General features: G+C 43.1%; 22 protein-coding genes, 2 long non-coding RNA genes and 7 gene segments (V, D, J or C); 16 read left to right on the forward strand and 15 right to left on the reverse strand.

Moving 5' to 3' along the window:
* Positions 1-1247: 1247 nt before the first annotated feature.
* LOC119016997 lies at positions 1248-12702 on the reverse strand. Its single transcript, XM_037093395.1, has 10 exons — positions 12270-12702; positions 10885-11749; positions 8945-9084; positions 8086-8352; positions 6955-7233; positions 6382-6681; positions 6126-6221; positions 4057-4123; positions 3785-4014; positions 1248-2647 (listed from the first exon to the last, which is right to left on the reverse strand). The coding sequence occupies exons 1-10, from the start codon at positions 12496-12498 to the stop codon at positions 2016-2018; spliced, it is 3105 nt and encodes a 1034-aa protein (XP_036949290.1). The 5' UTR covers positions 12499-12702; the 3' UTR covers positions 1248-2015.
* LOC119017303 (major histocompatibility complex class I-related gene protein-like) lies at positions 4303-9302 on the reverse strand. 4 transcript variants are annotated; one of them, XR_005074378.1, is made up of 9 exons: positions 9271-9302; positions 8945-9084; positions 8086-8352; positions 6955-7233; positions 6382-6681; positions 6126-6221; positions 5669-5686; positions 5150-5560; positions 4303-4978 (listed from the first exon to the last, which is right to left on the reverse strand). XR_005074378.1 is itself a non-coding variant. In XM_037093947.1 (9 exons), exons 1-8 carry the CDS (start codon positions 9285-9287, stop codon positions 5520-5522), a joined length of 1158 nt encoding a protein of 385 aa, XP_036949842.1. In that variant the 5' UTR covers positions 9288-9302; the 3' UTR covers positions 4303-4978; positions 5497-5519. The 4 variants fall into 4 exon arrangements, 1 of the variants encoding a protein (XP_036949842.1); XR_005074377.1 differs by having other exon boundaries at positions 5497-5560; positions 5968-6221; XR_005074376.1 differs by having other exon boundaries at positions 5968-6221.
* A 746-nt stretch (positions 12703-13448) lies between the features above and the next one.
* On the reverse strand, positions 13449-18885 carry LOC119017283 (gastrula zinc finger protein XlCGF8.2DB-like). 3 transcript variants are annotated; one of them, XM_037093891.1, is made up of 3 exons: positions 18516-18876; positions 14312-15115; positions 13449-14143 (listed from the first exon to the last, which is right to left on the reverse strand). In XM_037093891.1, the coding sequence occupies exons 1-3, from the start codon at positions 18706-18708 to the stop codon at positions 13797-13799; spliced, it is 1344 nt and encodes a 447-aa protein (XP_036949786.1). In that variant the 5' UTR covers positions 18709-18876; the 3' UTR covers positions 13449-13796. The 3 variants fall into 3 exon arrangements, with proteins under 3 accessions (XP_036949786.1, XP_036949787.1, XP_036949785.1); XM_037093892.1 differs by having other exon boundaries at positions 13449-15115; positions 18506-18885; XM_037093890.1 differs by having other exon boundaries at positions 13449-15115; positions 18516-18875.
* A 2552-nt stretch (positions 18886-21437) lies between these two features.
* Positions 21438-26728, reverse strand: LOC119017282 (gastrula zinc finger protein XlCGF8.2DB-like). 2 transcript variants are annotated; one of them, XM_037093888.1, is made up of 2 exons: positions 26351-26728; positions 21438-22976 (listed from the first exon to the last, which is right to left on the reverse strand). In XM_037093888.1, the coding sequence occupies exon 2, from the start codon at positions 22735-22737 to the stop codon at positions 21658-21660; it is 1080 nt and encodes a 359-aa protein (XP_036949783.1). In that variant the 5' UTR covers positions 22738-22976; positions 26351-26728; the 3' UTR covers positions 21438-21657. The 2 variants fall into 2 exon arrangements, with proteins under 2 accessions (XP_036949783.1, XP_036949782.1); XM_037093887.1 differs by having other exon boundaries at positions 26361-26724.
* On the forward strand, positions 25597-28644 carry LOC119017339. The gene is made up of 3 exons (XR_005074407.1): positions 25597-26335; positions 27394-27490; positions 28559-28644. It is a non-coding gene; the product is annotated as an uncharacterized LOC119017339 (long non-coding RNA).
* Positions 28645-34071: 5427 nt separating this feature from the next.
* On the reverse strand, positions 34072-38349 carry LOC119017290 (zinc finger protein 502-like). Of its 2 annotated transcripts, XM_037093917.1 has the most exons (4): positions 37866-38349; positions 36010-36066; positions 34822-35499; positions 34517-34705 (listed from the first exon to the last, which is right to left on the reverse strand). In XM_037093917.1, the coding sequence occupies exons 1-4, from the start codon at positions 38035-38037 to the stop codon at positions 34653-34655; spliced, it is 960 nt and encodes a 319-aa protein (XP_036949812.1). In that variant the 5' UTR covers positions 38038-38349; the 3' UTR covers positions 34517-34652. The 2 variants fall into 2 exon arrangements, with proteins under 2 accessions (XP_036949811.1, XP_036949812.1); XM_037093916.1 differs by having other exon boundaries at positions 34072-35499; positions 37866-38348.
* Positions 38350-38512: 163 nt separating this feature from the next.
* Positions 38513-45583, reverse strand: LOC119017279 (zinc finger protein 436-like). 4 transcript variants are annotated; one of them, XM_037093873.1, is made up of 4 exons: positions 45437-45583; positions 44907-45067; positions 42664-42999; positions 38513-40433 (listed from the first exon to the last, which is right to left on the reverse strand). In XM_037093873.1, the coding sequence occupies exons 2-4, from the start codon at positions 45028-45030 to the stop codon at positions 39355-39357; spliced, it is 1539 nt and encodes a 512-aa protein (XP_036949768.1). In that variant the 5' UTR covers positions 45031-45067; positions 45437-45583; the 3' UTR covers positions 38513-39354. The 4 variants fall into 4 exon arrangements, with proteins under 4 accessions (XP_036949768.1, XP_036949767.1, XP_036949766.1 ...); XM_037093872.1 differs by having other exon boundaries at positions 45317-45574; XM_037093871.1 differs by having other exon boundaries at positions 45182-45574.
* A 427-nt stretch (positions 45584-46010) lies between these two features.
* On the reverse strand, positions 46011-56916 carry LOC119016998 (zinc finger protein 79-like). The gene is made up of 4 exons (XM_037093396.1): positions 56246-56916; positions 53810-54850; positions 50182-50339; positions 46011-47962 (listed from the first exon to the last, which is right to left on the reverse strand). The coding sequence occupies exons 1-4, from the start codon at positions 56415-56417 to the stop codon at positions 47003-47005; spliced, it is 2331 nt and encodes a 776-aa protein (XP_036949291.1). The 5' UTR covers positions 56418-56916; the 3' UTR covers positions 46011-47002.
* A 262-nt stretch (positions 56917-57178) lies between these two features.
* On the reverse strand, positions 57179-61603 carry LOC119017277 (zinc finger protein 501-like). Of its 2 annotated transcripts, none has more exons than XM_037093868.1 (2): positions 60934-61603; positions 57179-59943 (listed from the first exon to the last, which is right to left on the reverse strand). In XM_037093868.1, exons 1-2 carry the CDS (start codon positions 61103-61105, stop codon positions 58565-58567), a joined length of 1551 nt encoding a protein of 516 aa, XP_036949763.1. In that variant the 5' UTR covers positions 61106-61603; the 3' UTR covers positions 57179-58564. The 2 variants fall into 2 exon arrangements, with proteins under 2 accessions (XP_036949763.1, XP_036949762.1); XM_037093867.1 differs by having other exon boundaries at positions 57179-59946.
* A 448-nt stretch (positions 61604-62051) lies between these two features.
* On the reverse strand, positions 62052-170177 carry LOC119017301 (zinc finger protein 501-like). Of its 2 annotated transcripts, none has more exons than XM_037093944.1 (2): positions 169593-170177; positions 62052-64950 (listed from the first exon to the last, which is right to left on the reverse strand). In XM_037093944.1, the coding sequence occupies exons 1-2, from the start codon at positions 169762-169764 to the stop codon at positions 63920-63922; spliced, it is 1203 nt and encodes a 400-aa protein (XP_036949839.1). In that variant the 5' UTR covers positions 169765-170177; the 3' UTR covers positions 62052-63919. The 2 variants fall into 2 exon arrangements, with proteins under 2 accessions (XP_036949839.1, XP_036949840.1); XM_037093945.1 differs by lacking the exon at positions 62052-64950 and adding an exon at positions 167828-168885 and having other exon boundaries at positions 169593-169994.
* LOC119017324 lies at positions 67647-68983 on the forward strand. The segment is given in 2 exon segments: positions 67647-67804; positions 68021-68983. Coding segments are annotated over 2 exon segments (360 nt in total).
* LOC119017330 lies at positions 69290-70608 on the reverse strand. The segment is given in 2 exon segments: positions 69290-69802; positions 70490-70608. A coding segment is annotated over 1 exon segment (267 nt).
* Positions 71238-72071, forward strand: LOC119017320. The segment is given in 2 exon segments: positions 71238-71485; positions 71593-72071. Coding segments are annotated over 2 exon segments (429 nt in total).
* Positions 73939-75241, reverse strand: LOC119017328. The segment is given in 2 exon segments: positions 73939-74441; positions 75123-75241. A coding segment is annotated over 1 exon segment (282 nt).
* On the forward strand, positions 80150-81428 carry LOC119017325. The segment is given in 2 exon segments: positions 80150-80312; positions 80529-81428. Coding segments are annotated over 2 exon segments (360 nt in total).
* LOC119017329 lies at positions 81794-83102 on the reverse strand. The segment is given in 2 exon segments: positions 81794-82318; positions 83006-83102. A coding segment is annotated over 1 exon segment (279 nt).
* LOC119017321 lies at positions 83747-84480 on the forward strand. The segment is given in 2 exon segments: positions 83747-84006; positions 84114-84480. Coding segments are annotated over 2 exon segments (423 nt in total).
* LOC119017299 (zinc finger protein 135-like) lies at positions 85322-92053 on the reverse strand. 4 transcript variants are annotated; one of them, XR_005074375.1, is made up of 4 exons: positions 91631-92050; positions 90712-91089; positions 90143-90259; positions 89670-89911 (listed from the first exon to the last, which is right to left on the reverse strand). XR_005074375.1 is itself a non-coding variant. In XM_037093940.1 (4 exons), the coding sequence occupies exons 1-4, from the start codon at positions 91797-91799 to the stop codon at positions 89872-89874; spliced, it is 729 nt and encodes a 242-aa protein (XP_036949835.1). In that variant the 5' UTR covers positions 91800-92053; the 3' UTR covers positions 89670-89871. The 4 variants fall into 4 exon arrangements, 3 of the variants coding, with proteins under 3 accessions (XP_036949834.1, XP_036949835.1, XP_036949837.1); XM_037093940.1 differs by having other exon boundaries at positions 90687-91089; positions 91631-92053; XM_037093939.1 differs by lacking the exon at positions 91631-92050 and adding exons at positions 85322-86758; positions 91260-91390 and having other exon boundaries at positions 88068-91089.
* On the forward strand, positions 92629-96564 carry LOC119017278 (gastrula zinc finger protein XlCGF57.1-like). Its single transcript, XM_037093870.1, has 2 exons — positions 92629-92826; positions 94047-96564. Exons 1-2 carry the CDS (start codon positions 92667-92669, stop codon positions 95435-95437), a joined length of 1551 nt encoding a protein of 516 aa, XP_036949765.1. The 5' UTR covers positions 92629-92666; the 3' UTR covers positions 95438-96564.
* LOC119017280 (oocyte zinc finger protein XlCOF6.1-like) lies at positions 97530-125070 on the forward strand. Of its 10 annotated transcripts, XM_037093885.1 has the most exons (4): positions 114817-115061; positions 122882-123124; positions 123296-123457; positions 123551-125070. In XM_037093885.1, exons 1-4 carry the CDS (start codon positions 114890-114892, stop codon positions 123931-123933), a joined length of 960 nt encoding a protein of 319 aa, XP_036949780.1. In that variant the 5' UTR covers positions 114817-114889; the 3' UTR covers positions 123934-125070. The 10 variants fall into 10 exon arrangements, with proteins under 10 accessions (XP_036949773.1, XP_036949771.1, XP_036949777.1 ...); XM_037093883.1 differs by having other exon boundaries at positions 123296-125070; XM_037093884.1 differs by lacking the exon at positions 114817-115061 and adding an exon at positions 120144-122775 and having other exon boundaries at positions 123296-125070.
* LOC119017306 (gastrula zinc finger protein XlCGF17.1-like) lies at positions 102815-107015 on the forward strand. Its single transcript, XM_037093949.1, has 2 exons — positions 102815-103383; positions 104507-107015. Exons 1-2 carry the CDS (start codon positions 103344-103346, stop codon positions 105580-105582), a joined length of 1116 nt encoding a protein of 371 aa, XP_036949844.1. The 5' UTR covers positions 102815-103343; the 3' UTR covers positions 105583-107015.
* On the forward strand, positions 107432-138727 carry LOC119017287 (gastrula zinc finger protein XlCGF26.1-like). Of its 5 annotated transcripts, XM_037093911.1 has the most exons (5): positions 107432-107710; positions 126176-126413; positions 129504-129577; positions 135577-136483; positions 137026-138727. In XM_037093911.1, the coding sequence occupies exons 2-5, from the start codon at positions 126242-126244 to the stop codon at positions 137079-137081; spliced, it is 1209 nt and encodes a 402-aa protein (XP_036949806.1). In that variant the 5' UTR covers positions 107432-107710; positions 126176-126241; the 3' UTR covers positions 137082-138727. The 5 variants fall into 5 exon arrangements, with proteins under 5 accessions (XP_036949806.1, XP_036949802.1, XP_036949805.1 ...); XM_037093907.1 differs by lacking the exons at positions 135577-136483; positions 137026-138727 and having other exon boundaries at positions 107461-107710; positions 129504-131527; XM_037093910.1 differs by lacking the exons at positions 107432-107710; positions 135577-136483; positions 137026-138727 and adding an exon at positions 114385-114823 and having other exon boundaries at positions 129504-131527.
* Positions 107705-113427, forward strand: LOC119017284 (zinc finger protein OZF-like). 2 transcript variants are annotated; one of them, XM_037093895.1, is made up of 3 exons: positions 107705-107948; positions 108055-108297; positions 108750-109655. In XM_037093895.1, exons 1-3 carry the CDS (start codon positions 107777-107779, stop codon positions 109538-109540), a joined length of 1206 nt encoding a protein of 401 aa, XP_036949790.1. In that variant the 5' UTR covers positions 107705-107776; the 3' UTR covers positions 109541-109655. The 2 variants fall into 2 exon arrangements, with proteins under 2 accessions (XP_036949790.1, XP_036949788.1); XM_037093893.1 differs by lacking the exons at positions 108055-108297; positions 108750-109655 and adding an exon at positions 111718-113427.
* Positions 125899-160446, forward strand: LOC119017285 (gastrula zinc finger protein xFG20-1-like). 9 transcript variants are annotated; one of them, XM_037093898.1, is made up of 4 exons: positions 142845-142984; positions 146200-146872; positions 157236-157473; positions 158624-160446. In XM_037093898.1, the coding sequence occupies exons 3-4, from the start codon at positions 157302-157304 to the stop codon at positions 159691-159693; spliced, it is 1242 nt and encodes a 413-aa protein (XP_036949793.1). In that variant the 5' UTR covers positions 142845-142984; positions 146200-146872; positions 157236-157301; the 3' UTR covers positions 159694-160446. The 9 variants fall into 9 exon arrangements, with proteins under 9 accessions (XP_036949792.1, XP_036949797.1, XP_036949799.1 ...); XM_037093897.1 differs by lacking the exons at positions 142845-142984; positions 146200-146872 and adding an exon at positions 125899-126175; XM_037093902.1 differs by lacking the exons at positions 142845-142984; positions 146200-146872 and adding an exon at positions 133108-133380.
* On the forward strand, positions 139778-142150 carry LOC119017309 (gastrula zinc finger protein XlCGF8.2DB-like). The gene is made up of 2 exons (XM_037093954.1): positions 139778-140235; positions 140390-142150. Exons 1-2 carry the CDS (start codon positions 140190-140192, stop codon positions 141382-141384), a joined length of 1041 nt encoding a protein of 346 aa, XP_036949849.1. The 5' UTR covers positions 139778-140189; the 3' UTR covers positions 141385-142150.
* On the forward strand, positions 152680-156174 carry LOC119017295 (zinc finger protein 691-like). Its single transcript, XM_037093929.1, has 2 exons — positions 152680-152928; positions 153980-156174. Exons 1-2 carry the CDS (start codon positions 152757-152759, stop codon positions 155095-155097), a joined length of 1290 nt encoding a protein of 429 aa, XP_036949824.1. The 5' UTR covers positions 152680-152756; the 3' UTR covers positions 155098-156174.
* LOC119017296 (gastrula zinc finger protein XlCGF8.2DB-like) lies at positions 162716-173119 on the forward strand. Of its 2 annotated transcripts, XM_037093930.1 has the most exons (3): positions 162716-163183; positions 164341-164417; positions 171550-173119. In XM_037093930.1, the coding sequence occupies exons 1-3, from the start codon at positions 163012-163014 to the stop codon at positions 172582-172584; spliced, it is 1284 nt and encodes a 427-aa protein (XP_036949825.1). In that variant the 5' UTR covers positions 162716-163011; the 3' UTR covers positions 172585-173119. The 2 variants fall into 2 exon arrangements, with proteins under 2 accessions (XP_036949825.1, XP_036949826.1); XM_037093931.1 differs by lacking the exons at positions 162716-163183; positions 164341-164417 and adding an exon at positions 170537-170934 and having other exon boundaries at positions 171488-173119.
* Positions 170343-176785, forward strand: LOC119017307 (zinc finger and SCAN domain-containing protein 31-like). Of its 2 annotated transcripts, none has more exons than XM_037093950.1 (3): positions 170343-170540; positions 174127-174396; positions 175037-176785. In XM_037093950.1, the coding sequence occupies exons 2-3, from the start codon at positions 174357-174359 to the stop codon at positions 176104-176106; spliced, it is 1110 nt and encodes a 369-aa protein (XP_036949845.1). In that variant the 5' UTR covers positions 170343-170540; positions 174127-174356; the 3' UTR covers positions 176107-176785. The 2 variants fall into 2 exon arrangements, with proteins under 2 accessions (XP_036949845.1, XP_036949847.1); XM_037093952.1 differs by lacking the exon at positions 170343-170540 and adding an exon at positions 173911-174065 and having other exon boundaries at positions 174307-174396.
* LOC119017334 lies at positions 176583-178152 on the reverse strand. 2 transcript variants are annotated; one of them, XR_005074402.1, is made up of 5 exons: positions 178011-178152; positions 177671-177789; positions 177085-177145; positions 176843-176954; positions 176583-176740 (listed from the first exon to the last, which is right to left on the reverse strand). It is a non-coding gene; the product is annotated as an uncharacterized LOC119017334 (long non-coding RNA). The 2 variants fall into 2 exon arrangements; XR_005074401.1 differs by having other exon boundaries at positions 177671-177792; positions 178011-178151.
* si:ch211-264f5.6 (carcinoembryonic antigen-related cell adhesion molecule 5) lies at positions 177664-194886 on the forward strand. Its single transcript, XM_037093866.1, has 10 exons — positions 177664-177805; positions 178039-178371; positions 181609-181772; positions 182139-182265; positions 183941-184219; positions 185502-185780; positions 186018-186272; positions 186728-186845; positions 193696-193735; positions 194657-194886. The coding sequence occupies exons 1-9, from the start codon at positions 177757-177759 to the stop codon at positions 193712-193714; spliced, it is 1623 nt and encodes a 540-aa protein (XP_036949761.1). The 5' UTR covers positions 177664-177756; the 3' UTR covers positions 193715-193735; positions 194657-194886.
* Positions 194887-207098: 12212 nt separating this feature from the next.
* Positions 207099-280717, reverse strand: part of LOC119017205 (glutamate receptor ionotropic, kainate 5-like) — a 138863-nt gene continuing 65244 nt past the window's right edge. For 2 of the 4 annotated variants that reach the window (XM_037093719.1, XM_037093720.1), the window contains exons 3-21: positions 255566-255724; positions 246655-246819; positions 244731-244828; positions 242119-242284; positions 241330-241508; positions 239426-239479; positions 236120-236281; positions 233348-233500; positions 231017-231121; positions 229095-229202; positions 228809-229012; positions 224439-224552; positions 217628-217737; positions 216659-216832; positions 215052-215217; positions 214739-214964; positions 211931-212059; positions 211178-211389; positions 207099-209733 (exon numbers count right to left, since the gene is read on the reverse strand). In XM_037093719.1, coding sequence (XP_036949614.1) covers positions 208936-209733; positions 211178-211389; positions 211931-212059; positions 214739-214964; positions 215052-215217; positions 216659-216832; positions 217628-217737; positions 224439-224552; positions 228809-229012; positions 229095-229202; positions 231017-231121; positions 233348-233500; positions 236120-236281; positions 239426-239479; positions 241330-241508; positions 242119-242284; positions 244731-244828; positions 246655-246819; positions 255566-255674 — 3432 coding nt within the window. In that variant the 5' untranslated portion in view covers positions 255675-255724 and the 3' untranslated portion in view covers positions 207099-208935. Of the gene's footprint in view, positions 209734-211177; positions 211390-211930; positions 212060-214738; positions 214965-215051; positions 215218-216658; positions 216833-217627; positions 217738-224438; positions 224553-228808; positions 229013-229094; positions 229203-231016; positions 231122-233347; positions 233501-236119; positions 236282-239425; positions 239480-241329; positions 241509-242118; positions 242285-244730; positions 244829-246654; positions 246820-255565; positions 255725-259228; positions 259355-280717 lie in introns of those variants that run through there. The other 2 variants (XM_037093721.1, XM_037093722.1) reach the window with 2 other exon arrangements.

Here is a 280717-nt window from a genome sequence, read left to right on the forward strand (position 1 = left end):
GTTCCTTCATATTTTATCATCTTCAAAACACGGTTTTTCCATGTGTGAAACCAACTGTGAAAAAAAAAAATAGATAAATAATAAAAACATTTAATTTTGTCTGAAGATGTTTTCTACGTCTTTTCTCTCGGTGTTTCTGACCTGAGAGCTGGTCTCACAACAAACGTTTTGCAGGATAATATTCTAAATTCTTTAATTTTGTTCCTGGGGAAAATTCAGGGGAAAAACTTTTTCTACCACAAAAATTGATTTCTCGTCTATGAAACAAAGAAACTTAAAAAATCTTCAAGAGAAAAATCTTTTTCTCGCCAAAACAATCAGGAGAGTTAAATAGAGGAGAGGAAACATTTCAGATAAGACGTCACAAACAGGTCGTATTAACTTGTCCCTCAGGGCTTCCGTACATGGTCATCATGCTGACAGAACCGATGAAGTCTGAGTGAGTTTCATGTGAGTCCATGTGAGTTTCAGGACTTCACTGCGGGGGTCCATATTTCTTTGAGGGATCACAGGCTGCTGGAGAGACGTCCAGGGTTCCTGAAGAGGTTCCAGAGGTTCTGCAGGGGATTCAAGAGTCCTGAGAGGATTTCAGAGCTCACAAGGAGAATCCAATGAATTAATTGATTATTCTAAATTGTCCGTAGGTGTGAATGAGAGTGTGCCTGGTTGTTTGTCTCTATGTGTAGCCCTGTGATAGACTGGCGACCTGTCCAGGGTGTCCCCTGCCTTCGCCCTAAGTCAGCTGGGATAGACTCCAGCCCCCCCGCGGCCCTGCAGAGGATTAAGCGGCGTACATATAATGTGTACAGATGATGGATGGATGAATCAAATCATATCACCAGATATAAACGTCATGGTGTGTTAACATGACGCTGTTTAAAATAAGAGTCTGCTGCCACCTGCTGGTGGAATGACGTCACACAGTGAATGACGGCAGGATACGATAAACAGATTCTATCCTCAATATTACACATTTATAAATGGATCAAACGTGATATAGTCTGTGTAAAATGTCTCTTTCACAGCAGAATTTTGTGTTTTATTTGGATTCATTTGAAACTCTGACGTCTCTGGGACATTTTTAATCAGCTGAATTCTTAAATGCTATAATGAATCCTTATAACGTCCCTAGTGACGGAAAAAAGGTTCAAATTTGAGGATGAATTCAGTAAAATGTGTGATAGAAAGATCATGAACACGTGAGAACACAAACATTATGTGAGATTTTGAAACACAAATCATTTGAATCAGTTTTCTATGGTGTGATTTTATTACGTCAGTAAAAGTCGAAAAGTCTCATTAAAGCTGTTTCACTGATTATCTGACAGCCAGAAGAAACTACACGTTTCTGTCCAGAGGTGATTTCATCACATTTACAGACGTCTGACCGCCATCAGCAACACGACGGATAAAAAGGTCTTCACAGAGAAGCCACGGCCTCGTCCCACAGTGTACAAACGTCTGGCAAAATATAGAATATAGAAAAATACAATATGTCTCTTCTTCGTCTGTTTATCGTCCTCAGTGAAACGTTGACAAAGGAAAAAAAAGCTTTTAAATTATCTTGGACAGAACGATGAGACGGCCGGTTCTCTTCCTCCACACTTTCTCCTCCGACTCGAGAAAAACAGAAACTAAAAGTAACACCTGGAAATCTTTCATGATGATAAAATACTGAATGTATTCTAGTTTGTAGTGAATTCAAACAGGCGACACACACAAACACTAAAATAAATAAAGTCATCACCTCTGTGAAGGATGAGGACGTATGGACACGTCAGAGCCAACACGTCTACTGGACCTGAGCTGCAGCCACTGATCGATTCATCACAAACGATTCTGGTGATCGATGGATCGTTTTGACTGCAGCGCTGAAACCTTTCTGTCCTCGGTGACGTTAAACTGAACATCTTTGGATCTGTGGGCGTCATCGACATGTTACTGACCAAACGACTAATCGATGAATGGATAATTAATCTTTAGTTGCAGCTCTCCGTGTGGTGTCGGCCGCAGCCTCAGCTCTGCTGTGTTTTATGTCCCATGTGTGTTCGAATGTGTCGCTTGTAGTTGGAGTTGTCGCTGAATCTGCGGCCGCACTCGTCGCAGCTGTACGGTTTCTCACCCGTGTGAATCCTCAAGTGTTTCTGATAACCGTCGAACCGCGTCAGTCTCTTCCCGCAGATGTCACACGTGTACGACTTGTCCACTTTGGTCTCGACCTTGCGGTGGACCTGGACGTGTTTGGCCCAGTGGCCCCGCTGAGCGAACGCACGGCCGCAAATGGTGCAGATGTACGAGTCCACCACCTCGGACAGCGGCACCTCCAGGTCCACACAGTCGAGCTGGCCGTTACCTGAAGCTGGATCCGAAGCTTCAGGTGCGTCCTCGTCCAGGTCTGAGCAGGACTGCTGGACCGAGGTTCCGGGCTGCTGGTCCAGCTCCGAGTCCTCCGAGGTCACGTGGTCGTTATCCCGCTTGCTTCTCACACCGGCGCTCTGGAACAACAGGAACTTCACGCTGTTCTGCTCCGACGTCTCCTCCTGCTGAGGAGGCCACAGCTCCTCCTCCTCCTCCTCCACCTTGATGTGAGGAGACTTGATCTCGCTCAGGTCCAAACTGGAGCTCCAGTCCTGCTGCTCAGACACGCCTGCCAATCACAAACAAGAACAGCCAGGACAAGTTTAAGAGCTGCAGCCGGTCGCATTTTACAACATGTTAGCAAAATTAAATCATGACACGATGCAATGAGAACATAAAGCTCACAGTTCTGTCGTCATGCTGGGATCAGAACCAGCAGAACCACTTAACAAGAGTTTGGACCCATGTTCAACACATCATGAGACACACTGAGCCTGTTCACACCTGGTAACACCACGTGTCTGAGTGACCTCAGTGAAGTGATGTCACTTCCTGCTCTGTATGAACAAACCCGTCCATCACTGAGACAAACTGACTCCATGTTTCTACTCAGAGACAGAAAGAAGTTCACGTAGAACATCTACAGAATTAACAAGAAGGTCCAAATAATGCAGAATGAGTCAGAGACAGAGTTTCACAGAGTTTATAAAGTGTCTCCAACTCAACAACTCACTAAACTGACACATTTGTTAAGGGAGTCTGGGGACTTTCTCCACGGGGACAAAGAAGTCGCCTATATTGTTCCTGTTTAGTGTCTTTGTAACATGTGACATGTTTAGATCAATAACATGTTTCTTCTTTCATAAATGGAGTGTAAATGGTGAAATCAGTGTAAACAGTGTGTTCAAACAGCTGATCAATGTTGGCAGGTAAGACTTTAGCACTTTAGACACAGAAGCAGACAGGCTGGTACAGACATGCTGCCACAAACTGACACTTTTTACAAGGAGACAAACAACTTCAGCTGAAACATTTAATGCTGAATTTACAACAAGGACACAATGAGTCAGAATCTGTCAGAGACACAGTTTCACTACGTTATAAAGTTTGTTTTAACGCAACAACTCTTTAAATCACCACATTTGTTAATGGAGTCTGGTGATGTTGTGGTCTGACGTGCTGTCAGCTGTCCACCTGTGATCAGAGTCGGGACAGGTGTTGACAGCAGGTGTGAACAGGAGCAGACACGTCACTCAGCAGGTGTTTCAGTACAGAACACAGTAACAGAGTTGTGCAGCTGCAGGTACATTAAACATCTGTGGCTGCTGACAGTGTGTCAGTTCTGCTCCTTCACTCTGAAACACTTCACAGCCGAACAGTTCGATATCAGATTATCGATCAGCTGGTTTCCTGATCACAGTCTGACCTGAGCTGTTGACCTGCACGGAGACCTGCGGCTTCCTGGAGAGGTCCAGCAGCCGGCGCTGGCGGTCGATCTCCAGCTTGGAGCGGGAGATCTCCTCCTCGTACTCGGCTATAGTTCTCCCGAACACCCCGAAGATCTCCTCGGCGGCCTCGGTGAGCCGCTGGTTGATGAGCAGCCGCAGCATCTCGATTTTAGACATTTTAACGGCAGTCTGAGAGAAAAACCGAGAACTTCACTCACCGGAGCGTCGTGCTCGGTTGTTTATCAGCTACACTTCCGGGTCAGCGTCTGTGCGCATGCGCGGGTTTTCGCCGGTAACGGCGGAGACTCTACCGCCCCCTGCCGGGGAGGAGGTGTAGACACAGGATATAAACCTGCCCAGAGGCGCACTGATGTTCAATACAGCGTTAAATAATCAGAGATCATTTGAACTGATTTATTCTGATGTACCTCCCATTCATGACGTCACTTCCTGAATGTGTGTGATGTGTCACAATGTAAGAAAATCCACAGATTACTTCTTGTTTTGTCAAAAAATATTTTATTTCCTCAATTCATGTGTGTAATGCTGAACATGAACGAGTGTTTCAGCCTGAACAACATTAAACAGTAACTGTAAAACACACAGAACATATTCCAGGACATCTGATCTCACATGAGAGCAGCTGATAACACTTCCTGTGGCAGCACACTGACAGCAGTGTGGACATTCATCTATTAACCATTCAGTGAGACTTTCTGACTGCAGGAGGAAGAACAGGTGAATATCTATTGCATTTAATTACCATTAGTTTATACAAGGAGCTCAAATTTCCCATTTTTACAAATATAAAACATCAACATTAACACTTGTCAGTATTCAGTCTTGTTTTCAGGCGGAGCAGCTTTTGTTTTATAGAAATATATCAAATATATATTTACATGAACTATTAATTTATACTGTGGTGTAAAAGTGAGTTAGCATATACGTCTGTAAACAAACCAGCCCATCACAAAAACAAAGATCAACAGCAACTGAGTAACAAGCTTTTCTTTCAAAGAGTTACTGACTCTTTTAAACAGGTTGGATGATCTGTCTCCATTTCTTCAGTCCACACAAAGCAGCTGCTGTCGTCTTCAGCCAAGTAACAAACAAAAATCCTCACGTTCCTGAAACGACATCTCGTCTTGCTCCAGTTCATCTTTCCAACAAACCTAAAGAGAGACAGAAAAACACTTCAGCATCAACAGGAACATTGATTGTTCACATTTTATACAGTGAAAACTTTTTTAAACTCAGGAAATTGTTGAAGACTGTCTGTGAAATAGAAGGAACCACATGACCAGAACTATGAGTTTAACTTCAGTACAAACTAACCAACTAACCTTCAGATTACATTCGTGGACACTCTAACTGATCCATTCATTACTGCAGGAGCTGCTCAGCTGATCACCGTCCAGGTAAAACAACACCTAGAGACTTCATGACCTCATCAAGGGTCATTCTTGGGATTTGAACATTTGTCCTGGTTGATTTTGTTGCCTTATGTTTTCTTCTTCTGTTGAGACTTTAATTTAAGTGTTCAAAGTTATAGTTGTTCCTGGTTTGGAGGCTTCACTTTTCTTTAAATGTCTGAAGATTTCACATCCATTTTCACTGCTGAGTCAGCAGGATCTCGTCCTTCATGTCTCATGAGTAAAAACTGAGATGGAGATGATGGAGATGAACTTACTGTCTGCTCAGAGCTGTGTGGAGTCAGGACTCTGACTCCTGAGAGAGCTGATCGTCTTCAGGAGCTGAAGGGTCGATAAATCATTGTTAACACAGTTATTAAGTACAGAGCTTCAGTAAGTACAGAGTGATGGTCAGACTCTGTGAGCATGAAGGGAATAGTAAATACTCACAGTGTGAAGGTTCCTGGGCTGAAATGTAAAGAGAACAGAAGGATTACTCTGTGAATCTCAGCTGTGGGAGACAGAATATCTCTTCAGCTCAAATTAATCTGATTCCTCTTAAATTCACTAAAATTGCTTAAATGATATTGTTGCAGTATTTCTCTCATTGTTGAGTCTCACACTTCTACTGATGCAAGATGGGCGACATTAACATTAAGAAAACAGAAGCAGCAGAAATATTTGGTTTGTATCTGCAAGAGAAAGATTTAAATCTGAACCTAAACAAACGTGAAACAAAGGTTTCCTACTGTGATGATGAGGAAGATCAACTCGTGGTTTAAATGAAGCCTCAATTTATGATGAGCTGAACGTCAGCCTGTAGTTTCTGTGCTTCACCTCCTTCACTTCACTTCACATGGAGCACACAGAGGAGGACTGACAGCAGCAACAAGTTTCAGCCTCTCACCTTTTCTCCTTCTGTAAACTGTGAGGACGATGATGAACGCTGTGAGGACGATGATCACTGCAGCCACAGTGATGAGGAGTGATGACGACTCCTCAACTGAACAGAACAGAGAACAACATCAGGTTCTGAGTTACTGGGTTGATTTACTAGTTTGTTTAAATCACTATTTTTTAGGTTTCAGAAAGCTGATGACATCATGACAGACTGTCTTCAATCCACTCAGCTGAAAAATCCATCGATCCAATCTACTACGTACCCCAGTTAGTCCTGATCCGTGCTGGGTCCAGCTCGGTGACGATGACCTCAACACCTGAGAGCTGGAAAACACAGTGGTACCTCCTCCAGTCGTCAGCTTTGATCAGTGACACGTTCAGGTCCACACTCATCTGGAAGGTTCCATCATGGTTGTTCAGGAGCTCATCGTGGTCCACCTGCTCGTGGACCTCCTCTCCATCTTTCCTCCAGAAGATGGCGGCTCTGTGAGGGTAGAAACCTGTGGCAAGGCAGCTGACTGGAGACGAGGGAGTCTTCTGCAGGAGAAACACCGAGGGAAGCTCTGGAGGAGATGCACCAGGACCAAGAGGGGTCAGATTTAATCTGAACTCAACTGAGGATCAGTCTGTGCCTGGAGTGGATCACTGGCTGATCAATACTAGAAACTACAGTGAGTAGCTGTCTTAGGAAATCACCGAAACCTTTTTAAACTTGAACCTGTAGAGGAGTGAGTTCATTTAAAGGGGACATTTTTCTCTTTTACAGGCACCTTACATACGTATGTACGTATGTATGTATGTATGTATGTATGTATGTATGTATGTATGCATCACACCTGTTCTCTGCAGCGTGCTCTTCCCGTAGTCCAAACTCCTCTTCAGGCTCTCGGGACACTCCTTCAGCAACCGGTGATCCATGAACTGCAGCCAACCTTTGTCCTTGTTATACCTGAGCTGGTAACTTAGTGCCTGTGGTTTCATAGCGATCCATCTCTGTGCCTTCACATCCAATATTAAGACATCTTCTCCATCATAACTGACTACATCAAAACCATTAACTTCTCCAGTCTCATCATCCCATTCACAGCCATGAGACACCTGGAGGACATGGATACCTGTGAGACAGAGGAGGAAACAGACATCAGCGAACCTGTCCCCTCAGACCTGATTTGACTGGATTCAAGAGTTAGTAGTCACAACACTACAGAGCTCAGAACAGGAAGGCTGAAGGTGAACTAAACAGAGTCTGATAAAAAGGGAGCGCAGGATGATTTCTAGCAGGTTTGGCTGGAGGTGGAGACTCAGGCTGGTAGCTGTGAACCCAGAATAATGACAACCTGAGAATAATGCAGCACTCCTTTCTCTTTTCTCTCTACCAGCAATGTTATCTGCCTTCTTTGTCAGCACAAAGTTACTCATAAACCAAAAGAACAAATAACTTTCACCCTAAATTCAGCAGGTGAGCTGGGTGTGGAGGAACCTTGTTGCTAAAGTGGGTCAGCAACTATACCTGGACGCCCTGCCCAAGGAAGATATGTGTGGGAAACACTGAAAGTTTCAGTCCATAAAAATCTTAAAGTCCAAAATCCAAAGTCCACAACAAAAAGCCGGCAAAACTAAAACTAAAATAAGAACAAACCAGAATACCACAAGGACTCTGGCAGCAAAAGCAGGTAAAATATGACGGGAGGAGAAGACAGAGAAACAATCTAACTAAGGAAGAGTGACGGGAACACACAGTTTAAATACATGAAGGACTGACTAACAGAACACAGGTGAGAAGCAGAGAGGGCAGAAAAACACACAGAGAGACAAAGTGGGAAGTGAAACATCTGGATGAATTCTACAAAATAAAACAGGAAATGATGAACCAAAAATCATCATTCACGGCAGGAATTTACTCTAATGTTTCGAACAAGAGCTAAAACCTCTTTCAGCAGTAAGAAGTGAACATTCAGTGAACGTACCTCCAGACTGATTGAAGCGCTCCTTATAAAACTCAATGTGCAATCTTGCACGCTGCTCCTGATATCTCCAGAACAAACTTTCTCTCTCCCAGTAGTCTGGATCGTCCTCTGAGACTCGGCTCATCCAGGGCTGTTTGGGTACCATCCTCTTGGTGATGCTGTCGTAGTGGTTTGTCTGATATCCATCAACAAACACGACAGCCACAGTGTCGGGGACATTTGGGATCTCAGAGGATCCAGTGTGGACGTGCCTCAGAGAGTGTTTCACTGTAGAGAAGCAGAAACACTCAACATTCACAACATAACATGTAAACTGAGGCCTTCCTGTCTGTCCTGGCTGCCTACACAAGCCTGTGGGTGATATGTTGAGCTTGTTTAATGCTGCTGGATTTCTTTGTGTCTTACAGTTCCAGCTCTGCCCCCTTAACAGGATAATGAGCCTAAACACACCTCAGAGCTTTGACACAACTGCTGAAGACCAAGACATGTACAACCACAATCTGTCATCATGATTATTTGTTACGTTCTTTTTTGTTACATTAACAGGAAGGAATGTGAACAATGAGTGTGACTTCAGGCATCATTAGATTTATTCATACACTGAGCTTTTAAATACGCAGGCTAACGTAGCATAGCTCACTAGCTTCACTTGCTGGTTGCTGGTCTGGGGGGTCTACCTGTACTCCAGGTGTGCGTGCTGTCGGCCTCATGTCTGTGTGATGACGTCTGTTCTCACACACACCTGACGGCTGCAACAGTTCTTTAGTTTGCTCAGAGTGAACTGGGTCACCTGTAGCAGAGCAGCAGACGCCCAGTGACACTCACACTGATCTACAGTCAGTTTTAAAAGTGATCTTACCTGCAGCTGCGACTCCACACGACAGCAGCAGCAGCAGCAGCAGCAGAAGTCTCATCACTTCTGTTTCACACGTTTTATAAGAGAGAAAAGAGGAAGTGCAACTTTCTTCTTCTTCTTCGAGTTTCATCAGCGGCTTCTTCCTGACCAAAATTCAGACCAATAGGAGCACAGAAAGGGCTCATACGTCATCAGTTACTAGGGCGATTTTAGGAACTGAGGTTTATAGTGAAAGCGAAACTATTGTAAAACTTTTATTGTGCAGAGGAAGAATGTCGCAACCAAGATTAACCAAAATGCCAGATGACAATATTCATATTCATACTTACCAATTCAATTCATTCATTCATTCACCTTCTTGTCTGTTTCTATAAGTAATAAATAAACAAGGTTTAGAGTTATTGAATGTAGATTCGTGCATCTGATATTTTGCTGAGTGACAGACAGACTGATCATTTAACATACTTTGATTTTACTGCTGTGACCTTTGTTACAATCAGTATTATCAGTAATGAATCTCCTCACGTCCTCCCATGAACTGATGAATGTTTCAGGGAGAACATCACAGAATAAACACTGAGATCCTCCTTCAGCTGGACGAGGTAAAGATCTGATTATATATTTATGAGTTAGTTCTTCCAGTTAAGGACTTCAGTAAAGTTGCTCCTGTCAGCAGCACAGCTAACAGAGACAGCATCACTGAGAGATCAACTCCACTGATCAACTCTTTTCTTTTTTTTTTTGCATCTTTTCTTAATCAAACTTCAGGGAGAAAATATTTTGTTGAATATTGAACTGCGAAATATCTTTAGTTATCTGTGTTACTGTAATAAAGTGTGAGGGTTATGATGGCTGGGCACCTAAATACAAGAAATCAATCAATCATTTTTCAAAACTTTTTTTCTGACAGACTCAGTTTGCATCAAAATTGTCACTTCATCTTTGCCTGAATTCCTAAAAATGCTGTTTAATATAATCAACACTGTCATCATTTATACCTGATGAAAAAACTAAATGATGGTCTCGTCGTCCTCTGAAGAGGTAATATTAAAGAATATTACTGGTATCGTTCTTTGTGCCGAGGTGTCCAACCTGTTTTATTGATGAAGGAAGAATCAGAGACAATTAATCACAACTTCTGATCACGTTATAAACACTGAAGAGCTGTTGTGTTCAACTGCATTAGATTGGACAAGAGTAAAAAGTACAAAATACGATTTAATAAAACAAAATAAATTACATTTTAATACAATACAATAAAACATAATAAGACTGTTTCAGGTTCAGGTCAGCTGCCTCAGTGGCTGGATGAGTCTCAAGCTAAACATCTGTGAGAAAGTTCTTTCTTGGATGAAACTGTTTCATTAAAATCAAATAACAAAATCAAAACCTCCACAGGAGACTCACCAGCTGTTCCGAGTTCTTATTTCAAGGATGTGTTTCATACATTTTGGCACACTGACACATTATTACGGATCCGACCGGACTCTTACAAGACTCCTGCTGACCAGGCTGCTGTGTCTGAAGCTTCCTGAACTCTTGAGCATCTGTCAGGCTTTGATCCAAGTTCTGATCCGCCACTGTTGTACTAACCTGTCTCAGGTATGTGGCATCGATTACTGTTCTGTTTGATAAGTGAAAGCTAATATTATCTTTTAAGTCAAACAACCGATCAAACCAACACTTTACTCAGCTGTCTCTATCAGCACCTTGATAGATCTGTGCTGCTTCATGTGTTGCCTCTCTGTGTAAGTAAAATCAGAAGGCTTGGTGATGTGAAGCGTTGTCATGTTCCTGCAGTAATCTTGGCTTCAACACTGAGACGATCCTGAGCAGCTCTGAAAACATCCAGTCATGAAACCAAGACAAGAGACTGACAGCAGGCAGCGGCAGCCTCCACCGGCCTCGAGGGAAGTTTACTTTGAAACATTCAGAGTCCTGGTCATGTTTTGGGGCAGTCAGTATTCAGGCCTCTCCTCTGACAGGGGTGTTTGTAGAAGCAGGACAGCTGACTGAAGCGCCTGTTGCAGGCGGAGCACCAGTACGGTTTCTCCCCGGTGTGCGTCCGCAGGTGCACCGTCAGGTTTCCTTTCTCCACGAAGCCGTGACCGCAGTACGTGCAGACGAACGGCTTCTCGCCCGTGTGGCTGCGGACGTGTCGCACCAGCGTCGCCCTCCTGCCGAAGCTTTTCCCGCAGACAGTGCAGCCGTACGGTCGCTCGCCCGAGTGGATCCTCATGTGCGTCCGCAGGTTCCCCCGCAGCGTGAAGCTCTGACCGCACACGCCACAGCGGAACATCGCCTCCCTGTGGACTCGGAGGTGAAGCTTCAGGTTCTCGCTCGGCTCCAGATGTTTCCCACACAGGCCGCAGACTCTCAGATGTGCCGCAGAGTGCGTGAGCAGGAAGCTGATCCTGTGGAAGGACTCACCGCAAACTTTACAGGTGAACAGCGGCGCCGGCTGATGCGACAGATCAGTTGAATCCTTCGCCATCAGAGATGAACTCTGTCCTTCAGCTTCTTCTGTCTCCTCTGGTCTCCAAAGACCTGCATCCTCTCTCCAGTAGTCTCCGCTGTCCTCCGTCTCCGAGTGTTCAGCCAGCAGGTGTCCGTCACTCCCTCCGTCTAAACCGGTGGCTGGATCAAAGTCACCGCTCAGTTCGGACTCGTCTCCGGCACCGACTTCGGTTTTAATCTGAGCTGCCAAGGTGCCGGCGTCCATCTCACCCGGACCGTCTGTGTGGACGGTCAGAGTCTGCGTCTGGTCATCAGGACACGTTTTTATCCAGGAGGACGCCTGCAGAGGGTCTGCAGGGACGACACAAATCAATCAATCAATCAATCAATCAATCAGTCAGATTGATGATGAGATCGACCTACTACCTGATTATAAAGATAATACATTCGTCATTTGTAAACATGAACTATATTCATGTCTTGCACTAACAAGAAACAGCTTCATGTCTCAGTTTCAAAGAGCCCCACGTAACTTTAGACGTGTTTGTAACATTACACTTGTTAACGGATCCGATCTGTCGGTCAGCAGAATCTTTTACTCCCCAACATCAGCACCGGCCCCAAAAGATCCACATCAGTCTAACAGACAGTATCGTGGGAATAATGTTTCAGAAATCTGGTCACCTCACGAAACACCCACACGAACATTTTTCATTTGTACTTTAAATACTCATCAGTGCTTCCATACTTTATCTGCAGTGAGGTTGTGAATTACTTGGCGTGTTTTCACTGCAGTATCAATGATCCTCCTCTGCAGACATCGATATCATTATCAGTCTTTCTGTGCTGTGGTTGTGTTCCTCACTCTGACCTGCTGTCTGGATCCACCGGCCCTCCTCTGACTTCAGGCTGTCCAGCTGTCGCTGCTGCCGGTCTATGTGGTCCCGGTACCGGGTCACGGTCTTCACGAACACCCCCAGGATGTCGTCCACCGCCGCCGTCAGCCGCTCGCTGACGAACATCCTCAGGGTCTCCATCTCTGCCTGCGGGCTGCTCAGAGGAGAGGAAGGCGGGAAGAACATCTGCTGCTCTGCCGACATGTTTGTTTTTAACTCTCGTGATGATTCGAATCGTTTTAATCTCCGAACAACGAAACACTTTGAGTCCAAACAGGTGAAGGTGACAGACACACGACGTGACGGTCCAACACACCGAGACTGAGCAAAGACCGCGTCACTGTCAACACAGACTAACGGAACCAAGTAAACAAAGTGCCTGAGGTCCCACACTAAAACACGTCCGGCGGAAACAATGTCTGCTCATCAATGGTTCCGCAGAGCAGAACGTAAACAACAATGAGCGAATTGAAAAAGTTCTGTAGTGATCTAACTGCGCATTGATAATGGAATACTGACGAGCTCCTCCGCATCCCTTCACCTCTCCTCTCCACTCTGTGAGGAGTGTTTTTTCCTCACCACCTCTTAGACATCAAGGGACCAATATGCTTTGACCCTTATTGTGATTTGTTAGTTTCCCAACCTGCGACACACGTCGTCGAGGTTTTGCTTTATGGGGAAATGGAACAATTAACACATATATTACATTAAACACAATCTTTTCTCATCTTATGAGGGAAGAGCTACTTGGCAGTTCATAAGTATTACTCATGAGTATTTCCAGAAGGATCCCTGTGGATGGGCCCAACTTGTAGGATGGAAACCACTGGACTAAAGTAGATCCAACACTGATTCATCACTATTAACAATCTAATAATGTCACATAGAATCAGATATCTGTCACAAACAGAACATTTACTGCAAAACTAGTACTACTGTACTTTTACTGTTGACTTTAAATACACATCTGGTCATTTTTGATCCAAATGAATAAAAATCTGTCTGATTCATCTACAGTAGTACAGAGAACAACTAGATACAGGATGCATCCAACAACAGTACAAACTACATACATGTACTCATAAGATACATGTCTTCTGTATATCTGAGGAAACTCTGCTATGAGCAACAAATGCAAACAAACTCTGAGGAGGTGAAATTAAACGAAATGTTTTTATTCAACTCTCATTTTCCACGTTTTACGTATCAAGCTAACACGATCAGGTTCTCTAAGTGACTGTTGTCTCATAGAGCCCATCATAAGTACAGAAGGTATTAAACAAATACATAATACAGTGATGTCACTTCAGTCTTAACTGGTCTTAATATTCAGAGTCCTCTTAGTCTGAGACCGAGACCAGACTGAGTAAAAAAGTAATCAAGTCTGAGACAGGACATTTAAAAAGTTCAAGACTGATGTTGAATCCTGCAAGACAACCACCAAGTGAATGTTTGTCAAGAACACTTCAGATCAATTATCGACCGATGTGTCATTTGTTTTTTTAAGGTGGAAATCTTTCACCACATTCAGAGGAGCTTAACGTTTTCTCCTCTGAGTGTATGGCCATGTGCCTCGTCAAATTCCACTTTCGTATAAATCTTTTACCACATTCAGAGCAGCTAAATGGTCTCTCCCCTCTGTGTATGGCCATGTGCTTTGTCAAATTCCTCCTTAGTATAAATCTTTTACCACATTCACAGCAGCTAAATGGTCTCTCCCCTGTGTGTATGGCCATGTGTCGTATCAGATTTTGCCTTACTGTGAATCTTTTGCCACATTCAGAGCAGCTAAATGGTCTCTCCCCTGAGTGTATGGCCATGTGTCGTATCAGATTTTGCCTTACTTTGAATTTTTTACCACATTCAGAGCAGTTAAATGGTCTCTCCTCTGAGTGTATGGCCCTGTGGTCCATCAGATTTCCCTTTTTTACAAATCTTTTACCACATTCAGAGCAGCTAAATGGTCTCTCCCCTGAGTGTATGGCCATGTGCTTCGTCAAATTCCACTTTCGTATAAATCTTTTACCACATTCAGAGCAGCTAAATGGTCTCTCCCCTGAGTGTATGGCCATGTGTTGTGTCAGATTTTGCCTTACTTTGAAACTTTTACCACATTCAGAGCAGTTAAATGGTCTCTCCCCTGAGTGTATGGCCATGTGTCGTGTCAGAATTTGCTTTACTTTGAAACTTTTACCACATTCAGAGCAGCTAAATGGTCTCTCCTCTGAGTGTACAGCCATGTGTCGTGTCAGATTTCCCTTTTCTTTGAATCTTTGACCATATTCAGAACAAGGAAACAGTTTCTCTCTAACAAAGTTTCTCTTGCGAATCATCAGCTTTGACTTTAGACCACATCTTTTACCACAGACTTCCTTGTCAGAACTACATCCTACATTGACTGTAACTTCATTGTTTATCTGAGAGTTTAACTCTGACTGAGGCTCTCTGGTCTCCTCCCAGTCACCATCACTGACTTCAGTCTCAGGTTCAGAAGAGTCTTCAGTCTTGTCTTCAGTCTCAGGATGTAAATGTTGATCTGAATATGGTCCTCCACGGTCCTCTCCACCAGCGTCTGTCTCCATCTGTTCAGATCGTCTTTGATGAAGCTGTGAGGACAGAGGTTTCTCTACATCATCTTCATCACTCTTTACAAGGACAGGAGTGAAGGTGAACTTGGTGAGGTCAGCCTCCTCCTGATTGGTCCACAGCTCCTCCTGTTCCTCTTTAATGTGTGGGGGTTCTGGTTCCTCCTGGCCCACACTGGAGCTGCACTCCTGCTTCTGAGGGGGAACCTCATCTTTGCTCACCGACCGCTGGACGTCTGCAGGACAAAGGAAATGAACGGAGAGATGTTATTGGAACAACAACAGGAGCCAGGCTGGATCACTTTGGGATCATTATAGATCCACAGATTCTTCTGTTTTGTAGCTGGTGACTGTTGCCAGCTGGACATTTATCATCAAGCCCAGTAAATAAAGAAGCAGCCGTGTCACTGATGTGTTACCAGTTCCTTTCCTGAGGTGTCATTAATGTACAAAAAGTCTGACAGTAGTTTTATTAAGTCAGTGAAAGTATTGAACAAGAAGGAGCTGGTTGATGACGAGCTGCAGGCAACAGGCTGCACACCTCCAACTTCTCAGTGAAGAAACAAACTCCTTCTCACTGATTAATCGCATCAGGTTCTCTGTTTTCACTGAGTTGAAAGCTGACATATTGCCCAAGAAGCACTTTAGCCCTTCACACTGTCTCATCAGTCAGCTGTCATTACTCTCATCATGTTACGAGTGAAATGTGACTCCTGCTACTCTGTGCTGCAACTCTGCTGCTGGTGCTGCTGCTACACAGATGCCTGCAGCAATTCCCAACTGTTTCCATCAGCGGACTAAGGTTATATTTTTTTAAAGCCAGACGACAGTGAGCAAGTAGGTGTAACAATACGACCACCATGTCGATCAACCTTTGGCCTAAGGTGATAAGGTACCATCCATCCATCCATCCATCCATTTTCTTCCGCTTATCCGGGACCGGGTCCCAGGGGCAGCTGCCTGAGCAGGGACACCCAGACTTCCCTCACCCCGGACACTTCCCCTAGCTCCTCCGGGAGGATCCCAAGGCGTTCCCAGGCCAGCCGAGCGACATAGTCACTCCAGCATGTCCTGGGTCTTCCTCGGGGTCTGCTCCCAGTGAGGCATGCCAGGAACACCTCCCGAGGAAGGCGTCCAAGGGGCATCCGATATAGATGCCCGACCCACCTCAGCTGGCTCCTCTCGATGTGGAGGAGCAGCGGCTCTACTCCGAGCTCCTCCCGGGTGACAGAGCTCCTCACCCTATCTCTAAGGGAGCGCCCCGCCACCCTGCGGAGGAAACTCATTTCGGCCGCTTGTATCCGGGATCTTATTCTTTCGGTCATGACCCAAAGTTTATGCCCATAGGTGAGGGTAGGAACATAGATTGACTGGCCTTTCAGCTCAGCTCTCTCTTCACCACTACAGACCGATACAACGACCGCATTACTGTGGCTGCTGCACCGATCCGCCTGTCAATCTCACACTCCATCCTTCCCTCACTCGTGAACAAGACCCCAAGATACTTGAACTTCTCCACTTGAGGCAAGAACTCTCCCTCAACCTGGAGGGAGCAAGCCACCTTTTTCCGGTTGAGAACCATGGCCTCAGACTTGGAGGTGCTGATTCTCATCCCAGCTGCTTCGCACTTGGCTGCAAACCGCCCAGAACATGCTGGAGGTCCTGGCTCGACGGAACCAACAAGACAACTTAGTCCACAAAAAGCAGTGATGAAATCCAGTGGCTCCCGCACCGGACCCCCTCTGGCCCCTGACTGCACCTAGAAATTCTGTCCATAAAAATAATGAACAGAACCAGTGACAAAGGGCAGCCCTGCCGGAGTCCAACATGCACCGGGAACAGGTCTGACTTACTGCCAGCAATGCGAACCAGACTCCTGCTCCGGTCGTACAGGGACCGCACAGCCCTTAGCAGAGGGCCTCTGACCCTGTACTCCCGGAGCACCTCCCACAGAATGCTGCGAGGGACACGGTCGAATGCCTTCTCTAAGTCCACAAAACACATGTGACATGTGACTGGTTGGGCAAACTCCCATGAACCCTTGAGCACCCTGCGGAGGGTATAGAGCTGGTCCAGTGTTCCACGGCCAGGGCGAAAACCACATTGTTCCTCCTGAATCTGAGGTTCGACTATCGGCCGAATTCTCCTCTCCAGTACCCTGGAGTAGACGTTCCCAGGGAGGCCGAGGAGTGTGATCCCCTGATAGCTGGAACACACCCTGCGGTCCCCCTTTTTAAATAGAGGGACCACCACCCCGGTCTGCCAGTCCAGAGGCACTGTCCCCAAATGCCACGCGATGCTGCAGAGACGTGTCAGCCAAGACAGCCCCACAACATCCAGAGACTTGAGGTACTCAGGGCAGATCTCATCCACCCCCAGTGCTTTGCCACCGAGGAGCTTCCCAACTACCTCAGTGACTTCGGCTTGGGTGATGAATGAATCCCCCTCTGAGTCCCCAGCCCTTGCTTCCTCTATGGAAGGTGACCCTCACAATACGTTTGGGTCTGCCGAGTCTGTCCAGCTTCCTCCCCTGCCAGCGGATCCAACTCATCACCAGGTGGTGATCAGTTGACAGCTCAGCCCCTCTCTTCACCTGAGTGTCCAAGACATACGGCCGGAGGTCAGATGACACGACCACAAAGTCGATCATTGACCTCCGGCCTAGGGTGTCCTGGTGCCACGTGCACTGATGGACATCCTTATGCTTGAACATGGTGTTCGTTATGGACAAACTGTGACTAGCACAGAAGTCCAATAACAAAACACCACTCGGGTTCAGATCGGGGAGGCCGTTCCTCCCAATCACACCCCTCCAGGTAACACTGTCGCTGCCTACGTGAGCGTTGAAGTCCCCCAGTAGAATGAGGGAGTCCCCGGTTGGAGCACTCTCCAGTACCCCTCCCAGGGCCTCCAAGAAGACCGGGTACTCTACACTGCTGTTCGGCCCGTAAGCCGAAACAACAGCACGTAAGGTACCGTCTACACGTATCAACTAGCTTATGTTCAAACACGGTGTTAGTAAAGTTAGTTGTAGGTTGTGATTTGATGCGGTTGGAGGATCTCATTTTAAGAGGTGTCTTGTCCACTAACCAGGAAATCCATTGTTCACACTGTCATACAGCCTTAAGTGAAACATGCAATATTCCTCATTTGCCCCTCATATTCTTTATTCACATTATTTATTAAAAGTCTGTTTTCCCCCCAACAGCTTCCTCGTCATGTGACCCACTGATGCCAAATCAAATGCTGTAATGTTTTCCTCCTCTGGTTGAATGAGACACACATCTGTTCATTGGATTTTAGTGCTCCTCACGTTTTATATCAAACATTCTTTAAATGAAAATCGATATTGTCATGTGACCTAATGGACTTCCTGTTGCACAGTGTGGTGCAGAAGGCCAGAGTGTTACGTCACCCCCTACATGTTAATGGCAGTTATCTTGTGACGTCATGAGTTACTTTTAAAAGTCACGTTACTCAGCATCACGTTGTTTCTGCGGTTATGGTTGAAAGTAAACAAAATGGCTGACTCGAAATGTTTCACGCGGGAGCTCCATCTTTTAAAACATTCTGGAGGCAAAGTGTCAAACTGAACCGAGTGTGAAGCAGAGGTGAGCAGAACCAACCAGAACCAACCTGCTCTGTGTAACTGGACCCGAGGCTGGAGAACAGCGTCCAGTAGTTTCCGTTGTCGCTCGTTCTCCTCTTGTGAACGACACAGTTCCTCCTCGTACTCTGCTATCGTTCTTTCAAACAGCCCAGATATCTCTTCAGCAGCCGCAGTCAGCCGCTGCTTCACCAACAAGCTCAGCATTTGGACTTTAGACATTTTCACACAGTCACACGAACTTTGTCTCCACACGAACTCCGTCACAAACACCGTCTGCTCTCCATCACACACTCGCTCTGTTCACAGCTAGCATGCTAAGCTAACGTGTGTAGAAACACAGTGTTGGCCTGACGACGGGACTCGTTGCCAACATAAACAAACGCACTCGACGTCATTTCGCTAGCGACAGTAACTATAGTCACTTCCGGGTGCCACTTCCGCTCTAAGTCAAGCAGACCGCATATTATTACACAATAATGAGACAAAATATCAAACGGTATTTGAATCGTTTCAATGATTAATGAATTACTCAAACTCTCCGAAGATTACAAGAAAGATGAATATGGACATTCCTCATCATTATCCACATGTTGGTCATTTGATGTCTTCTCTTTGTGTTCAGAATCAGAATCAGAAATCCTTTAATGTCCTGCAGACGGGGAAATATGTTCGTCACAGCAGCGACAGAATATTACGAGAACAGGAACATTAGCAAAAATAAGCAGTAAAATTAAAAAGTGGAAGAAAAAGACATATACACATATTTACATGATATAGTGCAAAATTAACAGCAGTTTTTTGTTTAGTTTAGTTTTTCTTATACATAGATTTTAAATACAGATAATAAATATGGAATAAATATGGGTGTTAAGGAAATTGACCAGATAGTTCAAAAACAGAAGTGACCTTGTGCAGACATACTGCACAGTGCAGGGTACGGGGTGAGGTCTATATGGAGCAGTGCTGGTTGTACAGTCTGACAGCAGCAGGGAGGAAGGACCTGCGATTCCTCTCCTTCACACACTGAGGGTGTATCAGTCTGTTGCTGAAGGAGCTGCCCAGTGCTGAGATAGTGACCTGCAGGTGGGACTCCTGCACCAGCAGCGATGACAGCTTGTCCATCATCCTGCTCTCTCCCACCACCTGCACTGAGTCAAGAGGGCTTCCCAGGATGGAGCTGGCCTTCTTGATATGTCTATCAAGTCTCTTCCTGTCTGCTGCAGAGATGCTGCTGCTCCAGCAGACTACTCCATAGAAAATGGCTGATGCCACCAGGAGGTCCCCCTGCCCCCCAAAGTACCTGAGCTTCCTCAGCAGATACAGTCTGCTCTGACCTTTCAAAGAACATGATCCTCACAGTGCTTCCAGGCTTCTCCAGGTGAGACAGTGATCTGTCCAGGAGGAAGATGATGGCGTTGTCCACTCCGATGCCAGGTTGATATGCAAACTGGAGAGGGTCCATGAAAGGACTCACCAGAGGGCAGAGATGGACGAGGACCAGTCGCTCCAGGGTCTTCATCAGGTGTGAAGTGAGAGCAACTGGTCTGTAGCTGTTAAAGTCTTTTAGGGGCGGGATCTTTGGTGGTGGTGTCACTTTCTGTGCCAAGTAAATAAGATATTAAAGTACTCATTATATAATCTATATTTATTCTTATAGAAATAACCATATTTTATTGTATTTTGTAGTTTGAATGTTTTTTACTCTAGCTTGTCCTCTCTGAGACACTGTACATTTTTTATGTTCCTAAACATTTCATTTCATTTATTTAAGCAAAAATTTGAGGTACTACAACTTAATACACAGCATCTGAGAAATAAACTGAAAACTAAACGTTTCAGTTAAGTAGAGGATTACAGCAGAGGACTGATGATATCAATCAAACAGAAATTAATGATTTGAAGAGTTTAAAGCTCCAAACAATGGAACACTTTGTGTCCAAACGGATGAAGGTGACAGAAACACGACGTGATGGTCCAACACACCAAGACTGAGCAGAGACAGCGTCACTGTCAACACAGTCTGAGGGAACAAAGTTTCCCAACCTACATCTCCCGTCCTTCAGGGTTTTGCTTAAACATAACAATAAATACATATATTACATTAAACACAATCTTTTATTATCTTATGAGAGAAGAACTACAGGAGAGTTCCTCATGAGTATTTCCAGAAGGATCCCTGTGGATGGGCCCAACTTGTAGGATGGAAACCACTGGACTAAAGTAGATCCAACACTGATTCATCAGTATTAACAATCTAATAATTTCACAAAGAATCAGATATCTATCACAAACAGAACATTTACTGCAAAACTAGTACTACTGTACTTTTACTGTTGACTTTAAATACACATCTGGTCATTTTTGTGGGGGCTTTTGACCAAATCGAGAATAATTATTAATCCAGTGACCTAAAAACAGATAAATCAATAATCCAGAGCAGACCATAATACAATGACACTATGTTATTAACAATTTTCTTTTTTTTTTTTTTTTTACAAAAAACAAGGAGAGAATTACACGTTTCACATGTGGCTTCATCGCCAACAGCTGTTTCTTTAAAGGAGCAATATGTAAGAATTGATGTTAAAACTACCGCCACATTTCCACTGAAGTTAAAACATACATTTCACTTCATAAGATAAAGAGATCCAAATGAATAAAAATCTGTCCGATTCATCTACAGTAGTACAGAGAACAACTAGATACAGGATGCATCCAACAACAGTACAAACTACATACATGTACTCATAAGATACATGTCTTCTGTATATCTGAGGAAACTCTGCTATGAGCAACAAATGCAAACAAACTCTGAGGAGGTGAAATTAAACGAAATGTTTTTATTCAACTCTCATTTTCCACGTTTTACGTATCAAGCTAACACGATCAGGTTCTCTAAGTGACTGTTGTCTCATAGAGCCCATCATAAGTACAAAAGGTATTAAACAAATACATAATACAGTGATGTCACTTCAGTCTTAACTGGTCTTAATATTCAGAGTCCTCTTAGTCTGAGACCGAGACCAGACTGAGTAAAAAAGTAATCAAGTCTGAGACAAGACATTTAAAAAGTTCAAGACTGATGTTGAATCCTGCAAGACAACCACCAAGTGAATGTTTGTCAAGAACACTTCAGATCAATTATCGACCGATGTGTCATTTGTTTTTTTAAGGTGGAAATCTTTCACCACATTCAGAGGAGCTTAACGTTTTCTCCTCTGAGTGTATGGCCATGTGCCTCGTCAAATTCCACTTTCGTATAAATCTTTTATCACATTCAGAGCAGCTAAATGGTCTCTCCCCTGTGTGTATGGCCATGTGTTGCGTCAGATGTTGCCTTACTTTGAATCTTTTACCACATTCACAGCAGCTAAATGGTCTCTCCCCTGTGTGTATGGCCATGTGTTCCGTCAGATGTTGCCTTACTTTGAATCTTTTACCACATTCAGAGCAGCTAAATGGTCTCTCCCCTGAGTGTATGGCCATGTGTTGTGTCAGATTTTGCCTTACTTTGAAACTTTTACCACATTCAGAGCAGTTAAATGGTCTCTCCCCTGTGTGTATGGCCATGTGGTACATCAGATTTCCCTTTTGTGTAAATCTTTTACCACATTCAGAGCAGCTAAATGGTCTCTCCCCTGTGTGTATGGCCATGTGTCGTATCAGATTTTGCCTTACTTTGAATTTTTTACCACATTCAGAGCAGCTAAATGGTCTCTCCCCTGAGTGTATGGCCATGTGTCGTGTCAGAATTTGCTTTACTTTGAAACTTTTACCACATTCAGAGCAGTTAAAAGGTCTCTCTTCTGAGTGTATGGCCCTGTGGTCCATCAGATTTCCCTTTTTTATAAATCTTTTACCACATTCAGAGCAGCTAAATGGTCTCTCCCCTGTGTGTACAGCCATGTGTCGTGTCAGATTTCCCTTTTCTTTGAATCTTTGACCATATTCAGAACAAGGAAACAGTTTCTCTCTAACAAAGTTTCTCTTGCGAATCATCAGCTTTGACTTTAGACCACATCTTTTACCACAGACTTCCTTGTCAGAACTACATCCTACATTGACTGTAACTTCATTGTTTATCTGAGAGTTTAACTCTGACTGAGGCTCTCTGGTCTCCTCCCAGTCACCATCACTGACTTCAGTCTCAGGTTCAGAAGAGTCTTCAGTCTTGTCTTCAGTCTCAGGATGTAAATGTTGATCTGAATATGGTCCTCCACGGTCCTCTCCACCAGCGTCTGTCTCCATCTGTTCAGATCGTCTTTGATGAAGCTGTGAGGACAGAGGTTTCTCTACATCATCTTCATCACTCTTTACAAGGACAGGAGTGAAGGTGAACTTGGTGAGGTCAGCCTCCTCCTGATTGGTCCACAGCTCCTCCTGTTCCTCTTTAATGTGTGGGGGTTCTGGTTCCTCCTGGCCCACACTGGAGCTGCACTCCTGCTTCTGAGGGGGAACCTCATCTTTGCTCACCGACCGCTGGACGTCTGCAGGACAAAGGAAATGAACGGAGAGATGTTATTGGAACAACAACAGGAGCCAGGCTGGATCACTTTGGGATCATTATAGATCCACAGATTCTTCTGTTTTGTAGCTGGTGACTGTTGCCAGCTGGACATTTATCATCAAGCCCAGTAAATAAAGAAGCAGCCGTGTCACTGATGTGTTACCAGTTCCTTTCCTGAGGTGTCATTAATGTATAAAAAGTCTGACAGTAGTTTTATTAAGTCAGTGAAAGTATTGAACAAGAAGGAGCTGGTTGATGACGAGCTGCAGGCAACAGGCTGCACACCTCCAACTTCTCAGTGAAGAAACAAACTCCTTCTCACTGATTAATGGCATCAGGTTCTCTGTTTTCACTGAGTTGAAAGCTGACATATTGCCCAAGAAGCACTTTAGCCCTTCACACTGTCTCATCAGTCAGCTGTCATTACTCTCATCATGTTACGAGTGAAATGTGACTCCTGCTACTCTGTGCTGCAACTCTGCTGCTGATGCTGCTGCTACACAGATGCCTGCAGCAATTCCCAACTGTTTCCATCAGCGGACTAAGTTTATATTTTTTTTAAAGCCAGACGACAGTGAGCAAGTTGGTGTAACAATACGACCACCATGTCGATCAACCTTTGGCCTAAGGTGATAAGGTACCATCCATCCATCCATCCATCCATTTTCTTCCGCTTATCCGGGACCGGGTCGCGGGGGCAGCTGCCTGAGCAGGGACACCCAGACTTCCCTCACCCCGGACACTTCCCCTAGCTCCTCCGGGAGGATCCCAAGGCGTTCCCAGGCCAGCCGAGCGACATAGTCACTCCAGCATGTCCTGGGTCTTCCTCGGGGTCTGCTCCCAGTGAGGCATGCCAGGAACACCTCCCGAGGAAGGCGTCCAAGGGGCATCCGATATAGATGCCCGACCCACCTCAGCTGGCTCCTCTCGATGTGGAGGAGCAGCGGCTCTACTCCGAGCTCCTCCCGGGTGACAGAGCTCCTCACCCTATCTCTAAGGGAGCGCCCCGCCACCCTGCGGAGGAAACTCATTTCGGCCGCTTGTATCCGGGATCTTATTCTTTCGGTCATGACCCAAAGTTTATGCCCATAGGTGAGGGTAGGAACATAGATTGACTGGCCTTTCGGCTCAGCTCTCTCTTCACCACTACAGAACGATACAACGACCGCATTACGGTGGCTGCTGCACCGATCCGCCTGTCAATCTCACACTCCATCCTTCCCTCACTCGTGAACAAGACCCCAAGATACTTGAACTTCTCCACTTGAGGCAAGAACTCTCCCTCAACCTGGAGGGAGCAAGCCACCTTTTTCCGGTTGAGAACCATGGCCTCAGACTTGGAGGTGCTGATTCTCATCCCAGCTGCTTCGCACTTGGCTGCAAAGCGCCCCAGAACATGCTGGAGGTCCTGGCTCGACAGAGCCAAAAAGACAACTTAGTCCACAAAAAGCAGTGATGAAATCCAGTGGCTCCCGCACCGGACCCCCTCTGGCCCCTGACTGCACCTAGAAATTCTGTCCATAAAAATAATGAACAGAACCAGTGACAAAGGGCAGCCCTGCCGGAGTCCAACATGCACCGGGAACAGGTCTGACGGCAATGCGAACCAGACTCCTGCTCCGGTCGTACAGGGACCGCACAGCCCTTAGCAGAGGGCCTCCGACCCCGTACTCCCGGAGCACCTCCCACAGAATGCTGCGAGGGACACGGCCGAATGCCTTCTCCAAGTCCACAAAACACATGTGGACTGGTTGGGCAAACTCCCATGAACCCCCGAGCACCCTGCGGAGGGCGTAGAGCTGGTCCAGTGTTCCACGGCCAGGGCGAAAACCACATTGTTCCTCCTGAATCTGAGGTTCGACTATCGGCCGAATTCTCCTCTCCAGTACCCTGGAGTAGACGTTCCCAGGGAGGCTGAGGAGTGTGATCCCCTGATAGCTGGAACACACCCTGCGGTCCCCCTTTGTAAATAGAGGGACCACCACCCCAGTCTGCCAGTCCAGAGGCACTGTCCCCGCCACGCGATGCTGCAGAGACGTGTCAGCCAAGACAGCCCCACAACATCCAGAGACTTGAGGTACTCAGGGCAGATCTCATCCACCCCTGGTGCTTTGCCACCGAGGAGCTTCCCAACTACCTCAGTGACTTCGGCTTAGGTGATGAATGAATCCCCCTCTGAGTCCCCAGCCCTTGCTTCCTCTATGGAAGGTGACCCTCACAATACGTTTGGGTCTGCCGAGTCTGTCCAGCTTCCTCCCCTGCCAGCGGATCCAACTCATCACCAGGTGGTGATCAGTTGACAGCTCAGTCCCTCTCTTCACCTGAGTGTCCAAGACATACGGCCAGAGGTCAGATGACACGACCACAAAGTCGATCATTGACCTCCGGCCTAGGGTGTCCTGGTGCCACGTACACTGATGGACATCCTTATGCTTGAACATGGTGTTCGTTATGGACAAACTGTGACTAGCACAGAAGTCCAATAACAAAACACCACTCGGGTTCAGATCGGGGAGGCCGTTCCTCCCAATCACACCCCTCCAGGTAACACTGTCGCTGCCTACGTGAGCGTTGAAGTCCCCCAGTAGAATGAGGGAGTCCCCGGTTGGAGCACTCTCCAGTACCCCTCCCAGGGCCTCCAAGAAGACCGGGTACTCTACACTGCTGTTCGGCCCGTAAGCCGAAACAACAGCACGTAAGGTACCGTCTACACGTATCAACTAGCTTATGTTCAAACACGGTGTTAGTAAGGTTAGTTGTAGGTTGTGATTTGATGCGGTTGGAGGATCTCATTTTAAGAGGTGTCTTGTCCACTAACCAGGAAATCCATTGTTCACACTGTCATACAGCCTTAAGTGAAACATGCAATATTCCTCATTTGCCCCTCATATTCTTTATTCACATTATTTATTAAAAGTCTGTTTTCCCCCCAACAGCTTCCTCGTCACGTGACCCACTGATGCCAAATCAAATGCTGTAATGTTTTCCTCCTCTGGTTGAATGAGACACACATCTGTTCATTGGATTTTAGTGCTCCTCACGTTTTATATCAAACATTCTTTAAATGAAAATCGATATTGTCATGTGACCTAATGGACTTCCTGTTGCACAGTGTGGTGCAGAAGGCCAGAGTGTTACGTCACCCCCAACATGTTAATGGCAGTTATCTTGTGACGTCATGAGTTACTTTTAAAAGTCACGTTACTCAGCATCACGTTGTTTCTGCGGTTATGGTTGAAAGTAAACAAAATGGCTGACTCGAAATGTTTCACGCGGGAGCTCCATCTTTTAAAACATTCTGGAGGCAAAGTGTCAAACTGAACCGAGTGTGAAGCAGAGGTGAGCAGAACCAACCAGAACCAACCTGCTCTGTGTAACTGGACCCGAGGCTGGAGAACAGCGTCCAGTAGTTTCCGTTGTCGCTCGTTCTCCTCTTGTGAACGACACAGTTCCTCCTCGTACTCTGCTATCGTTCTTTCAAACAGCCCAGATATCTCTTCAGCAGCCGCAGTCAGCCGCTGCTTCACCAACAAGCTCAGCATTTGGACTTCAGACATTTTCACACAGTCACACGAACTTTGTCTCCACACGAACTCCGTCACAAACACCGTCTGCTCTCCATCACACACTCGCTCTGTTCACAGCTAGCATGCTAAGCTAACGTGTGTAGAAACACAGTGTTGGCCTGACGACGGGACTCGTTGCCAACATAAACAAACGCACTCGACGTCATTTCGCTAGCGACAGTAACTATAGTCACTTCCGCTCGCCCGTCAAAATAAAACCTGAATTTAACTCCTAAACAGACCACATATTATTAGACAATAATGAAACAAAATGTCAAATGGATGGACATTCTTCATTATGATCCACAACTTCTCTTTGTGTTGTCACCTTCTGTGCCAAGTAAATAAGATACTAACCTACTCCTTATATAATCTATATTTATTCTCATAGAAATAACCCTATTTTTATTATATTTTGTAGTTTGAATGTTTTTGACTCTTGCTTGTCTTATTTCTGTCTATCCTCTCTGGACACTGTACATTTCTTATATTTCTAAACATTTAAGAAATTAAAAATAAAAACAAAATGACCAAAGAGTTAAAACTGTAAATGTCCAGCAGAGAGCACACAGCACATGTAAAGCTCTTCAGACAGCCTGCAGGTTGATGTGCAGACACATGGAAGCTGTGAAACACTTTATTTAATTTAGTTAAGTTCAAAGTTGAGGTACTTCAACTTAATACACAGCAGCTGAGATATAAACTCAAATTTAGACAATGTTTCAGGTAAGCAGTACATTACAGCAGAGGACTGATGATATCAATCAAACAGAAATGAAAATAAATCATTTTACACTTTATATATTTGATCTTTTGTTTTTCTTCTCACAGCCTCCCTGGATATCAAAGAGGACGGATGGTAGTAAGTCCACAAATCTGATTCATGATGATTCAACATACATGATCACGCATCTTTTCTTACTTGATGGTACATAACTGTCCTTACCCTCCGTTAAACTGTTGCTTCCTCTGGTTTTGTTTCTTCTTTGGTAAACACCAGTTCAGGTGTAGGAGAGATTTGGGACTCCTTAGGGCTACTCCTGTCTCGTTCCTGCAGCCTCACAACTCTTCTGTCTGGACCTTCTTCACATGTTTGGGCTTTTTTTTCTGCTTGTGTGAATACTCACTTTGACCACAAGAGGCTGAGCCACTCGTCTACCTCATTTTCTCAATAGGATTTAAGGCATTTATGTTTTCTTCCAGTGTTTGAATAAAAGCTGCAGGGACACACACTCTGCTCAGGTCATTTGTATAATGATTTAAAGGACGATGCCAGGTTTCCTCAACGCAGCTCAACGACTGTAGCGCCCCCTTCTGGAGCTCCCTGATGGTTATAATGGCACTTTGAACATACAGTGACTATTACAGCCATAAACTATGATGTAACATGAAAAGGCTGACATATCAGAATGAAGGCATGTTCCTGTTGATCTGATTTGCTGATAATTCACAATATTCCATCTGTGACAGTAGATTAGCACCATTTATAACATATAACCTGCTGTCACACAATAGATTCAGCTTGTGTCCAGTGTGCACAGAGAAGATCGAAACTCCCCTGGAAGAAAACTTAATTGCATTAAGATTTGCTCAGAACATGAGGTGTGGTGCACTTCAGTCTCTTGTGGTCAAAATGAGTATCACAAAAACAAATACTTGAAAAAAATTGTCCTGTCAAAAGTTAATCATTTTTACAATCGGCTTCTCACATGAAGGGAAAAATATCTCCCGAATTTGTTCATTTATTTTTAGCTCTGCTTCAGACACTTCCTGAAAAATTACATCAATAAGAAATACGATAATAAATACAACTTTTTTCACCAGTTCAAGTCATAAACAGTCGAGAGAAAGGAATTTAGATCAGACTTTGAAAATGGTTCACCCGAGTAAAAAAAATCCTTGCTATTCATTATTTCTACCTCCTTATAAATGAAGCAAATGTTCGACATGTTTTTTTTCTTTCTTTGTGTGAAAACATTGTGTCTGTTTGTCTCAGTGATGAGCGTGTTTATTTGGAACCAGAGCAGGAACGTCAGATCTAATCACAGCTGGTGCACTCATGATCGGATCATTCAACAGATGTTAACACCAAGTCTGAATTCCCTCCGTGAGGCTGTGAGGACTCACCATCACATTTGTGTCTTTTGAGCTGATAATGCCAAATGAATCTTTTGTCACAAACGCTGCAGCTGAATCTTTTCTCCCCGGTGTGTGTCACCATGTGTTCTTTCAGACCTCCTCCTTGTGTGAAACTTTTCCGACAAACTGGGCAAGTAAAGGGTTTTTCTCCCGTGTGAGTTCTCATGTGTCTCGTCAGATTGTATTTACGGCTGAATCTTTCGCCACATTCAGAGCAGCTGAATGTTTTCTCATCAGCTTTACGCCTCAAGTCACCTTTATTTTTCTTCTCAGAGTTTAAACCTGTTTGATCCATGTTTTTATTTTTGGTGTGCTTCCAGTCACCACTGTCATCACTCTCAGATTCAGAAAAGTCTCCAGTGTTTTTATTATCACTTTCAGGATGTAAATGATTATCTGGATCTGAGTTCCCAGCTGGTTCTGGTCCTAAGCAGTCCTCTTCATTATTTTCTGTTTTCACATGATCAGTTTGTCTTTGGTGAAGCTGTGAGGACAGAAATTCATCTTCATCATCCGCTTCACTCTTCACAGTGTCAGGAGTGAATGTGAACTTGATATCTGCCTCCTCTCCCCCTTTATTCTGCTCTCCCTCTTGATTCATCGAGACTACATTAAGCTGTGAGGACTCATCACCACATGTGTGTCTTTTGAACTGATACAGCCAGGTAAATCTTTTGTCACAAACGCTGCAGCTATATGGTTTCTCCCCTGTGTGGGTCATTGAGTGTCTTCGTAAGTCTCTCAACCGAAAGAAACGTTTGTTACACTGAGAACAACTGTACGGTCTTTCTCCTGAATGGCCTTTCAAATGGAACTGCAGATGTTCCTTCTGACCGAAGCTTTTACCACAAACTGAGCAACTGAATGGTTTCTCCCCTGTGTGAGTTCTCATGTGCGACTTTAAATATTTACTCTGTGTGAAACATTTCTTGCAGACTGAACAGCTGAAAGGCTTTTCTCCTGTGTGGGTTCTCATGTGTAGGACCAGATGTTCCTTTCGGTTGTAGCTTTTACCACATTCAGAGCAGCTTACTGACTTCCTTATTCTAAACGATTTGTCCATAGTGTGAATTTTCATGTGTCTAATAACAGATCCTCTGTATCTGAAACTTTTCTCACATACTGAACAGCTGTAAGGTTTCTCTCCTGTATGACATGTCATGTGACGAATTAAGTTTGTTTTCCGAGAAAGTCCCGCACCACAAACTGAGCATTTGAATGGTTTTGTGCCACATTCAGAGCAGCCAACTGATTCCTCTTCAATATCACATTCTACATTATCTCCTAGAACATTTTCTTTGTGAGAGTTTGAACACATGTGAGGCTTTCTGGTTTCTTTCCAATCACTGATGTTATCAGTCTTGGGTTCAGAAGGGTCCTGAGTCTCGCCATGAGTATCAGGTTGTAAATATCTATCTGGATCCGATTTACTGGCTGGTTCTGGTGATCCATAGTGCTTTCCATCTGCTTCTTTTTTCATAAGCTCAGTTTGTCTTTCATGAAGCTGCGATGACTGACGTTTCTCTTTTTCTTCTTCAGGAGTGAACGTTCCTTCAAGCTGCTCTCCCTCCTGACTGGTCGACAGGTCAAGAAGCTGCGAAGAATCGTCACACTTGTGTCTTTTCAGTTGAGTCGGCCAAGTGAATCGTTTGTTACAGATGTTGCAGCTGAATGGTTTCTCTCCCGTGTGGGTCCTGATGTGTAACCTCATATGTGCAGAGAGTGAAAAGCATTTTTTACAGAGTGGACAACTGTACGGTTTCTCTCCTGTGTGTGTTTTCAAGTGTGTGTCCAGACCGGCCTTCCGGGTAAACTTTTTACTGCAAACTGAGCAGCTGAATAGTTTCTCTCCTGTGTGATTTCTCATGTTTGGCTTTGATTTCTGGTTATATCCTTTACCACATTCAGAGCAGCTGGATGGTTTATTATCAGTATCACATCCTGCTTCACCTACAGGGACTTCATTCATTTTCAGAGAGCTAAAACCAGTTTGAAGTTCTTTGGTCTCCTTCCGATCATCATCGCTGTCATCACTGCCAGCTTCAGAGGAATCTTCAGTTTTGTCATCACTATCAGGTGGTGAAGGTTTATCTGAACCCCAATTTCTGTCTGGTTCTGGTCCTCCACAGTCCTCTCCATCAGCTTCTAGTTTCACCTGTTCAGTTTGTCTTTGGTGAAGCTGTGAGGACTGAGGTTCCTCTTCATCATCTTCTTCACTCTTCACATTGTCAGGAGTGAATGTGAACTTGATGATATCAGCCTCCTCCAGCCCTGGAAGCTGCTCTCCCTCCTGATTGGTCCAGAATTCATGAGGCTGTGAGGACTCACCACCACATTTGTGTCTTTTGAGCTGAAATTGCCATGTGAATCTTTTGTCACAAACGCTGCAGCTGAATCTTTTCTCCCCGGTGTGTTTCGCCATGTGATCTTTCAGACCTCCTCCTTGTGTGAAACTTTTCTGACAAACTGGGCAAGTAAATGGTTTTTCTCCTGTGTGGGTCCTCATATGTCTCGTCAGATTGTATTTACGGCCAAATCTTTCACCACATTCAGGGCAGCTGAATGTTTTCTCATCGGTTTTACAGCTCAAATCACCCTTATTCTTCTTAGAATTTGAACCTATTTGAGGTTCACTCTTCTTCTCCTTCCAGTCGTCACTGTCATCAGTCTCAGGTTCAGAGAAGTCACCAGTTTTGTTATTAGCTGTATCAAGTTGTAAATGTCTATCTGGATCTGAGTCCCAGGCTGGTTCTGGTCCTCCACAGTCCTCTCCACCAGCTTCTGTTTTCATCTGTTCAGTCTGAGCTTGATGAAGCTGTGAGGACTGAGGTTTCTCTTCATCATCTTCACTCTTCCCTGTGAATGTGAACTCTGTGATATCAGCCTCCTCCAGCCCTCGGAGCTGCTCTCCCTCCTGACTGGTCCACAGCTCGTCCTCCTCCTCTTTAATGTGTGGGGGCTCTGGTTCCTGCTGGTCCATAGTGATGCTTTGGAGGACCTTTTCTTTACTCACCAACAGCTACTGGAATTCTGCAGGAAGCACTGAAATACAAACACATTGGGGAAAGCTGTGATTTCATGTTAACTAGCAGTGCAACAGTATAAAGGCTCAGGTTTATACATGCACTGCTCTGAAAGAGCTCAAGCGGCAAAGATTAACAATCATTGTTATTCATGTTTATTGTTTTTACCCAAACCATGATTGTTTGCGACACCTAACCAAGTGACCTCTGAGCTCTCCTCCCGTCGTTGAGAGGTTTTGGATCAGAGGAGAATCTCACATGACTCCAGGTATTTATTCCTCCAGAGGATTTGAGTCTGCACCCAGTTTGAACTAAGATTAATCTCATTTTATGTCAAAGAGAAACGGTGGAAAGTTGTATTTTCCTGTTTAGTAAAGAAATAAATACTTTCTTGACATTTTCTGAGTTTAATTATTGATTTATTAGGCTTAGTACCAACATCAATTCTGTTATATCTCCCAGCTGAAACTACGGGGCTATCAGACCATTACAGAACGGGACGAGTCATTTCTGAAAGTTTCAAACTAAAATTCTCAACATATCTTACAAATTGCCCCTTTTATGCTATTTTTATTATTAGGTATGCATGATAATTATCTGCCTGAAAAAGGCATATATTTCTGATATTCTGATGATCAAGTTAAAGCTAATAATTCCCCCACTACACTAGGTGGCACTGTGCCACTTTAAAGCTGGTTTGCTAGATGTCACAAACAGCTGAGATTGAGAGATGAAGTTCTTCCTGTTTCCTTCCTGAACCCTAATTGATCAAACCTGTCAGTGGTACCGAACAAAGAAACTGATAAAGTATTGATCCTGTCTGAACTGTGTCCTGAATCACATGATGTTTGTCAGTTTGTTGTAGTTTTGTGTTAAAGCTCAGTGAACTACATCGTCTCATCAACACGTCACCAGAACCAACATGGAGCCAGTTGGGTCAGAAAAGGTCCTGAACAAGATGCACGTCACAGTAAGTCTGCTCATATGGACAACTGCAGTTCTGGTTCAGTACTGTGAGCTGCTGATATGCAGGAGCAGCTCTACAATGTGTAAGTTAAGAGATGACGTCAGTAGCCATGCTGACGGTTTTATAAAGACGTAATTTCACAGTCTGACATTTCATCAGTTTGATGACAAACTGACATCTTGTCTGTCATTCATAACACAATTCAAACAGGATCAATACTTTATCTGTCTCTCTTCAGTCACTACCAGACTCAAGTTTGATCAATGAGGTCCATGACGAGAACCGGAAGGGGCGGGACTTCAGCTCTCTATGACGCAACAGTCATACCTCACAGACACACTGAACCGTGTCAGCTCATTAAGTAGTTGTTGAGAATACAGCCGCCCTCCTGTTGTACAGGCGGCTGCTGTGACGTCAGTATTAACACCACAGAAGAAGAAGTAAAGAGAACCGACCTGATCTGTGTAACTGGACCTGAGGTTCGGAAACAGCGGACACAGTTCCTCCTGTACTCTGCTATCGCTCTGTTTACAGTTAGCATGTTAGAAGCTAACTCATGTAGCTTTGCAGGCTAACGGGAGATGAGTCCGGTGAAACAGCACAAAGTCCAGTCACACACGGTGATCAGAACACAGAGGTTCTGGTGAAGCAGCGCTGTTCGCCTCACACACACTCTGTGAACACAACGACGGAGATCTGTGTCTGCAGGACGCCATCTTGGTTATCAGCATCAAGTCAGCGGCAGTAAAGAATCTATAACTTCCGGGTTAGAGTAGTTGCGTAACTTCAAATTAAAAGTCCAAATGTCAAAATTACAGGCTGACTGAAAACAACATAAGAAAGAAGAAATAGATAAATAAGATTAGAAGGAACAAATGAGCTGCAGATTAAATCTATTGAGACACAGTTAAGGCCATAAAATAAATACCTGGACGTACTCAAGGACAGCATGTTGATCATCGTCGACTACACTGGGCATGATTGATTTAAAAGAAAATCCTGTAAGGAAATTAATTAAAACGGGACACCATCGACAAGGTGAGTTTGTGGTCACTATCATTATTATTATATCACGTTTGTGTTTCAAATAGGAATAATAATGAGGTATAGTCCTGGCTGAGGAGGAGAAGTCTGTCTGATAATGTAAGTTAATTAGTAAATGTGATGTTTTTCATTCTCAGAATCTGACAGGCGGCAGGATCAGGCATCTCAACGAAGAATATATTTATGGAGGAACAACAGTTGGCGCACCACAAGGCTCGAGTATCAAATACATGTACATCCAACAACTTTGTGTTGTGGAGACACTGAGAATCAGATTAAAAACATTCTGAAATGGTCTTTAAGACACGTGTTTCAAGGCAAGGTAATGAATGATCATGTGATGCCAGAGTTCTTTATTATAGTGAGAAAAACGCAAAACAATGCATCAAAATTAATTTAATATCATTTATTAGTCAGCATTTCTTCTTTTTAACACATTTTAAATCATCAGGCTTCATGTCCATGTAGTGTTTTAGGGCAGATGAGCGCTGGCTGTGTCATTACTCTGTGAGTACACGTGTAACTTCTGACCCTTGACAACAATATTTATGAACATGAGAATGTAGATTTTGGTCTCTGAACCATAATTCGAGGTTCAACTTCCTTCAGCTTCCTTCACGTTGGTGCAGCTGGATATACTTAAGGTCCTGTCTGGTTCTGGTCCACCACAGTCCTCTCCATCACCTCCTGTCTCCATCTGATCAGTCTGTATTTGATGAAGCTGTGAGGACTCAGGTTTCTCTTCATCATCTTCTTCCTCCTTCTCAGCCACAGGAGGGAATGTGAACTTGGTGATATCAGCCTCCTCCAGAGCTTGAAGCTTTTCTCTCTCCGGGTCAGTCCATAGTTCGTGAGGCTGTGAGGACTCAACACCACACTTGTGTCTTTTGAGTTGAGCGGACCAGGTGAATCTTTTGTCACAAACTCTGCAGATGTAGGGTTTCTCCCCTGTGTGGGCCCTCATGTGTAACTGTAAATATCGATACCACGAGAAACATTTATTACAAACCGGACAGCTGAAGGGTTTCTCTCCTGTGTGAGTTCTCATGTGAGCCTGTAAATATGTGTACCGTGAAAAGCATTTACCGCAGAGGGAGCAGCTGTGTGGTTTCTCTCCTGTGTGAGTTCTCCAGTGGTAGTCCAGACCGGCTTTCTGAGTGAACCTCTTACTGCACAGAGAGCAGCTGAACGGTTTCTCTCCAGTGTGAATTCTCATGTGTATCTTCAACGCTGCGTTTCCGCAAAATGTTTTGGCACATTCAGAGCAGCTGAACTGTTTCTTCACAGTGAGACATCCTGAGTCACTCTCAAGGACTTTATTATTCTTCAGAGATTTTAAGCCTGTGTGAGGTCGTCTAGTCTCTTTCAAGTCATTGTGCTCAGGTTCAAATGAGTCCTCAGCTTTGTCAAAAATCTTAGGTTGTAAATATCCATCTGGATCTGAGGTCCTGTCTGGTTCTGGTGCTCCACAGTCCTCTCCATCAGTTTCTGTCTCCATCTGTTCAGTTTGTCTTTGGTAAAGCTGTGAGGTCTGAGGTTCCTCTTCATCATCTTCTTCACTCTTCACAGGGACAGGACTGAATGTGAACTTAGTGATATCAGCCTCCTCCAGCCCTGGAAGCTGCTCTCCCTCCTGACGGGTCCAGAGTTCCTCCTGTTCCTCTTTAATGTGTGGCAGCTCTGGTGGGTCCTGCTGGTCCAGACTGGAGCTCCTCTCCTGCTGCTCAAGAGGATGGTCTTCTTTATTCAACAGCTTCTGGACATCTGTGGAGAAAAGACAATAAACCACCAAGGAGTCAATGATAAATCAGCCCAGCATCGGCACGACCTTCAGCTGACCCTAAAGTATCCCAAAGATGCTGCAAGCATGAAGTTAGCCTTGAGCTATGACTGGAGCGCTGCTTGTCTTAGTCTTGATTTGTTCACGTAATCTTCACTAAAATGAGCTGAACTTGCAGCTCCTGCCTGCAGTGTACTCATAGTTACAGATATCTGCCACTGAACCACTTTGAAACGGCAGATAACTTCTCAGGCAAGTTCTGTAGTTATTAGAAGTGTGTTCATGGCTTTTAAATGGATGTACGTTCACTTATTCAATTAGCTGAGCTTGACTTTTAAATTAAATTTAGCTTATTTAACTAAGGACTTATGAGTTTTTCCAGAGGGGAAAATATATAGTTTCTCTTTCTGGAAACGTGCCAGGTTCAAAACAATAATTTTGAATGGAAAACCTTCCGTCACCTCGCTGTCATACAATGTATCTAAAACACTCACCACGTGATGTCAGCAGAGACTGCGGGGCCTCAGGTGGGGCCCTGGGATTAGGCCAACCTGTTGACACGAGAAAGAGGAAACATTACATTCATTGATTCAATTTAGCATGTTTTTAATCGACTCGAAGTGATAGTTGGGCTGTTTTGAAGTGGGGCTGCATGAGGTGCTATATTCATCCTCCGGCTGCCGACACTGAGGAAGAGACGCCGCTGGGTGTCTCTGGAGTGAATGTCTGTCCAACATCCAACTTCAAACTAAACCTTTAATAGTTTCACTTGTATTTGACTAAATTCCACTTCAGTGGAAGTTTATCCTTATCATTTTACCCTCAGCCTCATACAGCAACAAACCCTTGATGTTGAGCATAAAACACTGTTAACTTGATGGAACAGATATGATTCTGTGGAGGCGACATTTTTTTTACTGTTCGAGGATGTAAGAATCACTGCAGCCCAAAATACAGTGAGGATGAAAAAAAAAGTGTTTTATTCATTTCCATGTAAAACGTCAAAGCCACAGGGAGCCAGACAGCTGTAAACTGTCACTCAAGTGTCACCATAAAAAGGTACATGCTGATGTAAGTGTGACAGTCAGTAAACACTGTGATGGCTGAAGTTACCGTAAAGTTGAGAATACAACCCCTCCCCCCTTTTTTAGATAAACCTTTATTTAAAGAGAGTTCAGTTAATCCAACAGCAGCACTGACAATCAAATTAAAGTGACAGAGGACATCAAACACAGACACTACAAATAAATGTGTGTACAAAACAAGTACGATACAGTTACAAGAGACATATAGATACATATATAGATTAAAGCTGCAAGCAGCCAAGAGCAGGCCCTCACAGTCCACACATGTCAGGCTGTGCCACGTAGACGTATTCAGGGCAAGACCCTCTACGTGTTTGAGCAATTTTGAGTAGATGGCAAATTGTATGTGGAAATTATAATGAGTTGATGGTTTTATGGCGAAGCATCAAAATGGACTGCGCCACCAAATGTGACGTAGGTGAAGTTTGTGATAATTTCAGTCCTTTCTGTCTTTCATGTCATTCGGACAGACCAATGAGGAGACAAAATGTACAGGAAGTTGTTATCTCATAACTTGAGTATTGTTTGGATGATCATAATTCTTTTAAGAAATTTTTGTCTGGAGAGTCCACAGATGCTGTGTGCAAAGTTTCGAGGAAATCGGTGCAATTACCTGGGGGGGGAGAAAAAGTAGGTTTGTGACATTTTGCAAATTTGTGAAAAACAACGGTAAGCAGAAATGGGCGTGGCCTATATCACACGATTCAGCACAAATCAGTGAACCTGTGGATACAAGGTCTTTGAATATGTGACAAAGTATATGTGAGTTACAAGCCAAAACGCACTTTCCTTGATTATAGCGCCGCCTAGTGGTGGAAATCGAGGACCACAATAGATTGTGAAATTTTTGGGCAGGTGTGACGTATATTCCAAGTTTGGTGAGTTTTGGGGTGTGTGCAGGCAGAGAAAAATTATCATTTGAAAAACAATAGGGACCAACAGATCGAGACCTGCTCAGGCCCTAATTAATATAGTTATCAATAGTCAGAGGTTTCAGGGTAAAAGGTTCAAAATTACTCACATGCATTACATTTAATGTTACTCGTTACCTTAAGTGATGTAGGGAGATAAACTCAGAATTTGTGAACCGATGTGGTGAAATTCTATTTGTGAATAAAGATGATTTAACATATACTGTAGTTCTATCGTTGATCCTGACTGCATTGATATCATCTGTATTACTACAGTAACAAACACTGTATTTAAGGTGAAGCGTGTGGAAGAAGATAGTGAGTAAAAAAAAAGAAGAAGTAAACGGAACCGACCTGTTCTGTGTAACTGGACCTGAGGCTTCAGAACAGCGTCCAGTAGTTTCCGGTGTCGACACAGTTCCTCCTCGTACTCTGCTATCGTTCTTTCAAACAGCTCAAATATCTCTTCAGCAGCCGCAGTTAGTCGCTGCTTCACAACAACTCTCAGCGTTTGGACTTTAGACATTTTCACTGACTCACACGAACTCCGTCACAAACACCGTCTGCTCTCCATCACACACTAGCCACTCTGTTCACAGCTAGCATGCTAAGCTAACGTGTGTAGCTTTGTAGGCTACCAGGAGATACGTCAGAGAGGAAACATCCAGAACGCACGTCAGCATAAAGTCCAGTTGCACACGGTGATCGGAACACAGAAGTTCTGGTGGAGCAGCGCTGTTCGGCTGAAACACACTCTGTGAACACAACGGCGAAGATCCGTGTCAGCAGGACGCCATCTTGGCTAAAAGTGTCAAGTCAACGGCAGTAAACAATACATCACTTCCGGTGTAGGTTAGTTGCGAAACGTCAAAATAAAAGTCCAAGTGTCAAAATTGCAGGCTGAGTGAAAACTACACATGCAGCAACACAGTTTCTCAAAGAATAGGAGAAATAAATTAACCGTTAATTCAGTATATTAACACACAAGCAGCATTCCCAGATCATCAGGGGTAAAATTATTTATTATTAATTTGGGGAAATGTATCTTGCATTACTAATAAGCACAACACAAAAACAAAAAAATACATAACATACAGAAAACAAATTTAAACATGACTTAATGTGACCAGACGCCATCTTGTACCAAATTAGCATTACATTGTGCAGAGCAGGTTTTTAACAAATGATGCATTTACGTTTAACCAAATTAATATTGACAGAGATTAGTCATATTCCCTGATCCGTGTGAAAACATTCTATTAACGAAAACTTTATCAATCCAAATCTAAAATACTATGAATGCTGATCATGTTACAGACAACACATATATTCATTTATTTGTCAATAAGTGAATTTAAAGCACAATAACATGAGACATATAATTAAGATTATCATTGATTGTTTACAGAACTGTCTCTTGTTTCTCCTCCTGAAGAATAAGAAGGTACAGATGCAGGCACCCAGGTGGTGAGAGGGTGTCGTGGTCGTGTTTCTTTAAGTTCACACTTCTTTGTAAATCCTGGGCCAAGCATGAACATCTGACACTCTTCATCTTCTTCATCCTGTGGCGCACCATTCTTGGCATTGTTTGATGTCACCAGAAAAATGTTTTTTGAGCTTCTATGTGACTTTTAGAGAGCGTTCTGAAGACAACCATGCCGGGGATGAATTTCCTCAGGTCATTTTCCACACATCCCACTTTTACAACAGCACAGTCGTCTGGTTCATCGAAGTGAGTTAAAGAAAGTTTTTATTGTGACAAGCTCCTTGATGTGGAGCGGTTTATTTGAAGTGCTGTGTTAGATGTCCCTTTTACATGAATCTTTACTCACAAGCACGGCAACTAAGTGGCTTCTCCCGTGTGGAGTTTTAAATGTCGTCTCAGGTTGAACTTCACGGCAAATCCTTTACCACACACTGAACAACTAAATGTTTTCTCCCCTGTGTGGACAGCAGAGTGCAGCCTCAGGCTGTCCTTCCGTGTAAATTCTTTCCTACAAACTGAGCAACTAAATGGTTTCTTCCCTGTGTGGACAACAGAGTGCAGCCTCAGGCTGTCCTTCCGCGTGAATCTTTTCCTACAAACTGAACAACAATATGGTTTCTCCCCTGTGTGGACAGCCAAGTGCCGTCTCCAAAGTTGCTTTTTGGCAAATTTCTCACCACAAACAGAACAGCTAAATGGTTTCTCCCCCGTATGGATCCTCATATGTCTCACAAGATGTATTTTCCATTGAAAAGATTTTTTACACTCTGAGCAGCTGAATGGTTTTTCTTCTGCATGAAGTCTGTTATGATCTGTTAATGAGTTCTTCCAGCGGTATCTTTTACCACAAACTAAGCAACCAAATGGTCTCACTCCTGTTTGGATTTCATCATCTTCCAGCCGATGTTCACTGTGGCCTGAGGTTGCAGCACATTCAGATGGGATAACTGATATTGCTCCAGGATTACAGTCCACATCTCCAATAGGTGCTTCATCGTGTTGCCATCGATGTTTCCTGGTGTCCTCCCAGTCCCAACTGTCATCAGACTCAGGTTCAGAGGAGTGTGACGTCTTGCCATCATCAGCTGGTTGTAAATTACTATCTGTACTTAAGTTCCAGGCTGGTTCTGGTCCTCCACAGTCCTCTCCATCATGTTTGGTGTTCAAACGCTCTCCATCTCTGATCTCTTCAGTTTTGATTTGGTGAAGTTGTGAGGACTGAGGTTTCTCTTCATCATCTTCTTCACTCTTCACAGGGACAGGAGTGAATGTGAACTTGATATCAGCCTCCTCCAGCCCTGGAAGCTGCTCTCCCTCCTGACGGGTCCAGAGTTCCTCCTGTTCCTCTTTAATGTGTGGCAGCTCTGGTTGGTCCTGCTGGTCCAGACTGGAGCTCCACTTCACCTCTTCTTTAATCACCAACAGCTGCGGAAATTCTGTGGAGTCATGAAATACATAAACACATTTTTAGAAAACTACACATTTCAGGTGAATTAAAATCAAAGTTTGGATGCTTTTGGTTGCAGAGAATTTATGGCTGAATTATTAATAACACAACTGTGTGAGAAAAGTTTTTACACAAAGTACCATCCATCATTTGACTATGAATATAATGTAATATTCTGCGCAAAAACACAAAAATCAATCTTGTTGAGGAGGCAGGTGTGGGTCTATGAAACACATCATCTCTGGGAAAATAATTATAATTGCAGGCAAAAGATAAGTAGAATCAGACTATGCTCGGGAACTGAAAGTTAGATTAGAGGCACAAAGATGATGACGGTATAAATAATCGTTTATTCAATCATCTCCTGACGATAATAGACAACAAAGCACAATGAACGGCACTACAGAGAAGACACTGAACAGCGAGCAGTGTAAATGCTTTAAGCCAGTGTGACCAGGTTAAGCTGTAAATGAGTGTGAGCTGGTTCACATCACTGCTTCTCTTCTTTACCTCTCCTCTCATAACCCAAATTTTCACTTGTCCTAAATTCTTACTTACAAATAAATAATGTCTGTTATCAGGTTGAGGTTCAAAGATTTGAAAGTGTGGTACTTTCAGCTCCTGAATGATATTTAACAACATATATGCATTCACAGGATGTCACACATTTGAGAACATTGATTAACATGATTAATTCAAATCTAAAATACTATGAACGTTAATCATGTTAAAAAACTCTACTTATATGAATTTCTTCGTACAATGGTAAATTTAAAGCACAATAACATGAAACTGAAAATTAAGATTATCGTTGATTGTTTACAGAACTGTCTCTTGTTTCTCTTCCTGAAGATACAGATGCAGGCACCCTGGTCATAAGAGGTGCCGTAGTTCTGCTCCTTTGTTCTTTAAGTTCACACTTCTTTGTAAATCCTGGGCCATGCACTTTGTTTTTCTTCATCCTGTGGCGCACTATTCTTGGCATTATTTACTGTCACTCAAAAAGTGTTTGCTGAACTGCTAAGTGACTTTCAGACAGCGTTCTGAAGACACTTGAGCTGGGAATGAATTTCCTCAGGTCAGTTTCTGTATATCCTCTCTTTGCAACAGCACAGCAGTCAAGATAATCGGTGCAAGTTAGGATAAGGTTTTATTGTGATAATCTTCTTTATGCAGGGCGGTAGTTGTTTATTTTGCTTATTAATACTGCAGCTAAATGGCTTCTGCCGTGTGGACAGTCGAGTGTCGTCTCAGGTTGTACTTTAATGCAAATTCTTTACCACACACCGAACAACTAAAGGGTTTTTCCCCTGTGTGGACAGCAGAGTGTCGTCTCAGGCTTTGTGGTAATGTGAACCCTAAACCACAAACTGAACAATTAAATGGTTTCTCCACTGTGTGAAGTGTTGAGTGCCGTCTCAGACTTTGCTTTAGTGCAAATCGTTCATCACAAACACTGCAACTAAACGGCTTCTCCCTAGTGTGGATAGTCACATGTTTTCTTAGAGAACAATTATATCGAAATTCTTTCCCACAAACTGAGCAACTGTATGGTTTCTCCCCTGTGTGAACAGTTTCATGTCTTTTCAAAGCTCCCTGTTGCGTGAAACTTTTTTCACAAACTGAGCAGCTAAATGGTTTCTCCCCTGTGTGGATTCTCATGTGCGTTACAAGATTTAATTTCCATTCAAATGTTTTTTCACAAACTGAGCAACTGAAACTTTTTCCTTCTGAATGAATTTTCATATGAGTCTGTAAGGAGTCCTTTGAATGGTATCTTTTATCACAAACTGAACAGCTAAATGGCTTCTCGCCTGTGTGGATTCTCATGTGTGTAACAAGATTTAATTGCCACTGAAATGTTTTTTGACAAACTGAGCAGTGGAAGCGTTTTCCTTCTGAATGAAGTCTCATATGATGCCTTAAGGAATCCTTTGAATGGTATATTTTATCACACACTGAGCAACTAAGTGGTTTTTCTCCAGCTTGGATTCCTTTGAATTTCTGTAGATGTCCCTTGTGGCCAAAGGCTGCAGCAGATTCAGAGGTGCTATAAGTTTTTCCAGGATGAAAATCCACATCACTTACAGGTACTTCATTGTTGTGAGGCTTTAAACTCAACTGAGGTTCCCTGGTCTCCTCCCAATCACAACTGTCATCAGTCTCAGATTCAGAGGAGTGTGACGTCTCATTGTGAGTAGCTGGTTGAAAATTACTACCTGGATTAAAGTTCCTGGCTGGTTCTGGTCCCCCACAGTCCTCTCCATCAGATTCTGTTTGCCAAGGCTCTCCATCCCTGAACTCTTCAGTTTTGATTTGGTGAAGCTGTGAGGACTGAGGTTCCTCTTCATCATCTTCTTCACTCTTCACAGGGACAGGAGTGAATGTGAACTTGATGATATCAGCCTCCTCCAGCCCTGGAAGCTGCTCTCCCTCCTGACGGGTCCAGAGTTCCTCCTGTTCCTCTTTAATGTGTGGCAGCCCTGGTGGGTCGTCCTGGTCCAGACTGGAGCTCCACTTCACCTCTTCTTTAATCACCAACAGGTGCTGAAATTCTGTGGAGAGTCACGAAATACATACACAAAGTTTAGGAAATAGTACATTTCCATTGACGTTAAAACTGACACCAATACTTTCTAAATGTTTGGAGAAATGTTGCAAATGTTTTTATTCAAAAGATAGATATGCCTAATGAGACAACTTCCTGAACGGAAAAAAACACAACATAAACAGTTTGAACTAGTCTGGATGAGTGGGGAGATGAAATCAACTCAGGTTTTTGAAATATTCAGGAAGAACTGGAGTTGAAACTGATCCGAAAGTGACCCAATTATAGGAAACTGGTAAAACGACTTCAGGGGCAGTTGGCAGATGATTGTTAAGAAACAAATAACTTCATTTGGATAACAGAAATAACACATCTTTTGTAGTTCCATTTTTTTGGGGAAAAAAATAAACTGAGCAGTAGGGGTGTCACGATTTTGATTTTTTATTGAAATCGATTGAAAATTACGTCATTGTCTTGAGCATCGAAATCAAAGAGAGGATCGATGATCACCCCCCAGGGAGGTGTGCAAAGCTACGCACGCACGCTACGCAAATTACGCACATTGTAGCCGACGCCGCTAGTTAGCTAACCTGCAGATCATGACACCATGGCAAGTGCAGAAAAAGGAGCAACGGCACCGGAGCTTGAAGCAGCTCCTGCTTCTCTTAAATCACCAGTATGAAAGTATTTTGCGTTCCCGGTGTGTAAGATATGCTATGTGCGTGTACCATACCCGGCCACGGGAAACACTACAAACATGGCAGGACACATTCACCGGCATCACAAGGATGTAGATTTGACAACTGGGAAAACACCATCACTGGTCCAGCCAACTATTCCATCCTCGTCTGCAATAAAACTTCCACAGACCTCAGCTCACGCAAAAGCTATAACTAACGGTATAGGGCTATTTATAGCAGCAGACCTGCAGCCTTATTCGGTGGTGGAAAACACTGGATTTAAACATTTAAGATAAAGATAACAACATATCTTTGATAAAGAAAAAAACTTGAAAGAACAATGTAAAAATGACAGTTGTCATTCTCAGGGGACAAAAAAGTCCAAACTACTTATTTTTTTATGTTCGACTGTTAGGATATAGTTTGTTAAGGCTCTCATTGTTCCATGACTCTGGACATGACTGTTATACTTTTTATTTATTTATTTTGTTTTGTAGCACATTTGTTGCCAGGCATCCTCTGTGACATCCCATTTTTGTTATTATTATTGTTATGTTTGTCTTTGTTGTTTTCCACTTGACTGAGAACAAGATTGTTACCTTTATATTGTAAATAAATTATTTAAATTTGACCGTTAGTGCCTAATGTGATACATTATGGAAATTGATGAATAAAACTAATGATCGTAGACTAGAATAGTCTGAAAATGGCACAGGCCTCTGTGCTGTAAGAAAAAGAAAAAAATCGGGAATCGAATCGAATCGTGACCCTAAAATCGAAAATCACATTGAATTGAGGATTTGGAGAATCGTGACACTCCTAATCATCACAGGTTTGATCGCTGCCTTGTTGTTGCCGCTTTGGTTACTTAGTTGGTTTAGTGGTTTTAAATCTCTATGCTGTGGGACCAGAACTAATGGTGCGTTTAGTTGTGCTCTCACAGAATGGGAGAAGTGAGCTTTCAAACCTGGGGGGACTGCGGCAACCAGACTCTAACTACTGGACTCTATGGTTGGTGCATGTTGCTTTGATAGTGTGTGGACGTCTTATAAAAGACACCAAACATGAGCACATGATTTTGCTGCCAACACCGGCAGCTCAACCTTTGTTCAAGGGAAATCCGGAAGTGTTTTCATGCTGAATCAGCTGATTGAGCTCGAGATGAACACAAACATTCTCGTGAAGTATTTCAAACCCTCTCATTGAAACTCACAACCATCAGAGGCGTCCATACCTGCTCTGTGTACCGGGACTTCAGGCTCGGTGACCCCGTCCAGCAGTTCGTGTTGTTCCTCCTCCTCCTCGGGCGGGTGAATGGTCTCTGCCGCTGCAGCTCGTAGCTTTTGGACTTCAGACATTTTTAGAAATCCAGAAACTTCAATTCAGAAACTTTTCCTGCGGAGACACAAACCGTTAAAAACAGATGTGTCGCTCTGATGTGCGCAGTGTTGCTGGATTAGACTCGGGTCCGTCTATTTCCAGGCAGCAAGCTAAGTTAACTTCGCAAACCTCGTAGGACACCAGGAGCTCATTCAGATGTAAAATAAAACAAAATAAAAGGTCTCTTTAGACACATCAATCGGGACATCTGAACAGTCTGGGTCCGAGAAGAATCCCCTTAATGTCTATGGAAGTTACTCTGACCAGCAGTATGTAGCCGAGTCCCGTCTCCGTCTAATTCCTGTTAGCATGCTGCGCTAACTTCCTTTTCCCAACATGAAATGAGTCCGGAGCGAAACTTGATGGAAATATAAAATATCCTACAGGAACAATTTTGTACTCAGGCTCTGGTGGTTCACTCCGCTTCTGTCTCATGGCAACGCGAAACGAGGAAAAACCATCTTGTCCACCATTAGAGTTGGAGCCGGAATCACTTCCGGTAACACTTCTTCTTCTGTTGGTTTAATGGCGGGTTTACAACCGCTTGAGACACATACCGCCACCTGCTGTATCAGAGTATGTAGTGCAAGACACTGTCCCTGGAATACTTTACATCAGAGTAAATAATATCTTTAAATGTGAGCATTAGAGATAGTAATATTCTTTTTAGAGCAACATAAAGCGTTACTAATAATGATCCAGTAATATATTACCAAAGTTAGGTCACGTAACTCGTAACAATCCATGTTACCAATCAAAGTGAAGTGTTTATTGTTGTTTTTTTTATTAAAGACCCATTCACACCAACATGACTGTATTAATATAGACTCTATGTTTTGAATACAGTAACAACTCAGGACACAGCATCACTTGAAGCAGTTGTTTGCACTGCGTGGGTATTTCACAACATGAAAAACATGGACGAGTCGATTCTCCAGTCAGCGCCCGGAGAACCAGATTCAGTATGTTGTACATTGTATGAATGTATGTGATCAATAAAGATTCTTCTGGAGCAGCAGGTGCGCCTGCATCAGACGACAGGTGAAGTCCAACCCATTCACTGTCGCTAGACGAGGGAAGATCACACAGGAGCAAACAGCCGAATGTCACCGGGATGTCGTTTATTCTGAGAAGGACAGTTTGTTTTGGTCAACGACTACAATAGCATCAGCTGCTAATTTAAAGGTAGTAGTATGAACTTTCAGTGAGCTGACAGTGACAGTGACATATTTTCTGCTGCTTACGTTTGCTGATATTCTTAAAGCTGCTGTAAGTTTGCTCGTCGTGCTAACTTCCTGTCTGTGGTGCAGTTAGCGCTCCCATCTCTCCTCTCTACGTCACTGTGACTTCTTCCTTTTTGTCGAGGCAACTCACTTTCATCTCTTCACCTGTTTGTTAGTGTACGCCGTCTATGGAAGTGCTAGAATTGGTTGCTCTCTCTGTTCCACCACTGGCAGTGTGATGGATCAACAGGATCCTGCTCTGTGTGTTCATCAGGGAAGAAAATCTGTGATCTATTTTTACTGCCTGAGCAGGGTGAGGAGAGACATGAATCACTGAACAAACCCTCTATAACAGTGATTACTGTCAGAGTACAGAGCTTTTTAAACACTTATTTTAATAAAATATATTACTTACAGCAGATTTAACTGTCTGGTAATGACCACAACCTGTATAACTTATTATTTCTTAATTTTTGTCTACACTTTTTGCACTTTATCATAGAGACTAGTATCAGAAGAATATCAATAAATATCAGTATCGATGTCAGCAACAATAAAATCCCATTAATGCCCATTCATGATTACATTTCATACTAAAAAGAACAGATCTTGCAAAAATAACACCAAAATAAAAACAGAGCGACCATGCGGCTTCATCAGAGATGAAACAACAGATTCTGTCTGTATCACAGTTTTGATCTGATCACAGTCGAGTCACATCGTCCACTCAGTACTTCAGTCCTCCTGGAAACATTGGATCAACAAGCATCTCTGCAGCTTCATTCACCTCAGCTCCTCTCACAGCACACTTGTGTTGTTTGACGTAATAAAGCCGAGTGAATCTTTTATTGCAAACGCTGCAGCTGAACGGCTTCTCCCCTGTGTGGACGGACAGGTGTCGCCTCAGTTGGTTGCTTCGTGTAAACTTTTTGTCACAGACTAAACAGCTGAACGGTCTCTCCCCGGTGTGGATCCTCATGTGCTGGGACAAATTGCTTCTGTCGCTGAAACTTGTTTTACAAACCGAGCAGGTGAAAGGTTTCTCTCCTGTGTGAACTCGGATGTGTGAGGTCAAGTTTGAGCTCCGTGAGAATCTCATACCGCAGATGGAGCAGCTGAAGGGTTTCTCCCCTGTGTGGATTCTCATGTGCCTCACGACATTGATTCTCACTTTAAAAGCCTTTTTGCACACCGGGCAGCTGAAGTGATTTGAATCTGGCTCTTGTCCCTTATAGTCAGAGCTTGTAGCACATTCAGAGGAGCTGAATGATGTTGTGTTATATTCCACATCACTTACAGGTGCAGCATTGTTTCGTAGAGGATATAAACCTGACTGACGTTCACAACTGTCATCAGTCTCCGGTTCAGAGAAGTGTGAAGTCTCGTCATGAGTGGCTGGTTGTAAATTACAGTTCCAGGCTGGTTCTGGTCCTCCACAGAACTCTCCATCAGCTTCTGTTTTCAAATGCTCGTCGTCTCTGATCGCTTCAGTCTGTCTGTGATGCAGCTGTGAGGACTGAGGTTCCTCTTCATCATGTTCTTCACTCTTCACAGGGACAGGACTGAAGGTGAACTTGATATCAGCCTCCTCCAGCCCTGGAAGCTGCTCTCCCTCCTGATTGGTCCAGAGTTCCTCCTGTTCCTCTTTAATGTGTGGGGGTTCTGGTTCCTCCTGGTCCAGACTGGAGCTCCTCTCCTGCTGCTCAGGAGGATCCTCTTCTTCACTCTCCAACAGCTGCTGGACGTCTGTGAAGAAGAAAGAAACTGTTAAACTACTGACATCACGACTTCCTTACATGTATACAGAAATGTTTGTTATAACGTATTCTAAAGTCATTCAAACTACGTAAGTTTATCGTGCAGTCTGCATTCCCTCAGAGAAGAAATGTCATTGAATGGTTGTGACCAGGCCACTGTGTGTCCAGGCTCATTGACACTGGGCCAGTTGTTTTTATTTTAAAGCATTCTTGCAGTCTCTCAGTGTTGTGACAACTGTGGCGTTTCATTGATTGACCATCAATCTGTGGTTGGAGAATATTTCTCTTTGTCTTTCCACAATTTTCTCACAGCCTCTGACTTCCAAAAATAAAAATAAAGTCAGGAGGGAAGAAAGCAGCGGTGACAGTGTGTCACCCAATATCTAACAAAGAAAGGTAGTTTAACAGTCTGGGATTGGTGTAAATTAACCTGTTAGCTTAATGAAATAATCTACTTTTACATTCTGACATTAGTTCACATCTTCACAGAGACTTCTGAGTGTCTAAAAATAGAAATGATTGAATCCTATTCAGTGATAAAAAGTCAAATGCTGTAGTTAGAAGATAGTGTAACTCATATTAATCAATAAATGAAATCAAAATAAAAGTGTCTCAGTCTGTAATAAAGTGACAGCCAGTGTTAAATCAATACATCATCATCTTTATTTAAACAGGGAAGGTATTGATATAAAATCAATACAATACAAACTGGACCGACAGCGATCAACAGGGCGACAGATTTCAAACAGATTCCAGGTGTTTCAAAAGATTTTAATGATCAGCACTATCAAAATCCTCAAGACAATATCTTTATAGAATAAATCTCAATCAAGCAGGCCGATTAAATTACTTTAAAAGAAGAGCCAGATTAAAATTAAATGGTGGTGCAAAGAGGACGTTCACATTCCTGATGCAACGTTGACTTTTTTCTCCACTTTGGTATTTTGATTTCACAGTTGAAAAAGAAATTAAAAAAACAATGCACAGCATTTGTTATTCCATGATTTGGACATAAATAATGAGAAAACAAATACAAGTTAACTAATGAATGGGCTAATTAGTCTACTAACAAAATCCTCACAGGGCCTCCAGCTGAATAGGTCTGCTTTAAAGGTAACACAGAAAATCTAACGGCTGTTTGTGTCTGATCAAAGTTTGTCTAAAAACTGTCCACTAAACACTAAACACAGGAGTGTTGTATGAGCAGCATGAAACACTTTCACACCAAGTGTATATGACGGGGCAGAGGCTCTTGAAAGCTTCATCTCAGCTGAAAGGAAAAAGTACAACTTCTTTTAGAGTCTCTGTCTCAGTTTTTAAGTGACCTGTGTTGTACCGAGTCTTGACCTCAGTTTCATTCACTCGTGCCGCTCTCACCAACACACTTGTGATTGTTCATCTGAAAGCGCTGAGTGAATCCTTTACCACAAATAGTGCAACTAAAGGGTTTCTCCCCCGTGTGGAGAGTCAGGTGTCGTCTCAGGTGCGTCTTCTGCCCAAATGTTTTACCACAAACTGAACAGCTGAACGGTTTCTCCCCCGTGTGGGTTCTCATGTGTTGGACCAGATTGTTTCTGCGGCTGAATCTCGTTTTACACACTGAGCAGGCGAAAGGTTTTTCTCCGGTGTGAACTTTCAAGTGTGCATTCAGATTTGAGCGTTGTGCAAATCTTGTACCACAAACTGAGCAGCTGAATTGTTTCCCCTCTGTGTGAAGTCTCATATGGATTATAAAGGATTTCTTCCTGGGGTATTTTTTACCACAAATTGAGCAACTAAATATTTTAGATCCTGTTTGGAATCCACTGAGATCCTGCAGACGCCTCTTGTGGCCACAGTTTGCAGCACGTTGAGACGAGCTGTTGGATTTTTTCCCAGCCTTATGTTCCACATCACTCACGGTTACGTAATCGTTTTGTGGAAGATTCAAACCGGATGGATGTTTCCTGGTTTCCCCCCAATCACAACTGTCATCAGACTCAGGTTTAGAGGACTGTGCTGTTGTGTCATGAGTATCTGGATCAAAGTCACTGGCTGGTTCTGGTCCTCCACAGTCCTCTCCATCAGCTTCTGTTTTTGCAGCGCTGTTCTCTTCAGTTTCTCTTTGATGAAGCTGTTTGTTCTCTTCATCATCTTCTTCAGGCTTCACAGGGACTGGAAGCTGCTCTCTGTCCTGACGGGTCCACAGTTCCTCCTGTTCCTCTTTAATGTGTGGCAGCTCTGGTGGTTCCTCCTGGTCCAGACTGGAGCTCCTCTCCTGCTGCTCAGGAGGAACCGCTTCTTTACTCACCAACAACAGCTGGATGTCTGCAGAGAAGAAAATAAGGCATACACATTACAGAAAATGGTAATTTTCTGATAAAGGTGGGAGGAATTATTTGGTACCTCGTTTAGCATTTCAGATCATGCATCAATCCAGATAATCTTACTGTGCAAACTTGTGTTTCTAAGACTACCAGACAGTAAAACTCTTTGCAAACAAGCAGACAAATATCACGATGTGGAGCGAATTCCTGTCACTAACATTAGCTAAGTAATGGGTTAGCAACCTGTCGCTACGGTTGCTGCAGTGATGCTAACATGCAAGGAGGAGGAATAAAATTCACAGAGCCAGAACAAACGACACAGTAAGCTGAATGTCTGAATGTAAGGTTACCTGACAGACAGCCAACAATCATAAACATCACACTAGCAGAACATAGCAACACTACCGTTACCTACCTATCGCGCAGAAACCGAACAACCACCACATCCGTCTTCATGATGACAGCCTCACCGATCTTCACCCTTCCCTGATCATGAACCTTTTTAATTTTTGCCCTGCTGATCTTCAGCTGTTCCTCAGTCTCCTTCTTCTCTACACAAGACTAACCGTCTCTCTCTCCCCATATCCCATCGCATCTGAATATTGGGGAATTCTTGTAGGGAACTCCTTTAAACAAGCACTCTCAGTGTGTGCTGAGTATGTTGGAGAGTTTTTGGTCTAGAGAGCGCAAATGTCATCCAGATGGTGAAACTCACTGAGCTGGTAACGGCGATAACAGTTAATAATCCAGCGGTTTTGGTCTGAATGCAGCATAAAAACGATCAGACAATATTTTCTATATGCACATATATAAATAAACACACATTTTTTGTGATGATCCTTCAAATATGGTAATTACGTACGTACGAAATTTATATCAGAAATGAACTAAAACATCCTCATTCCTGTTATTTTTCAAGCTGTCCTGTCAATTAAGTTATGAAAAGGCCAAAAATAACTACATAAATAAATAAACTGAAACAGTAAACATAAATTGTCCAATTAATCTTTTACTGATTTAAGTTCTTTCAAAACAATGATTTCATATTGGCACATATTGGAATACACATACATGACTATGATGTATTTCTGACAGGTCGATATTAAGGTCAAACTTTATTAATGACATATGGAAGAAGCATCTTAAATGAATGAGGCGAACACACTTTGATATAACACCGTGAAAAGGAGAAATTAAGCTGTAAAGGCGAGTCAGAAGTTATTGTAATCAAATGTTGTGATTGGTTTTACATTTGTGTCTTTTGGAAGAATCTTCCTGTTCCCACCAGAAGAATCAAGACGCACTGAAGCGGTTCTGACTCAGCTGGTGAACCTGGTTAATGTTTCTGAGAAGAGGAAGATCTCAATAAACAAACTCTCTTTGATTTAACGACGGAATAAACAAACTGACCTTAAAGGACAACACAATGTATGCTGTATTATACTTTATTACGTGTGGCGGACCCTGCCACCTTACTAGATTCAAACTGTGAACAGCTGGTTTATTCACTTATGGAGAAAAACATTTAGATCTGCGTTTGTGTTATAACCTCATTAATATTGTCAATAGTTCTGAGTTTGAATTTCTTCTCCAAAGCTACAGACTGCCCCTTTAAATGTTTGTGTGTCAGTCTGATTGTGGTTTTATTTAAGCTCCAGAGACTTATTGCCGTTATCTGCCTCACAGTGTCTGTTGTGAATGTGACAGTAATGAAGTAATAAAGTGTAAAGTGAGAATAACAAGTAAACAGAACCGACCTGTTCTGTGTAACTGGACCTGAGGCTGGAAAACAGCGTCCAGTAGTTTCCGGTGTCGACACAGTTCCTCCTCGTACTCTGCTATCGTTCTTTCAAACAGCTCAAATATCTCTTCAGCAGCCGCAGTTAGTCGCTGCTTCACAACAACTCTCAGCGTTTGGACTTTAGACATTGTTACTCAGCAGGTTTGTTCTCCACAAAAACAGCTGGTCCCACTGATGTGCGCTGTCGGGTCCGTCTATTTCCTGGTAGCAAGCTAAGTTAGCTTCTTTAGCTCGATAGGACTCCAGGAGATGATTCAGATGCTTCACATGTTAAAATAAACGGGACATCACCGGGTCTCTTCAGACAGGTTCATGTGAACATGTCGGGTCCGTGAAGAATACAGTCTGGTCTCTACTGCAGCAACTCCGACTAACACTGCCTCCGACTATTTCCTGCTAGCATGCTACGCTAACGTCTGCTGGCTCGACTTTTAGCTTCTTCTCCACTAAAGCGGTCTTTGAGTTTGAGATGAAACATCCCAAAAGTTCACATGAAGTCCAGTTCAACACGTCGATCCAAACAGGTTCCGGTGGCTCCCTCGAATTTTATGTCAGATTTGCGAAGCTGAACACGGAACAGATTAGCGTGTTAGCCACTGTCAGTGGCGGCGCTTCCGGTACGACTTCTTTGCTGATTTTCAAAATAAAAGTGACAAATTTCTACAAATGTGTCATTTTATTGAGAAACAAATGGAAAAATATAAATGTCACAAACGACAGTAAAGATAAACAGTATTGGAGCAGAATATCAACAAAATATAATTACTGTTTATTATGATTAATGTGTTATTACTGGTACATTAACATGCAGGCAGCATCATGATGTTATAGTGCTGAGCTGACTGAACAATAATCTGCTTTCAGTGAGCTGAAGGACAGAACGATGTTTTCAATCACACACACACCTCTAAAGTTTTATTTCTGGTATCTAATTAAAAATTATAAAGACCTATTTAAGGGTAAGTTTGATCTTTTTGTAACACTCAAATCTAAGATAGAGAAGTCAAAATCCACAGAATAAATAAAACATTTAAAAAAGAAGTGTTTTGACGTTCAGAGGAATTAAATCTGAGACTTCAGCAGTTTGACTTAGATGGATCAAGTGGGGATTTACCAAAGTTACAGTTGTTTTTACACAAAGTCATTTATATTTACTGACATGTTTTGTTACTGATCCGTGGTGGAGGGAAACGTTTGCGGTCATCACTTGTTGAATCAAAAGAAACTATAATAACAACCTAAAAACCTCTTATTTAAAAAAGAACATACATACATTGTATTGAGAGGGGCTTAAAAAAATCTGAACCTGTGCTGTAAAGACAATTGTGTATATCCGAAACTCAGACCACAATGTAGTATTTACGTAATTATGTGTAGTGCAGTGAATTAAAATATAATTTAACAATTTAGATATATTTTAGATGAAGACACATGAAAACAACATGCAGAGTTCCTGGAACAAACAAAACAATGCAGACACATTCAAAATAGAATCAAATGATGTTTCATCATTGATGAAAATATGAAGCACAACTGATTTTGAGTCTGTATGACAGTTATGAACTGGTCCCCGCCAAGCTGTTTCCCTCCACACTTCTATCCTGCTGGAAACATTTGACTCCACAAGAGTCTCTGCAGTTTCATTTATTTCTGCTGCGCTCACAACAGACTTGTGTTTTTCAACTCAGTAGTGTCTCCTGTGTGGACGCCCATGTGTCGTCTCAGAGACCCATGTTGTGTGAATCTTTGACCACAAACTGAACAACTGAATGGTTTCTCCTCTGTGTGGACAATCAGGTGTTGTCTCATATGCGCCTTTCTTGTAAACGTTTTGCCACAAACTGAACAACCAAACGGTTTCTCTCCAGTGTGGACTCTCATGTGTTTGATTAAAGTGCTGCTGTTACAGAAACCTTTATTACAAACTGAGCAGGTGAAAGGTTTCTCTCCTGTATGAACTCTTAGGTGTGAGGTCAAAGTTGACCTCTGTGCAAATCCTGTACCACAGAAGGCACAACTGAAGGGTTTCTCCCCCGTGTGGATTCTCATGTGCGACTCAAGTCCTGCTCTCCATGCAAAAGTCTTTTTACAAACTGGGCAGCTGAAATGTTTTCCTTCTGAGTGAAGTCTCATGTGACCCTTTAAAGAGTGATTCCCGGCATATCTTTTACCACAAACCGAACAACTGAATGGCTTCGCTCCTGTTTGGATTTCATCTTGTTTCTGCAGGTGTCCCATGTGGTCAAAGCTTGAAGAACATTCAGCAGAGATAACAGATTGTATTTCAGTATTACAGTCCGTACCACTGCCAGATAACTCATTGTTTTGCTGAGGGATTAAACCTGGCTGAGGCTCCCTGGTCTCCCCCCAGTCACTGCTGTCATCAGACTCTGTTTCAGACAAGTGTAACGTCTTGTCATGACTTTTTGGATTAAAGTTGCTGACAGGTTCTGGTTCTCGACAGTCCTCTCCATCAGCTTCTGTTTTCAAATGATTATCATCTTCTTCACTCTTCACAGGGACAGGACTGAAGGTGACCTTGATATCAGCCTCCTCCAGCCCTGGAAGCTGCTCTCCCTCCTGACGGGTCCAGAGTTCCTCCTGTTCCTCTTTAATGTGTGGGGGTTCTGGTTCCTCCTGGTCCAGACTGGAGCTCCACTCCTGCTGCTCAGGAGGATCCTCTTCTTCACTCTCCAACAGCTGCTGGACGTCTGTGGACAAGAAAGAATAGTAAATATGTGTCACATACGTGTTACATCTGTAACTTCCTGTTAAACCACAGACACAACTATGCTCTGAACTATGTGGAATATGTTTAGAAGTTGTTCAAACTTAAACAGATGACGAGCATATTCAGCATTTCATTAGAACAGAAAACTCATAAGAATGACAGTGATCAAGGCGGCTGTGAGTCCATAGTCATGTTCTTTTTCAAATAAACCTCTCAGCTGAAGACGTAAAAACGTTTTACTGCTTTAAAACATGAAGAAGCCCAATGTTAAGTAGGAGATTCTTAGTGATAAGCTGACTATCATCATAGACATTGGATCAGAATGCAGGAAATAGCCCAGAAAATTAAAATGTTTATTTTCTCAAAAGTCAAGTAATTCATGTACAAAAACTGGAGCCCGAAAACCGTCATGAATCTGAAAAACACAGCAAGGCTGCAAAGCTCCTGTTGACAAGGCAGAAAGTTTTGAAGGCGACAAAGTCCTGTAGTGTGGTCGAGGAATAATACACGTTTCTGTTGATTCTTTAATTCATCATCTGACTGTATGTGCTCAAACTGTCTACATGACAATTAGGTCATTGGGTCATTTCATACCAACTCACCTCAGGCCTCTCAGCTCACATCACCAGTTCACCTGACAAAATTCATGTTGAAACATCTATCAAAATTATGGGACGTTGTCAAGTCATACAGCTTTACAACAAATACTGCTTAAGTTGTGAATGTTCTGAGTCTGGCCATAAATGGTGAAAAATGGGCTTAAAAGGTATCAGACAGATACAGAACTTGAGGTCAACACAATGCAAATGCAAAAATGGAACAAGTTTGAAGTGTCGATTTGACCTCCAAATTCCCCAGATCTCGATCCAGTCGAGCATCTGTGGAATGTGCTGGACAAACAAGTCTAATCCATGGAGGCCCGACCTCGTAACTTACAGGACTTAGAGGATCTGCTGCTCACATCTTGGTGCCAGATACCACAGCACACCTTCACGGTCCAGTGGAATCCATCTTGGAAATGATCCTCAGGCTCTCGTTGATGTTCGGGACAAATTTAAACCCAGTTCAGTGAATAAGAGATTTGTGAGGTCAGAATACTCAGAATTGGAGTTCAGCTTTAAAATTTTACAATGTCTTGTGAATGTAATAGAAGTTTCAGCATTAATTGTTTCAAGAAAATCCCTGAGCTGAACCAGGAAAAGTTCTGGATTTCAGGTGAATTTGCAGGAATGACCCCATTTTATCACCAATCCCCACCACAGTACAGCCCATAGAGTTCTCCACTGCATGTCTTCATTTCTTGATCTAACATTGTTGTGAGGCAGCTCATGTCAGTTTCAGTGTAAAGTGAGAATAACAAGTAAACAGAACCGACCTGTTCTGTGTAACTGGACCTGAGGCTCGGTAACAGCGTCCAGTAGTTTCCGGTGTCGACACAGTTCCTCCTCGTACTCTGCTATCGTTCTTTCAAACAGCTCAAATATCTCTTCAGCAGCCGCAGTTAGTCGCTGCTTCACAACAACTCTCAGCGTTTGGACTTTAGACATTTTCACTGACTCACACGAACTTTCCCTCCAGAAACACTCCGTTAAAAACTGTCTGCTCACTCTGATGTGCGCTGTGTTTACAGTCCGCTCGGCTCCGTCTATTTCCAGGGAGCAAATTAAGCTAACTCCATTAGCTTCGTGCTACAGCAGCAGATAATTCAGATGTCTCCTCGGACAGATTCATCTGAACATTTAGAGTCGGTGAGTAACACAGCTCGGTCTCCATTGAAGCCACTCAGACTGCATTATGACCAATTTCCGTCTCCGTCTATTTCCTGCCAGCGAGCTCCACTAACGTCCTTTAGCTTAGCCTTTATCTTCTTCTGGACTAAAGAGCTCGATGAGTTTGAGGTGAAACATCCCAAACGTTCACACAGAGTCCACATAAACAAGTTCTCTCACACAGATTCTGGTGTTTCACTCTTATCTTACCGTAACTCGCATGAACTCTACAACAGGGAGAAAGTTAGCATGTCGGTCACGGTAAGTACAATCGCTTCCGGTCCAATTTATTATATTTCCAAAATAAAAGTGAACAGTCTTTATTCTGTTCTTATCGTCTACGCTTTTAATTCGAACGTGTATCTATTTGTGTTTATGTCTGCCTCAGTTCTGCTGCATTTCAATAAAAGATTGTCTTATTTTCACTTTTCTTGACTCAAATATCTTTCGGGCAGCAGAATTTGACACTGTGGATGTTGATTCATGTGTTTCGTATATAATTTGATTATTATTACTGATACACTGACATACAAGCAGTGCTGGATGAATAAATGACTTTATTTTGATCCAAAAATTAAAACAGCAATTAAAAAACACACAATACAAAAGTAACAATGCCCAAAAGGAGTAAAACTCATATCTCTTCTCCTTTCCCAAATTCCTTCTTTCAACTCTATTTGAACAAATGTATTTATAACTAATATACAAACAACTATCCCCAGTTTATTTGCCACCAAGTTAAACCAATGAAGAACAATTCCGGTTAATTTACGATCCAAATATCCACCCCAAAGATACCCTTACATCATCCTCGTACCTGCCAAAAATATATTTTTTGTATAGTTTTTAAAGTGGTTTATATTTGTGCTTTGTTTCAACTCATCACTCGACCAGTTCCACAAGTCCATCCCATACACAGACATGTAGTTAGTAGTTGACCGCGTTGGATATACATTTAACAACTTCATGTACTCTTTAGGATGGTTTAATCTGTTAAATCTGTGTCCGAGATCAGGTGTGAAACAGTAAAGTGAGGTGTGTTCTAGTCTTAAGAGAAAGTGTGCCAGACTTATCACACTGCATGTGAATTCAGTGAAGACCAACAACCATTCTGAAGGTATTAAAGTGAGACAATGCTCCCCTCCAGTGGAAATCAGGTAGAACATCATTACACCAGAATAAATGAGGCTTTCCAGTAATAGTTGAGTATTGTGCCAAATGTTCTCATATTATAGAGAATAAATAGACTAAGACTAAACTATACTCCATGCACTATAAGATTTATACTGGGTGGATATGTCCTAGAAATTACTATGGGAGTTTTTGCCCCAACAAAACAACTGCAAAAAAAAAAACAAAAAAAAAAAACAAAAAACCAACAACAATCCACGATTCTCAGAATGAAGAAAAGCAAACGGAGTGTTAGATTATTTAAATAACTTAAAATCACAAAATACACAAACTATAAAACATAATAGTTATACAATGATGACGTGGAAGCACCTTCACTTAAAAGACTTATCTTTAGGAAATACTGTTCAAAATCAAAATATATGTTCAAAATTATGCTTGTAATGCTATTTTTACAGCAATCAAGGAAAGGAAGAAATATTTCTCATAAAAAGGCATTCAGCTCATTGTAACAGTATATAGAACAGACTCATCAGAAACATCACTTAATACTGTGCTTTTATTACACAGCTACCTACTCATTTATCACTATTTGTACTTTTGTTATATAAAATTACAGTATGATGTTGGCAATTCCATACTAATTTTTGAGTCTGTGTCATGTTTTTTACTGCTCATTGTTGAGCCAAGTCTCTGCTCTGTATTTTAATCCTGCTGGACACATTTACAGTAATCTCTGCAGGATCTATTACTGCTGCTGCTCTGACCAACAAGCAAACAGAGTGAATCTTTAATCACAAACTCTGTGACTCAGTGTTTTCTCGCCCCTCGTGGACACTCCTGTGTCGCCTCAGAGTTATATCTTGTGCAAATCTTTTCCCACAAGTGGAACAACTAAATGGTTTCTCCCCAGTATGTATTCTCATGTGTGCAGTCAGATTCTGTCTGAGACGAAAGCTTGTGTTACAAACTGAGCACGTGTGAGGTTTTTCTCCTGTATGAAGTCTTAAGTGTGACGTCAAACTTGAGTTCTGTGTGAATGTTTTACCACAGACAGAACAACTGAAGGGTTTCTCCCCTGTGTGGATTCTCATGTGCATCACAACATCGCTTTTCCAGTGAAATGTTTTGTCACAAAATGAACAACTCAAGGGTTTCTCCCCAGTGTGGTTAATCAAGTGTTTTCTCATTTGTCCCTTTTGCGCAAACTTTTTACCACAAACTGGACAACTAAACGGTTTCTCCCCGGTGTGGACTCTCATGTGTTTGGACAAAGTGCTACTGTCACCAAAACTCTTCTCACAGATGGAGCAGGTGAAGGGCTTTTCACCTGTATGAACTCTCAGGTGTAGGGTCAAATTTGAGCGTCTTGCAAATCCTGTCCCGCAGATGGAACAACTGAAGGGTTTCTCCCCTGTGTGGGTTCTCATGTGTGACACAACATCTCTTCTCCACTGAAAAGTTTTATTACAAACTGAGCAGCTGAAATGTTTTTCCTTTGAATGAAGTCTCATGTGAGACTTTAAGGAGCTCTTGAAGTGGTAACTTTTATGACAAATTGAGCAGCTAAGCTGTTTTAGTTCTGTTGGGATTTCATTGTGTTTCTGCAGAAGTCCCTTGCGTTCAAAGCTTGTAGCACATTCAGAGAAGTTCATTGATGTTTCTCTAGTGTAACTCTCCATTTCACTTTCAGTTACTTCATTGTTCTGCACAGGGTTTGAACCTGTCTGAGGCTCCGTGGTTTCTTCCCAATCATAACTGTCATCAGTCTCAGGTTCAGAGAATTGTGACATCTCGTCATCAGTAACTGGCTGTAAATATCCATCTGGATTAAAGTTCCTGGCTGGTTCTGTTCCTCCATAGTCCTCTCCATCAGCTTCTGTTTTCAAATGTTCTGTGTCTCTGATTGGTTCAGTTTGTCTTTGGTGAAGCTGTGAGGACTGAGGTTCCTCTTCATCATCTTCTTCACTCTTCACAGTAACAGGACTGAATGTGACCTTGATATCAGCCTCCTCCAGCCCTGGAAGCTGCTCTCCCTCCTGACGGGTCCAGAGTTCCTCCTGTTCCTCTTTAATGTGTGGCAGCTCTGGTGGGTCCTGCTGGTCCAGAATGGAGCTCCACTCCTGCTGCTCAGGAGGATCCTCTTCTTCATTCATCGTCACCGGCTGAGTGTCTGCTGAGAAAAGGGAAATATACGCAAATGTTGGAAAACAATTAAACCACTGACAACACTCTTGATGTCTGAAGTAATGTTTCACATTTTGTATGACATGTTCGGTATTCAGTAAACCTCAGAAAAACTGTACTGTACTAGGGCATTTGTTCTATTTATTTAACACGAATCCTGATTGACTGGGTATAAAGAAGGGGTTAACTTTAAAGAAAAAAAAGTATTTTGAACAGTAAAATCCCTTTAACTTGAACTGTAATTCAACTGACAACAAACACATAATATGTCAAAAAGGTATCATGGGCTTGCCAGTGACACTGAGACTGTTTACGTGGCCACAGAAAACTGATAACTGGGAATAATCTACTTTGACGTGTCAATGCTATAATGGAAAAAAACAGATTTCCATGATTCAGTGAATTAGTTGGACTTCTTCCCAAGTACATGATATAAAACTGTCGTGCTGTGTTTCTTCAAAACACCCTGTCAACATAATGTTGATCATCGCAGCGACTCTGCTGGTCAGAATCGTCCTTATGTGGGATTTGTTGGGTTTGCAAAACGTGCAAAATAATGCTCTCCTCCTTCGTAGTATCCATATGAACAGAAAACACATCCGATTATGTTTAACAACATCCAGTTTCTTTAATAGAACTAAGGGAGAAACCGGATCAACAGTATACATGCACAGAATAAAACAGAATATTGAGCAAAAAAACTAGGTGTGTTTATCAGATTTTTCATAATTTGATAACAGCTTTTATCCAATGAAGTCTAACAAATTATGAACACATGAGCACTTGAATAATCTGGTAACTCCATGAAACACATAATGATCAGTTCATTAGTGCCTGTAAACATGCTCAGTGTCAGCTCTGGGCTCTGACAGGTGTCTTCATAACAAGAGCTGCAGTTTGCTGTCATTTGGAGTCACTGGGTCACATGACGTGGAAGCTATTGGAAAGACATTACCCACCCAAGAGGGTCACAAACCTGTTCTGTGTAACTGGTCCTCAGTGTGACAAACAGCGTCCAGTAGTTTCCGGTGTCGACACAGTTCCTCCTCGTACTCTGCTATCGTTCTTTCAAACAGCTCGAATATCTCTTCAGCAGCCGCAGTTAGTCGCTGCTTCACAACAACTCTCAGCGTTTGGACTTTAGGCATCTTTTGCTCCAGATTGTCCTCCAGATGAGCTCTATGGTGAGCGCTGTCGGATCCGTCTATTTCCTGGTAGAAAGCTAAGCTAACTCCATAAGCATCGGAGAACACCGGGAAATAATTCAGATGTCAAACATGTTCAGATAAAGTGAAGAGTCTATTCAGTCACGTCTACAGAGACATTTCAGGTCCGTGAACAATAGAGTTTGGTCTCCATTACAGATACAGGACTAGCGCTGTTTAACCGACTTCTGTCGCCGTCTATTTCCTGTAAACAAGCTACGCTAACGTCCGTTACCTCAGTCTTTAACTTCTACTTGGCTACAAAGGTCGATGAATTAGAGGTGAAACGTCATAAAGTTCACAACGACTCTTCTCCAACACGTTCAACCACACAGACTCCGGCGTTTCTCTCTGATTTATGTTTTCATAACGAACGTAACCGCAAGAAAACACCGGGACAAGTCTGGTATGCTAGTTACGACGGCTTCCGGTACCACTTCTTTGCTGATTTTCAAAATAAAAGTGATCAGCCATCATTTACACGCCCAACTCTTCTTATTATTTAAAAATGTTGTTTAAATATATAAAGTTTCCCTCTTTATCCGTCATCTTTCTTGTCTTTGTTCTGGATTATTTTATTTTAAATCAAACATCTGTTCAGCAGCAGGAACTCCCCTGTGGTTCCATGTGTTTCTTGTGTCATAAGCTTATTAATACTGATACATAAACATGCAAGCAGCACTATTATTTTGCAGCTGATTGTGATTGTGTGTTGAAATATATCTGTGACGTAACTCAGGTGTTCAGCAACAGTATGATTTTGTAAATAACATTTAAATGAGAAGTACTGAAAGGTTAGTGAATTGTGCTTTAGTTTTAGGGTTGTAAGTGTAGCGAGACGAGGTCGGACATCAGCTGACTGAAGTGGTACCACACATTAGAAAGAATCTGCTGGTGTACATTTCATTTATTCAGCACTTCAGACAACAGTTACAAGTTACTTTACAAACTATAATAACAACAGTGACCAAAACTCTGAAACAATTTAAGTATAAATCCAGTAACTCAAATGAACATGAATACAGTGATTTAAACCAGCAGTAAATCTTTACAATATTTTGAGTGGCTGGTGGCAGACTGTACACTTCCTGCAGGGATTTCAAAAGTCAACTGTGATGTAGCAGCTGGAGAACACAGCGGATCAGGAACAGATGTTTCAAAATGTTCTACTCTCCAACAAAACTTTAAATTACTTAGGCATGAATTCAAACCAGCTACAGAGCAGAGAAAAATAACAAAATCCATGTTCAATCTGCAAATATGTCACAGCATTTTCTTCTTCTTACAGATTAATGATGGCAGATTTGACACTGTTAAAGTCTTGTTGGCATTTTTATTTCACCAATGATCTCATTTTGGCACATTTATAGGAAAAGTTGAATTCATTTTTCTGAATGAGGCTCAGTGGGACTCTGCTGCCATCCAGGGGACATCAGGGAAAACTTCATCACACTGGTTGTAAAGGAGAGATCCCAACAGTAAATCAAGTTTCTCATACTCAAGTTAATAGAGTTTAAATAATCTGGAGGATTTTCATGTGAAAAAATATCTGTTAAGTCACTATCACCAAATGCCTGAGCCCACTGATGAAAGATGTACTCTGGGTGTCAGTGGTGACTTTCCATGGAAAATGTCACAAGCGGCGCACAGTTAGTGACGCTTTCACCCAGCAGTGGCTGGTCGACCAGGGAGAGGAGGTGGTTGGTACAGAACATAACAGTTTTATTTGCTCTGTCTCTTCTTGTGTTGGGAGTAAATGTTTAACTTCACTGTTAACGGTCACAGCCCAACAAACGCAGATAACTGCTGCCGATGACATGGAGGCAAAGCTGCCGACTGACAGACGCCACAGAGGTGAAACTGGATCTCTGGGAAGCAGTGCGGTCCAAAAATACAGCTGCTAGTTCAAGAAATCTTCAAGATCACCACTTTAAAGATAAGATCACTGTGTAGTATAATGTGCATTAAAGCTACAGTGAGCAGTTGTTTTAGGAAATTACTGAACTTAAAAAAAAAAGAAACTACAGATGAACATTCTGATCCTCATCCTTCAACTCCGTCATCAAGTCTCTCAGTAAGCAGTCTGTTCATAGATGAGAAACTTGTCTGAACAAAATCTGTATTTGTTACAGTGAACAGTTTGAGCCTGAACTGAGGTATTTCTAAATGATTTCCTGTTCTTCATGTGTTTTAAATGGATCATACCAGCTTTCACTGTCTACAACATTATTTGTACTGTTGACTGAAGCACAACAAAAACTGCTTCCAATTAACTAAAGACAGGAAACTTGTGTATGTATCATTAGCAGACACTTTGTAAGGATTCTCTGTGATAATTCATTAAATCTGATAAAGACCCACTCATGATACATATATGAATTTACACAGTGTTCTAAGCTGATGGTATGGATGTGACGAGCCAGCAGCTCAGGGATGTACCAACACAAAATGTATGTGAGACAACAGATAAATATCAGCCTGTTGCATCAATCAGTGTTCTTATTTAAGTAAAGACAAACAGCAGCAGACGAGGTGAATATCAGCTGATCCCCTTCTTTTGGAGTCTGTATTACAGCTGTAAACTGATCAGTGTTGAGTCAATTCTGTCCCTCATTGTTTTAATCCTGCTGGTAAAATGTGGCTCATAAAACGTCTCTGCAGATTCATTTATTTCTGCTGCTCTCACAACACACTTGTGTGTGTGTGTGTTTTTTTTATAAGCGAGTGAGCAGAGTGAGTCTTCAATAACAAAAGCGGCTATGAAATGCCGTCTTCCCCCATGTGGACAGTTCGGTGTCGTTTCAGAGTTCCATCTTGTGTGAATCTTTTACCACAAACTGAACAACTAAACGGTTTCTCCCCCGTGTGAACTCTCCTGTGTCTGGACAAAGTGCTGCTGTCGCGGAAACTCATCTTACACACTGAGCAGTTGAAAGGTTTTTCTCCCGTGTGAACTCTTAAGTGTATGGTCAGATGTGAGCTCCGGGCAAATCTTGCGGCACAGAAAGAACAACTGAAGGGTTTCTCCCCTGTGTGCATTCTCATGTGCGACACAACTGCTGTCCTCCATGGAAACGTTTTTTTACAAACCGAGCAGCTGAAATGTTTTTCTTTTGAATGAAGTCTCATATGAGAGTTTAAAGAACTCTTACAGTGGTATACTTTACCACAAACTGAGCAATTAAATGGTTTCACTCCTGATTGTACGTCAGTGTGTTTCTGCTGACGTCCCTTGTGTTCAAAGCTTGGGGCTAATTCAGAGAAGTTAATCGATGTTTTTCTAGTATAACTCTCCACATCACTTCCAGGTACTTCATTGTTTTGCAGAGGGTTGAAAGATGTCTGAGGCTCTCTGGTTTCCTCCCAAACATTACTGTCATCAGTCTCAAGCTCAGACGAGTGTGACTTCTCATCGTGAGTAACCGGTTGTAAATGAGTATCTGGATTGAAGTTCCTGGTGGGTTCTGGTTCTCCACAGTCTCCATCAGCTTCTGTTGTCCAAGGTTTTGCATCTCTGAACTCAAAGACAGTTTGTCTCTGATGAAGCTGTGAGGACTGAGGTTCCTCCTCATCATCATCGTTACTCTTCACAGGGACAGGAGTAAAGGTGAACTTGATATCAGCCTCCTCCAGCCCTGGAAGCTGCTCTCCCTCCTGACGGGTCCAGAGTTCCTCCTGTTCCTCTTTAATGTGTGGCAGCTCTGGTGGGTCCTGCTGGTCCAGACTGGAGCTCCACTCCTGCTGCTCAGGAGGATCCTCTTCTTCACTCTCCAAGAGCTGCTGGACGTCTGTGGAGAGAAATATAGTACAAAAACATGTTTTAGAAAACTGTAATTTCCTCTCATCTTAACATCCAAAGTCTTTATTAAATGTGTGGGATCTGTGATTAAAGCAGCCATGTTGCTGCATAAACTCCAAGTTTTTTAGTGATACTTTCGCTGATCCTGATCGTGACCGGTCTATACGATGCTCATGTCGCAGAAGCATCTCCCCGCTCTGCTAAACGGAGAATTCACAGTAAGCCTTCTGACAGAAGCAGACTGCAGCCGTGTCAATCAGCACAGAGCAAACAGGAAGTCAGACAGCAGAACAGAGCAGTGCTAACAGAATATGCTCAATTTTCAAAATAAAACCCCTGTGTGGAGACTTGGGATCAACAGCACATCAATGTCAGAAATATGAACAATAAACACACTTAAAACAGACACATGGTGTAAGGATTTACCTACTTAACCTTCTCAATGACAGTTAAATCACAAAAATCAGGGAGAGATGATGAAATACACACAGTCTGATCAGGTCAACATCATCAGCTCCTGGTGGGAACAAAACTCGGTAATGAAGACATGACCGGTGGAATGAAGGCTGTCAGTGATGCACTGATCTAATTTTATCAGATCTGATTTAATTATGAAAGGTTAGTTTCCTCATCTTCCCCCTGATGGAGGAGTTCCTTTTTTTGTGAATGTGACAGAAACTGTATGGTTTCAACTTTAAACACTAGCTGGGAGACAAAGTGCCAACAGGCCCAGTTTACAGGCCTGATGCTGCTTTAGATGCAGGAGGAAAAAGATTATTAGTGGTCACAGCTGCAGTGGTTCTGTAACATAGTTTGGTTTAACTGCAGGACACAAATCACCCATTAAGTTTCTTCCAAACAGCTGATATGAATATTTTACTTTTTATACCATGAGACTGTTTTTAACTTCGACCACCTGAACCTGTAAACGGGAGCCGGTCAGTCTTTACTGACTGTGACTGAGTAAAGACTTTGGCCTGGTTCAGTGAGTCAGAGGATGTCAGCTGGTCTCAGTGTAAAGTGAGAATAACAAGTAAACAGAACCGACCTGTTCTGTGTAACTGGACCTGAGGCTTCAGAACAGCGTCCAGTAGTTTCCGGTGTCGACACAGTTCCTCCTCGTACTCTGCTATCGTTCTTTCAAACAGCTCAAATATCTCTTCAGCAGCCGCAGTTAGTCGCTGCTTCACAACAACTCTCAGCGTTTGGACTTTAGACATTTTCACTCCGCAGATTGTCCTCCAGAAAAACCGGCTGCTCTCTCTGATGAGCGCTGTGATGTTACATTACGTTCGAGTCCGTCTATTTAAAGCTAGCGAGCTAAGCTAACTGTAGCTTCGTGGGACAGCAGGAGATAATGATGTGGGACGTTCAGATAAACAGGATCATCTGGACATTTTTGGTCCGTGAAACACACAATCCGATCTCCACTGAAGCTACGAAGCTTCTCTAAGCTGTGGTCGAGATCAGCCTCCGTCACCTGCTAGCAAGCTAACGCTAACGTCCTTTAGCCTTTCTTCGCTGACTGGAGTCAAACATCCAGACAGATAACACAAAGTCCTCTTAAAGTAGTGAATCAACACACAGATGCTGCTGATGCGAAACAGAAGAAGTTAGCATGTTAGCCAAAGTAAATACAACTACTTCCGGTGCCGTTTCTTCTTCTTCTTTTATTTTAACGCAGGCTACACACGTCACTAATAAGCTGCGTATACCGCCACCTGCTGGAGGAGAGTGTGTAGTGCTGTCTCCTCACCCAGTGTCTCGTTCAGTATCTCGCTCAAGGACACTTCAACATGTAACTCAGCCCTGCCCGGAGCCGGGATTCGAACCAGAGACCTTCCAATCACTAGTCGACTCTGTCACTTATAAACTCTGTATTTAAAGTTGCTATCGAAATGAGGTTCATTATTATATTTTTTATCATAAAAAACAAAGACACAAACAACAATGATAAAAACAGTTAATATAAAAAAATATGTCATTGTAAGGGGATACAGGGGGCTCTTTACAATCAGTAAAAATAAAGTAAAGAAGAAGAAAGCAAAAGCAGATGAAGATGTGCAATAACTCTGATCAACTGTTTTTAATGTCAAATGTTTCAATCAGAATCAGAATCAGAATTCCTTTATTGTCCCGGAATTGTCTTTGCCACAGCAGCCAAAGGACATTTGTGTTGCAAAAACTAATAATATTAATAGAAAAATAAACAACATCATAAAAAGTTAAGAAATAGAATTAATTTGTATATACATATAAACACAATATTGTGCAATACTTGACCTGAAGCTGTGATTGCACATAAAAACTATGTCAAGTATATTTATATATTATATATATATATTATATATTAAATTATATATTTGTAGATTTCACATCTTTTGTCAGAAGACTCCAGTATCACCACTGAGTGGCAGTAAAGGGAAGTTAATAGAATTTGATTGAAGTCGATGGCTGCAGCAGAGGAGGCTGCTGCTTCTGTCCATCTTTCTCAGATCGGATGAAACTGATCTTGAAACTGGTTTCACTTCTCTCTCTGAGCTCAGTAACCATGGCAACAGAGAGGCATCACTGCTGAACCATGACAACAGACAGGTTTCAGAACTAAAAGTGTCTCAAAACTTCCCTGCGTGAATTATTATATCAGAGAGTAATCACTGAGTTCAGCTCCAGTTGACTGACTCTGTGTGTTTGCATATGTGTCCTGCCTCTCTGCTCCCAGCCGTTAAGAGGCCAGTGTTGATCAGTGGCTGTCCAGGCCTTTCACAGCCACTGACACGCCGGCAGCACAATGATGATGTCACTGCTTCTACTGCTGGCCACCCTGGGGCTCCTTGTTCAGGGTGAGACTCTCTGCTGAAAACTTTGCTTCAGGATGCCACCAGGTTCACCACAGTGATGTTCTGCTATGATGGAGAAACACTGAAACAAGCAGCATGGACCTTCTTCCATCTGTTCTCCATGTTAAACAAATCATCCTCTTCTCTTTGGATGTTGATCATCTTTCTTCAAACTGGATTTGTCTCAGTTACTCTTCTCCTCTTTTTCATGTTTTCCAGGTTCATCAGGAGAAATCACCCTGACTCAGTCTCCTGGAGCTCAGTCTGTTGCTGCAGGACAGACTGTTTCTATCAGATGTAGAACCAGTACAAGTGTTAGTAACTACCTCCACTGGTACCTTCAGAAACCTGGACAAGCTCCTCAGCTCCTGATTTATTATGCTACAAGCCGTCAGTCTGGAGTTTCTGATCGTTTCAGTGGAAGTGGATCTGGGACTGACTACACTCTGACCATCAGTGGAGTTCAGGCTGAAGATTCAGGAGTTTACTACTGTCAGCAGAGTTCTAGCTTCCCGTTCACACAGTGAAAAAGCGTCGTACAAAAACCTCCCTCAGCTGGAGAGGAACTGATCTGACTCAACAGCTGCACTGACACTAAACAACAGAGGTTTCACTACAAGAATATCTTCAATAATAATCACTTTCAACATTTGAACACTAAATATACTGTATTTAATCCAAAAAGTTCTGCTTTTTATACTTTTAGTGAAACAGGGATTGAAACATTCTTCTGTGTGTAGATGCCAACCTCTGCTGAAATACTTCAGTTCTACAGTTTAATAACATGTAAACACTAAAATTACTAACATGTTTTTAATCTTCTACCATTTTTCAAAGAAACCCAAATATTTATCAGTTGAATTTTAGAATTGAATCTATTAAACAGCTGGTTTCAGAAGCAGAAGCACCACATAAATATTTTGTAGGTTAAGTTTGTTGATCACACTCTTTTTATTTCTCTCTACGCAGATGATATCATGCTGTTTATTACAGATTTAGGACATAATATTCAAAAATGTTCTTGATTTTCTTAAAAGTTAATGCATTTCCTTTGGATACAGTTGAAACAACAAGTCTTTATCATTATCTCACGCAGTAATAAGAGATGATTTGAGGGTTTTAATCAAATTGTTCCTCCCATGAGTTTTGTATAAATTTGTATTATTACAGACAATTCTGAAGCGACTACAACAGAGTTTGTTTTTTGTTTTTTTTACACTCCTGATGGTATTTTATTAATTATTTAAAAAAAGTCATGAAGTTATACTACTGTCATCACTGGTTTGTACTCATTAAATTATAATTCTGAGTTTTGTCTGAGTTTACAACCTCCTTTAATATTCAGTGTATTTGGCTGCACATGATGTGATCTCACACATTTGTTTTAAAATCATCACAGCTCAGTTTGTCTCTGGAGTTAATAAAGTCACTGACACCATGAAGATAAAATCATTCACACACTTTGATAATAACAAACATGAAGACAACTTCTTTGATCAACACGTCTTTATTATGTGGAAACAGTGAAATAATATTGAAAGGCAGCAACAAGCTGGTAAATATTGCTGCTGAAACATGTCAGATGACAGAGAGAGATAGTTACAGAGTGCAGACTGAGAGCAGTATGAGAGTAAAACCAGCAGCAGAGTCCCAGTGAGTCAGGTCAGGACTGGGAACACTGGTCTCTCCTCAGTGTCTCTGAGACTGGAGTCTGGGAGCCCTGGGTGGCCTCACAGGTCACAGAGCCCACCTTCCTCCACTGGTCTGCAGGGAGCCTCAGGGTGCTGCTCCAGCTGTAGCGGCCGTCCTTCTCCAGCACCCCGGGGCTCCTGCTCTGCTCCCAGCTGCTGCTGCTGCTGCTGCTGCTGCTGCCGTCCACCTTCCAGGACAGACTCCAGTCTGAGGGGAAGCCCTTGTTGGCCAGACACATGAGCGTGGCCTTCCCCTGCTGCAGCTCCTCACTGGAGGGGGGCAGCACCGTCAGGGTGGGACGGACATCACCTAGGAGACACCAATCAGCTTAGAGGACAGGGACCACACTGCTGTCAATCAACCAGCAGACACTGGGACACCTTCACTGTGTGAGAGTTGATTTAGTCCTTTAAGGAGTTTCAGTCAGATGGTTTTTCTGCTCCACCAGTCACTCACTCACACATTGTTTCACTTCCCTTTAAGAAGCCTCTCATGCATATCAGCACAGAGAGAATCATCAAACAGAATCAGCTGAAATATATCAAACTACACTGGAAATAAAACACATCAAACTTTCTCATCACAATCAGACGAAACCTGAACTATATGTGACTTTAAAATATTTAGTGGACACATACACAAACACAGAAAATGAACCGACTGCAATCAAATGTTGGACAAGAGGAGCATTTTGAACACTGCTGTCATTGAGGTGAAAAAATATATCTCCTCTTACAAAACATTTGTAAAACAGGTTTACAGTTTTATCTTTTCTACACTTCAGGCTGTTTAAATGTGACTTTGACAGGAATGTATTAAGAAATGTTTAGTAAAGCTGCTCTGAGTTAGCCTCCATGATAAAGGAGGAGAATTAAAACATGAAGACTAAAAGTGTTGGAATTAAAACAACATATATTTATCTGCCTCAAACATCCCAAAACATGACATACAAAATTACTTCACAGTGTATTAGTTAGTATTTGTGCAGAAACTTACTTCCAACATCCAGTCTGGTTCCTCCACCAAAAGTCAACCACAGTGATACAAACTCATTGAGCCGCCGTACAAAAACCTCTGACTGTAGAGAGACACGGCTCTCTGACTTTGACACACTGAACTAAACTTACAAGCCCTCAAGATAAAACTTTACTATTAAATTTGGAATTAATGATTTATTTACCATCTTAGCATTTCATTTTTAATACAACAAGTTTCTGAATTTATATTTCAACAGCAAACTTTGTCTCTTACTGACACATATTTGGGCAATAATTAAACATTTATTCGAAAAACAGACTATTTTCCTTCTAATATGTAGAAAAAAGAAAAAATAGAATCTGAAATAATAAAACCATTGAAACATTTGACTTACTTCCAACATCCAGTCTGGTTCCTCCACCGAACGTGTACCACAGTGATACAAACTCATTGAGCCGCCGTACAAAAACCTCTGACTGTAGAGAGACACGGCTCTCTGACTTTGACACAAACAGACTCAACACAATTAGTCTCTGATTGTGAAATATTATCAGGTGATGTGAAAAGTGATGATAACACAGAGACACAGATTTACAGAATGTATGTTTTTATTTCATACATGTTCACTTTTAAAGATTCTTAAATTACTCATTCCTTTAATTTAACAAGACAGACGACATTGTGAAACACATTTTTCAAGACGTTTCAAGCCAAAAGTCATAAAATTGTTATTGGAAATATAAAATAATTTGAGTGATTGATCCATTGATAAGCAGCATGATGAGAGTGATCCAAGTCCCTGTTGGAGTCAGTCAGAGCATTTCCATAGAGAGCCACTTTGCATCAGCAGCACCATGCTCCAGTGCTCTGGGAGAGTTTATAGTCCTGAGAGTTGAACACTGGATGACTGACAGCTGTCCTTCATGACAACAGAAGACACAGAAATCCTCCTCATCAAAAACATGACTTTGACCTGCGTCCTCATCTGGACTCTCCTCTGCTGCTGCTTCACAGGTAAAGTCCAGAGAATCAAACTCCTCTCCTCTATCAACATCCGTCCCTCTGAAATGAAGCCCACAAAACCATGACGCTGCTTTATGTTTTTGTCTCTGTGTCCTCAGAGTCCAGAGGTCAGATCACAGTGACTCAGCCTGGAGCAGTGAGCTCTGCTCTGGGAGGCTCCGTCATCATCAGCTGTAGGACCAGTCAGGATGTTTATTATAATGCCTTTGAGCCATCCCGCGGTATGCACTGGTACCAACAGAAAGCTGGAGAAACTCCTAAACTTCTCATTTACTACACTACCTATCGAGCATCAGGGATTCCAGATCGTTTTACAGGCAGTGGATCATACTCTGCCTTCACTCTGACCATCAGTGGAGTTCAGGCTCAAGATGCAGCAGTTTACTACTGTCAGAGTGAACATAGCATCAACAGTCAGAGTGTGTTCACACAGTGAAAAACCGTCGTACAAAAACCTCCCTCAGTCAGACTGAACAGAAACTGAGCTGACTGCTGTAGCTGGAAGCTACTGCAGAGACTGATACACTTCACTGAGGACACACACACACACACACACACACACACACACACACACACACCAGTTGTTCCTTGTAAGACCCATAATTTGCAGTAACTTTCTTGAATTGAAAATTTAAACCATCAGAAAATTAGGCTGTATGCAGATGACATTCTGCTATATGTTACGCGACCCTCCTCCTCCCTTTTTCAGTTTTGGCTTAGATGGTTATCAACATTTTCTTGGAACCATCACTTCCATTTTAAATGACCAAGAAATTAAGAAATATGAGATGTCTTCTAAAGCAAATTTGGGGGGCAACTCACCAAGGACCAGGTGTTATAGTGTATTGTGGCTGACCTCCTATGGGGGATAATTCAATATCAGATGTGCAAATGGCAAAAAACTGCCTCAGTTATATTTATCATATTTATTCATATCATATCATATCATATCACCAATAACAAAAGAAAGTCTTAGACACACAGGTTTGTTGATAAAATGTAAGTTTAGTTTAAAATTAGCAACAGGAAAGAAATGACTGATAGATGTGTGATATTGTGGAAAAGTCAGACTAAGACAAATGTCTTTGCACATAAGTCTCTGTGTCTCCACCTGGCCTACATCATGTCATTCCACCTTTCTCTTTCTTCCAGTTTGGGTACTCACTCTCTGAAATATCCACCTCCAGCAGCACCTCATCAGAGTTTTTTCTCCCACATGGTTCCTTGCCTGACATATGTAAAGTGTAAAGTGTTGGACCGCTTCAGAGAGGGTAACGACAGAACCTGCCCTGAGGCCACCTTGAGGGGGGAGCTGGAGGCAGTCCTCCTGTACCAGGTGTATCTGCCTGCAGCTGGGTTGGCAGTACTACTGCAGGTAAGGTTTATACTGATGCCTTCTGCCAGGCTGCAAATGCGACTGACCTCAATTAACACATTCACTGGAGCATATGTGCAAAAATCAGAAAAAGTGTTATGTATTAATGCTTGGATTACCATGGAAATTAAAAACACTCAAATTTTCACATTGTTTCTGGATTATGATCCTGTTTGGATAAACACAAATTTAAATCTGCACCTCTAAAACTTGTATAATGGAAATGCAAGAAAATCAGTTAATTATTACAGAAGTGGAGTACTGACATACAGTATTGCTTTGTCTGTGGACCAGTGTTTTATCCCCATAATCTAAACTTGTCAACTTTAATAGATTTCATTGTCATGAAGGTGATTTCCACTGTCATTTAAAAATACATGTTTTTTAAGGTACTTTCACTCAGAAAATGTATAAAATATATGTTATTAAAATCTGAATACATTTAATTCTAACACCTGGAGTTCAGGATTAACATGTAGTCCAGATGTACTCAGTTCTTCTCCAGTTGTCTCTGAGTTAATGATGCCATATCTCTGCATTATGATCAGGTACAAATGATCCACTGCAGTTGGGTACAGGGCTTTAATAGCCACCACGAGGATGGGACATTTTACCCCAGCTGTAACGCTTCATATTGTCTTACAAATATTTGTCCACTGTAGTGCACACTATGCATAAAAAGGGATACATATTTGTATAGATGGTCTGTGTGTGTGTAGCATGAAGGGACTACAGTTTACAGTTCATTATGCACCTTGGATTGCAACATGTGAAATGAATTATCTTCATTACCTTGAAATAGTGCAGGAAAAACTCAAACATCCTGTTGTTTCAACTTGAATTTGTATAACTTTAAATAAAGTGTTAGACTGGAAACACAGATTGTACTTTGCATTTTTTAAAACCCTAACCCTGTGATATGCAGTTTAAACAACAACAAAAACAATCTAAATCTACATGTCAATATGTAAATGTGTAGGTCAGTATCATGATATGTTGAGTTCAGCTACAGTCGACTATATATATCATACATGTTGAAAAAGAAGGTCAAAGACATGTCACATTTATAATAAAGGTCATGAAATCTTTATTGTTGTAAAATGTTGAAACAGAAGCAAGAACACATTAATGTTGAAACATGTTGAGAGAAAGAGAGAACAGAGAGAGAGCTGAGAGCAGTATGAGAGTAAAACCAGCAGCAGAGTCCCAGTGAGTCAGGTCAGGACTGGGAACACTGGTCTCTCCTCAGTGTCTCTGAGACTGGAGTCTGGGAGCCCTGGGTGGCCTCACAGGTCACAGAGCCCACCTTCCTCCACTGGTCTGCAGGGAGCCTCAGGGTGCTGCTCCAGCTGTAGCGGCCGTCCTTCTCCAGCACCCCGGGGCTCCTGCTCTGCTCCCAGCTGCTGCTGCTGCTGCTGCTGCTGCTGCTGCTGCTGCTGCTGCCGTCCACCTTCCAGGACAGACTCCAGTCTGAGGGGAAGCCCTTGTTGGCCAGACACATGAGCGTGGCCTTCCCCTGCTGCAGCTCCTCACTGGAGGGGGGCAGCACCGTCAGGGTGGGACGGACATCACCTAGGAGACACCAATCAGCTTAGAGGACAGGGACCACACTGCTGTCAATCAAACTCAACCTGGACACCTTCACTGTGTGAGAGTTGATTTAGTCCTTTAAGGAGTTTCTGTCAGAGGGTTTTTCTGCTCCACCAGTCACTCACTCACACATCGTTTCACTTCCCTTTCAGAAACCTCTCATGCATATCAGCACACAAAGAGTCCTCATATGACCTGAAACATGTCAAACTACACTGGAAATAAAAGAGCAAACACTTTCTCATCACAATCATCCAAAACCTGAACTACATGTTACTTTAAAGTATTTAGTGGACACATACACAAAAACAGGAAATCAACCGACTATGATCAAATGTTCTGCATGTGGATTATTTAAAATCATCTTTAATACTGTTACCATCCAGGTGGAAAATAAACAATTCATGTTGGAAAACATTTGAAACAGTTTTATCTTTTCTGCACTTCAAGCTGTTTAAATGTCACTTTGGCAGGAATGTGTAAAGAAATGTTTAGTGAAGCTGCTCTGAGTTAGCCTCCATGATAAAGGAGCAGAATTAAAACATGAAGACTAAAAGTGTTGGAATTAAAACAACATATATTTATCTGCCTCAAACATCCCAAAACATAAGAATGAAAAAGTAACTTTACAGTTATTTATGTAGTATTTGTGCAGAAACTTACTTCCAAGTTCCAGTCTGGTTCCTCCACCAAAAGTCAACCACAGTGATACAAACTGACTGAGCCGTCGTACAAAAACCTCTGACTGTAGAGAGACACGGCTCTCTGACTCTGTCTGACTGAACTCAGCCTACAAGATTCACTATTAAAGTTTAAAATCAGGATTTATCTTCTGGCTTCATCTTTTCTATCTTCATATTCTTTAAAGAGTTTTTTTAACTTCTATTTCTGAAGTGAACTTTGTCTCTGAGCAAAAACTTATTATTCCAAAAAATAAATATAAACACAGAGAAGAGACTGTTTTCTTCAAATTTGACGATGAAAAAGAAAATTGTGACTGAAGTGATAAAAACATTTAAATATTTGACTTACTTCCAAGTTCCAGTCTGGTTCCTCCACCAAAAGTCAACCACAGTGATACAAACTGACTGAGCCGTCGTACAAAAACCTCTGACTGTAGAGAGACACGGCTCTCTGACTTTGACACAAACACACTCAACTGAATCAGTCTGTGACTGTAAAATATCATCAGCTGATATGAAGAGTGACGATAACACAGAGACACAGATTTACACAAAACACCTTTTTACTTCACATATGTTCATTCTTAAATTAAACTTTCTCTTCAAATTCATTTAAATTAGATAGATGATATTTTAAAACACTTTTATTTTAATAAGCATGAAGCCAAAATTATACAAAATTTGTGTTAAAATATTTTCTAATCAATACTCAGATAAACTGATTGATTGATTGATTGATTGATTGATTGATTGATTGATTGATTGATTGACTGATTGATACGCAGCATGATGAGAGTGATCCAAGTCCCTGTTGGAGTCAGTCAGAACATTTCCATAGAGAGCCACTTTGCATCAGCAGCACCATGCTCCAGTGCTCTGGGAGAGTTTATAGTCCTGAGAGTTGAACACTGGATGACTGACAGCTGTCCTTCATGACAACAGAAGACACAGAAATCCTCCTCATCAAAAACATGACTTTGACCTGCATCCTCATCTGGACTCTCCTCTGCTTCACTCAGGGTGAGAAAATCATGTTTCTGTCCTGTGAAAATCATTTGGAGTTTATCTGAGCTTCACCTCAGCGTCTCATGTCCAGTGTTTCTTCTCTCTCTTCAGACTCTGTTGGACAAAATGTTGTCTTGACTCAGCCAGCAGCCAAATCAGTGCAGCTCGGTCAAACTGTTTCTATTGACTGTAAGGCCAGCAGACAAGTTACTCAGTACTCTGGTGCTCAATACCACCTGGCCTGGTACCATCAGAGACCTGGAGAAGCTCCGAAAGCTCTCATCTACGTAACAACAGAGAGATTTTCTGGAATCTCTTCTAGATTCAGTGGAAGTGGAGCAGGGAATGGAGTTGACTTCACTTTGACCATCAGTGGAGTTCAGGCTGAAGACTCAGGAATTTACTACTGTCAGAGTCATCATTCCATCAACAGTCAAGCTGTGTTCACACAGGGAAAAACTGTCGTACAAAAACCTCCCTCCGAAACTGAACTGACTGCTGCAGCTGGAAGCTACTGCAGAGACTGATACACTTCACTCACACACACACACACACACACACACACACACACACACAAATGATGTTCAGTCCACATCAGCAACCTGAAACTTTCCTCAAATGAAGAGAACAGTTCCACTGAAGAAGCTCAATCAGACCATTAAACATTCACACATCTCACCAGGAGGCAGCTTTTAAACTCCTCCATCAGCACCAACCCCCATCTTCATTAGCTGTGCACCAGCAATCAAACAGAGCTTCCTTCTCCCAAGCAAATTCCATCTGAATCTAATGTTCTTGCTTCCTGAGTATACGGAACATTTGATGGTAAGCATCCAGTACAGTAAGTGGTAAGCTTTAAGCACTGCGACTTTGACTTTGTCAAAGTCTAGAATGTTGTCCGCCAGAAGTAATGAGTAAACCCTCTGCACTTTACTATTCAAGACACTCTGAACAACAGCATCCACAAATTTGTATCCATTTAGGCACAGAAGCCACCCGCTCAAACACTATGAAGAACTAAGTGGATGTTTTTATTCACGACAAAATCTGCAGACTTTGTGGCAGCTTGACTTCATGAGAAGGAGCTTCAATAAACCAACATGAACTCCATCTGCACCAGAGGTAACAACACACAGCCCACAGCACAAAACCCTGCTGCCATGGACAGCAACTCACTGCAACATCAGTTACAAAAGCACTACACCACAACAAGAACCAGTACAAAATAACCAACAAAACTGTGTCCACAAAGTTACCCAAACCCAACAAGAGCAACACACAGTACAACTGGCTACTAACAAACTGACTTCCAAACTACAGGCCACACAGGCTTCCTGCCACTAAGCCAACATCTAGAGGATACACGAAACCCACCTAACACTCTGCTCCAACACAAAGAAGCAAATATACCTAGCTGAAAAAAACACCAAAGCTACACGACTGCACCCATCAGATGAACATAAAACGAAACATAACACCAGAGCCAACATCCAGGCTGACTGACTGCATCTCTGGACAGAAGGTGGAATGTCGAGGACGAGAGACAGAGAGAGAGAGAACCTAGCGCTCTAATCCATCTTACTGATTATTCTTAATCAACCAGACCGCTATCACCTGTACAGGCAGCAGGACAAACATCAGCCACAGTGGCACATCCATGTTGTGTTTGTGTGTGTCGTCTCTGGGCTGTCTTCATCAAAGGTGCTGATGTGTACTATGTTGATAAAAGATTTCTGCAGAGGCCAGGCTGGGTGGAATGACAGAGCAATCTGTATTGAAACAGATCACGAGCCTGCGTCCGATCAGAGTGCGGCCGCACGTCTGGCGTTCTCAAATCTATGGCAAAGTAATGCCAAGCACTTTGTCCTCTGCCCTTTAAGAAATCCTAATGAGCCTTCGATCTTAAGAAATCTACCAATTACCACCACTCTTTCTCTGGTGTGTGGGCCTTTTTAGAGTCTATTTTCCACACCCGCCTACTTCTCCTTATTGGTCCCTTGACTAGATTAAAGGTCCATCTATCCAATGGGAGAAAAGAAGGATAGATCAACCTCACACCCCCTATGAAATAACTCTTGTGTGTGTTACTTAACTTTGCTGATGTCAGCTAAAGTGGACAGGATGGTCTCTCTATACTTTGATGACAATGTATAGTTGAGTCAGTTGTGAACCTCTGGTGTGGGTCCCTTTCTGTAGCTTATCTCTAAGAACACCCCAGAGCTGATTAACGACTCCTGAACATATGGACCTTTGCGATGTTGCATCCCCACACTTGTCTACGGGGGAGAATTTGGTCCTGTCCCGTTCTGTCCTGTCCCTATTTACTACTGTCTTAGAGCTTAGCATGTATAAGAAACACACAGACCCTACATGGGTTTTTAGATTTTCTGTTGTGTCTTCTAGTTTAACACAACCAGACGAGGCTTCCTTGTGTTCGTTATTGTCATTGTTATAGTTATATTCAATATTATAAAAACAACATAGACACAATAAACAGTAAATATAACGCCAGGAAAAGAAATTATATAAATGTAACATTTATATACAAGGGGATACAGGGGGCTTTTTACATTAAGCAAAAATATATGTTAGAGAAGAATAAAGGGTGAAATAGGTCAAAAATAAACAATATGATAACAAGTTAAGAAATAGAATGAACTTGTAAATATATATGTATATATAAACAAAATATTGTAAAATACTTCAACTAAAACTCTGATCGACAACATAAATACCATGTCAAGTATAATTAAAGTTATAGATCACACGTCTTTTGTCAGAAGTCTCCAGTATCCCCACTGAGTGGCAGTAAGGTGAAATTAATAGAATTTGATTGAGGTCGATGGCTGCAGCAGAGGAGGCTGCTGCTTCTGTCGGTCTTTCTCAGATCGGATGAAACTGATCTTGAAACTGGTTTCATTTCTCTTTCTGAGTCCAGTAACCATGGCAACAGACATCCATCACCGCTCAACCATGAAGACAGACAGGTTTCAGTCCTAAAAATGTCTCAAACTTTCCTGCATAAATTATTAAATCAGAGAGTAATCATTGTTTTAATGTTTGTTTTTACTCTTAAACACATTGAAAAATCAGTACAAAAACGTTAGATGTCCACTGCAGCAGCTAACACATGAAATTAATATTGATTTAATTAAATTAAATAATTTCCCAGTCTGGGATCATTAAAATAATTCTATCTATCTAACCCTGACCCATGTATCAGTCATAGCCTATAAAAAGGGATTCGGGAATAACTGGTAATTCCTTTGATTATCAGAAAACAAGTTAGTTGTACATTTTTTGCTGTGATTGAAAATTAATTGGTAAACTCCAGTTGACATCATGTGTCACTGGGTAAATCCTGTCAACTTGAGCCTACATTAAAATCTAATGTTGCTGTTCTTCACTCCACCATTTTTATGTATGATGCCATATCTCATAAATGACAAGGAGACACAAAGAATAATTATCAAAAATAATTATGGATAAGTCATCCAAATATCTGTCCACTCTAGTCAACAGCATGCAGTTTGACCACCGAATAAAACCCTCAGTATTTTCTGTACCTGAGAGGATGGGGTCCAGGGCACAGGTGGGGCTTTTCATTTCTGCCATGATGATAGACAGGCCCCTTGGAGACACATAGGATAAGTGAGACAGGGGTTGAGAGGTGAGGAGGGGGGAGGTGGGTAAAGGAGTAGAAGGGGTAGGGGCAGGAGAGGTGGACAGGTTGCTGTAAATATTATCAATTTTTCTTTGGAAAAGTGAGAGGAAGGAGTTGCCTTTATCGGTAGTGAAAGAGTTGGAGATGTTGTCGATGGGTTTAAGAAGTTTGTTTATGGTGAATAAAAAACGAGCTGCAATCAAATGTTTCAAGTTAAATTAATCTTTTTGCATGAAGTGTTCATTTTTTGGGGATCTAGCTGAGGAGGATTTAAAGAGTGAGTGTCCAGCAGTGAGGAGGAAACAGGCTGATGTGTTGAGTTCAGCTCCAGTTGACTGACTCTGTGTGTTTGCATATGTGTCCTGCCTCTCTGCTCCCAGCCGTTAAGAGGCCAGTGTTGATCAGTGGCTGTCCAGGCCTTTCACAGCCACTGACACGCCGGCAGCACAATGATGATGTCACTGCTTCTACTGCTGGCCACCCTGGGGCTCCTTGTTCAGGGTGAGACTCTCTGCTGAAAACTTTGCTTCAGGATGCCACCAGGTTCACCACAGTGATGTTCTGCTATGATGGAGAAACACTGAAACAAGCAGCATGGACCTTCTTCCATCTCTTCTCCATGTTAAACAAATCATCCTCTTCTCTTTGGATGTTGATCATCTTTCTTCAAACTGGATTTGTCTCAGTTACTCTTCTCCTCTTTTTCATGTTTTCCAGGTTCATCAGGAGAAATCACCCTGACTCAGTCTCCTGGAGCTCAGTCTGTTGCTGCAGGACAGACTGTTTCTATCAGATGTAGAACCAGTACAAGTGTTGGTAACAACCTCCACTGGTACCTTCAGAAACCTGGACAAGCTCCTCAGCTCCTGATTAATTATGCTACAAGCCGTCAGTCTGGAGTTTCTGATCGTTTCAGTGGAAGTGGATCTGACCCTGACTACACTCTGACCATCAGTGGAGTTCAGGCTGAAGATTCAGGAGTTTACTACTGTCAGCAGAGTTACAGCTTCCCGTTCACACAGTGAAAAAGCGTCGTACAAAAACCTCCCTCAGCTGGAGAGGAACTGATCTGACTCAACAGCTGCACTGACACTAAACTACAGAGGTTTCACTACAAGAATATCTTCAATAATAATCACTTTCAACATTTGAACACTAAATATACTGTATTTAATCCAAAAAGTTCTGCTTTTTATACTTTTAGTAAAACAGGGATTGAAACATTCTTCTGTCTGTAGATGCCAACCTCTGCTGAAATACTTCAGTTCTACAGTTTAATAACATGGACAGTAAAATTATTAATACGTTTTTAATCTTCTACCATTTTTCAAAGATACCCAAATATTTATCAGTTGAATTATAGAATTGAATCTATTAAACAGCTGGTTTCAGAAGCAGAAGCACCACATAAATATTTTGTAGGTTAAGTTTGTCGATCACACTCTTTTTATTTCTCTCTACGCAGATGATATCATGCTGTTTATTACAGATTTAGGACATAATATTCAAAAATGTTCTTGATTTACTTAAAAGTTAATGCATTTCCTTTGGATACAGTTGAAACAACAAGTCTTTATCATTATCTCACGCAGTAATAAGAGATGATTTGAGGGTTTTAATCAAATTGTTCCTCCCATGAGTTGTGTGTAAATGTATTATTACAGACAATTCTGAAGCGACTACAACAGAGTTTGTTTTTTGTTTTTTTTACACTCCTGATGGTATTTTATTAATTATTTTAAAAAAGTCATGAAGTTATACTACTGTCATCACTGGTTTGTACTCATTAAATTATAATTCTGAGTTTTGTCTGAGTTTACAACCTCCTTTAATATTCAGTGTATTTGGCTGCACATGATGTGATCTCACACATTTGTTTTAAAATCATCACAGCTCAGTTTGTCTCTGGAGTTAATAAAGTCACTGACACCATGAAGATAAAATCATTCACACACTTTGATAATAACAAACATGAAGACAACTTCTTTGATCAACACATCTTTATTATGTGGAAACAGTGAAATAATATTGAAAGGCAGCAACAAGCTGGTAAATATTGCTGCTGAAACATGTCAGATGACAGAGAGAGATAGTTACAGAGTGCAGACTGAGAGCAGTATGAGAGTAAAACCAGCAGCAGAGTCCCAGTGAGTCAGGTCAGGACTGGGAACACTGGTCTCTCCTCAGTGTCTCTGAGACTGGAGTCTGGGAGCCCTGGGTGGCCTCACAGGTCACAGAGCCCACCTTCCTCCACTGGTCTGCAGGGAGCCTCAGGGTGCTGCTCCAGCTGTAGCGGCCGTCCTTCTCCAGCACCCCGGGGCTCCTGCTCTGCTCCCAGCTGCTGCTGCTGCTGCTGCTGCTGCTGCTGCTGCTGCTGCCGTCCACCTTCCAGGACAGACTCCAGTCTGAGGGGAAGCCCTTGTTGGCCAGACACATGAGCGTGGCCTTCCCCTGCTGCAGCTCCTCACTGGAGGGGGGCAGCACCGTCAGGGTGGGACGGACATCACCTAGGAGACACCAATCAGCTTAGAGGACAGGGACCACACTGCTGTCAATCAACCAGCAGACACTGGGACACCTTCACTGTGTGAGAGTTGATTTAGTCCTTTAAGGAGTTTCTGTCAGATGGTTTTTCTGCTCCACCAGTCACTCACTCACACATCGTTTCACTTCCCTTTAAGAAGCCTCTCATGCATATCAGCACAGAGAGAATCATCAAACAGAATCAGCTGAAATATATCAAACTACACTGGAAATAAAACACATCAAACTTTCTCATCACAATCAGACGAAACCTGAACTATATGTGACTTTAAAATATTTAGTGGACACATACACAAATACAGAAAATGAACCGACTGCAATCAAATGTTGGACAAGAGGAGCATTTTGAACACTGCTGTCATTGAGGTGAAAAAATATATCTCCTCTTACAAAACATTTGTAAAACAGGTTTACAGTTTTATCTTTTCTGCACTTCAGACTGTTTAAATGTCACTTTGACAGGAATGTATTAAGAAATGTTTAGTAAAGCTGCTCTGAGTTAGCCTCCATGATAAAGGAGGAGAATTAAAACATGAAGACTAAAAGTGTTGGAATTAAAACAACATATATTTATCTGCCTCAAACATCCCAAAACATGACATACAAAATTACTTCACAGTGTATTAGTTAGTATTTGTGCAGAAACTTACTTCCAACATCCAGTCTGGTTCCTCCACCAAAAGTCAACCACAGTGATACAAACTCATTGAGCCGCCGTACAAAAACCTCTGACTGTAGAGAGACACGGCTCTCTGACTTTGACACACTGAACTAAACTTACAAGCCCTCAGGATAAAACTTTACTATTAAATTTGGAATTAATGATTTATTTACCATCTTAGCATTTCATTTTTAATACAACAAGTTTCTGAATTTATATTTCAACAGCAAACTTTGTCTCTTACTGACACATATTTGGGCAATAATTAAACATTTATTCGAAAAACAGACTATTTTCCTTCTAATATGTAGAAAAAAGAAAAAATAGAATCTGAAATAATAAAACCATTGAAACATTGGACTTACTTCCAACATCCAGTCTGGTTCCTCCACCGAACGTGTACCACAGTGATACAAACTCATTGAGCCGCCGTACAAAAACCTCTGACTGTAGAGAGACACGGCTCTCTGACTTTGACACAAACAGACTCAACACAATTAGTCTCTGATTGTGAAATATTATCAGGTGATGTGAAAAGTGATGATAACACAGAGACACAGATTTACAGAATGTATGTTTTTATTTCATACATGTTCACTTTTAAAGATTCTTAAATTACTCATTCCTTTAATTTAACAAGACAGACGACATTGTGAAACACATTTTTCAAGACGTTTCAAGCCAAAAGTCATAAAATTGTTATTGGAAATATCCTAATCAATAATTTGAGTGATTGATCCATTGATAAGCAGCATGATGAGAGTGATCCAAGTCCCTGTTGGAGTCAGTCAGAGCATTTCCATAGAGAGCCACTTTGCATCAGCAGCACCATGCTCCAGTGCTCTGGGAGAGTTTATAGTCCTGAGAGTTGAACACTGGATGACTGACAGCTGTCCTTCATGACAACAGAAGACACAGAAATCCTCCTCATCAAAAACATGACTTTGACCTGCGTCCTCATCTGGACTCTCCTCTGCTGCTGCTTCACAGGTAAAGTCCAGAGAATCAAACTCCTCTCCTCTATCAACATCCGTCCCTCTGAAATGAAGCCCACAAAACCATGACGCTGCTTTATGTTTTTGTCTCTGTGTCCTCAGAGTCCAGAGGTCAGATCACAGTGACTCAGCCTGCAGCAGTGAGCTCTGCTCTGGGAGGCTCCGTCACCATCAGCTGTAGGACCAGTCAACAGGTTCCGGGTTGTAACAGCGCTTACTGTTTTTACTGGTACCAACAGAAAGCTGGAGAAACTCCTAAACTGCTAATTCGCTACACCAATGAGAGAATGTCAGGGATTCCAGGTCGTTTTACAGGCAGCGGATCAAGGCAAGACTTCACTCTGACCATCAGTGGAGTTCAGGCTGAAGACGCTGCAGTTTACTACTGTCAGAGTTATCACTACATCAACAGTCAGCGTGTGTTCACACAGTGAAAAACTGTCGTACAAAAACCTCCCTCAGAAACTGAACTGACTGCTGCAGCTGGAAGCTACTGCAGAGACTGATACACTTCACTGACACACACACACACACACACACACACACACACACACACACCAAAACAACCCAATCAGCAAATGAATCATATATATATATATATATATATATAAACCTCCAGACTCAAAATGTAAATTATTAACTTTCATATGTGGGAAAAAAAACCAAAAAAAATCTCCTGTAAACACGTGACATTATTTTATGTAAACCCCTGGAATCTGGAAATGATAATCTGCACATGAAAAAGATGATCACGTGAAAACATTTTCATTTCTCATGTGGATATTTTCATCCATATGTGGGAAAAAAGCTGATCGGTTGTGAAAGTGTCCACTTCACACGTGAGATTATTGTTTCTTGACACATACTTTGTATATATTATTCTATTATGTATTCTGTTTTATTTTCTTTCAATTTTATTATTTTTCACTCAATCTGAAAGCCGCTGTGACACCTGAATTTTCCTTATGAGGGACTTATAAAGTTTCATTTCTCTGTTTCTGAAAGAGTTTCAGTGAGACTCTGCTGCCATCTAGTGGACATCAGAGAAAACACATCACAAGTTAAATTATGTTTCTCACACTGTAGAAATTAAATAGTTTGAAGTTTAGATTTCTACATATAAACTACAATGACATTATCAAGAACAAACTCCTCTAAAATATTTCAAATTAATTACTTTGCTTTAAATTGTTGTAAATTCAAACTTGTGATTTGTCCAGAATAAAACAAAAACAGTTTGAGCAGCTACAAAAAACAAATCATTCAATCGATTGTTTTACACAAAGTAAGACATGAATTAAAGATCAGGAGAGTCTGTCAGATTAGTAGATTTTATTATCAGGAGTTACTCGACACATTTTATTTATTAATCACATTTCAAACAATCGATGACCATAATGCTATACTAGTGGTTTAGATCGTTATCAGTAAATAACTGAAAAAATATATTACACAGATTAAATATATTTTAGATTAGCAAAATAATTCTAATTAGATCAGTACCTGCTAAACAAAACCATGTAGGACACCAATAAAAACATAATTTAACAATCACGTTGCTTCATCGTTCATGAAAACATAAACTTGTTTTGGATCGATTTCACGGTTTTAAGCTGATCAGTGCTGAGTTGAGTCTTTCCTTCAGAACTTCAGTCCTGCCGGAGAGAACCTGGTTCAACACGCCTCTCTGCTGCACTCGTCGACACACTTGTGTTCATCCATGTGAAAGCTGCAACTGAACGGTTTCTCCCTCGTGTGGACAATGGAGTGTCGTCTCACTGATCCAAGCTGTGTGAATCTCTTTCCACACACTGAGCACCTGAACGGCTTCTCACCAGTGTGGATTCTCATGTGTGTGGCCAAATTGTATCTGTGGCTGAAACTTGCTTTACAGACGGAGCAGGTGAAAGGTTTCTCTCCTGTATGAACTCTCAAGTGAGACTTAAGAGTCGAGCTCTTGGCGAATCTTGTACCGCAGACAGAACAGCTGAAGGGTTTCTCCCCAGTGTGGGTCCTCATGTGGTTCACAAGATATCTTCGGCAGTGAAAAGTTTTTTTACACTCTGAGCAGCTGAATCGTCCTCCTGAATGACTTCTCATGTGAGTATTTAAAGAGTTCTTAATGTGATAACTTTTACCACAAACTGGGCAAATAAATGGTTTCGCTCCTGCTGGGATTCCGTCGTGTTCCTGTCCCTCGTGTCCGAAGCTTGTAGCACAATCAGAGGAGTTAACTGATGTTTCTCCAGTGTAAAACGTCTCATTACTTACAGATACGTCATTGTCCTGCAGACAGTTTGAACCTGGCTGAGGCTCCCTGGTTTCCTCCCAATCACAGCGGTCGTTGCTCTCAGCTCCAGACACGTCGTCATCAGTCTCAGGTTCAGAGGAGTGTGACATCTCATCAAGAGCAGCTGACTGTAAATGAGAATCTGGATTACAGTTCCAGGCTGGTTCTGGTTCTCCAAAGTCCTCTCCATCAGCTTCTGTTTCCATCAGAAGCTTCTGTGAGGACTGAGGTTCCTCTTCATCATCGTCTTCACTCTTCACAGGGACAGGAGTGAAGGTGAACTTGGTGATATCAGCCTCCTCCAGCCCTGGAAGCTGCTCTCCCTCCTGATTGGTCCAGAGTTCCTCCTGTTCCTCTTTAATGTGTGGGGGTTCTGGTTCCTCCTGGTCCAGACTGGAGCTGCTCTCCTGCTGCTCAGGAGGATCCTCTTCTTCACTCACCGACGGCCGCTGGACGTCTGTGGAGAAAAGAAATAATATAAACATGTTACAGCAAACTGTAATATCCTGTTCGCATGTGAACAACTGCAATCAACACTGAATGCTTCACATTTCATACAAAATATTGGGACGTTATTCAAACTCAAACAAGCACATGATGCGTTTGGAGTTTTGTCCGAGCAGGAAGGCAGCTGTGATTCCACGCTCACGTCAGTTTCAGCGCCACCTTCTCGCCACAGGGAATGACGTTGTGCACTCAGAGCAGCTGGACCAGATCCAGATGCCCTCCTACTGGCTTACAGGCTTAAAGGAGGATTTACTTTGTAACTTTTAAATTTCATTTGTTTAAAATTTCTTGTCAGTGATGTTATCTGATTTATTATTGGGTGTTTTTTTCTCTAATGTTTTATTGCTTTTAGCTTGTTTTACTCGCTCTGTATTTAATCAGTTTGTAAAGCAGTTTGTAACTGTGTTTTAAAAGGTTCTATATAGACAAAGATTATTATAAGTATTCAAGGTTTGTATGTCAAGAGAATACAGCACTTTACTTAGCTTCATGCTATTTTTACTGCCTGTTTTCATCTTTATATCTTGGCATTAGCAAGATGTTTAAACATCGTATTTCAATTTGTCCACATCCTGTCGGTGTCGATATGAAATCTTTTTCTCTTAGAAGATTATAATGCAGAACTCTTATTTAAATGAATAATTAACTAAATAATATATACTGATTCACTGTGTTGATGTCACTTAAGATTATAAAGTTTATTGTGACAACTGGAGAAAGCCCTGCCTCCATCAGGGGCCACATGGTGATTTCTTTCAGAAGCGTCTCGTGTCTTCGATGGAACACTGAACAAGATTCTGCTGCTCAGACAAAAACACCACGTGGACACGAGCCCTCATGTCTTTGTCATAAGTGATTCATGAATACATTTAAAGGCTCAAAGTGTGTAAATCAGCAGATATTATATCAGAAGTTTTTACTCCCTCATGTCAGTGTCGATTTTGAAAAACAAGCATCAGTCACACTGAGAGTTACCTGTTATTTAATGTCTTCCATCCATATTTACAGTGAAATACAGAAAACAGAACATTTTAGAAGAACAGAAACGTTCTCATACTGAATGTAAATGAAGAAAGTTGTTGAGAGAAACATGTTAACACAGATCTTTGAACAAAACAATAAACTTGGGAGTTACAGTTTATATGAGACTGATTTTATTTCATACAAATGTTATGAGCACTGTTGAGTCAGGGACTGAGAGTTTCACTGTCTGCCTCACTGTGATGTGTGTGCACACGATGATAAAGAGCAGAACCGACCTGTTCTGTGTAACTGGACCTGAGGCTTCAGAACAGCGTCCAGTAGTTTCCGGTGTCGACACAGTTCCTCCTCGTACTCTGCTATCGTTCTTTCAAACAGCTCAAATATCTCTTCAGCAGCCGCAGTTAGTCGCTGCTTCACAACAACTCTCAGCGTTTGGACTTTAGACATTTTCACTGACTCACACGAACTTTCACTACAGAAACACTCTTTTCTATCGTCAAAAACTGTTCACAGTCCGCTCGGCTCCGTCTACTTCCTGCTAACAAGCTAAGTTAGCTTCATTAGCTCCGCAGGACAGCAGCAGATAATTCAGCTGTTCGACAAACTGTCTGCTCACTCTGGTGATAAATCAGATCACGGCTCCGTCTACTTCCAGACAGAGAGCTATCTTCGTCAAAACAGCAGGAGATGAATCAGATATTAGACACTTCACAAGTGAACATCACTGAATATGTTCAGACATTTTGGGTCTGTTAACGCTTTGTTCTCTGGAGAGCTAGCAAGCTACGCTAACGTCCTTTAGCTTAGCATTTATAGCTTTTTTTCTTCACAAAACTGAGAGGTGGGTCAGAGGAGAAACACCCTGAAAGATCTCAAAGTTCACTTCAAGTCCGGTGGATCTCTGTGCTTTTATCTAACGGAGACGCACACGATCGCCGGTGTTCAAACCGGAAAAAGCTAAAATATTTGTCACGGTTGGAACAAACACATCCGGTGCCCTTTCCTAGCTGATTTTCAAAATAAAAGTGCTCTTCACAAGATAATATCTTTATTAAGTATAAACAAGCCTGGAAACCTCCAGATCCTTCAGTTCAATAACTGTAGAGCTGCTACACGTAAATTAAAAGCAACCAGTACAAAATGTATTAAAATCATCAAGTGTCTGGCAATGTTATTTCAAACCATCTGTGATACCATTGGATTATTATCACTGATATGTTTACCATGCAAGCAGCATTTTGATTCTGCATCTGGTCAAGTTGGAAATGATTTAAACTACTTTATGTACTGTTGGAGAGTTTATCTGTAACAGTAAATCTGTGGTGTAAATCTGAGGTGTGTTTCAGTGTTTAGGATAAGTGTGTGAGGAGACGTGGGAGTGGAGGGACATCAGGTGACTGAAGATGAGACAGGAGATAGTTTAGAGGAAGAAAAGAGACGTTCACCAGGATCATGTCTTCTCGCAGTGACTCTACTGTCAGACAACAGAGGAGGAAGTGTCATGATAAGTGTTACATGAGTCTGCTGACGTCTCTGCAGCCTCTGTGCCTGTTCAACAAACACCTGAAGATGAATAACAAACACTGTTCTGTATTTACAGGGTCTGCTCAGCAGCACATGAACCATTTTGACTGACAGATTGTGTTTTTGTATGATTTATTCATAAACCAGAATGTGATTATGGAGATACTGGAGATTATGTATCAGGCTAAATGTCTCCAGGAAAATGGAAATTATCAAACATAACAAACCTCACATGTGATTACACTGAAACAATGATATAATGTACAAAGTATTTCTTGCTGACAGACGGACTCTCCTCTCTCTGACTTCAATCATATAAATACAAATCTTTCTAACAAATGAAGATACAGATCTTTAACTGGATGGTGAACAAAACAAATTCATTAACTTGGGATTGAAACACACAAGTTGAATCTGTTGTTTGAAGTCACTTCACGTCTCCAGTGATGTTGTGATGTATCAGATCAGTCCGATCAGCTGCAGCAGCCAATCAATAACTGATGTCCAACAAGGAGGCGTGCTGGGTGTTAAAAAGACTTCTGTGAAGGCGGCTCCTCACTCATCCTCAGAGCACAAATAAGAGCTTTGGGACGGACTGAAAGATTGCGGACAAGAGCAACTCCTGGTTCAAGTCAATATGTTTCTTTTGATGGAAAACAGAACATGTTTATGTTGCAATATGACAATTAAAGATGCAAAACATTTGTTCAGGGTTTGCAGTCTTGGTTCACGCATGAGTTCTGTGAACCATTACACCCCTTTAAAACAGCCGATCTAATCACATTTAAGTACACAGTTAGTTCTTCAACATGCATGGAGTCATTACCTGCTCGTGGCAGAACATCTGAGAAGTATGTTACTGTTATATTGTCTCTGTTGGTTTCTGTCCAGCTCCAGCTCTCCACCTTCACCTGCTGCCGTCAGCACACTTGTGGTTTTTGACCTGTGAATGCCAAGTGAATCTTTTGTCACAAACACTGCATTTAAAGGGCTTCTCCTCGGTGTGCAGGGCCATATGTGTGGTCAAATTCGCCTTTTTAGAAAACCTTTTACCACAAACTGAGCAGCCAAATGGTTTCTCTCCAGTATGAACTCTCATGTGATTCACTAATGTGCATCGCAGACTAAAACTTGCGTTACAAACTGAGCAGGTGAACGGCTTCTCCCCCGTATGAACTCTGAGGTGAGTCGTCAAATTTGAGCTTTTCGTGAAATTTTTACCACAAAATTGGCAAGTAAATGTTTTTTCTCCTGTGCGACAGCTCATGTGGATCTGCAGACGATCTTTGCTGCCAAGTCTTTGACCAAACTCAGAGCTGCTGGAATATGTTTTGGCCACATTACATCCCATGTCACTATCAAAACCTAACTGAGATTCACCGCTCTGCTTCACACCATCATTACTGTGTGACGTTTTAAGACCAGCTGCTTGTAGATGTCTTCGACCAAAGTCTCTGACAGGTTCTGATCCTCCACAGTCCGCATCATCTCTCATCTCTGCAGTTTGTCTTTGATGAAGCTCTGAGGACTGAGGTTCCTCTTCGTCATTTCCGTCACGCTTCGCAGGGACAGGAGTGAATGTGAACTTGATATCAGCCTCCTCAAGCCTTCGAAGCTGCTCTCCCTCCTTACGGGTCCAGAGTTCCTCCTGTTCCTCTTTAATGTGTGACAGCTCTGGAGAGTCCTCCTGGTCCAGACTGGAGCTCCACTCCTGCTGCTCAGGAGGATCCTCTTCTTTATTCTCCAGAAACTTCTTGACATTTGCAGGAAACCCTGAAAAACAGAAACACAAGACATAAATGTACATTATCATTTCCTTGAGGATATTATACAGAGAGGTGAAACCAAAAACCTGATTCTGAACTAGAGTTGGTTCTAAAAGAAAAGGTCCAGTGTGTAAGATTTAGTGACATCTATCTCTGATGTTGCAAATCGCAACCAACCGAGCAGCCCTCGTCTCACGCCGCGTTTAGAGTTGAGCCTTTACTTCTGTAACTAATGTGCATCACCATGTAACAGGCATTATATAAATATTTACATATGGCTGTATGGCAGCCATGGTTACCAGCTGTAGCACGTTATTTTGGATCACAATACCTTACCTGGCATGACCCGCCCTACTCTGCCTCTGATTGGCTACAACCTGCCTGTTACGAAATGCCCGCTCAATATTCACTGTGAACAGGGATGTTGCATCATCTGAGAAAAATAACGTGTTTTTTGAAAATTACAGTATGTAAACCTACTCCAGCAGGACCCCCAATAAAAGTGTGAACCTGAACATATGACGTCTTTAATAAAAGCCTCCACTCACCTGCTTTGTTTTGGATGTCAGACTTCCCAGCATCCTGCAGCAGTCTGCTCTGTCGACACAGTTCCTCCTCGTACTCTGCTATCGTTCTTTCAAACAGCTCAAATATCTCTTCAGCAGCCGCAGTTAGTCGCTGCTTCACAAAAACTCTCAGCGTTTGGACTTTAGACATTTTCACTGACTCACACACACTTCAGTCAGTCCGTGTTGTTAGCAGGTGTAAACAATTCACAAGTCCTTGTCAGTTTACTTCGGTCTGCTCTTATTACAGGTTTGTTAACTGCCGGGAGAGAACTCTGCTGGATTCTGCTGGATTCTGCTGGTCTCTAACGGTTTCTGGTTCTGGTTTCCTCCTTCTGTTTCCGGGATGAACGGCGGTCATGCAATGGAGCTTCTTCTGTTCGACGCCATCTTGTATAAACAGTGAAAAAAGGACATGGAAGTGCTTCCGGTGCCGTTTTCAAATATTCAAAATAAAATAAGGGCTGTGACACATTGTGCTGTAATTTCAACACTGTAGCGCTTTTACTTTGAAGGTCAGCGATAACGCTGCACCGGAAGGGATTAGCCTCACTGCGATATGCTAACTGTACAAAGTGATATGTACGGTGGCTTTTTCGTTACATATTAAGTGCGTTTCAACTCAGTTTAGTTGGATTAAAACAACAGAGCCTTTGTTTATGGATACACGTGTCCATATAGTGTAATCTGTGTAGATGTCGGGATGTTTCACTCTGTTAGTGCTAAAGGACGTGAGCGTAGCTTGCTAGCAAGAAATAGACGGAGACGGTGCTAGTTGAGGTTACTTCAGTAGAGACCAGACTGCATTCTTCACGGACCCGACATGTTCAGATGAACTTGGCTTAAGAGACTCAGTGATGTCCCCTTTCTTGTAAAATGTTAAACATCCGAATCATCTCCGGGTGTACTATCTAAAGCTGAAGAAGCTAACTTAGCTTGCGACCAGGAAATAGACGGACCCGACAGCGCGCATCAGAGGGACCAAACGGGTTTTTGGAGGAAAAATCTGCAATTAAAAATGTCTAAAGTCCAAACGCTGAGAGTTGTTGTGAAGCAGCGACTAACTGCGGCTGCTGAAGAGATATTTGAGCTGTTTGAAAGAACGATAGCAGAGTACGAGGAGGAACTGTGTCGACAACGGAAACTACTGGACGCTGGAGGTCGATCACACCGAACAGGTTCGAACACTTGTTATTCTGACATCGAGTTCTTAATTGTCACATTCACAACATTGTTATTATAAGATGCTTAATAACAGCCTCGTCACCCAAAGAAGTTATGATGTAGAATATGGTATCAGTGTCATCAAAACATAGAGGGAGATTTCACTCTTCCTGTGTTGTCATGTTAGGTTCAGGAGACGTGATGATAATAAGAATGGATGATATACCGATAATTACCAGAGTGTCATGGCGATACTGATAAAATAACCGACAATAGAAACCAACACATGAGTGTGAGAAAAGCTATGACGTGGTGAGCGCTGATTTTTAAAATTTATTTATATGTTTGTCTTCCACAGCTGTAATAAAACTTTTCCCTCATGTCGTCTCCTTGTAAAGAAATCGTCCACACCAGTGACGACATGTGATATTAGGAATAGGAAATAAGAGGAATGCTGATCTTTTATCTTATCAACCAGTTATGTTTCATATTATATTTCAGTTGACTAAAGATAATGCTTTGGCACACTGTAAACTGTAGCATGTTTAGAAAAATGATACTCCTTTTCATATCAATTTATTGAAAATTTGTTTTGAAACAAGTTTCTTAAGCAAACCGGCATTAAAGTGTTCTGATAGTACTGAATGAGGTTACATCTAACATAGTGCTAACAAAGAGAAGCTGCGCTAACTTGCAGACAAGTAAACAGAAGTTATGAGGATAGCAGTAATACTTTGGGCTTTAACTTTAAGGTACAAGGTAATTCATTTGTAATTATACAAAACAGGGTTGCGTGCAAAATGAAAGTTTGTAAACTCGCTCATCCTTCATGTACACAAACTACAGAACATATATATATGATTATTAATATAGAAATATACATAAACACATAGTGTATCTTCTGATTCTGTGTCAGGGTGACGATAATGTGATCGAGATCTTCATATCAAAATTTCAACATCTGGGAAACTCTGTCCATCAACTGTGACTGTGTGTGAGCGCCGAGCTTTCGATGTTATAAACAGAGTCCAGTTTACATGTGGACATAACATGAATTTGCAGCTGTGTTGCTAATTAGAAATATATGCTAATGGTTTTAGTTTGAAGGACTTCAGATTATCTTAGAGAAATAGATAAACATTGCGCCACACTTCAGAAATTTGTGGTTTAAACATGAACAGGAAACATATTTTTTCTAAAATGTGTAAATTATGACTTTCTTTATTCTGTGCAGATGTCCAGGAGCTGAGTAAAGAACAGGTTCCCCCTGAGCAGCAGAACCAGGAGAACCTACAACAGCTACTACACATTAAAGAGGAAGAGGAGGAACTCTGGACCAGTCAGGAGGGAGAGCAGGAGGCCGATGTCATCAAGTTCACATTCAGTCCTGTCCCTGTGAAGATCGAAGAAGATGATGACAATGAAGAGAAACCTCAGTCCTCACAACTTCATCAAAGGCAGGCTGAAGAGAACAGAGATGGAGATTATTTGGAGCCAGATAGTCATGACAAGATGTCACACTCTTCTGAACCTGAGACTGATGACAACATGTCTGAACCTGAGACTGACGACAGCTGTGACTGGAGGGAGACCAGGGAACCTTCAAACCCTGTGCAGAACAATGAAGCACCTGTAAGTAATATGGAATCTAGTAATGAAAAACACTCAGCCATCTCTTCTGAATGTACTGCAAGCTTTGGGAACAAGAGTCGTCTGCAGAAACCCAGTGAAACCCAAGCAGAAGGTTCAACAATTAGTTGCTCAGTTTGTGGAAAAAGTTACGACTCTAAGAACTCTTTGAAGTCTCACATGAGACTTCATTCAAAAGAAAAACGTTTCAGCTGCTCAGTTTGTAAAAAAACTTTCCAGTGGAGAAGAAACCTTGTCGCGCACATGAGAATCCACACCGGGGAGAAACCCTTCAGTTGTTCTGTCTGCGGCACAAATTTCACACATCGCTCAAATTTGACCTCACACTTAAAACTTCATACAGGAGAGAAACCTTTCACCTGCTCGGTTTGTAAAATGAGTTTCAGTCTGAGAAAGACTTTAGACGCACACATGAGCATCCATACTGGGGAGAAACCCTTTAGTTGTGAAGTTTGTGGTAAAACGTTTGCACGAAAGGCACATATGAGACAACACTTAGCTCTCCACACAGAGGATAAATCATTCAGCTGCTCAGTTTGTGACAAAACCTTTTCATGGAGAGGAGATTTTGTGAGTCACATGAAAATCCACTCGGGGGAAAAACACTTCAGTTGTTCCTTCTGTGGTAAAAGATTCGCACAAAACTCAAGTTTGACCTCTCACTTAACTCTCCACACAGGAGAGAAACCTTTCACCTGCTCAGTTTGTAACACAAGCTTCAGTCTCAGAAAGAACTTGACGAGACACATGAGAATACACACTGGGGAGAAACCATTTAGTTGTTCCGTTTGTAGTCAAACGTTCACGCAGCATGGAACACTGAAGCGACACCTGGCTGTCCATACCGGGGACAGACCGTTTAGTTGTTCAGTCTGCAACAGGAAATTCACTCGGCTCTCACATATCAAAAATCACAAGTGTGTCAGTGAGAGCAGCGGAATCAATGAAGCTGCAGAGACAGAGGAAAACACCTGACTCAGCGCTGATCAGCTGGAAACTGTGATGACTTCTCAAAAGAAATTGTGCTAAAACTCTTCTACGATGAAGTGACATTTATTTTGTCTGTTTCTATGAACTGCTTTCTTTGGTATTCTGTGTATTTGTTCATTCAAAGTGTATTTTATGACACCCATACAGCACTTTGGTCAACATCGGTTTCATTTGTGATTTATAGATTACATTTCTTACCTCCCACATATTGAATTTGTTAGTAATGTAGTGGACTCACCTGGTCTTAAGTTGATCTTCCATTATGTGTCGATCATAAACAGTCGAATATTTTACCGCTCATACAGTATTTTTATTGTTTTGGTCAAATCATGTCAGTAGATCAACTCACAATTCAACAGCTGATGTGGTGGATCTGCCCGCTGCCTTCAAAGCAAAGTGCAAAAATAAAACTTGGGAATTGTTTGTCTTGATAATATGATTGGTGATGATTTTACTTAATTGAAAGGTTTATTTTGCTGCTTCAGTCAAGAATAAAATCATAATGTAATAGGTGGTATAAACTGGTACAACTGAGCAAAAATGGGTTAAAACTGCAAAAGCTGTATAAAAAAATATGTTTATCATCACGAACAGACTGTTTACTGAAAGAGATGATGAAACAGAGTTGTAGGAAAAAGCTTATGATATTCATTTTTTAAGTATTGTTTGTCTGTCACCCAAAACATCCAGATTTGCCCACTGGTTCCGACTGAAGGCTTGAATCTTTAAAAAGAATTTGACAGATAGTTTCAAGATAAAAGATAAGCCTTCAGATTTCCTAAAACAGCAGCTGTAATTTATATACACATATAATACTTAATAATAATTATATACAGTAAATTGAGTTTTTCTCTACAAAATGAAAGACAACATTTATCTTAATAAACACGACAGGTTTGATGATGTTTGCCTGAAGTCCACAGGACAGAAGCAGAGTCTCACTGTGCTACACTCAGAAACACAAGTTCAAGTTGTACACTATTTAAAAAAAATTATTTCTGCTTTTTGTGTCATTTATTAATTTCTGTGCAAAGAATAACTCCTAAAAATAATCAATAACAATAACTACCAACCCCTTTAAATGGGCCTGAATGAACGTGATCATTTTTAATTTTGTACACATTTATTGAATTAAGGAATCCAACTTTATCAGTGGGATATTTCAGGGGTTGATTTATAGCTAAAGATATGGACTTATGATGATATTCAATGAATGAATCTGTTTCCTGTTCATTTATCTGTAAGGAAAAATGGGATTATATTTTATTCTACTATTATTATCATTTTGATAATATAGCCTGTTTGAATTCATGCTAAAATAATGTAAAGTAATGTAGGAGAGTAGAACAGTAAGAAGTATCTCCTGTTCCTGATCCGTTCTGTTTGAATGAAAAACACTCGCTTGTCTCCGGCAGCTTGTCTTGTACTTTGAAATCCCTGCAGGAAGTGTACAGTGTTTAGCCGGCAGCACTTCATCATGTTGTAAAAGAAGTTACTGTTGGTTTGAATCACTGTATTCATGTTCAGTTGATTGTAAGTTATTGAATTTCTACTTGCTGTAAAATAACTTGTAACTGTTGAGTGAAGTGTTGTTTGAATAAAATATACACCAGCGGTTTATTTATTGAGATTGAATGAAGTGGTTGTTAGAACTGAGTGTATTTGTTCACCTGATTCTTTAGATTTTATAAATCTCTCCTGGTGAACAGCTCTCTTCATCCTCTAAACTACGTCCTGTCTCATCTTCAGTCAGCTGATGTCTGTCCAATCCCACATCTCTTCACACACTTATCCTAAAGACTAAAACACACCTCACTTTACTGTTTCAAATCTTAATATACGTTAAAGACCCACACTGCTCCATGCATAACGGAGTTATTGTGACACTGATATTGTTAGATAATCATCCTACAGTAAATAAAGTTGTTTAATTTATTTCCGCCTCAGCAAACTTTACTTTGCGGACATTTTGTTCTGTTAACTCTAACTTCACTTGTGGTTTTCCATGTTGACCTTAGTAAATTAGGTATTTCCACCAGGAGTATTATCAATTTTATTTTGAAATTCAGCAAAATGACACCGGAAGTACATGCTAGCTTTTCCTAATGTACTAGTGCGTTACCGTAAGACGAGACCGGAGTGAAACACCAGAACCTGTGTGGATGAACTTGGTTAACTGGACTCTGTGTGAACTTTTTGGATGTTTCACCTCAAACTCATCGAGCTTTTTAGTCAAGAACGAGCTAAAGGCTAAGCTAAAGGACGTTAGCGTAGCGTGCTACCAGGAAGTAAGAAGGAGACGGAACTTCAGTCGGAGTGGCTTCAATGGCGACCGAACTGTGTTGTTCACGGACCCAGAGAGTCCAGATTAATCCGTTTGAGGAGACTCTGAACTTTAACATCTGAATTATCTGCTGCTGTTCCACGAAGCTCATTGAGTTAGCTTAGTTTGCTCCCTGGAAATAGACGGAGCCGAGCGGACAGTTTTTAACGGAGTGTTTCTGGAGGGAAAGTTCGTGTGAGTCAGTGAAAATGTCTAAAGTCCAAACGCTGAGAGTTGTTGTGAAGCAGCGACTAACTGCGGCTGCTGAAGAGATATTTGAGCTGTTTGAAAGAACGATAGCAGAGTACGAGGAGGAACTGTGTCGACACCGGAAACTACTGGACGCTGTTTTCCAGCCTCGGGTCCAGTTACACAGAACAGGTCGGTTCTGCTCTTTATCATCAGAAAATTCATAAAGACACAGAAAATGTGACATAAACAGGATCAGGAAACAGTCTGCTGCGGTTGAAGGTGTGCAGACAGTTTGTGTCTACGGGTCATTCAGTGCCAAATCTTCAAATTAAAGTTCCTGTTTCCACAAACACGTGTTGCGTCAGACTTTTATAGTGCTGCGCTCAGATAACAGCAGGAAGTTCTGACGTTGAATTTCAAAGTTAAAGCCCTCTTCATAGTCAAACCTTTTCAATATTTTTAAATTAGTTACAGTGATGGTTGAGGGGTGTCGGGTTGTATGAAGTACTGATCTCCTGTCAGTGTGTTACCTGCAGTAGGTCACCGTTGTCCCTCCGCTTGTGGAGAAGCAGAAGGTAGCAGCGACAGCAAACAGTCCTTTATGTTAAAGCTACATTCCCTCAACTGTACAACGACCGTATTCCTATGCAAAAGTGCAGCTGTGCCTTGGGTCGGACTTTCAGCATATTTCAAAATGTAACGCACACTCAAACACATATTTCTTTATCAACGTGCCTTCTTTTAGGTGGCTAAAAGACTTCCTGTCGGTGCTTCATGCTGTCCTGTCACTTTAATATAACCTGTGTTAAAATGTAAAGGTGTTGCCTCTGAGTCCAGGGGAGTGGAGTCCAGGCCCACACGGTCATTAAAGCAATTAAGATGTTCTGACATTCATGAACATTTTTAAAACTTATGCTTTTTACTCAGTTTGATATATAAATATAATCCTTTTCCCTTCTTTGCAAAGTGGAAGTATCTTGATAAGTTCTCGCGGACTCTTGGATCTGCTGTGTAGAAGATAACTGTCATTCCAACCCTGTATGTCCTTAAGCAGTAAAACATTTGATAATCTTCAGCTGAGAGTTGTATCTGAACTTAGGACTTGAGGGGTTGATGTGCACATAATAAGAGCTTTGAGTTGCAGCTTCCAGTCCTGCTCTGATGGAATTCACCGCGCAGGATTTGCTTGTTGTGCCGAGAAACACGTCCTGTATGAGAAGCGTGGCTTCTTATCTTCAGTGTAACACTGTCGGTTCTCATCAGAAATAGACAAATGAAAATGATGTTTGATAATCACGTCTCCATCAGGTCAACATTTACAGTAAAGGTGTCAGCGAAGCTCTGTACATTTTAGATTTATTTGTTTTTCGGGCTTTGTTACATTCAAAGTAAAAGGATTCCCTTTTTTAGATAAAGTTAGATTAATGCATTGTGTTTCCAAAGTCAATGAGTCTACTGAACCGAAAACTTTCATCATTTTTTTTTTGAGCCCCGACGCTTGTAGTTGTTTTTGTTTTGATGTCTGAATGTTATACAAAATGTGACACTTAATAATTAATTTTTAGAAATGTGTACATTTTTTCTCTTTTATATACAGACATCGAGCAGCAATCGGTGAGGAAAGAAGCAGTTCGTCCTGAGCAGCAGGACCAGAGCTCCAGTCTGGACCAGGAGGACCCAGCAGAGGAGCCACCGATTAAACAGGAACAGGACGAACCTGGGACCCGTCAGGAGGGAGAGCAGCTTCCAGTCCCCGTGAAGAGTGAAGAAGATGATGAAGAGAAACCTCAGTCCTCACAGCTTCACCAACACCAAACCAAAGAGATCCAGAATAAAGAGGATTTGAAAACAGAAGCTGATGGAAAGGACTGTGGAGAACCAGAACCAGCCAAGGACCCAGGTCCAGATAGAGAATTACAACCACTTAGTCACGACGAGGCTTCAGACTCATCTGAACCTGAGACTGAAGACAGCTGTGATTGGATGGAGACGAGGGAACCTCAGACATCTGAAAACACACCAGGTGTCTCCTCTGAATGTTCTACAAGCGTCGTTCACAAGGATCTTCCCAGACCCGATGAAGTCCAAACTGAAGTGAAGACATTTAGTTGCACAGTTTGTAGTAAAAGTTATCAATTTAAGACCTCCTTAAAGTCTCACGTCTCACGAGTTCATTCAAAGGACAAACGTTTCCGTTGCTCATTTTGTAAGAAAACGTTTCCATGTAAGAGAAACCTTTCAGCACACATGAGGAAGCACACAGGGAAGAAACCCTTCAGTTGTTCTGTCTGCGGGAACAAATTTGCACAGCGCTCAAATTTGGCTTCACACTTTAAACTTCACACAGGAAAAAAATTGTTCACTTGCTCAGTTTGTAAGACGAATTTCAGTGACAGCAGGACTTTGAACCGACACATGAGAGCCCACACTGGGCAGAAACCATTTGGTTGTTCAGTTTGTGGTAAAAGATTTGCACGAAAAACACACATGAAGCAACACTCAGTTTTACACACAGAGGAAAATCTGTTTGATTGTACAGTTTGTAAAAAGAAGTTTCAGTGGAGATGCGACGTTGTGAGGCACATGAAGAGTCACACTGGGGAGAAACCCTTCAGTTGTTCTGAATGTGGTAAAAAATTCACACTTAAGTCAAGTTTGACGGCACACGTAACTCTTCACACAGGAAAAAAACCTCACAGGTGCCCAGTTTGTGATGCAAATTTCAGTCTGAGAAAGAATTTGAATTCACATATGAGAATCCACGGCACAGAGAAACAGTTCAGTTGTTCCGTTTGTGGTAAAACATTCACACAACATGGAACTCTGACGCGACACCAGGCCGTCCACACGGGGGAGAGACCATTTGGTTGCAGTGTTTGTGGAAAAAAATTCACTCAGCAAGTTCATTTAAAAAAACACAGATGTCTTGTTAAGAGCAGGAGAAGTAAATGAAGTAGCAGAAATGCTTGTTTGGTCGTCTGATCGACTTTTGATAGGGATGTCAACATCAATAGAGAAGACAAACATGGATGTTGGCCGATATTCACGCTCACTGCACCTAACGTGTATGTGAGCCTGTTGTTCTATCACTTTAAATATGAATGTGTTCGATGCACCACTCGTTCTTTCCAGTTTACGTTGCCTGGTAGTGGTAAGTCATGTTGACAGCACTGCAAACTGTTCAAGCCGTGTTAACAAAGTGTTTTTTATCTGAATGCCAGCACTTCCAGTTTAAAATCTCTCCGCTATTCAGAAAGGCTCTGGTGACATCACTGTGGCTCTTTTTCTCTCTCCTGGCCTTGCCGATAATATTCACCATAGAACAATTAGATTGTAAACCACAAAGGATCAGAGTCCATCGTACAGCGTCGGCTGTAAAGATTTTGTCATCGAGACAAGAAGCACAAATGCTTCACCTCAGAGCTGCTGAACGCACAGCCAGCACTTTACTGCTTCAACATAAACACTATGCGAACCCTGAGAGTGCGTTATTCTATCAGTGTTTACGGTTTAAACCTGTAGAGAAGATTTACTGTTTGTTCCAGAGGAGTTTGGTGATGCACTGTTTTTGAAACTGTGACGTCTTTACTTTACACAAGATTACAGCTTTCACATGAGAACGATTATTGACCAGTGAATGTGTAACACAAAAACAATCATTTTTATGTGAAAGTTATATTTAAAGTTGTTTTTCATAAGTTTGTATGATTGAATCTAGACTCTTTCATAGTTTGTGAAGGATTTTCAGTTTATAACAAAGGTTTCTTTCCATCTGTGTTCATGTTACTGAACATATACCTCAAACAGAACAAGAAGAAAATCTGTGAATGTTATCACGTAAAATGTTTTTGAACTTGAAGCATTTGTTACGAATTTCTGAATCAGTGAATCCCCGAGTCTGTTTCCTCTGAGGTGATGGTTTGATTGTTTATTTCTTTTGTGTTTACATCAGTTTGTTGATATACAACAATATTTGTTGAAAATGTGATTTATTAATTAAACAACTTAACTGATCTACCAAATAGTTTCTCAAGTGTTTCACTCTGGGACTCTTCACAAGATCCACACATGATTTCAAAATTTCAAATTTCAAGACACATAGTTGTAGGGTGAAGCTTGTTATATTCAAATGTTTGATTATCAACAAACTTTGTGGGATTTTAAACCAACAATAAGTTCTAACATCTCTTAACACTGTCTGCCTTCTTGTCTGTGGCTCAGTTTTGTTCAGATCAACAGATGAATCAGTCATACTTCCTCCTCTGCTGACAGTTGAACCACTGGGAGAAGAGACGATCCTGGTGAACGTCTCTCTTCATCCTCTAAACTACCTCCTGTCTTATCTTCAGTCAGCTGATGTCCCTCAACTCCCATGTCCCCTCACACACTGATCCTGAAGACTAAAATACACCTCACCTTACTGTTTCACATCTTAATGTACCAGACTACTGATGCACATCCAAGCCACAGCACAGTTTTGTCACCTTCAGCCATCATCTCACAAAATCAGTTTCTAGTTGAGCAGAGACAGAGAAACGTTTCCATGTTGTATGATATTAAATATGCAGCTGGTTCAGAGGCAAGTTAAAGAGACACAAATAAATACAATTAACAGGTAAAGAATGGGAAAAAAGGTAATAGTAATAATCATAATAGATAAAATAATAGAAGAAGCAGGGCTCATCTCAGATCAACGTGTACAGAGTGAATACAGAGAATAAAGAAAAGAATGTAATAATAATAATAATAATCATAGCGTTATTTTACTTTATTCTAGCTTGTGAAGTTTCTATATTTCCTTAAATAAGGAACCGGGTCATTTTATTTTGAAAATACGCAACGTCGGAAGCGGTCGTACTTCCCGTGGCTAACAAGCTAAGTTGTTCCGTTGTGTGTTAGCGGTTCGGTTCGTTACTGTCAGACACAGTCAGAGTGAAACAGCAGATCCAGGATGGAGGAACTTGTTTCAGAGGAGTCGGTTTGAATTTTTAGGAAGTTTCACATCAGAGTCATCGACATTTGCAGCTAAGAAGAAGCTAAAGGTTAAACTAAATGACGTTAGCGTAGCGTGCTAGCAGGAACTAGACGGAGCCAGTTCTGGATGGATTCGATTCGATAGAGAACCAACTGTGTGATTAACGGAACCGAGATGTCCAGATGAACCTGCGTAGAAAGACTCGGTGCTGCTCACTTCATTTAAACATATTTAACGTCTGAATTTCCTCCTGGTGTCCGAAGCTAATGAAGCTAACGTAGCTGGTTTTGCTGGAAATAGACGGACCCGAACCTGCTTCAATGAAGTATTAGCATCACAGCGCACATCAGAGTGAGCAGACAGCTGTTTGTGCAGGAAAAGTTTCCGTGAATCAGGACAAAATGTCGCTGGACGCTGTCGTGAAGACCGAAGATGAAGCAGGTTTGTTCTCTTTACGTCTGAATCTCAAATACTACAGTGAAGCAGTCAATGAATGCAAATTGATAGTTAATATTCTTACGGTCCTGAATCTCTATACCTTCTATACGAGCATCAGTGAAATTAATAGGTGTTTTTTTATGAAAATATATTCACAAAGTGGAACATATAGATTATAAGAAATATGTAAACTACTTTTGTAGGTTTACAGTGATGATTAAATGACCATGACAGGTGATTTAAAGTAACTTAACGTGTTTTTTGGTTTTTCATCATCAACTCTTCCAGATTCATGTCCTTGAAAAAATAATGTAAAAGCTTCTATTACATTCATGCGACCAACAGCTGCTCTCTCTTTCTTAGCTCAGAGGTCATTTAAAGCAACACCGTGTAGTTTTGTAGAAGAAATTCAAACTTTGACAACACTACTAAGTTTCGAGGTAATGTTCCGACCCAGAAACAAGGTCCCAGAACACTGTTTGAAGTTAGCAACGTGGCAGGGTCCGCCACATGTAAACAAAGCAAAACAGTGTAAATTGTTTCAGATCAATGCTGAGCTCCTTAGACTGTCCCATTGTAGTGTGTGTGGCTGAGTGTTATGGGCTAATCAGACAAGCCAAAAACACAACAAGATTAAAATGTGCCCAGAAAAGTGACCAGCTGTTCTCAACCATAAGAATTCAAAATGACACAAAGAACATTTGATGCACAAACTCTCTGTAATCATCAATGTATGCTTTTGTCACAGAGGACCTTTAAAAAATGAATTACTGAACCAAACTTCATGACACTTCAAGCAGGGGGAAAGACGCTTTTTTTTGCGAGAAGACCGCGGCAGCCCACAAACACCCGCTATAAAGCAGCTAACATTGAAAATGAGTACAGCAGCGCCGTTGTTCCACCGTCTGGCGAGAACCCCGTATCCAACATGTTCTGTACAGGTGGATGTAAACGTTTCAGTCGTGCTGATCAGTCATTTTATGATATTTCTGCTCTGATATGTGATGTGCTTGTAGTTTTTAGTTTTGAAATTTTTAACTTTTTTATAAAGCAGTGATATCAGTTGTGTAAATGTTGACAAGAAACATGCATTTTTTAAACGTCTGTATATCTTTGTTCTCCACAGACATCCAGCAGCTGTTGGTGATTAAAGAAGAGGTGGAGTGGAGCTCCAGTCTGGACCAGCAGGACCCACCAGAGCTGCCACACATTAAAGAGGAACAGGAGGAACTCTGGATCAGTCAGGAGGGAGAGCAGCTTCCAGGGCTGGACGAGGCTGATATCACCAAGTTCACATTCACTCCTGTCCCTGTGAAGAGTGAAGAAGATGATGAAGAGAAACCTCAGTCCTCACAGCTCCACCAAATCAAAACTGAAGAGATCAGAGATGTAGAACATTTTAAAACAGAAGCTGAAGGAGAAGACTGTGGAGGACCAGAACCAGCCTGGAACTTTAATCCCGATAGTCATTTACAGCCAGCTGATGATGATGAAAAGACGTCACACTCCTCTGAACCTCAGTCTGATGACAGTTGGGTTTGGGAGGACACCAGGCAACCTCGTCCAGCGTTAAGGAATAAGGACATGAAATGCATTACTGGAAAAACATCAAACAACTCTGAATGTGCTACAAGCTCTGACAACAAGGGACATCTGCAGAAACAAGATGGAGGACAAACAGAAGTGCAACCGTTTATTTGCTCAGTTTGTGGCAAAAAATACCCGCAGAAGAAGTCTTTAACAAGTCACATGAGGATTCACTCGAAGGAAAAACGCTTCAGCTGCCCGGTTTGTAAAAAGACATTTCTATGGAGAGGAAGTGTTGTGGTGCACATGAGAACCCACACAGGGGAGAAACCCTTCAGTTGCTCTTTTTGTGGCACAAAATTCACAGACAGCTCATCTTTGACAAAACACTTGAGAGTTCACACGGGGGAAAAACCTTACAGCTGCTCAGTTTGTAAAAAAAGTACAAGCGACAGTAGTTCTCTGATCAAACACATGAGAATCCACACTGGAGAGAAACCGTTCAGTTGTTCAGTTTGTGGTAAAAAATTTGCGCTACAAGGAACCCTGAGACAACACCTGACGACCCACACGGGGCAGAAACCTTTCAGCTGCAGTGTTTGTGATAAAAAGTTCACTCGGCCCATTCATCTCAGACAACACAAATGTGTTGGTGAGGGCGCCAAAAAGAAATAAAGCTGCAGAGATTGTTGTTGAACCATTTTTGTCTTGCAGGATTAAAATACTGAGAGCAAATCTTGGTTCAACACCGATCGGTGATCAGACTCCAAATTAAGTACGGAATCAGCCGATATTCACCTTGTTCGCTGCTGTTGGTCTGTAAGGAAATAAGACAACACTCGCTGATGACAGCGGCTGATTCTTATCTGTTGTGTCACATAACTTATGCGTCGATACATTCATGAGCTTTTGCCTCCTGACATCCACACCGTCGGTGTGTAATGCTATGGAAGGAGTAAACTAGAACTACGCCTCAGCTTTAAAGAAGGTAAAGCTCCTGTGAAGGTACAATACGGTACACAGTCATTTTGACAGCTCAGTATGTAAGTTTGAAGTTTGACCTCCAATATTGAATCCGAGTCCAAGTGTAGATTTCTGGTAAATTTGACCTCACTCTGTGCATTCAAATTCACGTATGCACCAAATTTGAAGAAATTCCCTCATGGCGTTGCTGAGATATCACCCGGACAGACAGACGACCTCTGATGAACAGGTGGATGTAAAGCAGCTGAAAAACCTTTCAAAGCAGTTAAATCTCTAAAACGTGCTTCTATTAAGGTCTCACATTTGTATGAATTCTTACTCTTTGACAGATGAGTGTAATGAAGGGTTTAATGATTTTGTCTCCCTGCCTGTACACTTAGATCTTTTTTTTTTACTGCAAATGAAAATCAGTTTTCAGTCTCTTTTGTTTCCAGTATTCGCTTTGAGGCCACATCGCTCGACACTACAGTAGAGCGCATACCTTCATCAAAGTCCCGCTGTCCCCTTCTGCACTCAATCTTTGGTACCAGCCACGTTAAAATGCCTTAAAATCTGTTTTATTCTCTGACAAATTAACAAAATTGTTGAGAAACAGTTACTGTGGTTGTTTCTGTGTTCAAGGTTTAGAGGAAGTCAGTCGAACAGAAACAAACATAAATTGACGAAGGTGAAAACAACGAAGTGATCATTTTAAATCTGTTGATTTGTTTCATGTCACCTAAAGGCTTCATGGTCAACAGCTGCTGGATGTGATTTCCAAAGTAAATGACCTGAGTTTCCTCCAAACAACATGATATATTTCTGACGGCCTCTCCGGGACCTGAATTGATTGTTTATTTGTGTTAATCATGACGAGCTGATTCTTAAACTGCCCATCTTGTTTTTCTTGTTATTTTTGTGAAATCACAACCTGACTTTGTACAACTGATGTTGATGTTTTGGCTGCTGTTGTCATTATTTAAGTGAATATCTTCATCCTGGGATTCATGTGTTTTTTTATTAAAGGTGTTTTGTCGCAGCAGCAAAAAATCCTGTTAGAAGAAAACAGCCTGTGAAGAAGAATTTCGTACAGAAATGATCGTAAGATCCAGACTTGATTAAATTCCTCTGAACTTCTGGCTGCATGTTTTTGAGTCTGGTGGTTTTTTTTTTTTACTTTATCTCTCACAACCACATGGCATTGCTGGGTGACCCTTGAGCAAGGCACTGACACTTAACACTGCTCGTTGGGCATGTGTGGCAGCCCTTCATTCGTCTCCTCTACTCTGCATGTGTGTGTGTGTGTGTGTGCACGCACCTGTGTGTAATGTGAGTGGAAAAAAGAATTTCCCAATTTGGGATTTTAATAGTATATACAATTAAAAACACACAAGTACAGGCGATAAATAAGATATTGAATGCTTTTACTTTGAAAATCAGTTGTGAAGCATAAGACATTACGTCTTGTTTTTCTGTGTGTGTTTTTTGATTATTCATTACTTTGTTTATTTACTTGGACAATATTAATTCCCCAAGTACATGAAGTTGATGCTACACACTCGAAAGACGGTAGGTGGCGGCATTCAGCTTCACATGGTGGTTTGCGCAAATAAAGTAAAGAAGAAGAAGAAGCAGGCGCGGAGGACGAAGAAGAAGAAGAAGAAGTACTGGAGGCGAAACCATTGGTGTCTGCTAACACGCTAACTCATTCAGTTTTGTACAAAGTGCTGATTTGAAAGATCAAATGACACTCAGACAGAAACTTCAGATCCTGTGTGAACGTCTGCTGCTGTCCTGACATCAACAAGTTCACCTTCGGAGCCGAGCGGACTGTGAACACATCAGAGTGAGCAGACAGTTTTTAACGGAGTGTTTCTGGAGGGAAAGTTCGTGTGAGTCAGTGAAAATGTCTAAAGTCCAAACGCTGAGAGTTGTTGTGAAGCAGCGACTAACTGCGGCTGCTGAAGAGATATTTGAGCTGTTTGAAAGAACGATAGCAGAGTACGAGGAGGAACTGTGTCGACACCGGAAACTACTGGACGCTGTTTTCCAGCCTCAGGTCCAGTTACACAGAACAGGTCGGTTCTGATTATTTCTTATTTAACTGTAACCAGCTGACATCATCTGTCTCACTAAACCACTTCGAGGTCTTTAGTAGTTTCATATCTGTGCCTTACATTTCAGTTCAGACCTTCACTCCTGTCCCTGTGAAGAGTGAAGAAGATGAAGAGGAACCTCAGTCCTCACAGCTTCATCACATCAAACCTGAAGAGATCAGAGATGGAGAACATTTGAAAACAGAAGCTGGTGTAGAGGACTGTGGAGGACCAGAACCAGTCAAGGACTCAGATCCAGATAGATATTTACAGCCAAAGGAAATAGACGGAGCCCGACAGTTAAAGATGGACGTCCAGTTCAGCAGAGCAGGTTTGTTCACTTTACTCCATTATAAACATTGTTGGACGAGTCGGTTCTGATTACTTACTATCAAACTGAAACCTGCTGACATCCTCTGCCTCACTAAAGTTCTTCATGTGCACAAATATTACTTTCTTCAACAAAATTCAAAACAAAGTAAAAATGAGAATATAGAAACAAAGACAGTCATCACACACAGTGATGTTAATAATTGCATTTTTTCATTAAGTTTGACTGGTTATAAACATGCGGTCCAGTGGATTATTGTAAAGAAACATCAGGCTTCTTGTGTTGCTGTCAGTCTGTAAATATTCATATTTGAGAAGGAACATTCACTTGAGTGACGTCATCAGAAGTCCTAACATTGTTTCTTCCATTGTTTGTCCACTTCTTCCTCCCACTGTTCACTGAGAAGCAGTAGCATCAGCAGTTTTCACAAAGATATGTTTTATTCTCCACAGACATTCAGCAGCTCTCCAAGAGGAAAGAGGAGTCTGATGTCACCAAGTTCACATTTACTCCTGATCCTGTGAAGAGTGAAGCTGGTGAAGAGAGACCTCAGGCGTCACAGCTTCATCAGAGACAAACTGTCTTTAAGATCAGAGATGTAGAGCGCTGGACAGCAGAAAGAGCCGGAGTGGACTGTGGAGGACCAGAACCAGCCAGGAACTTTAATTTACAAGCAGCTATTGAGGACAAGACTCCACACTTCTCTGAGTCTGACACTGATGACAGCAGTGATTGGGAGGAGACCAGACAACCTCAGCCAGGTTTAAACCCTCTGGATTACAACGAAGCACCTGTAAGTGATGTGGAAGATAAAACTGTAAAAACTCCTGGCTCCTCCGAACGTGTTACCAACTCTGACCACAAGAAACATCTGCAGAAGCTTGTTAGAGTCCAAACAGGATCGAACCCAATGAGTTGCCCAGTTTGTGGTAAACGGTACAAAAGGAAGAAGTCCCTCATGACTCACATTAGACTTCACGCAGAAGGAAAAACTTTCAGGTGCTCAGTTTGTAAAGAAAGCTTTCAAGAGAGGAGACATTTTCTGGAGCACATGAGAACCCACGTGGAGGAGAGACGACGATTCAGTTGCTCTGTTTGTGGGAAACGTTTCATGCAACTTCCAACTCTGACACGACACATGATGATCCACACGGGGGAGAAACCGTACGGCTGCACTGTGTGTAACAAAAGATTCGCTCGCCGTTATGTCTTCAGAGAACACAAGTGTAACGAACGCAGCTGAGACGTTTGTTGAGCTGATGTTTGGCTGATCAGTCGATGAAGTGATGTGATCATTTTAATCCAGTTTTTATTTGTGTCTGTGTTATGTTTAATAAAGATTAACATATTTTTAAAAACTGCTGTTCACTGTAGTTTTTTTGCAACAATAATATACCTCAAAATAGTTAAATTGTATTTATTCTCCAAACGCTGCTGGAATCGCTCCTTTATGAGCAGTGTGATGAAGTTATCCCACGTTGGCAGCAGCGTCTCACTGAGATACACTCAGAAACTTTTTTATGAATATTTTTGCTGATTTTTGTGTCATTTATGAGCAAACAACAGTTCCTAAGGAAAAAAGAAGTTTTCTGGCTTTGAAAATATAATAAATGAATAAAGTGTAAATAACTTAACAACCCCCAAAGTCTTGAGTTCAAAGAAATATTCCCAGAAGCCCTCCTGTGGGCCCTGTCCTCCTGTGGGCCCTGTCCTCCTGTGGGCCCTGTCCTCCTGTGGGCCCTGTCCCCCTCTGGGCCCTGTCCTCCTGTGGGCCCTGTCCTCCTGTGGGCCCTGTCCCCCTCTGGGCCCTGTCCTCCTGTGGGCCCTGTCCTCCTGTGGGCCCTGTCCCCCTCTGGGCCCTGTCCTCCTGTGGGCCCTGTCCTCCTGTGGGCCCTGTCCCCCTCTGGGCCCTGTCCTCATGTGGGCCCTGTCCTCCTGTGGGCCCTGTCCCCCTCTGGGCCCTGTCCTCATGTGGGCCCTGTCCTCCTGTGGGCCCTGTCCCCCTCTGGGCCCTGTCCTCCTGTGGGCCCTGTCCTCATGTGGGTCCTGTCCCCCTCTGGGCCCTGTCCTCCTGTGGGCCCTGTCCTCATGTGGGCCCTGTCCTCCTGTGGGCCCTGTCCTCATGTGGGCCCTGTCCTCATGTGGGCCCTGTCCTCCTGTGGGCCCTGTCCCCCTCTGGGCCCTGTCCTCCTTTGCAGAAAGGTTTTGGTTACAGTAAGGTAATGCCGAAGATGACTAAAACATTTTTTTTCACCATCTACCTGGAGATTCTCTGCCTGACTGAAACTAACTTGGACTAAGGTCCTGTCATGTCTCTGCCTCTGAGTCAGGAGGTCTGCGTCTGTCGGGTTGGGGGATTTCTCTCCTCTATTTCTTTTGTTCCTAATTTTCGTTTGCATGATTTTTCATGTGCTTTAACAAATGTCTAGTGTTTCCACTGTATCTTTCTCCCTTCTTGCAAATGATGCAGGTCGCCGTTCTGTCATATTCGGCCTGATAATATAGCCACATGGCTCCTCTTCCTCTCTGTGCTGCTGGCTGAGCCTGCTTCCTTGTTTACGTGGTGCTGAGTCACGTGACGGTCCAACAGCAAATCATAAAAGGGGGTGAGTCACGTGACAATCCAACATCCAATCACAAGAGGACTGCCGGCTCCGCAGCGGACACAGACAGCCAGGTCGTCATTTTGATGAAACCGCTGCAGCGCTTACAAGAGAGACACTGAAACTAAAGTAAAGATCTCATTACACGCGATATTTGGATCGATGTGCCCACCGCTACTGTTTCACCTCAGACTCATCGACCTCTCTGTTAGCCAGCAAGAAGCTAAAGGCTAAGCTAAAAGGCGTAAGTGCAGCATCCTCGCATGAAATAGACGGAGCTGGAAGTTGACAGCGCAGTGCTGCTCGAAGGAACTTCAGTAACTGAAGTTAAAAAACTGCATTTTTACAGACGTAAAATATCTGTATAAACCTTCTCGAGTAAACTCTGCGCTGTTGCCTTTATTTAACATTTTAAACATCTGAATTATCTCCAAGTGTCCGTGTGGAAATAGACGGACCCCGGCAGTTAAAGATGGACGTCCAGTTCAACAGAGCAGGTTTGTTCACTTTACTCCATTATAAACATTGTTGGACGAGTTTCTTTCAAAATGCATCACAGGATATGTTACTAGTTACCTTTAAAAAAAGATCTTATATACTCTCTGTGTAGAGTGATATATTACTTATTACACTCATTTTAAGTTACTTTCAACAGAATGTACAAATTACCTCCATAGAACAAAGAAACAGATGATATATGTTTAAATGAAGTAATGGTCTTGGACTCAGGGATGAGCAGAAAGAGGATATCAGTCTGATATATTCTGAGATGGAATACATACATTTATGTGTGTATGTATTTCTTTGTTCTCCACAGACGTCCAGCAGCTGTTGGTGGTTAAAGAAGAGGTGGAGTGGAGCTCCAGTCTGGACCAGCAGGACCCATCAGAGCTGCCACACATTAAAGAGGAACAGGAGGAACTCTGGACCTGTCAGGAGGGAGAGCAGCTTCCAGGGCTGGACGAGGCTGATATCAAGTTCACCTTCAGTCCTGTCCCTGTGAAGAGTGAAGAAGATGAACCTGAGTCTGATGACAGTTGGGACTGGGAGGACACCATAGAACGTCATTCAAATTTAAACCCTCAGCAGCACAATGAAGCACCTGTTGGAGATGTGGACTGTAATCCTGGGGCAAAATCAGTTATCTCCTCTGAAAGTGCTGCAACCTCTGGCCACAGCAAACGTAAGCTGGAAGATGATGAAATCCAAGCAGGAGTGAGACCATTTGGTTGCTCAGTTTGTGGTAAAAGATACCGCTGGAAGAACGCTTTAAACGATCATATGGAACTTCACGCAGCAGAAATACCGTTCAGCTGCTCACTTTGTGGTAAAAGATACCGCTGGAAGAGGTCTTTAAATGATCATATGGAACTTCATGCTGCAGAAAAAACGTTCAGCTGCTCACTTTGTGAAAAAACGTTTAACTGGAGGGAAAACCTTGTGAGACACATGAAGTTCCACACAGGGAAGCCGCCATTCACGTGTCCATTTTGTGATAAAGTAGTTCGAAAAAGATCTCACTTTGAGAGTCACATGAGCAACCACACCGGGGAAAAACCATTTAGTTGCTCAGTTTGTGGTAAAAGATTCGGCTGGAAGAAGTCGTTAGCATCTCATCTCAGACTTCATTCAGAAGAAAGAGTTTTAAGTTGCTCGGTTTGTGACGAGACTTTTAAGTCAAGATTTTGTCTTTTGAAACACATGAAGATCCATGGAGGGGAAAAACTTTTCAGTTGTAACTTCTGTGGCAGGAGATTTGCAAAAGGCGGAAATTTGAGCAGACACTTACAAGTTCACACAGGAGAAGAAAGTATCACGTGCCCGATTTGTAAATTGAGTTTCGATGACGATTGCGCTTTGGCTGCACACAAGCGTGTCCACACCGGGTCGAACCCATTTCTTTGCTCGATTTGTAAAAAAATCTTTCAGTCCAAATATGTACTTGTGAAGCACATGAAAATTCACACTGGCGAGAAACGGTTTAGTTGCCCACTTTGTGGTAAAAGATTTGCAGCAAGAAACGATATGATACGACATATGAGAATCCACACGACGGACAAATCCAGAAGTTGTCATGTTTGTCACAAAACATTCCGTCACGTTTATTATTTAAAAAAACATAAATGTGTTGATAAGAGCAGCAAAAATAAATGAAGCTGCAGAGATGCTTGTCGGCGTAGTTTTTCTCACCAGATTGAAATACTGAGGGCAGGGCATGACCAAACACTGATCTGTTGAAAACTGTGACGGACTACAAAATAAGAAGTGAGTCCGCTGAACATCTGTTTCGATATTCAAATTCACTGCTATCAGTCTGTAAGCACCTAAAAACATTTGGCAAGCAGCGTGTCACTAAACCACAGTCAGAAACAACTTCCACTCTCTTAACGAACACTTACATTGATTTTCTGTGTTTATTAGTTTATATGTAAAGAAAGAAATCCAGGTTGTAATAACAGAAACTACTAATCCCTTTAAATGCTCCTTGTTGAGACTGATAATTCAATAAAGATGCTACAACACTATATTTTATGACTGTGGTGCTTTTAAATATTTCTGGGCTGATTTATAGTAAGACACATTTTGGTGTCCTTTTTTGACATTGTTACAGGTTGACAGGTGTTAATGTGAGAAGTTTATCTTACTTGAACTGGCTGGGATGACCTTCAACTTTTATTCCTGCTCTCTGTTAACACATTGTACCAGCGACACCGAATGTCGGTCACAGCTGCTGAGGGTTCAGTCTGTATAATGACGTCAGAGTCAACGGTGTGTCAAATGCATGTTTTTGATTATTTGTATGGTCAGAATAACTTGTATCTGACCGTTTATTAATAATTTACTACAGTTATTTCTCAGGACCTGTTGAAGGTGGAAACAGCAACATCAGCTACTGTCATCAGCGAGCAGCTGAAGAGGGAGCGAAAGTTCCCAGACTCCCTTATAAAAACACTTTTGACAGGGGGGAAAATTTTGAAACGCGAAAGAAAAAGTAAAGCGCTTTTTCTGAGCAATTTTTCATTACTTGGGCTTTCTTGTAAATTCGGCATATGTTGAAGCCTCGTTTTAGGTCCCGCGTCCAAACATGTGACCATGTGAGTTAATAACTTGTTTATCTCTGCATTCAACAATAAAACCTTTAAATCGTTGAATCCCACTTTTGACATTTCACACTATTGTTGCACAACCACAGATTTACTGTAACACACTGATATTTACAGATAAAATCATTAATTGCACAGAAAGTAGTTATTTTTTCTTTTCCACATTTGCGAACTACAAACTCATGTTGTTGTATATTATGTTCCTAGTTTCTATTAATATATAAACATAGCAGTAATTTTAGCTTGTGGTATTCTCTGTATTAACAGAAAGGATCTGCATGTTTCTAACCTGGTTTATTCCCAGTCAAGAGAGGCGCCTACAAATAAAAGATTGTTCACTTTTATTTTGAAAAAACAACGTGGTACCGGAAACAGTTGTACGTACGGTGGCTAACATGCTAACGGTTTTCGTTGTGTTGGAGCGGTCACGTCCGTTACTGTTGGATCAAATTAGCGTGAAACACCAGAAGCTGAATGGATGAACTTGTTTCAGTGGACTCTGTGTGAACTTTAGGATGTTTCATCTCAGACTCATCAACATTTATCAGTGAAGAAGAAGCTAAAGTGGAAGGTGTTGTAGCTTGGTAACAAGAAGTAGACGGAGACCGAGTTATTATGATAAAGCTTCATTATAAAACTGTATTTTTCACGGAGCCAAAATGTTCAGATAAACCTGTCTGAAGAGACTCTGAGCTGTTCATCTTATTTTGTCATGTCAAACATCTGAATTATCTGCTGCTGTCATACGGAGCTAATGAAACTAACTTAGTTTGTTAGCAGGAAGTAGACGGAGCCGAGCGGACTGTAAACACAGCGCACATCAGAGTGAGCAGACAGTTTTTAACGGAGTGTTTCTGGAGGGAAAGTTCGTGTGAGTCAGTGAAAATGTCTAAAGTCCAAACGCTGAGAGTTGTTGTGAAGCAGCGACTAACTGCGGCTGCTGAAGAGATATTTGAGCTGTTTGAAAGAACGATAGCAGAGTACGAGGAGGAACTGTGTCGACACCGGAAACTACTGGACGCTGTTTTCCAGCCTCAGGTCCAGTTACACAGAACAGGTCGGTTCTGCTCACTTCTTATTGAACTGAAACCAGCAGACATGCTCGGCCTCACTAAACCACCTCAAGGTCTTTAGTTGTTTTCATATTAGTGCCTTGCATTTCAGATCACTACTGTTTTTATTGAAGAAGCTATTTAAGCTATTTTAGATAATTAATTCAATAAATGTACATTGTACTTTTCTCCACAGACGTCCAGCAGCTGTTTAATAAAGAAGAGGATCCTCCTGAGCAGCAGGAGTGGAGCTCCAGTCTGGACCGGGAGGAACCAGAACCCCCACACATTAAAGAGGAACAGGAGGAACTCTGGACCCGTCAGGAGGGAGAGCAGCTTCCAGGGCTGGAGGAGGCTGATATCAAGTTCACCTTCAGTCCTGTCCCTGTGAAGAGTGAAGAAGATGATCAAGAGAAACCTCAGTCCTCACAGCTTCATCGAATCAAAGCTGAAGACATCAGCAATGTAGAGCATTTGAAAACTGAAGCTGATGAAGAGGACTGTGGAGGACCAGGACCAGACAGAAACTTTAATCCAGATAGTCATTTACAACCAACTGCTCATGTGAAGATTTCACACTATGAACCTGAGTCTGATGACAGTTGGGACTGGGAGGACACCAGGGAACTTCAGTCAGGTTCAAACCCTCTGCATCACTATAAAGCACCTGTAAGTGATGTGGAAGTTAACAGTGGAACAGGAGTGAGACCGTTTGGTTGCTCAGTTTGTGGTAAAAGATACCGCTGGAAAAACTCTTTAACAGATCATATGAGACTTCATTCAGAAGAAAAACGTTATAGCTGCTCAGTTTGTGAAACAAGTTTCCATTGGAGAAAAAACCTTGTGAAACACATGAAGATCCACGTTGGGAAAAAACCATTCAAATGTTCTGTCTGTGGTATCAGATACGCACGGAGCATAAATTTGACCAAACACTTTGAAGTTCATACAGGAGAACAACGTTTGACATGCTCGATTTGTACACTGAGTTTCAGTGACAGCAGCTCTTTGTCAACACACATGAGTCTCCACACCGGGTCGCACCCATTTAGTTGTTCAGTTTGTAAAAAAACGTTTCAGTGCAGATATAACATCGTAAAGCACATGAGAATCCACACGGGGGAGAAACCGTTCAGATGTTCGCTTTGTGGTAGAAGATTTGCCCAGAATACAAATCTGAAGCGACACTTTATCATCCACACAGGGGAGAAACCGTTCAGCTGTTCCATCTGTGACAAGAGATTCACACAAAAATCGTCTTTGACGATACACCAAGGACTTCACACGGGAGAAAAACCTCACTCTTGCTCAGTGTGTAACAAAAGTTTCAGTCTCAGACAGATTCTGACAGCACACATGAGAGTCCACACGGGGGAGAAACCTTTCAGTTGTAGAAATTGTGGTAAAATATTTGCACGAAAGGCTCATCTGAGACGACACCTGACGATCCACAGGGGAGAAACAGTTTCCTTGCAGCCTTTGTGATAAAATATTGACTGTGCTTGCATCTATTACACAACTCAGTGTGTTGATGAGAGCAGCAAACATAAACGAAGCTGCAGAGATGCTTGTTGATGCTGGTTTTTCTTGATGGACTGAAATACTGAGGGCAAGACTTGTTCAAACACTGATCAGTGAATTTGGTTCAAGTTTAACTATCAAGTAAATATCAACAAAAATAATTAAGCACTGACGTCAATTATAAGAAAAATTATTTAAGATATTAATACCAGCTTAGAATTTCCTGATCAGTGCATCCCTAAAGATAAGTCTCTTCATTTAAAGGGAGTTTGGGTTTTTACATGGATTCAGCAATTTGTAGTTATTTAGAAACTGAAACTTATTTTCTGTTCCTCATACAGCATCATGGTCAACATGTGTTGTTTTAAAGTGTGATTAATAAATGTAATGACATGATTTATCTCCCAATTAAACAAGTTATTTCTGTCATAAAGGACTCTCCTGGTGTGGAATTCTTATTTTTTTTTAAACAATTGTTAAACTGCTCATTCAGCATTTGTGTTACTCTGGTCAGATCATAAGTACACCATATTATTATTATTGTTGTTGTATTCAGCTTATTGATATTCATTATTTATGTGTAATAGATCTAGAATAATTTGAACTTTCAGTGATGTTCTAATCTTTTGAAATGCACCTGTATGTATTTCCACACTGGCCAGCGACAAACTTAATGTGTCGTATTTTAATGTTTCAGTAATAATATTCTATTAATACAATAAACATTGCAGTAACTTTACTTTGTGGTATTTTCTGTATTAACACCACAAAATATCTGAATGTTTAACCCTGTTAATTCTCAGTGAAGATGGACGCCTCCAAATAAACACTTTTATTTTGGAAAAACAACGTTGTACCGGAAACAGTTGTACGTACAGTGGCTAACATGCTAACTGCTTTCGTTGTGTTGTAGCGGTTACGTCCGTTACTGTTGGATCAAATCAGAGTGAAACACCAGAAGCTGAATGGATGAACTTGTTTCAGTGGACTCTGTGTGAACTGTAGGATGTTTTATCTCAGACTCATCGACATTTATCAGTGAAGAAGAAGCTAAATGCCAAAGTAGACAGTGTGTAGCTTGGTAGCAGGAAGTAGACGGTGACGGTGTCTGTTGGTTAAAGCTTCAATACAAAACTGTATTTTTCACGGAGCCAAAATGTTCAGATAAACCTGTCTGAAGAGACTCTGAGCTGTTTATCGTGTTTTATCATGCTGAACGTCTGAATTATCTGCTGCTGTCATTCGGAGCTAATGAAGCTAACTTAGCTTGTTAGCAGGAAGTAGACGGAGCCGAGCGGACTGTAAACACATCAGTGAGGAGACAGTTTTTAACGGAGTGTTTCTGGAGGGAAAGTTCGTGTGAGTCAGTGAAAATGTCTAAAGTCCAAACGCTGAGAGTTGTTGTGAAGCAGCGACTAACTGCGGCTGCTGAAGAGATATTTGAGCTGTTTGAAAGAACGATAGCAGAGTACGAGGAGGAACTGTGTCGACACCGGAAACTACTGGACGCTGTTTTCCAGCCTCGGGTCCAGTTACACAGAACAGGTCGGTTCTGATAACTTTTTATTCTCACTTGACACTGAGACCAGCTGAAATCTTCTGCCTCTCTAAACCTCTTCAAGGTCTTTATTGTCACATCTACAGCAGAGACAGTGAAGCTGTCAGGAACCTCAGCTGATGTGACTGAACTCCTGCTGAGAGTGAATATGAAACTCTGCTGGTCCAGATACTTACATACATTTGGCTGTGACATTTTTAACGTCTCTCTCTCACAGGAGACTTTTCCCTCCAGCATCATGACAGCATCATTGCTCTTGTACCTAAAACGTCTTCATCGTTCAGTCTAAACGACTGCTGCTCCGTGGGGTTGGGCGATAAATCTGCTTTTATTTCCATTTATTGTTTGTGCTTCTTACAATCATGACAAGATAATCATGATTACACACTGTTTGGCCATGAAGCTCTGGCACAGAGCAAAATCTCTCTTTTGAGGCACCACACAGGATGCTTGTGTGTATTTGACAGCTGGTAATTATCAATAAATTTGATGGCATGATTTTCTTTTATCCCTATCGAAAGAGCAAGAAAGTAGGAGGGTGAATGAGAGGGAGGAAGGGAGCAAAAGAAAAAGAGTGCACAGGAAACGAACTGTTCTGTTTCCTCTGCATGTCTGTTATGTATTCTACAGATACAGACATTATAACTGTAGTGAAACACTGATTTGATGTACATGTGACTTTCTACGGGTCGTTTTCAGATCTGTTTTTGTAGAGACAGTTTTCTTTAACATGTTTATATTTCTTTATCCTCCACAGACGTCCAGCAGCTGCTGGGGAGTGAAGAAGAGGATCCTCCTGAGCAGCAGGAGTGGAGCTCCAGTCTGGACCAGCAGGACCCACCAGAGCTGCCACACATTAAAGAGGAACAGGAGGAACTCTGGATAAACCAGGAGGGAGAGCAGCTTCCAGGGCTGGAGGAGGCTGATATCACCAAGTTCACATTCACCCCCGTCCCTGTGAAGAGTGAAGAAGATGATGAAGAGAAACCTCAGTCCTCACAGATTGATCCAAGACAAACTGTCGTTGAAATCAGAGATGCAAAGCATTGGACAAGAGAAGCTGATGTACAGGACTGTGGACGACCTGAACCAGCCAGGAACTTCAATCCAGATGGACGTGTACAACCAGCTACTTGTGATGAGACATCACACTCATTTGAACCTGACATTGATCACATCATTGACCCAGAGATTGATCATGATGCCTCTGAAGCTGAGACTGATGACAGTTATGAATGGATGGAGACCAGGGAACCTCATTCAGGTTTAAACCCTCTGCAACAGAATGAAGTACCTGGAGGTGACGATATGGGAGAAACATCAGTCAGCTCCTCTGAATGTGCTCGAAGCTTCGGCTATGAAGGGCATCTGCAGAAACACGATGGAGTACAAACAGAAGTGAAACCATTTAGTTGCTCAGTTTGTGGTAAAAGTTACCATAAGAAGAACTCATTAAGGGCTCACATGAACCTTCACTCAGGAGCAGAACGTTTCAGCTGCCCACTTTGTGAAAAGACTTTTCAATGGAAGAGAAACGTTGAAACTCACATGACGATCCACACCGGGGAGAAACCCTTCTGTTGTTCCATCTGTGGCACAACATTCGCACAGAGCTCAACGCTGAGGGCGCACTTAAAAGTTCATACAGGAGAAAAACCGTATGCCTGTTCAATTTGTAAAGCAAGTTTTGGTCTCAGCAGCAATTTTTATAAACACATGAGAATGCATAATGGTGAGAAACCATTTACTTGCTCAGTTTGTGGTAAAGGATTTGGTGAAGGGGGACATCTGAAGAAACACATGACCGTCCACACAGGGGAGAAACGGTTCGGTTGTTCAGTTTGCGGTAAAAGTTTCGCACAACATGGAACTCTGAGACGACATTTAATCACCCACACAGGAGAGAAACCATTTAGTTGCAGTGTCTGTAATAAAAGATTCACCCGGCGACATATCTTGAATAAACACAAGTGTGTTGGTGAAGGAAGCAGGAATAAGTGCAGCTGCTGAGACAATTATTTTTAGTTTACATAATTTAGATTTTTCTTCTGGGAACTGCACTCGTGTTTTCATTGACTCAAAATGAATCTAAAGAGTCTAAAAGTATTTTGTCCCCTTTAAAGCACTACGCTCGAAAATGTGATTTATAAGAGCGTAAAGATTCTCTGATATGAAAAACAAATGTAACACTGAAGATGCAACATGTTTTCATGTGATCTTAAAGTTACTAATCGGTTTGCAGTCGCTCGACTGCTTATTCTGCTCCGCTCTTCAAATCTTGTTCAAGGTAATTAATTAATTAATTGAATCGATCTAAACACTGACAGGCACAAATACATCAAAAAATGTCTTGTTAATTTAAAAGCACTTACAAATCATTTGTAAATTTAGAAATTCATTACAAACTCATGCTATTAATTTAACCATTCAGCAGCCACAGGAAGAGTTGGACTTTGCTGAATAGCGGCTGAAAATGAAGATGTTATTTTATGTTATTTATTTTGGTGCATTTCAGGTAACTTGGTGTTTATCTGTTCATTTAACTCTTAATTATGTTTAGCTTCCAACACGGATCATGTCAGTGGTTTAAAAAGTTTTCTAATAGAAGAGCGTCCAACACGTTTAATATATTTATGCTAATTACTAATGAATAATTGGTTGTTAAGGCAGCTGACTGTCAAAGAGAAAGAAATTGTTTGTTACAAGACTCACATTACCGCATCACGTCAGCTCCTTCCTAGTGAGAAACGTTAACGCTACATATGACAGCGCCGACAGGGTTTACAGCGCTCCATCACATCTCAAACATTAAGTCCTGATCCAGATGTCTTAGCAAACTGAAGCCAAATATATAATTAATGAACCACGAAGAGCCTTTTCAACACAAAGTTAAAGGACAATGTTTGTATTGTTCAAATGTTACAAATCTCATGTGAAGATTGAAACCAACAGTGTTTTAGTCCGACTCTCTAATCTGACTTCCTGTCTGTGGCTCTGAGCTCCAAGCTGATTGGTTCCTCCTGGAGAATAAAATCTTGTAAAAGCCACAAATATGTAAAGACTTCAAAAGAAATATCTAAATATAAATTCTGTATATTTGAAACTGTTTGAATAGTCACTTTTTCAGGTGTCAATACATCAGTACGAGCTGCATTTCATTGCTCTTCTCTCTGACAGTGAGTCGACACAGTGCTGACCACCAATCAATCAATCAATCAATCAATCAGTCAATCACAACTTTATTTACAAAGCAGGATTAACCCTCTCAGGGGCCTTTTGGCGACGACGAGCTGTGGCCACACTGTGACCCTCCTTCTCCCGCTCTGCTAACTGTATGTGGTTGTTAGTCATATATTTGTGGCATAAAGGGCTTTTTGTTTTGGAGCACAGCAGCACAAGGAGAAACTGTAAACCTGCTCTTTGTAACAAGCCGCAGTCCTTCAGAGGACAGAACAGCTCGGTGCTTCCTGTTTCTCCAGCAGGTACTCCAACGCTGACTTTTACTTTGAAATCACTGCAGGAACATCCTCTAAACATGTAATGTTGGTTTAATTCACTGTGTTCACGTCCATTTGATTGTAAGTTATTGCATTTACACCTTCTGTGTTTTACAGTTTATTTGGTGCAGTTGTTATTTTTCTTTTGTAAACTAACTGGTAACTGTGTGTTTTAAGTGCTGCACAAATAAAATGTATTGTTATTATCTGCCTGTGACAGCTTTTAGATAAATGTACATGCATTGAGTCTGATAAGTGGCTGTTAGATGAGTTTTCACCTGATATTAAGTTATTTTGATGTAATTACTGGGCGATCTGCTGCCCTACATTAATAGGTACATTCTTCTTTTATAATTTTTGCTTGTACTTTACTTTGAGGCAGTTGCATGTTCACTTTTGTAAGTGGTCTGCGTGTTTCTAACATGGTTGATTCCTACTGAAGACATGGTGGGCCTGTAAATATAAGATTTTTACTTTTATTGTGAAAATCACCAACGAATGCTACCGGAAGTGATTGTGCCCGCTGTGGCGAACCTTCTAACTTTGTCCGTGATGTACCAGCGGTTGGATGGGTAGGCGTCACACTAAAGCGGAGAACCAGAACCAGAACCAGAGGATCTTGGGTGGATGAACCTGTTTAAGTGAACTTCACGTATGTTTCACCTCAGACTGCTGTTAGAAAAGAATGCTTAAGGACGTTAACGTAGGGTGCTAGCAGGAAATAGACGGAGGCGAAACAGAGTGCTGGTCGGTCCGAGTGGCCTTGATTAAGACCAAAATACATTTTTCATCGATCCAAACCTGTAAACCTGAGACTCTGTGCTGTAAAGGTGTTTTATAATCTGAATTATCTCCCGGTGTCCTACGATGCTGATGGAGCTAGCTTAGCTTTCTACCAGGAACTAGACGGACCCGACAGCGCACAATAGAGGGACCAACGGTTTTTTCTGGAGGACTCGCCGACGAAAGAAATGTCTAAAGTCCAAACGCTGAGAGTTGTTGTGAAGCAGCGACTAACTGCGGCTGCTGAAGAGATATTTGAGCTGTTTGAAAGAACGATAGCAGAGTACGAGGAGGAACTGTGTCGACAACGGAAACTACTGGACGCTGTTTTCCAGCCTCAGGTCCAGTTACACAGAACAGGTCGGTTCTGATTATTTCTTATTTAACTGTAACCAGCTGACATCATCTGTCTCACTAAACCACATCGAGGTCTTTAGTAGTTTCATATCTGTGCCTTACATTTCAGTTCAGACCTTCACTCCTGTCCCTGTGAAGAGTGAAGAAGATGAAGAGGAACCTCAGTCCTCACAGCTTCATCACATCAAACCTGAAGAGATCAGACATGGAGAACATTTGAAAACAGAAGCTGGTGTAGAGGACTGTGGAGGACCAGAACCAGTCAAGGACTCAGATCCAGATAGATATTTACAGCCAAAGGAAATAGACGGAGCCCGACAGTTAAAGATGGACGTCCAGTTCAGCAGAGCAGGTTTGTTCACTTTACTCCATTATAAACATTGTTGGACGAGTTTCTTTCAAAATGCATCACATGTAACTAGTAACCTTTAAATAATAGGTGATATACTGTCTGTGTAGAGTGATACATTGCTCATTACACTTAATTTAACATGTGTATTTATGTATTTTTTATTTTGTTTAGTCTCCACAGACGTCCAGCAGCTGTTGGTGATTAAAGAAGAAGTGGAGTGGAGTTCCAGTCTGAACCAGGACGACCCACCAGCACTGCCACAGGAGGAACTCTGGACCCGTCAGGACGGAGAGCAGCTTCGAGGGTTGGAGGACACCAGAGAGCCACAATCAGGTTCAAACATTCTGCAAATACATAAAGTATCTGTAAGTGATGTGGAATATACGACAGGAACAACATTAACAAACTCTCATGAATGTGCTACAGGCTTTGGACACAGTGGCCCTCTACAGAACCAAGTGGCACCATTTAGTTGCGCATTTTGTGGTAAAAGATACCCTCGGAAGAACTCTTTAAGGTCTCACATGAGGCTTCATGTAGAAGGGAAACGTTTCAGCTGCCCAGTTTGCCAAAAAGATTTTCAGTGGAAAAGAGATGTGGTGGCGCACATGAGAAGCCACACAGGAGAGAAACCGTTCAGTTGTTCAGTTTGTGGCATGAGATTCGCACGGAAGGAGGATCTGAATCGGCACTTGAGAGTCCACACGGGGGAGAAACCATTTAGCTGTTCAGTTTGTGGGAAAAGATTTGCAAGAAACGCACATCTGAAGCGACACTCGGCCATCCACGGGGTGAAAACATTTCCTTGAAGCCTTCGTAGTAAAAGATTCACTCGGTTTGCCTCTCTTGAACATTCAGTGTGTTGATGAGAGCAGCAGAAAGAAGTGAAGACTTCACTAAACACTGATTAGTTCACACTTGTGATACAGACTCCAAAATCCGTCTTATTGTCATCGATCACGGTCATTTTAATCGTCTTTTTATTTAAGGGGAACACTTGGTTGTTTTAAATCAGCTGTTCTTTTTTAATCTAACGTCTGTTTATTGATTTAAAATGTCATTATTTCGTCAGCACTTAGGTCAGTACGTTGTTTGACTATGTGTGACTGACTCAAGACGCTTCTCCCAATATCACTATTTATTTCAAATTTAATGGACTCTTCTTTCACACAGATGCAGGGCTGCCCCTGATTAATGTTTGTCAGCATCAACTACTAGTCATTAGTCTAAATCAATTTATTTCTAAAGCCCAAAGTCACAATCACATCGCCTCAGTGGGCTTCACATCGACCATAGACCCTCGATTCTAATAAAAATAGATGGAAGAAAACCTCAGGCAGAGCCTCAGAGGAGGAGACGGACAGATACAAGTTACTTATATAAAATATACATGACGTGTTTGGATTCAGGAGGACGACTGACAAACTTTGTAAAAGTTGTTTAAGCTGTTTTATGTGTCATTTGGCTGTTGATGTACTTACATGTACTGTTGGTGATGGTCAGCTGAAGTTCACCTTAGTTTCTGATTTCTTTTTATAAGTAAGACGTAATTATATTTCATTTACTTGCAGATTTACCTCAGGTGGTATTGTTGATGTATTTTCTACTATTTGTTTCTTGTTGGTCCTTTTGTTCTTTGTTGATATGTTATAAACTTATAGGATTTATTGATTAGGTACAAAAACACTGTATTTTGTACTTTATATATATATATATATATTTATATATCTGTGGTCTTGAAATGACATGAATGAATAAATGAATGAATGAATGAATGAATGAATGAATGAATGAATGAATGAGTGAGTGAATGAATGAGTGAATGATGTTTCAGTGTTACTGGAGCTACAGATCTTTTATTTTATTTAAAGTTCTTTGCTGAGAAATGGTAGAAAACAATCCAAAACAATAATCTGTTAAATAAATCACCATCCTGAATTCCTCTCGTCTTGTGTCAAGGTTCTTTTGAGTAAAGCAGATTGTAATGTGTTATGTGACATAACTGTTTTAATATATTACTGAAGTATGATTAGTGATGCATTGTCCTGAGCCAGGTGAGCCATGCTGACACTATGTTGAGATCAGCAGTAACTTATTCTCTGTTATCACATTGAATTGATCTCTCGATGTGAACTCTCATCATTGTTTGTAATCTGACCAATGAATGAGGTTCTTCTGAGCTCAGAGGACACAAAACTCAGAGAGCAACAAGATTACTGATTTAATTTAAAGCTTACAGGACTGTGTTTTCATCAGAGTCTGAAAAACAACTTGAACTGTCTGAAATTAAAAAGCAGACAAAATTGCTAAGGAGACAGTAAAGAAAGAGGAGGTGGAAATGAAAGTAAAAGTATCAAAAGTAGAGGGAAAAAGTTTAATATGGAAGGAAATAATCAGTGGAATCAACACTGGGAGAAGGAGGAAAAAAGGGAGACATTTATATAAATTACAAAGTGTAGTAGGAGGGGAGGGATGTTATAGCGGAATAAGAATAGGGCACAGTAACTTGAACACAGTTAATATAATAGGGAAACATGCAACGGGTCTGTGAAACTGTGGGGAGAGGGAGACAGTGGAACATGTGATTGAGTATAGGGTTGGAAAATCTAGGGAAAGGAGGAGAATCATTTTAAGATTTCTTGTCTCAACTGGGTTAATTAGAAGGAAATAACAGAAGAGGAAACGAGAAAGACTGAAGTCCAGCAGATGGCGGTATATGCAACATTGAGGATGCCGACTGCCAATAATCAACAAAGAAGAACAAGAGAAGAACTTCACGTGTTTCCCGCCGGACTCATTTCTAGTTACCCAAGAACCCAAAAGTAAGTTAGCGTGTCTTGCTGCTTCCAGGACGTAGACGGAGGGAGTTCGTCAGAGCAGTTGACTGTTTTACACGGAGCCAAAGAGTCCAAATGTCCGAACAGACTCTGTGTCGTTCACTTTATCTGAACATATCAAACAGCTGAATTATCTGCTGCTGTTATACCGAGCTAATGAAGCTAACTTAGCTTGTTAGCCGGAAATAGACGGAGCCACGCGGACTGTGAACACATCAGAGTGAGCAGACAGTTTTTAACGGAGTGTTTCTGGAGGGAAAGTTCGTGTGAGTCAGTGAAAATGTCTAAAGTCCAAACGCTGAGAGTTGTTGTGAAGCAGCGACTAACTGCGGCTGCTGAAGAGATATTTGAGCTGTTTGAAAGAACGATAGCAGAGTACGAGGAGGAACTGTGTCGACACCGGAAACTACTGGACGCTGTTTTCCAGCCTCGGGTCCAGTTACACAGAACAGGTCGGTTCTGTTTACTTGTAAAATACTGCTTAATGTATAATACTGTAGTAGTAGTAGTAGTATTACATATAATGCGTGTGTGTGTTATTAACATTAACACAGCCTCTGCTCCTGGAGGTCTGTCCGGTGGACACACTGGTAAACCAAACTCCATTCAAAAAAACCGGCTGTTTTAAGGTCAGGCCTTATTTTTTTCACAGTAAAACTGTAGTTACAACTTTACAAATGCTCTTTTTTTTATTGGGCGGGTGTACAGTGGTGATAAAGGGACTGAAGTGTAAAGAGTGTGTTGGAGCCATTTTAATGATGACCAGGGTGGCGCTATGTGGATTCAGGGTAGTTTACTTAATTGTAGAACGATTTAGAGATCTAGAACATTTTCATAGTTGGGGTCAGATGGGGCCACTAACTTGGTCCGCCATGTGGAAACTCAGATTCAGTTCCAGTCTGTGGCTGTGTATTGCATGACCCTTGACTCTTTTTCATTAAAAAGACAATATGCCTCCAACACATTGACCTCAAGTTTCATAAACGCACAAACATTTAAAAAAAAAAACACACACAAAAGTTTCAAATAATTTTCAATACAGTTGTATTGAGCTGTCACAAAACATCCATCATCGGGCTCGGTGATATGGGCTTTTCACACCAAACTTCAATTACGATTTGAATCTTTTTTTTCTTTCTCAAAAGCAAACTTACAAATGACAAAGAAATTATTAAAAGCCTTGCTTTTATTTTAATGCTTTTATTGTAAACAAAATTGCCCTGCCATTTAAACAGAGCACCTTCAAACTCACGTGAAAAATGTGTGTGAGTTTTTGATCGAATGCTTTTGTAAACATACATTTTACATGTCATAACATGTATTGATAACGTGTTGTTGGGAATTGATATTGATTATTAATTGATATGTAATTATTAATTAATTAAAATTGTTATTGTTGATTAATGAAACCTAGGTATGGTATGAGTCATTAATGAACACGCGGCACCACCCTGAAATCAGGGATCAATAATCCAATGATTTACCTTTAATCTCAAAGCCTGAAATTAATCAAATTGTCAATATTATGAAAATATCAATAATTAGATATAAGAGAAGGTGTTTTTCCGAGCGCTGCCCATCTCAACCAGCTGTTATTACAATATGGGGTTGTGCAAAATAATCACAGGTGCTGCTCAGTTAAAATCAACAGTGTTCATTAAAGCTTTCTCCAAAACACAAACCACCTACTTTAACAAACAACAGTTACTTTCACAACTAGTAACATCAAAAACATAAACAAGTCAACCATATAAATGGGTGGAGGCGTGTGTGTGTGTGCGTGTGTTTGTGTGTGTGGGTGGGTGGGTGGCAGGAAGTCCCTAATAAAGACTACAAAGATGGCCGACTCCAGATTAGTGGGCGTGACAAACAGACGACAGGAAACGCCGAACGTGATTTGGTAAAGTCACGCGAGAACACGAATTCCAAGGAGAGGATTCAGGTTCTGAATGAGATACCTGGGATTTATAAATGGCAGCAGTGAATATGTTGACTAACGGTTGTCTTTGGTCTTGTGTGCAGTTTGGTCACAAGAGAGGTGAATTTAGATGTGTAATATCCACAGTTCCAAAAGGGTAGCTGTGGTACTGAGACAAGTCCACCTTTAAAGTCAATAAAATGGATATCCTAACCACATGTCTTATGTCATAGCGGGGTTATTAACTATAAGTTTCCAACAGATTGCTCATGAGGTTATGTGTGTGTGTGTGTGTGTGTGTTAGTAAAAGAGGAGAAGCTAAGCTAAGCCAACACTAAGCAGACAACAATGAAACAAACACAACCACCATGTGGTGCACAGCGGTCGTCTCTCCCTCAAACAGTGGCCGGCAAGCAAATCGAGGTTCATTTATTGTCCACTGATTGAGCCGGAATACGAGGTATTGTGGTCACACATGGTGGCAAGACTGTACAGGCTGGATTAGCCTGAATGAGCTCCTAGCGAGTGTAGCAACACAGTTAGCACACAGTACAGTAAACCATGAATCGGACTCGGCGGTCCTTTGACAACAATCGTAAAGCACAACAAAGAAAACATGCTATATACTATCTGTTTCTTCCCAAACAAAAGCCTGTTACTTGATACTGCTCGTGGTTTAGCGTGTGTGCCCGTCTGACTCGGAGCTCCAACTCGTTTGGGAGCACGAGCTTTAGTGTCCTAAAAACTTGACGGCAGGTAGCGATCACGCTGCGAATCGATGTGATGAAGGACCGGACCTCGGGGGGTTTTGTCTCCTTCTGAAGATTTTCTCTTCCTTCTGCAGGCAGTGAGGAAACTGCTGGGTTGTGCAGCGTTCCTAGATCCAGACAACAATGACGACTGTCAGAACAAAACAAAAGTAAAACAAAAACAGTCTTTGTCTCGTTCAGCGAGGAGGGAACTGAAATTAGCTCAAGCAAAATGGAAAAACGTTTCTCAAAGTTGCATCCTCATGACAGTGGTTGCGTGAAACCGGGGGTCTCATCACAGCTTATTTCTCCCTTGGACTGCGATGTGTACTGAGGATCCACAACTTTTAAACTGGGAGCGACATCATTGTGATCCTGGCGGAGCTTCCGGACTCACAGCCAATAGGGATTGGGTGAACGTCTTGGGGGCAGGTCAACCTGGGTCATGGTTTTCAGACCATATGGGTCTTTTGCCCTGTTCTTTGTTCTGCAGCTCCTCGTGGCAATAAGGCCCTAGTAGTTAGGCTTCTGGCTTCAACTACAGGCCTCTCTTGGTCTCTTTGTTTGAGACATGTGCATGGAGGCACAAGGCCCAACAGTGTGAACATAATTTTCATCAAATACTTTTTTGTTGCAACAGGTGCCATTTGTTTACAAACAGTATTTTGTATCTCTGAAGATATGTAAGCTAAATTAAACATCTGCATGCTGCACAGTAAACATCTCATGTTGGTAGCTGTACAGGACATGAGATGTCCAGCTGTATCGATCGGCCCTACTTTGTAATTTGTCATGCAAAATGCCTCTACACATCTGTGTCTCCAGTAGTGGTGCTGGTGGTTGAAATGTTAACAGGAAATCCTTCTTCTCCACAGACGTCCAGCAGCTCTTGGAGAGTGAAGAAGAGGATCCTCCTGAGCAGCAGGAGAGGAGCTCCAGTCTGGACCAGGAGGACCCACCAGAGCTGCCACACATTAAAGAGGACCAGGAGGAACTCTGGACCCGTCAGGAGGGAGAGCAGCTTCCAGGGCTGGAGGAGGCTGATATCAAGTTCACCTGCACTCCTGTCCCTGTGAAGAGTGAAGAAGAAGAGAAACCTCAGTCCTCACAGCTTCACCAAAGACAGACGGAAGAGATGGAGACTGAAGCTGATGGAGAGGACTGTGGAGCACCAGAGCCAGACAAGACCTTTAATTCAGTTAGTCATTTACAACCAGATACTGATGATGAGACATCACACTGCCCTGAACCCGAGAGTGATGACAACGCCTCTGAACCTGACACTGATCACAGCAGTGATTGGGAGACCAGGAAACCTCAGGTCGATTCAGAGCAACAAGGTTTGAGCTGCTCATTTTGCAGTAAAACATTTTCACAAAGGGAACATCTGACTCAACACTTGGTTGTCCATACTGGGGAGAAACCATTCAGTTGTTCTGTCTGTGGTACGAAATTCACACAAAAGTCATCTTTGAACAAACACTTAAAACTTCATGCACAAAGAAAAGCGTACACATGCAACATTTGTCAGTCAAGTTTCAGTCTCAGAAGGCATCTGAAAACACACATGAGCGTCCATGATGTAGAGAAACCATTTAGTTGTTCGGTTTGTGGCATGAGTTTTGCAACAAAGCACCATCTGAATTGGCACTCGAAAGTCCACACCGGGGAGCAACCATTTAGTTGTTCAGTATGTGGTAAAGGATTTGGAGCCAAGAGCTATCTAAAAGCACACATGACTGTTCACATAGAGGACAAACGCTTCAGTTGTTCAGTTTGTGGCAAGAGATTCGCACGAAAGGAGCATCTGAATCGGCACTCGAAAGGCCACACGGGGGAGAAACCATTCAGTTGTTCAGTTTGTGCCAAAGAATTTGCACTAAAGCAGCATCTGAGTCAGCACTCGAAAGTCCACACGGGGGAGAAACCATTCACTTGTTCAGTTTGTGCCAAAGGATTTGCACGAAAGCAGCATCTGAATCGGCACTCGAATGTCCACACGGGGGAGAAATCATTCAGGTGTTCATTTTGTGGCAAAGGATTTGCACGAAAGCAGCATCTGAATTGGCACTTGAAAGTCCACATAGGGGAGAAACCATTCAATTGTTCAGTTTGTGGCAAAGGATTTGCACGAAAACAGCATCTGAATCGGCACTCAAATATCCACACGAGAGGAGAATCCATTTAACTGTTCAGTTTTTAGTAAAAAGGATTCGCAAGAAACGCACATCTGAGGCAACACTCGACCGTCCACGAGGTGAAAACATTTCCTTAAAGCCTATATTAAACATTCATTGTGTTGATGAGGGCAGCAGAAGTAGAAGTAGGCTTCACATTGGCCTCAGAATCTCAATTCTAGTAAAAATAGATGGAAGAAAACTTCAGGCAGAACCTCAAAGGAGGAGACGGACAGATACAAGTTACTTACATAAAATATCTATGATGTGTTTGGATTTAGGTGGAAGACCAACAAACTTTGTAAAAGTTGTTTAAGCTGTTCCATGTGTTATTGGAATGTTGATGTACTTACGTGTACTGTTGGTGATGGTCAGTTTAAGTTCATTTTTGTTTCTGATTTCTTTAAGAAGAGATTATATTTCATTTACTTGCAGATTTACCTAAGATTTTATTGTTGATGTATTTTCTACTATTAGGTACAAAAAGACTATTTTTTACTCTATATACTTAATTTAGTTTTTCATGTGGTCTCGCAATGAATGAATGATGCTCCAGTGTTACAGGAGCTACAGATCTTTTACTTAAGTTAAAGTTCTTTGCTGAGAAATGGTAGAAAACAATCCAAAACAATAAACTTAAATAAATCACCATCCTGAATTTCCTTAATTTTGTATCAAAGTTCTTTTGAGGTTACAATAAACGCTTCACTTCAGTCAGTAAAGCAGATTGTAATGTGTTACTTGACATACTGCATTAATATTGTTGGGACACACAGATGAAGTCATTTCTTGTGGATTTCAAAATGGACTCAGTTTCCCAGAATTCCCCATTCCTCACACCTAGGTGCAAAACTCAGGTTTGAGTTACTATTGGTCAGGTTGACAGACCCAGAGGGGGGAGATCAGATCAAAACTCCAGCACCTTCCTTGTTCTTCCTCTCTTACTCGACGCCCTCCTTCGATTTCTTATCCTCAAGGGCTCCTCTCCATCTCCCCCCACGGGGCTGCCTGCCCTCAGTATCTCTTCTTCTGGGTCCAACAAACTGCATTTGCAGCCCAAATAAGTTCTACTCACTGCAGTGACATGAGGTCCAGCCAGTATTTCAGATCAGTTAGCGCCAGCAGCTGCGACGCAAAGCTTGCCAGCTAACCTCACAATCTGAGGGACACCAAACAATTTGGCACCGAGCTGCTATCCTTGCAAAGAAAAGGAGTGACCATAAGGATACTTACCTGTCAGAAGTTGAATTAACCTGAGATCATCTGCTGATGCTTTTGACTCCCTGTAATTAGTTGTGCCTGCAGAGGTCGAAACCATTGTGTCTGATATGTTTCATTCTTTCACTCCCCTTTTCATGGCGCCACATCTGCATGCAAGTAACCATCTCTTCTAACCTGGCATCACGACACACACACACTGAATAAAAGAACCTTCTTGCTGTCTATTTAACAATAAATAATGATAATATATTTCATTTATATAGCACCTTTCAGGGTTCCCAAGGGCACTTAACAGTGGAACAAACAAAACAAAGAATAAATGGATAAACGAAAAATACATATAAGATAAAGAAACAGAAAAGTTGATTGATTTGATGGGGCTGGATCTACAGCTGATAGGCCTTTTTTTAAAATTAATATTGTACAGGAGTGAATGTTGCAAACCTCTACACTGTCAAGAACTCCAAAATCCTTCAACCATTACAGCTGTTATGGTAAATGTGGTTGTAGTTATTAAGTTAATTATTAATAAGTGTTATGAACAATTTTTCTTACCTTTTTATGAGACCAATTTGGTAAATTTACAATGTTTTCCCTTCTTCAAGGGTGGTGCCCCAAGGTGATCTAAAATAAATTGGATCATGTTATTCATCATTATTAATAATTATTCCTGATAATCATTAATTATCATTGATAGCCAAATTTAACCTAAATCTCCCTTTTAATGTTGCATGAACTCTACTTAATTGTGCCTCATGTAATGCAAGGCCCGACAATATATTACTGAAATATGGTTAATGATACATTGTCCTGGGCCAGGAGAGCCACGCTGACGCCATGTTGAGATCAGCAGTAAGTTTTTCTCAGTTTATCCTCAGTCAACTTGGCCAGTCTCTCAACCGGAAGTGGCGAGTGCGCATGCTCTAAGGGCCGGAAGACCACAGAAGATCCGTGAATTTTTGGTCATCAAAACGCCGCTGAGCTGCTTTCATATGAATGAACACGCTGTGTCCAGATGTGATATAACGTGCTTGGTTTTATCACGTATGTCACATAACTTACAATCACAGTGAACCACCGGAAACTGTTACACATGGATGGAACTCCGTTGGATCTTCACATGTTTCCCTCCGGACTCATTTCCGGTTACCCAGGACTGCAAAGTTAAGTTAGCGTGGCTTTCTGATTTTTAACACGGAGCCAAAGAGTCCAAAATATCCGAACTGACTCGACTCTGACGTGTCGAACATCTGAATTATCTCCTGGTGTCCGACGAGCCCGAAGAAGTTAAGAAACTAAGTTAGCTCGCTTGCGGGAAATAGACGGAGCCGAGCGGACTGTGAACACAGCGCACATCAGAGTGAGCAGACAGTTTTTAACGGAGTGTTTCTGGGGGGAAAGTTCGTGTGAGTCAGTGAAAATGTCTAAAGTCCAAACGCTGAGAGTTGTTGTGAAGCAGCGACTAACTGCGGCTGCTGAAGAGATATTTGAGCTGTTTGAAAGAACGATAGCAGAGTACGAGGAGGAACTGTGCCGACACCGGAAACTACTGGACGCTGTTTTCCAGCCTCAGGTCCAGTTACACAGAACAGGTCGGTTCTGTTTACTTGTTACTCTCACTTTACACATTATTACTTCTTTATTGTCACATTCACAACAGACACAGTGAAGCTGGAGCTCTCCTAATATATAATGTCAAGACATCAATAGTGGAATATAAATAAAATCATGTGTAATGCTGTGGTAGTAGTATTACATATAATGTGTGTTATTATCATTAAAGCTGCAGTCTGGAGTTTTGAGAATAAAGTGGACTTAGCCAGAACATTTAAATGAAACAGCTCATAGATCAGTTGTTCTTCCTCTGCCTTCTAAGCCCCTCCCACAGAGGAGCCTGTTGTGCGTAAGCAGGCTTGTAACCATGGTAACAGAGGAAGGCAGATAACCAAGATGTTGCATTCAAAATAACAACAACAACATAAGCCCTGATTGTTCTATTTCTGGCCAATACAACTAACTTACAATGACAAGTGCCATGCCTCATGCCGATTTGCTGTAGGAACTGGAGTAACAAACAATATTCTTCCAGGTACCAGGTTTCCAGGTAATCATGACCCAGTGCAACGCCATGCTGCCTTTCTGCAGCATGAGTAACGTTAAACTTATTCAACCACTTCAGAGCGTCCTGAACACAAACTACCATTATAACTTCCTGGTCACTTGAGAGAGACTTTTACTAACCAGTAGCAATAAAGACAGAGCGAAACACCAGAGTTAGCATACAAGCTAACAAGCTAGGCTTAACAACGAGCTATGTAGCTCGACTGCAACATCGCACAGCAATATGTACTATTGCAAGTATTACTGTAACCACCACCACCACAGCCTTGTGGTTAAAACATAGAATGAAACACATATCAAGCAGGGATCCTTACTTGTCCAACAGAAAAGCAGTCAGTGCTGCATCTCTCTTGAGTCCTTATGCCCCAGCTCCTCCACCTCTGAAATGGCACTCTGATATTTATCCATGTTTTTCTCTGGCTCTGTCCAAGTCTTTGTTTTGCACGGCTTTTCTTCATCAGTCTTCTTATTTCTTCTCTTTCACATGGGCAATGGTGGGGCATTTTTCAGCTCTGTTGTTGTTGTCTGTTCTCCGCCATTGTTTACAGTTAAGGCATGAACATGTCTGATCAGGTGAGAACAGACACTGCCCAGTAGTGCTGCCTGAGGAGTGTATGCATGAAAATGATTGACACTTCTCAGACATGCCCCTTGGCTCTACCGGGAGTGGTGGATTCTTCCAAATCAAATTAGGGCCACTGGGTGGAGCCACAGACAGCTGACCTGTATGTTATTCTGCTGTTAGATAATAATGACAGTTTTAGTAAATGTAACAAAAAAATAGTTACAGACTACAAATTTAACACAGCATCTGTTCCTGGAGGTCTGTCCAGTGGACTCACTGATAGACCAAACTCCATAAAAAAAACAGCTGTTTTAAGGTCAGGCCTCATTTTTTCACAGTAGAACTGTAGTTACAACTTAATAAAGGCTCTTTTTAAAAAATATATTTTTGTGGCCTTATATGGCTTCATTGGGCCTAGGCCAGTAGTCACACCCAGGTCCGCTGCAAAGCCTTCGTACATCGGACGCCTGTTCTACCAACTAATCTTAACGGTGCCCACAAAGGCTCTTTTTTTTAATTGTGCAGGTGTACAGTGGTGATAAAGGGACTACAATATAAAGAGTGTGTTGGAGCCATTTTAATGATGACCAGGGTGGCTTTATGTGGATCAGGGTAGTTTTTTACTTAAGTGTTGTTATGTGGTGCCCCCAGAACATTTTCATAGTGGTGGCCAGATGGGGCCAGTCAAAATCTACGGGTGGCACACCAAAGTGCAGAATGTCTTCACACATTTTAGAAAGTAGCGGTGCTGGTAGTTGAAATGTTAACAGGAAATGTTTCTTCTTCACAGACGTCCAGCAGCTGTTGGAGAGTGAAGAAGAGGATCCTCCTGAGCAGCAGGAGTGGAGCTCCAGTCTGGACCAGGAGGAACCAGAACCCCCACACATTAAAGAGGAACAGGAGGAACTCTGGACCCGTCAGGAAGGAGAGCAGCTTCCGGGGTTGGAGGAGGCTGATATCAAGTTCACACTCACTCCTGTCCCTGTGAAGAGTGAAGAAGATGATGAAGAGGAACCTCAGTCCTCACAGCTTCATCAGAGACAGACTGAACAGATGGAGACAGAAGCTGATGGAGAGGACTGTGGAGGACCAGAACTAGACAGGAACTTTATTTCAGTTAGTAATTTACAACCAGATACTGATGATGAGACGTCACACTGCTCTGAACCCGAGATTGCTGACAGTAGTGATTGGGAGGGTTACAGATGCTCAGTTTGTAAAAAAAGGTTTCCAAGCAGATCTCATGTTGAGAAGCACATGAGAACCCACACAGGGGAGAAACCATTCAGTTGCTCAGTTTGTGGTAGAGGATTTTCACAAAAGGAACATCTTACTCGACACTTGATTGTCCACACGGGGGAGAAACCGTTCAGTTGTTCTTTCTGTGGCGCAAGATTCACACAATGCTCAACTTTGGCATCACACTTAAAAGTTCATGGAGGAGAAAAACCTCACACCTGCTCCATTTGTAACTCAAGTTTCACTCTCAGGAAGAATCTGAACGTACATATGAGAGTCCACAGCAGAGAGAAACGCTTCAGTTGTTCAGTTTGTAGTCAAAGGTTTGCAGAAAAGGGACATGTCAGAGCACACATGAGTATTCACACGGGGGAAAAACCCTTCAGTTGTTCAGTGTGTGGTAAGAAATTTGCCAGACCCGGAACTCTGAGACGACACTCAACTACCCACACACGGGAGAAACGATACAGCTGCAGCGTTTGTAACAAAAGTTTCACTCGCCGTTATACTATCAAAATTCACAAGTGTGTTGGTGAGAACAGCCAAAATACATGAAGTGACAGAGATGTTTATTGGTCCAATTTCTGACTGAGATTGACTGTCTGTGTTTCTCACTCTTACTAAACATGATGTTTTAAGTCTGTTTCCACTGAAATAGTTTATTGTTAATTTTCTTGTTATTGTTAATATGACTGTTAATCCTTTGGAAACAACATCGGGACGATGTGTGAGGATGTTGCGTCAGAGCCAAAGTCGCTCTTTTTTAAATTTGTTTATTTTCTTGGCAATCTGACTGTAACTGATAATCAGTCTACCCATATTAATTTGAAGAAAAGAGAATAATTTTAGGACAGGAAAAGAATTGAATATTTTAAATATATGTTTTTAAAAGCAATTACATTCAGGGCTCCACATAGTTATTATTTTTTAATCGATCTATTGATTATTTTTTTTTGATAAATCTTACTATTAATTTTTGATTACTCATCATTATTTCAACTAATTCACCCAAAACAACATTTTAAACTTGTAATTTATATTTCAATAGTTTATTCTATAATCTCCAATCAACAGATACGACGAAGAGGACCCATGAGGACAAGCAAGCACTAGCAGGACCAGCATGCTAGTAGCATAACAATAGCACAGCTTCGTCTTTCAGCAAACTGATTAGCGGGGGTTCTCAACATGTCACACACGGACCATGGAGTGACATTCCCTCAGTGCCACACTAACCTGCAATGCTTCACTGCGTCGTCGGATCCAGTGTGAATCCAGCCGCTGCTTAGAACCTCCATGTAGACGCATGCTACGCAAATCGACGTATTTACAAGTCGATGGAGTTGATCACTTATCAGCCCTAATTGTAGTGAAATGAAAAGGAAGCAAAGAGAATACAGAAACACATACGTAAGGAGTATTAATAATAGTAATATTCAGAAATCAATAATGATACCACTCCCTGGCCTCGTGATAAATTCAATTCAGTGTTTATTTGTTTTAACAAACCCCCCCATTTACTACATGCAATTGCTTGATTCTCATGTTTCATGGTGTTCTTTTCAGTCTCACTGCTCTATTTTTTTCTTTTATAGCCTCCATTTGCGAGCATTTCCTTGTGTACACAGTATCAATTGCAGCGTTATATTGTGAAATTAAAGGGGCAAGACTTCCAGATATGAACATTCAATAATGACTTAAGACTGTCAACTGAAGGTGAATACATTCAAGTGTTTATATTATGACATCTATGTAGGATGTAGTGTTATCTACTACTACTACTACTACTAGTTATCTACTAAAGTTAGCATGCTAACAGCTAGCCCTGATCGGTCCTGGTCCAAAGCTCCAGTGCTGATGGCTTAACACCGACTCGATTCTGTTGGTATGAGCTCCCAGTCTGGACCACTGCGTCAGTAGAATAAAGTTAAAAGATAAGTAGTTATCAATTGACAATAATTGCTGTGTTAAATAATAACCAAGTGTGATGAAATTGTGATAGATGGTTGAAATATGTGTTATTCTGCACCAGTTCACTGAATGTACACATTTAAGTCGAATCACTGTATTGTAGATGCTGTGAGTGTGAAATGTAAAGATACAACACTTCTACTTTATACAGCACTTCAACTTCATACAACAGCAGCTAGAGTTTGCAGCAGTTAGCTGTAACTATGGTGATACACTGACCCCTGTATTTAACAGCTTCAACATCTGGCCAGTTCTCACATACTGCACCTTTAAAGTTGATGATTGTCGCACCACCACATACGTTTGTTCATCAATGTTAAATTCTAATGTAGTTAAAAGAATATTTGTAGTTCATATCTAGTTTCATGTCTGTCAGGACATTTTTTGAACTAAGTGTTTATCAACAAAAACAGACATTTTTCAAGAGACTTTGTAACTGATAATTACAATTCATCGTCTACTTCATATAGTCGAAGCCGGAGGCATTATCTCTGATCGCTACTTAAAGAAGTTATCTAAAACCTGAAGATCAATTCAAACCAGACAGAGAGGCAGTGAGGAGAAGCCAGGACAGGAGTGATGCATTCTGTATGAGCTGGAGGCAGGAGAGAGACTTTTGATGCAGGAGGGAGTTTCAGAAGGTCTGATGATGTTGTGCTGGTATTCACTGGACGGCAGCAGAGTCTTACTGAACTACATACAGCAACAGGAAGCCGACTTTCCACTTTATAATGAACATTTCTGCTGATTGTTGTGATGGTTTTTAGTTTCTGAGCTGTTCTGTTAAATTATTTCAACATCTGAATTATCTGTTGCTGTTCCACAGAGTTAATGACGCTTAATAATAAACCTCCGGAAGCTGTTACATAAGGATCAACTGTGTTGGACCTTTACGTGTTTCCCCCTGGACTCATTTCCTGTCACACAAGGATGCAAAGCTAAGTTAGCGTGGCTTGCTGCTTTTAAAACAAAGAGTCCTAAAGGAACACGGCCACAAATAGTCAGTGTAGAAATGTGAGAATGATCCTGAATCAGTTTGAAGGATTCATGAACATTTTTACTGATGGATAAAGGATCCTGTCTTTATCTGTATTTTCAGCTGAACTGTCAATGTTTATAGACAGATGTTTATAGCATTTTAACTTTGCATTAGGGGAGAAATCAGACTCATCTGGGAGGGCAGAATTAAAATGTTGCACTCTGCTGGATTATATGAGAAAATGTAGTTAAGTAGTTCTGGTTATGACCGGTGGAGGGCAGCATGACACTGGATATCGTTCAGCCTGCCGGAAGTTCAGAAGAAGAAGAATCCGAAAGGACGTTAGCGTGGCTTCCTGTTTCCAGGATATAGACGGAGAAAGTTCGTCAGAGCAGTTGACTGTTTTACACGGAGTCCAAATGTCCGAACAGATTCTGAGTCGATCAGTTTATCTGAACATGTCGAACATCTGAATTATCTCCTGGTGTCCGACGAGCCTGAAGAAGTTAAGAAACTAAGTTAGCTCGCTTGCGGGAAATAGACGGAGCCGAGCGGACTGTAAACACAGCGCACATCAGAGTGAGCAGACAGTTTTTAACGGAGTGTTTCTGGAGGGAAAGTTCGTGTGAGTCAGTGAAAATGTCTAAAGTCCAAACGCTGAGAGTTGTTGTGAAGCAGCGACTAACTGCGGCTGCTGAAGAGATATTTGAGCTGTTTGAAAGAACGATAGCAGAGTACGAGGAGGAACTGTGTCGACACCGGAAACTACTGGACGCTGTTTTCCAGCCTCAGGTCCAGTTACACAGAACAGGTCGGTTCTGATTACTTCTTATTCCCACTTTACACTTTATTACTTCTTTGTTGTCACACTCACAGCAGACATAGTACTGCTGGCCCTGCGATTTCCGCGTTCACGGAGTCGTGGAATCTATTTTTAAAAGCTAAATTGTGGAAGAGGAACGTACGTCTGAGGGAAACTGCAGGGAGGGAAGCAAAACTGGGTGGCACAACAAGCCCCCTCCACACACTGAGCCCCCCCTTCAAAACAATGTAAGCATGGCTCACGGCTCTGTGTCCATCGGCGAAAACACCGAGGAAGTCGACACTGACCCCTCAGTACAGAGCCGAGCAGATTTCTGTGTGAAGTTTTGTTTTGCAAATTCTGCCAAAACTCGACTGACTGGAAGCGTAAAAATACGTGCAGTGACCACGTACTGTCCAAAAGCCATGTGACCTGGAGGTCTGTCCAGGTGGACAGATTGGAAGTGGGAGACGGGGTGGGGGTGCCATGCAGCAAAGGTCCTCCAGCCGGGATTTGAACCAGCGCCCTCTGTGTATGTGGCACATGCTCTGAGCACTCAGCTACCTGTGCACCCGACTGACCCTCTTTTATAACGTGTTACACGTCGTGCAAAATGTCTCCACACATTTAAGAAAGTAGCAGTGCTGGTGGTGGAAATGTTAACAGGAAATCTTTCTTCTTCACAGACGTCCAGCAGCTGCTGGGGAGAGAAGAAGAGGATCCTCCTGAGCAGCAGGAGAGGAGCTCCAGTCTGGACCAGGAGGAACCAGAACCCCCACACATTAAAGAGGAACAGGAGGAACTCTGGACCCGTCAGGAGGGAGAGCAGCTTCCAGGGCTGGAGGAGGCTGATATCAAGGTCACATTCAGTCCTGTCCCTGTGAAGAGTGAAGAAGATGATGATGAGGAACCTCAGTCCTCACAGCTTCATCAGAGACAGACTGAACAGATGGAGACAGACGCTGATGGAGAGGACTGTGGAGGACCAGAACCAGACAGGACCTCAGATCCAGATGGATATTTAAAACCTGTTACTGATAATGAGACGTCACGCTTCTCTGAACCCGAACGAGAGACTGTAACACGACTCAGCTGCTCAGTTTGTAAAAAAACGTTTTCAAGCAGATCTAATGTTGTGACGCACATGAGAATCCACACAGGGGAGAAACCGTTCAGTTGCTCAGTTTGTGGTAAAAGATTTTCACAAAGATCACATCAGAATCGACACATGATCATCCACACAAGTGAGAAACTGTTCAGTTGTCCTCTCTGTGGCATGAAATTCAGACAACGGTCAAATTTGACAGCACACTTACAAGTTCATGGAGTAGAAAAACCGTACACCTGCTCCGTTTGTAAAGCAAGTTTCACTCGCAGAGACGGTTTGAACGTACACATGAGAAGCCACAGTGGAGAGAAACCCTTTAGTTGTTCAGTTTGCGGTAAAAGTTTTGGAGATAGGTCAACAGTCATGGCTCATATGAATAGTCACACAGGGGAGAAAATATACAGTTGTTCAGTTTGTTGTAGAACATTTGCACGACACGGAACTCTGAGACGACACATGGCTACACACACACAGGAGAAACGATACAGCTGCAGCGCTTGTAACAAAAGTTTCACTCGACTTTATACTATTAAAATACACAAGTGTGTTGGTCAGAGAAGTCAAAATACATGAAGTGACAGAGATGTTGGTCGGTCCAACTTTTGACTGACTGATGTCTGTGTTCGTCATTCTTACTAAACTTGACGTTTTCAAACTGTTTCCACTGAGAGAGTTTTGAGTTTATTGTCAGTTTTCTTGTTTAGATATGACTGTTAATCCTCTAGAAACAACACAGTTATATTCAGGGGTGGACCAATGCGGCTTTTTCAGATCTGATATCCATTATTAGAAATGAAAAAGACTGAAGAGACTGAAAACTGATATTTGGGACTTCTGTTCATTTGCAGTAAAAATGGAAAATCTTTGTCTCCAAATTTTAACCAACCAGTGATAAAATAAACCAAAGTACAATTTGCTCAAGTTCTGCTCTAGAATACAGTTTTCAGATATTTGAGTATTATCTATTTTCAACTACTTCATAATTCCTCTCTAACTACAATTATTTAATAACTTCTCTCATTTTGCAAGTTCTAACTTCCCAACAGCAGCTAGAGTTTGCAGCAGTTAGCTGTAACTCTGGTGATACACTGACCCCTGTATTTAACAGCTTCAACATCTGGCCAGTTCACATACTGCACCTTTAAAGTTGACGATTATCGCTCCATGTATGTTTGTTCATCATTGCTTTTGAATTCTAACGTAGTTAATAGAATATTTCAAGTTCATTTCAAGGTTCATGTCTGTCAGGGCATTTTGTGAAATTATCATAGTGTTTAAAAAAAATGTTTTAAGAGTCATTGTAACTGATAATTATAATTAAAACTGTGTAACATCGTGATTCTGTGACACTGATATTTTCTGAAACTGTAATCATACCTTGACAATCTCGTTCTGTTGCAGCCAGACCAGGATATCAGTAACTGTCAAAGCACTCGGCTGATGCAGGTTCTTCTCGAGGAGAGACTGAAGAATTAATGTGGTTATCTTCCTCAGAACATGGCTTTCAGTTTCTGAGCGGTTCTGTTAAATCATTTCAACATTTGTCTGTTGCTGTTCCACAGAGCTAATATAGCTAACTAATGAACCACCGGAAGCTGTTACGTAAGGATCAACTGCGTTGAAACTTTACATGTTTCCCCCCGGACTCATTTCCTGTTACACAGGGGTGAAAAGTTAAGTTAGCGTGCTGCTTTTAGCACAAAGAGTCCTAAAGGAACACGGCCACAAAAAGTTCGTCAGAGCAGTTGACTGTTTACAAACTGTTTTACACGGAACCAAAGAGTCCAGATGTCCGAACAGACTCTGTGTCTTTCAGTTTATCTGAACATGTCGAACATCTGAATTATCTCCTGGTGTCCGACGAGCCCGAAGAAGTTGAGAAACTAAGTTAGCTTGTGAGCAGGAAGTAGACGGAGCCGAGCGGACTGTAAACACATCAGAGTGAGCAGACAGTTTTTAACGGAGTGTTTCTGGAGGGAAAGTTCGTGTGAGTCAGTGAAAATGTCTAAAGTCCAAACGCTGAGAGTTGTTGTGAAGCAGCGACTAACTGCGGCTGCTGAAGAGATATTTGAGCTGTTTGAAAGAACGATAGCAGAGTACGAGGAGGAACTGTGTCGACACCGGAAACTACTGGACGCTGTTACCGAGCCTCAGGTCCAGTTACACAGAACAGGTCGGTTCTGTTTACTTCTTCTTCTCACTTTACACTTTATTACTTCTTTATTGTCACATTCACAACAGACACAGTGAAGCTGGAGCTCTCTGATCCACCAACACTGTTCAGACAACTTGTATGAAAAGAAAAGAAGTGAAAATGAGATTTAATACATAATGTCAAGACATCAATAGTGGAATATACATAAAAACATGTATAATACTGTAGTAATAGTATTACATATAATGTAAGTGTGTTATTAACATTAACACAGCCTCTGCTCCTGGAGGTCTGTCCAGTGGACACACTGGTAAACCAAACTCCATTAAAAAAAAACAGCTTTTTTAAGGTCAGATCTTATTCTTTCTACAAAATATTAAAGACTCTTTTTTTTGAATAATTAAAGTGTGACTTTATATTAACACAACACAGTAGTTCAATCAAATGTTGCAGAGTAATATATGTTTCAACATGTTCTTCACGCTTGATTATCCTTTTTGACATCAATTATTACCAATTATCATTAATCACCAACGACTTACTATGTTTAGATTATACTGCAAAAAGCTGCATCACACCAATTTTCTATAATTTTCCAGACTTTTCTTGTTCTTCTTATATCTGCCTTTACTCACTTACTTAATAAAAGGGGGTAAAGCACACAAGCATTAAATGCAGAGAACATGATCTGCTTGTAGTCTGTTTTCGTTTGCATGTCTTTCAACAGGCCTGAGTGGTTAAACAGCCGTGATCTGTACCAGCGACAGACACTTCATCTATCACAAGATAACAATATAACAAGTATGAGAATGGGAAGTTTAATGCCTTTTACACAAATGGTGATTTAAACACAGAGTGAATACGCTGCGGCTCATAAACAGTCTGTCAAATACCTTGATAATGGAGCGTTCCATGGGACGAGCTCTCCGTACGGCAGATTGATGATTCAGGGGGATAAAAGGTTGGAAGCCTCTGAGCAGGGTTGGTATTTAGTCATGTCCTGGTCCATTAAATAGAAAGACTAGAATATTAAATCATACAAAAAAAATCTGGTAACGACTGAAAGATTTTAGTTTCATCTCTTTTTCTAGCTGTATCGACCGGATCTACTTTCTAACGTGTTACACGTCGTGCAAAATGTCTCCACACATTTTAGAAAGTAGCGGTGACGAAGAGGATCCTCCTGAGCAGCAGGAGAGGAGCTCCAGTCTGGACCAGCAGGACCCACCAGAGCTGCCACACATTAAAGAGGAACAGGAGGAACTCTGGACCCGTCAGGAGGGAGAACAGCTTCCAGGGCTGGAGGAGGCTGATATCAAGTTCACCTTCACTTCTGTCACTGTGAAGATTGAAGAAGATGATGAAGAGGAACCTCAGCCCTCACAGCTTCATCAGAGACAGACTGAACAGATGGAGACAGAAACTGATGGAGAGGACTGTGGAGGACCAGAACCAGACCGGACTTTCAATTCAGTTAGTCATTTACAACCAGTAACTGATGATGAGACGTCACACTGCTCTGAACCTGAGATTGCTGACAAGGCCTCTGAATCTGAGACTGATCACAGCAGTGATTGGGAGACCAGGAAACCTCAGGTCCATTCAGAGCAACAAGGTTCCAGCTGCTCAGTTTGCAAAAAAACCTTTTCAAGCAGATCTCAGGTTGCGAGGCACATGAGAACTCACACAGGGGAGAAACCGTTCAGTTGTTCTCTCTGTGGTACGAAATTCACACAACGCTCAAGTTTGGCAGCACACTTACAAGTTCATAGAGGAGAAAAACCTCACACCTGCTCCGTTTGTAAAGCAAGTTTCACTCGCAGAAGCTATCTGAAGGTACACATGCGAAGCCACAGTGGAGAGAAACCCTTCAGTTGTTCAGTTTGCGGTAAAAGTTTTACAGCAAAGGGAAGCCTCAGAGCACATATCAGGACTCACACAGGCGACAAACCCTTCAGTTGTTCGGTTTGTGGTAAATGTTTTGCAGGAAAGGCACACGTCAGACAACATATGAGGACTCACACAGGGGAGAAAAGATGCAGTTGTTCAGTTTGTGGTAAAGAATTTTCACGACACGACACTCTGAGACGACACTTGACTACCCACACATAGGAGAAAAGATACACCTTCAGCGTTTATAACAAAAGATTCACTCGCTGTTATACTATCAAAATGTACTATTAAAGTTGACTTTTATTGCACCATGTATGTTTTTTCATCAATGTTTTTGAATTCCAATGTAGTTAAAAGAATATTTCAAGTTCTTATCAAGTTTCATGTCTGTTGGGACATTTTGTGAAATCATAATAAAGTGTTCAACCAAAAAAACCAAAACATTTTTTTAAAGTGTGATGGCTGCAGTAGTCACCCCACACTAAATAACACACTAAGGGTGGCAACTCAAATATTCTATTTACTTTTGTCAGGTTTCTTTACATAATACTCATGAACAAAGAAATAACTGGACACAACTTTAAGTTTCATATAACACTTTTTATTAGTAGTTTTGACAGAATGGTTTCCTTTTGTAGTGCACACATTTAGGTAACTTTTCTTGCCATTTTTTGACATTTGTTTCAATAATTTCATCAATTGTCTGGGAAGTTAACGTGATATTCTTTGAGTAACACGTTCCTGGCTGGCCAGTAAAAGGAGGCTAATGTGCATCAGCTGGTGTTGAACTGTTGGCTGTAAAGTGGACTGTACCATGGGCCTCCTGCATCACGGGGAAAGGCCCTGCTTCATGCTCTGATTGTTGGATAGTATTTCAGTGATTATTATTATTATTATTATATTAATGATTATTATTTTTCTTAAAGATCAGGTAGACTAAATATTAGTTGAGATTTTTGGGGGGTTTTTTTGTTGTTGTTTTGTTTAAATGGTTACGTCTTTGTCTGTTCCCCCCGTGTGTCTAAAATGGCCTGATGGTGGTTGCCTTTAGTCTGTCCTGAGTTAGGGTGTATTTGCTTTAGGTTAAGTACTGTTTAGCTAACATATTTTAGAGGCCCTGAACTGTATTGAATATTTTGTTAATTGATTATTTCCATTTTTTGTTAATAAAACTCATTTTTTGAAAATTACACGGTGCCTTCTTGTGCCTGCTAGCTCAGTCCCTGACAAAAAGTCATTGTAACTGACAATTATAATTAAAATTGTGTAACATCGTGATTCTGTGACACTGATATTTTCTGAAACTGTAATCATACCTTGAAAATCTCGCTCTGTTACAGCCAGACCAGGATATCAGTAACTGTCAAAGCACTCAGCTGATGCAGGTTCTTCTCGAGGAGAGGCTGAAGAATGAAAGTGGCAGGAGAGAGACTTTTGATGCAGGAGGGAGTTTCAGAAGGTTTGATGATGTTGTGCTGTTGTTCACTGGATGGCGGCAGAATCTTACTGAACTACATGCAGCAACAGGAAGCCGATTTACCACTTTGTAATGAACATTTCTGCTGATTGTTGTGATGGTTTTTAGTTTATGAGCTGTTCTGTATTTGTTCATTTTAACATCTGATTTGTCTGTTGCTGTTCCACAGAGCTAATATAGCTAACTAATGAACCACCGGAAGCTGTTACGTAAGGATCAACTGCGTTGGAACTTTACATGTTTCCCCTCGGACTCATTTCCTGTTACACAGGGGTGAAAAGTTAAGTTAGCGTGGCTTGCTGCCTTTAGCACAAAGAGTCCTAAAGGAACACGGCCACAAAAAGTTCGTCAGAGCAGTTGACTGTTTTACACGGAACCAAAGAGTCCAAATGTCCGAACTGACTCTGTGTCGTTCACTTTATTTGAACGTGTCAAACATCTGAATTATCTCCTGGTGTCCGACGAGCCCGAAGAAGTTGAGAAACTAAGTTAACTAGCTTGCAGGAAGTAGACGGAGCCGAGCGGACTGTGAACACATCAGAGTGAGCAGACAGTTTTTAACGGAGTGTTTCTGGAGGGAAAGTTCGTGTGAGTCAGTGAAAATGTCTAAAGTCCAAACGCTGAGAGTTGTTGTGAAGCAGCGACTAACTGCGGCTGCTGAAGAGATATTTGAGCTGTTTGAAAGAACGATAGCAGAGTACGAGGAGGAACTGTGTCGACACCGGAAACTACTGGACGCTGTTACCGAGCCTCAGGTCCAGTTACACAGAACAGGTCGGTTCTGTTTACTTCTTCTTCTCACTTTACACTTTATTACTTCTTTATTGTCACATTCACAACAGACACAGTGAAGCTGGAGCTCTCTGATCCACCAACACTGTTCAGACAACTTGTATGAAAAGAAAAGAAGTGAAAATGAGATTTAATAGATAATGTCAAGACATCAATAGTGGAATATACATAAAAACATGTATAATACTATGGTAGTATTACAGATAATGCATGTGTGTTATTTGCATTAACACAGCCTCTGCTCCTGGAGGTCTGTCCAGTGGACACGCTGGTAAACCAAACTCCATTCAAAAAACAGCTGTTTTAAGGTCAGGCCTTATTTCTTTAAAGTAAAACTTTAGTTACAACTTTAAAAAGGCTCTTTTTTAGTTGGGCAGGTGTACAGTGGTGATAAAGGGACTGAAGTGTGAAGAGTGTAAAACATCCTTCATCCTGAACTGTGATTCATACTGTAGAAATGTAGAATTTATATGATAATGTTGTGAAGCTTTTTTAATCCAGTGGAATCTGGTTTTGATGAGTCATTTTTCTTGTCTGAAGAAAATCCTGTTATGTATGAAGGGAATTGGTATTGATATGTACATCCATCACTTTTATCATACACTTTTGTCCAAAGTGACTCACAGTAGCCCCATTCACACAGAGAAGGTGTATTTTCTCTGCAGCGGCAGTTCACCAGTTCTCCGCCGTTGGTCATTCACACAGAGCATCTCCATCTTAAAGACAAACCAGCTTGTAATTCACACAGAAAGCCGGTGCTGCGGCTCCTGAAGAGGCGTGACGGGACACCTCATGATGATGATGTGTCCTTCTGTTAATCTAAACCTGCTGATGGTTTATAATCACATGGATGCTGTTATAATGATTGAGATCCTGACCCACCAAACATCCTGTAAAGTGACAAAGTTACATTTTGTGGTCTAAATGACATAAGGGCATAAGTGACATAATAATTGTTTGGTTGCTTTGGAGAGTTGGCGGAGGATCCCTGCATCCAAACAGTGTGAATGGGGCTGGTAATTCATTCATACATTCATACACTGATGGCGGTGGCTGCCATGCAAGGTCCCCACCAGCACATCAGGAGCAGTTTGGGGTTCAGTATCTTGCCAAAGAACGCTTTGACATGCAGACCAGGGGAATCGAACCAGTGACCTTCAAATAACAAGGTGCGGGCTCTACCTCTGAGTTAAAGCTGTGCTTAACCAAAAAACTGTGAGCGTCCTCTTGTGGCCTCATGGTCTCATCCAACCCGACTCTTCCTCACCTCTGCTGACGCGGGTATCTTTTCTCTGGAAACTCCTGTTCTTTCCTCTGCAGCTGGCCGTATGTTGTTGCATCATTCAAAATTATAAAAAATGACTGAGATGAAAGATTTTAGTTTGATCTATTTTTCCAGCTGTATTGACCGGCTCTAATTTCTAACGTGTCACACACACCGTGCAAAATGTCTCCACGCATTTTAGAAAGTAGCAGTGCTGGTGGTTGAAATGTTAACAGGAAATCTTTCTTCTTCACAGACGTCCAGGAGCTGCTGGAGAGTGAAGAAGAGGATCCTCCTGAGCAGCAGGAGAGGAGCTCCAGTCTGAACCAGGAGGAACCACCAGCACTGCCACACATTAAAGAGGAACAGGAGGAACTCTGGATAAACCAGGAGGGAGAGCAGCTTCCAGGGCTGGAGGAGGCTGATATCAAGTTCACATTCACTCCTGTCCCTGTGGGGAGTGAAGAAGATGATGAAGAGGAACCTCAGTCCTCACAGCTTCATCAGAGACAGACTGAACAGATGGAGACAGAAGCTGATGGAGAGGACTGTGGAGGACCAGAACCAGACCGGACTTTCAATTCAGTTAGTCATCTACAACCAGTTACTGATGATGAGACGTCACACTGCTCTGAACCTGAGATTGATGACAACACCTCTGAATGTGAGACTGATGATAGCAGTGATTGGGAGAGCAGGAAACCTCAGGTCCATTCAGAGCAACAAGGCTCCAGCTGCTTAATTTGCAAAAGAACTTTTCCAAGCAGATCTGATGTTATCAAGCACATGAGAACCCACAAGAGAGAGAAACTATCAAGGTGCTCAGTTTGCAGTAAAACATTTTCACAAAGGGGACATCTGGCTCGACACTTGCTTGTCCACACAGGGGAGAAACCATTCAGTTGTTCTTTGTGTGGTTCGAAATTCACACAAAAGTCGTCTTTGAATGTACACTTACAACTTCATGCACGAGGGAAACCATACACATGCTCAATTTGTCAGTCAAGTTTCAGTTTCAGAAGGCATCTGAGAATACACATGAGCACCCACGGAGAAGAGAAACCATTCAGTTGTTCAGTTTGTGGTAAAAAATTTGCAGAAAAGGGACACGTCAGAGCACACATGAATAGTCACACAGCAGAAAAACGATACAGCTGCAGCATTTGTAAGAAAAGTTTCACTCGCCGTTATACTATCAAAACACACAATTGTGTTGGTGAGAAAAGCCAAAATGCCTGAAGTTACAGAGATGTTTGTTGGTCCAGTTTCTTCTAGCATGACTGAAGTACTGAGGGCAACACTGATCAGTTAAAACTGTGATACAGAAGATAAAAGAGGACGTACTTCTTTTATCTCATAGGAAGTTGGGTATAGGGATGGGTACAGAAACCCGGTGTGATATTTTAAGTCTGTTTCCACAGAGACATTTTTGAGGTTATTGTGATTTTGCTGTTTAGATTTGACTGTTAACGCGCACCGCCAGGTCCAATGTACATCCAGCCGCCCATTGGCGAGCTCTTCCCTGTGTACACAGTGTTGTGTCTGCAGCAATATATCGTGGAATAAAAAGTTCAATATGCAATAATTCCACTTGAAAACATGAACAAATTAATTAAGATTGTCAACAGAATGTGAATACATACAAGTGTTTACATCATGATGTCTATGTAGGCTGTTAAGTTGCAGAGATATCTACTAAAGGTAACGTGCTAACAGGTATCCTTTATCCGTCCTGGTCCAAAGCTCCACTGCTGACAGCGTAAACACCAACAAGATTCTGTTGCTACGAGCTCCCAGTCTGGACCACCGCATGCACAACTTACCAAGCTATCTAGCTAACAGCGGCTACTGCTAGTAGCAGCTGTTGTTATGGTGACATGCTGGCCAGTTCATACATACTGAACCTTTTAAGTTGATTATTATTGCACCATGTATGTTTGTTCATCAGTGTTTTTGAATTTTAATGAAATTAAAAGATTTTTTAAAGTTCATATCTAGTTTCATGTCCGGCAGGATAATTTGTGAAATTATAATAAAGTGTTGATTCAGCCAAAAACAAAAGTAACCGTGTTCTCATTTTTTAAGAGTCATTGTCACTGATATTTATAGTTAAGTCTAATAAAAATGAATTGAGTCTGAGCCTCCAGAGGGTCCTTGTGATATGGAAGACGTCCTGCCTCGTTCCAGTGCCAAAGAAGCCGCAGCCCAGTGGTTTCTCAGACTACCGACCGGTGGCACTGAGGTCACATGTCATGAAGACCCTGGAGAGACTCGTCCTGGATCAGCTCAGACCTATAGTCAGGCCACACCTGGATCCCCTCGAGTTTGCCTACCAGCTCCGGAGTGGAGCTGAGGATTCCATCATCTACCTGCTGAACCGTGTCTATACCCACCTGGACAAGCCGGGGAGCACTGTGAGGGTGATGTTCTTTGACTTCTCCAGTGCTTTCAACACCATCGGGCCTGCTCTACTGGGTGACAAGCTGATGGCGATGCTGGTGGATCCTCCCCTTTGTGTATTGGATTGTGGATTACCTCACTGGCTGACCACAGTATGTGCACTTGCGGCACTGTGTGTCAGATGCAGTGGTCAGCAACACTGGGGCCCCACAAGGGACTGTCCTCTCTCCTCTCCCCTTCACCCTTTACACCACAGACTTCAGCTACCAGACAGAGTCTTGCCAGCCTCAGAAGTTTCCTGATGACTCTACTGTTGTTGGATGTATCAGCAAGGAGGAGGCTGAATACAGGGCTGTGGTCGACAACTTTATCACACGGTGTGAGCTGAACCACCTGCAGCTCAACACAACAAAGACTAAGGAGCTGGTGGTGGATCTGATGAGAACCAGGACACCAGTGACCCCAGTTTCCATCCTGGGGCATAACGTGGACATCGTCGAAAACTACAAATATCTGCGGATGTTCATCGACAATAAACTGGACTGGACTAAGAACACTGAAGGCCTCTACAAGAAGGGACAGAGCTGCCTCTATTTTCTGAGGAGGCTCCAGTCCATTAACATCTGCTGGACTATGCTGAGGATGTTTTATGAGTCTGTGGTAGCCACAACTGAACAAGCTGATCAGGAAGGCCAGTGATGTTGTCAGCAGTGTCAGACAGGAGGATGCTGTTAAAGTTGTGGGTGATACTGCAGTACGGCTCTCACCTTCTCCACAACACTCTGGTCAAACAGAGCAGCACCTTCAGCCAGAGACTGATCGCTCCTAAATGCACCACTGAGCGCCACAGGAAGTCATTCTTACCTGTGACCATCAAACTGTACAACTCCTCCCTCTGATGATCGACTCAAATGGCTATTTATATTACTCAAAACAACAAAAAACAAATCTACAAATTAATGCTACAACTATTTCACTGTATATTGTTTATATTATTTCACTATATATTGTTGTGTATATGTATATATTTCCAGTGTCTGCTTTATTTTATTTTATTTTATTGTCTACTTTAATATTTCATTTATATATTTATCTTTATCTCTTGTTTCCATTCATACTGTATTTCTATCTCTACTTTGCAGGGAGAATCTGTAACAAAAACATTCTTCCCCCTGGGATTAATAAAGTATTCTAATTAAAGTTGTGTAATATCCTGATTCTGTGAAACTGATATTTTCCGAGACTGTAATCATACCCGAAAGTCTCATACTGTTGCAACCAGACTGTGATTAAAGATTAAATTGTTTTATCCCCACTCAAGTTAGCCGGGCTAAACCGGAAGTTAGCAGGCTCGGTCAGCGGAAGTGGCCAGTGCGCACGCTCAAAGAGCCGGACAACACGGAAGATCCGGGCAATTTCATACCCGGGAATCTTTGGGCTTCAAAACGCCGCTGAGCTGCTTTCATATGAATGAACACGCTGAGTCCAGATGTGATATAACGTCCTTGGTTTTATCACTTGCGTCACATAACATACAATCACAGCGAACCACCGGAAACTGTTACACGTGGATCAACTACGTAGGGACTTTAGCTGTTTCCTCTCGGACTCATTTCCGATTACCCAAGAATCCGAAAGGAATTTAGCGTGGCTTGCTGCTTCCAGGACATAGACGGGGACGGAACACGGCCACAGAAAGCTCATCAGAGCAGTTGACTGTTTTACACGGAGCCAAAGAGTCCAAATGTCCGAATAGAGTCTGAGTCGATCAGTTTATCTGAACATGTCGAACATCTGAATTATCTCCTGGTGTCCGACGAGCCCGAAGAAGTTGAGAAACTAAGTTAACTAGCTTGCAGGAAGTAGACGGAGCCGAGCGGACTGTGAACACAGCGCACATCAGAGTGAGCAGACAGTTTTTAACGGAGTGTTTCTGGAGGGAAAGTTCGTGTGAGTCAGTGAAAATGTCTAAAGTCCAAACGCTGAGAGTTGTTGTGAAGCAGCGACTAACTGCGGCTGCTGAAGAGATATTTGAGCTGTTTGAAAGAACGATAGCAGAGTACGAGGAGGAACTGTGTCGACACCGGAAACTACTGGACGCTGTTCTGAAGCCTCAGGTCCAGTTACACAGAACAGGTCGGTTCTGTTTACTTCTTCTTCTCACTTTACACTTTATTGCTTCTTTATTAATTTTTCACATTTAAAATGTAGCTGTAACTTTACAAAGACTCTGCTTGTAATTGTGCAGGCGTACAGCAGTGATAAAGGGACTAAAGTGTAAAAAGTGTGTTGGAGCCATTTTAATGATGACCAGGGCGGTGCTATGTGGAATCAGAATAGTTTACTTAAAGGGATATTCTGGCATTAGTGTAATCCATGGTCTAACACACTGTGACACCGAGTAAAACCCCTCCTCCCCCCATAGATCAAGTTTTTCGACCGTGTGCTTATGTAGATTTTCCTCAGAAAAGACAGCACGGTAACAATACACTGCAGTCTATGTCTCCACCAAGGAACCGCTATCAAAAGGTCACTCATAGCCACAAATAATGCTCAGAACAGCACCAAACTTCAGCAACAGTACAAATAGAGTCTCAGCACATAGTTTGAGGCATCAAACGTCTGCTAGCTTTGCTGGATTTCTATTGGAAAGAGAACACAACTCATGTAAATAAATAACAGAATTGAGCATTTCTAACTGCACTCGGTAATCGACTTGTCAGGGCTTTCCCACAGCGAGCAAGCTGCTGCAGGAGAGTGGTGAGCTGTGTTCTCTCTTCCGACAAATCCGGCAAAGCTAGCAGGTGTGTGATGCCTCAAACTATGTGCTGAGACTCTATTTGTACTGTTGCTGAAGTTTGGTGCTGTTCTGAGCATTATTTGTGGCTTTTTGATAGCGGTTTCTTGGTGGAGGCGTAAACTGCAGTGTATTGTTGTTGAGCGGTCTTTTCTGAGGTTGCTAAAACTACTTAAGATAGCAGTCAGCAAACTTGATCTCTCGAGGGGGGATCTTACTCTGTGTCTTTAAGTGTTAGCATGTGGTGCCCCTAGAACCTTTTGTTAGTGGTGGCCAGATGGGGCCATTGAAAATCTAAGGATGGCACACCAAATTGCAAAATATCACACATTTTGGAAAGTAGCGGTGCTGGAGGTTGAAATGTTAACAGGAAATCTTTCTTCTCCACAGACATCCAGCAGCTGTTGGAGTGTAAAGAAGAGGATCCTCCTGAGCAGCAGGAGAGGAGCTCCAGTCTGGACCAGCAGGAACCACCAGAGCTGCCACACATTAAAGAGGAACAGGAGGAACTCTGGACCCGTCAGAAGGGAGAGCAGCTGCCAGGGCTGGAGGAGGCTGATATCAAGTTCACACTCAGTCCTGTCTCTGTGAAGAGTGAAGAAGATGATGAAGAGAAACCTCAGTCCTCACAGCTTCACCAAATCAAAACTGAAGAGTTCAGAGATGTAGAGCATTTTAAAACAGAAGCTGAAGGAGCGTTCTGTGGAGGACCAGAACCAGAACCAGTCAAGGACTCAGATCCAGATACTCATTCACAACCAGCTGATGACAAGACGTCGCACTCCTTCACATTCAGTCTTGACACTGTAAATAGTGAAGAAGATGAAGAGAAACCTCAGACCTCACAGCTTCAAACTGTACAGATGGAGACAGAAGCTGATGGAGAGGACTGTGGAGGACCAGAACCAGCCAGGACCATTAATTCAGTTAGTCATTTACAACCAGTGACTGTTGATGGGACGTCACACTGCTCTGAACCCAAGACTGCTGACAAGGCCCCTGAACCTGAGACTGAAGACAACGCCTCTGAATCTGACACTGATCACAGCAGTGATTGGGAGACCAGGAACCCTCAGGTTTATTCAGAGCAACAAGGTTCCAGCTGCTCAGTTTGCAAAAAAACTTTTCCAAGCAGATCTGATGTTGTGAAGCACATGAGAACCCACAAGAAGGAGAAAACATTCAGGTGCTCAGTTTGCAGTAAAACATTTTCACAGAGTTCACATCTGACTTCACACTTGCTTGTCCACACGGGGGAGACACCATTCAGTTGTTCTGACTGTGGTAAGAAATTCAAACAAAAGTCATCTTTGAATGTACATTTAAAACTTCATGCAGGAGGAAAGCCGAACACATGCTCAATTTGTAAATCAAGTTTCAGTTCCAGAAGCAATCTGAATGCACACATGCGCGTCCACAGTGAAGAGAAACCATTCAGTTGTTCAGTTTGTGGTAAGAAATTTGCACGAAATGGAACTCTGAAACAACACTTGACTACCCATGCATAGGAGGAATGATACAGCTGCAGAGTTTGTAACAAAAGTTTCACTCGCCGTTATACTATAAAAATACACAAGTGTGGTGGTGTTTAAGAAATGGTCTGTGATCAATGTGCTGTAAAGACAGGAGCAGGATGTGAGAGGAGGAGGGGAGACTGTCATGTTGCTTGAGGTGTCAGAGAGCCACATGTGGGGGACAATTGCTGTCCCATCTGTTGCATCGAAGAGACACTGTCCTGGGAAGGACAGGAAACACCCAAACATCAAAGCATCATTCTTATGTAAAGAAACCTGTTTTATGACTGTTGTAAATGAAGGTAACTTCCTACCTGTTCTGTACTTAAGTGTTAACATTTTAGAGTTTGGGAGAGAACGCTTTTGACTTCTCTCCACGCTGCGTGTTATTAAAGAGATCTGATTCATATGCTGAAGTCTGAAGTTCTTCGGAGACTTAGCAAATCTCAATCTCACAAAGGAGAATTTCCACTACAGGTGACTGCAGCCAAAATGCATCAAGTGACAGATGCTTGTTGGTCCAGTTTTTCCAGCATGACTGAAGGACTGAGGGCAACACTGATCAGTTAAAACTGTGATACAGATGACAAAAGAGGACGTGCTCCTTCTTTTATATCATAGAAATTTCGGTGTTATATTCTGTGTTTCATGTACCAGTTTATTAAATACTGTAGTATTGATAACCTCCAAAGTTAAACATTTTTTTTTTATCTATACTTTGTATTGTTTAGCTGTGTTTTATTATCACGTTGATGCATGTTGTTGTTTTCATTCTTATTAAACTTGATATTTTAAGTCTGTTTCCACAGAGATATGTTTGAGTTTTTTGTGATTCTGCTGTTAAGATTTGAATGTTAACACACACCGCCAGGATCAATGTGAATCCAGCCACTGTTGTGAATCTACGTCGACGCATGCTACGTAAACCAACGGATTTACATATTCAAATACGTCGATTATGTCCTGTATCAAACCAACCGTCTTCATATTGTAATTAAAGAAGCCGATGTGAACATAGAACCAAATGCATAAGGAGTGACAATAATAAAAGTACTGAGAACATCATATGAATACCCCTCTCTGGCCCTGTGATTCATTTAATTCAGTTTTTCATTTATAAGTGAATTAAGATTATCAGCAGAATGTGAATACATTATGATGTCTATGTAGGCTGTCATGTTGCAGAGATATCTACTAAAGTTAGCATGCTAATAGCTAGCCTTGATACATGCTGGTCCAAAGGTCCAGTGCTGACGGCATAAACACCAACATGATTCTGTTGCTATGAGCTCCCAGTCCGGACCACCACATGCAACTCACCAAGTGATTTAGCTAACGACAGCCACAGTTAGCAGCAGCTAGCTGTGTCTATGGTGACACGTTTGTTTTGAGTGTTCAGCAGCTTCAACAGCTGGCCAGTTCTTACATACTGCACCTTTAAAGTTGAAGATTATCACACCATGTATGTTTGTACATCAATGGTATTGAACCATAATGAAATTAAAAGAGTTTTTAGCATTCATATCAAGTTTCATGTCTGTCAGGATATTTTGTGAAATTATAATAAAATGTTTGTTCAATCAAAAAACACAACAAAAGATTTAATTTTTTAAATCATTGTTAATTATGATTGTGTAATATCCTGATTCTGTGAAACTGATATTTTCTGAGACTGTAATCATAACCTGAAAATCTCAAACTGTTGCAACCAGATTATGATTAAAGATTAAATTGTTTTATCCACATTCAAGTCAGCCTGGCGCTCAACCGGAAGTTAGTCGGCTCGGTCGGCGGAAGTGGCCAGTGCGCACGCTCTAAGGGCCGGACACAAAAGATCCGGGAACTTTCATACACAGGAGTTGTTTTGCTTCAAAACGCCGCTGAGCCGCTTTAATACAAATAAACATGCTGTGTTCGGATGTGATATAACGTCCGTTGTTTTATCACTTATGTCACATATCACTCGAAACACCGGAAACTGTTACAAATGGATGAAATGTTGGAACTTTGTCTGTTTCCCCCCGGACTCATTTCCGGTTACTCAACAATCCGAAAGGAATTTAGCGTGGCTTGCTGCTCCAGGACATAGACGGAGACGGAACACGGGCGAGCGGACTGTAAACACAGCGCACATCAGAGTGAGCAGACAGTTTTTAACGGAGTGTTTCTGGAGGGAAAGTTCGTGTGAGTCAGTGAAAATGTCTAAAGTCCAAACGCTGAGAGTTGTTGTGAAGCAGCGACTAACTGCGGCTGCTGAAGAGATATTTGAGCTGTTTGAAAGAACGATAGCAGAGTACGAGGAGGAACTGTGTCGACACCGGAAACTACTGGACGCTGTTACCGAGCCTCAGGTCCAGTTACACAGAACAGGTCGGTTCTGTTTACTTGTTATTCTCACTTTACCAGCAGAGAACGGTATGTGAGACTGTTGGGTGGGTGGTGAATATGCAAATATAATCCTGCTGGGCTGGTTTTACACATACTGCCCTGAATGTGTTAATTCATTGACAGCGCTAACTTAACACCGTTAGTAAAGAATCTATACATTCTGTTGTATGTTATGTTGGGATGTCGTCATATAGACGATAAGGACACGCGGGACTGTGGCGATATGAAAGCAAAGTAATCAGTCTAGATTTCTGCCTATATTCAACTCAAATCTAATGAAAGAGCTAGCCTTAGCTAACGTGGCTAATGTCAGCCCAGCTACTGTAGCCTCATTTTCTCACTGTTAGACTGTAGTTACAATTTTATAAAGGTTCTTTTTTAATTTGGCAGGTGTACAGTGGTGATAACATGTAATACAAACAGTATTCATACAGAACATAGATGTTAAAGTAGTCTGAAGGTAAAGTGACATTTTGTGTTGGTTCTGTGGTGGAAATTTCTGTCAATAAAAGAGTGAAGTCAGATCTGTCTTTTCGGTAAGTTTAATCCAACCATCTGCAGATGGACTCACCACACAGTCAAATTCATGAGCTGAGTGAATGAGCCCAGAGTAAAGGAGTGTTCACAATTTTATACACAGATATCAACAAGGTCAGGGGAAGAGACAAGCACTCTCTGTGCCAGCAGTGATTAAGCTACACACATACGTACATACGGCTATCCCAATCAGACAGGCTTCTCATCCACACAAGACATAAAGTTAAAACTTCATGACGCATGACCTGGGACTCTGTGCGAAGCATAAAATTATCAGACATAAAACATGAGACAAGAAGGCGACTTTCTATCTGAGTTTTGGCTGGTTCGTGACTCTATTACAATCATATAGGGCAGAGGTTAGGTGTTCATACATTTGCATAAGATATCAGTCACATGAAGCAAGTTAGATAAATGTTTTTAAGAAATCATATTCAACAAAATAGTTCAAAATTCATCAACCCATAATGAAAAGGAATTTTCCCATCACAGTTCAGTGAGAGGAAAGTATCAAAATGCATAATGTATCCACAAATTTTAAAAAGTAGCAGTGCTGGTGGTTGAAATGTTAACAGGAAATCTTTCTTCTCCACAGACGTCCAGCAGCTGTTGGAGTGTAAAGAAGAGGATCCTCCTGAGCAGCAGGAGAGGAGCTCCAGTCTGGACCAGGAGGAACCAGAACCCCCACACATTAAAGAGGAACAGGAGGAACTCTGGACCCGTCAGGAGGGAGAGCAGCTTCCAGGGCTGGAGGAGGCTGATATCAAGTTCACCTTCACTTCTGTCACTGTGAGGAGTGAGGAAGATGATGAAGAGGAACCTCAGTCCTCACAGCTTCATCAGAGACAGACTGAACAGATGGAGACAGAAGCTGATGGAGAGGACTGTGGAGGACCAGAACTAGACAAGAACTCAGATCCAGATAGATATTTAAAACCTGTTACTGATGATGAGGTGTCACGCTTCTCTGAGCCCGAGATTAATGACAACGCCTCTGAACCTGAACCTGAGACTGATGACAGCAGTGACTGGGAGACCAGGACACCTGAGGTCCAGTCAGAGGAACGAGGTTCCAGTTGCACAGTCTGTAAAGAAACGTTTCCAAGCAGATCTGATGTTGTGAAACACATGAGAACCCACAAGAGGGAGAAACGGTTCAGTTGCTCGGTTTGTGGTAAAACATTTTCACAAAGTTCGCATCGGAATCGTCACTTGATTGTCCACACGGGGGAGAAACCGTTCAGTTGTTCTCTCTGTGGTGCAAGATTCAAACAACGTTCAAGTTTGGCATCACACTTAAAAGTTCATGGCGGAGAAAAACCTCACACCTGCTCCGTTTGTAAAGCAACTTTCCGTTTCAGAAGGAATCTAAGCGCACACATGAAAAGCCACAGTGGAGAGAAACCATTCAGTTGTTCAGTTTGTGGTCAAAAATTTGCAGAAAGGGGATCAGTCAGAGCGCATATGAGTAGTCACACCGGGGAGAAACCATACAGTTGTTCACTTTGTGGTGAAAAATTTGCCAGACCTGGAACTCTGAGACGACACTCGATTATACACACACGGGAGAAACACTACAGCTGCAGCGTTTGTAACAAAAGTTTCACTCGACTTTATACTATCAAAATACACAAGTGTGTTGATGAGAGCAGCCAAAATGCATGAAGTTACAGAGATGTTTGTTGGTCCAGTTTCTTCCAGCACGACTGAAGTACTGAGGGCAACACTGATCAGTTAAAACTGTGATACAGATAACAGAAGACGTTCCTCTTTTATCTCATACGATGTTAGGTGTAGGGATGGGTACAGAAACCCGGTGTTATATGTACCAGATTATCAAATACTGTAGTATTGATAACCTCCAGGGTTAACAGTCATTTTTTCTATATTTTTTATTGTTTAGCTGTGTTTTATTATCATGATGTAGCTCCGTCTCCTGTTGCAGAGGGAGGAAGTCTGAGACTAACTGATGTCTGTGTTCCTCATTCTTACCAAACTTGATATTTCAAGTCTGTTTCCACTGAGAGAATTTTGAGTTTATTGTGATTTTGCTGTCAAGATAGGAGTTTCATGTCTCTCAGGACATTTTTTAATAGTCACTGATAATTATAGTTGTGTAATATCCTTATTCTGTGAAACTGATAATGACTGACTGTAATCATAACCTGAAAATCTCAAATTGTTGCAGTAATTATATCACCCCTATTTGAATAAACTTGAATTCACTTTAACCTTAAATTTAATTAAAATGGATTATTTTCTAATCTGTTTTTCCATAGATTGTATATCCTTCTCAACATATTCTACGTTTTGTATCTTCCTCTGTTGTTTCTATTTAATTGAATAATTGAGAGGAGGAGGAAGAAGAAGAAGATGAAAGTGTATCTTTGGAACAGTTCAAATAAAGTTGTTCAAAATCAGAAGAAATGCTAAAGTTAGTTTGCATCTCTTGCTAACAGGAACAATGATGAGCAGACTGTTTAAAAGGTAAAGCAGTAGATGGATGGAACCAGCAGGAGGGAGTGATACTACCTGTTAGATCCCGAGTTTTACCCCTGTCCAGGAGGTACTCCACCAGCTCTCCGTTATAAAGGATTAGATCCCTAAACCTACAAAAAGGTTGCTCGACAGTGGGAATTTAAATAGGGATTTTTAGCAGGTAATAAGGAGACTCGCCTAGCTTCTAACCGCCTGAATCTGAACATCTACCCTGCTTCCTCTGGTTTGGCACCTGATATGAAGCCCTTGAGTCAGATACAGCCACCAGCCACGCCCGTTAACGGCAGCTCTCCTCTAAATGATCTGTGCACTTGGTATGATGCTCGGTTGGATTTTAAGGGCTTTTGGTAAATCCTAAGGGACTGTTTCAATTTGGTTGGCTAGAGTAACCTATAAGGGCCTTTAAGATATTATGCACACTTATTGCCTGACTTTTACTTCCATCAAAGAGCTATGAAATCAATGTCCACTACTTTAACTATATTATGTTGGTTTTATTGCATAGACTTTAGCAAGGGCAAAACATACAGCTCAATACTCATTTCAACTACAATCATTATCCAAAAATATTTCTAAAATCTAAACCTGGTAATACTAGATCAAATTAAGAGCTGAGGTTGGTTAAATTACTTGATTTGATCCGAGACGAAGAGGGTTTGGTCGATACATGGCTTGCCTCTCCCTTCCTGCTGAAAGCTCCCAAACTTGAGGTAAATCACCAACCCTGGCCGAAGGTCTCGAAAATCCCTCGAAGTTGAGACTCTCTCCCAGCAGAGTGAACAAAAGTATTCCAGTGCAAATTATAATCCAAATTATAATCCGCAGCTTGTTGGAAAAATGGTTAATCCGATTTATGATCTTATTCCCTTGGTTTGTTGCTGCTGAAGATTTCTTGAAATCCTTTTTGTGATGTCCAGACTGTTCACGTAATCCGTCTCAGGTGTTGTCTCAGGGCTGGAGCAGGTGGAAGAACAGATTCTAGTCTGTGCTCCTCTCGTCTTACACCCTCTTACTTCAGATATTAGTTGGTCTCGTGCCCGTATTTGGACAATTTTTGAGCATCTCTCAAGTTCAACAGTTGAACATGCTCCAGTTCGCCAGGTCACTCATAGTGTGATCAGTGCAAGTGAGTACATCCCCTAACCACAGACTCTGCTACTTCCTTCTTTTCCTTAACAACCACCTTTGCCCTTCTTTGCTTTATTTCAATGCTTCAACATTCCCTTCATTACATTGCCAACTTCTCATACATTGATTTCAAACATAATTGCACATACATTGTTTTGCTTTGCAACGCCAGTATTTAACTCTCACTCTGATCATTAGAGACAGAGTGACAAACTTTAAGTGCAGTTCCTTGATTTACACAGGCACACTGCACCACTCCCTTTCTCACTCCTCACTTTAATTATTTTAACAATGATTATAATATCTTCTCTTTTAAATGAATTGATGGCAAACATTATGCAAAAGGCCAAGCTTCAACATGTTGCAGAATCAGTTCAGGACTATGTATGAAGTCTGGTGTCTGGCAGGAGTGTATGTGGTGTGTGTGTGTGTGTGTGCATACTGATATCTCTTAGACAGGAGCAGATGGATCTCAGCTTTTCTTGACATACCATAGGCATATACATGGCCCGCTGCTGCGATACGTTGGTGTCGCTGCCATATTGGAGGAGGCAGCTCTGCCCCGTGAACTAATACAAGTCAATTTGTATACAAGTTATTCTGTGGGAATAAAAAGCACCGAGGTAGTTTTTATAAATACAGTGGTTTTTTGATGTTCTAAGTACTAATAATAACGATCATGGCTACAACAAAAGAACAAAATCTGCTGATCAAGATAAGAAACTGCAACTGGCAGTGAGCTGATTTTTCTTTCAGCAGTGAAGTGATAAACTCCATGACAGAACATTATAGAATATGATAAAATATAATGGTAAAAAAAGGTAAAGTTGCAGTAGGATACTACTATAAACATGAACCATATATACTTCCTGAATATATCCGTAAGTGTTTGAGTGTGTAAATGAGACATTAACTTACAGCACTTTGTACAAGGAGCTTTATAAAGTTCATTTCATTGACATTAGTTCACGGGGCGGAGCTGCCACATTCAATATGGCGGCGACGTTGACGTACGCTACATGCAGGAAGTTAAACGCCGTTAAACACCAAAGAAGAAGAAGACGGTAACAGGAAGTAGTCGGAGAGGGAACTCGGTCGCACGGAGCTGGTCGGAGAAGTTTCGACAGAGAACAAACTGTTTTACGGATCTTAAATCTCAGCATAGACTCTGATCTGTTCACTTTATTTTAACGGCTGAATTATCTGCTGCTTTCATTCGGAGCTAATGAAGCTAACTTAGCTTGTTAGCCGGAAATAGACGGAGCCGAGCGGACTGTGAACACAGCGCACATCAGAGTGAGCAGACAGTTTTTAACGGAGTGTTTCTGGAGGGAAAGTTCGTGTGAGTCAGTGAAAATGTCTAAAGTCCAAACGCTGAGAGTTGTTGTGAAGCAGCGACTAACTGCGGCTGCTGAAGAGATATTTGAGCTGTTTGAAAGAACGATAGCAGAGTACGAGGAGGAACTGTGTCGACACCGGAAACTACTGGACGCTGTTACCGAGCCTCAGGTCCAGTTACACAGAACAGGTCGGTTCTGTTTACTTGTTATTCTCACTTTACCAGCAGAGAACGGTATGTGAGACTGTTGGGTGGGTGGTGAATATGCAAATATAATCCTGCTGGGCTGGTTTTACACGTACTGCCCTGAATGTGTTCATTCACTGACAGCGCTAACTTAACACCGTTAGTAAAGAATCTATACATTCTGTTGTATGTTATGTTGGGATGTCGTCATATAGACGATAAGGACACGCGGGACTGTTGCGATATGAAAGCAAAGTAATCAGTCTAAATTTCTGCCTATATTCAACTCAAATTTAATGAAAGAACCTAAGCTAACGTGGCTAATGTTAGCCCATTCTGACTAATCAATAACAGAAACTTACTGACAGATTGTCTTTATTAAGAGAGCACAGCGAGCCCTTTCATTAGATTTGACTTGTTAATACATAATGTCGAGACATCAGTAGTGGAATATACATAAAAAACATGTCTTATACTGTAGTAGTAGTAGTATCACATATAATCTGTGTGTGTTATTAACATTAACACAGCCTCTGCTCCTGGAGGTCTGTCCAGTGGACACACTGGTAAACCAAACTCCATTCAGAAAACAGCTGTTTTAAAGTCAGGTCTCTCTTTTTTTTTTTAAAGAGTTAAACTGTAGTTTCAACTTTACAAAGGTTCTTTTTTAATTTGGCAGGTGTACAGTGGTGATAAAGTGACAGAAGTGTAAAGAGTGTCAAACTCAACAGAGTCATCCTGAACTGTGATGCAGACAGACTGTGAAGAAATGAACTCAACTCACCTCCCAGTTCATGTCATATACTTACATGAAACACCTCATGCTGAAACTTCTATTAAATTAATCTGACCTTGTGAAATCCTTCAGCTGTACTCCGGATAGAAGTTTCAAAATCAGTGTTTTTCTCGAAAAGCCCTGACATGAACTGGGAAAAAGTTTTCAGTTTTAGATGAGTTTGTAGGAGTAAGAGCTCACAAACACGCAGTAATACAAACAGTATTCATGCAGTACATAGATGTTAAAGTAGTCTGAAGGTAAAGTGACATTTAGTGTCGGTTCAGTGAGAGGAAATTATCAAAGTGCAGAATGTCTTCACACATTTTAGAAAGTAGCCGTGCTGGTGGTTGAAATGTTAACAGGAAATCTTTCTTCTTCACAGACGTCCAGCAGCTGTTGGAGAGTGAAGAAGAGGATCCTCCTGAGCAGCAGGAGAGGAGCTCCAGTCTGGACCAGCAGGACCCACCAGAGCCGCCACACATTAAAGAGGAACAGGAGGAGCTGTGGACCCGTCAGAAGGGAGAGCAGCTTCCAGGGCTGGAGGAGGCTGATATCAAGTTCACACTCACTCCTGTGAGGAGTGAAGAAGATGATGAGAGACAGACTGAACAGATGGAGACAGAAGCTGATGGAGAGGACTATGGAGGATCAGAACCAGACAGGCACTCAGATCCAGAAAGATATTTACAACCAGTTACTGATGATGAGACTTCACACCCCTCTGAACCCGAGACTGATCACAGCACTGATTGGGAGACCAGGAAACCTCAGGTCCATTCTGAGGAACGAGGTTCCACCTGCTCAGTTTGTAAAAGAAAATTTCCACGCAGATCTCATGTTGTGAAGCACATGAGAACCCACACAGGGGAGAAACCATTCAGTTGCTCATTTTGTGGCAAAAGGTTTTCACAAAAGGAACATCTGGCTCGACACTTTGTTGTCCACACAGGGGAGAAACCGTTCAGTTGTTCTCTCTGTGGCGCAAGATTCACACAACGCTCAAATTTAGCTTCACACTTACAAGTTCATCGAGGTGGTAAACCTCACGCCTGCTCTGTTTGTAAAGCGCGTTTCACTCTTAGAAGGAATCTAAGTGTACACATGAGACTACACAGGGAAGAGAAACCATTCAGTTGTTCAGTTTGTGGTAGAAAGTTTGCACGACATGGAACTCTGAGACGACACTCGACTACACACACACAGGAGAAACGATACAGCTGCAGCGTTTGTAACAAAAGCTTCACTCGGCTTTATACCAGCAAAATACACAAGTGTGTTGGTGAGAGCAGCCAGAATTCATGAAGTGGCAGAGATGTTTGCATGTTAGCATCAAAATCTCTATATTTAAAACAGTAAGAAGTCTCAACACAACATGAAACTTTGCTGGTAGCATCACCAGGGTCTCTGCACATGAACACCAGCACTGAGAACATCGTTGTGTACACAGAGTTACTAAAAAGAAAGTTTTTGAACAGCTCATGTTAGCAGTTGTTTACCTGTCTTACATGAGGCTCCTTTTTCAACTTCAAGGTAAATATTGTTTTTCACTAATGACAAAACAACAAATTATCCTGTATTTATATGGAACTAAGCTTTAGCAGCGTTCCACCTTAACTGTCCTCCAGGTTACGTCTCATTCTGAGGTCGACTCTTCTCCACTGGCAGGACGGCGGCGAGCGGAACAAGCTGCTGCTAACATGAGCTGTTCAAAAACTTTAATTTTTAGTAACTCTGTGTCCTCAGACAATGTTGTCAGTGCTGGTGTTCATGTGTAGAGACCCTGGTGATGCTACCAGCACAGTTTCACGTTGTGTCCAGACTTCTTACTGTTTTAAAAACAGAGATTTTGTGCCTGTAGCACTCCCACTGAAAAAGAGTTTGACCTGAAAACGAAAATACGGTAAATCTTAAAAGTGGTGCTTTCCATGTAATTATGCCTCTAAACAAAGGTTTGACTCATACATTCACAAAAAGAACGAGAGTTTCACTTTAACACTGTGATACAGATGATAAAAGAGGACGTGCTTCTTCTTTTATCTCATGTGATGTTGGGTGTAGGGATGTCTGCCGATACCGAGTTCTGATCCGATCAGCCTTTTTTAAAATTTTGTTGAAACAAAGTAAATACTTTCATATGGCTTCTGTCTTATTCTGCATATGTTGTTCCAACATTGGCCTCCACTTTCCTTATGTTAGCAGGTGAGTGTGTGACGCTGAAGTGCCTCCATATCATCCACTGCTTTCTACATATTCCTTCCGTTGTCATGTAAAATGATGCTTGTCTGTCTCACAGCGTTCAGCATCTTCTTGCCTGCCTGTTTTACATGCTCTGCTGTATGTAATGTGATGTAATGCAGAGATGGATCGGGACATCTCTAACAGAAACCGGGTGTTATGTACCAGATTATTAATACTGCAGTATTGATAACCTCCAAAGTTAACAGTCATTTTATCCATTCATTTTATGTTTTATCTGTGTTTTATTATCATGCTGTCGCAGATGGAGGAAGTCTGAGACTGACTGATGTCTCTGTTCTTCTTTCTTACTAAACTTGATATTTTAAGTCTGTTTCCACTGAGAGTTTTGAGTTTATTGTGTTCTTTTGTATTGTACTTTGTTCCAGCATGACTGAAATACTGAAGGCAACACTTGATTCACTGATCAGTTAAATCAATTTGCTTCAGTCTCTCAAGCTGTTTTTAAGTTCTGTTTGTATTTGTTTCTACATTTCTTTATGGTATCACGTGTATTTCACTCAAAATGTATTTAAATGGTTCCAAAAGCATTTTCTGTCTCCTACCCAGCATTAAGCTCAACATGTGTTGTTAGAAAACGTTTCTGAAACATCTCGAGGTGCTTTGTGTAAAACCTGCTGTTACTCTGGATGATAAAGCTTCAGATTAAACTCTCCGAACATCAGAACGAATGTTTCTTTAGTTTCTGACTTGAAACTGAAATGATGTTTATTTTTCTGCTTCAGTCAAGAGAAGGCACACAACATGGAGGACCTGTGTTCTGGTTTAACTGATAACACACCAGAAACACTTTATTTAGAGGAAATCCACCTCATTACAGGTTTAACATGATTTTAAACACTAAAAACACTGTACGATTTCTGCCTGAAAATGTCTAGAAACCAAATTCTTTGAAGAGAAATCTGTAATTCTACTCACTGTAATGTGCTTTCTGCTGATCATATAACTTAATAAGGGACACAGAAATATATTAAATGTATTTATTCTCTACGGTGTGAAAAACACAAGTGCTGCTGGAATACCTGCTGTATGACTGGTTCATAATAATAATCTTTAAATAGCAAATTTTAAAAACAGTTTCTTCTTTCTGCTTCTTTCACCCTGTGAGGATTCAGGGTCAAACGTCACATGATGATGTAATTACACAGTCTGACCACTGCGAGAGAGTTGGCTTCAGAGTCGTTCTTCCTGTGGGTCTCGCAAGAAACTTTAAAAAAGAGGAAAGAGTCCTGACATCACTGAGTGTCTGAACAACTGACATGATTTACAGGACTGATAACTCATGTGACCACACGTTCTGTGAACAGGAATGTGTGAGAGTCCATACAGCATGTTGGCTTTTAGTGTTTCTCCATCATCTCCTGCAGACTTCAATACAGCCGGCACCACAGTGACCCGTCCTTCTTCTTCAGGTTCCTCAGAGATTTGAGGCTCGCTCACTTTCCTTCTGGTCATATGTTAAAAATGGACAGGATAATGTGGTTGCAGGAAAAATATGATACAGTGAAGACAACCTTTGACCTCTGGTACAGAATATCAGTTTCACAGAATCAACACATCACACATTTATAATTATAATTATGTATCTGTCACAATGACTCTGAGAACAGAAGGTTTGGTCAAACGAACACTTTATTGTAATGGCACAAAATGTCCTAACAGACATGAAACTGGATGTAAACTTGAAATATTATATTGACTATGTTAGAATTCGCTACTATCAATGAACAAACATACGTGGTGCAATAATCATCAACTTTAAAGGTGCAGTATGTAAGAAGTGTCCAGCTGTTGAAGCTGCTGAACGCTCAACACAAACAGGCAGCAGCACATCACAGCGGCTGTGCACGAGGCGGTTTGGACTTGGAGCTCGTAGCAACAGAATCATGTTGGTGTTTATACCTCAAGTGTTCAATCAACCGGTGTCTGGAACTGAAAGGTCTTCTACAAACTGAGCACGTGTGAGGGTTTTCTCCTGTATGAAGTCTGAAGTGAACGCTCAGAGACGACCTCTGTGTGTATTTCTTACCACAGACGGAACAACTAAATGGTTTCTCCCCCGTGTGGACGACTTCGTGTTGTTTCAGATGATGACTTCGTGAAAATCCTTTACCACAAACTGAGCAACAGAACCGTTTCTTCTCCCCTGTGTGGGTTCTCATGTGATTCACAAAATGGAATTTGTCTGAAAAGGTTTTTTTACAAACCGAGCAGCTGGAGTCTTTTTCCTGCATCTCCCAGTCACTGCTGTCATCAGTCTCTGGTTCAGAGCCGCTGTCCTCAGTCCTGGTTTCAGGGCAGTGTGACGTCTCATCATCATCATCAGTAACAGGTTTTAAATATCTATATGGATCTGAGGTCCGGTCTGGTTCTGGTCCTCCACAGTCCTCTCCATCAGCTTCTGTCTCCATCTGTTCAGTCTGTCTCTGATGAAGCTGTGAGGACTGAGGTTCCTCTTCATCATCTTCTTCACTCCTCACAGGAGTGAAGGTGAACTTGATATCAGCCTCCTCCAGCCCTGGAAGCTGCTCTCCCTCCTGACGGGTCCAGAGTTCCTCCTGTTCCTCTTTAATGTGTGGCGGCTCTGGTGGTTCCTCCTGGTCCAGACTGGAGCTCCTCTCCTGCTGCTCAGGAGGATCCTCTTCTTCACTCTCCAACAGCTGCTGGACGTCTGTGAAGAAGAAAGATTTCCTGTTAACATTTCAACCACCAGCACGGCTACTTTCTAAAATGTGTGAAGACATTCTGCACTTTGATAATTTCCTCTCACTGAACCGACACTAAATGTCACTTTACCTTCAGACTACTTTAACATCTATGTACTGCATGAATACTGTTTGTATTACTGCGTGTTTGCAAACTCAACAAAAATCCAAAACTTTTTTACAGTTCATGTCAGGGCTTTTCTTGAAAAACACTGATGTTGGAACTTCTATCCGGAGTACAGCTGAAGGATTTCACAAGGTCAGATTAATTTAATAGAAGTTTCAACATGAGTTGTTTTAAGTAAATCTCTGACATGAACTGGGAGGTTGAATGGAGTTTGGTTTACCAGTGTGTCCACTGGACAGACCTCCAGGAGCAGAGGCTGTGTTAATGTTAATAACACACACACACACACACACACACACACACACACACACACACACATTATATGTAATACTACTACCACAGTATTATACATGTTTCTATGCATATTCCACTGTTGATGTCTTGACATTATGTATTAAATCTCATTTTCACTTCTTTTCTTTTCATACAAGTTGTCTGAACAGTGTTGGTGGATCAGAGAGCTCCAACTTCACTGTGTCTGTTGTGAATGTGACAATAAAGAAGTAATAAAGTGTAAAGTGAGAAGAAGAAGTAAACAGAACCGACCTGTTCTGTGTAACTGGACCTGAGGCTCGGTAACAGCGTCCAGTAGTTTCCGGTGTCGACACAGTTCCTCCTCGTACTCTGCTATCGTTCTTTCAAACAGCTCAAATATCTCTTCAGCAGCCGCAGTTAGTCGCTGCTTCACAACAACTCTCAGCGTTTGGACTTTAGACATTTTCACTGACTCACACGAACTTTCCCTCCAGAAACACTCCGTTAAAAACTGTCTGCTCACTCTGATGTGCGCAGGACAGCAGCAGATGATTCAGCTGTTAAAATAAAGTTAACAGAACAGTTTGTTCTGAGATTTAAGGTCCGTAACACAGTTTGTTCTCTGTCAAAACTTCACCGACCAGCTCTGTGCAACCACGTGATGTTTCCTTCCTGTTGGTATTTTCTTCTTCGTCTATAACTTCAGCTTCCCTCATTTAGCCTCACTGCCTCCTGCTGCTTCCGTCCGTCTACTGATTTACCTTTTATTCATTTATTTATTTTTCTGATTTACCTTTTTACAGTCTGCTCAGTATTGTTCCTGCTAGCAAGAGAGGCTAACTAAGTTTAGCATTTCCCCTGATTTTGTACAACTTTATTTAAACTGTTCCAAATATTCTTATTCTTCTTCTTCTTCTTCTTCTTCTTCTTCTTCTTCTCAATTGTTAAATAATAAACAGAAGAAGTCAATACGACACACTCCCGTCCAGCAGGTGGCGGTAACCATAACGGTTACAGCCCGTTACAATAAACAAAAGAAGAAGAAGTGGCACCGGAAGTGATTGTAGCTACCGCGGCTAACATGCTAACCTCTTCTATCACCTTCCACATCAGTTACTGTAAAACATAGTGAACCACCAGAGCCTGTGTGTACAGACACACTCGTGTAGGTGGACTTTGTGTGAAACTTCGGGATGTTTTCCCCCAAGACGTGTCTCCTGTTAGCTCATAATGCTAAAGGTAGTTAGCCTAGCTTGCTAGCTGGAATTGGACCTTTACAGAACTTGACCACAAAGCGCTAACAATTAGCTTCAATGGAGACCAGACTGCTTGTCCCCGACCCGAGATGTCCGTGTGTCCAGATAAACCCGAAGAGCAGACGGTTATAATTAATAGTTTTACAGATCTGAATTATCTACGAAGCTAATGAGGCTAACGTAGCGTGCTTGCTGGGAACAGACGGACGCGACAGTAATGTCATTCAGCAGCTGGACCTAAGTCAGTCTGGAGGAAAAGTGTCTGTAAATGTTGATTAATCATTTAAAACTCGACTAACTGCGGCTGCTGAAGAGAATCTGAGCCGTGTGAAGGAAGATGACGGAGAACGAGGAGGGACATAAACTACAGGACTCAGGTTTGCATGTTTTTAATGTAATAATAGTGATGTAAATGATAATAATAAGCGAACTCAACTGGAGTCAAATTTGCTTGTTTGTGTACACATAGTTGGCCAATAAAGCTCCTTATTATTACAGTTTTTATGAGTTGTGCTGTTACTCAAAGTATTAATGTTACTTTATGTATTGAGTCCTTTTCAAAAATAAGTATTTAAACCTGTCATTATATTATTATTGAGTTACTGATGGTTGTAAAGCTTATTGCAGAGAACAGAAAGTCAGAAATGATTCAGACAACTGTCAATTCACTGAAGACATCTTATATTTACAATATTAATGAGATAATAATACAGACCGTCTCCACCACTGCATGAACAAGCTGGTCCAAAATAAGGTCCCACGACACTGTTTTAACCTAGAGAGGTGGCAGGGTCCGCCACACATAAACACAGCAAACAGTATAAAATGGAGGTGTGTGAATCGACCTGAACATAACATCAGCAGTGTGATCGGTCCTGCTGGATGTAAGTTAGTGAAACAGTGATATTTGTATTTCTTTGTTCTCCACAGACGTCCAGCAGCTGTTGGTGATTAAAGAAGAGGTGGAGTGGAGCTCCAGTCTGGACCAGCAGGACCCACCAGAGCTGCCACACATTAAAGAGGAACAGGAGGAACTCTGGACCCGTCAGGAGGGAGAACAACTTCCAGGGCTGGAGGAGGCTGATATCAAGTTCACATTCACTCCTGTCCCTGTGAAGAGTGAAGAAGATGATGAAGAGGAACCTCAGTCCTCACAGCTTCACCAAATCAAAACTGAAGAGTTCAGAGATGGAGAACATTTGAAAACAGAAGCTGAAGGAGAGGACTGTGGAGGACCAGAACCAGTCAAGGACTCAGATCCAGACAGTCATTTACAACCAGCTGATGAGGACAAGACGTCACACTCCTCTGAACCTGAGACTGATGACAGCTGGGACTGGGAGGACACCAGAGAACCTCGGTCAGGTTTAAAGCGTCTGCAAAACAATGAAGAACCTGTAGGTGACGTGAAATGTAATGTTGGAGGGAAACCTTTTAGTTGCACTGTCTGTGGTAAAAGATACCCGCGGAGGAACTCCTTAAACGATCATATGAAACTTCATTCTGAAGGAAAACGCTTTGGCTGCTCAGTCTGTACAAAAACATTTCAATGGAGAGCAGGACTGGAGAGGCACATGAGGATCCACACAGGGGAGAAACCGTTTAGCTGCTGCTTCTGTGGGCTGGAATTTGCCCAGAATTCAAGTTTGATCTCTCACCTGAGAGTTCATACAGGAGAGAAACCTTTCAAATGCTCAATTTGTAAAGCACAATTCCGTGTCTCGTGTAATTTGTCCAAACACATGAGATCGCATTCTGGAGACAAACCCTTCAGCTGTTCGGTGTGTGGTAAGAGATTCGCACAGCGTGAAACTCTGAGACGACATTCGAGCGTCCACACGGGGGAGAAACCATTCACTTGTTCAGTTTGTGGAAAAACATTTGCACGGCCAGAAAATCTGAGGCGACATTCAACCGTCCACACGGGGGAGAGACCGTTCAGCTGCAGCATTTGTGAGAAAAGATTCACTCAGCTGGCAGTGATGCAAAAACACAAGTGTGTCGGTGAGAGCAGCCAGAACAAATGAAGCCACTGAGATGATTTTTTTTTTCTTTTTTCTTTTTATCAGTCGGATTGAAGCAATAAAGACCCGAACAGTGAGACACTAAACTGTGATACAGCCTCAAATATCATTATTGTAATAATTCTGTTTTTAATCGTGTCAACTTCACTTCATCGTTTTTCACAGCAGCTTTTGAAACTTGTGTATTTAAATTGCCTCCAAGTGACGCCTGGAGACGTTGTATCAGTGAGCTGCACTTGCTCTTCCTGCCAACACTGAGTCTTAATCCGATTCCTGCGCTTTAAAAACTGTGATGTGTGCAGTAAAAACACTTTTTGAAAATAAAAATGCTGAAAACATTTCACTTAAACGAAAAACACAATCTGTCCAGAGGTGTGCAGGTTTCTAATTGTGTGTCTTTGTCAGCAAACCTCATGTGCGGGTCCAAACCAGCAGTGTTTCTGTCCGTCCCTCACTATTGTCTGACCTCCTGTCTGAGGTCATCAGCTCCGAGCCCGTCACTTTCTACTGAAGAATAAAACCTCAGAGTCAAACACGATTGGATTCATTGTTGTGTTCTTTAATTACACAGAGAGTACACTTACTCACTCACTGTACTTTAACTTCAAGTCAGTATTGTACAAATCACTCCACAACATTTATTTCATCATGTCAGTACCTATTGTACCTGAATAACCTCACCAGACGTCCAGCAGGTGGCAGCAGACTCTCACTGAACTTCATTTAGAAACTGGAACATTTCAGCTGATATATTTTATTTTTATTCATCAGGTTCTAATCAGAAACAAACGTTGAGAAGTCTTTAAAACATCCTTAATGTGTCCAGTAAATCAGGATTATAGAGTCATTAATAATGTCTGAACTTGATGAAGGAAACTTTACATGTCCTGATGTTTTGCAGAGGACTTAATGGACATGAATTTATTTTTAAATGTATTATTTATGGTTCAACAGAAGAAGAACACGATACACATCATACAGTATCTTGTGGAGGAAATACAGTTAGTACAAAACTGACTAAACAATAATCCACTTAGATGAAGAGAAGGTCAAATAAAATAATATAGAATAAAATAAGAGGGATTCATGTGAAAGGAGGTGTAGAGCTCCACCTCAAATTAGGATCTTTAAAAAAATAAAATTAGAACTAACTCAGCCACTGGTTAAATCATATGAGTGATTTAAAAACTATAGAATTAATGAGTTTTTTCTTTTGTTTCTCTTTAATTATTCATTTAGTTATAACTTTATTTCCCCTCTGATGTAAAACAGTCGTTGGACAGCAGCTCACACTACATCCTCCACTCCAGCAGGTGGCGGTAAACACGTCAGGACTGACTGTTACAGCCCGCTCCAAGAATCAAAAGAAGAAGAAGTGGCACCGGAAGTGACTGTAGCTACCGCAGCTAACATGCTAACCTCTTCTGTCACTTTTCACGTCAGTTACAGAGTAAAGCAGAGCCTGTGTGTACAGACACACCTGTGTAGGTGGACTTTCTGTGAAACTTCGGGATGTTTTCCCCCTGTTAGCTCATAATGCTAAAGGCAGTTAGCCTAGCTTGCTAGCTGGAATTGGACGGATACTGAACTCGTCCAAACAGTTAACTTAAATGGAGACCAGGCTGTTTGTCACCTGTCGGTTATAATTAAACATCTGAATTATCTGTTTGTGTCCTGCGAAGCTAATGAAGCTAAATTGTCTGTAAATGTTAATTAAACACTTAGTACTCAACTAACTGCGGCTGCTGAAGAGAATCTGAGCTGTTTGAAGGAAGATGACGGAGAAGGAGGACGAACATAAACTACAAAACACAGGTTTGTATGTTTTTAATGTTAAAAAAAAAAACAAAAACATACTACTAAATATACAACCGAACCTTATGGACATTAAAACTGTTAAACTGTTTGACATGACACTTTTATTTACTAGCAACAATAATAAACATAGCACAAAAAGTAAGGAAATTTGTGTTTAGTAGATGATTTCTTTGTTGTAATGATGCTTCATGGTAATAGATCTTATACCATTGGCCTGTTTATTTCCCTTTTACATGGTAACACATTTGTAAGGAACATGTATTTGTGGGATGAGCAGCAGAGATGTTTGTGTGTTGCACCATAAAAACATTTGCTAAATGTTTTTGTTCTTCAGTTTGTTTTATAGACCAACCGTGAGAAAAAACACAGGCACAACCGATCAGTGTCAGACAAACACTGAATATACAGTTTGTTCTTTGTTTGGGATTATTCAATACGCAAATTTCAGCTATCAGAATTGGTATTGGGAAGGGAAACACAACATCCCAACATCTCTACTTTTTTTAGTAATTAGTTTGCTGACATTATTAGGTGACCCAGAGGTGAATTGACCTGGACATAAAATCAGCAGTGTGATCGGTCCTGCTGGATGTAAGTTAGTGAAACAGTGATGTTTGTATTTCTTTGTTCTCCACAGACGTCCAGCAGCTGTTGGTGATTAAAGAAAAGGTGGAGTGGAGCTCCAGTCTGGACCAGCAGGACCCACCAGAGCTGCCACACATTAAAGAGGAACAGGAGGAACTGTGGACCCGTCAGGAGGGAGAGCAGCTTCCAGGGCTGGAGGAGGCTGATACCAGGTTCACACTCAGTCCTGTCACTGTGAAGAGTGAAGAAGATGAGGAGGAACTTCAGTCCTCACAGCTTCACCAAATCAAAACTGAAGAGTTCAGAGATGGAGAGCTTTTGAAAACAGAAGCTGAAGGAGAGGACTGTGGAGGACCAGAACCAGTCAAGGACTCAGATCCAGACAGTCATTTACAACCAGCTGATGAGGACAAGACGTCACACTCCTCTGAACCTGAGACTGATGACAGCTGGGACTGGGAGGACACCAGAGAACCTCGGTCAGGTTTAAAGCGTCTGCAAAACAATGAAGAACCTGTAGGTGACGTGAAATGTAATGTTGGAGGGAAACCTTTTAATTGCACCATTTCTGGTAAAAGATACCCGCAGAGGAACTCCTTAAACGATCATATGAAACTTCATTCTCAAAGTAAAGGATTCAGCTGCTCAGTCTGTAAAAAAATGTTTCCATGTTCCAGCTGTGAGCACCGGCCCTGCTTCAGTGGTCAGATGGTGTCTGCTCCAAGAACCGGCACGCCACGTTTGACTCATCAGGATCGGGCCTGTGCGATGGGGAAACTTCAAGCTGGTGTTCCGCAAAACCAGGTTGCTGCATTATTGGGAGTGAGCCCGAGTACCATCTCCAAACTGAAGGCCAAGTTCCGTTTGACGGGGGACGTCATAGACAGGCCGAGAAGTGGGCGTCCCAAGAAGACGACCCCCCAAGAAGACCGTTTCCTTACGCTGTCAGCTCGTAGGAACCGCTGGCAGTCTTCTACAGATTTACAGTCAAAGTTTGCTGGGCGATATGGCCGACGACTTTCTGCACAGACAATCCGGAACAGACTGCACGCAGCCGATCTCCGGTCTCACAGGGCTGCCAGGAGGCCGACGGCGACCGCCCGACACCGTCAGGCCCGCTGAACGATCGTATGAAACCTCATCCTGAAGGAAAACAGTTCAGCTGCTCAGTCTGTAAAAAAAGGTTTCAGTGGCGAGCAGGACTCGAGAGTCACACGAGGATCCACACAGGAGAGAAACCGTTCAGCTGCTGCTTCTGTGGGCTGGAATTCACACAAAACTCCAGTTTGACCTCACACCTGAGAGCTCATACAGCAGAGAAACCTTTCAAATGCTCAGTTCGTAAAACAAGATGTAATTTGTCCAAACACATGAGATCACATGCTGGAGACATGGACCAGTAGGTCTGAACCAACAAGGACCTGAACAGTTCTAGACAGTGATAAGCCTCTGAAATAAGTTGTGCCTCATCTTTTCAGCTCAGTTGAAGCCACGTGATCAACTTAGTTATGTTTTCATTCGTGTTTACATCACTTTATTGTTTTTCAGTCCAGCTTTTGAAAGTTGTCAGTTCAGATTGTCTGGACATGTTCAAATACTTTTTTTTTTTTTTTTTTTTTTTTTTCAGATTCCTGTGCTTTAAAAAATGCCATGTGAATGCTGTCATTGCTTGATCTGGTTCAGGTTAAATCCTTTTGTACAACATGAACTTTGCTGGAGAATCCTTGAAGTCTTGTGCTGTTTTGGGCCACTTGTGCTGTAAAAAATTTTTGTAAATAAATTACAGCTTTTTCAGAATAAATGATCTGTGTTGATGAATCACATTTTATCATATCAGAGCATTAACCTGTGTACCCACCCGGGGTATAGGACACACTTGTGGTGCCGGTATCAGAACAGTCCAATCCTTCAGCTCCGGGTCGGTCGGGACACATGCCGTGAGAATCATCATCATCATCGACTCTGATCAGCTGATTTCAAAAAACCAAAACAAGATGTAAACTTGAGTCATTTATACTTTAAATCCTTTCACTCATTTGCTAAAATTTAAAAATAGTTCAGAACTTGTTTCATTACAACAGGATGTTTTTAGTTCTATACCTGAATAACTTCTGCAGACGTCCAGCAGGAGGCAGCAGACTCTCAGTGTATTTATCAGGTCCTGATAGGAAACAAACACTGAGAAGTCTTTAAACATCCTTAATGTGTCCAGTAAATCAGGATTATTGACTCATTAATAATGTCCGAGCTCGATGAAGGAAACTTTACATGTCCTGATGTTTTGCAGTGAACCTAATGGACACTGAGTGACTTTTAAATGCATTATTTATGACTCATTACTGAATCAATAATGTACAAACACACATTACAAAGTTAATGACCTCTTAGTGGAAAAAGGTTTCTTACTGACTCATACTTCAGGTTTAAAGTAACATAAATATAATGTCAATTATAAAATGTGTGTTTCAACATTAAAGCTGTGATATCTGACATTTATACACTTATAATAATACTTTAAGTAGATTTAGTTGTTCAGTGGATTCATATGAAATGATCATTTAGTTTAAACTTGTGAATGACAGATTGAGTTAAATATAAACACGATGTTAAGATGAAATCATACCGATGACGTGTGTGTGTGTGTAGACAGGGGGAGTGTGTCTGGTGTGTGTGTGTGTGTGTTCACCTTGCCTGGGTGTGTCCCTGTAAAAGCAGCAGGTACAGCCGCATTTTCTGTCTGTCGTCCCTGCTGGAAACACTTGAACCTCCGGGATGGATCTGTTGTCCGTGAAGACGCTTCTGGTTCTGCTTTATTTCATAGGTGAGGCAGAATTAAAGAAATTAATATAAAATGGAGTCGATGAAGCTGCAGATCGAACTGGGATTTATGATTTAGTTTTATATTTAATGTTTAATGTGCGTTTCCTGCCTCGCTTGGCGGGTGTAGTCTGTCTGAATGTTAGAAATAAGAGTTTATTTGTAGGAAACTTGTGTTTTTGAGGCTGTTCTCTGCTCCTCCGTCTCACCTGTCCTCCGTGTTCCCCCTCTCCTCAGGGTCCTGTGTGGGGCAGGACGACATCCTGCCGGACGGCCCGGTGGACGCGATCGTGGGGAGAAATGTGACTATAAAGACTCTGCTGAACAACCCGGCGTTCATGGTGATGACCTGGAGCTACAGCGACGGAGCCGAACTGGCCTCGATTGTCACCGTCGCTCAGGGCAGCTTCAAAGTGAGCAAAGCTTACGTGGGGAGAGTTTGGGTCAACGTGACGAACGGGGACCTGACCCTGGGCCCGCTGAAGTCCACAGACAGCGGGGACTACGGCATCTCCGTCACGTTCAGCGACCTCTCAACGAAAGCTGCGGAGATAAAGCTCCACGTTCTGGGTGAGTCATTTCTTCCAGTAATCATCGCAAATCGTGTCTTTTGGAGATTTAAGCGCTGTCTTGAATCAGGCTACAAATATGCCGAATTGAAGAGGGTGTCCCTAACGATGCAGAAAATTGCATTAATTCAATATTTTTCTGTTCTGCAAACTTTGACTTTAAAAATACAAACTTTTAACGCGTCTGTCCGCTGAACGAGTCATTTAAAACAACATTAGGCCTTTTTATGTGACAAAAACCGCCTTTTGGACTTCATCTGCGCCGAATTGATCGGCAGCTCCTCGATATCCAGAAACAAGTGCGTCAGATTATATTTTGCGCTCACAGCGTTTCTCTGAGACGCTCGCACGTATAATTACAAGATTTTCTAATGCAGTTTGGTGCAGCGCGAACGGGCGCGAGCCACACCTGTTTAAACGATATCCCTCCGCCGCCGCTCAATCTGAAAGGGGCAGTTCATGCGTCGCTTAGCAACCGCCACCGCTGGAGGACTATATTCTTTGGCGGAGGGAAAGTGATGCTACACTCCTGAATAGATGTATTTATTTATTTTACACAATTTAAGCACTTGTTGAACATTTGAGCTCTTTGCTACGTTTAAAGGAGCCTCTCACACTGTGCTGTTTATGGGTGTGGCCTTACTGCTGGAGCACTGTGTGTGTGTGTGTGTGTGTGTGTGTGTGTGTGTGTGTGTGTGTGTGTGTGTGTGCTGAACCCCTCATCAGAGATCGTCTCCAGCAGAGATGACCTCATGCATCAGTGGTTTGAAGTTACTTCCTGGTTGTGCACCAGCTGATTTGTGCAGTAGTTTTCCCCTCCAGCTGACCCCGCCCACAGACTTTACATTGTGATAAAGTCATAAATTTTAAAAAATTGACTCAACTTGAGGAAAATTTAGCAAATATAAACCTCCCTGGATCCTTGTTGATCTTTTTACGGATGTCTCCTTTAACAGCAGTGTAGTAATTAGTCCTAAAACACAGAAATCTGTTAGCATGTTAGCACATCTGGCTCCCTCATCGCAACGTCTGTGATGCTGTTAAATGTTCCATAGTTTAATTATAAAGCTCCTCCGGGCTTTAAAAACAGTTAGTGCTTGCTAACAAGTGTCTAAATGAGACTACAGAGGTTGTCGGGGACATTATTGATCAGTTTATAGGAAACCTGGATAGTAATTGTGCAGTCAGACTCTTTGTGGCAGTGAGGTTTAAGTCATGTGACTGTGAAGTCATCTGTTTGTAGCAACATTAGCTTCTTACTGCTACACATTTAATTTATGTTCTTCTGTGGAGATTTTCTGGATGAAGAGAACCAGTAAAAGTCATGAATTTGAGATTATTTTCTGCTATAATCCAAAACCCAATTTTTAAAATCCCAGGTTTTTTGTGGAGGGAACCAGGTTGATGCTAACTTCAGGGTTAGCTACAAAAGTATACCATCGCTGCAGCTGTCTGATGGGAAAATATATCAGGAGACTGTTTCGTGAGTGACCACTGGAGAAAAGTCTGTCTAACATTAATGATTCAGGTCCTAATCTGATAATCTGCTGCTGGTGTCCTGTAGGGGCGAGGCACAGATACTGTAAGTGACTCGTTAGTCAGCTGGTTGTTAATGGTGTCATACTGTCGAGTATCAGAGTTTTGAAACACACACACACACACACACACCCTGTGGTTACTGTGGCCTGTTGACTTTTGCAAAATCAAGGACTCTTGTTTGAACCCGTGGAGAACAATGACTAAATCTGCAGCTCCAGTTTGTCGGATTATCTCAGTTTAAACAACCCGAAACACGTCAGTATGAGATGTCAGAGAAAAATGCTAAAAAAGCAGGTGTTTTCTATCATTCTACTAAGTGGCTGATGGTTGCGGCTTCTCTCAGCTCTGCACAGTAAATAAATCATCCTACATCGCTGAGAGACTCAACAATCAACTGTCTTTGTGGTGCGTTCAGGAACAGCTGGGACAAATCCTACTGATTCTACCTTTAACTTTAATAGTCTTTGAATTCTATTAATATGACGTGAGCTTCAGTTAGCTTTGAGCACAAATGTCCTTCAGAGGGAGACTTTTTACTCTGATCCTCTGAGAACATCTATCTATTAATCTATGACTTTACTGGAGTAAAGAAGCTGTCGATCAGTACGTTTCTTTTTACCAGAGTGGATCCTTCTCGCCCCTGCAGCTCAGTTGGGTTGAACAAAGTTTATTTGAGGAAAACGATCTTTTAAAGAGGTTGTGTTTGAAGTTACTGGTTGAACTCTTGTCTGCTGCTCTGCAGTAAGAACGGGTTACCACTCCTTCACATTGTTCTCACACACCTACAGTTGCCCAATCATCAATAAACAGACGGCACATTTAGAAACGGAGCTGCAGGATTACTGAGAACGAGTCCAGCAGGTTGAGTCGCTGCGATCTCTCTGCCATCTTCATTCACTCCATTCAAACACGTGGATTTAAGAGCGCGGTCGGCCCTGAGGCGAGCTGCTCCAGGAATTATCCACCCCCATGTTTTAATCGTGATAACCTTAACGGCTCATTTCTTTTACAAAAGTTTATTCACCTTTAATCCTGATGAAAGAATCCACCCTGAAATACCTGAGGAGTCATTCAGATTTGACTTTTGACTTCTCAGTTTGTGTTTTTTGTTCTTTTGTCTGCTGAATAACTGAATGATTGCTTTGTTTCTGTGGTTGAACTCAGTTTTATATTAAAGAATAAACTAAAGACTAAAACTCAGGTTTTGTTTTCGGTTCCTAAGAAGCAAAGAGTGTGTTTACACTTCATACGAGTTTTGCACCATAGACCTAGTTTGTCTCAGCCCCATGTCATTTTTGCATTGCATTGTGGGAGAAATCAGACATGTTTTTTAGTTTGCACGCTCATTTTCTTGATAACGCTGAATTATGACAACATATAATATATATAATATGTATTTCTACACAACTTGAGCTGCAGCAGTTTGTCAATTAATATATTATTGGAGCGAAATAAATTAATAAGTAGCTTTTGAGAATTTGTTTTGGTCATTTTATAGCAAATATTTGGTCACATAAAACAAGAGAATGTAAATATCCTTCTTTATTATGAATCCTGGTGATGAATGGATCTCAGTGTCTTAGTGTTTCTGGATGAGGAACAATAACAACCTCATTTCTTTCTCCCACATTCAAATCATCCAACCGTTCATTCATTTTGTTCTTTGTGTTAAAAACTTCCCCCCTCGTTCTCCCTGCAGAGCCGGTGTCTGACGTCGTCATCAAGTCCAACATGCCCGAGGCCATCGAGCACAACAGCACCGTGATTCTGACCTGCTCTGCTAAAGGCTCCTTCCTCAAGTTCACCTGGACCAACGGCACCGCGCCCATCGTGGCTGACGGCAAGCGGATCACGCTCAAAGAGGTCGGCTCATTGATCTGTTTATTATTAATACTAGATTTATGCATTTAAATAGATTCATTCATTCATTCATTCATTCCTGATCTTCAGCTTTCAATCATTCATTTGCCAGCTCAGTTTTTTAAATCATGTAGACTTTGCATGAACATTATGAAAATAGTTTTGCTTTCATGACGCTGATATGCAAGTTAGTGTGATAGAATCTTTCCATTGACACAGAAACAGGAACACACGACACACGACGAGTTCTGATGAGACTCACTGAAAACAAACCTTTAAGTATTCATTAAAATGTGTTTTTTTTTAATTGCGTTAATTCTGTTCATTAATGTAAATGTTATGTATTCTGTGCTTTGGATGGAATCTCAGGAGGAAAAGTCCAGTACGTTGACCATCGCAGGTGTTCTGAGGACGGACCTGGTCGGTCCGATCGTCTGCACAGCTGCCAACAAGCTGGAGACGGAGAAGAGCGCCGCCTTCAACATGACCGTCTACTGTGAGTACTGCGGTTCACACGCCGTCTTACTTCCTGAGTTTCTCTTCACTTCTGACTGAAACTGAAACTGAACCTCATCAAACCGTAACAAGAACTGAAAGTGAAAATCCAAAAAACCTTGACAACCAAATGTCAAAGACGAGATTGATTGGACCAACACGACCTGCTGAGGAGAGTTTGTCTAAATTCTCTTTCTTAAAAACTTCCCATGAAACCACCCGGACGATCTCACGAGGCAGAATATCTGTTTCTGCTCCTTATTCTGATCAATAGTTACTAAAACATCTTCATTTATTTGTATTTTCAGATAATTACTTTTTTTATCAGGGACATTTTCATTCATCGTTGTGGCTCAGAGGCTGAAACTGATTTTTACTGAAACTGAAACTGACTTTTTAATTACATTTTGAATTTGTTGTTGTGGTTTTGTGCCTCCTCAGCCACCGTACTGTTGTGTAAAAGTGGGCGTGTCTGTCGTGGACAGAGGAGTTCACGTCCTGCACAAAAACACAACATGTATCTTAGTCACTAATTACTTTAATGATTACTTCCTGGGCAGGTCCTGTTTAATGTCACAGTTCATCTCATTACTCATGACCTTTCTTTACTGCAGCAGAACCTTCCAGCTTCGTGACAGATTTCTTTACGCTCTAACTCTGAATGGCTGTTTTATTTAATGAGCTCCACACCTGTCGGACAACAAAGGTCACACATGAGTCAGTCTGTCGCCTCCTCAGCAGCTCGTCTGTCGGAGACGCTTCACCGTGTTTCTTTCTCCGAGTCACATCGTCTCCTGACTCACTTTGGCTTTTCTGTAAAGACTTTAAGTCAGATTCCTGAAACACTCAGGTGTAGCTGAGCGGTCTGTGGTCATGTGACTCCTGCAGTGTGTGTTTGCACTCACACCACACTGTGTACACAGCAGCCCACACTCCCTCTCCTCCTCATGACTCACCTGAGAGGCAGTGAAACCAAGCCGACCGCTGCTGAACTCAGTTATCAATTAATCCAGACTCACAGCTGCAGCTCAGGGCGGCTTCACGTTAAACACACCAGTGTTGTAGAAAGTATCCAGGAGTCATACTCCAGTATAAGTAAAGATATTATATATGAGCCATTTGACACATATGAATAGAACTTGAGTAAAAGTCTGATATTGACTGTACCTCAGTATCAGAGTACTGTTGTTCTGTTTTGTCTCTGATGCAGCCAGAATCTGCTAAGCAACTAAACTCATTTAATAAGTGTAGTGGAGTAAAAAGTGCAATGTTTGTCTCTGAGTAGCTCAAAACTGCTCAAAGGTGCAACGTTTGAGTAAAATGTTAGTTAACCTGCTAGCTCTGGCCTGTTTGTCTGTTGTAATGTTACAGGGCTGCTAGCTGCATGGCTAGCTGTGCTAACTAGCTAACGGCAGCTAAATTTAGCAGCAATTAGCCTTAACAGTTGCTTGAGTACTCAGTTACATTCCATTACTGGATGAATGATGATGATGATGTTTTCCAATATTTTGCCTCTTTGGAAGGATTTTAAATCATGTAAAAAAATTGTTTATTTGTTAAATGTGAGAAAAAGACTGAACGATTTTGACTGTTAAGTAGAAACTCGATGTTCAGGTCACGTTAAGTCTTCAGGCGGACTCGTCCGCAGATACTAACGCTTGTTTCTTCCTCTGCAGACGGACCAGAAGCAGTCGCCATCACTCCTCCGAGCCCTCCCCCGTACCTCCGAGCCGGGTCCAACTTCAGCCTGTCGTGTGCGGCCCGCTCCAGCCCGCCCGCCACCTTCGTCTGGTACCACAACAACACGATGATGGAGGCCGGCGGTCCCGTTCTGACTCTGGCGACAATTGAGAAACACAAATTTGGGAAGACAATGGGAGAATACACATGCAGGGCGGCTAACGCCAAAACCCTGCTCACCGTCTCCTCTCCGGTCGTCTCCTTCGCTGTGATGGGTGAGTGTTAACCACGTTCTCCCCTCCCCTCCTCCTGAGGATATAAAGTCCTCCTCTCCTCCTCCTGATGATATAAAGTCCTCCTCTCCTCCTCCTGATGATATAAAGTCCTCCTCCCCTCCTCCTGGGGATATAAAGTCCTCCTCTCCTCCTCCTGAGGATATAAAGTCCTCCTCTCCTCCTCCTGAGGATATAAAGTCCTCCTCTCCTCCTCCTGATGATATAAAGTCCTCCTCTCCTCCTCCTGATGATATAAAGTCCTCCTCTCCTCCTCCTGATGATATAAAGTCCTCCTCTCCTCCTCCTGAGGATATAAAGTCCTCCTCTCCTCCTCCTGAGGATATAAAGTCAGGTGACGTGTCGTAGTCCACAGAACAGTTCTGGAGACTTGATTTAAAACATCAGATGTCTCCATACAGCTCGTCTGCTCTGATCACAGTGGATGTTAATTAAACCTGTTATTTTCTGAACACTTCACTGTAGCCGTGAAGCTAAAAGCTCGAGGTTTTACTGAATTTACATTTTAGGTTGAACTGTTCCTTTAATGTGTCCTGTCATGTCGGGTTGCCAAGCTAACGTAGAAACGTTGTGTAACACAGAACACAAAGCTGCGCTGCTCGTAACTGCACAGGAATTTTCTGCTTGTTTGGAGGATGTGGGTTACGTGTATGTGTGTGTGCTTGTGTGTGTGTGTGTGTGTGTGTGTGTGTGTGTGTGTGTGTTTGTCTGACTGAAACCTGCCAGGTGGGAGGATGGTTTCACATTTTGCCCTGAGGAGTTTCTGTGTTTGCGGCTCTGGATGCAGCAGCAGTTTACAGACGACATGAACGTTTTATTTTGGCGAATCAAAACATTTGTTTACTTTTAAAGTAGATTCTTGATTCAATCAGCAGAAAGTCATCATCCATCGATTTCATATTATTATTTGTTTCCTCTCTTGCTGTCAGAGCCGACGAGTCTGTTTTATTTGTTGTGTGATTTGACTTTGAGTTTTATTAGTTCAGGATATTTTCATATTTCTTTTACCTTCCAGTTCAAATATCTGAATGTTCTTAAGAATCAGCTGTCTTTGAAAAAGCACCACATCTTTCTATCAGTGGCATGTTTTGGTATAAGAAAGATAATTTCCCTCTGTTATTTCTGGGGTTTCTGGTCCTCTTCAGTCTGAAGCCTCTGATGTCACAGGCCTCTGGTTATAGACTCTACCCAGTTGCATGATGGGAGATGTTGGATCCTGTGTTTCAGGAGATTGACCTCTTTCTTTTCCCCTGAACGTTTGCAGACCCGATCACCGGTGTTAAAGTCACCGGCCCGACCGAGACCCTCATCGCCGGCAACAGCTCCGCCAACATCAGCTGCATGGCGACGGCCGGCAGCGTGCAGACCACGACCTGGCTGAAGGACGGGAACCCTCTGGCTGCCGGCGCCCGCGTGGTGTTCGCCGCCGACCGGAGCTCCGTGATGATCAGCACGCTGCAGAAGGAGGACAACGGAGAGTTCGTGTGTCAGCTCAGCAACCCGGTCAACAAAGAACAGGCCGCCTACAAGATGGTGGTCAACTGTGAGTGTTTGTGTTCCCGCTGCAACCAGTTTATGGTTTTACGAGGGTGTATTTGTTCTGGCACTGATTTATTTTATAGGACTCATTCAGAAGACAATAAAGTGTCTTTAAACTCAAATAAAACACACGCATGATGAGACAATTATTAGGTAAACAGACGTTCATTGATTGCGTGTGAGATCGTTGACTGTCAGATATCAGAGTGATAAACTGTCGTCTCTCTGTTTCTATCTGCAGACGGTCCTGAGCCGGCGACGGTGACGGGCCCCGAGGCCATAGAAGTCCACGACGACGTGACGCTGAAGTGCGCCGCTGCCTCCGTCCCTCCCGCCAACTTCACCTGGAAGTTTAACGGAACAGTGGTGGACATCAAAACGGCTGAGTTCCCCATCAAGGATCCCACATACAGGAACTCTGGAACGTACATGTGCGAGGCGTACAACGCCGTCACTGGCAAGACGACCTCTGCCTCCCACTTCCTGTCTGTCAAAGGTAAGATGTCGGCTGCAGGCGTGAGCAGACAGAACCGACTGCAATCATCACTGCAAGACTGAGAGTTTAAGAAAATCCAGTAATGATATGAACACATTATTTTACTTATTACATGACTTCAGTCTCTGTGACTCAGTTTTATTTTCGGTGTCACGGGCAGCGGAGGTGATTAGATCATGAGGAATGTGGACGTTCACTTCTGAGAAATCTTTACAGTCAAACGTATGTTTATGTGTTTATGCGGGTGTGAAATTGTCTGTCACTTCCACAGAAGTTACTCACCAAACCTATGACTCATGTTTTCACCACAGCTCAGTGGTTTCAGCTCTGACACATGAAGAGCAAAAAACCACTGAAATAACATAAATATGTACATTGTTCTGAGAGTGTCTGCAGTTTCCAGGCGGGTCGGGACTTTGAATTATTCTAAATCTTGTTGTTGTTGTGGTTGACAGAGGAAGGCGCTCTGGATGAAGGACTCTCAGACGGAGCCATCGCTGGAATCGTCATCGCCGTCCTCATCGCTCTCGGTGCCGCCATCGGTCTAATCATTTGGTGCCGACAGAAAGTACCGTAAGTGCTCAGAACTTCTCAGTGAGTCTCGATGTGCATCGATCAGGAGGATCCCGGTTGTGGTGTGCAGGGTTGTGATGTATATTGCAGATAACAAGATAATGCAGTGGCAGGTTTTTCTCCAGTATTTCGCAGCCCTGCCACATGGCCAAATGTATGTGGACACTCGCACATACTTGGCCAGCATTTCACCGTGTTTATGAGATAAAACTGTTTCTTTTTTTAGCTGCTTTATCGTGTTTGAGCTGGAAAGAGACAAAAACAAACTTTTTACACAGTTGGAAGAACGTGATCATGTAAAAATCAGATCAGAGATCTCAGATTTAGGAGGTGTCCACATACTTTTGTCCAAGGATAGAGGAAGTCTTCTGGTTGTGTGTGTGTGTGTGTGTGTGTGTGTGTGTGTGTGTGTGTCTCGTACACTATCATTCCTCTTTTGTGTCTGTATGTAACATGTCTGCCATTTCATGACCTTCGAGGAAATTCTTTTCATTCCTCTCACACCTTGACATCTTGCAACATGTTAGGCTAACGTACACACACACACACACACACACACACACACACACACACAGTGTTGTAACTGTAACTGTCACATTGGTGCCGTTGTTTTCAACATTTCCACCTTCAGAAAAGCTTTTTTCTGACTCGTGGAAGAGAATCCACTCCTGCAGGTTCAGACTGACAGGAGAGAGGAAGAGTGGATGTGGTCCTTAGGAACTAGTAGAAGATTCAACATATTAGACTTCGGCACCAAAATGTCTAAAATCAGCGTGAAGAATCCTCCAGTTTCCTCGAGGTAACGCTGCGTTTCATTTGGTCGCCTGTCGAAATTCTTCAGAATTTCTGTTTATTCACCACAAACAGCCAGATCAGCTGTAAGATACCTAACTTGTCCAAACGTAATCTCTGAGCTCTCCTTCTGTAGATCTGATGAAACGATCTCACTTCATCCTTCTGTAGTTGTTCTGCAGCGGTCGGTCATATTTCACGATCTTCATCAGCAGATGGATCAGCTGTCAGGAAAGTGTAGATTCTCCTCCGTACTAGAAGGACTTGTTGTAGATGTTGGTTTAAAATGTTATGATGAGTGAATGTTTATTTTATTCACCAGACTCGAAACCAAAACCATCCCACACACACACACACACACACACACACACACACACACACACACACACACACACACACACACACACACACACACACACACGGAACATCTCATATTTCAGTCTCGGCACTGAAAGAATTCGACTCAGTTGTGTCAAACGTGAAACTCTCGTGAAGGTAAATGATGAAAGGTGATTCCTGATGAAGCGACAGGCGAGCTGCAGCAGATCACTTCTCCTCACACCTGAACGACACGTTCTTCCCAATCAGCCGCGGCGATGCAATCCTGCACCACATCCTGTCAGTTTCAACACACCGTGGATCACAGCAGGAAGCCGGCGTCCTGAAACAAAGAACCAACAGATGAGTCAGTGACAGTGCAGCGCTGACAGCCCGACACATTCCTGACTTTGGCAACTTGAGAGTTTGCAGCTCTGATGATCCAGAGATGTTTGTCCATCGCCGTGTTTCTCTTACTTCCTGTTTTCTTTTAATTCATGCTCAGCAGCTTCCTCTTAACTCAGCAGCTTCCCTGAGTCCATATCCACGTTATACATTCAAACACTTGACAAACGGCTTCTTTTCTCTGGTCTGACGATGTTCAGGGGTCGTCTGGAGTGTAGATCACCAGACATCCCGCCCCTCCCCCCTCTGACTTTAGCTGTCAGTCAGGCGGAGCTGTTGCAGCCGGATGATGACCTGATGCTTCAGGTAGAGGTGGTGTTCAGGTGTAGAGGCCCTCTCGGGGCCCCGGGGCCTCAGGATGACTGACTCGTCTGCCCCTCTGTCATTTTAACTGCATCACTGTTAGACGTGTCAACAGTGATGACAGCAGCTCTTTGTTCTGTGTTATCGACGGAGTCTCAGACTGAGTTCTGTCTCTTTGGTGGCTGAGGGCGACGGTTTGAGGTTCAACTTGAGATATTTAGAGGAGATTAGATGCTGCGAGGATGTCTGCAGAAACAGAAACTGAGCTGCGTCTTGAGTCTGTGGCTAGATGGAAGGATAAAAAAGGCGAGCTGTAACTCTGACCGACCTCCTCTGCAGACGTCAAGATGTTTATATGCAACACCCTGCACACACACAGACACACACAAACACACTCAGACGTCCGGCGTCAGAGAGAGATCCATTAAGGGTGCTGACAGCAGCCTGACGCCTGACCGTCCGGTATCTGTTGTGTTCTTCCTGCTCGGTTCTGTCAGTCAGCAGAATCCGTGTCAAACATCATCATGTTGAGGAGATCTGAAGGTTTCAGTCCGACTCATTTCAAGTCCTAATTTAACATTTGTTTTGTCTGAGAATGGATGAAGTTCAGACAGAAAAAGATTTGGACTTAGACAGCCGTTAATTATAATCTCCTCCTGCGCTCTGCAGTGACTGAGTGAACATGACGCTGTAATCTCCTTCACTGCGAGCACCTGAAGGCCTAAAAGCAAAACACAACACGTGAAACCACTGAGAAACTGAGAAACTTCTCTTTCCATGAGTGTTTTTAAAGCATGTCAACAGGATCAGATTTTCAGTAGTGATTAAATATGATTGAACAATAGTTATTTTCAGCTGCTCTAAAGATAGAAGGTCAGTTTTGCTTTGTTTTGTCCTGCACACGTCGGCAGCTATCTGTAGTTCCACCAAAGATGAGCGACTGGATTATTTTCATAGCCGCTCATATGACAGTAGATAACGCGTTTACTTCACGCCCACTGGAGTGAATCGTGTTCTGTCATTTTAGGAGGGTTTGACTGAGTGTGTGTGTGTGTGTGTGTGTGTGGGAACACAATTAATCCTGTAACTCATTGCTGAAACCGATCTGAAACACGTCTTTAAAAGGAAAAATGACCTCACTGCACAACAATGTCCTCGTCCTGAAGGTCTCACACCAGAACCGGTTCTCTGCAGGTAACATAACACACCTGTTGTGTGGAGGCATGAGAGAGAGAGACACAGACATGTGTTCAGAGATCAAAATAAAGATCTCGTCCTCTGATAATCAACAGCAGCCTGTATGAAGAGGCAGGTGCAGAAACACAATAAAACCACCTGCAGCAAACATGACGAGGAAACCTCGAGACGTTCATGACCGGGTTCTCCTGATAACATCTGTAAACATCTGTTGTGAAGTGTGGGAGAAACTTTAGAGGAGCAGTTCTCTCAAAAAGTCAAATCTAGTCAATGAAGTGTCGTCTAGTCCACAGAGCAGGTCTGGAGCTCCACAGCAAAACAGAGTTGCAGCATTCTGCTAAAATAAGTGAATAAAACCTTGAAACTTCATTAAAACTTTGCAGAATTATCTGTTAGCACTTCCTGTTAGCAGTGAACCTGTTGATGTTCAGACAACTATCACCAGATCACTGTGATACTGCAGAAAACTTAAAATCATGATGTTTCTAAGGCAAGTTCTGCACATGTGAGGAGCGTCTGGTTTAAGGATTTATGAAGTCCTCCTCTCCTCCTCCTGAGGATATAAAGTCCTCCTCTCCTCCTCCTGAGGATATAAAGTCCTCCTCTCCTCCTCCTGAGGATATAAGTCCTCCTCTCCTCCTCCTGATGATATAAAGTCCTCCTCTCCTCCTCCTGAGGATATAAAGTCCTCCTCGCCTCCTCCTGAGGATATAAAGTCCTCCTCTCCTCCTCCTGAGGATATAAAGTCCTCCTCTCCTCCTCTTGAGGATATAAAGTCCTCCTCTCCTCCTCCTGAGGATATAAAGTCCTCCTCTCCTCCTCCTGAGGATATAAAGTCCTCCTCTCCTCCTCCTGAGGATATAAAGTCAGAACAGTTCTGGAGCTTCACAGTAAAACAGAGTTGGAAAATGACGTCTCTCCTCTGTAGTTACACTGATCGTGTTGCCTGCAGGCAGCGGAGACACACACACACACACACACACACACTCGTTGAACCTGGCCTTGAGTTTCGGTATTTTTGAAAACAGTCCGACTTCATTCCTTCTCTCCACTGTCCGTCACATGCAGGCGGACCCCGCCTCCCCCTCCTCTCTGATTGGCTGTCGGGGTGTTGAGCTGCTGGTAAACTGATCGCTCATTAATATTTACGTTACAGAACGAGCTGAGCTCAAATGTCTCTGAGACACTTGCAGAGGACACAGTGGTCCTGCTGCTCTCAGTCGGGTCTCCTGGTCTCTCAGTGATGACTCAGGTGTTATTGTGTCATCCAGGTGTGGAATCTAGGTCACATGATAACAGGTTGTTTGTGGGCGTGGACACGAACTCTCTGGTGTCGTCCTTGATCTTTTCTCCTGGTCGGTGACCTTTGACCTCGTCCCAGCAGAAGCAGCTGATGTTTCCTGTTTTCATTCAGTGTCTCGTCCAGCGAGAACTTAAACACAAACATACGCTGTATCTAGTTTCTGTTTAATTTAATCTTAAAGCGAACTGGATTGAAAATTTATTTTGGTCAAACTATGAATTTCGAGATCAAGGATTTAACGTTAAAGGATGTAATTTCCACTTTTTTCTGAAATGCAATACTTGTAGCGATTAGCTCGCACTGGCCTGAACTTCATGTCGTGTTTTAAAGAAACTGAACGATTAATTAATCTGTTTACAACAGTGAATAATAAGCAGCATTACCAACCGGTGGCCTGACAGCTGAAACTTGGTTCATGCTTCTGGTCCGTTGGTAGCGTCACATTTTCCGTCTTCCACTCTGATGCTACTAACAGTTTCCCCAGTAAACACACCGCCCTCTTCGGCTGCTGCAGTCCCTCCCGATCGGCCGGCTCAACCTTTTTTGTTTGTCTCGTCACCGGTTGCAGTTGTCGACGGGTTTATTTGCTTCATCTTGACGTCTCTCGTACTTTTTGAAGCGGTGTGTTTGGCAGAGATGTCTTCTGCTCTCTCTTGTAAATCTTTGTACTGAGCTGGTCGTTTCTCAAACACAGAACGAGTCTGTACATCTGAACGCTGCGTCTCGTTCTCTGTAGATCTGACATGCAGCGACACTGATCAGCAGAAAAGTGTCCGTCAGGAGATAAAGTGGTAAAGTTGTAAAGAGTCGCCTGTTTGTTAGCAGCTGGAGGGGAGTCGGTCCTGGATCTCATCACTCTATATGTTGAGCACAAACTTAACGAGCCTTCAGTCTGTAATTAACTTGCTGCTGTGTAATCTGATGAACTGACTCTGGAGGTAAAAGCTTTATTTTTACATAATTAAAGGGAGCTGCTGTTTATGAACATGGCTGCTGAGATACATCTGTATTAGTGTGTGTGGTGATCTTTAGGTTTCCTCATCTTTTTATTTATTCTCTTAAAACAAGTTAAATGAGCCGAGAAAGATTTGGACACAAAACGAGAAGAGACACATTTCCTCAGATCGATCGATTCAGAATCCTTCGACAGGCTGCCGACGGGGAAAACCCGCTCGTGTCAGACCCCTCAGCCATAATTACATGTTGGATATTTAGGAATTTTATTTTTTTGCGGGTTCCACGTCCACCAGCCAGAACAGATGGTTGCCGCTGCAGCTTGTTGTTGGAAATTAAGATGTTGCTGAAGTATTTTTCTTCCTGAATCTTTTGAGGTTTTACAGGAAACTTTCTCCGAGCCTAGAAAAGTGCGATTAAAGGAGCAGTCTGGAGTTTTGTTGAAGAAATGTTAATGAGCAGAGAAAGATCCTCATTGGCTGATGAACTAAAGAAACAAACCCTCAGCGTGCACGCCGCCTGTTAGCGACTTTCTTACTGGCTGAAGTTTAAAGCGGTCTCAGAGTCTCCGCCCTCACTGACGGAGGTACTGTAGTCCAGCTGTTTGAACTGTTAGCTAACGTTAGCTCAGAGGGAAAGCTGCTCAGTCTGTCTGAGACACGAAGACGAGCCCTCCGACGACCTCTGACCTCTGAAGCATCTTCTACTCAGCACTCGGTCGTGTTCCTAGAAAAGAGCCGACCTCTGTTTCCTAACGGGAGTTTTGTGTTTGTCGGCGTAGCGAGGGCGAGGCCGGCGCTCGGAGAATGGCAGGAATGTCACCGTCATGTCTGCACTCGTCTTCTTCTGCTCACGTTTGTGTCGCTGCGTCTTTATCTCTCGTTATCTCTGATGTCTCACCTGTGTGTGTGTGTGTGTGTCCGACCTTTTACATCACCGCTCAACTTTATTTCACATCCGCTGAACTGATGTTTCGTCTCTTATCAGTTTCCGTGTGACTCAACAGAAATGTATTTTCCAGGCTGATGTTTGTTCTGTCGCCGCTCCCACAATGACCCGACAGCTCAAACAACAGTTTAATCAGCCAGTGATGGAATGTAACCAAGTACACACTCACAGTACTCCAGTAACGTGAAGGACAATTTAAAGTTTCTGCAGTCGAGTATTTCCAGTTTTCTTACATCTGACAGAGAGATTCAACTCTGCAGCAGCTTTCAGCTCCATCAGTCGAGACCTTTCACCCTCTTCTTCTGTGGTGTCAACCCCCAACACTGCATCTACGTGTGTGTGTGTGTGTGTGTGTGTGTGTGTGTGTGATAAGATTACATCATCTTGAAAGTGTGTCAAGGAGGTGAAGATGCTGTCAGATAAACATGTAGGAGCAGATGTTGATGCTGCTGAAGCTCCGTCCATCCTTCAGTGACACACAACATGTCAGAACGTTTGAAATCTTTTGGTTGTTTTTTTATGAGTTTATCTCAGTTGATGTGTTTAATCTTGTTTGTTCTCAGTGTTCGTCTGCGTGACGATCAGATCGAGGTCGTCGTTCTAATCACTGTTTTCTGTTTCCTGTTTCAGGGTCGAGTCGCCGTACTAAAGACGCTCCTGAACACTGCTGGTGAGAAACTGACACACACACACACACACACAGACACACACACACACACACACACACACACACACACACACACACACACACACACACACACACACACACACACACACACACACACACACACACACACACACACACACACAGAACCACGTTAGAACAAAGTGAGTGCCGGGTTTTGACTGGATTCATCTGCATAGAAAATCCAAATCGATATGTTCGTAGAATAAAAAGATGCGTGTGTTGTGTTCACTCGCACTGCTGAGCTGAAGTCTACAGTAGATTTGGAAGTTATTAGATCATTTTCACATATTTATTAGATAATTTATTATTTATGATATTAATAGAAGAAGACAACAACACAATCTGTCTGGATGTCCCTCAGTGTGAGTGTGTGTGTAGTATGTGTGTGTGTATTGAAACAGTAGCTGCCAAGGCTGTCTACACTTGGTCGAGCAAACAAAGCCTTGCGGGTGTGTGTGTGTGTGTGTGTGTGTGTGTGTGTGTGTGTGTGTATGTGTGTGTGTGTGTGTGAGAAGCTTTGAGATAAGACTGTTGATTTAAAGTGGAGTCGCACAGAGCCAGTCTGTGTGTGTGTGTGTGTGTGTGTGTGTGTGTGTGTGTGTGTGTGTGTGTGTGTGTGTGAGCCCTGCAGCAGCTTCCAGCTTCACCTGCAGCTTTTCAGGTGTTTTTTAAGGAAACGTGTGTGTTTGTGGCTCTTTGATGTTCCGACAGACGAGAGGGAGTGAACAGTTTATTTACCTGGAGAGACCTGAGAGTTCACACAGTGTTAATATGATATAACGTAACAACATTACCTGATTTAATTTAACATAATAAAGATAGAAAACAATATCACATAGTTAAAGGACAGAGAGGAGCAGGTGTGAATGTCCCTCTGTAACATTTCCTTCTGTCTCTCTGCAGGAGACGTCGGCTCAAACATCCGATCATTTTGTTTCCCATGATCCATCTGTGCAGCTGGAAGGAGCGTCCGTTTGGATCCAGCATGTTTCCTGTGAAGCTCTCGCCCCGAACCAGATTTCCCATCACTCCCCTCTCTCTCAACGATGGAAACTTGATTTGAACGTCAGAGTTTTGGATTTTATCACTGGATATCTCACCTTTATTCTGATTTTAACTTCCCCAACTTCTTTCACTCATCCACCGTCACTGGATCGTCTCCTCGTCTCTCGTCTGGTCAACAGACGTCTTCCTTCACCTTTTGTCCGGCTCGCTGCTTCCTGCAGGAAACTGAAAACACCCAGAAACAGTGATCAGAGACGTTTCCTGGACGGCAGCTGACGGACTGACGGCTACGATGAGTGACTCTCTTTATCCTGCTGGAAACCTGAGGAGGAAACACACACACACACACACACACACACACACACACACACACACACACACACACGAATACTGGATGAGTGTGACAGCTGGGTGATCACAGAGGCCACACACGTCGACATTCGGGCTACAATAATATCTGAAAAAGGTTCCTGTGGTTTGATTTATCTCTCGGTCTGTGCCAGGTGGGTGGAGTTAGTCTGGTCAAGTGCAGCGGAGGGTTTCAGAATTCACCTTTCAGATGCTTCTCTGTACTTGACAGTGTTATTGATCCAAAATACCTCAGTTTCTCTGGTGCTCACCGCTGTGAGAAGTCTGTCGAGCCGGCTGTTAGCTTCTCTTTTATTTCTCTTTTCTTTCCCGTCCTGCTGCTTCCCTCCATCGTTCTTCTGTCTTCTTACAGTAAACAACACAAACGTTTAAAGCCACTGAGCTTGGAGGTCTTTTTAATTATCATGTTACCGTTAATCAGATTAAGAAATCAATGATGCAAAACAGTAAGTCTCAATATAAGAATAAAAATAAACTAAAGTTAATAACAACTTTATTTATATGACCCTAAAAAAGTGACAAAAGACTGTTTAAATGCTAATAATTATAATAATAATAAGATAAATACTTTTTCTTTATTTTATTTCAGATAGTTTAACACTCGAGCACATCGCTCCGCTACGCAGCAGCCGCTACGCAACCGAGCTAAAAGAGCCACAGCGCCTGAACAACACCTTCCATGTATCTGTGATCTGATCCTCTTTTTATTTTATTTTATTTGTTAAAGCTTCTCGTTGGTGAATCATTTATTAAGATCTAGTTGTCTGAAACTGGCGAATGACGTGAGAACACAGCGACGACTAAAACACTTCTGCTGACACTATTAGCATTGTTTAGCCTTCTAAGCTAACGTTTCTGAAGCCTTGAAAGTGTCAGTTATTATGATTATTATTATTATTATTATTACTTTTTTTATTAAGTACTTTGATAACAGGACGAGATCGTGAACACAGTGACGGCGCCATCAGTCCGATGAGAATTATTCACCTGGTGGACGCGCAAAAACATTTTCTAGCTCCGTGGTTTACTTCCTGGTTCATGCAACGTCTTTTAAATGACTTCTAGGCTCCAAGAAAGTTTGAGTATGATAAACAAACCTCTGTGAATAGAAAGAAGAATAGAAAGAGTCAAAATTGAAACTGTTTGCAGTTTGAGATGTTGCGACAACAGTTTTAAAGTTGTCTGTCTTTTATAAAGAAGATCTAGAAGGAAGTCGATCTGCTGCAGTACCAGAAGTGACCACTGGCTGCGCTGCACATTAGCTTCATGCTAAAGTCTGCTTCTCTCATCTAACATGGAGGCAACTGGGGTGTCTTAAAACCTCAAGAAAGTCCAGTTTCCTCCGTGTAGCTCTTTCTATTGAACGACTTGCATGACGGAGAACTTTTACAAACATGATTACATGTTTTGTCCTGATCATTAGCTTAGCAGCGTCAGATAATTGGCTAGTTAGCAGTTGGATTAAAACATTTTTAATAGTTTGTCCTCCACTGACGAGTTTATATGCGCACATAAATCCTAAAGAAAAGATTCACAAAGCAGTTCTCTGTCTGTCTTTTGCTCAGTCTGGATTTCTTCCAACTGTTTTTCTTCCCGGCTTCACCTTCATCCTCCCCTCTTTATATTCTCCATCGTGTTTGTTTAAATCATTCTACGCTGACTGCTGTCGAAACGCATGAGAGTAGAAAAGAGGCAGAGGTCTGGACAAGATTCAACCTGCAGGGACGAGTCGGCGAGGTGAAGCTGAGGGAGACGAAACAGGACGGGAGGAGGAGAAAAGTGCGGGAAGGAGTTTGTTTGTTCTTCAGGTTTTGGAGGGAAAGTGTGGCGAGCGGCGGGGCGGGGCTAACCGTTTCTACCACGATTGGATTGAAGTTGATCTAAATTATAGTTGCTGCAGGTTAATAACACACCTGGATGTTACCTTTGTAACCATCCAAGAAAACAAACCACTTCTTGTATTATTTGAAGTTCAGCTTTCAGCCGATCACACGTCTTTTTTGGGGGGTATTTTGTCAGCGAACCTCAGATAATTTATCCTGCGCTTCGAGCTAGTTGATGATTTTTTTGTGTTTTGTTTGTGGTTGTTGTGTGATCTCAGACGTCGACGTGCACTGATCTCCAGTGAGAAAAGTATTTATTTTGTTTAGAATATAAACCTTGATAACTGGAGCTGAAGATCATAGCTGGTCTGCAGATCACACGTCCAAAATCTCATTTAGCTTTTTAGTGTTTTTGTTTCAGTTTGTGGTCGAGCAGCCGTCAAGAGAAACTGCCCTCATTGTAAATAACCGATCGATACGCTGTAAACCGTTCTGAGAGGGTTTGTGGGGTTTTTATTTCTTTCATGATTTATTTGTTTTTTAAAAAATGTTTGATTTGTTGTTTCCTGTTAAAAAAAAATCTTAAAAGATTAAATAAATGTCCCCCTCGGTGAAACTCATGTCCAACTTAACGTCCTTGTAAAGCCATAAAAGTTGTGGAAATATTTTCCTAATTTTTGCTTCGTCTGTTGTGTTTTTATTGATTGATTGATTGATTGATTGATTGATTGATTGATTGACTGCTTTCCAGTCGGTGATGCTTCTGTTTCATCTGTTCAGAGAAAAAGAAAACAACCAATCAGAGTCTGCATGTGTTCAATCCGTCCAATCAGAGACAGAAGTTTTATTTGAAATTGTTTCTCGACTGTGTGTGTGTGTGTGTGTGTTCCTTACAGACAGGAGGGTGTGGCAGATGAGGTAAAGACAGAAAACCCCCTCGGCTGTGCATGACTGACACACACACACACACACACACACACACACACACACACACACACACAGACACACTCGCTGAGCTAAAATAACCCTAAAAACAAATGGTGGAGTTGTGAGGATCAGACAAAATGTCCTCTCGTTGTTGTTGTGTTGGTTTAAAACACTCAGCAGAAGCCGTGTGTGTGTGTGTGTGTGTGTGTGTGTGTGTGTGTGTGTGTGTGTGTGTGTGTGTGTGTGTGTGTGTGTGTGTGTGTGTGTGTGTTGGTTGGGACGCTCTGTTCTTCTGGGTCGGGTCGACCTCCTGATAATCCTTCAAAAACACACTCGAGGTAGAACACACACCAACATGTCTTCATCTCAAAAACACAGAAGACAACACACAAGATAACGTCGCTGTAGAAAACAAGAAAGCAGTTTTAATCCTGAGTTCACAGTTTGGACGTCATGTTGAAGATCACTGATGCTAACAGCCGTTAGCCACCATGTACGTCAACAGGAAGTCTGATAGTAAACAACAACAACATCAACATCAACACCTCCATCTGAGCTCTCTGGTTCTGGTTCAGTTCTGTGAGCGGCTCTATGATGTTGAAGTTAGGACACAGCGTCTTTATAATGACGTATTTTTAGTCTGATGTTTCATGAGTTTGATGACAAACTGGGTCAGCAGAGCGTCTGCAGCGCTGTGATCGAATCAGTTTCAGTTGTTTGAGGTTTACCTCAATAGAGGAACTGCTGGTGAAAATAAGTTTTGCATGCAAGAGAACGATGCAGATGTGGTTTCTAAAACACACACACGCATTTCATTGTGTATTTTACGTTGCGTCCTCTCGCTTCCGTCTCCAACACTTTCATCGTGCTTTGGCAACACAAACTGTGAACACAAACATCCACACACGCGAAACACGACCTCTGACCTGCTGCCATTTGACAGTGAAGTCAGTGAGGTGTGATCTTCCCACCTGATGACAGTTAATCTGTGGATGAACAGTCGATCAGCTCTATTCTCCTGACACCTGCAGACACACAGAGGGAAAAAGCTCTCAGGTGAGTCTGTAGATGTTTCTGTGACATCGAGGTGAACTGATCTGAAATCAGAGATCGATTGAACAAACATCTGAGCTGATTGATTAGGAGGTTTTTTAAACATCATAAATAATTTCCACAGGCTGTCATTAAAGAAAACCAATGAAAAACATTGACTGAGGTGTTTTTTAAATGTTTTCAAACTGGATGATTTCATCCAAAAGGTGACGTCTCATCTACAGCAGCAGAGTTAAAGGAAAAGTTCGACATCTCTTAGATTCAGACTTCTTTCCTTTCTGTTCCAAGGTAGATGTTCAGATTGATACACTTTCATGTTTTTACAGTGAAAATGCTACAGTCAGTTATCTTCCTTTAGTGCAAAGACCAAAAACAGGAAGCAGCTTTGAAGGAGTTTAAAACTCACTGATAAACAAATCTTTATCTCGGCTGCCAGGAGACCAGCAGAGACATCAGGCAGTTCCAGGTCCAGACACGTAATTCTCCAAGAGGTGGAAACTTGTAATTTGTAGACTTTGCTTTTTGTTTGAATCAAACAAAAGAGACATTACGTGTTAATCTGTGAGCTTTAGAGATGGTAGCTAGGCTAGCTTCCCAAAGTTTTAAACTGTTCCTTTAAACTTGAACAACTTTAAACTTTCAGGAGCTTTGTGAAGTCTTAGAGAAGCTCTGCAGGCGTGTTCGTGCAGATTTAAAGCTTCAGAGGCGGAACGACAGCACACATCATGTTTTCAAATTCAAAAATCAAAAGTAGGGACCAATGAGAGCGCAGCGAGAGGCGTGTTCATCCACGCAGGTGTAAGAGGAGGGTTCACCTTGTGTCAGTGAGTCGTCTGTTGTGTAACTACTCTGTAGTTTGAATAGAGAGACGAGTGCTACAATCACAAACCTCCTGATACCTCAAATAAACCTCGAATAAATCTGAAGGAGAAAATCCTGCAGCCCACACACCTTCATGTTCCTGTGTGTGTGTGTGTGTGTGTGTGTGTGAGATGCAGGTGGAGCTGACAGGACTGAACACGCCTGCAGCGTTTAGTCAGGAATGTGTGTGTGTTACCGTTCTTTGAGTGCACGCTGAATCACAGGGGGCGGAGCCAAACTGGAAAAAGGAACCTAGTGAACAGCAGCCGGATGTGTTCGTCTCGTCACCACAGACACAAGTTCCCCTCTGATGGACTCAGGTTCCCCTCATGTTCTCTGACTCTCCATCAGGCGCCATCATCAGGTCAACACGTTCATGTGCCCGATGCTTCAGCTTGTTGAGCTTCATGTGTGATGCAGTCAGAGAATTCTCCTTTTCCAAGAGAATTTGTGAAAACCAAGTTGAAAAAAAAAGTTTTCTGTAAGAATGAGTGAAAAAAAAAATATAAATCAGAGGAAATTTTTTTTATGTGCATCTTTTAATAATGTTTTTCAGGAACTTTTACATGTGAAAATTTGGTTGTAAAAAACTTCAGGACAAATTTCATAAAAAGATGATTTATGATTTCACATCCTGCAGCTGCTGCTGATCAGCCTCTTGTGGTCAAACCACAAAAAAACAATTCTCCAGCTAAAATGTTTCTTCAGTCGTTTTCAGAGATTCAACATATTTTCACAATTAAAAAAAACAAACAGAAACTGGAGATTTATTTCCTCCTTTAATGATACAGACAGATATGAATGTTTTCAGTAACCATGTTAACCGCTGCGTTTTCATCACTGTTAATAAATAAACTCAGAGCCTCTGAATGTTTCTGTATGTGTCTGAATGTTTCTGAAAGTTTTTGAATGTTTCTGAATGTGTCTGAAAGTTTCTGAATGTTTCTGAAAGTTTTTGAATGTTTCTGAATGTGTCTGAAAGTTTCTGAATGTTTCTGTATGTGTCTGAATGTTTCTGAAAGTTTCTGAATGTTTCTGAATGTGTCTGAAAGTTTCTGAATGTTTCTGTGTTTCCTCCGTCAGCTGCAGACGAGTCACCGAGTCACACCAGACTGGATGTAAACACTCGTCACTGTAAACTAATGAGTGTGATCCTTCAAACTGCAGCAGGAGATCAGTGTGTGACGGAGCGCCGCTGTGGCCTGAACCAACACGTTACACCACCTGTGTGTGTGTGTGTGTGTGTGTGTGTGTGTGTGTGTGTGTGTGTGTGTGTGTGTGTGTGCGTGATTACAGGGTAGTGTAATGACGGCCTTGTTGGTGGGATGGCAGAATGATAACTCACGGCTAAAACACAGAGCGTCTTCTTTCTGTTTCACATGTATGGAAGCTCAGCGAGGACAAAGCACACGTCTTTAAACTCAGACCTGCTGACGTCATCGACAGGCAGCGTTCAGAGGAAGCGGCGCATGTCTCTGCACGTCTGACGATGTGTGATATCTGACAAATGTCAGCGGGATTAAAGCGCTTTAGTTTCTACATGAGCAGAAATCTGTCAGTCAGCCATAACTCGCTCTGCAAAGGTCAGCCGGGACGTGTGTCAGGATCTCTGAGTCCAGAAGAGTTTAAACAAACTCTCTGCAGGTTTCAACCCAACAACATGTAATCAAACAAATAAAGGTCAGAAATAAAGAAATTCCAGGAATGTATCTAATCTCAGCTGGCACGGTGAGAGCGAGCGATGTGTCCTGACATGACATCCTGTAACTGACGGCAGTGGAGTTACTAATGAGGTTAATCTGCATGTGGAGGTGTTTTCTCCCTCAGTGAGGAGGAGATCAGACTGACCGAGGAGTCGGGCGCCTCCTCCAGGAGCTGACGGTGAGACCAGAAGGAAGGAAAGAGCTGCTGCTGCCGGGCTCGGTCTAATTAATGGAAAACATATTGATGTGATGATTCATTCTCAGTTTTAAAAGTCACCTTCTGTGGAGGAAGAGCGGCGAGCTGCCGGGTGGATTTAATGCAGCTCGACACCAGAAACACATTTCATTCATGAAAATGTCTTTAATGTCTCCAGTGTCAAACCAAGTGAAGAAGAATTTTAAGAGGGGAAACTTTTTATTCATGTGCAAAACTGAGCTGAAAAGTTCAGGATGATTGTGTTTCTTATTTTGAGAAAGTTTAAAAAACAAAACAAAAAAAAGTGAAAAATTAAAGTTTTTTCAAGGAAAAAAGTGTTTTTTTTTTGTGTGAAACCAAATGAAAAAGAAGAAAACAAGTGAGAATTTAAGTATGAAGAAGTGTTCTGAAAAAGCAAATTTAGTTTTTTATGGTCGAAATTGAGTGAAAACTCATTTCTAGGAAAAATACACATCTACGCATGTGTGTATCTTGTGTTCAGGAGAAACAAAACTCGTGTAACGTGTTTGGTTGTTTCTGACTGACTCAGCTCGGCTCAGTCGTTCATCAGAATGTTTGAAACCTTTTTCATGTTTCACGTCGAATAAAGAGGAAGTGAAAACAACTGTGTGTGTGTGTGTGTGTGTGTGTGTGTGTATGTGTGTAGATATTCAGATATTCAGATTTCGGTTTTATCTCATTTCCTCTTTGAGCCCTGGTTATTCTGACGGTTGCTGTGTTGTTAGACAGTCGGTGGTTCTGACAACAGGACGGGTCGCTGATGTTCTGGTTGCTGCAGCGGGACGATTTGCATCAGTCTGTTATTTACATACAGAAGACGGACGAGATCTGCCGACTGTCACACGAGGACGTCTGCTGTGTTTCACTAGTTTTCTTCACCAGTTGAAGTTTTAGTTTCACCAGAGCCAAAAGTTTCCATCAACTATGTCTGTTTGTGTTTGAATGACAGCGCCACCTAACAGCTGGAGGAATTATTACTCTCATCTGTCGGGAGCAAAGAAGGAAGTCAGTTCATGTTAACGAGGTTGTTTACATGGTCAATACCATGTCGGACCAACACCAGAAGCAGCTCTTCATTTCCTGTTTCGCTGACAGTTGGAACTTGTTTACTAATGAACCCGTTTGAATGTTTATGACTTGAGAACTGTTGGAGAAAGGAAGTGCAACCATGATCTGAGTTCGTTCAATCTTTTTCCTTCTGTGTAAAAACGTGAAAAACAATCGTGTGTCAAACTGAGTTAAATGTTTTACAGAATTTTTTTCACATATGTGAAAATATGTGAAAAAAAAAATCAACGGAATTGTTTCAAAAAAGTTTCAGACCTTATTTTTATTTCTTTTACATGTTTACACATCCTTAATATTTCGTGTAAGTGACTTAAATTATTCTTCCAGGAATTTTTCTTTTCATTTGTGAAACTGAGTGATGATTATTCTTCAGGAGAATTTTTAAATTCTTTTTTTTTGTAATATCTGCTGAAAGTTTTCACAAACGAAAAAAAATTATCCTGAAAAAAAAAATTAACTCTGTTGCATGTGATAAAAAAAGTTTGAATCTTTGTTTTATGTTTCTTTCTTTATGTTTTTATGTTTCTTTTTTTCTCAGCAGTCGTGAAAATGGATCACGTCATCTTCACTTTGTCCCTCAGGGCTTCCGTACTCCTCTGTACAGTCTGCTGTGATTGGTCAGCTGACAGTACAGGCTAGCTAACAGTCTCCTGTGCAGTTTAGCTTCACTTCTAGCATACACTTAGGTGTTAGCATGCTAACTGCCGGCTGCTAAACAAAGCTACACATTAAGCTAACAGGCAAATTAACTCCAGCAGTTTAAACGCCTGGAGCAGCACAACGAACAGCAGATTAATAAACCTGATTAAAGTTACGGAGTGCAGAGCGACAGCAGGTCAGACAGCCGGTGTCGTCCTGGTCTTCAGCCTGAACACTTCACACATCCTCAGCTTGTGGTGACACGTTTCCTCACTGTCCAGGACCTCGTCATGTTAAAACATCTTGTTGTTTCACGCTTACAAATGTTGAAACTCAGTCGTCCTTCATTAAAACTGTGCAGCCATGAGGAGGCAGCAGAGTACGGAAGCCCAGAGGGACAAAGTGAGGACGACGGTGATCCATTTTAGATTTAGATGATTTCTCTCCTGAGTTTATGACTTAAGAACTTTATAAACATGGATGTTTTTAGTCCTTTAGACGTGAGATTGTTGAGAAAAGATTTTTGCTTTACTTTAGACGTGAACATTTATAATCTTTGACTCAGTTTAAGCAAAAAAAGAAAATCTCATGAAAAAAAAAACTTTTTCTCACAAAAATTGCTCTCAACTTTTTCTCACGTGGGGAATAAATTGCATTTCTAATAATAATAATTATTAACGCATGACAAAAAGGATCCTACTTGGTTCCTTCTGAATAAAAAACTAACAAACAATAATATACACACAATAAAATTCACCTGTTTTCACAGATATGTATATATAAAAAAGGAACTTTTGTATCTATTGAGAAAGATTTACATGAACAGAAACCAACAAGTTTCATTGAAGATGGAAAAACACAAGAAGTCACAAACTGAAATAAACATTCACACATGGAAGAAAAGGAAACTTTGTCTTCATCACATTAATGATCCAGAGTCACCACCAGTTTCCTCACATTATGAGTCAGTTACAACATGTTTTATGAGAACAGCAGGAGGACGTCGACTTTACTGGATTATTGCATCATTTTCCTTTCTAAGAATACGTTCTGTGTAATAGTTGTCATTGCTGAAATATGTGAAATAATCACAGGGAGTGTGTTGTGTTGAAATGTTGGCATGGCCCGAATGTTCCTGACCAGCAGTCTGTATTCATACTGCTGTTTGTGCGTGTGTGTGTGTGTGTGTGTGTGCGTGTGTGTGTGCGTCCTCAGCTTCACATCAGCGATCTGTCACACTGCTCCTCCTCGACACATCAGCTGATGATCGGTGATGTCGGTCTGATGGGAAACATGAAGATCGTCCAGGAATCAAACCACAGAATCATCGTCTGTCACTGACGTAACTCTGATGTCCAGACGACATTATTGACAACAGTGGAATCAACCCGAGAACGTTTACACAACATACATGAAACCTTCCATTTCCTGCCACATTATATTATACTTTACTTTTCACTCCATTATATTGATCTGATAACTTAAAGTGAAACTCTCGCCAAAATGCAACCAAGGTTCTTTTTGTGAATGTACCCGAGTCAAACACAAACAAAAGAGGCGCTTTTAAAATTTATCATAGTTTAATTTTTGGGTCAAACTCATTTTCAGTGGGAGTGTTAGGCACTTTTACCATGGCATCAAAATCTCTATTTTTAAAACAGTAAGAAGTCTCGACACAACATGAAACTGGTGGACCGCTTCTGTCTTCCAGCAACAACTATCCACACCAGATCCCACGTGACTTTTCAGGCTTTTGATTTTAGTATTGTTTCTTATATGAGGCTCCTTTTTCAACTTCAAGGTCAATATTGTATTTCACTAACAATAAAACAACAAATTATCTGCATTTATATGGAACTTTAGCAGCGTTCCACCTTAACTGTCCTCCAGGTTACGTCTCATTCTGAGGTCGACTCTTCTCCACTGGCAGGACGGCGGCGAGCGGAACAAGCTGCTGCTAACATGAGCTGTTCAAAAACTTTCTTTTTAGTAACTCTGTGTACACAAACAATGTTGTCAGTGCTGGTGTTCATGTGTAGAGACCCTGGTGATGCTACCAGCACAGTTTCATGTTGTGTCCAGACTTCTTACTGTTTTAAAAACAGAGATTTTGATGCTATTGTAAAAGTGCCTGTAACACTCCCATTGAAAATACGGTAAATCTTAAAAGTGCCTCTTTCATCATAATTATGCTTTTACATGAAGGTTTGACTCATATACATTCACAAGAACAGCCTCAGTTGCATTTTGGTGATTACATCAGACCTAAAGAAACTCATTTTAGAATGATAATTATATAACATATTATAATCATATTATATTATATGATATATGACTTCTCAGCACTTCATACCAAAAAAATAAATAAATCAACTAATTCACTGATTATAAATTGATTTAATCGATCTGAGAATATCATTTCCTCTAGTTTTCACTTCCATCTGCGTCTTGTTTTTGAAAACAATAATCAGTATTAAACTCAGCTGAGGTGAACTGAAGGTAACAACATGTTCTCATGTCTTCACATCTCATTTTTCGCTCTCAGCTCTGTAGAACAGGTTGTTCCTCTGGCCTGCGGCGCCCTCTGCTGGCTGAACGCCGCAGTGACTCCTGACTGTCCTCAAAGTCTCTCAGAGGATTTAACGCTCAATAAACAACTCAAAGTTTCAAAAGATCAATCAAATAATAAACAGAAGCTGTTGAGTTGTTAACTGAGTTCACTTCAGCTGTAATATCCAAGGAAACAAGACCTGAATAAAACTGTGAAACAAACGTCACCAGCAGCAGCGGATCAAGACAACAACTCCCATGATCCTCCACTGCTCCATGACCTCATCAAACTGCGTCATTTGTTTTCAGCTAAAAGTTAAAAAGCAACAAACTGCTGCAACGACAGAACAGAGAATAAAGCTGACGTGGGAAAAAAGATACGATCAAATCTAGAAAAAAAGTAAATCAAAAGAAGTTTGAAATTAAAAAATGATTCTAAAATAAAACAAAAACTAACGTGACAAAACAAAAAACTTAGAAAAAACTAAAGAAAATTAAAACTACTCAAAGTGCATTTTTAGCAGACTAGAAGTACAAAGTAGCTTGACAAAAATATACAAAGTAAAGTAAAAGTACCTTTAATCTGTGGGACAGTACGACACCTGAAGTGTTAAAGGAACAGTTCACCCAAAAATGAAAACCAGTCTTCATCTCTCGACTGCGCTGATGAAGAGTCGGGTGAAGATGTGATCTCAGGGCTGCTGTAATCCAGACGCTCCTCACAGAACCTGCCTGAGAAACTTCATGATTTTAAGTTGTCTTCAGTATCACAGTGATCCAGTGACAGTTGTCTGAACATCCACAGCTTCACTGCTAACAGGAAGTGCTAAATAATTGCCAGATAATTCTGCTAAGGTTTAATGAAAATTTGAGTTTTTTATTCATTTATTTTGGTTGTTTTTCAGTTTTAAGAAGAGACTCCAGCTACTTCAGCTCAAGTCCTCAGATGTTGAGTGTGTCTGATTGTTGACCTGAGATCTAGTTTGTGTGTTCAGATCACCTGCTGACTGAACTTCACCTGTTTACTCCATTTTAACCTGCAGACGAGCAGCCATGTTGTGAAAGATGAGGGTCAAAGGTCAGGATGAAAGAAAACACGTCACCATCAGAGCAGTTTTTGGTACAATGACTGTATTTTTTTTATTCCAAACGTGTGTCTATATATCGAACATCAGAGGGCGGATCCCTCCTACAGTCACCGCACACGTCAATATCAATGATCAATTATCAATAATAATGATAACAAGAGAATCATCAGAATAATATCCAGCTGTCCACTGTGTCCTGCTGATGAGCTGCTGGTACGAGGAGGAAATAAAACAGCTGACAGTGTGATGACACACACACACGCACACACGCACACGCACATACACACAAACACGTGCGCACACAGACACATGCACACACGCACACACACACACGCACACACACACATTCGGTGCGTTCTCATTTTCAGAATCTATTTCTTCGTCTCGGATGCTGCTGGCTCATTTTATTCAAACAGTTTCTCTGCAAACATAACAAAATAATAATAATAATAATAATAATAATAATAATAATAATAATAATAATAATCTACAGGCACTGCTCGTCAACTTAACAATGTTTCCAAAGTCTTTGAATAAAAAATGTGATTCACATTTTGCAAAGCAATTAAGAATCAATACTTCAATACCAGCACTTATGTTGAGCAAATCGAACCATGTGATTGGTGGACAGGTACGTTTTTTTTTTTTGTGTGTGTGTCTTGTATCATCATAGCAACCATGTAAAAGGACTCGAGGTCACCAAGAGGAAAAAAAAAATAGTAAAGAAAGAACGAAAAAGGAGCAGCGACACTCAAACTGGACACGCTGACAGGAAGGAAGTACAATCACAAATTTAGTTTTTACCTGTGTGTGTGTGTGTGCATGTGTGTGTGTGTGTGTGTGTGTGAACAGCTTCAACACTCACCTGTGCCGACTGTATGAAACTCGTTAGAGGCTGAAACTGATGTTTGACTCTCTTTAACAAAGCAAGAACTCGCAGTGTTTAAACTACACGACTCGTTTCACAAGTAAAAACTAAAGAATTTAAAGATGGCCGACTCTTGATATTGTCACGGTAGTTTGTCGGTTTGAACGCTTGAAGAAAAACTTACGTTAGAAGAGTAAATCTGACAAAGGAAGGCTTTGATAAAATATAAATCTGCGGTGAGAAAATCAAGACGACCTCAGCTAATCATTTCTGCACAGAAGTGTCACTGTTAAAGGAACAGTTCACCCAAAACTACCATCCAGCAGGAGGAGGAGAGGATGGCTGGATATCACAAATCTGTGCACACTGCCTCGTACCTGACAGGTGAGTGTTGATGCACCTGTGTCTCTGCTCTGTGGATCTGAGCTCTGATTGGTCAGTTTTTTTTTTTTGGTCAGCAGGTTTTCTGCACAAAACAGCAACACGGTTGTGAAGAGCTACATCCTCCAGAGACGACTGATAACTGTACAGCTGCTCTGCTACTGAGTGTGTGTGTGTGTGTGTGTGTGTGTGTGTGTGTGTGTGTGGTCTCCTTCTATACAAACACCTGGTTCAGTATTCAAACAGTAAAACCTCAGAGCGCTGGTGAACGCAGCCTGTCTCTCTGACTCCTCCTCCTCGCTTGGCACGGAGCGTTGTGATTGGCTGAGGCAAGAGGCGGAGGACCGAGTGCGGCGCCCTCAGGATGGCGTCCGTTTGGCAGGCACTTCCTGTTTGTCCTGCGAACACGTCAGCTGGTTTCATCCAAAAGGTCCAATCAGAGCGGCTGAGCCGGGCCGCCCCTGCTGGAGGTCACTGGTATGATCCACTGAGCCGAAGTGGCTTTTAATGAGCGACCCTGCGAGTCAGAATGGTTCCTCCCACCCACCCCTGCTGACAGGCCGCTTTGGACTGATCCAGTTCGCTGAGGGTTTATGACCACGACCTTTGACCCCTCTGATGACGCTCCGCTCAGTCCTGCCCGCCCAGTAAGTCTGTCGGCGGCCGCGTCGGCGTCTTGGGCGGAGGCATCGGTCGTGGCGGGGGCATCGGTTTGGTACCGGCCGGCCGTGGACTCCCCGCCCCCCCGCCTCCGTCACTGTCGGCTCTGTCTGCTGGGATTGGAGGAGGAGGCGGCGGGAGGCGTGGCAGCGACATGGAGCCGTGGTGGTAATGTAGGTGGTGGAGGTTGTGGCGGTGGTGGGGGTGACCCGGCGTCGGCCCGGAGGCGGGGACCCGGGAGCAGGAGGAGGCGGAGGAGGATGAGGAGGGGGGAGGAGGCGGAGGAGGAGTGAGAGCGTTCGGCCGCAGACTCTGAATCCGCCGACACTCCTGACAGATCCTGACGTGGCTGCAGCCCTGCAGGAAGCTGCGCGGCGGCGCCGGAGGAGCCACCAGAGCCGACACGGGAGGAGGAGGCGGCGTGCCGGTGGAGGTGCTGTGGCCCAGCGCGTCCTCCAGGAGCCTCTGAGGCCCCGGGCCCAGATCAGGGCCCCCTCCCATCCCTCCTCCCATCCCTCCTCCCATCCCTCCCCCATGACCTGCCAGCCCGCCTGTCAGCGGGCCGGCGCCGCTGTACAGTTTACCGTTACTGAGACGCATCTCGCGGACCAGACGGATTGGACGAGGGGCGGCGAGGGCGAGGCGGGACGGGTGACGCAGGACTCCACCTCCAGCGCTGCTCAGAGGCCGGCGGCGCCGAGAGCGAGAACTCTTCTTACAGGAGACGGCGTTACGAAACTCCGTCAGCATCTCCTGACAGACAGACACCTGAGAGACAGACGGACAGACGGACAGACTCATATGGTTAAAGATAATAAAGCATCTGAACTGAGAGAAGGAGACCAGAATAAAATGAATATTGTTGTTCCTGTCTGTTGTTTTTGTGTATTCACTGGTAAAACACACACATGTCTACACACACACACACACACACACACACACACACACACACACACACACGTCTGTCTTGTTGTTATCTTCATATTTCTTCTTCGTCTTTCATGTAAATCTTTGTATAAACAGGAAGTGACGACATGAGGACGTTGCGTCTCTTCATAAACATTAAAAACAGTGAAAACTCTCCTGGAGTCACTTTAACTTCTGTGAAGAAACAAATGTTTGCAGGAGGACAAACAGTTTCTTTAGTATGAAAATAAATCTCTGAAACAAAAGATAAATAAATGGTTCTTGGTTGAAATCTGTATTCAGTGATATAACAGCGACCTCTTGTGGTCATTTAACATAAATCAGTATATTTGTGTTTAAAGTTGAGTCAGATCATCTGACGTGACTTTTATTTAGTTTCCTGATGATCAATATTCTGATCAGATCTAAACTGTCTCCTGTGTGAACAACCAGAGAACTGGAGGAGAAGAAGACGTTTAGTCCGGATAATATTTATTAATATTTACAAGTTCATTCATTTCCTTCATCTACGAGTTCACAGGAAAAATTAATTCAGGAATATTATTTTTTCTTTTATGTGTGAAACAGAGTTTTATCCACTGAAACTGTGATGCAGCATGTCGACTTGTGGTCAAAAATACTTTTACAAAAACAATCGAAAGAAAAGAAAAATGAATAAATGAATAATTTCGTCTGTCAAAACTGTTTTTCCAGCCGGTTTCACACATTAAAACAAATTGTTTTTTTAATTTTTATTAAAAATGTGTTTTTCTGCTAAATATTATCTTTCCACCTGATTTTTTTTCACCTGGTTTCCAATAAAAAAGAAAAAATCTCCCCCAAAACAAAAATTATTATTATTATTATTATTATTATTATTATTATTATTATTATTATTGTTATCACAAAGTGATTAAACTCTGATGGTTAATCTGATGTTGCAGGTTATAAAAACACCTAATCATCGTTTCTGTTTATCCAAAAAAATATTTTTCAGGATTTTTGTTTTTGCTCCTGTTTCTTTTTTCCTGTCTGTAGCTGAACAAAGAAAAATATTCTTATGATCTTTTGTTTTCGTGTCTCAAACCGTTATAAAAAAAATCCCAGGAGAATATTAATTTTTTTTCGGCGTCTACGACTGCGTGAAGTTAAAGTGTTGCGACTTTAAAGGAAGTTAAAGACAAACTGACACTTTTCAGGACTGAAGGTCGAAGTGTCATCATCATCATCATAAACAGTGACATCACACACACACACACACACACACACACACACACACACACACACACACAGGCGGGTGACCTACTGAGGTGTCTGGGCTGAGGTTGAGGCCGGGGGCGGGGCAGGAGGAGGAGGACGAGGGAGGAAGAGGAGGGTGATGATGATGAAGGTTTACCTCGTCCGTCTCGGCGGTGCGGCGCGTCGACCACACGAACTCCATGATGGCCACGAAGACGGCGATGATGAGGCCGCAGATCAGCACCACGAAGATGCCGCCGATGTTCTCCATGCCGAGACCTGCAACACACACACACGCACACACACGCACACACACACACACACACGCACACACACACACACACGCCGTCTATGAGATGAAGGAAGCTGTTAGGAGACGACAGAGCAGCTGATCGATACTCAGACGGGACTCACACTCTGTAACGATCGGCCCGACCCGAGCTGATGAACAGAAGCTGCCGCGTCTCGTTACAGAGACGAAACGACGGAACCGTAACAGAAACATACGACTGCGGGTCGATACGGGAAACGATGAAGGAAGAAAAGAAAAGAAATCCGACACAATCGATTCAGAGACGGAGAGAAAAACAAGATGACGGGTGGATGAAGAGACGGAGGTTCTGATTTTATGTTTCACGTCTCATTTTACAACGAAGGGAGAGAGAAAAGTCGTCAGGAGAACAAGTTCTGACTGTGTTCAGCCGGGTTAACAGACCGGAATTCTGTTCATGTGCCCCAGAGGATGAACCCTGGTTGACTACTGCTCGATTAATCATCTCAGCTTTAGCGACTACCGTCTGTGTTGTGGCGGGTCACCCACCTTTGGCCCGGTGGTCCTCCTCTTTGGGACACTGGCCTCCCTCCCACCAGCGTCTCTTCAGGATCTCCAGCCGGTTGCTCTCCTGCAGCTGCAGGATCCCCAGAGTGATCTCGTCTCTGAACGGAGAGCCTGAGGAGGAAGACGGGTACAGAACCGAGGTCAGTACCAAACACGAGTTAAATATGTGAGTGACGGTCCGGTTGCATCGTATTTGGTGTCACTGTAGCGGCCCAGCTCGCCGGCTCCCCAAGCTGCAGCTGCATCTTTTATACAAATCAAACACCGAGTCTGGTTTGGACCGAGCTCTGTGTTCTGCTGCTTTAACGACTCAAATAAAAAGTCACGACCGACCCGCGAAGAACCCGAGAGACAATATTTTGAGAAGCGCTCAGCTCCTTGTTGACGGTGTTCCAGCTCCGTGATGACGCCTCAGTTTTATGTGTCATTAACATTTTGTCTGTAAATGATGAAGCTCCCGGCGTCACCTCGTCCTCACGCCGCCTCATCCGTCTTCCTCCTTCGTCCATTAAAAAGTGACATCGCTGCTCGCAGAGTGACGGACGGCAGGAAGTGTTCAAGGTAAAAGATTCATCGCTGCGTATTCATCGGACACTCTGAGATTTATCTGACAGCTCCCGACCGCCTTTTCTTTTCTTTCTTAAATAAAACTGATTCACGTCTTTCTCTGGAAACTCTTCCCCGCTCGAAACACCTCGTTCAGCTTCAGGATGAACACCGTTAAGAAGTTAACTTCTGGTTCTGAGATCCAGCACCAGGTACCGGTCCGCAGCGGAGGAGCTGATGTGTGCACTGAGTGTTGTTTTATTAAACTTCATCATTTCATATTTAATATTTAAATGTTCAAACAACTGATTTTATTTAGGTAAAACGTCAGCAGATCGTTTTGTCTCTGAATCTTTTACTCTTGATTCAGGATTTTTATTTTGCTTAAAACACTTCATCATTTCTACGTAACACTTAGTTCTTGTCACAGTTTCAGCACTGACACAATCAAAATCACAGTTTCGTTGTTTTCTACTTTTTCAGCATAAAATAATACAAAAAAGTGCAAAAAATCCTCTTTGGCAAATTTCTCAAATCCGAATTCTGCCAAAAGAGGACGATTTCTGCTGAGGTCGTCTGTATGTTTAATTCATGTAAATTCAATTTAAATTTGGAACTTTGTATAAATATCTGAAAGGAGTTTCGTCTGAGAGACACAGAATCATTTCTAATGTAATACTGATGAGAGCTGGAGACAAAACACAGCGACTTCCGTCCGTTCTTCCGTTTGTCGAGGTGAAAGTCTGCAGGATCTTAGTTCAGAACTGAGCCAGCATGTCTGTAACGGACAGTTTGTGTTTTTAATTTAATTCTCAGGCGCTTTCGTCGCCATCTGAGCTTTAGAACGAACTCGACCAATTGATCAAAGGAAAATCAATAGGTGTCATCAGTGAGAGCAGGTGAGGAGACCTGGTGGTTAAAACATCTCACGTCCTGTCGCTGTGAAGAACACAGAAAGCAAAACGACTTTCTGTTTGAAGCAGCTGGAAAATCTCATTTTCTCACTTTGTGTCTGATGCTAATCGCTCACTGTCAGTCAGCACCGTGAACACAGGACGCCTCGCTGCCACTCCACTGCTTTTATTTTTCCTCGCTGAAGCGGCAGGTCGACTGACAGAAAACCTTCATCTTTTCCTTTTTTTTCTGTCTCCGTCCTCCCGCTGTTCCCTCTCCTCTCTCCACATCTGTTCCTCCTTCCTCCGTTAACTATGCTAATCTATGCACGAACACTTATCACCAGAAACACGTCGGAGGCAGATGACGAGGCGAGGCGAGGCCAGACTCCGGCGAAGGCCGACCGAAAGCCAAATTGGAATCAGGATGGATTTAATTTGCCAAGAACAGCAGCTGCACAAAGAATCTGACCTGGTTAACCGTCTGAAACACGACCGACACTCTGAAGGTAACACAGCCTCGATATATGACCAACAATATGTGATGTGACAGCCGATTGAACACAATTACACTTCGCTGGAATTAAGTAGAAACACAAAGACGTGCCGGTGCTGAAACCTGAAGACGTACCTGCAGTTTTATATCAACGTCTGAACTGTTTTATGTGACGGTGAGATGTGACGGGGCCGGACACTCTCATCCGAAGTTTATACGATTCAGAGGGAAAGTTTGAGAGAGGCGGATGAAGTACTCGGATACTTTACTTGAGTAAAAGTATAATTACTAGACTGTGAAGAGCTCAGCATCGAGGCTGGAAACGGGGGCGGTGACCTGCTGTGGCAGCTGGGGCTCAAGTGTTGGAGCGCGTCGGCCATCAATCTCCGGCGGTTCGCTGCCAGTCTTCTCCTGAACGAGCTCTCAGCATCACACTCGACGTCTTTGACAGCAGCTCAGCGAGACATCCGGCGCCGAGGCTGCACGCCGTCCACCGATCGGACGGTTCGATTACTAGATTCTCCAGCTGCACGTCGGAGGGTCCTTGGACAAAACGGAACCCCAAATTGCTTCCGACAGCGGATCCATCAGAGGCTTGTTTTTCTGACTCTTGACCTCTGAGCATTTTTACATCTCTTCCTATCTGACAGATGTCTTCATATGTTGCAGAAACAGGGCTGCACAGATTAGAGTTTCGAGTTGACTGCAGAAAACATTAAAGATCTTTTCATAAGAACAGCGAGGAGGTGCAGCTGGTTATCGGAGCATCGATACAGAAAATGAGCATTAAAATCTCTTCAGACATCCAGAAACAACCTGGTGCTGGACGCGTGTTGTGGTCTGGCGCTCGCTCACCCAGAGGCATGCCGATGCCGTATCCTTTGGTGTCCAGCAGGCCTCCGATCTGCGTCAGGTTGCAGTTGAGGCTGCGGTAGTACTCGTTCATGGTGCTCTCCATCAGGAAGGCGTACTTGGAGTTGAGGACTCGAGCGATGCCCTCCTCGGTGCTCTTCACGAACACGCTGGGCTGCTTGGAGTACATGTAGTTCCACATGCGCTGGTACGTCTGGTACCGTGAGTTCTGCCAGGAGGAGGAGAGCGTCACAGATTCAAATGGATTTACTCTACAATATATAGAAATAAACAAATAAAATGTACATGAACTCACCATGAAGAAGGTCATGGTGGAGCCTCCGTGGATCGTCCCGTACTGGATGTTGGTTTGGTCGGCCAGATCGTCCGGAGACTCGATGGGAACCTCCATCCTCTGGACGGTGAGGAACGCCGCCAGGTTGGCCGTGTAGGACGAGATGATGATGAGGGTGAACGCCCACCTGAGAGCACCACAGAAGAAGAAGAAGAAGAAGAGGAGCTTTAACCTTTATTTACCCTGAGAAACTTTCCCTCATCTCTCCCTCCCTCTCGCGGGTGGAGGGCAGGATGGAGACAGATGGAGAGCTCTGCAGGGAGCGTCGGGAGATTTAGGTAAAAATCATCAACCTAAAGATGAACTCTGTCGGCAGCAGAGACGAGCAGGACGCCTCCGCTGCACAGGAAATGAGACGGAAGTGATGAGCAAGGGAATTTAAAGATTTGAGAGGAGAGACGGAGGCGAACGGGGAGGGAGGAGGTGAGATTATGTAGAGGTGAGGGATGTACACCTGTCTCCTCCCTGAGGAGACGCAGCCACAGCTACGATCAACTTCTGTTTTTATCCACTCGTTCGCGTCTTGATTTCCTTTGGATTGACTCACAGTGAGATCAGAAGTCAGACGACAGAGATGTGTATAACAAGTAGACGTTAAATTGTTACAGAAACAAACACTTGAACAAACATCAGCGTGACACGAATGACTTGAGAGAAACCATCTTTGTTTTTAGCTCCTTCTCATCAGAAACCAGCCCGACTGTTTAATCAGCTTATTACAACCCATGTTGACGATTCCTGCTTCTTGCTGCAGTGACCTCTAGTGGCCGTTGTTATTATAGATGCAACAAAGAAGGAAGTCAGGTGAGTCTGCAGAGGGACGAGGAGGACGAGGAGGACGAGGAGGACGAGGAGGACAGTCGGGTTACACAAACACACAACTGTCACTCAGGACTCAGCTGTTTGTGTCCAGTGTGAAACTAAAAGTAGACGATAAATTAAAAACCACGACAGACTGTGAACACGTGTGATGCATCTGCATGACCGGTTGTGTTTCATGTACTTTCTGCTCCTCTTGTACTGTTTCGTTTCTGTCTTGTGACTCTGGAGTTTGGACCTCGTCAGCCAACAAGACAGACGGACAGACAGACTGCGAGACAGACAGACGTCAGTATGTTGCAGTTTGTGCCATCATCAGGTTTTTATGAGGCTGAAAGCTGTCAGAGAAAAGATGGCGGCTCCTCCAGTCCCACCAGTATCAGTCCTCCATCTGTCTGACAGCAGCACTGGGAGGAGAAGAGGAGATTTAGGCCACGACGTCTCTGAGCCAATCACATCGCTGCTGTCAAACTCTGAACGAGGTCCTTCGTCTCTCAGCTGTCAGTTCAGTTCCTCCACCTTCAGCTCCAGTTCTCATCACATCCAGAACCTCAGGGGTCCACGAGGACATCGCGTCCGTCCTTATCTGCACCTCGTCACCATCACGAGTGTTAATCCTGGAAGACTCCTCTCACAGTCCTCCACTCTCATAACGTCTTAAACCAGAAACCTAAAAAGACTCAGTGTGTAAAAAACGAGTGAAGAAGAAGAAGGTGATGAAGACGAGTGTGAGCGTAGTGAGTTCGTACCAGACTCCGCTGACGCAGCGGGTGGACAGAGCCCGGGGCATGATCTCCGAGCCCTGCTGCATGAAGCCGCCCACCGGGAACCACAGGCTGTTCCCCAGCGTGTACTGGTTCTCCAGAACATCCCGCCGCTCCCGCAGACACGGGTGAGGGTTGTACCACTCGTACGGACTGAGCCTGCAAACACAAGAGTCAGGAGAGTCGGGTCAGGAGAGTCGGGTCAGGAGAGTCGGGTCAGGAGAGTCGGGTCAGAAGAGTCGGGTCAGGAGAGTCGGGTCAGAAGAGTCGGGTCAGGAGAGTCGGGTCAGGAGAGTCGGGTCAGAAGAGTCGGGTCAGGAGAGTCGGGTCAGAAGAGTCGGGTCAAGAGAGTCGCGGGTCAGGAGAGTCGGGTCAGAAGAGTCGGGTCAGGAGAGTCGGGTCAGGAGAGTCGGGTCAGGAGAGTCGGGTCAGGAGAGTCGGGTCAGGAGAGTCGCGGGTCAGGAGAGTCGGGTCAGGAGAGTCGGGTCAGGAGAGTCGGGTCAGGAGAGTCGGGTCAGGAGAGTCGGGTCAGAAGAGTCGGGTCAGGAGAGTCGCGGGTCAGGAGAGTCGGGTCAGAAGAGTCGGGTCAGAAGAGTCGGGTCAGGAGAGTCGCGGGTCAGGAGAGTCGGGTCAGGAGAGTCGGGTCAGGAGAGTCGGGTCAGGAGAGTCGCGGGTCAGGAGAGTCGCGGGTCAGGAGAGTCGCAGGTCAGGAGAGTCGCGGGTCAGGAGAGTCGGGTCAGGAGAGTCGCGGGTCAGAAGAGTTGGGTCAGGAGAGTCGGGTCAGGAGAGTCGTGAACGACGAGCTCAACTCTTCACTTAACAAGATCAAAATACAACCTTTACTGTTTCTCTGACTGCCTGAGATTTATAGCTGTGTGGAGCTGATGTCAAGTTTAATATGTTCACCACACACACACACACACACACACACACACACACAGGCAGGTGTGTTACCTGGCGGCGAGGAAGAGGACGCAGCTGACGGCGAGGTAGGCCAACAGCATGAAGAGCCAGACAGCCGGAGAGAACGGGTCCAGGAAGGAGAAGTAACCCGGTTTACGACCCTGAAACACACCAGAACCAGAACGTCCTCCTGTTAAAACGCTTCTGTATCACTTTACATGAGTTTGTTTCATTGAACACAAGCTGGTCACTGCGATGGAGCCAGAGCAGATCAGTACATCACTCGTTAAACATCAGCCTGACGCAGTGAGGAAACAAACTCACAGTGATGGATCCACAATCTCACCTGGTCCGAGCTCAGATTTAATAACAGGAAATCAACACTTATCCCGTGTTTTTGACCTCATGAATCCATAAATGAGAGTGAAGTCATTATATTAGTTAGTTTCCTTATTTACACTCACACTGTGCATATTAAACAGTCAAAAACAGGAAACAAAATGAGCGATTTCAAAGAACAAAACATATAAAACTACATACTGCTCCTTTACCCTTCAGCCAGTCTGTGTGGGTTTGGTGAGATTTGATTTTTTATCTCTATTATCTGCCGTCCTGATGATGATGATGATGATGATGATGATGATGATGATGATGCTCATCAGCGTTCAGCCTGCGTGTTCGTTGACACATCGAAGTTTAAATTCGAGCTGAACACAGTGAAGTTCTGCTGCGTCCGGCTGGCTGATGTCCGAGTCTGAAACACGACTTCTGACTGACAGACCATCATTTTGGGAAACATCCCTCAGAATTATTCCTGTGAAAACAACCAGCAAACAGCAGCTTTTAAAGTCTTAACGACCGGCAGCAGTTTGCTCTCCATCGACCCATTTCATCACCTCCCCTCCCTCGACTGCAGGACCGTCGAGGAACTCCCAGATTGGACCCAATTAGAGCTGCTGGCTGGAGCTCTAATGGAGGCAATCAGCTCTGGTTCTGCTTCTGGTCCATTTGGGCTCATTTAAAAAGAAAAACACCATGTGAAGCCGGGCCAAACGGCTGGACTCTGACGTGGATCTGCTCCGGACCACAGAGTCGGACTCAGGCCCGGTACCGTCCGGCCTCCGTCACCTGCAGGTGTTTCATGTGTTCCAGGTTAAAACATCTGATGTGATGCTGAATCCTGCTGATGACTTCAGTGTAGAAGCTTCCAAAACATGTCGATAAAAGTAATAAAATATGGAAAACAAATTCATTTAGAGTTCAGCTTCGTCATCGTTCAGTCAAAAGATGGTTAACGATTGATTTTGTTGTTGAAATTTGTTGTTTTTTAATCAAGAATTTGTCTCTTCTGCATCGATTTTTCCTCCAAAACGTAAATATGGTCTGATTAATATATCAGGTTGTATAATTCATATGTGGTTTATAGAAAGTTGGCTGAACACGCAGCTCCTCCTGCCGACAGTTTGCACTTCAGGTGAATTTTGAACACATTTTCTCAGAACATCCCTGAATGTAATTTGATTTTGTAGCTTTTAAACCCGGAGATATAAAACCAGGTACAGACACGGAGCTTCTTCATGTTCGCTGTGACACGTTCATTTGTTTCTCAGCCTGAACAAAGTGAACGAACATCACAAAGTTTAAAGTAAATTCAACAACAGAAACTTTACTTCCTCCGACACGTGATATTTCCTGAGCTGGTCTCAGACTTTTCTCTCTCTCGGCAGGAGGTGATGTTACTGTTCCTGTCGCACCTGATGAGTAACAGACGCAGGTCAGACAGACTCAATCTGCAGAGCTTGTTCTCACCTGATGGTATCACAGAGGTGAGTTCACTGCAGCAGGTGTGTGTCAGGTGATGCTGTCCATCATCCGGACTCACAGCACACTCTTTGAAAGAACTACGTTCAGAAAAATCTTCCTCTAAAAATACAAAACAACTTATTTTTCGGGGGAAGTTTGAAGATACATAAAACTACATAAACTTGCATAATTTCCAAATGTAGGGCTTTGAAAACCATGATAAAATATATATAACTGGATTTGAAATCTCATTGGCTATATGATGCATCAGTCATCATGAAGCTGGTGTTTAAGTGGTTCACGAGAGTCGATTGGGTCGATTTTCTACATGATCGCTCGGTGGCTGTTGTCGGCTCTATGACGGGCATAGAAGTTCACATCTGCTTCGTTTACATCCTGTTTTAAAGCTGAAATCTTCACTGGAGCTGCTTCTGAACTGGGTGCATGAGCTCGACTGCACATCGAGGGAGTAAATAACATCTCTTATATCAGTTTGGATCTCGGGGGTTCTGGAGACTCGACCCAGAAAAGTTTTATGGACTATTAAACTTCAGCTGACTTTGTATCAGCAGAGCAAGGAGACTTAAGTTTTGTTTTAGGGTGAACTGCTCCTTTATCCTTCAGCTAGTCTGTGTGTGTTTGGTGAGATTAGTGCTGCTACAGACACTGTAGAGTAACAATGAACACAACAATTACATGTGTTTGGATTTGAAAACCCGCCCGGGCGCTGGGAGAACATAGAACCACAGAGAGTCCGGTCTGGATGCAGGTCCAGGCTGCTTCGGGGCATCGCTGAGTAACTGGTGACGTGTTTTCAGCCGGCTGCAGCTTCACAGCTGCGTTCTGAAATCAGAAATCTGTTGACAGATGAAGCTTCGCCTCATCGATCAACACTATTATTGATCCTCTGTGTGTGTTTTCTGTTACCAGCCGGTGTTTGTTGCAGGAGAAACATCTGTTTGGTTTCTCTGAACTCCAGCGATGTCACTTCCTGTCCCACGGGACGCAGCTGGTATCTCCTCGCCCGATGATGTCAGAGCGGCTCGTACTGGCGGCGATAAACTGTCGTGCCGCAGACGGAGTGAACGCAGACTGATAATATATTGAGCACTAATGAATTGGGAGCAGCAGCGGACATAAATTTACACTGTTCAACACCAGGGGGCAAGAAGACTGATAAACACGATGGCACTTCACTAATGTGTGTGCACAAGTCAACAGCTTGAGCAATTAAAAAGATTACCATCTTACAGTGTGCTGCGAGCTGTTTAGATAGACGCTGTGTGTGTGTGTGTGTGTGTGTGTGTTCATAATGTGTATAAAGCTCTTTACACTGGCAGACATGATTGTTTTGTTTGTGTAGTTTCTTTGGGAGTCACACAGAAGTTGTCAGATCGAATCTGTTGGTTTTGTGAGACGCGTTCAGGAGCTTCGTCCACAATCAGACGCATGTTGTTAATCTTACAATTTCATCATTAACATCAAATTGGCTGAACCCCAAAGTAATGAAAAGAGTACAGCAGTACAGAAATCTGTCAGTTAAAATAACACAAACTGTGTCTGGTGACGAGATATGAATATTTATCCAGTATATACAGTAAATCTAATCGTATCTATATTGATCTGAAACGTGCCGTTTCTGGTGCTGTGAGTCTGATGATAATTGGAACACTTTGAAACACAGTATTTCTACTCTGTATTGTTACTTTAACCTCAGTTAACTGCAGCAGGCAAAAATAATATTCATAATTATGTTTTCATTTGTGTATAATCACCTGAGACTAACAAGCGTCTTGTCATCACCTCAGAATGAACCTCTCATTTCTACAGATAGAGGAAGAAATGTTTTCATGTTTGCAGCAGCCACAGGACGAGACGAGGGGTGTTCAGTTGGTTGAAATCTGTCACCTCACCGTTAGATGTCAGTAAATCACACACACACACACACACACACACACACACACACCAGATCTGTCAAGAAGAAACACACTAACTAACTCGAGGTCTCGAGTGCAACCCGTCAGAAATCCTCCATCTAGTAATGTGATGAACCGAGCAGAGTCAGAACTTTACACCCTGATTCTGGTGAACCTGCATCATATTTTAATTGATAAATGTTTTCTGGTTTGTCGTCCAGCCTGAACCTGCTGTGATTTACGCTCCAGTAAATGAGTTAATGCTGCTGTCTGACGACCGCCTGCTGAGGACTTTGAATATCAATTTTCCCCAGAGCTGTTCAGTTTGACCATGGTCCTGAGTGTGTGTGTGTGTGTGTGTGTGTGTGTTCACCATGCTCTGTTAGTCAGTCTATCTACTGTGTATAATCGTCACCAGTCGTGCTCCTGGTAACAGCAGCTTCCTGTTTAGTGGAGTGGATTTATGATGCGTCGGCTCGCAGCGCTGCAGGAGGCCGTCGTCCTGACGGAGGCGACCGGACTCCGACTGCTCGTCAGCTCTGCAGTGTGACGGTGTAAATCACCGCCGCAGTCGTTACTGTGAGTAAAGACGAGCGCCCGGTCCACTCCATCTTTAACTAAACACTTAAAGAGAATGAAGTTGTGATGCTGCCGCCGCCGCCTCGCTGTACACACATTAAACAGCTGACTGATCACTGAGTCAATACGCTGAGGCGCTAACAGTGGACTGGATCAAACATGGAGGACAGCTGCTGGAGGTGAATACTGATGAGCTGCAGATGTACAGTGTCTGCAGGCAGAGACACTGCAGCAACAGCATCAGTCTGACGAGACGCATCATTATGCTTTAACCACAAATATGTTTTATTAACCTTTATTAGCACAACAAGCTCCTGCTGTCGGCCACGTTTAAGGACTGAAAGCGGTGGAAGCTGCTCGGTGTGTCGGCTGTAAACACGTCACGTACGCAGAGCGCTCACACAGCCGATGTGCAGCAGAGTACTCTGTAACCTGCAGTGCTCGTACGGCGAGAGGTTGTGTGAGTCACCGGCACAACAACAAGGTGAGCGTTTGTTTCTGGGTTTGTGTTTTCAGTTGTTGGAGGCAGAAGCATCCTGAGAGCTGAACTCTACAGACACCAGCTGCTCGTCACAGGAGACAGTCCCGCTCATGTTCAGGTTCATGATCATATTCCATGCTCCTGTCTCTTTAAGGCCCCGCCTCCTGAATACCTCGTCTGCTCTGGTTGGTCAGTTCACACACGCCTGAGCCGGCACTGCTTGTCGTTGTTCGTTGTGGACTCTGCAGAGCGCGACCTGAACAGTAACGTTATCACTGCTGCTCCTCCTCAGTCATGTTTCTCAGTGTTTCTGACTCACAGCAGGAGTCCATGAAGAAAACACATCAATTTATAAAAGTGGACTCAGTCGTGACTCGCGGGACGAGGCGAGCTGCACACAGACTCTTGCAGCGTTATTGTTTTGGATTTCATCAGATTTTCAGGTCCGTCACGTCTTTGTGTTCTCTCACATGCCAGTTTTCACACTGTTTTATCAAGAATCCACTCAAAATGAACACTCATAACAAAACACAAAGAAGGTGAAGAAGAAGCAGACGTGACGATCGTTTCCGCCTCGCTCCGTCTGCCGGACTCTTCTCTGTTTGTTCACCTATATTTCCTGCCCAGGCCTCGGTCCTGACTCACAGGAGGTGCAGCAGCATCCAGCCCATGTTTCTAATTCCAGTCATGGAGGCAGAGTCAGCGATCCTCCCTCAGAGGCTGAAAAACTCATATTTTTCGAGCAGCAGCTTGTGTCACCTTCCCCCCGACTGACTCACATCCTCGCTCCTCTCCAGAAGCAGAAACATGCCCTCTATCTGTGTCCTCAGCGCCTCTTTCATCTGCTCTCCCCTGCCTGATCTCTCCGGTCGCAGGAATATTTGCTGTGGCTTCGTCCTGAGCTCTCAGTTTGACTGCGTGACCCGAGCGGTCGGGGACGGCTGTCGCCTCCAGCTGCAGAACTCCTGCTGAGACGGCTGCAGCGTTTTCTCTCTGAATGCATCTAATCATCGGCCAGAGGACGGAGAGAGAGAGAGAGACGGGAAATGTCAACAGGTGCAAACGCTCCGTTGTTCAATTTGTAAAAGTTTGTGTCGACTCTGCAGGCAGACGCGAGGAAGAAATGGAGCTTTTATCAGCATCTTAACAGACTTATTGTGAAGCAAACAGACAGCCTGCCGGGCTTCTCACAACACAACGCACCGCACCGCAACGCAACACAACACAATGCAACGCAACGCAACGCAACGCAACGCAACGCAACGCAACGCAACGCAACGCAACGTAACACCGCCAGACCGCAACGCAACGCAACGCACCGCACCGCAACACAAAGCAATGCACCGCAACGCAACGCAACGCAACACAACACAAAGCAACGCAACGCAAAGCAACGCACCGCAACGCAACGCAACACAACACAAAGCAACGCAACGCAACGCAACGCACCGCAACGCACCGCAACGCAACGCACCGCAACGCAACACACCGCAACGCAAAGCAACACACCGCAACGCAATGCAACGCAACACAAAACAACGCAACGCAACACAACACAACACCGCCACACCACAACACAACACAACACACCACAACACAACACAACACAACACCGCCACACCACAACACAACACAACACAACACACCACAACACAACACAACACAACACAACACCGCCACACCACACCACAACACAACACAACACAACACAACACAACACCGCCACAGCTGCTGCTGCTCCCGTCTCACATTTATTTGCTTCTCTTTTCAAGGACACTTCACCCAAATCACAGCAAACATTTAACCAGCTCGCTCCTGGAGCCCGTTCCCACCGAGCCTGGTCACAAGAACCCAGGTGAGTTTGGACTGAACCTTCAGGAGGACGACCAGCGACCCAGCAGGCTTCAAACATTTACTGTCCTCCTCCTTCACTGCAGCGCATCCTCATCAGAAGTAACGACAGCAGCTGATCACATGTTGCTCTTATAAGGCAGCGCCCTCTTCTGTCCATAGTAATCATTACAGGAGCAAAGGAGGAAGTCAGTTGAAGGAGTGTAAGTGGAGGGTGAGCAGGTGGATTTACCAGATGGACCCGGTACAGGATGCTGATCCCCAGAGTCATGAAGGGTTTGGAGAAGTCGATCACCTTCTCTCTCTCCGAGGTGATGGTGAAGCCGGCGACCGCCAGGTCTGCTTTCTACAGACGGAGAGAGAGAGAGAGGGAGGATTAACAACTGCTTCAACTTCAGTTTATGTGATCACCTGGACAGAAGAAGAAGAAGAAGAAGAAGAAGAAGAAGAAGAAGAAAATAGGAAGGGAAGACAGAGGATTAGGAGTGAAGGAGTGGGAAGGAGAGCAGAAGGAGGAAGAGAAACACTTTCGGGTCGGCCGGTGAAGCGTGAGAGAAACAAGCCAGAACCAAAGAACACGAGAGAAGAAACAACAACAGGACAAGAGGGAGAACCGACCACCACAGAAGAAGACAGGACGCGTCAGGGGAGGTTAAACGTTGTGGACATGAATAAAAGAAGTGTAATTATGATGAGTTTCTAATATTCTGCTGAATAAAAGAGCAGAAACACTCGGCGAGAGCAAACAGAGCTGATGTTCATTTGTTATTCTGCTCCTAACGGCTCCTCGTTTACTGTAATGAGCTCAACAACCTCCAGTGAATCACACTCATGTTCAACTGTTCTGCATTAACACAAAACATGTGGGGGGGAAACAAACGGCTCCCGGAGCAGAACTGGTTCTGATACTACTGTTCAGTCCAGACGCCTCCTCCCAGAGACGAGACAGCATCTGAATACCATGAAGTGAGGAGAGGAAGGAGAGGAGGAAGAAGAAGAAGAAGAAGAAGAAGAAGAAGAAGAAGAAGACTCTGCTCTGACTGTCGTGGTGTCTTGGACCGACCGGCCTGATTAAACATCTCTGAAGTCAAACTGGGCCTCAGGAGACATAATTACTGTGAACACCTTTGTTCTGAATGTGTGAACCTCTGCACAGATTCTGAGTCTTTTAATGAAATATTGATTTTCATTGTGTGCCGGTTATTGTTGAGGCCTCAGCTGTTCCTGAATGCATCACCAGTTAGCAGTGAGTTGTTAACCGAGTGGCTCCCGGAGGACAACGCGCCGCTAAATCTGCCTGATAAGAGCTTTTGTTGGTGCCGGGCTCAGCGGCTGAATCATGGAGCTCCTACTGGTCCCGTTCAGAGCGAGGACACATCACTGGTGCTGACAGGGACATTTACATGTCTCTTCTTAAATGAGTTGGACCTGGACAAAGAGTCCACTGACCTCAATATCCTGTAAAAAAAACTAGGAGAAGGAGATTCATGCATTCAGAGTTTTATCACACGAGAGCATCAGCCATCAGCAGGAGGTCAGACTGGATTCATTCACATGTTAACTTCATTGTTCTGAACACAAATTCTCTTCTTCTTGTTTTCCTTGTGTCATTTCTCATTCAAATCAGTTCAAACACACAAACAACTCCTGGACAAAACACCTAAAATGTTCCAATAATGAATGTGGCTCACGCCGCCTGTCTCGACTCTCTCACTGTAATCTGTCTGTATTTTAATGCAAATCATAATAATATCTGTGTTTTCTCCCTCAGCGCTGAACACAAACACACATTTCCATCTCGCCGCAGCAGAAGAACACGTTTCATGAAACAACACACTCAATTCAAACTGAGAGGAAACATTTAAAACAACATCTCGGTTTTTCTCGGGTGGATTTAACCTTGCTGGATAAACACGGTGCGGACAAATTAAAGTTGAGAGATAATCTCATTAAGTTTGAGTCAACACAGAGACGCAGAGTGGATCCATGGTGGAGCGTTTATCTGGACCCCAGACGCCTCTCTGCTCCTTAATTAACACTTAATTGATTAACGAGTAGACACTTGTTAAACGAATTTCACCCACTTTCATCAGACTCCAGGGCCTCGTGGAGAGCAGGGTGTGTGTGTGTGTGTGTGTGTGTGTGTGTGTGTGTGTGTATGTGTGTGTTTTAAGAACCTCCACCCCTGAAATTACTGATGAGAAAAACAGTGATGGACGAGAGAAAGTTACAGATACAAGAAGAGAGAGAGAGAGTGTGTTTGTCATTTTTAACACATAAAACACACACAGAGTTTCTGGCTGCAGATAAAAGTGTGAATACCTGCTGATCTCTGTGTGTGTGTGTGTGTGTGTGTGTGTGTGTGTGTGAGTGAGTGTGTGTTTTCATGCTGAGGAGTCCCGCAGTGTAATTGAAACAGTTCTGTATAATTAGTAAGAGAAAAGACAGTTGATTAGCCTCTTAATGGCCTGCTTGAGTTCCCAGTCACTCACACACACACACACACACACACACACACACACACACACACACACACACACACACACACCACCATTATCATCACCATTATTGTGTGTTATTATCAGACAGCCGTGTGATGAACAGCAGCTCAGTTCAACACTCGAACACCCGAAAAGACACAAACAACAAAACACAGGCAAAAAAAATCAGTTTGTTTTTTTGATCCCAGAATGCCCCGAAAAAAATGTGGTATATAAGAAAATGTAAGAATGAAATGATTTATAAATCCTTTTTGTCCTTTTTCAAAATGAACACACGCAACGTGATGTGAGCAGGACGATTCGTCAAATCAGGAGGAAAACCAAAGCTGCTTCCAGTCCTGAAAGTAGTGACGCATAAAGACGAGATGTTTTAACAGCGACAGATTAAAACCCTCCGTCGACGGCCTGGAGTCCGCAGTGAGGATACAATCATCTTATATCTGGATAAAATCTGAGGACAGACAGACTCTTGGCGAGCTGTGCAGCAGGAAGTCGACCGTCTCTTTCTGCAGCCTCTCCTTGATTATTCAATGATTAATCGATCGGTTGTTTGATTGATAAAATGCCAGAAAAATGGTGAAAATGTATTTCAGAAAATATAGTTTCGACTCAGGAATATTCAGTTGGCTGTCGCTGATTATTCAAACCGTTGGTGATTCATTTCAGGGTTGATGACTAAAGGATTAACTGTTGCAGGAATAATTACCGCGGCGAGGTTCAGACTCGAGGAGACTTCGTGGTTTTATATTCCAGAAGTCTCGGAAAGACAACAGATGGAATTTTGACTTGATTATTAAATCATCCAGTCTGAGTGTGAGCAGTCACCGAGGCAGCATGTCGACTCCGACCGAGCCGCCACGACACACACACACACACACACACACACACACACACACACTCCGATGATTGCACTCGCTCCAACATTGCCCCTGCGCTGGTCGTTATGGCAACAGGCGGCGGCGGTGGGCAGACGCAAAGGGGGCGCGCGACGTGACAGTGATGGCGCCCTTAACTGCAACACAAGAGTCAGCCAATTATACAAGTGTTGGAGCGGGAGGAAAGCCGCTCGGCCCTGAGCAGCGCCGCCGCTGAGGACGCGTTAAGTGGCTCAGCTGAGGCCCAATTTTCCCCGTTAGTTGTTTTCTCAGGGAAAGTGGCTCATTTTAAGTCAAGTTGAGTCTAATTAAAGCTGTGCAGAGAATTGCCTGCGACAAAGCTGCAGGAGAGAGTAAAGATGATAAGGAGGAGTGTCGGCAACTGTGTGTGTGTGTGTGTGTGTGTGTGTGTGTGTGTGTGTGTGCGCCCACCGTCCACGGGCCTCTTTAAGGCTTCAGACTTTCAGTTTGGACTGTTTGAAATGTGAGGAATCAATTCAGAATCAATCAACTGTGGATCATTTACAAAACCACGTTGCTCATGGTGGCAGACAGCTTCAGATCATTTCAGTTTCGCGTGACTCGCTGCAGATCCATCGATTCATTTCTACTCCCACTTTCCAGAAACACGCACAGCAGACATTAAACTCCTGGAAGTTTAGATGTTTCGATCGCAACAATCAACACAAATTTACGGTGGCTGACGAGTGCAAAACAAAACGGCAAAGTCAGAAAACACAACGGAAGCAGGATAAAACCAGAAGCCAATAGTCATGGCGGGAGAAAAGCTGCTGTCATGTCGCCTCACATCACCTGCGTCTCCGCCTAGAAGCTGCAGGAAGATATAAACTCTCCCACACCACCAGGTGCAGGTAGATTGTATTGGTTGTTGAAACTGGAAGGACTCAGGATCATGAAAACTGTTACAATAAAGCAGCTTTTGCCTCATTTCCACACTTATTCATATGTAATGTTCTAATCAAAAACATGTCTGAACTTGTAGATACTATGGCGACACGTTCAAGGGGATTTCTCTCACTGACATTTTCACAGTTGGCCAAAACGGCACCGACAAGCGACAAGCTTCAAAATATGGAGCCCAACAATCCTGCGAAACTGATGAGCTGATCGACATGAACGTGATTCAGGAGCCTTTGTTTGATTACAAACCAGAAACAAACACCTAGTTAGCTGGTAGATGTGTTAGCATGTTGCTGTCCACTCACTCTGTTGATGAGCTCCCCCACCATGCCGGTCCAGCTGCCGTTGGGCTCCGGGGCGCCGTACAACCCGTCGTCCACCAGCTTGATCCTGAAGGAGAACTTCAAGATGTCGGCTAGCTCCCGCAGCATGTCCACACAGAACCCCTCATACTGGTCGTTACCGTGGAAGTCCTGGTAGTTGGACTTACGCATCACGTACGGGTTTTCCTGTCAGAAGGGAAGTGACATCAGCAATACCAACACCAACCGACAGCCGTGTTTCACTTCGCATCATGTTCAGATTTCTTACCAATATTGTGGTCACAATCAGCGTCTTGTTAGCCAGCGTTTCTGACGCATTGAGGTCCAGAGACGTGGAGTTCATGGCCAATGTGTTGTTGGAGTACCAGATGCCAATCTGTCCATCCAGGAGGAAGAGGAAGACATAGAGGAAGAGAAGGAAGGACGTGTCAAAATCCAGATTTCCAGACCAAAGTTGAAAGATGAAAAATCCTGTTGTATTTTAGAGATTACTTCGGCTGTATAACCTCAAACCTAACCGATGAAGAGGACCTACCTCTGCAAAGGAGGAAGTAGTTTGACATTGTGCTGCCACAAAACCTCTAAAGGTTGAGTCACAGCAGCTTTTAAAACTGAAAGATACTGTGGAGCCCAAAGGTCTCCAGACTACAAACGTCCTGACATGTTGCTGCCTTGTTAAAACAAACATGGAGGAGGATGATGAAGAGAAGCAGGAGATGATCAGTAACACAAATGCAAAGTAAGATTTAAGAACGCAAAGACAAAACTAAAAGTGTTTTATGAAGGTCAGAGGGAGCAGAACAATCCAATCAATGCTGAAATCAATGATCCGGCTCCTCCTGCCTCATTCAGCAGGTTAAGTACGCTCATAAATACTGTGGCCTGTTAACGCCCTGCTGACCCGACACTGACCCGATCACCTCCCCTGACCTGCTGCGTGTTGTTAGGACGCTGCGCTGTCAGGCTGATGAAGAGCGGCGGACACTCCTCCCATCCTGATGTGAAAACTCATCAGATAGATTTCAGGATCCTCTCCTGCTTTAAATCATCTCCACCCTTTTTTCCCATCTGTCTTCCTTGTTTACCTCCAAAAAAATCTCCACCGTGACTCCAATACAGAATCAGTTTCCATCTCTCAGTTAAAGCGCTTCGATCACCGTTTTAGTTTCTGATTCATGAACGCTGCATCTCCACTTTTGTTTCAAGGACAACTAGTTATTCTTGAAAGCTCATGCTGCTATTTTAAAAACCTTTGGTGCAAACACGACACAGTTCGACAGTTTGAATCCCAACTAAACCTTTAAAACACCACAGCCACACATCAGGATAGATAAAAACCTTGTGATCTGCGAGGTAAGATGGCTGTTATTGCCAAAGGAGTCTGGAAAGGTTGGAAAATGGTTTCTATCACCAAGCTACAGTGTGAAAACCGTCTAAATATGATGTACAATTAATAAGTTTCACTGTGGGCTGTTTTTCGGCGCTGACCCAGTCCACAGCTTCCAACAGTGCCAGTACTCCTGGTACTAAATCTTTCAACAACAGTATTTTTTAGATCTTATTTATTTGTCTATAGTATGCCTGAGGGCGGCGCTGGAGAAATCCTCCAGGACAGAGAACAGACTCCCTGCTGGAGGTCATAAAGAGGTCCTGCTCTGGATTTATCTGGCCGAGGTTTGTTGTGTTAGAGTCGTTGTATCAATCAGGAGTGAATCTGAACCTCGGTAGCACTTTTTACAGCGTACTTAAACCGGGCCTGAGAGCCCATCTGACCTGGTCGAGACCTCAATTGACCTCTGACCTCCTAATGCTCATCTGAGGTCATAAAACAACACTTGACCCTCGCGGAGGAAGTGTGTGTGTATTGATTTTATTGACGGATGAATAAGAGCACGGCTCCCTGTGAGGCCACGATCAGCCGAGAGAAATCTGACGACTGTCAGCGGCTGTAAACATTAAGGAGAAGAGGCCATCGACTCCCAGGATTCCCTGCAGGACTTCACTGGTTCCCAACCACGCGATCACAAGGAAAACAGTTTTAACATTTTCATGTGTGGTGATGTTGATAACTGACCTGCTGCCTCACACAGATACGAAACGGTGCTGAATTAGGTGCTAATTTGGGGGAATTGAGCGTTAATTTAACCTCTGACCTGTCTGCCCCCCACTCGACCCCATTTGACCTCTGACCTCTTTATGGCCGGCTGGGTGTTTCTCCAGGATCTTCAGGGTGTAATTGGTCCTCTGGCCTTTGCTGTTGAACTCAATGTGACCGGTGAGACCGTCGTACTCCACCTGAACAGAGAGAGACACCGAAACACGCTGTTAGCTGAGAGAAAAAGAGAAGTGTTTTTATAAAGTTCATTTGGGATGCTTGTCCTGTTGTTTTGCCCTCATCACAGATAAAATATGTGCTTCTAGAAAGCTGGTGATGTAGAGAATAGTCCCAAGGTTAGTTGTCAAACTGATGCAGCTAGCAGGCTAACCTTGACTGGAACAAACAAATCTTCTATAACTGCACGATAAAATCCATCTGTGAACAAACCACACAGAGACTGAAGGAGGTGCGAGCACAACAACAAAGAACAACGATGACTGATATCACCAGCTGGAAGACAATAAAGATGTAAAGCTGAGTAACAGACTGTAAATATAAATAAGAAAGAAAGAAAGAAAACATTTGTTCAAAATGTATTAAAGAAAAAGAAGGAAAATATGTTCAAAACATCCAGATGAATACTGTGAATATAACACGGCTCAGGAAGCTGCTCGCACTGTTAATTCACAACATCTCTCTGAACTTCCTGCTATTGTCTCTGTAACATCGTTTACAACCCCTGACAGTGTGTTTTCATTTCCTTCATAATTTCATTCAGGTTGCAGAGGTGTGGAAGACAGTTAGATAGCTCACCAAATGTCTATTAGCGAGCTCCAATAGCTCTGTTGCTAACAGGACAATAAGTTCACATGGTATTATCTGTAGCATTGAGTCCCGTCTCCTAACGGTGGTAAAACCATGTTTAATTTGTGGAACAGAAACGAGCTACAATAGCTTCCTCAACTACACAGCTGTCTTTTGCATCTAAATACTAATTTGCACATTTAGGTGCCAAAATTAAATTTTAACATATTCACATGGTATTTGCCCCAAATGATCCACTGGCCCACAAATCTACATTCCCTACGCAGTCAGTTGCTTTCACTGAGGAGTAAATACACACGAATATTTCACTCAAATTTGGCTCAAACTGTGACACCGACGTCAGTTTGCACGGTTGACTGACAGTGAACAAGATGAGATGTTTGCAGTGGCTCAATCAGAAGCTTTGAACTGACCGCAAAAAAACAGAAAAAAAGAGCATTATTGATTTGGGATGTAAATGTTGAGCGGGAGGAGAAGACGAAAATAGAAAAATAAGATTCATATTGGAAAAAGAAGCAGAGCAGACATCAGATCAGTGTCTGAGCCCGATGTGTGTGTGTGTGTGTGTGTGTGCACGCGCACGAGTGTGTGTGTGTGTGTGTGTGTGTGCATGTGTTTGCAGAAATGTGCAAATGAGTGTGTGGCTGGCTTGTGTGATACAAGTGCAGTCAAGCGTGGATTTTTTGCCTGAGCTGATGTGAGTAATGTGCAATTGAGTGCACATACAGTATGAATGAATGTGTAGTGTGTGTGTGTGTGTGTGTGTGTGTGTGTGTGTGTGTGTGTGTGTGTGTGTGTGTGTGCATGACTCAAGATGAATTACATCCCAAAATCTCTGTGGCAAGACAGAGAGAGGAGAGAGAGAAAGAGAGAGAGAGACTCTGCTTGCTGCCAAAAACAGTGCAGAGATGATGAAGTGATGCACTGAGAGCAACAAAAACAATATGGAGGGAGGGTGAGGGAGGCATCCTCGGTGGATGGAATAAACAAGAAGTGGCAGACAGACAGAAACAGGGAAATGGGAGGATGAGAATAAATTAAATAAAGATGGAAATGAAACAGGAAAGTAGGATGGAGAGAGGGAGAGATGCCAGAGGAGAGAAAATAGAAATAACCCCCCCATCTGCCTCACGACTTTAACTCTAAGTACATTAACAAGCCCTCCGAACTAAACTACACAATATGTTGAGGGGTATTTTCTTACATACAAACACATGAGCAGGACAACAGTGTTTGTCTTCTGGCTAAAAGAAACCAAATGTTGGGAGGAGACGTGAACAGCAGCATCACATCCATCCATCCGAGGCTCGGTGTCAACATTAAGCCTCTTCTATCTTTGCTCCTGACAGATGACAACGCTCATAACTCATAAGATCCCGTTCACAGCAAGACAACAAGACATTTCACGCTAGAGCAGCAGTTTAAAAGTCCAAATGTACTGAAGTGACGTTAAAGAACCAACAAAGATGAAGCCCAAGAAGCTGCAGCTGAACACACCGCGAGGACCAGCTCCTGTCGGCTCGGAAAAAGTACACAAAGGGTAATGAATTGTGTTATTTGCAGCTGGAGACGCTGGGACACACAACGAGAGTGTTTACCATGCGTAGGTAGTTCATGAGGCTGGTCCCGTGCTGCCAGATGAGCGGGGAGGTGCAGCTCAGCGGCTTCACGCCGATCTCCTGACTGCGGTTCAGCTCTCGCACGGCGCTCACCACCACATGAACCGCGTCGAACATCAAGGCCGATGACAGCTAAAAAAAAAACACAAAGAGAAGAAAAATGAAGAACCCCTGAAGATGCTGAGACAGTTTACTGGGTACAGGTCGATTATCTCTTCATGAACAGTTCAGAAGCTTTTGGAAACCTGGATGTTTTTTAAGGGGAGCTGCAGACATTTCTAGTGATGTTTTTCAAGAGAAGTCGAACCATCTCCATCTCCAAGTGCCTAAACCTAACCAGAGTGTAAACACAGTGAGATAAATAGAAAATTCAAACTAAACAAATGTAAGTTGAAACGTAAAGAAATGTTCAAATTGTATCTGTAGTTGAGCAGAAACATGCCTCGCCTCACCTTTACTCCAGCTTGTGTATTACTGAAACAGGAAATGAGATATTTCATTTTTGCAAGCTGCAAGCTTTTAAATTACCCGCTGACAACTGAAACCAGAAGGATGTTAGATGTTAGGATGTTCCTGTGGCGACATGCTAGCTTTGCACTCGAGTCGAGTTGCATAATGAAGACAACAAACCCCAGCAGCTGAAAGAGGTTAAAAAAGCTCCGCAGAGCTGCAGAGTCGTTGGTTATTCTCTGCCATGTGATTGTTTATTGTTCATGAGTCGGATGCAGACCATACAAAAGGAGTTTGTTGGTGTTTGTTTGTGCTCCTACAGGCGAGGACGTCAGGGAAGGATAGCAGCTCCTGCTATCAGCGGCGTTCAGCGTGCGGCTCAGCGATCCTATCACAGTCTGACGTTCTGGTCTGTTTGGTCAGTTGTCAGTCAAACCGACACTCAGAGGGAATCAGACAAATTGTACGGAGGCAGAGCGGCACAGTCTGTCGACGGCTGATAAAAAGAGATGGATGTATGACTGAGTGTGATTGGAGTTCTCTCCGAGTCGATAGTTTCAGGGCTGGATGACGATAACTAATTACAGTTTGAAGAGAGAAAGATTGAGGAGGGAAGATAGAGTGAAAAATAATTGGCAGCTCTCACAAATCTGTCGGTCTGTTCGGTCCTGCAGCCGCTTCCTTCAGTTCATCTGCCGGCTTTAAGTTACAAACAGTTACTGCCGGAAACATCAGGCTGAATCTCTGAACTGTGGGCCGAGATTTAAAATCTAAAGTTCATCCCAAAAATAAAAATACACATATTTTGCTTTGATGATGATAAAATAAAAGCAGACTCCTTTCCACGAAACTTCTCTGCAGGCAGTTGTTTCAGTCCGAACTCTCGATCATCATTTAATCACCCTAATCATCACAATAATAAATCCATTACAATCAAAACAACTTTATTTATGGCTCCTTCGAGCACCTTAAGTGAATAAATATGAGTAATGAACCCCCGGGGAGAAGCTCTCTGCAGTGATGACGGCTGACACAAACACTGTAGTCATTATTATTCTCTTTATCGTGGCGTCTCCTCAGGTGTTATTGTCTCGAGCTGCAAATGAGACAAACGGCTCAGAAGAGATTGATTCGTCCTGATGGAGGAGGAGACGGATCGATGGACGACTTTACTTGTGTGTGTGTGTGTGGTTTTTTTTTGTTTTTTTTTACCTTAGCTGAGAATCATAACTTCACGCTGTCGTCTCCTCTCAACATAAATTTGAATAATTAATTTAATTCAGTGTTCATAATTTGTGATTGAACTCATTATGTGGAGATCACATCCTACTTATCTCATTATCTTCAGACTCATTTCATTATCTGGAGATGTTTTTTAATTGACCATTTATAACAAACGCTTACACAGAAATGAAGACGTATGGAGTTCAAAGACTCGACTTTGGATTCTGCTGAAAAAACTAATCCAGTCTTAAAAACAAATGTAAACATGAGACCTTATTTACAATGTGTGTGTGTGTGTGTGTGTGTGTGTGTGTGTGTGTGTGTGTGTGTGTGTGTGTGTTTGGATGACTCCTGTGCTGCCAGATGAGCAGGGAGGTCCAGCACAGCAGCTTCACTCCAATCTACAGACTGTGGTTCATCTCTCGCACGGCGCTCACCACCACATGAACTGTTAATAACAAACTTTGCACAGAAACAAAGATGTGTGGAGTTCAAAGACTCGACTCTGGATTCTGCTGAAACATTAATCCAGTTTTAAAAAACACACAGGAACATGAGATCATATTTACAATGTGTGTGTGTGTGTGTGTGTGTGTGCATGACTACCGTGCTGCCAGATGAGCATGGAGGTGCAGCACAGCAGCTTCACTCCAAACTACTGACTGCGGCTTCGCTCTCACACGGCGCTCACCACCACATGAACTGTTAATAACAAACTTTACACAGAAACGAAGACATGTGGAGTTCAAAGACTCGACTCTGGATTCTGCTGAAACATACATCCAGTCTTAATAAACACACTTGAACATTAGATCTTATTTATAATGTGTATGTGCATGAGTCCCATGCTGCCAGATGAACATGGAGGTGCAGCACAGCAGCTTCACTCCAATCGCTTGACAGCTCATCACCACGTGAACCTCTGAAACGCTGATACAGCCTTAATAAACACACATGAACATGAGATCTTATTTAGAAATAGAAGATGTTAAGCAGTCAGCTCTTCAAATCAACAAAGCAACATTCAAGAACTTGAAAGAAAGCCTGGCTGCTCTCAGGTTCAGCTCCATGTCTCACCGCTGGTCCTGGGTATGGGCTGATGTCGCAGCCTTCCCTCCACGACAGGTTCAGGCTCCTGATGAACTCCAGGTAGAAGGAATGGCTGCTGTTCAGCATGGAGAAGCCCACAATGTTCGACTGATCGCCCACCACGTCATCCAGCCGGAGCAGAGGGAAGTCCTGGAAGAGGAGAGAAGAAAAACTTATATCTTCAGCGTGTTTTATGTGAAGTACAGTCCGATCACAGGTTGTTAAAACAGCAGAGAAAACGATGTAAGATGACAGCGAGACAAAAACTCCTAGACGAGAGAAGGATGACAGAAGCAGAGGAAGAAGCGGAGGACAGAAACAAACAAGCTCAGTTCAGCTTCTCTTTTTGCCGGCTGCATGACGTCAACTTTAATTTCTAGATTCAGTGCAGGCGAGCGGAGAGAAGAAAGGTTTGAAGAGAAAGATGGACATCAAACGCTGGGGAATTTCAAACAACTTCAAATAATCCTTGAAGGCGAGTCGGTGTCACGCTGCGTTGCCGCTGAAACAAACTAAAATCAAACTGTTGCTCGACTCGCGGGGGCGTCGCGTTAGCTCTCAAACAGATGCTGACAATCAAACATTTAGCTTAGAGAACTTCAGCTGTGAAGAGAATACAAGCAGCTGTAATACAGACAGCAAAGACTGACTGAAGAACACTTCACCTCCTGTCACCTCCTCAGCTGAAGCTCTGAACATCATCCGACTCACCCAGATATCTGGATTTATTTTTGACGGCTTTAATCAAAAACTCATGAAACTTTGCACAAAAGTCAATTATGGTGGAAATGTACATATTTCATAGGTTTTGATTATAGCCCTAAAATGCCACACTTTTACTTATATGTGTGAAATTTCGTATTTTCTGTCTGACATTTTAAATGTAGTGCTCATTTTTTGCCAAATGGAACATAATGGGAGTCTGAACACCTTTGTTATGAAAGCTTGAGTTTTCATTTAAAAAACTTTCTTTATATAAAAGTTCCTGAAGGAATAAAAGGGTCTGTGTATCCTTAGAAACAACATGTTTTCCAGTTTATATCACAAAGAGCAGCTCCTTCATCGGCCTATTTTTCTGTGAGCTCTTGTGTATTTTGTTATTTATCTCTTACTTCCCTCCTCTTCGCCGTCCTCTCTGTAATTACTCTTGTGGTGCACTTGTTTTTCCTCTGATGCTTATGTAAAACAGGGTTCTGTCTTCTGGTTAATGTTGCTTTTGTGCTTATGCTGTTGTTTTTTTTCCCCTTGTGATTTGGGGAAAGAAGAGAAATCTGGCCAGTAGCTGGATGGACGGACCGTCATCATCATCATTTGGCTTTGACTCCGGCCGAGTTAAAAATATTCTGGCACAGAATTTCTCCAGTCTGCAGAAACAGAGTCTGTAGAGGGTGCGAGGTGGAGAGGAGAGTTAGTTTTTATTCAGCGTCGAGTCCAAGACATCCCGGAAGTGTTCGGACCCTGTGAACCTGTGTGAGGTTTGTTTCTTTGCTCCTGAATCTCTCCGACACATTTCCTCGCCACCCTGTCGGTACGCCGCCGCCACCACTGCTGCTGTTGTTCTTGTTGTTGTTGCCGGGGCGGTTGCCAGTTGCCAAATCAATTTCAGCTACAGCCAAGTACACTGTCAGACTATAGGCCTGCCAGCCATGACAAAGAGCTGTTGGCTGGAGGAGCTGGATCACTGCTGAGGGAGGAAACACTGCGACAGTCTCCCCGAAGGACACCGGCGACTGCAGCAGCGTCCACACAGAACTGCATTCACAAAGAAGCGGATTCTCAGCAGCCGATGAGGTCGGCTCCGGTCCGGTCCAAACCCGAAGAGCAATAAGGAAGATTTAGATTCTTTCCTGCCATATTGAGGAGAACATGATGGTCATTTATCTGGAGAGCTATGATAAAGTTATTGATCGGTGACTCACTGATTGATTCAGTCAGTCTGAAGTCAGGGTTCAGCTTCTGAAACTGACATCCTGGTTCAGTCAGTCGGGTCGCTCAGTGAAGTTTGACTTTGTACACGGTGGAAAGTAACTAAATACATTTATTTGAGCACCCTGATACCTCTGCCTCACCTCACCTCACAGGTGTCAGGTGAGGTGATGCTCCATGATGCCACTGAACTTTGAACTAAGTGCTAAATGCTAATGCAATCATGCTAACGTGGTCTCAAGGAGTGACTTCTGGACTCAAGTTGAGTTTATTGGAGGTTAACCCAAATATAAACTTCATCAAAGTACGATAATCTAAACATCAACGTTGGTTGTAAAAGATTTGATCTCAGTCTGGCGTCCAGATGGCTTCACTCCGGAGGAAACGAGTGATCCTGAAGTCAATGAGCTGAAATGTAATGAACTCAGTCTAATGATCGGTTTGACCCTCGTTATAAACAGATTATCACTGACACGGACGCCTGATCTTCTGTCTGGTTCAGTCTCAGTGCTGCGGAAACCAAAACTAGGAGCTGAACGAGGCTAAAAGCTTTAAAGAAACATTGCTTGTGCAGCTGTATGAGGTTGTGTTCGTCCCGTCATCTCTGGCAGCTTCTGCCTGTTCTGTTCTCTGTGGTCTCACGTCCAGACGGCGGCGGTGAACTCTACGTAACGTCTGTCACCTGAAACCTGCTCGCCTTGTCACAGTCAGCAGAGCGTGTTTAATACAAAGTTAAAGGTAGGTCAGAGACGGCGCTGCAGGAATCATTTTGGTTCCTATCCAGGGTTCTTCTGGAGGAACGGCGCTTTCGCCCTTGGTTTTGCGAGCGTGGCGTGAAGTGCCCTTGTGAATGGCTCCGTTAAAGCCGCCGACACGACGGTGTTTAGAGATGAGGCGGAGATCGAGACGAGTTATTATCCACGCAAAGTCTCTTCGCACAAGGGCACGACACCGGACAGCAAAATTATAATGATGACAAACGATGGCGAGACCGGCGTGCATCTCTGATGAGAGGAGAGCGAGGAGAGAGAGGAGTTATGGGTAAAGAGGAGAGTTACTGCTGGAAGTGAGGAGGAGGAGGAACTGCTGAAAATGTGACACCTGGAGGGTTTAATTCAAAGACGGGAGCCACAAACATCCTGAAGGGAAGAAAATCAACTACATGAAGAAACTAAGATGGTGAGAGAGAAAGGAAAGGAAAGGAAAGGAAAGGAAAGGAAAGGAAAGGAAAGGAAAGGAAAGGAAAGGGAGACAACAGCATTAAGTACCTCTGGAGGAGAACATGAGTGTTTGCGTCTCCCTGAAGACGAATGATAAGAGCAGAAGAAGAGCTGAATGGAGGACGAGTGTGTGATGAAGAGCTCTTACCATGGTGGTGAGGATGTACTTGTAGAAGGCTGATGTCATCCCCAGCTCGTTCGCCTGCGGGACACCACAAAAGAAGAAGAACAAACTGATGTCACACAGGAAGTACACATCCTCAAAAAGGAAAGGAAAGAGGAGAGGAACAAGGAGATTACTCAGACATTGTGTAAAGAAACGGAAGGAAGGAGGGAAAGGAAAAAAAAGGAAAGGAAAGGAAAGGAAAGGAAAGGAAAGGAAAGGAAAGAGGAAGAAGAAGAAATTACTGTCAGAAACACGAGTCGCTGTTTATTAAAAAGCAGGAACCATCAGCTGGGCAGTTTGAGAGGCTGATGTTTCACCCTGACGTTCTGCATCTGCGTTCTGCTTCTTCAATAACATGAAACAACCTTCAGACTGTGATTCCGTCTCGGAGGAAACCGACAGGAAGCGTCAGAGATGAGAAACACAGCTGGAGGAGGCTCGGTTTGTTCCGATTGGACCATTTGAAGGTGAGAAGGCGTTGAATTTGGCTAAAACCCGAGTGGCTCTGCAGACGTCTGATTTCTAATCGCTGGCAGGTTAAACGGTTTATGTAACCCAGACGTCTATAAACTTTTAAATTATATTCAGCCGAGTTTCAACCTTGATGTCTTCACGTCTTTTCACCTGCAAATCTACAGCTGAGCTCTGACTCACAGCAGCTCTCTGCGACACAGCGACTGGTCGCCGGACGACTTCAGGGAGTTTTAAACTTGGGCACAGCATCAGACCTGCTGATCCACAGTCAGGATGTTTCATCTCAGGAGTTTTGGGGCTTTTATTTTGGAGGTGTGACCTGATGTCAGCTTGGCGCTGTGGCCTTCAAGTAACATCACCATATTTTGAAATGTTCTTTAAAGCATTGATAAATGTTACGACGGTGAAACAACATTGAATATCACAATATCTGTATCACAGGAGTAAATCTGATAAATAGTCAACAGTGATGTGGAAGAATAGAAGTAGATCAGTCTTCACTTTACTGGAATGAGCCTCATGTAGTTTCATATCATGATAACCAAATAAATATATATAAATATTGTTGATATGTTGCTCAGTTGTAGCAGCTTGTTATTACTGACTTGATCATAAAATGAGACGTTCTCCACCCGGCTGTGAATCTGAACCCAGGTGAGATGTGGTGAGTTTGGGATCAGAGTTTCCTTTTGTTTCTGCTTATACTGCAGCTTCAGACGGTCTCAACTCAGGCTCAGTCTGTCTGTGTTCAGGCTCAGTCTGTCTGTGTTCAGGCTCAGTCTGTCTGCGTTCAGGCTCAGTCTGTCTGCATTCAGGCTCAGTCTGTCTGTGCTCAGGCTCAGTCTGTCTGTGTTCAGGCTCAGTCTGTCTGTGCTCAGGCTCAGTCTGTCTGTGCTCAGGCTCAGTCTGTCTGCGCTCAGGCTCAGACAGACCAGCTCTCTCAGTGCCAACATTCAAAAAGTCAAGCTGGGGTTTGAACTGGAAACCTCCCGGCTAAGATCTTCAGATTAATCCATTAACCTCCCACACTGAGAGATTAACTCTGCTGCGTTCTGCCCGCAGGAGCTGCTGAGCGCTTCTTTTTATTTTGTATTCGCAACTTCTCAGGCCTCCAAGGTTACTGGGCACAGAGTGGAGTTACAACCTGCCAAGAGCTGGTAGATTTAGTTTGGGGCTGTAACGTCTGTCGACTCGAGCGGCCAACTTTGGCAGGAAACCAAGCCAACCTGAAGGTCCCGTTCTACTCTGTAAACACCACCGAGGAAGAAAACAGACAAATGGCTCAGGAAATAAAGACGCGTCGGACAGAAGAAGAGTCTGTGTGTGAACGTTAAAGTGACGTCTCTGCTAAAATGGAGGAAGACAACTGTTTCTCTTTCAGTGAATGTAGTGGGTACATCAACCGTCCTGACCTTCCTGAGGATGTGGTAGGAGATGGAGGCGTTGGCGTCGATGATGATGGTCGCCACCTTGTCGTCACGGATCTCCTTCAGCAGGGGGGTCGGGTCCAGGCTGTCGTCCAGCATCCGCACCGACAGCGTCTCCCTGGAGATGAGGAAGCGGTGGACCAGCTCCTCCAGTCGCAGCAGGCCTGAGGGGGCGGAGTCAGGAATCAGGTCACTGTCACTGTCTTTGATTTAATGTACAGTTATTAAAATACAATCAGATCGTTTATTAGTTCAAACACAGAAGAGACAGAAGTTTCATTTTTAATATTTCCTGAGTAACTCTGAGAAGCTGCTTTAACATTCAGAGCCGCTCGTCTGCAGCAGGTGCGCCTCGCAACTAATCGCCGCCATAAAACGTTCATCACACCGCCGCCGAGTTTAACTGTCTGACAGCAGCGCTCACGACAACAACACAGGCCTGTTAAACAGTCAGCAGGACTGATCACCGTTTAAAACTGCAGCCGTGCTACGTGCTACATTATATTTTCCAGTAGATGTTTCCATATATTTACTTTCTATGAACAGTTGGAAGCCGGAGAGAGAGAAAGTGAGCGAACACTGCAGCGTGAGAATCTGCTCGATGTGAACAAACCCAACTGTCCCCAGAACAGCAACATTCGTCCACTCAGCACTTCCTCCAGTATCGCCGAGCGGGCGAACATCCACAGGCGAGCAGAGAAACACGAGACGCTTCACTTCAGCTCGTAAAGTAAGAAAAAAACAACACAGAGCAGCAGAAATGAAGACACTCACACTCGGCTTTGGCGCAGATGAGGCTGGTCGTCGGGTAGCCGAAGGAGCGCAGGATGGAGCCGATGGCGAGGCTCAGGTCCTCGTTACTCGGGTACAGAGTCACCGAGGCGAAGCGGAGGTAGGGCAGCTTCGGGGTTTCCTCCGGACCGATCTTCACGTGAGGGATCTGAAGGAAACAGAAAGAAGTCGTACGAGCTTTTACAATCTTTTGTTTGTGTTTAACATTTGTTTTATGGTGATGTTTCATAAAGAACTCATGACCCTCGAATGTCTCTAATCGTCTTGGATTGTTTTTATTCTCTCTGCTTGATGGATTTCTTCCTCTGGGACAAAAAAAACCATCTGAACTCAACTGAGGACAGACGGGAAGTATTGAAGAAGAGCTGGAGGATGGAGAATGAGAGGTGATGACATCAAGGGAACAAATATTCTTTTTAAAATAGAAATCATCAAACCGTGCAGGCTTCAGATAAAAAGAAATGAAAAGCTTTAATCAGAATCTGACGCATGCTGATAATCGAGTCTTTGTTCGGTTTTCAAAAGGAAAAGTGTGAGAACGGAACAAAGCGTCGATCGTCAGCGTTGTCAGATTTCGTGTTCACCTCCGCTCACACCAAAAAGGATTCACTGGAACAGGAAGAAGAAGAAGAAGAAGAAGAAGAAGAAGAAGAAGAAGAGTCCACATAGAGGTTCATCCTCTGAGGACAACGAAAGTGTTCAGTAAACCTCTCATCATCAGATCTGTTGGTGAAGGTCAAAGCATGAACTCAAATGTTTTGTTGCTGTGACCAAAACCTCCTCCGGACGTTAACTGAAGCTCCAGCTGAACTCCTCTGAGACTCGGTATCATCTGTTATCAGAACCGGCCCTTGTTTTCACCAGATTCATTCAGAACCATATCAGTAAACAAAGTACCATCAACGAGGGGCAATCCACAAAGTTCCTACGACCGCTAGAATAATTCTAGCTGCAGCTTGGAGCCAAATCTTCAGGTTCTGGAACAATTTATTTCTGACGGCTCAAAACTAGATGAACAGAACCAGTTGTGTTGGTGGAAAATGGCCAGGGACTGACGAACGAGTCCAGGAAGTTCTGGAAACACAAACCTTTATCTGCCTTTAGACTGGAGGAACCTGTGTAGAGTTAAGATACCCGACCAGAACCCAAAGAGCTGTGACATCATCCTCATTCAGCTCCAGTAGTGGTTTGTCTAGTTTGGTTTTTCTTATAACTGATTATGAAACGTCCCTGATTGACCAGCTGGATTGAATAAACCAGAAGTCTCAGCAGTGAGTCTCAGGTCGGGTTCTAAAGCGACCCACAAGTTCAGTAACGTTCGATGGACTTTTCCTCTGAAACAGTTGAACAACACGGACCTCTCTGGTGTTTCTGCTTCAATAAACTGTAAGACAGACATGCAGGAGTCTGTGGTGGAGCTGACTGATGGCCCAGAATCAGAGGAGCAGAGACCGTAATCCTGAACCGGGTCGAACCAACACAGAACTCTCAGGAACCTCATGTCTGCTTCATGTTCACCGTCTGGATCAAACTTCTTATTAGTTTTCTTCTGTCGCTCTGAACACACGTAGAAAAACCTTAAAAACGGGTTTGACTGAATGAAGCTTTTTGCTTTTTGTCATTAATATCAGAGACGTTTCTTAAAGCTGCTGGTTTCACTTTAAAACTCCGGAGAGCAGAGATCCTGTGACGGACGGCGGCTGTGTTCAGGCTGAAAAATTAACGACTAATTGAAAGTTTAATCAGACGAGCGCTGAATGAAGAATCAGGTCAGAGGCCAAACGTCCCGTGTGATCCTCCGCTCAGCGTATTTAACCCTCACGCACACCTGCAGAGGTTTAAATCGGTAAACTGTAATTAGCTCAGCTGGGCTTCGCTCTGATCTGAGAGCTTATTTCAAATCCGAGTGCAGAATCCAATAATATGAGTCCTGTCAGGCAAAGGAGAGGAGATCAGGACTGAAGAGGCAGCAGGACGGTTCAACACACGTTAGAGACTTTATCTCACACAGATCCACCTCCACACATTCAAGTCACAGCGTCTGAAACGTTTAATCCCAGTAATGTTATTTATCTTAATAACATCCAGGCTGTAATTCATCTGTTAATCCCAGACGCACATTATAATCAGCAGCAGTGCAGTCGGGCTTACGTGAGGTTTAAGTCACTGAGAAGGTTTATTTAAACATTATTTTGTCACAGTCTGGAGCTCAGCATATTAATGTTTCTGTATTTTAAAAAATCTGAACATTTAGTTGAATTATTTCATTTATTTCCAGGAAAAATCTTCTTCTGTTGCAGCGACTTCCTTCTTCATAACAGCTTGTGAGACAGGTTGAATTTATCTGTTGCACTGACAGAAAATACATTAAGTTTTAACAATATATTCGTGGTAAACTTGTTGCCTTGTGTCTTTGTGGGTGTGGTTAACATTTCCATGGTAACCGTGAGCTCCACCAATCAGAGACGCTGCTGCTACGATCATCACCGTGTTGTAAATCAACACTCTGATTGGTTTCCTCATCACGGCTCATGATCAGCATCACTGACACGTATATAACGTTTACAGTGTTAACAGAGCCAGATGTTACTCACCTCCTTCTCCCCACAGATGTGGCTGATGGTGGACCCGGAGGCGGGGCTGGAGGCGGGGCCTATCACAGAGACCACGCCCTTCGGCAGGATCTGACACACTGAGAGAGAAAAAAACACAAGTTTGAGTGAAACGTCGTCTCCAGCTGTGCCAGATGTTTTCTGCCTGTCTGCAACGACTTTCACATCTTGTTCTCTGAAAACATCGTCACGACAGCGCTGTAAGTCTCCGACAAGTAATCATTTATTCACTTATTCATTCAGTTTGGACTGAAGCTGACGATCGTTTGTTGTGTCATGATAATTTTTTAGCAGTGTTGGTGTTTTATTTTCATTTGATTGAGAATGTAAAAAAAAACATTAAAATTCTGCCTCTTTTATTTTCCTAAATGAATTAAAATGAAATTGAAAAATAAATGAATAATTAAAAAAATGGAAATCAGTCGAGCTGCCGAATTTATAATTTGAATATATTTTTTAAAAAACCCTCAGAAGACGCTCCAACAAGAACGAGTCAGAACTTGAACGCTCCCGAAAAAACAACAACAACTTCCTGTTTGGTTCTGACTGACGACGTATTTGTTCCCTTAATAAAAAGTTCTTTTTTCCAACAAGATGTCAACGGATATAAAAACTTTGCTTTTAACTCACGAGTCTCTCAGCAGGAAACAAAAAGCTTCGACACATGAAGTGCTTCAGACCAGAACGAGAGGTCCGATCTGTATTTTTGAGTTTGAGATAACTTTGTTTCTCAGGTCGGGTTCACAGGAAAGTCTGCACATCGATCTGATCGTCAACAGATCAATATGAATATCTCATTATCCTACTGTAGGTTTGTATGAGTGTCGTTTGGTCTGCACCAGTTGTGTCTTCCTCAGCTGTGTGTGTGTGTGTGTGTGTGTGTGTGTGTGTGTGCTCTGACAGTAAACTCTCTATCGGGGGAAGTCCGTCTTTGTGCTGCCGGCGGTTCGTGATCGATAAACATCCCCAGCAGGCGCTCGTGGCTGGATGCAGCGATCATTGGCGTGGAACGAGCAGCAGCTTCTTGTTTGAAACAATTTGAAATGATCTGTAAATGTGAGGAAGGCTGTAAAATACTTCAGTCATAAATCCCTCAGTGGTGACTGATTGACGGTCAGAATCAGGCTCTTTGTTAGAAACTTCTGTCGAGGGTTAAATTGTCCCCGTTCATGACGTGACCTTCAGACTTGCTCTTGGATTATAAAGCGGCGTTACTTGTAATAATTCTCCTCGATTGATAACCGCGATACATTTTTAAGACCTCCAAGTCTCAGAGGTCACAAACAGCTTCCGGGGACAAAAAGGCTTGATTTTGTCTTGTCGTACCAGTTCTGTCACCTGGTTGCTTCTGTAACTCCACTTATCTTCTGAATTTCAGAGGATTTCAACTGACGCCTCATGTGACCTGATTTTTTTTGGTGAAAATGAAGCTATTTCTATTTCTGTGTGTTCAATAACTCTGCAGCACTTGTAGTGATTTCGCCTGCTGGGGAAGAAACTCAGCTGTGATCGACTCCACCAGATGACGGATGGAGGAGATCAGAACTATGAACGCACTCCTAACATGACTCATAGAGGAGCTCCGGGATCATTTTTCAGTCATTTTCAGTGGTTTTAAGCACTTGTAACTGGAACCTTTGTGTTAAACTGGTGTGATATTAAAGCGAAGGCTCACCGAGTGCTGAGGAACCTTTTGCACCTGATTCACTGCTGACCTGCCTCGTTAAATAAAGGTTGACGCTTTAATGCTCTGCTCTGCCTCCACTCACAGAACTCTTACTGAGCTCTAATGTGAGAAAATGTCAGCGTGAAGAAGAAACACAGCGCCACACTTTCAGCTAGACGAGGAAGATGCAGAAGAAGAAGAAGAGGAGAGGAGGAGAGGACAGGAGAGGAGAGGACTTACTGGTGTCGGTGGTGTCGTACTGGGAGTCCTTCAGCAGCTCGTAGACGTCCACCTCCACCCTCGCCTGGGAGGAGCCCTCCATCAGACTGTTGATGTTCTCCCTCGCCAGAGCCAGCGCCAGACGCTCACCGCGACCACACACTGACTGGTCATCCAAAATGGCCGCTGGAAGGAGAAAGGTTGAGAGGTGAGGATGGACGACTTGACTAATGGACTGATGGAAACTATATTTCTGTTGTTGTCAAGCGCAGGAACTTTTCTCTGCATTAGCATTTTGTGTTTGTCTGCAGACACTTTGACAGCCAGCAGGATATTTATACAACTGTGACGGCGAGCTAACACGCCTGACAACCGTTTCATTGTTTCCACTGTATTTCTGGACAAAACAAGAGTGTTTAGGATCCTGTGACTGGAGGACAAGTGAGCAGAAACAGGACTGAAGACGAGCTGTTGGAGATACATGATGAGAAACTAAAGTGCCAATCACAAATGTCGAGATAAGAGATAATTACAAGACGTTCACCATCTCCAAAACTAACCAGGAGAGACACCAGCGGACTAATCAGATGTATTCTCAGCCATCAGCAGAGGGAAGTAACTTTACTGGACACACTGGGAGAGATTTAATCTAATCTAGTGTTTCCAAACCGTGTCGGATTTTTGTCTCCTCGTCACATTTCAGATGTTAGAAATTCCACCAAAAAGACAAAAACCACTCAGAGATTTTCATTTTAATATCCGCTGGAGCCCTGAAGAGGCAAAACTCTTTCAATATTTCACAAAATAAGCAAAGACAGAAAACAAAACACAAATAGGAGTTTGGACCAGAGATCCATCCACCTCAGCTACAGAAGCAAAATACTACTGAGAGGTTTGACGGTGCAGATCCAGAACCACTAGAGGAATAACCACCTTCATCAGGTTCTGTTCTGACCCGACGGGAGGAGAGAGTTATCTTCACTCCTGTCGATCGGCCCGACTGCAGCAGTGACTCGGAGCTGACCTCCATCGTCAGGTGGTTCTGTTCTGTTCTGACCGGAGCTGGAGGGGAAATGGACTTTACGTCATGAACGTAACACTACAGAGAGGACACAGAACCAGAACCAGAACCCGAGTCTCTGCAGAGTGCTGACTTCACTCAGAGGCTGACCTGGTGTTCAGTGAAGTGATCTGGCTGTTGTGCAGGTGACGCTGGCTGTGAACCAACAACCATCCTCCAGACAGAACTCTGCCTGACGTGACGCAGACAGAACAGGTGAAGTTTGAACGTTTTCTTTGCTTCACGTTTTGTCTCGTTTCCGACTTCCTTCCTTCTGATTCTTCTGATTTCCTTCTGAAACTTGTGTTTTTCTCTTGTTTGAACATCATTTGAACCAAACTGTGGAGCTTAAACAACCTTCTGTTGTGTTCTGATGCAGGATGAAGTTTTCTGTGTGGTTTTAATTGTATTTTCAACCAACAACAGGATCCGAGGTTGGTTGGAAGGTTTTGAGCGCTGAGTCAGGACCTGTGTTGCTTCTCTGCTCTGTGGTTCTGTCATTTAAAGTAAACACCAGGTAGAAAAGGTGAGATCAGATTTATATTAATGCACATACACACTGACTTCTATCTCAGGTGAAGCACCAGCATGGATCTGATGCTTCGTCCTCTAACAGGAAGTGTTGGCAGCAGCTGCAGCGACTCAAAGCGACTCGTCATCGTTTCTATTTCCTCCCACGAGGAGCAGCGGCGGGCGGGCGAGTACCTGGTGGCTGTACAGTAACACCTGCCATGTTTATTTCTGTCCACACCTCCCCGCTGACTCACCTGCTTTGAATACTGAGCACGGTGGAGAACATGCAACCGGAGAGCTGGCAGAATGCAAACGAGGAGAAGCAGATGGAGACGCGGGCGGAGCAGGCAGGTCGTTTATTACATGAAAAGAGCATCCAGAGGAAGATCACATTTTAATCCCAGCAGGTGAATAACGTCCTCTGAGAGACAGATGAGAGCATTTAAATGCAGAAGAGGGAAAGAGAGATTTCCAGGACTTGATTACGAGCATTTAGATGGATTTCTTTACAGTGTAATTCATCCGTCGCCGCGTCCTTACGTAGCTGAGACGCCGCAGAGCAAAGACGCCCGACAACAAGACGAGGAATCAAAGTGAATCTGCTGCTGAGACCCAGTAAGAAGCAGAGCGAGTGCTGCTGCTGCTGCTGCCGCCGGGTTTGTTCTGGATTTGATTTGTGTTTCTTAAATAATTAACGTCTCTCCAGGCGGAGTAGGAGGCGATTTATCGTGTCCTTCCTCAAAAGGACTGTTGTGGGTTTTTGCAGTTTAGGAAAACACAAAGAGAGCCAGATGGTTCCTGTGGAGTTATCTGGTGCTCCGTGACTCGTCTCCTCAGGAGTAAAACTGCACACAGGATGAAGATATAAAGACGTGATGTCTTTCAGGTCACGGACAGCGTCATCACTCGTTTTAAACCTCACAATAAACCTCACACTCAACATCGTGACGTCTGAAACACAAATCTGAGAGAAGCTGAACTTTGTGTTATTGATCAGAGGTGATGTTACAGATGGAGAGGTCGCCGTCTTTTCCCAGAATGCCCGGCGGTCAGAGGGAGAGAGGAGGAGAGGATGAAGATGAGAGCGGAGATAAAGAGTCTTCTTCAGCGGTGTTCAGACATTATCTGTGTTTACTGCGACCACACACACACACACACACACACACACACACAGCAGATGAACAGCAGTGATATCGGAGGGTCAAACACTTGAACTCTGTTCTGAGACGTCTCCTCTGTAATGTGAGCAGCTGCGAGCGGCCATCTTTGTTGCTATCAGCTCACAGAAGTGAAACTCTTTAAATAAACTCGTGCACGCGTCAGTTAATACAAATGAAATGTTTTCCTTTCATCCTCAGCTGCTTGTGTTAAACTCTGTCTCCTTGCTCTCCGTGACAGCCGGTTCACCCACTCACAGCCGTAAAAAACACAAATTCTAGATCAAATTATGCCGTTTCACTTTTTTACTCGCTTGTTCTGCCCGGCGGAGCAGAAACGTCACCTCGTGTTTGAGATGAAGCGTTTTGTTACCTGAGACGCGGCGATAACGCTGCTTTCATGGCGGCAGACGGAGGTTTCACTTCCCCCCTGGAGGAGGAGAGAACTTCACAAAAAAAAAATGGACTAACAGGTTTCTCTTGTCACTTCCACCTCTGAGCTTCATGCGTCTGACATTCTCTGATGTAAGCGAGGCGGCGTGGACTCCCGCGGGCCGCAGGGAGGTCGATGGATTCAAGCAGACAAGACAAAAAACAACAATCCTCTGGTGGCGGCTGTCCTTCCACAAGCAAACGACACTCCATAGTGCGCACGGCGTGCACAGGGCGGCCATGTTTGAGTGGAGATATTGGTGTTTTCTTGGAGAAAAGAGCTGAGCAGCTAAAGAGAGTTCAGACACGTCTGAGTCCTCGTGGCTGCAGACGGTTTAAACTTTCACATCAGATCTGGATCATTTCTGATATTTGGATGCGATCTGACCTGAAACATCAGGACGGCGTGCAGACGTTTGGTTCAGGCAGTCGTCTTCCTCCTCTCTGGATTAAATGCAATCCAGAAAAAAGGAAAATGTTTAACATCAGGATCGGATCAGAACTCCACCACAGTCACAGACAGCTGTAATTATCGTATTATACTTTACTTTCTGTTCTTTTATAGTTTTAAAGGGAAGTGACGACACATTTTCATGTTATTAGCAACGTAAAACTACTGACTGTGTCTCTGTGTTCCCTGCATGTTATTCACCTTCTGGCTGGTTGGTTTATTCACATGTTTTGGTGAATTATCTGCAGTTCATTTGTTCTACACGGAGCTTCAGGTCGGGTGACATGATCCAGTTTCCAGTGCCGATGTTTCCCGAACATCCATCCAGTCTGAATGTGAGCCTGCAGTCGTCGTTTGAGCCGTTTAGCAGAGTCGCTTTGTTAAAGTTGAGCCGCCGGCTGTTTGTTAAACGTTCCTTCAGATTAAAGCTGCGAGCCGACGCAGGAGATGTTTACTTCTCGTTTCTCTGCTTCCATTCTGACTGTTTCTTCTCCTCCGTCAGTGTTTCTGACCTGTAACATGCAGCTGGAGGCTTCAGCAGACACTCAGGTCGCACAGAAGAACAGTTTCATCCACCAAATTCAGGTTTTTCCCCCGAAATGAGACGTCTGCCTTTTCAAATAACTTCTGACACCTTCACTTATTAAATGACACTCGCCCCAAATTTTGAAAAATGAACTTGAGAGCTAATTTTTAGAAGATTAACGTTGGAGCCGTCCTGCGGTGACAAACTGCCTTTTGCTTCTATGTAGTTTGAGATTTTTATTGATGAAGTTGAGCTAATGAATCCCTCAGAGTGACGGATGGCTCAGGTTGAAACCAGTCTGTCGGTTTCCAGCTGCAGCTGAAGGACGCGACGCTGCTGAAATGTTAAAATCCTTCACTACAATATTTATGCTCTGCACTTGATTTTTAATCCTGCCGGAGGAAGAAGTGTCTGATGAAGATTTATCTCAAGCCTCTTTTCATTTTCAACGCCATCAGTCACCACTTTGCATCGGTGCAGAGGGTGGACACAATAACACGAACACCCGCGCATTGTGACACAATCCTCGCAGCTTCACCTGTGGCCACGCCCATCAGTGATGTCACAAACCTGTCCGTCACTGCAGCCGGCTGAGAAATGAACCTCCAGCGAGATATTTGATGCACTGATGTGATAAAAGAGCTCAAACTAGACGTCGACAGAAAAGAGACAAAAGGTTTAGTCACTGCAATAAAGTTGTACAACCTCATTTCAAGGCAACTGTCACTAAAACTCTGAAATTAATATAAATCATCTGTTGTAGATCGTTTTTGAAATACCTAATTTTTTCAAAAGTGCAGTGAAATATATAAAAAGCGGTTTTAGATCAGCAAAACTGAGCGTCTGATCTAATCTCAATGATTTACCAGAAGACCCTGAAACTTTGGTCTCAACCCCTCGAGGATAAATCATCGTCAGATTACAGCCGAGCGGTTCGGAGACCTCAGGGTCACTGCTGGCTGTCGACGTCTGAGTTTCAGACTTACAGTCCTTCAGACTTTACTTCTCGGTTCTGCTCTCAGCTCGTCTGAACACTAATTATCTTTCCACAGGAAGGTACTGACCCGTGTGGAGGCGGCGCGGCCGGAGACCTGCGACATAAACACAGAGCTGCTCTAATTACAGTCTGATCTGATCTGGGTCGTCTCTCAGCGTGACGGCGACGAGTCTGCTCGTTAAACGTATGTGATTGATAATTAGCACTAAGTCTTTGTTGGCGTGTGATTTGATTGCTGCTTGTGTGAAGAGTTGGTCGTGATTGCAATCTCTGGAGGGCTTGTTCTCATGGAAATGATGAGGAGCTGGAAGTTGTCTCGTTTTCATGTTTTATTTATTTATCACCAAATCGCAACAGAAGTTCTACGACAGAAACCGATTCATCATCTCGTACAAGTTTTTTGTTCGTTGAAAAATAAAGAGAAATTGTGGCATCATGTTGGTGCAAACATAATCTCAAGACTAAAGATTATGTTTGCACCAGCAAGTCCCCATCAAGACCAGCAAGCCACAAAACAGTATCAAGTCAAGACCAACAAGTCCCAGTCAAGTCTAGAATCTCTGTTTTTTATTTCCCATGATGCATCACAAGGCTGTTTAGAGGCTCAGAAAGCCTGTTACTCTGTGTTGATGATCAGCGGTTACCTCGCAGGTGGAAATGTTGTGGCGTCCACATGAAATAAAGAACAGTGAGAGACGTGTGAAGGTATTTTCATCCTCTGCACCTGCAGGCGTCTCATCAGTGTGTGTTTGTCCGTGATGACTGCCTGATGTTTGGTACAGCAGCAGGTGAATCTGCCCGACAGTATTCACCACTCAACATCTTGTACCTGCATTTCCCCACCGTGACCTGAGCCCTTGAATAATAATAAAAAAACACTTTATACTGTCCCCCCCTTTTTTTACTTTCTCTGCCACTGAATCATGAAACCTTGTAAATTCGGTTTGAGCCGAGTGTGTTGGAGTGGAACTAAATCAGATTTTCCACCACCTGAAGAGAGAAATGCAGCTGAAAGGAAACATTCATGCACCTGGACACAGACACACACACACACACACACACACACACACACACACACACACACACACACACACACACACACACACACACACACACACACTCTCTTTCTCTGTCTTTGCTTCTTTGACAAAAGATTTTTTTTCAACAATCTCCGACAAAAACGATGAAGGTTTTCCTTTCCACTATCCTCCTGTCAAGTTTACATACAGAACTCCCTTGAGAAAAACATAGATTTAAGAACAGTTACCACTGATGCTATTATAAATATTTCATAATTATGCTTAATAGTAAACTGTAAAAATCCCTCCACTCTTATAAATAAGTCATATTGCATTAAAACTGCTGTTCAACATATCTTTTATGTCCTTCGTATGAAAGTGTTTTATCAGATTTAAATAAATGTATGTCGTCCATGATGTGTTGAAATGAACCGACCAGATCAAATTTCCGTATTGTTCCTTGACGCAGCTGTCAGAACTGAATGAATCCTCACCGGAGCACCAAAGGTGAATCAATCCGCCACTAAAAATAGTTCCTGACAAATGCACAGTGTTTTCCTACAGTGAGGAACTCATTTTGTTGAATAAATCTTTGAATCTTTGACTGAATAACTGAATGAAACATGTTTGCAGGCTGAGAACAAAAACAAGAAGTCAGGACGTGTCGGGAGACGGACTGACGCTGAATGACAGAATGAAAACAGCCTTTTCCTCTCATGATGAGTAAAAGGCTTCAAATTGAAATATTTCCAGGACCAGTTGTGTCTCTGTGATCATCTCTCTGCTCCAGAACCTCGTCTGTGAGGCTGAACTCTGACTTCTGTTACTTTTCACTGTATCCAACAGGAAACAGTGTGTTTGTGTCAGATGTAAGTGTGTGTGTGTGTGTGTGTGTGTGTGTGTGGATCAGTCAGCTGGTATTAATGGAGTGAGAGGTGAGCCATTACACATGGCCAGGCGACCCGGTTGCCATGGCAGCCTGCATATAAGTGCCGACGGTTTTGCCGAAGCCCCCGCGTGATAAAAGCGCCGGATTTGAAGTCGGGGCCATCGGGGCCGAGAGAGGAACATGAAACGAAGCCTTATCTGCTGCGAGGAGAGAGCTGAACTTTCCTTCCAATGTTAAGTCTCAGCTCTCATTGGAGTTAATCTTCCTCTGCGGGCCCGATGAGGACAGGAAGTGAGAGGTGCTGATAGCAGAGCGGCGCCCGGGCCTCGCCGAGAAACGTGAGGGGAAGCCACGGAGACGCGCCGCGACTCCTGATCCAGTTTCTGCAGAGTTTATTTGAGCCTTAACTGGGACGGAAACAGAACGAGGAGCGAAGGAGAAGAAATGGAAACATAGAGCGGCGGAGACAAAGGGGAACCTCGAGGGGCTCGTAAAACGGCAAACAAAGCAAAAAGATAGCGTGAGAGGAAGCAAGATGGCAAACACAGACAGCAGTGGGAGGTGAAACAAAACGGCGAGGAAACTCAGGAGGAGAGCGACAAACACAAGAAGACGAGGAGTAACGAGTGGCGGAGGAGCGCTTTAAATAGAGGACGAGTGTTTTTATCTGCTAACACGCTCTAACAGGAGAAACAGAGGAGCTGTTTGTAGTCACTGACACAGAGAGGATTCTGGGTAAATACTGTATGACTGTCGCTGCAGGTGAAGAGTCTCGTTAATTCTTCTAACGAGGTTTAACAGAGAATTCACCAAAGTCTCTAATTAATCCCTGAGATCAACAAGTCCCAACAAGTCCCAATCAAGACCAGCAAGTCCTTAACAAGTACCAAGTGAAGACCAGCAAGTCCCCATTAAGACCAACAAGTTACAAGTCAAGTCCAACAAGTCCCATCAAGACTAGTAAGTCCTAATGAGTACCAAGTCCAGGCCAACATGTCCCCATCAAGACCATGAAGTCACAAGTCAAGACCAACAAGTGAGAAGCCAAGTACAAAAAATCCACAAGTCCCAGGTCAGGACCAGCAAGTACCGATCAAATCTGGAATCAAACCTAACTAGTCCCCAGTCAAGTTCTAATTCAAGATCAACAAGTCCCAATTAAGTCCAAATCAAGTCCCAGCCATGTCCAAGTTCATAATCAGCAAGTTCCAATCAAGTCCTAAGTCGAGTAAATACTGACATGTCCATCTTCAGTTCCCAAGTCATAACCAACAAGTCCAGGTCCCATGAGGACTGACAACAACACCTCGCTGCTGTTCACTGACTCGACCGTCATCAGTTTGTAGCTTAAAGCAGAACGACATGATTTTAAAACTTCTGAGACACAATGATGCAGAAGACAAACACAAGACTTAATCCATAAAAAGGAAACTGATCCCAAAGCCCCCAAAATACAAGAACTACTGTCTCCGTTAATGTTAGACAATTAAAAAGCCTCCTGGATACACAACATGTGGTCCATCTGTTTCCTCCCTTATTCTAATAATTTCATCTCACCAAGTGCAGAGCAGAGACAAGTCAGGGGAGTTATTACAGAAGTTATTACAGAAGTTACTATAAAACATGCAGTGGGGACAAAACTAAACTTAAACGTGAGTCTTTATGATCGTTTTATGACTTGGTTGGGAAAAGATGCCTGCACTGTCTGCCAGGTTTTGTTTTCTGAAGCATTAGTATTCAAACAACTGGGAATGTATGCAGTGTTTCTGTATTTAGACTCAAACAGAAACCTAAAGTTTCAGGTATCAGCCACACCAGTTGTTACACCAGACAGACAGACAGACAGACACTGTGGGATTCGAACCCACGTCACGGTGACGGTACTCACCCATCCGGAGGGCAGAGAGGGTGTTGGCCTGGCTGAAGGAGAGCGGTGCCATGGTCAGCAGCAGGACGACGACGTAAATCGACAGCAGCAGTGCTGGCAGAGCCGGCATCTTCCACTGCTCCTCATGGAGAATGGTCTGCTGGCTGCCTGTACCGCCACCTGCAGGACAGGAGGACTCGTTACTGCTACATCCACAACACATCACATCACGTCAGGTCCCACATGTCACATATCCGGCCTTTATTTTATTGGGAGTTTAAGCTGCTGCCCGACATCCTGGTTTACAGGCTCGTTTATTACCTGCTCAAACTCATCAGACGTGCAGATGTCAGTGCTGACAGTCAACATGCAGCTGTGAAGCTGCTGCTCTGTAAACACACAACTAACAGCAACCATCTGGCACAGCACAGTTACTCTCTTTATGAGCTCCAGGACATGTCAGGGTGGCTGTCAGAGGAGGGAGAGGACAGAAACACAACATCTACATTCAGCACGATAGAATCTAGTTTTATAAATCATTTGTTTTTGGCTTTTATTTGAAAGAAGAAAGAGCTACAGCTCAGATTCGAACCCTGATAGGTGAGGACACAGCCTCTGTACATGGCTGACCAACTGAGGATCATTAGATTTTATGATTATAATCATTGGCCTTCATCATGGCTTTATCTGAAGACTGACAGTTAACAGGATGAAGGGAAGACACACAGCTAAGGGCTGTCTGTGGCCTTATTAATTATCAATTAGTTATTAGAAGTATAGTTGAAGATCGAAAGTAAAACATGTGATTAGCAAAAGGCTACAAGTTGGCCTCTGAACACAACTGGGCTACTAGGACAGCCTGCAACACTAGATTCTTTATTTGAAAGCACACCTGAAGAGCAACAGAGAACGGGATGCAGCAAATGTCTACGGGACAGAATCGAACCCAGGACCAGGGTGGCGAGGACACAGATTGTGTACGTACACGGGCCGCACACTCCGAAAACTAAACTAAATCTGAAAATCTTCAAAACAGCTGTTAAGCTGCAGGTTGTTTTTGTATTTATACATATTATATATATATTCAAACTGGTTCTGTTCAAGTCAGCTGGCTCAGTGTGGATGTAGTCTGATGAAGAGACAGAGAGAAACAACACGAGCTGGAGAAGATGAGAGAACAAGAGGAGGAGAAACAGACGTGATGTGAGAACGAGAGAGAAAACTGTGAGAGGAGACGGAGACGGTAAGGAGGAAGAAAACAAGGAGAAGAGACAGAGGGGCTGATGGAGGGATGACGGCGAGGCTGACGGAGGGCTGAGAGGAAGCCTGAAAGAAAACATTAGAGAACAAAAGTGTGTGCGATCACATGTTGCAGGGAGAGAGATTTAAAATGGCTGAGCGAGGGAGCGTGACGAAACGAGTCCAAATCTTCAGAGTAGATTAGAGCAGCTGAAGCAAGATTTTTTCATTAGTGCATGTTAGCGTGTGTGTGTGTGTGTGTGTGTGTGTGTGTGTTTTGCATGTTTGCATTGAACAACACACAGCGAGCTCGACAAACATCTCCCACCGCTCCCTCCCTTCATGCAGCCGCCTCATCGCTTCATCTCTGCGTGGACAGTCGTGTTCCTCCAACCTCCAACTACACGTTCCTGATTTGTTTAACCCGCCTCGCGCTAAATGTTTATCGCCGCCCTGCCAATGAGGCGTCCCACATGAATTTAAATGAGATTCCAGAATGGAATTTAAATTGACTCTAGTCATCTAGTCAGGACGAGCTCGGTGGCGGAGAGCGAGACGCAAACCGCCGCGAGATGAAGAGTGGAAGATAAAAGCCAGAGATGGAGGAGGAGGAGGAGGAGGAGGAGGACAGAGTGTCTCTGTTATAAGTAAAACAGATGGTGAGGATAATGAAGAACATTTTGTAAGATAGATGACTGATAGGTCTAACACATACTGATTATTATCTGTCACCATGATGATTGTTTTGTCTTCCCAGAGGACGAACATGAGAGCTGATGGTTGGTAAATGGAAGTCTTAATCATAAGGAAGATGATTACATCAGCTCTTTGTCTTCCTCCAAGTTGTAACTTAAACAAACAGTTCACACTCGAACAAGCATTTCAGTCATCATCCTGATGATATAAAGTCAGGTGAAGTGTTGTAGTCCACAGAACATTTCTGGTGCTTCACAGTAAAACAGAGTTGCAGAATTCTGCTAAAACCTCAAAACTTAATTAAAACTTTACCGAATTATCTGTTAGCACTTCCTGTTAGCATTGAACCTGTGGATGTTCAGACAACTGCCACTGGATCACTGTGATACTGAAGAGAACTTAAAACACGATGTTTGTAAGGCAAGTTCTGCAAGAATGCAAGAATTTGGGGTGGTGATGGAAGTGGATTTATGGCATCATCATCTCCTCCCTCAATGTTGCTGAAAGTCATGCGAACAGAGTTTCAAAATGCTCAGTGTTTGGTCGAGCTTGTTCACCCACTTCAGAGATGATTTCAGCTTTAACAAGGTGTCATAATGTCTTTTCAAATCAGTTCTCCTGAAGACGAGCTGTATGTAGTTTTACATTTTAAATCGAGTCTCCAGCTGCTTCAGTTGTTCAGCAGAATGCTGCGATGCCATTTTACTGTGAAGCTCCAGTTTTCTGTGCTGGTAACCAAAGAAAAGTGTGATTTTAAATGACTATTTGTGTGTTCAGCTCTTTGTGCGTCAGCAGCTTCTAACTGAATCTCTTTGGTTTCTCTGTGTCATTGTGTTCGCTTGCTGGTGAAAACACAACATTAACTGAGCTTGCTGCTTCGTAATAAAAGGTTTTAAATGTCAAAATAATGGGATTCTATCATCAGGAAACATCTGCAGGAAATGAATCGTACAATTGTTCTCAGTGATTATTGGATAACACGGCAGGAGGAATATTTACAGCTGCTGCTGGTCTCGGCCACGGACCAGACTGCTGCCTTTAAATGTCATCGACTCAAGACAAGTGTGTCTCCAGTTGAAGACACACATCTCTGATGCTTTGAGCCAAACCGAGTGAAGCCAAGCCCAGTACGAGACTTATGTCTAAAGGAGCTCCAGTGATAAATGCAGCCTAAATAATAAGATAGAAAGTCTTCAGCTTCATTCTCAGTCCACCGAGTGCAAACTGACACATGTCCTTGAAACAGTAAAACCTGCAAACCAACCAGCAACGGCAGCACGAGAGCGAAGGAATTTAACTGAGAAAGAGAAAAGAAAGAGATGGAAAACAAGACATCAGGAGAGCAGGACGAGCAGAGAGAAAGGCTGATAACGAGGGTGAAACAGAGACGTCGACAGGCAGAACAGCTCGGCGACGAGCGCAGAAACAAAGAATATGAAGGCAACGATGTGAGTGACAGAAAACTGGGCAGAAAGAGACGTGATGGTGAGTCCAGACAGGAAATGAGAAACGGCTGCAGGCAGAAATAAACAAATGATGATAACAATTAATTAGGGTCTTTCCTGCAGGAAGTGCTATCATGTCAGCTAGCAAACAGAGCCGGCAGGACCCCGCTGATACCCACCACCACCACCGCTCACAGCAGCAGCAGCTCGGGGCTAATCACAGCCTCAACTCTATTAACTGCCTTCAATCCCATCTCATTTTACATTGGAGGCATTTAGCTGACACTCATTCGCTGCGACTTACAGCGAGTGCAGCAGAGCAGGAGGCTTAAACGTCCTGGTTCATCAGCTTTACGAGGGAAGACGGCGAGGGTCGCGGGGGGGCGGCGACGGCAGACCAAACAAACACTCCTGAGGACACGAGACCAGATTTAGAGGCAGTGAAGAGGAGACGTGTGAGAGGACAGTCGTGGGCTTTATGGACCGGGTTCTCCAGAGAGCGTCTGGGAATTTGATAACCACGTTACAACAAACACATCGAGGTTCGAAGAGACCAGCAGATCAGGAGAACTCGCTGAGGGCGCCACAAGTCTTATACTGATGTTGTCTTGTGTTCGTGTCCTCCTGCTGGTCTTCGCTCAGAGATGTACTGCATCAGTGTCCATCTTTGGGAGTAAAGCTGCTGTCAACTAAAGTACAAATTTCATGCAATCTGCAGTGTTTCCTGGGCGGCAGACTTTCCCTCCCCTCGGCTGCTGTGACCCCGCGAGAGCTGACAGACGGATTAGTAGAGTTAAAACACTTGTAGCTGTCAAGCTCTGGATTTGTTCACATGTTGAAGTTTTTCATGGCGCTGGAGAGAAAGAGTTTGGCGAGAAGTGTGTTTTTGCCTGTCCAGAACAGGAGAAGAGAATGGATTAACAAAATGCCCCGAAGACGTCTTTTCAACGTCGACAAAGACGTGAAGAGATGGAATAAAAGGTCCAACGGAAAACTTCAGACTGTTTGTTTGACGGACTTCTTGATTTTACTCCATGGTGGATATGAAGCTCCAGCACCACCTTTGTGAGGCTCACACCCCAAACCTGAGCATGAGATTCAACAGAGCTGATAGACAGCTCACCTGTAACGAGGTTCAGTTTCCACCTGGGTGCTTTTTCTCCACATCATAAAAACTTTAACTTTGTACCACAGGAAACATGAACCCTTGTTCATGTGTGATTAGACAGCAATGGTTGACTTTCAGATTATATACATAATTCATGGAGCGCCGCGGTCCCAACACGATGCTGCTGGTTTTAAAGAAATGGTGGTAAAGTGTTTAAATAATGTAAGGAGTGGCATATATCTGGGACATCATGTTGATTCATCCGTCCTCCAGCCGCAGCCTCACAATGCTTTACATAAACATCACACACTTTGTGTCTGTGCTCTCAGAGCTCCCGGTCAACAGAAACCCCTGAAGAAGAAGCATTAGAGGTTCAACTCTGCAGCATTTCAGCCTGAAGTGAAGCCGCTCTGGTCAACACGAACACATCTTTCACCATGAAAGGTTAGAAAACATGCTTTTTAATCTTCAAATACCCTGAACGATCCCTCCCGTCGCGATCGGTCTGCAGCTTCACCACCACACTGCTGCTTTAAAGGTTATACCGTGATTTAACCACGCTGCTTCATGTCTGACCTGCAATCAGACAAAAAGTGGGAACATCTGAGCTCGCTGTGAGCTCTTCTGATGTGACGGATGACATCTCCTCCACCTCCTTTCAGAGGCAGTGAAAGAGGGAAAAAAGGCTTCAACCCGACAAAAGCAGAGCGCTCCGGATGAAGCACTTTGTCTGTCGGGTAATGGGCCTTAATGCTCACCTAAATATAGGATATTAGCTTTCTCTCCCTTCAGGGGATAAGGAGATTTTGTTTTGCAGCGGTGGCATCATGAAGCGCAGAGCGTTGCTGACTCAAACCACTGTAATGACATGGTAATCCTCTCATTTAGCCGCTGACACGCGACACATTTCTGCCTCCGAGAACAGCAGGGAGGCAGCGGGGAGGGAGGACGGTTCGATTCCTGCACAGAACGTCTGTCTGCTGAGGGAAATATAGAATAAAATAAAATATAAAGCGGCGCCCTGCGGTATAGACAACGTCAGGAAATGGCACAGCTCAAAACAAGAGTAAAGTAAAATGGATTTCACAGCATGGAAACATTTGTTTTTATTTTTTAAATCCAGACGGTTCAAAGTCTGCAGAAGAGTTCGACTCAATGTGTTTTTATTTCATTTTTTATGAAGCACGTCGGTTCAGTCACCTACAAGTAACAAGTAACAGAGTCTTTTATGTGACAAATAGATCTTAAGAGGTTTATAAAAGAGGAAGGAGAAGAAGAAACAGACGATAGAAACAAGAAGTGTTCAAAGAGTTTTTCCACCGAGGCAGCAATTACTTTTACGGTTGTCACTAAGAATGTTTTATCGTTCAGGTGCTTGAAAAAAACATGAAAAAAGTCAAAATGCTCAACTTGTCAGTGTTTTCTGGGCCTGAGGCTGAAACTTCCAGCAGCTCAGATGAAATATGTGTTGCTGTTTTCTGTTCTGACATCTGCTGCTCACCAAACATTAACAACGACACTTGACCTGATCCGACTCTCAACATGTCGTATGTCGTCATAGTTCATCTCAAACTCTGTGTTTATAAAATAGTCAAGAACAAGAGCTGTTCAATGAACAAAACAGAAAAAAATGACGTTTTAGAAGCTGTAATAAACTATATATTACTGGATGTGAAATCTCATTGGTTACATGATATGTCAATCATCAGGCGCTGGGTTGTGAGTGGCTCAGGAGAGAAGAGAGAGAAGAGAGGGCGGATCTCTCACTGGCAGTAGAAGCGAGCCACTAACAAAGTAGTGTTTGTGTCTTAACTGTAGCATTATTTTGAAAAGTCGAACCAGAAATTGCACATTATTGATCACACGATTGATCACACAGCCTCGTACTGCTACTACGGAGATCTATAGAGCGTCTTGGAAGAAACAAAGTAGCCTGAAACATGAGGAACAATGATCTGATGATGAGAAGTCTGAACTTCACTTCCTGCACGACGTCAGAACGCCCACCGCTCACGTCGACCACCTTCACGTGACTTTGTTATCTATTAGAAGAACGCGACACTTCCCTCGCTGCACAAAATGACCTTTTCAACACTGCAAATTATTTATACGAGGAGGTTGCATGATGAAATCCTTCCCGCCTGCAGGCAGACGTTACATCACTGAACAGACACCGATCCTCAGTCCACCTTGTTCTGAGGAACTTTCCCTCAGACTCACCAAAAAAAACTCTTCTTAATATTTTAATATCTTTGCAAACTGAACTTCTGGTGCTCTCAGATTTCAAGGGAAACTGGTGGAGCCCCGTCTGATTTACCATCCTCAGTATTCAGTGTGAGCAGAAGTTACCGCTGCAGTAATCTCTGCCGTGACACATTTTATCCTCTACGAGTCCTTGATTCAGCTGCTCGTCGCAGGAGAGACAGAAAATCAATGTTGTGGCTCGTGAACCTCGGAGGGAAAAAATGTTGTGTTACTTCTAATTCTTATATCACAATCTATAAAGCTAAAGATCCTAATGTCGCACAAATGTTCAGTGTGTTCAGAATATCTGGATGTTTTTCTAGAGCGTCTAATTAAAGGGGGCAAGAAATGAATTGAAATATGCTGCACACGTCCTGATATTGTGTTGAGGATCATGTGAGTGTGTCCACACCAGCGTCAGCAGCAGCAGCTGCTCACTCAACCTTCACAATTAATTCAGTCCTGAACTGCAAACCAAACCGACGCACAGTGAACATATGTAATTAGTCATTTAGACCCACGTTTGCGTTAAATTACCTTAACATGCCTCCATATGTTCACAGTCGGTTCACACTTGTGAATAAAACAGGACTGAATGGAGAACTGGCTGCGAGCTTGTATGCAAATGATCTGAGTCATCGCAGGCCCAGTTCATCGACGTCTGTACAGCTGCTGAGAGGACGCGCTGCAGCGACAGACGAAGGTTAACAACAGACGGAGGCTGATGGAGGAAGAACACCGACGAGTTCAGCTTGTGACGCCATTTATCCGTTCTCCAGGAGAAGGAGGAAACATTATCTAAAGCTCGCTGCTCAGCGGCAGAAGAAAAGCAGAGGAATCTGTCTTGGTGACACCAGGCGGCGAGACGTTTATCGACAAGCCAAAGAGTTTCACGGCACATTATTCATCAGATAATTTAGAAAGAGCAGCGGGAGGTATCGACAGAGGAGACGGCAGCAAAACAACACGTGAAGAACAGGGAAGGATTCTCAGACACGTTGAGCTTAAACATCAGTCTGTGATGAACACGAGCAATCAGCCGGACAAAAGCACAAAGAGAAACCCTCCTCACAGAGCAGGACGGTGATTCTGAGTCAGAGATCATCAAGGAAAACTGTCGTGATCTTTCTAACCAAAGTTGATCTTGAGTTTGTTTCCCAGCAGACTGTAAACTCTCAGTGCTTCAGTGTTTAACGAGTCTGCAGTGACGCTGGAAAATCAAGTTTCCTACAAACCTTTAAGTGAAACATCATGACGTTAACGTTTACTGGACCGCGTGGTGGAAACAGAACAATGACATCATCAGTGTTATGTTCGGTTCGCTGTAAACTTCTCCGTCGTTCTGCTAGTCTGTCTGCCAACGGTCTTAAAGTCTCCCGGGAGAATGAAGCCAGGCGGGCAGCATGGCTCCACATCTCCACTTGAGATGAAATGAAATAAAATGAAATAAACTTGACTCTATTAAAGGTTATCTTTTCTAACTTGTCTCACAACTTGTATTTGTCTCCAGGTAGATCTGTGAGGGACTAACACTAAAAACTTCCTGTATTTCAAGACCAAATTAGTAGTTTTTAGGAACTAAATTATACTGAATCAAGACAGCAGGTAAAGATGGAGAGTTGAGTTTGCATCAGCAGAAAAATCATTAAAATATCATCACAAATAAAGAATGAATATTAGAAAATAAAGATCAGAGCTCTTTTTTTTATATTATCATATATTATTATTTTTTATCCAAAACCTGTCGACAAACAGATGAGAGTCTGAAATTACATTTCCACGTCAGACAGTCTGAACTGAACAGGAGAAATCTCCGAGCTGTCAGTGTTTCGTGACTTCGTGTACATTCGCAGTCGAGCTGCTGTTAAAATCTTTCCCCTCGTCCAACATCACATCCAATAATCTGCAGTCGTCACTGCGACACGAAGACACCGAGGAGACACTGAAACCACTCTGCATCACTTAAAATGTCAAGTGGAATAAACCAGCTGACAGTTTCTCTCAGCGCAGCTCGAGCTCAGACTCAAACCCGGCAGGACGCGGACCGAACGACCTCCAGCTGCCCTCATGCAGCAGCGCCGTGTCCGGGTCCACTCACGTGTTAATACAGAGATGGATCCAGGTGTGTAAATCATGTCAGAGACGAGGCGTCGCTGTAAAACACTGTCAGGTAATTTCAGTAGAAGCAGGAGCGCAGTGTGAGGCAGAGGCATGTTGCTGTGGGTGATGGATGGGTGATGAAAGGATGGAGGGATGAGAGACGAGGCGGAGGAGGTTCTGGATGAAGACCGTTGGTTCTGTCTTCTGAAGGTGGACGATGTTGATGGAGACCAGCGCTGACGGATGTGTTCTGTGGTCAACACGGACGCTGAATAATGCTCGTGTCATCCTCGCTGCCATTTTGTGTCTAAGTTTTAAAATCTGAAACACTGACGGAGAAAGAATTTGGAGACATGAGTGCACGATATCGTGAAAATGGAAAATGAATTCTGGCTTTGCACCTCGACTCGACACAAACACTCCTGCTGCGAGCCTCATGAGAACCAATCACACTCAGTATCTCCTTCAAAGATCATATATCAAAAAATATAATAACATTTAAATATTTGAAACGCTACTCGACGCTGGAGTGCAAGTGGCTCTGGGGCAAGGGGAGAATCAGTCACTACGTTTGTCCTCACTACAGATTTAAAAACCTTCTGCTGTGCTCGTTTCTTCCAGATGATCCAGCTGGGAGGCTGGAGGTGGTGGAGGAGGTGAAGCGGTGCAGCAGCAGCAGAGAGGTGGAGGAAGAGATGGATGAACAGATGAGTGGAGGGCAGCTGCAGCAGTGTGAAGGTGACTGACTGACCCCTGGGTCTCCTCTGCACCCACCAGAGTCACCGCCGCCACGGTGAAAGCTCCGGAGGCGAGCCAGCGAGGGAGACAACAAACTCCACTGTCAGCAATTATGGAGGAGGAGGAGGAGGAGGAGGAGGAGGAGGATGGACCGAAGAGATACGGAGAGAGAGGGGGGATGAATTTAGTGTCAATTAGAGAGGGAGAGATGTGTGGAGGTGTGGACGGATTTATAGTATGAGAGGAGGAGGAGGAGGAGGAGGAGGAGGAGGAGGAGGAGGAGGAGGAGGAGGGAAGGAGGGTAAATGAGAGAGGAAGGTCAGAGGAAATAAAAGAGGGGAAAATAAGCGAAAGAGGGAAAATGAAAATGAAGGAATCAATGAAATGAGAATTTATTTCAGCAGCTGAGAGCAGATTTTACACCGACACTCATCTGAGCAGAACGTTTAATAACCTCCAAACTGTTGAACAACAGCCAGAAACGTTTTAAAGGATCGCTCCGGTTCTGGAGCCGGATGCTCACCTTCTGACCCGACGTCACAGACTTCATCAGAACAGAAAACCACAAAGCAAAAAACAAGCTGCACAAAGTGTTTGATAACCCAGACCAGAACCAGAACCAGAACCAGAACCAGAACCAGAACCAGAAGCTGAACCAGAACCTGACCGCATCACGATGGAATAAACGACTGCTACTAAATATTTACACGGAGGAACTGATGAGATGAATGACTTCCTGTTTGTGGCTCTCAGCTCCAAGCTCATCAGTTCCTGCTGAAGATGTAAAACTACCTTTAAGCTCCTGTAACAGTGGAACCCACAGTACTGAGAACCCTAACCCTAACTGAGAGCTGCTGTTGGAGTACAGACATGATTTGTAAAGCTGAACTGCTCCTGTCATTAATCTAAGTCTGAACACAGTTCATTATTCATTATTCTCGATGGAGTGAAGTTTTTAATGCAAAAATCAGCCTGCAAATTGCTGCAACTGCCCCCGTTAGACACATTATAAAGTCATAAATGGTCCAATTTCAAATCTAATAACAATATCTCTGAAAAGGACACTTAAATATTCAAGCTGCTGGTGAAATAATGTCATTTTGTGACCTCAGAATCCTGCCGTCTGAGAGAAACAGCAGCTACAACTCATTAAAGTAGTTTCTGGGTTTGTGTGAATACAAAGATAGCTGGAAAAACTGACTTTTTAAAAGAGAAAAAAGGCTTAAAATGTACTAAAAAGCTTGAAAAATGTGAATATTCCAGGGTTTTGAATTCTTATTGGCTGCATGATGTGTCAATCATTTCGATGCTGGCGTGTAAGTGGCTCAGGAGAGAGAGGCGGGAACAAGGAGTGCATCTCTTGACTATGAAATTGGCTGTTGCAGGTGGCAGGGCGGGCATGGATGATTCTAACTGGTTAAATTAGGTGTCAATCAACAGGTCAGAAGTCGACAGCCATCTTCGGGAAATCTGTGTTTCAATTTAATTTTGTTTTTTTGCTACATAAACACATAAAAACATGTTTTTTTGATACATAAACGTATAAAAAACATGTTTTTTGAAACCTAAACATAAAAACATGTTTTTTGAAACATAAACACATAGAAAACATGTTTTCTCCTTTTCACGCACAAACAGGAGGAAGCAGTGCATCCGCTGGGGACTATTTTCAGCGGCAGATGGATCCACACTTGGTGCTGTAGCGAGTGTTTGTGGTAGCAGGACAGTGTGAGACACACAGATGTCATTAGTGGAAACGTTCACTGCTGTATTTTGTTTGTGTTTTCATGAAATATGTCGTCAGTAACAGAGAAGACAGAATCGTCAGGCGACAGCAGCTCAGTTTTGTCTTTTATGAATGGATTAAACTGTTACATCATTCAGTCTTCATCAGGAGAGAAGAAAAAAAAAGTGTCAGACAAGCAGATCTGAGCTGTGAGGTTTCATTATGTGGAGAGCACACGGTCCAATGTCAGCGACTGACCTTCAGCTGACGATGTGAGGAGAGAGAGGGGAGGACGGGGGAGGACGGGGCAGAGAACAGAGAGGACTGAAGTGAGAGACAAAAAGTGACGCAGACGTGTGGACGAGCGACAATACGACTTCATCTGCAGCTCAGAGCTGTGAGGAAAGCTGCTGTGATGATGGAGAGACAGTGAGAACAGACAACATCACAGTTTAGAGGCGTCTGCAGATACGGATGAATAAACAAAGATGTTTGAATATTAGTGTTTGAGTTTTGCAGCGGTGTGGTCATATTCCTGTCTGGCTTCAGACTAACAGAGGAGGAGGAGGAGGAGATCATGAAGGTTTGCTGTTGATGGTTCAATTCAGAAAAATTTGATCCGAGATGTCTGAACACGACCAGAGACATCAGGCTCAGGAATCAGCTCCTGCAACCAAACACACTTCAGCACCGTCAGAACAACGAGTGAGGCGCCGGTCGGACTGAGACAGAGAAGCAGAGGTTCTGTTTTCACGTTGACGTTCTGAAGCTTCTCGATTTGGAAATGTAATTTTGGATTACAGATTTTAATGCGACAGATTAATTTGAGTCTAAAATGAGAAGAAGAGAAATGTGACAACGGTCAGAACAATGGGAGTTTTGAAGCTTCACAGAACTTTTCCTTTAATCTGCCAGATGACACAGTTAAAGACGACAGCTGCTGTGTGAAACGTCACATCTCGGATCAGGACACGAGACGCTGGGTCAACCCAGAACACACTGAGAAGAGGACTTCACACCTCCCGTGTGTCCTGGTGCCACCTCGGCAGTCAGAAGCAGGTGTGTTACCTGTCCCACCTGCGGCCTCCGTCACCTGAGCGCTGATAGAAACGGTCAGCGCCGTGGCCAGTTCTATCCCAGACCCGCTGCTGCATTCGCATGCTGACGGCGTCCTGGCAGATTCATTAGCTGTCCTATAAATATTGATTCACTCTATGAAGCATTTATAAACCCCTAAATAAATATTGGATTAATGTAAGGTTAGACAAGACACCGCATCAGCACGAGTCTGCCGCTCCGTCTCCTCCACCCTGCTCCGTCTCCTCCACCCTGCTCCGTCTCCTCCACCCTGCTGCGTCTCCTCCACCCTGCTGCGTCTCCTCCACCCTGCTCCGTCTCCTCCACCCTGCTCTGTCTCCTCCACCCTGCTGCGTCTCCTCCACCCTGCTCCGTCTCCTCCACCCTGCTCCGTCTCCTCCACCCTGCTCCGTCTCCTCCACCCTGCTCCGTCTCCTCCACCTGCTGTGTCTCCTCCACCCTGCTCCGTCTCCTCCACCTGCTGCGTCTCCTCCACCCTGCTGCGTCTCCTCCACCCTGCTCCGTCTCCTCCACCCTGCTCCGTCTCCTCCACCTGCTGTGTCTCCTCCACCCTGCTCCGTCTCCTCCACCCTGCTCCGTCTCCTCCACCTGCTGCGTCTCCTCCACCCTGCTCCGTCTCCTCCACCTGCTGTGTCTCCTCCACCCTGCTCCGTCTCCTCCACCCTGCTCCGTCTCCTCCACCCTGCTCCGTCTCCTCCACCCTGCTCCGTCTCCTCCACCCTGCTCCGTCTCCTCCACCCTGCTGCGTCTCCTCCACCCTGCTCCGTCTCCTCCACCTGCTGTGTCTCCTCCACCCTGCTCCGTCTCCTCCACCTGCTCCGTCTCCTCCACCCTGCTCCGTCTCCTCCACCCTGCTGCGTCTCCTCCACCCTGCTGCGTCTCCTCCACCCTGCTCCGTCTCCTCCACCCTGCTGCGTCTCCTCCACCCTGCTCCGTCTCCTCCTGTCTCCACCCGCCTGTTTTTAACCCACATACGATGAGGTGATTGACAGCTGGCCCCTCTTTGCCCTGCGGCCCATCTGACCTCCGCCAGCCCGTCAGCGCCGGTCGTCAAAAGGCCAACGACTGGAGCGGAGTGTTAATCAGGCCGGAGCTAAAATTAAAACCGGACTGGCTGACAGGATCATCCCCGTCTCTCAGCACAGCCCCGAACCCTCAACTCCAGCCCGTCGCCACCGCTCTCCGTCACCGCCTCAGCTCCTGTTTGTTGTTTGTTCTCTCTCCGTCAGTCTGACCCGGCTCTCCGTTTGTCTATGAAACCTGCCGTCTGCTCGTGTTAGCGGTGAAAGTTGCCTGAGGAGAACCTTCCTCCACGCTGAGCCCGGAGGACACGGCCTGAACTTTGAGGACTATAGCGTGACGCTGCCTTCTCAACCGCCATTCTGCTGTGAGGAAGCTGTGGTCCTCCTCCTCATCCTCCTGCACTGCTTTGTTTCCGTGGCAACACATCCTCGACACTCGCTGTGTGGATGTGACTGCCGGCCGACACCGAGGGGACGTGCCGGGCTTTCTGGAGCCATGACTCACATTTCGAGCTGGATGCGAGGTTTCCCAGACTCCTCATTCTCCACACGATGCTCCCGTGATCCAGATTCTCTCTGCATGTTGTCTTTGGATTTGACTTAATGATGAATCAACATGTGAGTGGCTCTGTGGGCTGATCCTCTGCTGCAGAGACACTGTGGGGGGGAGCAGCGCGATGGAGATACTAACAGGTCGTCCAGATCCATCTGCACAACGTCTGTTCTGTCCAGCGTATCACTGTCACTGGGAACACAGCCTGATACTGATACTAGTGTAATACTGATTGACAGCTTCTTTACTCCAGCACAGTAACAGAGTTCAGGCTCTGACATGGACTCAGAGTATCAGAGTAAAAAGTCTCCCTCTGAAGAACATTTATGGTCAAAGCTAACTGAAGCTCACGTCATATTAACAGAATTCAAAGACTATTAAAATTAAAGGTAGAATCAGTAGGATTTGTCCCAAAATGTATTTTTGAAAACTACAATAATCTTTCATGAAACGTATGAAAATGTGGAGAGGATGTTTGAAGTTCCCTTGACAAGACTACAAAGATTGTGGATGTATGACCGCTGCTTGAGTAAAGTCGTTAGCCTCTCAGTGAAACGTCCGTCAGGTTCGGCGTTGGATGTTTAAGTTAAAGTCGGGATAATCAGACAGCAACTGGCTTTAAGAAGCCTCCTGCTTCCTCCTCCTGCGCTCTGTATTTCACTCCCTGTCTCGTTAACTCCGCTGAAGGAGGAAGATGAAGATGGATGGACGAGCTGCAGAGGAAGAGGTGGATACAAGAAAGGAACAGCAAATAAAGAGCGATGGCGGAGTGGACGGTGTCATGAATTCACCTGCGGCTCCTGAAGAGAGAGGAAGTGCTTTTAATGACAAACAGCAGAAACTGAAGCGACGAGGCGGCGCAGGGAGCTGAAGCGTCACTGACGATCTTTAACGATGAGCGATGAGGAGTGAAGGAGAGTGAGACAGATGAACTCAGATGATTCACGCTCGTCACGTTTGATGAATGAATGAAATCAAAGTCTCATAACTCGTATGTTCTTTAAATAACGCCGACACGTCCACAGGAAACAAACAAAGGAAGCAAGCGGGACAAACACTGCCGGGGGGGCGGAGTCGAGCGGACGTTCAGCCGGCGAAGTGAGCGCGGCAACGTTGGGATCACGCCGTGTTAGCAGGTTGTGTTAGCATCCTCCGCTGTTCCGCTGTCATTAAATATTTACAGGGCAGCGCTAATTAGAGGAGGCACAGAGGACACACACACACACACACACACACACACACACACACACACACACACACACACTCATACACTGTCCACTGAGGCTCTGAATGATTACTGTCTGCTGCTCTCATCACACAGAACAGCTGCTGAACTTCAGCTCTGCTGAAATCAGCCATGATGTTTCGAGTTTCTCTATCACCTGTTTTTATACGATTATCAAAGACAAGAGAAATCCTGAAGTCAAACCCTCTTCAGCAGCTTCAGGTCTCAGCTGTCGTCGCACTGGGGAGACAAATCTACTGAGTCTCAATGACAGAATTAAGAGCGGCTCGTTCAGAGAAGGCTGATCAACTTCCATCGGTTCATCTGCTGTTTCCTGATCAGTTTGAACAGCGGTATTTAGAGCAGGTGCCAGGAGAGACGATGGTGCAGATCTGAGGTCAGATGTGGCATGTCGCAGGAGGTAACATGATCAGATTTCAGTTTAGTCAGCTCAGTGTTCCAGCGGCAGAGCGGAGAAACGCAGGAATGAGTGTTTCAGCACTGAGAAAGAGACAAATCTCGGCCGTGCTCCATCGTTCCTCCTGTTGACACCTCGGTGGACATTAACCTGCCTTCCATTTCCACATCCACCTGCTTCCTCCATTAACGTCCTATAGAATCGCTCTTCCTGCTGGCTGCTATCACACCTGCTGATGGAGGAACACCTTCACCTCCAGGAGCGAGGTGGAGGCGTGTTTTTTCACAATGCGGCTAAAGAATGGCAGATTAAAAATAGATCTCCAATTCAGCCGTAGCTTTAGAATAATACTCGGTGCACCTTATAGAAGAAGGTTACTGTCATTATGTGCACAGCAGCTGAACTCCCCGAGCTGTCAGCACATTTACAGTGAGCCGCAGCAGCAGAGGGGGAGGACTGTCAGCCAGAAGTGCTGCTGCTAACGTTAATGCTGGGAGACGGCAGGGAGGCAGATAAAACAGACGTGTCAGTCGGGAGCCGTCCTCCGTTAATCACACGTGTCAGTGAGGAGAAGAGTTGCTGCCATTTCCCACAGTGCACTGCAGCGGCTCCGATGGGACCGCCGTGATTACCGTCCTCCGTTTGATTGCCACTCGCTCTGAGTGAAGAGTCCCCGCTCTTATCTGTTAACAGCCGCGGAACAACCCTTTAATTAACCCATAATGAATAAAAAAGCCCGGAGTTAACAAACAGTAGAAAGTTATTAATCCAGATGTGACAGTCGGAGGAGTCGCTGCTTCTGCTGAACTGTGAGTGAACTTTAAACTTGCTGCAGACGAGACGAGCCGTTTGAATCTTTGTCTTCTGCTGCAGAGCAACTTTCTGCTGCTCATTAAGAGAGACGGAGACGTAACTTTTTACCTCAGGGAATATGAAACTGTCATGGTACTGCAGTTGTGTGCACACCTGTATGTTGATTCCCAATATTCAACATTTGAAGGAGACCAAAGTGAAACCAGCAGCTCGACACAAACTCCTGCAGCTGAATCTCCTCGTCACTCCAGGTTAAATTCCTCCGTCTGCTCTTCAGTTGCTGCGACATTTTTGTCTTTTGACCAGGATTTAACCTACTGCTCCTTGTTCCTTCACCACCTCCTCCACCCATCCAGCCTCAACACTTCTCTGGTAACCCCTCACATCACGGCGCCCTCTCCATCCTGCTTTTAACGAGCTGCACCTCAACTACTTCTGTCACGGATCGTTAAATAAATCACCTTTAAACCTCCTCCAGTCGGGTCGCCACAGCGCGTCTGATATTTCACTGAGATTCTCATTCCTGCCAGCTGATTTAAAAGCATAAATATTTAACAGAATCGTGTTTTATTCCTCATTGTGTTGTGAGGCGACATCTTCTCCTCCACATCATTGTTCTCATCGCTGCAGCTCTCCTCCTCCAGAATCCACTTCAAGTGTTTTTAATAATGATAATCGTATAAATACGCTTCTTAACAGCCTCCTCTTCACCTCTCCTCGCTGCTGCTGCAGCTAATCTTCCCTCCTCGCTGCAGCTCAGACATTAATAACTGTGGAATAAAAAAAAAAAAAAAAAGGAAAATTACAGAGGTGAATTGGCAAACGTTTAAGTGGAAAGAAAAAAAAAAAAACATTAAAAACCCCCAAAAACGCTCAGACTCCCACGCTCGCCGATAAAAGTCCCGGCTTCTGCTTTTCTCTCCTGGTGTAATTATCCAAACCAGTCAGATATCACACCGCTAAATGCCAACTCACTCATTAATCACCCAACACACACACACACACACACACACACACACACACACACACACACACACACACACACACACACACACACACACACCTCGTAATGAGACGGTTGCAGAAGCCAAAATTGGTATTAAATCTAAAAATCCCCCTAAAACACATCCTCCCTCCTCCCGCCTCCCTCTTCTCCATCACTTCAGCTCACACTCAAGACTTTCATCCACATTGCCATGGCGACATAAAAACAAATTAATAGTGCGAGAAATCACCCTGATATCCTGCAAACTATCTCCGTGTCCGTCTCCCTCGCTCTCCCCTCCTGTCCGTCTCCATCTCCAGCGCCGCCTCGCTCCCCCACTCCATTTCCCTCCATTATGAAATGACCCATTAAGACGAATCAATCTCTTTGATGTTGTTTGCCTCGTCGTGCCGCGCCTCCATCAGCGCGGAGGTAATACCTGAGAGGACGGTCATTAAAGGGGATTATGGGTACAGTGCGAGGCCGCTCTGCAACACTCAAAAAGCCATAATGGCGGCGCGGACCGTCCCCGAGGGCGCCGTGACTGCAACGCCAGCGGTTAATGACGCAGCGTGATGGAGGAGGATTTCAGAGGCGACTTCATCTGTTAGCTGTGTGGAACAAACACACAGGGGCAGTAAAACATGACGATTACAGGCGACACACAGAGACACGCTGGACGTCCAGAGACGGCACGAAACTAAAGAGTCGATCATCAGATTTTACTCAACGGGACGAAGTTCAGGTGACGTTTTAACCTTCAGCAGTGATTTGACTCAGTAGGTGATGTGTTAACCACACTGCTGAATCAGTGGGACTCAGAGAGAAAGAAAGGAAAACTCAGCGAGGTCGAGTTCAGGCAGAAGGAAGTCATCATTTCTAATCAGTGCTGTATTGTACATTTGACTCCCTGTGGTCTCTGTTTGGATCTGAGTGGGTGCGTTCGCTCCAAACTCGCTCTGTGTTTTGTCCAGTTGTGTCGCATCACGTTGCAATTTTTAATAATCACCGAGCTCTCCGACATGACTCATACCGTCTGTGGGAAGAATAAACAAGTCAGAGTTCATCCTCGTCTGCATCTCGACTCATCGGTGTGTCGATCCGTCTGACTCAAACACAACTTTAATGAGCAGCGCCTCGTCAGATGAAACCATCGGGAGAGGTCAGGCGAGTTTTACACGAGTGCGCATGAAAAGAAAGTGTAATGACATGCTGGCTAGAAAAAGAAAAAGTATGGTTGCAGTTGCCTCTGACACTGGTTAGCAGAGTGACTGTATCAGCACAATGCAGTCTGAGAAAACACAGGCAGTGGGTGAAAAACAGCAATTTACAGCAACATGTGCAACAGAAGAGTTTCCAGACGGCAAAGTGCTGAAAAATGACTTGAAACTACATGTTGCTGCCATAATTTGTGTAGTTATGATGTTAAAGTGAAACTCTGGCCAAAATGCAACCTCGGGTCTTTTTGTGAATGTATATGAGTCAAACCTTCATGTAAAAGCATAATTATGATGAAAGAGGCACTTTTAAGATTTACCGTATTTTCAGTGGGAGTGCTGCGGGCACTTTTACGATAGCATCAAAATCTCTGTTTTTAAAACAGTAAGAAGTCTGGACACAACATGAAACTGTGCTGGTAGCATCACCAGGGTCTCTACACATGAACACCAGCACTGACAACATTGTCTGAGGACACAGAGTTACTAAAAAGAAAGTTTTTGAACAGCTCATGTTAGCAGCAGCTTGTTCCGCTCGCCGCCGTCCTGCCAGTGGAGAAGAGTCGACCTCAGGATGAGACGTAACCTGGAGGACAGTTAAGATGGAACTACTATCCACACCAGATCTCACGTCACTTTACCAGCTTTTGATCTTAATATTGTTTCTTATATGAGGCTCCTTTTTCAACTTCAAGGTCAATATTGTTTTTCACTAACAATAAAACAACATATTATCCTGTATTTATATGGAACTTTAGCAGCGTTCCACCTTAACTGTCCTCCAGGTTACGTCTCATTCTGAGGTCGACTCTTCTCCACTGGCAGGACGGCGGCGAGCGGAACAAGCTGCTGCTAACATGAGCTGTTCAAAAACTTTTAATAAACTCTGTGTACACAAACAGAACGATGTTGTCAGTGCTGGTGTTCATGTGTAGAGACCCTGGTGATGCTACCAGCACAGTTTCATGTTGTGTCCAGACTTCTTACTGTTTTAAAAACAGAGATTTTGATGCTATCGTAAAAGTGCCCGCAGCACTCCCATTGAAAATGAGTTTGACCCGAAAAACAAAAATATGGTAAATCTTAAACGTGGCACTTTCATTGTAATTATGCTTTTAAATGAACCTTTGACTCAGGTACATTCACAAAAAGACCCTATGTTAAATTGTCATGCACCCAGTGGTCAGACTGAACTGGAATGAATGTATCTTGACACCACACAGTTGAGGAGCTCCGTCAGCTCAACATGGTGCTCGTCTTGTGTCTGGATACTGTACCTCTCTCTCAGTTTCTAACTTGTCCTCCCTCGGCGCTCGTGTTCTTTCAGCGGCTCCACAAACAGACGGCAGCTCCTTTAAAGAAGAACGCATAAATTACCTTTCTGTCTGCGCTCTGTCTTCTTCTGTCGGCACGTCTCTCCTGACACTTTCTAATCTGTTCTGTTGGCTCTGAGCTCAGGAGACTGATGATGGTGCAGCTCCGCGGTGTGAAGCTGTGTGGAGGGTGGAGGCGTCGCAGCAGGTAATGAAAGACAGATTCATCAGACTAAAGAAGTTTGGGAGTTCAAGAGGTAGAAGGAGAGAGATTTATGATGGACGTGAGGGAAGATAAGAAGCCGTACAGAGAGGCAGATTTCTGATGTTCTGACTGGATCTGAACAAACGACGCAGCGTTTCTTTCTTGTCACTGACATCTTTAACCAGGAGGAGGTGGGAGGCAGCATGGTGGACTTGTTCCAGAGCTGCCAAACATATTCAGTGACGACTCTGAGAGTTTACAAGATGTTTCGTCCTCAGTTGGTGAGATTGCAGCCTTGTGATGAACTGACAGGATAATGGATGGATGAATGGATGGTGGACGCTTTAACATCATGGAAACTGTTTTGCTTCAGACTGAGTCAGTGACCACAGAGGAAGTGAGATAGATCCTGCTGAGAGTGACGCTGAGTAAGGAGCCAAAATCTGAAAACGCTGCCAACGCGTTCTGGTGTGGACAGCGAATCTGCATCCTTTGCGTATCGATGATGTCATCGCCCCGCCCCTCGACCTCTGAACCCTGCGACGTCTCATAACAACAACAACAGTGAACTACCTGCTTATTGATGCAGAAGATATTGAGCCCATCAGTCTATCAACTGACGAGCCATTTTCATCTTCTTGTTGTGCTCGATTTCTTCTCCTACTGTCTGTTTGTTAGCTTTACACGCTCCGTCTCTGCTTCTCTGTTTTTGGTGGTTTTCAAGCACCACCTACAGGCTGGAATATGAACTACAGCATGTTGAGTCGTTTACAGTGGATCCATTTAGACGCAAATATTCTTGAAACGATACTGAGGAAGACGGAGGAAAAAAAAGATGGTTTTGGTACATGTGGACGTGGCCTGAAGCTGCTGCTGGTCTGATGACATCTGTGGCCATTTACTAAAAATCATGAGCCAGTTAACGAGCTACATGTTTGTACTGACATTTTCACCGGAGACTGTTCCCTCCTGATCAAGACGGCCACCATCGTCACCACCATGCCAGCTCTGTCATCAGAGGATGCCTACACCACTGCCACCACTCATTCTCTGTGTGTTGAAGTCGGCCAACTTCACTCAACGACAACAGTTACATTCCCACACTGTACAACACCAACATCACTACAGTGAGTCAGACAAACTACAAACTCAACTGAGGGCAGAAACACAGTATGAAAGCACTGACGCTTTGCATTTACCTCAAGCCTGTAAAATGGATTTTAAATGTTGTTGTTGTGTTGCAGCACAACAGAAGCACGAGCTGCAGCTGAGTGTTGCACTCTGTCCTAACATTGGACCACAACACATTTAAATAAATCACATTTTCAGCTTTGATTTACTGTGTTCCTCTTTCACAGCTGAGTCTAGTATCGTTCTCTAACTAAGATCTAAAAGCAGTATTAGCATCTTTTTACAGAAATCAATCAACCACCTCAGGATTATTTCCCTCCTTTGATTTAACTTTGTTCAGTGGAAGAAGAGACCTGATTTTTGCAGACTAACAATCATGAATATTTGGTTTGAGGGCGTCAGAGTTTCAGATCAGTGACAGACTCGGCAGATGAAGTGAAGAAAGGCAAAGATGCAGAGAATGGTGTCGCTTCCTTTTCACTTCTGAGTGAGGCGAGCGTTTGGGCGCTGAGATTCCCCCGAGCGTGAAGCAGCAGATAAGCTGAGTTAAAGCGAGATTACAGCAGCGCAGGAAGCAGATTACAGGTGCAGTGACAGCGTGGCAGACGTAAAGCTGGATTACAGGAAGGTCTGAAACCTCGACACAGAGACAGACGCCGACACAGGATCCGACTACTTCTCTTCTCTTTTATCTGTCTCTTCTTCTCTCTGCTTTTAGTTTCCTTCCTCTGACTTTTCATGAGGCCTCTTATTTCACTTTGCTTTGTCTTCCCCGTCTCACTCTCTCTCCCTTATTTTCCTCCATTTCTGTCTTATCTTCTTTTGTCTCTTTATCATTTCACCATATTTTTCTCTGGTTCCATTCAGTGTTTTTTTTTTTGGGGCAAATTCTGAATAAGACTTGGAACATTGTGGAGCCAGGTGTTAATTTTAGAGTAAAGGGTGTAATTTTACTGAGACGAACAACGTCTCTGCTCTTTTTTACTTCACACTTCATTCCTTACTTCTTCCACAGTATTATTCATTTGATAATGACTGAGGAAAACTTGCCTTCCACAGTTTTCCAGGTCACAGTGTTGATGATATCAAACAGTGTTTTGGTTGCAATGCACGTGTTTAAAAAATGCTAAAATCCCTGCAAGTGAAAGAGGTAACAGCTGCTGGCTTGTTTAAGTTCGTAACATTAGCAGAGCAGCGTGCAGGCGGTAAGTGACTGCTGTAGGCATCAAACCACTGCAGTTTTTAAGGGATGTCAGGACGCTTTCCAGCAGTGCCAGCAGCAATAAAATCAGATATTTTTGATTAGAGCTCCAGAATATTTTACAGCCTAAAACTGGGTATTTTTGCGGAGACATCGGGTCAGTTTCTTGTTGTGTGTGTGGCAGCAGAACTGGTTATTTTTCGCCAACAGACAAACTTTTCCGGACCCGACACACACTACACACCACACTATGCACCCATGTTTCCAACATGTCTTCTGCTGATTGGGTTGTAATACATCAGCTGCAGACTGAGTTTCACCCAGCGTCCACACTTAATGTTATGTTATCAGCAGCTGCAGTCTAAAAATCAGGATCCTGCCTCTGTCTACTCATGTTTGCATCCAAGGACATCTTGTTTCTTTGAAACAATCTGAATTTCACTGTACGGAATTATTCCGTATAATCTTTGTAAGACACATGCAGTAATTGGAAATCTTGACGGTTGTAGAAACAGGACCTCGGGGTGTTCAGGTCGAATAGAAGGCAAATTCTTCCTGAGGAGAATCTATCTGCCGTCGACTCTTCTAGCTTTAATGAAAATTCAACAGTCTGTTTCCGACATCAGCAGATGAACTTGTTTGACGTTGACTTAGTGACGATGTGAGCAGCAGAGAGCAGCAGACATAAGGAGGCAGTGCTGGGTGAGATTTGGGGATATGACTTCCTGCTGGAGGAGCTGTGTTTGTGTCGCAGCCCGGCGAGACTTCTCTGCGGCGGGGAGGATCAGCGGATAGACGAGGGCTCAGCTGGTCTGACCGCTGGCACAGAGCGGAGGGAGGATGGAAACACAAAGGACAGATGGAGGGATCGCAGAGGATGAAGGAGAGAGAGGAAAACAGAGACGGGAGAGAGAGCATGTCGGAAACAGACAACAGAGACCAGACGAAACAAAGAGGATCGGGACAAATTGTGAGTCCACGGCACCAAACTGCTGTTGATTAAAGACGAGCGCTGATGGTGTCGAATGGAAGCTCCAGTTGTAAAGAACTGAGGAATTTGTTGAACTGCAACATTTTAGTTTCTGTCAGTTTGCTTTGGAAGACAAACTCGGGAACTCTTTCAGCAAAACACATAAACCAGGATTTTTTTAGTTTGGAAATGGTTCATTTCTCTGATTATTAAAAATGGACAAATAGAAAAAAGTTTGGTTGGAGCGAGTCACACATCACCAACTGAGACAGAAACTGACTTTATCTGACTTTGACCTGTAGATGTGACTCTGAATTGAATTAATATGAGGACTTAATGGTGACAACGAGGTGTGTTCTGGTAAAGTAGATGAAAAGTCCACAGTGGGTCAGTCAGACTTCGTCCTGCTGGTGGAGGTGTTGCTCTCCTGCTGTTGATCTGATTATTGGAAATGTGATCGATGGTGAGACCAGTCGGCTTGTCAAATCACCTGACCAGTATTTTTTGAACGTTCCTTCTCTTTTCTAAACAGTCTGTCGCAGCTCCTTCCCAGATGACGAACATCTGGCAGCTGAAGTCAACAACGGGGTGTCGTCTGCGTATCGGTGTAAATTACAATGATCGTTTAGAAACTGTTGATACAAAAGTCACATTTATTACACATAAAACAAAGGAACAGGGCCTGGAACGCTGATATACGGAACTAAAAAGTCAACGTGTCAGCAATAAAAAGCCAAAATAACAATTTGAGTGAATGGAATCCAGATATTTTGTCGACTGCGACTTGAATCGGACAATTGAAGCCAGACACCAAGTTGGCCTGTAAACCACTTGGCATGTAGTTTCAGTATTTTTTTATGTTCCAACTTTGTATTTATTGAGGTAAAACACTGTGGATGTTCTCTGGTTGGATTAAGGCACAAAAACCACCTGGTTAGAGTCATACAACATCTTGTTCCAGTCGCCAGGAACACATCTGAATATGTCAGACTTCTGGTCACGCTCATGTCAATATGGAGCGTACGAACGCGCATCTGTTGTTTGCAGAAACGTTTAATGCCGACATTTTATTCTGCTGATGAGAAAATGGAGATAAACATTTACAGCCGGTGTCGACAGCTGTACTGTTGAAGACGGCAAGCGCGTCTGACTGTCGCTCTGTGTGGATCGACCAAACAGAGAGGCTTCTTCCTCTTCTTCTTCTTCTTCTTCTTCTTCTTCTTCTTCTTCTTCCCCTCCTCACCTGGACTGTTTTAGCTGTGAGCTGCATCAGATGGCAGAGCAGGTGTGTCTGTGCCAGTGTTTCAAGACGACGGCTAACCTTTCAGCCGGCTGTGAAGCCTTTGAAGTTGGCCTGTTTGGAGGAGATGCGTTCTGAATCAAAGCTGAGAGACGAAAGGTTTCGTCTTTCGCACTGAAGACAGCAGCTTCCTCTCTCTCTTTCTCTCGCTCTCTTTTAACCTTTTGCATGTGTTTACCTCGCCCGCCCTCGCTCGTCCCCGCCGGTCTGAGTTCTCTGCTTCTTCAGTCAGTCCTCTCAGATTTCTGTCATCTCAGAAACAGCTTCTCTCCAAAAACCTCCTGCCTGACTCACATTTTCTCCTCTCAGTCAGTCGTCTCTTCTCTCTCTCACCTCCCCCTCCGTCCCTCCATCCCTCCATCCCTCCCCCCTCTCTGGTCGGTTGACCCTGGGTAACAGAGAGGATGACAAGGTGTGAAAGGTTTC

The sequence above is a fragment of the Acanthopagrus latus genome, chromosome 3, assembly GCF_904848185.1.
Source record: "Acanthopagrus latus isolate v.2019 chromosome 3, fAcaLat1.1, whole genome shotgun sequence".
Taxonomy (NCBI): domain Eukaryota; kingdom Metazoa; phylum Chordata; class Actinopteri; order Spariformes; family Sparidae; genus Acanthopagrus; species Acanthopagrus latus.

Excerpts from the sequence above, each read along its gene's own strand:
- LOC119017309 (XM_037093954.1), top strand. The coding sequence starts at position 140,190 with ATGCAGCAAAGGTCCTCCAGCCGGGATTTGAACCAGCGCCCTCTGT. Across the intron at positions 140,236-140,389 it reads TTTGAACCAGCGCCCTCTGT|ACGTCCAGCAGCTGCTGGGG; the intron begins GTATGTGGCACA and ends TCTTCTTCACAG.
- LOC119017277 (XM_037093867.1), bottom strand. The coding sequence starts at position 61,105 with ATGCCTAAAGTCCAAACGCTGAGAGTTGTTGTGAAGCAGCGACTAACT. Across the intron at positions 59,947-60,933 it reads GGACCAGTTACACAGAACAG|CAGACACTCAGCCGGTGACG; the intron begins GTTTGTGACCCT and ends CCCTTTTCTCAG.
- LOC119017284 (XM_037093893.1), top strand. The coding sequence starts at position 107,777 with ATGTCTAAAGTCCAAACGCTGAGAGTTGTTGTGAAGCAGCGACTAACT. Across the intron at positions 107,949-111,717 it reads GGTCCAGTTACACAGAACAG|ACGTCCAGCAGCTGTTGGTG; the intron begins GTCGGTTCTGAT and ends TGTTCTCCACAG.
- LOC119016998 (XM_037093396.1), bottom strand. The coding sequence starts at position 56,417 with ATGTCTAAAGTCCAAACGCTGAGAGTTGTTGTGAAGCAGCGACTAACT. Across the intron at positions 50,340-53,809 it reads TACTGAGTTGAAAAACACAA|ACATCCAGCTGTTGTTGGTG; the intron begins GTCTGTTGTGAG and ends TCTTCTCTGCAG. Across the intron at positions 47,963-50,181 it reads GAGAGCAGCTTCCAGTCCCT|TCCAGTCTGGACCAGGAGGA; the intron begins GTGAAGCCTGAA and ends CAGGAGAGGAGC.
- LOC119017283 (XM_037093890.1), bottom strand. The coding sequence starts at position 18,708 with ATGTCTAAAGTCCAAATGCTGAGCTTGTTGGTGAAGCAGCGGCTGACT. Across the intron at positions 15,116-18,515 it reads GGTCCAGTTACACAGAGCAG|ACGTCCAGCGGTCGGTGAGC; the intron begins GTTGGTTCTGGT and ends TTTGTCCTGCAG.
- LOC119017287 (XM_037093907.1), top strand. The coding sequence starts at position 126,242 with ATGTCTAAAGTCCAAACGCTGAGAGTTGTTGTGAAGCAGCGACTAACT. Across the intron at positions 126,414-129,503 it reads GGTCCAGTTACACAGAACAG|ACGTCCAGCAGCTCTTGGAG; the intron begins GTCGGTTCTGTT and ends TCTTCTCCACAG.
- LOC119016997 (XM_037093395.1), bottom strand. The coding sequence starts at position 12,498 with ATGTCGGCAGAGCAGCAGATGTTCTTCCCGCCTTCCTCTCCTCTGAGC. Across the intron at positions 11,750-12,269 it reads CCGGTGGATCCAGACAGCAG|ACCCTCTGCAGGCGTCCTCC; the intron begins GTCAGAGTGAGG and ends TCGTCCCTGCAG. Across the intron at positions 8,353-8,944 it reads GTGTGGAGTCGCAGCTGCAG|TGAAACACTCTCTGAGGCAC; the intron begins GTAAGATCACTT and ends GCTTCTCTACAG.
- LOC119017279 (XM_037093873.1), bottom strand. The coding sequence starts at position 45,030 with ATGTCTGAAGTCCAAAAGCTACGAGCTGCAGCGGCAGAGACCATTCAC. Across the intron at positions 43,000-44,906 it reads AGTCCCGGTACACAGAGCAG|AATTTCAGCACCTGTTGGTG; the intron begins GTATGGACGCCT and ends GACTCTCCACAG. Across the intron at positions 40,434-42,663 it reads AGCCAGGAACTTTAATCCAG|AATTTCCGCAGCTGTTGGTG; the intron begins GTAGTAATTTTC and ends ATGACTCCACAG.
- LOC119017307 (XM_037093950.1), top strand. The coding sequence starts at position 174,357 with ATGACGGAGAAGGAGGACGAACATAAACTACAAAACACAG. Across the intron at positions 174,397-175,036 it reads ACATAAACTACAAAACACAG|ACGTCCAGCAGCTGTTGGTG; the intron begins GTTTGTATGTTT and ends TGTTCTCCACAG.
- LOC119017295 (XM_037093929.1), top strand. The coding sequence starts at position 152,757 with ATGTCTAAAGTCCAAACGCTGAGAGTTGTTGTGAAGCAGCGACTAACT. Across the intron at positions 152,929-153,979 it reads GGTCCAGTTACACAGAACAG|ACATCCAGCAGCTGTTGGAG; the intron begins GTCGGTTCTGTT and ends TCTTCTCCACAG.
- LOC119017278 (XM_037093870.1), top strand. The coding sequence starts at position 92,667 with ATGTCTAAAGTCCAAACGCTGAGAGTTGTTGTGAAGCAGCGACTAACT. Across the intron at positions 92,827-94,046 it reads AGGTCGATCACACCGAACAG|ATGTCCAGGAGCTGAGTAAA; the intron begins GTTCGAACACTT and ends TATTCTGTGCAG.
- si:ch211-264f5.6 (XM_037093866.1), top strand. The coding sequence starts at position 177,757 with ATGGATCTGTTGTCCGTGAAGACGCTTCTGGTTCTGCTTTATTTCATA. Across the intron at positions 178,372-181,608 it reads GATAAAGCTCCACGTTCTGG|AGCCGGTGTCTGACGTCGTC; the intron begins GTGAGTCATTTC and ends TTCTCCCTGCAG. Across the intron at positions 186,273-186,727 it reads CCACTTCCTGTCTGTCAAAG|AGGAAGGCGCTCTGGATGAA; the intron begins GTAAGATGTCGG and ends TGTGGTTGACAG.
- LOC119017301 (XM_037093944.1), bottom strand. The coding sequence starts at position 169,764 with ATGTCTAAAGTCCAAACGCTGAGAGTTGTTGTGAAGCAGCGACTAACT. Across the intron at positions 64,951-169,592 it reads GGTCCAGTTACACAGAACAG|ACGTCCAGCAGCTCTTGGAG; the intron begins GTCGGTTCTGTT and ends TTCTCTCCACAG.
- LOC119017303 (XM_037093947.1), bottom strand. Across the intron at positions 8,353-8,944 it reads GTGTGGAGTCGCAGCTGCAG|TGAAACACTCTCTGAGGCAC; the intron begins GTAAGATCACTT and ends GCTTCTCTACAG. Across the intron at positions 6,682-6,954 it reads GAGCACGCTGCAGAGAACAG|AGCTTCCCTCGGTGTTTCTC; the intron begins GTGTGATGCATA and ends CATCTCCTCCAG.
- LOC119017296 (XM_037093930.1), top strand. The coding sequence starts at position 163,012 with ATGTCTAAAGTCCAAACGCTGAGAGTTGTTGTGAAGCAGCGACTAACT. Across the intron at positions 163,184-164,340 it reads GGTCCAGTTACACAGAACAG|ACGTCCAGCAGCTGTTGGAG; the intron begins GTCGGTTCTGTT and ends TCTTCTTCACAG. Across the intron at positions 164,418-171,549 it reads GCTCCAGTCTGGACCAGCAG|GACCCACCAGAGCTGCCACA; the intron begins GACCCACCAGAG and ends CTGGACCAGCAG.
- LOC119017299 (XM_037093939.1), bottom strand. The coding sequence starts at position 88,239 with ATGTCTAAAGTCCAAACGCTGAGAGTTGTTGTGAAGCAGCGACTAACT. Across the intron at positions 86,759-88,067 it reads GGTCCAGTTACACAGAACAG|ACGTCCAGCGGCCGTCGGTG; the intron begins GTCGGTTCTGCT and ends TTTTCTCCACAG.
- LOC119017280 (XM_037093875.1), top strand. The coding sequence starts at position 114,890 with ATGTCTAAAGTCCAAACGCTGAGAGTTGTTGTGAAGCAGCGACTAACT. Across the intron at positions 115,131-115,252 it reads CCTCACTAAACCACCTCAAG|ACGTCCAGCAGCTGTTTAAT; the intron begins GTCTTTAGTTGT and ends TTTTCTCCACAG.
- LOC119017282 (XM_037093887.1), bottom strand. The coding sequence starts at position 26,553 with ATGTCTGAAGTCCAAATGCTGAGCTTGTTGGTGAAGCAGCGGCTGACT. Across the intron at positions 22,977-26,360 it reads GGTCCAGTTACACAGAGCAG|ACGTCCAGCGGTCGGTGAGC; the intron begins GTTGGTTCTGGT and ends TTTGTCCTGCAG.
- LOC119017290 (XM_037093916.1), bottom strand. The coding sequence starts at position 38,037 with ATGTCTAAAGTCCAAACGCTGAGAGTTGTTGTGAAGCAGCGACTAACT. Across the intron at positions 36,067-37,865 it reads GGTCCAGTTACACAGAACAG|GTTGGCCTAATCCCAGGGCC; the intron begins GTCGGTTCCGTT and ends TCGTGTCAACAG. Across the intron at positions 35,500-36,009 it reads GTCTCTGCTGACATCACGTG|ATGTCCAGAAGCTGTTGAAT; the intron begins GTGAGTGTTTTA and ends TTTTCTCCACAG.
- LOC119017285 (XM_037093896.1), top strand. The coding sequence starts at position 157,053 with ATGTCACATATCACTCGAAACACCGGAAACTGTTACAAATGGATGAAA. Across the intron at positions 157,474-158,623 it reads GGTCCAGTTACACAGAACAG|ACGTCCAGCAGCTGTTGGAG; the intron begins GTCGGTTCTGTT and ends TCTTCTCCACAG.
- LOC119017306 (XM_037093949.1), top strand. The coding sequence starts at position 103,344 with ATGTCGCTGGACGCTGTCGTGAAGACCGAAGATGAAGCAG. Across the intron at positions 103,384-104,506 it reads GAAGACCGAAGATGAAGCAG|ACATCCAGCAGCTGTTGGTG; the intron begins GTTTGTTCTCTT and ends TGTTCTCCACAG.